This window comes from Thermobia domestica, chromosome 1, assembly GCF_964235325.1.
Source record: "Thermobia domestica chromosome 1, izTheDome1.hap1.1, whole genome shotgun sequence".
Lineage (NCBI taxonomy): Eukaryota > Metazoa > Arthropoda > Insecta > Zygentoma > Lepismatidae > Thermobia > Thermobia domestica.
The window spans coordinates 389,217,311-389,461,103 of record NC_137454.1 but is presented as its reverse complement, the minus strand read 5'-3'; the positions used below and the strand labels follow the sequence as shown (position 1 = coordinate 389,461,103).

At 37.0% G+C, this 243,793-nt stretch overlaps 3 protein-coding genes across 3 annotated transcripts; 1 reads left to right on the top strand and 2 right to left on the bottom strand.

The window, feature by feature from the left end:
- The first annotated feature begins 3,682 nt into the window (after positions 1-3,682).
- Positions 3,683-94,504, top strand: Cdc5 (cell division cycle protein 21). The gene is made up of 16 exons (XM_081732408.1): positions 3,683-3,893; positions 8,411-8,676; positions 11,373-11,503; positions 18,227-18,342; positions 22,707-22,919; positions 26,383-26,517; positions 42,291-42,461; positions 47,394-47,559; positions 51,626-51,786; positions 52,570-52,738; positions 60,392-60,513; positions 66,423-66,623; positions 82,148-82,255; positions 84,482-84,655; positions 89,766-89,894; positions 94,275-94,504. Exons 1-16 carry the CDS (start codon positions 3,849-3,851, stop codon positions 94,383-94,385), a joined length of 2,418 nt encoding a protein of 805 aa, XP_081588534.1. The 5' UTR covers positions 3,683-3,848; the 3' UTR covers positions 94,386-94,504.
- On the bottom strand, positions 68,245-69,371 carry LOC145668377 (uncharacterized). Its single transcript, XM_081736166.1, has one exon. The coding sequence runs from the start codon at positions 69,369-69,371 to the stop codon at positions 68,322-68,324; it is 1,050 nt and encodes a 349-aa protein (XP_081592292.1). The 3' UTR covers positions 68,245-68,321.
- Positions 94,505-96,609: 2,105 nt separating the features above from the next.
- On the bottom strand, positions 96,610-159,174 carry LOC145682881 (ionotropic receptor 84a-like). Its single transcript, XM_081754245.1, has 10 exons — positions 158,949-159,174; positions 152,699-152,815; positions 132,460-132,635; positions 113,944-114,288; positions 111,925-112,040; positions 111,460-111,627; positions 109,032-109,252; positions 103,132-103,340; positions 98,055-98,323; positions 96,610-96,914 (listed from the first exon to the last, which is right to left on the bottom strand). Exons 1-10 carry the CDS (start codon positions 159,172-159,174, stop codon positions 96,692-96,694), a joined length of 2,070 nt encoding a protein of 689 aa, XP_081610371.1. The 3' UTR covers positions 96,610-96,691.
- Positions 159,175-243,793: the final 84,619 nt, after the last annotated feature.

Sequence of the window (243,793 nt, the reverse complement as noted above, 5' to 3'; positions counted from 1 at the left end):
CAGAAAGTTGAATGTTGAGCAGATGAAGATACTTGCGAAGTTGAGTCCTAGAACGTTTAGATGCATTTGATGTTGTGGAGACGTTTGAGCGCTAAGTGGTACGTCATTGACGTTGGTTGTAATCCCTCTGCTTTTCCACCTTCGTGCAAATAGCAGCTGGAGCTAAGAGCACTGGTGGTAAGCCTCCATTTCTAAACTGAAAAAGGTCCAGGTTGCAAATCAGGGTCCGTCATGAAATCCGCTGACAGGGCACAAGGCTTAACAAGCCATTGGTAAAGATGAGATGTTGTTGATGATTTTTAGTGTAGCGTCCCTTTCAGCAGCAAGACTATATGAGACATGGACCTACTGATTAACGTGGAATCCGAACCACATGAGCTCCCACCGGGAATCGAACCCGGGACTTCCACGCCAAGATAAGGTGAACAAATGATGGTAAGGAACCCGTTTGGATAGTCGTCAAGGTGGGGTGATTTCTCCTTTCAATCCCGTAGCTCTGTAAGCCCTTGGCTTGATCAGTCTGATGAATAGTGCCCTGTGGAACGATGCAGAGAACTTGTAATGATTTTACAGTAGTAACACTACATTTGTAAACCTAAAATACAGCTGTATTACTTTGTATAAAATGTTGTCGCCTGGAGAAATATGTTTCTTATGAATATATCTTTTCATACAAAGTACTAAATTTTACCTGTAAATCTTCCAAAATGTGGTGCGCCAAAACTACACCAGCACCATTTTGGGTACGTAAAACAAAAACATTGAAAGAGACATACATGCCACTCCAATAGAGGCACTTTTCAATCTTATAAACATGTACTTTTTAAGCAATTAAAGTCTTGAAGTCATATTATGTGGCGATTTCTATCTAGGGAACGCGAAATTTGCATTTTAGTTTGCGATAATCGTAATAATAGCTATAATTACTCTCTATATTTTTTTCGAATGCCTTTCAGTCTGTAAGTTTTGCAAAAGAAGAAGAAAGATACAGAATGAAATCCTTTCTATAGTTACACCAGTCACCTAAGGCTACTGGAGTAAGGCTAATTTGATAAGCGTTTTAATGAAGTAAGATAATATTTTATGGCTCTTCTAGTTATGTTTAACTTCATTATTATGTGAATGCAGTGCATTAAGTCATGATTCGTAACAATACAACTCTACGAAAGCTGTTCCACATTTAAGGCATAGGAACACCGCATGTTGCTAGCATCTTCATTTACACTCATGCCTACTAGCTCTGACGCGCTTGCTCTCTTGGGAAATTTCCCTAATTTAAGGAAATTTCATAGGTAAATCTAGCAAACGGGAAAAAGGGAATTTTTCGATAAAACCCGAAAAGTCCAGGGAAGTTCTCGCGTTGACTGATTGACCAATGTAAATGCTTAAATTTATGTTTGTTCTTCAGGTAAGAACAATATAGTAGCAAGATATATATATATATATATATATATATATATATATATATATATATATATATATATATATGTGTGTGTGTGTGTGTGTGTGTGTGTTATAAGTAGCATAATTCGGACCATTAGCTTTGAGTTTTTTTTCTTTTTTTGTTAAAACGACGAAGGAAAAAATTAATATACGCACGCCTTGCTCGACGTTTGTCACAACAACATCTACTTTTGCTGCGATTGGTCACCCGCTACGAGGAGCAGTTTGGACATCGACATATCCAGAATGAAATCGACTGAACCAATGTTTTGAGGTTTATATATATATATATATATATATATATATATATATATATATATATATATATATATAACGAATCTTGCCTACAATCAGCATACCAGCTTATGGCGTATGCTGATGATGTACATTTAATAGCGATGATATGAAAACAATAGAAAGAAAGGCAGAAGTGTAGGGAAATGGGTTTAGAAGTAATTGCAGAGAAAACTAAATACATGGAAGTTCGTCGGGATTGTAATACAGCATATTATGGATGCGTTAAAATATCAAATAGTACTTTCGATAAAGTAGATACTTTCAAACATGTAGGGCCTTATGCTGAGTCGTTTTGAAGTGTGACAATGCTAAATAGTTCGACTAACATATGTTTCCTGCAGTAGTCAGGCCTTTAGTATGACACTGATCATATGTCAAAACGACTCTGCATAATGGGGCGTTTACACTTAGTCGATTTGCGTTCGATTCAGTTGAATTGACGTCACTTTCAACTTAATCGACCGTGTAAACGGAAATTCTACTTAATCGCTTGTTGATCGAAAGCGACTAATCGACTGGCAACTGAATTAAAAGACGTTCTATTTTCTGTGGTTGAAATAATTGAACACATCCATCGATCTGATTCGGCCAAGTTGCTTCGATTTAGTGGCAAATGCAGCGAGTCGATTTAGTCGTGCGACTAAATCGACCAAGTGTAAACGCCCCATAAGGCAGATATGATCAATGTTAACAGATCAGAACTATATTCACGAAGAAATTAAATGTCGACTAAAAGCAGGGAATTCGTGTTATTATTCAGTTCAAAATCTCTTGTCGTCGCGAATCTTATCGAGCAATTTGAAGCTTAAAATTTATAAAATGATTATCATGCCTTTTGTTCTGTGTGGTTGCGAAACATGGTTGCTTACTATGAGGGAAGAACGCAGACTGAAAGTATTTGAGAACAAGATCCTGAGACGAATATTCGGACCCAAAAGGGACGGAAATGGGAAATGGCGGAAACTTCATAACGAGGAACTACAAAATTTATATCATTTACCAAACATTGTTGGAGTCATCAAGTCTAGGAGGCTCAGGTGGGCAGGTCATGAGCCAGGATGAAAGGAAGTATGAACGCTTTCAAAGTCTTAACTGGAAGACCAACCAGAAAACGAGCATTGATAAGACCTGGGCGCAGATGGGAGGACAATATTAAGATGGATCTCGCAGAAGTAGGAATACAAAGTAGAAATTGGATCCAGTTGGCTAAGGATAGAAGTCGGTGGAGAGCTTTTATAAACACGGCATTCACTCTCCGGGTACATAGGCCGTAGAATAGTTAGTTCCTTATTTGATTAGTTCCTGGAGAACTTAAAAAACTAGAGACAAAAAGCAAATAAATGAAACAAATGTGGTTGGTACTTCCTGTAAGATAGCTAAATTAATCTTATCACATAAGTTGTCATATAAATTGCTCACTCAACAACCTAGGGAAAATTTGACAAGAGAAGGGAAACTTTTGAGTCAGTAGAGGGAAATTTTCTTCTGAAAACCTACGAACACTGCTATTAACTCGCTGCCGCGCGAGCCCGTCTGGTTCCCTTTGCCTTTGCTTGAGTTAGACAAATTTTTTCCCCTATTAGTGGCCATCTATGACACGTTGGTTTCTGTCTTCAACACTATCATTTTTGTGTTATATGCTCATATACTGTATTTACGCTCATAACGATTCAGCCCTCCTAAAGTGAATCTGCCCACAGGAATGCAACTCCTCCGATAACAAGTAATACTTATAAATTACTAGGAGTACATTCTAAAATGAAAGAACGACATAATTCATGAATCCATATATCATTCCGTAAACTAGAATAGCACAAAAAATTTTCACAATTTTTATTGTTATCATTTTGTTTTTATTCTATAGACCTTTTTTCTTTCATAAATATTAATAATTGAATCTAGAGCTGCTCAATTGTTTCATAAGTTTGGAGCATTATGTGGTGGTGGTTTATAGAAAAAGAAGATGATACAATTGAGAGATAGAGGAAGTGCTAAGTGTTTGAGTTAAATTTTAATATATTAACAATCATAATTAATAGTACGAGCTATTCACAAGTATCTATTTATATTATATTTCAAAGAAATAAAGTAGAAATAAATAATCCAAGATGCCGCGAATAATGATAAAAGGAGGTGTTTGGCGAAACACCGAGGTAAGTGTATTTGGTTTCAAAATATTGTTAACCGTGTTTCTGTAATGAGTGAGCAATTTATTATTGTTTTCATGCATGTCAACTTGAGGCATATCACTCGAAATAACTGTTGAAAACTTATAATTCTTTCACTAATTTCCATTTTATTGTCCTTCAAAAGGTTTCCACTAGGCGGCATGACTATACTCCACTTAGCGTAGATGAAGTTCAGCTTGGCCACCAAAAGTAATTGTTGAAAAATATAATTGTTTTAGGATGTGTGTATAAATACAGCGTCTAGGTCAAATGTCATAAAAAGTACAGTTCAAACAAGCACAAGCCAACCTGTGCTAGGTGACCACTAAAAAGCACAAATGCTATCTGAGTCAGAGCAACGCGAAGCTGTTGGGCTTGTATGATAGTGCGGAGGGTTGGCTATGGACTTTTGATATTTCGGGTAGAAGAACGATGAATTTCAAAGAAAAACTTATTGAAGCTTAACTCAAACCGTATTACTACACTTTTGCGTGTAATTGTAGTCATGAATTACAATTCTTACAGTTAAACCAGCAACGTACGATACGAAAGCAGAAAGTGCCATAATTTTTTAACGAGATAATTGTTTTCCCATATGGCATACGTAACACTATTTTCATCAGGATCAATAATTAAAGACTCCACACTTATTGCTCCAGGATATTGACCACATTCTTGAAGAAGACAGCTGTCATTTTCTACGGATCATACTACTAAAGAAAACAGGTCACTCATGACAGCTTCAATACAGGCTGCACCTTTGATTTGTTGCAACGCAGTAGCAGCTAACTTAAAATTTGCAAAATACACACACTTATTTCCCTCGCAGGTTGCAGACTGACAGCTGATCGAATACTATAAAATTTCGAGTGACCCATTCTTATGCTAGGATCGTTGTTTAAAAAGTCCGTAAATTTCTTTGATGGAACGTGCAAGAAACGTTTCGATTTTTTAATTTTTTGTCCATTTTCGATTACTGTAATGATATCGCACTTAATTGAAACTTTGTCTGGAGCATTCCAAATCATCACTAAGGTAATAGTTCAGGCTTTTTACAGATCATCTGAATTTATTGGATGGCCGTTTCAAGTAAACTTAAAATTTGTGTGTTTCTTAATCGTAATTTCCATCTCAGATTACTTCGGTTGAAGAAAACGGAGGAGTAGGGGAGGCTCATTTTACTATTTCAGAGAGCGTTTTTGATCAAAATAATAAAAAGAAGTCAGAAAAAACTTTTATTCTTTATTTAATGAATGTGAAACAAACTTCATCAAATCGTCGCACTGCTATTGTTTCCAGTGTTGTCAACTGTAACATCAAAGTTAACGAATTTTCGCTAATTTCAAAAAGCTGTAGTTAATTCATGAAGCATTGGTCGAGAATGACATTTAGTATGTCTTTTATTCATGTAAAGTTGAACCATCTGACAAAATTTCAGAATTTTAAAATATGGTGTTTTCGAGAAAATGGCGCCCCAAAATGGCAATTTTTGAAAATTTTACAATTTCTAGAACTTTTTGCGACGAAACGGTTGCACACAGAAGCGTTACAATTTTTTTTCTGACAGCGGGTAACTAGGTCTTACCAAACGTGAAAACAGAATTTTAAAATTCTAACCGGAAGTGCTCGAAAAAGATTCGCAAACTTCGACTTTTCAGATAAACTGACGTTTATTTGTTAAGTTATATACAAAAAGATACGCATGCGCAAACCAAACTATAATAAAATATAGTTTATTTATATCCCTATCTACATACCACAACAAGAATTATAACTCTACCTGTCTCCATAGCTGAATGGTGGGGCTCCGAAGTTGACCATTTTCCATGTCTTCGACAATTCGTAAATTGGCCTCCTCTTTGATGGCCCATTACTTGGCGGGATTTTTTTTTCGACAAAACAAATATATATATATATATATATATATATATATAAATGGGTCTCTTAAAAACATGCCTAGTTGCTATAAAAAAAAAAAAAAAGTTTCAACAATATCTGAGATGGTAATGGTACATGCTCTGCCTGAATTGAAATGGAAGGCACCATGGAAAAACTTTAACACTTAAGGAAATTATAAATGAATAGATATATTACAAGAATTGTTTAATGAGTATAATAATAAATTACATAGAACAATTGGTATAAAGCCTGTAGAAGTTAATAAGAAAAGTTAATTCATTTTAAGTTTGTTCTGGCAATGCCTTAGGAGCATTCTCAAATGGTTTAGTTTTGTAAGTTAAGTTTTTGTTTATCTTTCTCTTATGTGAATTTCTTTCTTAGCTTATGATCATTTTTTAAATACTTTTCTATAGCTCACCGAAACACAATGTGAATTTTACTTACAACAAAAGAATTTGAGGAACAGTTATACGAGTAAATATGAAAAACCTTTTTCCCTGTCGAATTGTATCAGTTGTCCGCGAGTCTGGAACCAGTCTAGTTTGTTTGCGTGCAATAAATTAATGGTACCATTTAGATGCGTGCGCGTTTGTTCAGCAATCATGAGCTCACATTTTGAATAGAAGGGAAGCGAGAGGGGGAAATTGATAATGAAATAGTCAAACGTGAACAAAAAAAAAAAAAAAAAAAAAAAGTTTGTATACCGGATAAGGAACTATTTGTTTTAAATTTGTTTTTCGAATGAAATAGAATCTTCTACTTTCTTTATTTACACTTCTTGTATTTTTTTTATTATACATATACGAAGGTCGTCTGGAAAATCAGCACAAAACTTTATTGCAAAGCCACAGGACCTTACTCTGCTTTTCTATGTAATCACAATAGTTGTCAAGGTATTTTTATAACGTGGGACCAGTTTTTCAATGCCGACGTTATTCTGCCAAAGATTTGAGCGAGCCTGTGACTGCTTGCTTGAATTCCTCATCGTTTGCGAACTGTTTTCCACCCAAAAACTCCTTAGGTCTTTGGGAATAAGTGAAAATCACTTGGTTTTCCTGAATTTTTTCTTCGACTTTTTCCTTCAGTTCTTCTGTAAGAAGTGATGGCCTCCCACCCCAATCTTCATCATACACATTTGTCCTTCCTTGACAGGGTGTCTATCAGTCACGAATGTCACGAAATCAGAAAACGGTCATGAAAGTCACGAAAAAGTCACGAAATTTAGCTTTTGGGTCATGATTTTTTTTTTAAACTGTACAAATGTAAGTACAGATTGGAAATTTTCCTTCTCTAAAACGTATGTCTCTGGTCGGCTTTAGACGCTACCAAATCGCAAACAAAGTACGTTTCTATCGCATGGATGAAAATTCGGCCTAATTCGCACCCAAATTTGCTCTTGAAAATGTTAGGATATTTTATGATTTGGTGAAGAAAAAATCACGAAATTTCATTTTGGAATTTTAGTAGACACCCTGCTTGATTAAACATAATGCACTGTTTCCTCACTGACGACTCGTTCATCGCATTATCGTCATAAACAGTCTTTATTTGCCTATAAATTTCAATAGGCTTAACTTTTTGCACGTTCAAGAAACGAATGACAACCCGTACTTCACATTTGGCGAGATTTTCGGTTGACACCGCCATTTTGAATCGATGCAAAAACAAGTAGCGTAACCGCACAGCATTGAGACTGGGCTCACACTCAGGTTGAAGGAAGGAACTAACTGCCGTGCACGGCGTCGCGCACGATCCGCAATCGTCCTTTACTCTCTGTACGTCCCTTGTATTATGCTAATCAAGCTTCAAAGATATTACTCTGAATAAGTGAAGAAGATATGTGTAAAGCCAAAATCTTAACCTTTAGAATGCTACGCATATTTCGGTGTTCATTCATTAATACATGAATATATGTATGTCTTTCTATTATTCCTAATAAGTTGTTCTATGTATAAATTTGGGTCTGAGGGACCGGCAATCTGCACATGCTCAATAAGTGTGTCCAGATTTAACTGTACTAAAAGGAGAAAACCTTATTCTAAAGTCATGAGTGCTAGAAGCCAGTTGGTAGGCTCTGGCCCCCGCGAGGAGTGTTGCACATTCTTTCTATATCCCTTTTCCATCATCGAGACTGTATAAGATGGGACCTACTGCAATACCCAGACGGCTAATTTGGTTTGTATCCTGGGAATAGGGGGCTGCTGTGGCTCCGCGGTAGAACGTTCACCTCTGGTGCATGGGTCCTTGGTTCGATCCCAGCCCGCGCCAAGTGAACTTTGTGGTGGACAAACACCGTATACGTAGGTTTTCTCGGGGTTCACCCGTTTCCTCCCACTCTTCATTCCACCATTTCATTCATTTCTCATCATCACAGCTCCTTTAGTCTAGCCGGCGTAACTGTAGGACGTAAAACTTAAAGATTTCATTTTTTGTATCCTGGGAAAGCACTTCCACCGGGAATCGAAACCATGCTCATTGACTCGTATAGAATGACTTGTGCAGGATTGAGTCTTCTGTATTCATAAATGTTTTAAATTGCATAACACTAACAAGTGATACTATAATTTCCGAATGTCATCTTTGTTTTCTTTTTGTGTATATAGGATGAAATTCTGAAGGCGGCTGTAATGAAATATGGGAAAAACCAGTGGTCCCGTATTGCATCTTTGTTGCACCGTAAATCAGCCAAACAGTGCAAAGCCAGATGGTATGAATGGCTCGATCCAAGCATTAAGAAGACAGAGTGGAGTCGTGAGGAGGATGAAAAACTGCTTCACCTGGCTAAGTTGATGCCTACCCAATGGAGAACAATAGCACCGATCATTGGTCGTACTGCGGCACAGTGCTTGGAGAGATATGAGTACCTTCTGTAAGTATGACAGCTTTGCCTTGTGGGGCAAACGCAAAACATGCTTTAAAATAATGTGCACATTTTATGAAGTATTTAACGCGCAAAACACAAAATCGAATTGTCTATGTTATTCCGGAAAAGATTGTATTGTTGGTCAAGATTATGATATTACATTGGTGAAGATAATGGGATGTTATTTATTGTTTCAGTACAAACAATTACCTTCTTCAGTTTGAGATAAAATGACAAATTGAACGATGATGTTAAATTGAATATGCCACTTTGAAAACTGCAAAACTGGAAGAAAAAAAAAGTAATACTTTCAACATACTTGAGAAGAAAATTCTGAGTAAAGAAAGACATTTTTCATTTATAGTTTACATTTTTGTGGTAATTAAATTGCACTTTAAATTTTTGTTCCAATTTTTAGTTACCTGAATATTGCTATGAAAATATAATAGTGTATAATTTCTTTTAATTACTTAGTAATTTCTACTAAGATGAAAAATAAAATCCAATTAATTGTAGATTAACATCAATGTTTGTTAAGAGACCCCATCACGGCGAAATTAAACTACCGCTAATTTTACAGTGATTATATGATATCTTCAACTAGATAAAATATAATCGAAATGTGGAACAAGAGCTCAGTAGACAATATTGTTCGATATAAGATATCGTTATTACGACTCACCTATCTGCTTTCGATTTCCAGCCATTTAGAAAATCGGCATTTATTTTCGCGTTTATAAATGGCTGCAAACGGAAAGCTAATAGGTGACTCGTGATAACGGTACCTTATGCAAAATATTATTATCTAGGGCGGTCTTGTTCCACATTTCGATTATCTTTTGTCTAAATTAACGGTAGTTTAATGTCGCAGTGATTAGGTCTCTTAAACAGCTCCACTAACTACAGAAGTTGTTTTAATTATAAACCAAATAACATTGACGTCGCAGTTACTACCGGTTACAAATAATTCGGAGTACTAGTCAGGGTTGCCAACCGTCCCAATTCTGTCGGGACTGTACCGATTTCTGACTTACTTGTCTCACGTCCCGACCGGACACTCGTCGGGACGCATGTTGTCCCGATTTATCGATTTTCAAAGTTAATATTTTACTCGGCCTTTTTTTCAACAAGGAAATAGCTTATTCTTTTACAGGCAGTTTTATGTATAGAATTAATTTAACAAATTTGTGTTTAAATTTGACTCATAAAAAATAGCAGCTCGTCTTTAATTTAGTTATTCCCTAATTGTTTTGAGTTGTAAATCCAGCCGATTATGATGATAGTATATTCCATTCAGTGCTAGAAATATTGTTTTTGCAACCTCTATGTTAAAGCGACTGCTATCGCAAAGGCAGTAATACTAGCGCTTACTTCAGCTGGTGTCCGTCATGCTAACTAACCAGGTGCTGGTCGTCTGCCAGATCTGCCACCGGTGTCGGCGTCTTCTGCTTCACTTTTGGGTTGGCGCGCAATTGCTTTGTTTACACTAACCTGTGCTGTGCAGTATTATTCTGTTCTTCGACGTTAAGTTATAAAGTTATTCTTTTCATACAATGGTGGATCATAATGAAGACAACATCAATAATAAATCATCCACATCTACGTTAAACTCAACGAAATATCGGGGGGGGGGGGGCTCCAACACCAATTGTCCCGTCCCGATTTTTTCTTAAGAAAAGTTGGCAACCGTACTACTAGTATGTTTTTCAATCAGAATCCACCGTGAATAGAGTCCCGAGCGTAAACCTGGCAGTGCTTCTGATACTCAATTCCGTCTCAATAATCAAGAGCATTAGCTGATAACACACGACTCATAAAAGGTAATTAATACTGATCTTGTACTGTTGAATATTTAAACATTACAATAGAAACTAAACAAGAGGAAATAATGGAACGAAATTTCACAAACCAATGGCCAATATTGCGATCATGAGCCATTCCTAACTTAAATGCCACCATTAATGTTTTTTTGCGGCTTGCTGTGCACAATGTCTCAATTTGAAGTAAGGGGAAATCACTAGCACTTGTGTGTTTTCCATGGTGCACTTTCATTTGACAATGCAGTACCTCTTGACTGTTTTGTACAGAGTTTGTGTTGTTCGACGCGTAATCCTTAGTCTATTCGTGTGTTCACGTGCTGAGGCAAGTTTCCGACCAGATTTTAAAAAAATAGGACATTTCATTTGTACCAACCTAGTACTTAACTGATTGTCTAAACGTTTCAAATAATTACGTTATCATTAGAAATATAATAATAATGTAACAAAAGTTACAATTGGAGATGTGAAAAATAAGAATCCGGTAACAGTAATAAAAATGGTGCAGACGACATTCCCAGAGAGGAAGGTAATATTTTAATTAAAGTAATAAACACGGAGGCACAAGGTAAGCTACTTTCCGTATAAATATGTGCCCTATAACTTCTATAAGTAGATAGAGTATCATCAGTGTACTGGGTGATTAGCAATTCAGTGTCATTAATTAACTGTCAGTTTGGAGATTGTCTATTGCGTGTTCGCTATTTGTGATCTTACATAGAAATAAATAGCATTTTTTTTTTTTTTTATTTGGAATAAAATCAGAGAAGAACAAAATATTACTATCAAATTTTAAACTCATTCATGTTTAGTGTATGAAATGGACAAATAAAAACTATTTCACACATGTCTTTTAGTAACTAATTCTGTCAATCTTGTTCTTAGGGATCAGGCACAAAAGAAGGAAGAGGGTGAGGATACGGCAGATGATCCTCGGAAGCTGAAACCAGGTGAAATTGACCCAAATCCTGAAACCAAACCAGCGAGACCTGATCCAAAGGATATGGACGAAGATGGTAAATACACTAGACTTCACTATACACAGTATGTCCAAAAAATAACGAAACTTTTTATATTAAACAAAACGAATTAGGTATTTTATCAACTGTATTTCCTTTTATTCAAAATACATCCCTTCCGCATCAGCACAGTGCTGGGTACGTTCAACCTTTTCTTAATGTATTTTTTTCGGAATCGCCTAAAAAAAAAAAAAAAAAAAAGCCCTCGTCACAGCACACTGAAGGTGTGTAACATTGTCACAAAATGTTCCTTTCATGGCCAATTTTAATTTTGGGAGTAGGAAATAGTCTCACAGCGTTAAATCAGGCGAATACGGAGGATGTGCAAGCACATAGATTTGTTTTTTGGCCAAACAGTCACGAACAGCGACGGTTCTGTGACATGGTGTATTGTCAAGCGATAAAGATCAACTGCCTGGCGCTCGATACTCGGGCCTTACGAGAACGATTCGCTTCCACAAACGCTCCATACCACTAAGATAATATTCACTATTTACAGGTTAATCCTGTGAAACGAATTCCCGAAGTATAATACCTTTGAAATCGTAAAGATAAATTAACATTGTCTTCGTACGTGACTTTTGAATACACATTTTTTCGCTTTCGGAGAATCTGGAGACTTTTACTTAACACTTTGGCGTTTTGTTTGCGGGTTATTCTTGAAGCACTAAGTCTCATCAGCAGTTACAATCGATTCCAGGAATGTCCTGCTCCGTCTGCTGTTTTAATCAGGTCCCTGCAATGTTCAACGCGAGTAAGGTTTTGGTCGTCAGTTAAGATGTACGGAACAAATCGAGCACAGATTTCCGCTTCTTTAAATCCTTTGTCAATATTTCGTGAATCATGTCTTTCGTCGTATTTAATTCCCCCGCCATCTATCTCACAGTCGAATTCGCATAGTGGGCGATCATTTCACGCACTTGCTCCACCAACTCATCTCGATTTTTCTTTTTTGGTCTGTCTTTGGGTCGTCTTCCAAGAACTTTTGACCGTCCCTGAATCGCGTTTACTACTTGAACACACGTGTACGAGATAAGCACTCATCACCATATACTTGTTTCATCATTTCCAATGTTTGTGTAAATGTTTTACCTAGCTTGAAACGAATGGCTCTTTGCTCCATCGTGTTTTTTTGTGAAGAGGTAACACCAGAAACACTCACATTTCTTGCTATAACTTAACACTCCGTTAATCGGTTCTCATGATTGAGGTCTCGTTTTGTTGAGCAGATATCCACCTTTCCGGTGATATGTTGCTTCAATAGATGGAATTAGTGGTTATCTATCTATCTATCTATATATATATATATATATATATATATATATATATATATATATATATATATATATATATAAGTTCCGTTAATTTTCCGACAAACTTTCAATCAGGAAATATCTGTTGTCAAATAAAAGTAACTTCAATAGTCATTCAATAAGAAGGTATATATATATATATATATATATATATACCGGTTTTGCCGGTCAAGAGTTTCCGGACAAGCACTTTGATTTTGATTTTACATTTCGATGAACTAATCAATGAATTTTCGATAGGGAAAACTACCAATTCGAAATATTATTTTTGTATAAGTCTCTATAATGTCTCAGAAGTTTAATAGATGTGTCTCGTTTTGTAACTGATACTTTCAAAACGAAGGAGAGAAAGAATTAGTGTCTTCAATTTTTAAGAATAAAAATAACGCGATCAGGATCATTAGATAACTGCCTGATCGAAGTATGTTAATGTTAGCAATTAATTCGTTTTAGTAGTGGCTTCTAGAAGGTAATTGTGGCAGATGTGCCTTATTAGACAAGATAATATCAGAAGTTTACATTAGTACTGATCAATATTATAAGATATAGTGCGATGAAGTGTTTGTGTAAATTTTTTGAGTTTTCTAAGTGTTTGTTGCTGTGATGGGTTGGAAAACATGGGCGGAGATAAGATCTTAACGTGTAGAGACACCCTCTGGCGTCATTACGCTTCATAACGCAGACTTTTCTATTCACCAAGTAGCTTCCAAACTAAAACAGACTCCATCTAACACTGGTGATTTCATCAAAAGTTTTCAGCGAACAGGAAAGAACATGGACAAAAATAGGACTGGAAGGCCTCGTATTACGTCACGTACGGCAGATCGTACTATTGTAGTGTGTAGCCAAAAAAAAAAAAAAAAAAAAAAAAAAAAAAGTTTACATGGTGGTCCGGAAGTGGGCGTACCCTCCCCAGCCCCTTTAGTTTCAACAGTATAGTGCTAGTTATGGTATGGTAGAATGTCTGTGCACAGTTACCTTGAAGTCTTAAGAGTCATAAACATCGGTATGATCACCGTCCATGTCGTAACACAGCTGAATTCTGCGCCAAGTTCTCGCAGATGTTTTGCGGAGATACTCAGGAGTAGAGATGCAAAAAAACCGGCTTTTTTGAATCGATGGTTTTTTTCACATAAAAAGCCGGCTTTTTTGGGAAAAAAACGAGAATTTTGGAAATTTTGGCTTTTTTCATTTTCATGATTTTTCTATCTAAATAGCTTTCTTATAGTATATTCTATACTTAGATAAGAATTCCATGACCTAAATGCCATATTTCGCTCTAAAATTCACCATCAAGATGGATGGAGCACATGTTTTACGAATTAAAGCTAACATGAAGAATGTAGTATTTGAGGGCAATTTTAGAGGCTATTTAACTTTATTTTAACTTTTGAGTTATCGATATTTTTTCTTCTCGATATCATTTCAGTTTGTCGTCTGTTTCATTTCTAAGAGCTTAGTACTCTAGCTTCTAACGCAGAAGTTAAACTTACGTTTTTCTATATATATGTCAAAGCGTACGTTTTTCAATATATTCGTCTAACCGTACTTCCACATTTCTGTTATACTGTAGCTGTGCAACGATTTAGCAATAATTTTCCGGATACAACCTTGAATACTAATTTATACAAATAATCAGTAGCGGATTTAGAAACGTACTTTAGGACGGGTTTCTCTGATTGTTTCATTTTCTAAAATCTCCTAATTTTATTTGGGAGGAGCTTGAAGTTTATGAGTACAGGCATAACTAATATTGTATTTAGTTTCGTTTATATATTTAGCGATAATCTTCCGGATACAACCTTGAAGGTCATTTTATACTGAGAATCAGTGGCGGATTTAGAAAAGTATTTTGGGAGGGTTTTTTTCTTACTAATGTTTAGTTTTTCTAAACATTCGTAATTTTTATTTGACGGCAGCTTAGAGTTAATGAGTAAAGGCTTAACTAATAGATATTTCGTTTGTTTTAGACATTCCGTAATTTTGGGGAACAGGCTTCAGTCCGAAAGACCGCCCCCCTAACCCTCGCAAAACAGTCACTGCTGGTAATTAGTAATAATAACGATTTAAAAACAATAAGAAATGAAGTCAGCCAACTCACAGTACACGCACTATTTCTACTTCATAGATGGAATGAAGAAAAGTTTTGTCAGAATGGTCGAATGCTTAGTTGAATTCCGGACTTCTCGATAGAAGCGCAAAAGCTCCAGTCAATCATGTTTGTTGTGCAGTTGTATTTATCTTAACTTAAATATATTCTGTTGTGTGTGTTGGTGGGGTGGGGAGAGTTCCATAATGATATGAAGGGTGTGAGCCAAGAACATGGTAACTAACAAATTTTCAATTGCTGAGTTACGCAGCATCAGATAGGCAGCAACGCATACCGCTTCGTTTAATCCCTCATGTATAGACTTATGTGAAAAATCAGCTTTCCGACTTTCAAAATGGATTGTGCAGCAGAAAATTTCTAATTTCTTAAAATAGTAAAATTAAAGGTTACCATGTTCTTATCTCACACCCTTCATGTTCAATCCCTCTTGTTAAAAATACAGAAAACTTGAGGACTGAATAAACCGTGATGGTGCTTATATAAAACTGTAGAATTTCAAGAATATACAAAACCAAAAGCTCTAGGTGTGCAGCCTTTAAGTGTATCATATAAATCTAAGTATTTTTCTTATGTTTTATTTTAATTTTATTTTGTTCCAAAAAGAGGGTATGGAATATTTTGAAGTAAAAATACTACATAGAATTTTGCTACTTATTTGAGTATTTTTTTAAAAGAAGTATTTACTTTTAGGGTTGGCTGGTTTACACCAGCTAATTTTTTTCTTTTTTTAAAATAAACAACTGATTTAAACCGAAAAAAAATAAAAGGTACGAAAAATGCGAATCGTGTGAACTTCATGGTGACGTTTCCATACATCAAACCATCTGCATTAGTTTTATTTCCTTTTCACCTTTTAATCAAGGTGTCCCATGTTCAATTCTCGGTCGAACCACAACCCTTTTTTCATGCGTAAACAAAGTAGCGGTTCGAATGTCACTTTAAGCGAAGGTCTTCTCCTTGATAACCTCGGTATTACGTAAGGATGTTAAGCCTGAACACGAAACGAAACTAAATTGTATATTTCTGCATGCCTGAATGCTTGTTGTTTTATAAAGAAGCCAAGGTTGCTTAAATATACTGATATAAATTAACAAAATTTATCGATTGCCTACGTAGCTTCCAACATTAGCTTGGATTGTATTTTTAATGATATGTACGCACTAAATTTGTAATTTAATACCTCAGTTTTAGCGTACTGATTATGATACGTTGACCTTTAAATTTTACATTCAAAGTAATTTACACAGAATTTTTTCCGTTATTGTTTTACATTTAGAGTAATGACGGGATTTTCCCGATGGCTAGGGCGGAAGTTTCTCAATTTAAGAAATTTACTGACCGGACTTCTTTAAGCTTATGTGACCTCTTCCAGCATAACACCGTTGTTGCATAATAACACCAAGGTGAAACAAACTTATTTCTGTCAATATGTAATATAAATACATAAAACAAAATATCTAAACCCAAAAAAAAAAAAAAAAAAAAAAAAAAAAAAAAAAAAAAAAAAAAAAAAAGAGGTTCAAACCAAAAAAGCCTAGTTTAAACTCCCCCCAAAAAACGGGTTTTTGGCATTTACAAAAACAACCATCGCTCTTGCCAACCCTGCTTACTTTTGTATGTAGGAGGTTAAAAAAAATCTTATTATATACATTGGTTAATCCTTTGGAATTCATAATGTAAATATGTTGAGAAGTAAAACTGTTTGAAATATCTTTTCGAAATTCATGGTTTATTTTCGAGGTTTTATATTATTATCGGCATCAACCACTAATTAAATGACTTTTTGTGTTGTAGAGAAGCGAAACAAAATCTGGTTTATCAATTTAAAGCAGAATTTTCAAAAAAGCCCAAAATTTCCCAAGCAAAAAAGCGAAGCAGAAAAAACCGAGTTTTTTTTTTTTCAAAAAAGCCGGTTTTTTTCCGAGCCCTTGCATCTCTACTCAGGAGTCACGAGGGTAAAGGCGTGTTCCACAGCTGCTCGTTTTGTGTGATATTGAGTGCTTCTTACTTGTTGCTTTATGAAACCCCAGAGAGCATTGTCTAGTGTCATCAGATCGGTACTTCTTGGAGGCCAGGCAAAGGGAGCTGGTGAAGATGCACAACCTCTTTCAATCCAGCGGCCAGAAAACGTCTGATCCAGGTAATTGCGCACGTGAATCGCGAAGTGTGCTGGTGCTCCATCGTGCTCTATCACAACAGTGTCTTTGATACCATTTTCTTCCAGTTGAGGCACCAAACAATGCCAAGCAATGTTAGCAAACAAATGTCGGTAAAACCTAAAACCGTCAGAAAACACCAATTAGGGGTACGCTCACTTCCGGACCACCCTGTACTGCACCGAAACTCCAATTGAAATTTAATAGTAATCAGCCTAAAAAGATTTCAGTTAATAGTATGCAACAACGATTAAGAAATAACTGGAATCTAGGACAGACTTGCTGTGCGGAAACCATTGCTACGGTGTGGAAATAAACGAAAGAGACTTCAATAGACTCTTAACTCCTAATATTTTCTTCTATCTTTGAAATCATCGATCAGTTGTATTCTTGTTATTCCTTGCTTTCCTTCTATGGCGATATGAAGAAGACAATTTCTTCACAAGATGTGTTCAATCGTATAGGCCTTCCTACGAAGGATGCTGACTAAAAGCTTCTTCTTTACTCCTATCCGTTTCAGAACATCTTCGTTTGTTACTCTCTCTGTCCATTTTATCTTCTCATCTTCCTCCAACGCCTCATTTCCAAGCTCTCTAAATATTTTTTTTTTCTTATGTCCAAGTCCAAGAACGCCGATCCTGAGGGGGCCGGGGGGAGCTCGGGCCCTCCAAAGCTCATGTGGGCCCCCCTATTGTATTTATGAATATTCAATATTTGGCATAATTTGAATGCAACTTGTCTTAAAATCCTCATATATATATATATATATATATATATATATATATATATATATACCTTCTGCATCTGAATGCCCCGCCCCCAAATTTACATAGAAATCGGCGCCCTTGTCCAAGTCCCCGAATCATACAGTCCAGTATTCCATATAGACAAATAATTATTATTATTTTCGTGTCATAAAGAGAACATTGTTTATTTCTTTATTAAAATTGTCATATTCTAAAAAGCCTCAAATTTCCAGGAGAAAATATTTAGTTTTTCTTTAAAAAAAAAAAAAATCCCCGTCCCGAGCATTTAATATTTATACTATAGTTTTTCAAGCTGCTTATATTGTCAGTGGAATATGAGAGTAGTGCTCTCCATTTGATGTCTTATGTACCAATATAATATTTTTGTTTTATAGAACTTGAGATGTTGTCAGAGGCAAGAGCCCGTTTGGCTAATACTCAGGGCAAGAAAGCCAAACGTAAGGCACGAGAGAAACAGTTGGAAGAAGCTAGACGATTAGCTGCACTTCAGGTTAGTATTATTTTAGGTTTTGTAATATTTTGACATTGCCTCAACAAATTTAATTTATTTACGAATCTATCTTTTGTCAAATATGTTCTTACTGACACTACCAAACCGTTAACCGAAATTTCGTGATAAGTTGAACCGTTTTAATAATGTCTGTATTTTCTCTGTCTACGATTTATCTATATAAATAAAAGTAAGACTGATCATGCTTGTGACTACTTCGCGAGAAAACTGCTGAACCGTTTGAAATTAATTTTGGAATATACGAGGGAGGATCGGAAACTAAGGTTACAAGCCCGATATTTCTGGAGTTTTGTCTGTATTAGAGAAATGAGGAGTGCGCGGTAATTTTAATACATGGAGTTGGCAACTGTGCAGAGATTCAGCCACTCGTCACCTACGGCGCTAGTTGTAGGCAAACACAAATGGCGACTTCTTTGAAAAACTAGTCTCGCGAAGTCCGCTTAGTTATACTCGTAGAGTTTTTGGAATGAGGGCGCACAGTGAGTGTTGACTGATACTGTGACACCTTGACACAACTGCGAAGCGATCAGGAGGAAACGATCAGGATTTCTTACCGAGTACGTAATCTTCCTTCACGACAACGCCCGCCCGCATACAGCGCAGAAGACCGCCACGCTGGGATATCATCGACCACACTCTCTACAACCCAGAACTCGCTGCAAGCGACTTCCACCTGTTCCTGCACTTGAAGAAGCACCTAGGAGGCTGTCGCTTCACTTCAAATGAGGAGGTGAAACACTTCGTAACAACGTGGCTGAAAACGCAAGAAGTTTTTCAGTGGGCGAGAGATTCCTATAATACATTGCGTTCAAAAGTTCGCGCCGTAGTGGATTATGGCAAAGAGATACTTAGAAACATTCCACTGTAATAAATGTTGAAAATGTTTTATCTTAGCTCGAAGGCACAGCTTAATTTTCCTATACATTGTTGCGAACAATGTTCTCTACACATTTTCAATCAAAAAGCTTTCTCGCTCCATTGTTGTTAATATATGTAGTGCCTCGGTCAGTTTTGTTTTATTAATACTCTATTACTCGGTACTCAACAGAAGTCTGACCGACCGTTAGGCACAAGAACTGGTTACAATGAAACGCAAACTGTGTATATTGTGCAGTATACGTGTGTCTGCTGAGTTGAAAGTTGAAAATCTAGCTTCGTCTCTGTCTGTGTCGGACATTTGCATAATTTAACATATAAATACACAACGAGAAACGTAGATGTTTCAGTCCTTTTCTCACAATAACAAGTACCAACATCCATTGCGGAGCGACTCTTTGAACGCTTTGCATTTTAATTTCCCTCTTTATATTTACGAGGTGCCCACCAAAAGTAATAAGCCGTTTCGTTCTTATTTTCAAGAACAAGGAAATTCAGGGAACTAACCTGTGCTAATTTTTCAACAAACTCTTCCTCTTTATTGGTACACAATTGCCATCGCTCCGTCCATTTTGTGTAATTGTTTTATTATTATTATTATTATTATTATTATTATTATTATTATTGATTTGATTTAATTTCAATTTAGCGCCCGTTTCAGCAGTGAAGCTATATGATACCTGAACCTACAACTTAAAGTGGGATCCGAACCACATTGAGTTCCCACCGGGAATGATCTCGGGTCTTCCACGCAAAAGCGCGTACGCTAACCGCCATTTTGTGCAGTATGTGGTATATTCATCTTTGGGGGTATGTTTCAGATACTACTTTCCAGGGATGAGCTACTGGCAAAATGACGTCCACGAAGAGAATCCTTGAGGTTTGGGAACAACCAGAAATCACTCGGGGCAAAATTGCATGACCTTCCGGAACAGGATGGGACAGTATCACTCTCTGGAAATCCCTGGGGGCGCGGTGGCTCAGTGGTAGAGCGTTCACCTCCGGTGCTTGATGCCCCTGGTTTGATCCCAGCTCGCGCCGTGTGGACAAACATCGTGCTCGTGGGTTTTCTCGGAATTCTCCCATTTCCTCCCACTTTCTTCATTCCACCATTTCATTCATTTCTCATCTTCACTGTCTCCTTTGGCCTAACCGGCATAAGCATGGGACGTAAAACTCAAAGATTTCATTTCATTTCATTTTCCAAAGTATAGTTGGCTATTTTGCAATTTGGTCATAAGTTTAGCTCCTAGAATTGTAACCGAATACTTTTTTTTTTTAATCCTCTTTCTCTCAGTTTTCCGTATAAGTAATAAAACTGTCAAAAGAGCATAAAGAGCATTCGAGTGACGTACAAACTGTCAATAAGTCAAATTTTGCCACCATTACAAACGAATAGCCATCTGGCACAAAAAAGATTTCCTTCCTTTTCCCATCAATGATCTCACCTGTAGATCTTGCCTTTTAAGGAAAAATGTTGATTTTGTTTGTGTGCAAACTATAATGGTATTGTTGATTTGGCTAACATTATCATGGGAATATACCAGATAGAATTACATCAGAAAAATCGTTATACCAGCTCAGTTGCACAGAATGTTTTAGCTGCATAAGAACTTTGTAATTTTTCTGCTCTATAAGAATATTTAAATTTAAGATATTTTTTGTCTCGACTCGCCTCGATTTCTGTCCATGCAGCTTTCTTTCTTCTACGTGCCTCTTTGTCAATCCCTCGTTTAAATTACTTTTTACGATGCTTTCCATCTTGGAATGAGACTCCATTACTGGAGAAATATGATCATATTCTTAAAATGGGTCTGGAGTGAATTTTAAACTGCTTCTTAAGCGACGAATCTTGGATTCAAGCATCTTTACCTGTAAGATTAGGGGGTCTTGGTATTCGGCGATCCGTGGATATGGCGATTCCTTCCTTTTTAGCGTCCTACCACGGATCTCTTCGTTTAGTTGAGGCTCTTCTTCCGCAAGGTTACCACCTAGACCCAGATGGCACAGTTCAAGAAGGCTCTACCAAATGGAAAAATTTAACAGATACAGATCTTCCAGAAATTAACAAAATAGGTTCTCAGGCATCTTGATACACACCAATTGCAGCGCATTTTCATGAACTTCTCTTAGAGTCAGTTATTGCTCCAGAGGATAAAGCCAGGATTCGTGCTGCCTCATCCCTATATGCTGGGGATGGTTGAATGCAATACCCTCCCCACCATTAGGTCTTCATATGACTAATGAGGCATTTCGAATCTCTGTCGCCTTAAGATTAGGTGCAGATATTTGTAAGCCACATCGCTGTCCAGCTTGCGGGGATCAAGTTAACCAACGTGGCCTGCATGGCCTTTCATGCATGAAGAGCATGGATAGACACGCTAGACACTCCTGTGTGAATGATATCATTTTACGAGCCCTTACCACAGCTGGAATTCCTTCAATACGTGAACCATCAGGATGTTGTTGTTCAGATGGTAAACTACCTGATGGCATGATATTAGTTCCTTGGTTGAAAGGCAAGTCACTAGTATGGGACTTTACGTGTTCAGATACATTTGTCTATTCAAGTCTCCTTTTAGCTGTTATGAATGCTGAAGCTGTTGCTAGTCGTAGAGAAGTAGAAAAGCAAAGGAAATATAACAACCTCCTTGATAAATTTATTTTTGCTCCAATTGCCATCGAGACTAGTGGTACTTGGGGATCTGCAAGCCTTGATTTTATTAGAGAAGTAGGCAGACGCATTTCTATCGTTACTGGAGATATTCGTTCAACATCTTTCCTAATTCAACGTATATCTATTGCTATCCAACGTGGCAACGTGTCATCGGTTCTTGGCACCTTACCACATGGAAAAGAACTAGATGAGGTATTTCTTCTCTAACACAAAGGACAACACTGAACATTTATACAACTGGACGACATACTATACAAATAAGGTGTAATATCATTGGATGGCGTAGAAAAGCAGACAGTAACACTAGATATGATGCCATTGATAGGTGGTTTTCTACCCCTTCCTTTGGTTCGACTATCGAAATATATTTCCTGCTGACTTAATTATTTTTTCGCAATTGTTTCATAAATTTATTTAATGCAATTGTTACAATTTTATTCAAATTATTATATTTTTCTGTTATTCTGTTAGCAATTATTGTTCCATTCCTCATTTATGCCTGTTGTTATTTTATTTGAATGTCGAACAATTTTGAATTGTAATAAAGTCACAGTGTAAGTTTAAAAAATAAGTGAAGAAATAAAATAAGATACTCATCTCAACGATAAAAAAAAAGTTTATAAAATATTACTTTTAAAACTTATCACTCTATATACTGAGTATGAAAACTAAACTTTATTTCGAAAATACATAAGCTAATTTCCTGAAATGTTCATATTATTATTATTTTATGTACTTTTGAAGTCGTATGTAATAATCAAATTTAATGATAAACGTTTATCTATTTCAGAAACGAAGAGAACTTCGAGCAGCTGGAATAGAACTACCTCCTCATAAGAAGAAGAAACGTGGCGTGGATTACAACGCAGAGATTCCATTTGAGAAACGCCCTGCTCCTGGATTTTATGACACAAGTCAAGAGCAGTATGATCCAATGGCGCCTGATTTTGCTCGTTTGAGACAGCAGCATCTAGATGGCGAATTAAGAACTGAAAAGGAAGAAGTAAGTGTTATTTATCAATGTTGTGTGTATGTAATTTGTTGCTAGATACAAGATCACTTCTGATTGAATACAAGCGCTTGTTTATCAATGTTATTAGACCTCCAAACTATACTATGCATCGTAAGTGCAGATAGATTCACAGAACGTTATGTCCGTCCGTCTGTCTGTCGAGAGATATCAGAGTGAAATTAGTAGGAGATATTGAGAAGCAGTTTTTATGGTCGATTTAGCGTTTCAAGAATAGCTTCCATCTGTACCCATATCACTCTAGTAAGTATCACTGTCAATTAGTTCACAAGATGTCAGTTGTACACAGAGTCATCTGTTCACTACCCCACCAAAAGGGAATCGTATGATTGACACCGTCCACTGCAAGCTATGTCTAGTCGATGGATTGGCCACCCTGCTGTATGGCATAGTTAAATTAGTCTAAATTCTAACTTTTTTTCTTTCTAATAATTGGGAACAAGATGACTGCGTCCATCTATACCAATCAACTCATCTTCAACATCAAATATTTCATATTTTGATAAATGATATCCAAGAATAAATAAAACTGCATTTATTTTTCCTATCCAGACGATTTAAATCACTCGTATATCGAATATATATATATATATATATATATATATATATATATATATATATATATATATATATATATATTTGTTTGAAATATTCAGAACAGTTAGTACAGGAAGTCCTATGATGAATAATCGTACCGACAAAGTCAGGAAAGTAGATACTTACATATAAATACGAGTAAAGGTCTCCTTAATATCTGTAAAATGGTCGTTTTATATTTGTAATGACTTATTATTAAAACATTCTACCACTCACGTGTCGAAGATTGAATAATAAAGTAGTGGCCTAATGCATTCTTGAAATGTTTAAAGAACAATGATTTGATAGATGTGTAGAGTTTTGTGATGAAGTTGATTGTTGATAATTTCAATATAATTAACAGTGGAATCTTTACTTTCAAGTTTGGGTTTTTAAAATCATCTGAATTTGTTTTATGAGGATCACACAGTTGCGACTTGCAAGATTGTAATGTTGGTACGTCCGTTACTCCACAAAATAGTAATATGTCCGTTGCTCCACAAGATGGTAATGTTAGTACGTCCTTTACTCCACAAGATTGTAATGTTAGTATGTCTATTACTCCATATCATAACTATTGAGTGAATGCGAATTTTGAATTCTATTTTCTTGCAAATGATAGGTAGAGCAATTATCTCGGGCTAGTTCATTAATGGAGTTAGTCCGTTAATAACTTACCGGATAATTGTGACCGAAGTTTTTCCGTTATTCCACAGGTAACTTTTAACAGAAGACGAATTTTTGATTTTTGTAATGGACAGCATAGAGCAATCACAAGGTAATTAACAAAATTCTTGCCGATTTCGACGTCCCATTAATCATGCGCTCACACAGAGAAAACGAGATGACGCACGTGCCTGTTAAGCGATCGGGAATTAGTCTGAGCATCGACTTTCACATTGTACACACACAGCACTAATAGCTCGTCCAGTGTCGAAGAGAAATGGAGGTATCGAAGCAGCTTGTTCACATGTGTTTGTTGTATGACTTTAAAGTGGACTTGTTAGCTACTACATCAAGTCACCGCATATGCCAGGCATTTGGGGAGAATGCCGTGAACGAACGCATCACCAGGCATTGGTTCCACAAATTCTGTTCGGGAGATCTGAGCCTTTCTTATGAACCTCGCAGTGGACGACCATGTGTGTTGGATGACGAGGCCCTGAAAGCAGCCATCAAGGAGGACAGTAGTCTTAAAGTGTGATGAACTTGCAGAAACGTTCCATGTTTCCGCTGAAACAGTCAGATTGCATCTGTATGGGACAGAGAAGTCGTGCAAGCTAAGCAAGTGAATACCCCACACATTGCCGGCAGCCAACAAGGAACAACGAGTGACAGACTATTTTTTCTTGCTCATTCGGCACCTGAACACACCCATCTTTGATTGCTTGCTCACTGATGACGAAAACTAGTCCTCTGTGACACTCCGAAGCGTACCAGACCTTCCTGGCAATTCAAAAACCATCTCTGCACCCACGAAAGGTTCTGCTCTTTGTATGGTTGAATTGTCGTTAAGTGGTGCATTACGAGCTCCTTCCATCTGCAGCTCCTTCGTGGCTAAGCGGTTAGCATACGCACCTTTGGCTTGGGAGATCCGGGTTCGATTCCCGGTGGGAGCGTATGTGGTTCGGATTTCACGTTAATCAGTAGGTCTACGTCTCATATAGCCTCGCTGCTGAAAGGAACGTTAAACTAAAAAATCAATCATCCTTCCACCTGGTCAGATTATCACTGCTCACCTCTACTCTCAGCAGTTGCAAAGTGTGCACCGTGCATTGCAGCAGAAGGAGCTGGTATTGGTGATGCACAACAGTGTCAAGCCACATGTGGCAAAGAGGACCCGGAAACTCTTGAGCAACTTGGCTGGAAGACACTGTGCCATACACCATATTCACCGGATCTTGCACGGAGACAACCTGTTTCATTCCCTCGGTAAGCACCTCCATGGGAGATCCTTCTCAAACAAGAAAAACCTGCGGAATGCACTTACAGCCTTTTTTAAGCACAACCGTCGAGTTTCATCAGCAGGGTATTGTGCAGCTACAGGACAGTTGGCAAAAGATGTTGGATGCTGATGGAGATAACTTCGAAACTAGGGGCGCGGTGGCTCAGTGGTAGAGCTTCACCTCTAGTGCTTGGGGTCCCGGTTCGATCCGAGCCCCCGCCAAGTGAACTTTGTGGTGGACAAACACCGTCTGCGTGGGTTTCCTCGGGGTTCTCCCGTTTCCTCCCATTTTCTTCATTCATCTCTCATCATCACCGTCTTCTTAGCCAACCGGCATAACCGTGAGACGTAAAACTCAAAGATTTCATTTTTCATTTTAAACTTCGAAACCTAAAGGTAGGTACCGTCCTCTGTATTGCTCTTTGTTTATCACTGCTAGAGAATGGCAAGAACTTTTTTGGTTACCTTGTATCTCGGTCGAGTTCATTAACGGAGTTAATCCGTTAGTAACTTAACGAGTAACGATAGCTCTAACAATAGCTATCCGTATCCTATTTTACTGCTATTGAAACAAAGGCAATACCGTAGAAGTTTCGCCGTTAGATTGCAGTAAACATTATCCAAAGGTTAGCATGTACCGAACTAAATTGAAACTTAGAGCGTTATCCTTTTTACTGTCTATCAGAATTTAATAAACCCTCGTACATGTTAATAACCCGTGAAACTTCAACGGGTAATACATTAATGAAATATTCTAAGAAGTAAAAATTAATAGTTACAGTATTATGTACTTATATAGTGTTATGTAATCGTTATAGTATTACAGTGTTATATACTTAGTAATGATTGCTAAAAATTATTTCTAAAGTTTGTTTTCCTTTTTTTTTTTTTTTTTTTTTGTTGTTGTTGTTGTAGAAAGACCGAAGAAAAGACAAACAGAAATTGAAACAGCGGAAAGAGAACGATATTCCCGTCGCAATGCTACAGAACCAAGAACCAGCGAGAAAAAGAAGCAAGTTAGTACTGCCAGAGCCACAAATCACGGACCAGGTAAGAATAGAAAACATAAATTTATTGTTTAACGAGGTTGATATATCTCTGTAAGTAGTAAGATTGTGTACTAATTTCTTGTTTACAAGTGATGTTAGACATACGGCAGTGTTGTCAGAGGCGTGAAATTTCTTGAATGTGCACAAATTTTCAATGAAACAAAAAGAATAATCTAATCCAATTTCTGTTAGACACGTCGTATATATAGTTTAAGTTGCTTTGCAGCAAATACGTAAAAGTTTTCAACATGGAATCAAACATTAAACCCTTCCATGGCTTGTAACTCAATTAAAATGCATTTAAACATTAAAGAACATTTGAAAGAATTCAAAAGTCCTTTCATCTTTATGATAGCGAATGGCAGATACTGCCAGACGCGTTGCGTTTGCCTCAGTATCATATCAGACACATCACACGTGAAGCAGACGCTTATCTAGAAGAAGCAGAGAGCAAGGGTCTCAGCGGCCAAAACGCCTCCAAAAATTCATACATTTAGTGAGTAGCCCTTGCTGACGTAGGCTATAGCTAAATTAAAAATAGTATGTAATAAGGGGATAAGTGCGCCAATCCATTGTAACGTAAATCCACCCTGCAAGGACACAACGCCCGGCCAAAAGCCGCAGAAGAAGCTTCCCGCTCCGCAGCACACTCCAGACGCCACTGCTAAAGTATGGCAATAAGTAAGAAAAAAGAATCCACCACCGTAACGTGAAATAGCGCATGTCCAACGGTCAGCAGCAACTGTTCATTGGATCATTTGACAGGAGTTAGGTTTCAAAACGACACACAAATGCCAGGTCTGTACTCATAACACCATCGCACATCGCCATTCAAATGTCAATATGTGTACTACCTAGCAGGTGCTAAATGGCGTTATGTCATCTTCCTAGATGACAACCTAGCCACTCAGTGCCTAATTGGGGATGCAAAGTTGAGTGCGACTAGGCGCCTTCCACTCACCATCTAGAATGAGTGGGACAAACACTGATATTTACTTGCGAGAGGTTTCTCATTTGAGGATAAATTAAATAACAATACGTCCACTTCATTAAAATAAAACACTGTATTTCGTTATGCTTGAGAGTGTACTGTAAGATTTCAGAACGTTAGTAATAACGGATATTAAGGTTCATTTTGCCAGACGAGTACAGAAACGGTCAAGTATTGTGCTTTTGAATACTGACTCGGTGCTACACATACCTGGATGAACTGGTGTATTTCCCTCGTTGTTCCGGCGTTGAACTCGGCTCCTTTAAGCTGAATCTCCTAGCTGATGAAAGATGAAATGAGCATTGGAGTATGACTCCGTTCCAATGCTACCCTCTGCGTGACGTTCTACGTTGTTAAGATGATTTGGAATATGAAGTATTTTCTCCTCCTGTCATCTGGCTGATTCTCGAATAGAACTTGGTTCTCCAAACTCGAACCAAAGAATGATCACTGTAACTTGATCATAGACTCTACTATAGACTTCCTATCGAATCTCGAAGTACTGTCCACTGTCGAATCTCTACGAACTCTCCAAAGACGGTCTACGAACTCTCTAAAGACTGTCTACGAACTCCCTAAAGACTGTCTACGAACGCCCTCCGTCGTCTGCTTGTCGTCTGCTGCAGCACGTGCAACACCGTTTTCACATGGAGAGACAAATTCCTTCCATGTGTCAAAACTCAAAATTGCAATCCTCGACACGTTCTGATTTCCCGATTCTAAGCAATTCTCCGAACATCCGTAATCTCATGAAATTCGTGAAATCTTACAGATTCACTTTATACAATTTCTAGAATCTGGCTAATGTGAGGATAGACACATTGTCAACATTTCCTTCCTACATTGCCAGACTCTCAACGATGACATTCTTGTACACATGTGTTTACAATAAACTGCTGACACAAACATTAGCAACTTTGTGCAGCTTGCATTTACTCACATATACAACATTTAATTCCCATAACCTCAATAAATGATTTTGTGACATAAACATAAAATAAAATCAAAATATACAAATTACTTTCCTCGAAAATCGAGTCCTGCTACATGGCCCCCCTTAAAAACTTGGTTGCTCCGCAAACCAAATTAGACCTCGTAAGAGGGCGATTTTCCATAAACACCCTGTACATGATATATATATTGAATCCATATAAAATAAAATGAAACATGTATTATTATGCAGAATAATTATATAAATAGTAATGAATATTCCTTCACCTAAAATTATTCAAAAATATATTTGAATCTTTAATCTTTTTTTTTTCCTTAATTCCTATAATTATAAAATACAAAAACTTCAAATGTAATGTAGCAAAGTATATCCTCACGACATCTAGTGAGTTTTCGCAGAACTACTTGCTCATCACATTTGGTCAAGAATGATTGTGCATAATTACATATATGTTAGTTTGCAAGTACTCTTGAATTATCTTCTCTTAGCGACAACGCTTTTAGAGTCTCAAGTTACCAAAAACTTCCACTACTCTGTCTGTCCATACGTGCCAACCAATGAATTTATTGGCCGTATCAGTACTGGATCAACTTCATTTATTTCCACCGCTATGTGAATGGAAATCTAAAACAAAGAACTTGTAACATAGTTTTCAGATCATAGTTAGTTAATATATTCACATTTGCACTGTAAAACTTGAAAATATAATTGTTTTATTTTCATCAAAATTTTATTCACTGACATTTTAGCATAAGCGCAAATATAATCTAGCCGCAGGGCGTTGGATATCCTGTATATACTTCCAGCATAGTTACTGCAAGATCAACAGTTTTCAATCAAGTGCATCAAGGTTAACCTAACTTCATTTCCTGCCTTTCTGTTCGCGCGTCACTGTTGACTGGATAACATCGAGTGTTAATATTCCGTAGCGACTATTACGTTATTAGTTTTAAAACACTATAATTTATAATACCACGATATCACAGGGATAAAAACAATCACTTTTTATGTTTTTCGGGCACTCAGTTTTTCCGTGTCTGTCGGAATTTTCGTTGAAAACGTCGGTTTTCGTGAATTTATAGTGTCCCATTGATGTATTAGTGTATTTCTCATCTTCTGTAGTGATGTGGTGCAAGTGTGTGTTTTCCCGTTCAGTTTCAGTGCTCTTACTACAATCCGCTATACTACCATCTGGCAAATTCTTAAAAATAGTGATATCAGTGCTTTGTGGGATAGTTTTTAGTGTAGATTTGCTCTTATTAAAAATAGTGGCATAAATTGGTGATATTTGGGAAACTGCGTAAGTCTCAGACTCATCTCTACCATTTGCTTCTACATCTATGTTTGATCTTACATTAGTTTTACTATTTCTTACACTATTTTCGTATTTTCTCTCTATCCTATTTAATCTTAACAAAATATAACATGTGATAGTTACTATTACAACTAATACACTTCCTAAAACTAACGCTGATATTAATAATAATATTGTATTGATGTCCATTTCCTTCGCTTTTGGATATTATCTGAAATAGACGAGAAATAGATAAAGTCGGGATAGGCCTACTTAAAATTCGTAGAAAATTACATTTATTATAGTTAATTAAATAATTAAAACACCTAACTTGTGTCTGCCTACACTCTTTTGCGTTCTAAAAGTCGCATATTTTGAAGCAGTCTTATTTTGTTCTTTCTGTGTCGAGCACCCTTGTTACTTTCCTAGTAATCTTTGTGCATGACCGTTGAAACTTTAGCTATGTGTGAAGTTCGTCTACCTATAACTTGGAGACTATGTTTCACACTTAAAAAACTCGTGTTTTCACTCTTTTTCTATCATAAATATAGCATTAAATTATACTCACTATATCTCTCTATATTTAAGCTTTTATTACTTATTTCCTACGTATTTATGTAATTTAAACTTTATTTTAATCATTTACGTGGTTAAATATCTTTATTTTTATTAAATACTAATTTTTCTTGAATTTCTAAGAACATATTATATGAATTTACGCTCGAACTAGGATACATCTTCACGCTTTACGGAACTTCAGCGGGGCTGGATAGAGCGACTCCTGTTCGTGTCCGCTCGAGTTCACTCGGAATCCTTCGTAATTACCATGTGCTCGAGACCTGGAGTGGAGACTAGCGTAGCCTCTCGCGGAGATACTCTCTCGCACGGGTCTCACTTCTCATTCTTACCTCTAACTGCTCAGAGTATTCAAAGCTGTTGACGCAAATCCATACAGAATAATATGTGAGCCTTTGCTCATATCGTTTACAAATTACGTTCTACAATAAAATTAATAATTCTAATGATTCTTTTCAATCAATATTGATTGATTATTAATAATTATAATAAAATACATTAATTTCGTTTCTTTTCTTTTCTAAAATTTACAAAAATTTTCGGACTTTAAAAATAATGAATAAATACGTTATTACTACATACACTAAACATTCTTTAACACTATTTGTGAATTATTTCTAGCTTTATCTATGCTTATTTGCATCTTTTAACCTTTTAATTCACCATTTACATACAATATAAAATTCATTATTCACTATTTTATAAAACACTTGTAGTAATTATACATATATACTATCTACTATTACTATAATAGTAACCTATTACTAATTCGTCTATTTTTATCTATTATTAACTATTTTCTATTGTTGTTATTACCAATATTATTACTTTCTACATTTATTTTCCTTATCCCTTCTTGAATGTTTGAATGTTTTTTAGACTTTATCTATTCTTAATTGATGTAACTATCCTAGATTTGTCTAGGTTATCTATTCTCATCTATTTCTATCCTTATTTCACAATTTTCTTCATTTCGTTCACACATTATACGGAAATGGGACATCGTTTGGTATACCGTATTACAATACAACCTATCCGGTTTGGGTAGTATGACTATTATGGACTATCATAGACTATAGACTTTGTTTACTTAACCTTATACCTTCATATGGTGATGGTGTTTACTATTGGTGATGGCTGTTTGGTGAGTATGGAATGCATGATTTGAATACACTTTGACACATTTACATGTTTGTTTACATTCGATTTCCTGTTTTTTTTCAAAATTATTAATACTTAATTTCAATGTTTACGAACTGGTTTACAACCTTTTCTAGACTTTTCTCGCTCTAGTTCACAGAATACAAACGATTTTTATACAATATGATCCTAACTAATGTTATTATTATTATTGTTGTTATTATTATTATTATTATTATGATTATTATGGTTCACTATTTTCTACTTTATATTTTCTTATCGATTTATACAGTCTGCAGTACAACGTTATTAATGCAATGACTGAAATAATTAATACAATTATGATTGCTGCTATTACGTACATTATGTAATTCGTTCTAATTATTAGTAGTGGTACAGTGGTATCCACTTTCAGTTTTAATAAATTTTCAGCTAGATTGTTGAGTTCCTCATGATGTATACTAAAATTTAATTGCTTTAGCGTCCAATTCCCTATCAAACTTAGATGCTTATTATTTACACTTATTACTTTTCTTGTTGGAATCGCCAATTCTCCAAAAATTAGGTTATCAAATGAACTATAATCAATGAAGTACGAACAATTATTCCCAAAATTTACCTTCGTCGATGTAACTTCGTGATGTTTACCTAACTTAGTCACGTATCCTTCTACCAATGATGAGTATAATACTCCAGCATGAGTATACTTGTACACTACCTTGCCTAGGTATTTCTCTGTTTGTTGTTCGCAACCACTTAACGATCCATTGAACACAATGTTGTTCAAGCATTTAGCTGCATCATCTAGTGATATCTGCTCACAAAAATACAAGAAACTCTTGAATTCACATTTCGATCTATCTAGTGTGTGATATATTCCATTAGCTAAGTATACCACTTCCGGTAACTTATAGTACGTTCGAAAATTGTTAGTTAGATAACCCATTGAAATTACATTAAACATTTTTGATACAGTATTTTCATAAACAATAGGCGTTTTTAGTAATAAGTCGATGTTGTTTTCGTTATAGTCATATTTCATTATTCTAATGTTTCCTTTTCAGTCTCGAATAAAATTCTGGAATTAGTAAAACCTAATATTAATTTCCTGTTACTATTCATTTATTTATTTATTTGTGTTTTAGCCTACTGTCAACAATTTATTTAATCCTATGTATTCTATATTTTATTTTATTTTCTAGGTGTCAACTGATTTTAATCAATAATTTTAATTTTACATTCCATACATTTATTATTTATTCACAATTCTAGTAACTATAATTCAAAAAGTGTCTATCGATTCGGGAAATTTCCTGATGGAGATTAGCATTTCCTCCAATCTCGGGATTAGGGTTTGGTTGAGAAAGTGCCCCCTTTCTGACACTTCATCGGTAGACCCAATTTGTACCATAGTTACATTAGACCCTATATTAAAAACTTTTTTTTTTCCAAATCAAAATTTATTCATCACCATCTGATGTTTGATCTGTCTCACCATACTTTTCACCATTTTTACTTTCTACAAATAATTTTAATCGTCTTAAGTCTATAGTGTCACTCTTCTTTTCACCATTTTTAGTTTCATACTGTACTTTGTATGAATTATTGTTTATCTTGTCCACAATTACCCCTTTAGTATTGTAACGGTTACCAAAACATGCGGGCAAACCTGCTCTTGGCATTTCCCTAATTAACACTTTTTGACCAATTTCAAAACTCGGTTGATCAAACTTTTTCTCTATTTGCTTCTTCTGAGATCTAAATCTTCTCTGCAAATTTTTGTACGCTAGCTGTCGTGCCTCTTTTATGCTCTGAAGTCTCACCTCATTGTCGACGTATTCGCAAGGAATGTCTAGGTCCTGCTCAAGAAACGTTCTTGGTTCGACTCCATGCAATAGATAGTATGGCGAAAAACCAGTACCATCATGCACTTGCGTATTAATAGTAAATATCAAACTTGGCAAAATCTCGTCCCAGTTTGAAAAATCCTTGTCAATGTAATGCTTCATTACTTGCTGTAATGAGCCAATGGCCCTCTCTGCACTCCCTATCGAATAATGGGCGCTTGTATTCGCAAAATGCAATTGCATTCCAAATTTCTCTGCCATTTCTTCCACTATTCTGCTGCGATGAGATGATAGCCTGTCCAGATGGAGCTGAGATGGAACTCCATGCTTCGTAATCAGATCTTCGAAAATTACCTGCGCAACGATCTCTGCCGTTACTGCGGGTACCGCTCTAGCGATAACAAATCTAGTTGCATTATCTACAAACACTAGAATGTACTTATTTCTATTGTTACGAGACAATTTAAAAGGACCAACCTCATCCATCACAACTGACTGAAATGGAGCATAAGAAGGGTACGTCTGCGCGTGAAATGGTACTCTTCCTGTCTTTCTTTTCTGTATCTGGCAACTTATGCATTCTCCTATCTTCTCCATGAAGAATTTCTTCATGTTCGGAAAATATATTAATTTTAACGCACGTCTATAGCATTTCGTGTACGAAAAATGTCCGCCACCATATACCGAACAATGTAGGTTCTTAAATACCTGTTCTCTTAATGCATACGGAATACATAATAACAACTTTGTACCACCTGCCATTCTTTGTGTTCTATAAAGCCTATCATCCTTTACCGTATACCATCGGGCTTGTTTCTCGGCCTTTACATCAGCATGCTCTGGGTGTTCAATTGCATGCATAATCGGTCCGAAAAATGAATCTTTTCTCTGTAACTCGCCAACATTAATGTCCTTATCAAAAGTCAAATTAACTTGGAGATCTTCGGAATTCACTTTCAACGTTTCTAACTCAATATCGTCTACTGTTGGTTCAATGTCTGTGTTCCTGGACAAAATATCACTAGGATTCTTTTCTCCAGGACAATGCACCGGTGTGTACTTATACTGAGCTAAGTCTAAACACCATCTTACCAATTTCGGAGCTAATTTAGGTGACGTTTGCAAATACTTTAATGCCTTACAATCGGTGTACAGCTCAAATTCTTTATTGAACAAGTAATAATTAAATGCTCTTAAAGAACTTATCACTGCCAATATTTCTAATTCCACTATGTGTCTGGTCTTCTCTTGTGGACGTAACACACGACTATAATACGCTACTGGTGTCCATTCACCATTAGCCTGTTTTTGCATTAAAACTCCGCCAATCGAACTAGTCGATGCATCTGTGTACACTCTCGTGTCCAAATCTTCCCTAAATGGAGCAAGTAATGGTGCATTCAGTAGTGCTGATTTTAATTGATCGAACGCCTGCTGGTGTGATTCATTCCATTCGAACTTATGACCCTTTTTCAAAATTGGTTGAAACGCTGAAGTGATTTTGGCATAATCCTTACAGAATTTTCTAACGTAATTTGTTAAACCAAGAAAAGATTTTAACTGCTTTACATTATTCGGGGCCTTACATGCTTTTATCGCCTGAATTATCTTCGGACTAACCTCATATCCTGCGTCACTGACAATGTGTCCGAGAGCCAAAATTTTCCTTTCTATGAACTGACATTTTTCTACAGATAGTTTGAGTCCGTAATGTCTCAATCTTTTAAAAACTGATTGTAGTACATCTACCATTTTCTCCTGATTATTCGTATATATAAATACATCATCCATATAATAGGAAACTGACTCTGGATTTACATTTGCCAGGGTCATCGCCATTATTTTTGTATATATGGCGGGCGATTGTAAGTATCCCATTGGAAGAACACGATACTGATAAGCTCCTACGCCTGGTATATTGAATGAGGTATACTCCCGTGACTCCTCAGAAATAGGCACTTGATGGTAAGCTGATTTTACATCCAAAATACTAAAATATTTATGTCCTCCCATACACGTTAAAATTTGATGGATCGGAGGCAGCGCAATGCTATGTAATTTGACGCATTTGTTCAAAAACCGACAGTCCAAAACTGCACGAATACCCCCTGACGGTTTTTGTATAAACAACATCAAAGAGTTGTAAGCACTTGAACTTTCTTCAATTATTCCTTGCCTTAACAAAATATTAATTTGTTCCTTGACTTTATCTCTTAACGCTATGGGAATTGGATATTGGTGTCGTCTAAATGGTACTTTCGTCTCTAACTCGATGTGGTGCTCGAAATGTTTTACTTGGCCTAATTCGTCGTCCTGCCATGCAAAAACATCCGCAAAATCATAGCATAAACTCTCAATTCTATCCCTAATTTCCGGTTTCGTTTCGGTCCCAAATTTCAATCGAGATTTATCAAAATTTCTACGAGATCTTAAAATACTATCTATATCTTCGGTTGATAATCCTTCGTTCTTCAATTGTTCTTCATCCACACATTCTTCAGCTTTTCCTAGCGTTACATTTGGTCTTAATAAAATTGCTCTATTAGATGGATTAATAATTTCAATCTTGTTATTTTCAGCCGATAAAAGTGCACGCGGAATTAACACATTGTATTGGGCTTCTATCTTCCTGTCCGGTTCTAACAAGTATTCCCTGTTATTCCAAGAACTAACCAAATTCACTTCCACAGTAGTCTTAGTCCTAGGTAACAACCGTACCTTATGACCTAATACCCATTTTGGTCTAATACAATGTTTTATTCCTAAAGCTGCATTATCAGACACAGTCACAGATTCCTGTTCTTCCCTTTTCCTTAATCTTGGCTTTCCAAATCTCTGCAATGTCAATTTATTCTGACCGTAATTTATTTGGCAATTCTGACTCTGTAGAAAATCATTCCCGATCAAAACTTGATACGGAAAATCCTTCACTACGCGAAATTCCAAATGAAATGTCTGTCCGGCCATTTTAAATCTAATCACAGCGATCTTATTTACTACTAACACATTCTGTGTTATTCCACGAATACGTGTAGGTCTAGGGATTACCTTCGCACTAGGTGGGACTAGCTTTTCATTTACAATAGATATCTGCGATCCTGTATCAATCAACGCCTTATGACTTCTACCATCTACTTCTATCGGAACATAGAGCATATTATTATCAGTAAACGTAGAGGCTACTATTTCTCTAACTTTTAATTTACCACCTGTAAATGTGCCTCTGTCATTTACAGTTTGACTTAGTTTAAATTATTTGAACTTGTAGCCTGATAATAAGTTGTACCATTTATCTGGTTCGGTACCACTGGAACATACTGTACGGGACTATTTACTTGGCTATGATTTTGGCACCATGATGGACCATTAACACCATTCGCGCAACAACTATTCCCTCTTTGTTGCCAAAAACTTGTCTTCCTTCCGCCTCTGTTATTACGCCAATTATTTCTAAATCCTCTTCCATTATTGTATCCGCTAGAACCTCTATTCCTATTATAACTATTATTATTGCCATTCCGATTCCAATTCCTATTTCCATTATTCTTGTAAAAATTTCGTCCTCCATTCCGAAAATTTCTATTTCCTCTAAAATTATTACTATTATTCTTCTGTTGCTTCGAATCACTACCGCTTTTATCTTCTCTTCTATTTCGGTCTTGAAAATTAGCAGCTAATGTCAACTGTAATTTCTCTATTTTCTTCTCTAGCTCACTCAACTGAGTGATACTCGTTGGTTCTTGCTTAATTTTTACGTCTTCCCTATTTTTAATCTCTTTCTTTAACAACAACTTATCAACTTCCACATCGCTATCTTCCTCTTCTACTTGTTCTCTCATTTTCTTTAACAGGTCTTTGACAGTAACCTTTCCGTTTTCCCGTTTAACGCGTTTCTCTACTTTGCACTTATTCTTCTCTATTTTCTGAAGATCCTCTACAAATTTATCAATTGTGGAATACGAGTTAGTTCCTACTCGTTCCATAAAATATGGCTGAAGACCATCTACAATTATCCCTATTTTCTTTTTGTCATCCATGCTAGCGTCTAATCTTTCGCACAAAACTAGCATATCATACACATAATTTATTATAGGTTCATCCTCGAGATGCAACCTTTCTCTTATACGTTCCTCTATATCTAATGTTACATTTGTACGTGTAAATTCTTCTATTATGCTTTTCTGTAATTGCTTATAACTAGTTTCACTAACATTCCTTCTCTTTAAAAATACCTTCATCCATTGTCTACCATTCCCTTTGAATACACTAGGTAATAGCTCTTTTCTCTTTTCCTCACTCACGCCTGCCATTTGACACGCGTCGTCAAACTCATCAAAGAAACCAATTATATCGCTATCTATCTTCAAGTCAAACTTCGGAAGTTTGTTTACATCGGAATAAAATGTTACGCCTGTCGCCATTTTATCTTCTTTTGTACTACTCGACTGCTTATTACTAATTACGCTACTTTCAAATGGAAAAATTGATGTAAAATCTTCCGTATAAGATTTTGCTATAGGACTGGACGGAAAATTCTCGACGGGTCCTAATTTCAAATTCGGTTTCACACTTTCTTGCTTTTTCTTACTCGAACTTGCAATATTAAACAAGTTTCCAACCTGTACTCCTTTTGCCGCTTTTTGTGCTCTCGTACGAATACTTTCGTTACTCATTTACTTATTAATTACTTAACTTATACGTATATTCGAGCTACTTAATTAACTTGTCGGGAGAATCGGATAACTATTTTCTTATTGCAAAACCTTAAATTCACACTATATCAATTAACACATTCTAACTTAATCCTTTAACCTAATTCGAGAAAATACGATCACAATACTTAAAATTACACTTCATCGTAGAAAGGGTGGGAAGGGTGGGTTTTATCTACGTAATATAATATCATTTAACCTATGGGTGGTTAAAGGAGGGTTTAATTATTTAAATTTACTGTCTGAGATCGCTACTGATCAGCCTATTGCCAAAACCAGCAATTTTCAATATGGGAGGGATGGGAGGGAATTAATCGTGTCTACTGGGAACGATACAATTGCAAAAGCAAACCAGCATGTCCACCATGCTGTCTAATTACTAGGATCGCTACAATAGTCAAAATGACCTCACAGCATCTCCACTATGCTCTAAATTACTACTGGAATCGTACCTTGATCCAAAAGATCTTAAGACCAGCATCTCCACCATGACAACCTAGCCACTCAGTGCCTAATTGGGGATGCAAAGTTGAGTGCGACTAGGCGCCTTCCACTCACCATCTAGAATGAGTGGGACAAACACTGATATTTACTTGCGAGAGGTTTCTCATTTGGGGATAAATTAAATAACAATACGTCCACTTCATTAAAATAAAACACTGTATTTCGTTATGCTTGAGAGTGTACTGTAAGATTTCAGAACGTTAGTAATAACGGATATTAAGGTTCATTTTGCCAGACGAGTACAGAAACGGTCAAGTATTGAGCTTTTGAATACTGACTCGGTGCTACACATACCTGGATGAACTGGTGTATTTCCCTCGTTGTTCCGGCGTTGAACTCGGCTCCTTTAAGCTGAATCTCCTAGCTGATGAAAGATGAAATGAGCATTGGAGTATGACTCCGTTCCAATGCTACCCTCTGCGTGACGTTCTACGTTGTTAAGATGATTTGGAATATGAAGTATTTTCTCCTCCTGTCATCTGGCTGATTCTCGAATAGAACTTGGTTCTCCAAACTCGAACCAAAGAATGATCACTGTAACTTGATCATAGACTCTACTATAGACTTCCTATCGAATCTCGAAGTACTGTCCACTGTCGAATCTCTACGAACTCTCCAAAGACGGTCTACGAACTCTCTAAAGACTGTCTACGAACTCCCTAAAGACTGTCTACGAACTCCCTCCGTCGTCTGCTTGTCGTCTGCTGCAGCACGTGCAACACCGTTTTCACATGGAGAGACAAATTCCTTCCATGTGTCAAAACTCAAAATTGCAATCCTCGACACGTTCTGATTTCCCGATTCTAAGCAATTCTCCGAACATCCGTAATCTCATGAAATTCGTGAAATCTTACAGATTCACTTTATACAATTTCTAGAATCTGGCTAATGTGAGGATAGACACATTGTCAACATTTCCTTCCTACATTGCCAGACTCTCAACGATGACATTCTTGTACACATGTGTTTACAATAAACTGCTGACACAAACATTAGCAACTTTGTGCAGCTTGCATTTACTCACATATACAACATTTAATTCCCATAACCTCAATAAATGATTTTGTGACATAAACATAAAATAAAATCAAAATATACAAATTACTTTCCTCGAAAATCGAGTCCTGCTACATAGATGAGGCGTAGGTCTATTCGACCAGGTCAAAGCGGATATACATGTGATTTACTACCGTCTTGCCGATGGAAAGGAGCGCGCATAATAGATTCGGACGTACGAAGGAAGTTTCCCAAAGAGTTAATGATACTGGCTGGTTTCTTTACCAAGTGGGAGCTTCTTGTATACAGAGTGGCATCTAATGTGAAAGTAAATGTTCTTACAATATACAGCGTGTCTTAAATCACATATACGCCTACGTCTCCCAGGATTGTATTGCAGTGACACCGCCAAAGTCCACGTCCACCAAGTCAAGGCTAGTAGTGACACCGCCAAAACAGCGGTGATCTGCATGGCCCCTATGAAACAGAAAACACGTATCAGGGCTTTTTTTTCATTTCGACATGTCCGTGTTAAATCTCCAGATACATCATCCATGGATTTTTGTGTCTTTGACCTGTTAAAATGGAACATCACAAAACATCGAGACACAGTATTTGAGGGATTCTGTACTAAACTGAATCAAGCTGGGCTGAATAGGAGCTTCCTTCAATGAAAGGTTCGATGTCGTGCAATTGTTCATAGTCAGGCCTATCATATTGAACATGATTGATTGTGAAAAAATGGATTGGCATTAGGAATTAGATTTCTAAGCTTTTGGCATTCATGGCCATGTTAACCTGTCACACATATGAGGATGACGTCCCTTGCGGATCACACCGCCCGAGGATTTGGGAAAGAAAGGAATGGGGAAGGAAGTAACCGGCTTATTACTATTATGTTATGTATCATTCCGGCATTTGTCTGGTCTGAAGAGGAAAACCCAGGAAAAACCTTACTCGGGATGACTGGCCTGAAAAAGCTATTACACCTTTTCAACTGAGAGTTCCCACCGGGAATCGAACTCAGGACCGCTCGCACCAAAGGTGAGAGCGTTTGCAACTACGCTTCGCTGGGCCACTTGTGAAAAAAGGGTTTAACAGACTAGGGCAGCCGAGTGCATTTCACTATCAAAGGATAAAATGACCTGTAGTAACATTAATTGAACTACAGTGTAGTTTTCTTCTTTTCTAGAGATTTTCAATATTTTATAGTTTGTTTTTCCATTATGGGACCGAATATCTTTGTATCGCAATTTTTCTGTTTCAGTTTACCTTTTCGAATCACAGCAACAATCGTATGTAATTACAAAAGAAGTGAAACGGATTATGTACAGTATACTGACTTTTACTGCTCTTATATTGAAGCAACCCCGTAAAGTAATCCAGAAATTCACTCAAGTCTCTCCTCACTTTGTAATTTTACGTATTAGGCCAAATCGTATTGTAGAGCGTATTTTCTACCTACTACCCAGTAGTTCTTCCTCCAATGCAGTGACTGTCGATAATGTACCCACTGCATTGGAAGATTTATTAGTTGGTACACTCGCCAATAGAGGCAGCACTCCTAAGCACAGCAGATCTATCGTAGTCAAAAGCGATAGATCTTACATATTCACTTACCATTCTTTAATACTAACATTATTATATTATCATTACTTATACAGGGTGTTTTAGAACAACACCGACAGCTTTGGGAGATGGTTCCTGACACCGAAGTAAGACAAAAAGTATAGACCAACTTGAGTGCATAAATGCTTCCTTTCGGAGTTACAGGATGCCGAAAACATGGAAAAATGAACTTTAAAAGTCCATAGCTCCAATACTATGAGACCTACCGTAGTCGGATCAAGACTTCACTTAGGAACTAGTATGTGCCCTATCCAAATATCGATGTTTCAGAATCTTGTGGTACTTCCGCAACAATTTACTTCAAATTATATGCCCGTAGCCAAACTCCCTCTATAAAAATTGTTGCGTGAGTACCGCAGGATTCTGAAACTTGTATTTTTGGATAGTGCACACATTAGTTCCTCAGTCATGATCTGACTACGTTAGGTCCCATAGTATTGGAGCTATGGACCTTTAAACTTCATTTTTTCATGTTTTCGGCAGTCTATAAACTCCGAAATGACGGATTTCTGCACACAGGTTGGTCTATACTTTGGTGTCAGGAATCACCTCCCAAACGTTGTCGCTGTTGTTTTAAAACACCCTGTATATCGATTACGCTCTCTATCTGTCTCTATACGCGGTTGCCTGTCAAGTTTGAGACAGAAATAATAATGATTGGTAATTCTTCTTCTTCTTCTTCTTCTTCTTCTTCGTATTATTATTATTATTATTATTATTATTATTATTATTATTATTATTATTATTATTATTATTATTATTGTTATAAGTCGAAAAAAGGAAAGTTTACGACTTATTACTTATTATAATCAATTTTTTCCTCATAATCACAATTTCATCACTGTCTGTGCATGCGTTTTGCTTTGTTTTCTTTTTATAATTTGATTGTAATTTTAGTTGTGTTTCATGCAATATGTTTATTTGCTGCTATTGTATGTGCTCTTGTTTTTCTCTACTTAATATGATTGTATGTTATGATTGTTTTATTGTTTATGTACTGTACTTGGAATTGTAAATGGACTATTAGTCTGTAATTTCCAATTAATAATAAAAAAATATTATTATAATTATTTAGTATATTTGTTAAAGTAGATTCAAAGTGCTGATATAATCCTGTTTTGTTTTTATTAAAGGAATTGGAGCAAGTTGTGAAGTTAGGTCGAGCAAGTGAGGCGGCCCGGGAGGTGGCAATGGAAGGAGGCTCTCAGGCTTCAGATGCTTTGTTGGCAGATTATTCCCTAACTCCTGCTGGGGTGCCACGAACTCCTCGCACTCCAGCACCTACCACGGATAAAATTTTGCAGGTTAGTAGTAAGCTTCTAAAATGTTGACTATTTTAGTAATAGAAAGTGAACTCAAAATTTGATTTATTTCCATTTGTTTAGAGTTGATTATTTCATTATTCATTAAGGTAGACTCTATTGACGTGGAAAACCTGGAATATGATAAAAGGCCTAAATTTTTTGAAGTATTATATAGATATAATTGACAAGAGGATATTCAACTCTGTTTCCTTTCGTGATATCTTTTGACAATGTGGACTTTTTTTAAATTTTTTTTAATGTTTAAAGATAATTTAAGGAAACTAGCTGAACCTGCGCTCTCTACACAGCGCATTATTCACATATAAGCATGAATCCCCTTGTCATTCCTCACATCTGTACATGTCCCTTTACAGACATAAGTGAAGGACGTCTTAATAAAAAAAAAAAAAAAAAAAAAAATTGCAGGGGGTACCTAAAGGGGAGATATTCTTTTAAAAATTTTTTTTTCAATATCTCGCACTGTTTGCAAGATTTGAGCCTACTTCCGGTTGGAGTTTCTAATTCATGTATGACCAGTGTTTTCTTTCTTCTTGCATGCAGTATGTAATAAGCAGATACATTACATATACAATTAATTATAATGTCAGCTATATATGGTGTTCATTGGGCCAAACACTCAAAAAATAAAGATTTATCTTAGACTGGAGAAATGGTTATCCTTCCTTTTTCATTATTTGGCCATGAAACAAACGCCTGAGACACATACAACAATGTGGTGTTGGAATGTATAACGCATAGGGTATGATGCCTTAGATTTTTTTTTTTAATCTCAACGCTTCCAGTGTACCCTAAAAAAATGTAATAAAGAAATAATTGCCATATTTTTTTAAAAAAAAAATATTCAATTGGAACTGGACAATCTACGCAAAATTTGCAATCGATCAGTTAAAACGTTATCTTTCTAGAGCCTGTAGTTTCCGGAATCTCATTGTTGAAAGGATTGACCACAAACATATAAACGTCCTCAACAAATAGTTCAGAAGAACTCGGAAGATGGAAGCACAATTTACATGCATTGATTTTAAAGAAGGCTTATTAAAATACAAAGGCTTTGAACAATAATTTTATATCATAAACTTTATGAAAAAGATCTAGTTAACTAAATTAGACTATTTAAAGTACAAATACTTAAAATGTTTGTGTCTGTTAAACGTGAAATCACACATAACCGTAAATGAAATATTTGAAAGCTAAAGTTATAGGTTAGAGCTCAGGCGCTTTTAATTGCTGTTGTAGCATTTTAATAGATAGTATTTATTTCATATATAAACATATAGACATATCTAAACCTTTCAGTTAATAACATAATAATTGAAAATTCAACGAGTGAAAAAGAGCGACTGAACTAGTAATCGAATCCAGATCTATAGCTTCCCGTGCTGAGGTTCTAAGAACTTGCTACTCTGTCTGTTCATTGAACAAACACACACACCTTCTGTTTCGGAGATGGGTACTAAGACATTCGTACCGTCTTGACTATACCACGTATCTTGTTGTGCTTGGACAAGTAAGCATTTTATCAAATTCCAGGTTTCCCACGACAATAGAGTCTGTGTTAATGAACACTTTTTACTGGTGAGACCGAAAACGGTAAGAGATAGTGGGTAATGGGTTTTTGTTATGGATTCAGCGTCGGAGAATAAGTTTTATATTTGATCTTATCCCTGTATTGCAGTGTTGTTCTGAAATGGGTAAGCAATTCCTATGAAGCTTTTTAATCTATTTTCTGTAAACTGTAAAAACATTTAACATTTGAATGAATAGCACTACTACAAAAACAACCATATATTCATGAATTGTTGTACTATTAAAATGTCGAATACATGTTTTCACTCTCACTGGAAATAATAAGTTGTGAGCACATTCACTTTTTTATTTTCCTATGCTCGAGAAGCTAAATTAGATCACCGAAAATCAGAAATTATGCAACCACACTTACCTCTATAGCTCCTAACTTTGTCTCCATTTCGCAGGCTTCTTCCCTCCACTGCAATAATCATAAACTGCTATTGCATACGTTACATAAGATTCAAGTACGTCACTACACTGTTAAACGATCGAATAACACAGTAAAACAAACACACATTAATAAAATTTATGAATGTTTTTGACTAATTTTAGTATCTAATAACGACAAGAGGATTTGACGCTCTTTCATAGTCTTTCTCTTTTAACTTTCGGCACGAGTATGCAATACGAAGAACTTTCTTCCAGACCCGGAAACAGTACTAAAGAATGACGCTAGAGGGTAGGCATATGCTATTATGCTGCTTACTAGTGACAGTATGAGGAGCTCACAACAACTGTTCAATTCCATTGTCAAGGGAGGGAAGCAAAAGAGCGATTTTGGAAATTGATCGGAATAAAATAAATGAAATAATAGTGTTATCTTTGGCTATGCACTGCTTACCTTACATGCATGAGATAACCGCCACTGCTCTATTGCAACCAGAAGTTATAAAAATACCACTTCCAGTTTCTATATTCAATTCATATAGTTCGGAAGTCTTTTGTGTTGTGCGTCCTTATGCAATATGAAGGTTATGAAGAATGATATCTGCTATTAATATGTAGACTCCGAGCCACGATCAGTGTCTAAATCCGATGCATCTGGTGAGTACACAGGAGATGACATGGAATATCAACTCTCACAGTACAAACCGTTTCTCACCACACTATCTTGCCTTCAAGAGAGTTGGATTACACTACCACTCAACTGTCCTCGGCTGTCAGTACTGTAGTAATTCCATATTAAGAGTGGGTTATGTCTCAAATAGCCTCAGCTCAAAAATTGGCTGTTAAACTTCAAATCATTATTTTTTTCTCTACATTGGAGAGAAATACTATATAAAATGTACCTTTGTTAGATTAAGGGTTTAGCCATCGAATTTCTCCTAATTATATTGCTTGAGAAACCCGTGGGTTAATCGCTGCAGAAACGAAAACTCGTCAATTGATCCTGTTATGGGGCAATGTAATCCATTTTATGAACAGTTCTAAGATCATGTTTTAAGAACTCAGTTGTTTTATTTGAACTGTTACTTTGTATTCTTTCGGCTATAAGTACTAAAGATTTGTATGTATAGTACTTCATCTTAGAAGAAACACAATTCAGGTGCGCGTTTTTATTTAGTGTTATATATACGTAACAAGTTCTTAATTATTTATATAACTGTCATTTTCATTTAATGGTCTTCGTACAAATGTAAGTTTAATCATAATGTCACATAAGAAGGAAACAACCCATTTAAACTTATTTTTATACACCAAATTCTCTGTATTTGCGAATTCAATAACTACAAAGAGTGAAAAAGTGATTTGACTGAACCGGGACTCGAACTCGGGATCTCCGGCATACCGTGCCAATGCGTTAACAATTACGCCACCCAATCCACTTCCCAGAACAGCTAAACACTCTCTCACTCCTGGAGTCGGTGCTCTCCACTCAGACCACATGGCTTGTACCACAGCCTAGCTGCTGTGCTTGGTCAATCCAGTGTCCATATATTGAAAACATCTTTTGATGGTTGTGATTTCATATACTGGGTTCGAGTCTCGGTTCAGTCAAAGCACTTTTTCACTCATTGCAAGTTATTGAATTCGTACCTGCAGAGGATTTGGTACGTAGAATTAAATTTACATCTGTTGTTTCCTCATTTCATTAACATATGAAATCACAACCGTCTAAAGGTGTTCTCAATATATAAACACTGGATTCTCCAAGCACAGCCATGTGGTCTGAATGGAGAGCACCGACTGCAGGAGTGAGAGAGTGTTTGACTTCTAGGAAAGGAACTGGATGGTGTAGTGGTTAACGCATCGGAATGGTATGCCGGAGATTCCGGGTTCGAGTCTTGATCCAATCAAATCACTTTTTCACTCCTTGTAAGTTACAAGGTCACATTGTTTTCTTTAGTTTAAGGAATCCTGAATATTATCATTTCACTTGTATATTCAGCTCAAAGAATGAAACATTCCATCTGTACATGGTTTTCTAAGTTTGTAGTTTTCAGTTAGTGACGAAGACGACGATTGTTCGTTGAAACAGTGTTTCGATCTACCGTATTATAGAATGTGTACTGGTGACTTCTTTAGCAACTGGTATATGCGTCCAGTATTATCTTTGAGCTGTTGACCCTGTTTTGTATTATATTTTATCTTCTTTTGGCTCTACCCAAAATTCTTTTCTCTAGAGTTTTTTCAACCAACATCATGGGTAAAATTTACCATGCGAGTTACTTTACCTGGTTCATCAGACCTCTCGATCTGATTATTCCCACTATGTTCAGCAATGAATAGATATTGTGGAGTTTCACGTTAATAATTGTATCTATTCGCCAGTGTGTTTTGGTCATAACTGCTTTCTTCCCTTCCAGTGAAAGTCACTCTTTCATGAAATGAAAATGAAATGAAATCTTCGAGTTTTGCGTCGCACGGTTCTGTGTGCTAGGCTGAAGGAGACGGTGAGGATGAGAAATTGAATACAGTGGAAGGAAACGGGAGAACCCCGAGAAAACACATGCACACGGTGTTTGTCTACCACAGTTCACTTGGCGCGAGGTGGGATTGAACTAGGGTCCCCAAGCACTAGAAGTGAACGCTCTACCACTGAACCACCATGGCCCCATACTCTTTCACATTTACTGTTTAGTGGTAAACATTTTTGCGAAGTTGAGCTCCTTCGTGGCTAAGCTGTTAGCGTACACGCCTTTGGCGTGGGAGAGGTTCGATTCTCGGTGAGAGCTCACATGGTTCGGATTTCACGTTAATCAGTAGGTCCCGTCTTACATAGCCTCGCTGCTTAAAAGAACGTTAAACTCAAAATCAACTCACGTTTTGTGTAGTTAGAATGAGTAGAGGTTTTGAACTAAATTATTTTTTAAAACATCTTTGCTTTTCTTTCTTTTCTAGGAAGCACAAAACATAATGGCTCTCACCCATGTAGATACTCCATTGAAAGGTGGTCTAAACACACCTCTGCATAATTCAGATTTTACTGGTATTACTCCGCAGAGAGAAGCTATACAAACACCAAATACAGTACTAGCTACACCTTTTAGAACAGCTCGAAGCGACGGTAGGTAAATTCAGTGTGTGCTTTATTGCATATTGTCGTAAATATTTTCTAGAGGATTGTTGTGTAGGAAATTGGAAATTGACTTATATTTAACATACCGCTTCCCGGCTAGTGTCATATAACAAGCCTTTTTAAGATGATGATGCATTAATCTGTTGCTATACTGATAGAATTGGTTCGTTTTCAATAGTCTTACTTGCGTTCCTCTTCAATTCTTATAAATCGTTTAAAAAATAATATTGAGCATCGCATTTATTGATAAGAATGCTCTTTAAGATATGATTTAATTTCGATATTAATTAAAAAGATATCACGCCATTAGTAAAGCTCAGATATAATAAAAGTCGGTTGTCATGGCAACACTTAGTTTTTAAGTGATGGAAGGGAGAATAAGGGGAAATGTATCGTTGAGAGGTGATTTGGAGAGAGCGTGCAATTTAAATTTATATTGCCGCCTCCTGTCTCGTCTCAAGTACGTCATAGTTTTTGCGTGGGGAATGATGGGTAAAGAAAAATGTTCAGAATTGTTGTCTGGCAGAGGCAATGGGGGAACTTCTGTTGTTGAGCCGTTAAAAACTTCAAACTTCAGTTTTCATCCTGTGAACACTGTGACAAACCAAACCTTTCACGTGGAATACACAGTGGGACTGCTAGTTACGAGGGTTGATCAGAAAGTAAGGTTACAAAACCTGCAGTGAGACGTATATATATTATTTCATACAACCAATACAGCCAATACATAATACATTCTTTAGGTCAGTGGTTCTCAATGTGGGGTACGCGGAACGTAGCCAGGGAGTCCACGACGCCTAAAAATTGAACTCATAGCTGTTGTGCTAGAAGTTTTTCTTTTCAGTTAGTAAAAAGAAAGTAATTAAAAATTATACTTAGGTTTGTAAATTTAAATATTTTTGTACTTTACTAAATTTCTGCCCTGTGACTATGAAGAGTTGTCTAAAAAGGCATTGCAACATTTGATGCCTTTCCTTACCACTTATGTGAACAGACCTTTTCTGCTTTTTGCAGTATTAAAACCTGAATAGAAAGCGAAATCGTCTTAATGTGGAATTGGACCTAAAATTAATGGTGACAAAACTTATTCTGGATTTCAGTGCAATTATGGAAAAACAGAAAAAAATTCATTCCTCATATTAGTGACCGCATATTTGAGAACATCGTTTATCAAATGAATTTCCTTTTTCAAAAAGTACATTGATTTTCAGTCTTGAAAGTTACTGCATGTTCAATTGAAATTTCGTTCACTAGGAAACAATCATGTATCTTTAGAATAAATTACTTATTGCAATGTTTTTCTTGGTCTTTTTCTTGTCAGTGGTAATTCTATATAGTATACTTTTTAACACCATGTGGAATTTCAGATAGCATTGCAAGGGGGTCCGCGGATCACTTTCCGAATGAACAGGGGGTCCGCGTTATCGGAAAGTTTGAGAACCACTGCTTTAGGTTATTTTTCGACATAGTCTCCTTATCAGTTGAGGCACTTGTTGCATCGGGGGGGGGGTTAGTTTAAAGATTCCCTCCTGGTAAAAACTTTTACATGTTCAGATGCGTTGTCACGAAGTGTTTCACCTCTTCGTCTGAACCAGAGCAGCGACCTCCTAGGTGCTCCTTTAACAAGTGGAATAGGTTAAAGTCGCTTGGAGTGAGGTCGGGGCTGTAGGGAGGATGGTCGATGATGACCCAGCGAAACTGCCTCAACAACGTGGTGGTCTTCTGGGCTGTATGTGGGCGCGCGTTGTAATGAAGGAAGGTGATGCCCTCAGTGAGAAGTCCTGGCAGTTTCCTCCTGATTGCTTTGTGCAATCATGTCTAAGATCTCACGGTACCGGTCAGCGGTCACTGCGTGCCGCGGTTACGTTTCGCTCACAGAAACCGAATAACTGAGCGGAGTTCTTGTGAGACCAGTTCTCCAAACGAGTCGCCATTTGTGTTTACCTACAACTAGCGCCCGTAGGTGGCGGGTGGCTGAAACTCTGCACAGTTGCCAACTCCATGTATTAAAATTACGCACACTTCTTATTCCTCTATAACAAATGAAACTCCAGAAATATCGGGCATGTAACCCTAGTTTCTGATTTTCCCTCGTAACATCAACATTACGATAAACGGTTCTTCGTAATTACCATATGCCAATATCATTCTCGAATTTTGCTAAATGTAATACAATGACTACTTTTTCACTGGACTTCGCAAGTGATATGCCTTTAACTCTTGATACCTAACATGAAGAATTTAAGCCACGGACACCTCGATGACGTAATGCGATAGTCACATGTCAGACCGTTACAGTCGATAGAGTCTACAAGGAATTACTAATCCGATGAGAGCTAGAATTACTTAGAACCATCGGTTTATCACTTATCGCAGTCAACTGTTCATAAGCTCAGTTTTAACTTCCTTAAATACCTATGGCACTCTTAGCGTACTTTTTTTAAGTATCGTATATTTCTGAATCCAGACGACCACCATATGTTTGACAATTACAAAAAATATATCTACAACACATACTAGGTATATTTTGAGGACTTGCTATGAAACTACTCTAAAACAGTACAAATTACAGATACAAACCTCTGTTAGCCTTCCTCAGTAGAAGGGTTCTCTGAATCTGCAAACGTTCAAGGTTAAAACTGCAGGCGAAGAAGATGACAAAGCTTACTAGAAATCCCTGATTCTGTTGAGTAAAGAAAAAACTTAACATCATATGTCGCGAAAGATAGATAACCCCTATAGTTTTGACCACGAAAATGCGGGAAAAAAAAAAAAAACGTCATGGATTTGGAAATGCACGGTGTATATATTTTGTGCGTATTCTTGTGTACCCATGCGGTTCTGATGAGAGCACAGCTGCTTTTGGTGTTGGCTTATCATTATGAGACAACCGGGAACTTATTTGAGTTAAGAATTCAGGAATTCAGGTTTCGAAAGCCGAAAGTAATTTAGCTGTAACTCGATGCTGACCACACACATCACACAATTGAAAAGTCACATGGTAGATCCAAGCCATGTGACTATCGAATCTTTTAAATGTATATTTTATACATTTATGTTGAGTAATACAGGGTGATTTTTTAAAACTCATGGATGTCATTTGGGTCTAGAATTTCTAACTGAAGCCCGTTTTTCATGCGATTTGTGGCAAATGATCAAGTAAGGATGGGAAATTTATTGGTCTAAGTTTACTGGTTTAAATTCATCCCGGGTAATATAGACCACACCTCAAGAAAAACAGCAAATATTGCCAGTTTGCCTTACAATTGGAGTGAAGTTCTGGACTTTTGAAGCGAAATTGCAGAATACAGATTAAGTATTAGTGAGAATACAAATTAAGTGTTAGTGGTAACACCATAAATCACATATTGAACAGCTATAGCCGGTTTCTTGCGACAAACAGCAGAGAAATTTCTTGGGCGACCTAAGGAGTCTATAACTGACATCTTCCACAACACCCACCTGCTGGATCCAATGTTTCCCTGTCTCACTCAGATGCGATCCTGTTTCTTCCAATTTATTCACTAGCGACCGTATTATGTTCCTATCTGGGGCAGAACATGGAGCAAATTTGTTTCTAAATGCACATTACATAGCCACAACAGGTTCCATTCTTCAAAAACTTTTAACGATAAACTCATGTTGCTCCAAAGAATACACTATTTTCACTGTGTCCTGATCATACTCACACAGTAGCACAGAACTGAGCAGCATAATCCCAATACAACAGCCCAGTTTCCTGTTCTTAATGACCTTGGCGAGGTTGCCATCTAACGAAAAAATCTCCACACCGCACCGCACCTCATTCCAATTGTAAGGTACACTGGCGAATATTTACTGTTTTTCTTCAGGCGTCACCGATATTACACCGGATGAATTTAAACCTGCAAACGTAGTCCCGTATATCTCCCATCCTTCCTTGATCATTTGCCACGAACCGCATGAAAATCGGACTTCAGTTAGAAATTCTAGACCCAAATGAAATTCGTAAGAAAAAAATCACCCAGTATTTTCATAAATAAGGTGTTATATTGAAATTATTTCTAAATTGTAGGTCGCACACCAGGTTCAGCCACAGTTGGTTTCAACACTCCACGAGGGGAAGGTGGCAAAACGGTTACTGCAACACCTATTCGTGATAAATTAAGCATAAATCCAGAAGAGGGCCTCGAAGTGGGGAGCACTCCACAGGCGATGAAGAGCTACCAAAGACAGGTAAACAAAACGTTTTATTCTTTTGTGTATTAGGTGTAACTGTAGGTTTAAGTTGAAGCTTTAAAATTTCCAACATTTTTGTAGCAATCAGCAAAAAGTCTTAAGAGCCTGACATACTAAAAATAATAGAAAATTTACCATTTTTCTTTTGCTAGTTTATTCATAAGTGAAAGGAGATAATGAAATGCAACTTATTAGAATCATAGATAATGTTATTCTACAACAAAATATGAACCTGAAGAATTTTCAGTGTTGCCATCCATAGAATTAGTGTTGCCAGAATAACATTTCTCCCAAAATCTAAGTTAAGGCAGCGATTAGAGGAACGAACTCAACTGCATTTCATTACGTATCGTGTTGTCTTGAAATCCTGTGAACTACTTTTTAAATAATAGTTGTATTTAGTTTGTAATAAACAAGATAGTTTTAACATATAGTTATTAAAATTAAATAAAAATGTATGTGCTTCTGTGTAGCCTAGTTGTTAGCTCGTATTTAAGCGTGGGGCAATTGAAGAGCTACTTGAATTACAATTTAACGAATTCGGGTCTAAAAAATCGAATAATAGTGTTTGAAGCCGATGCTCTGAATTCGCTTTAGTGAAATATAACTATTAAATTCATAGAGTTTATTTATCTATTTATTTATGAAATCGTATATAGATTGCTTAAAATATTTTAAAGTTTTTATTAGCATCTTAAGCACTAAAGATGATTAAGTTGCGTGTAATCTATGCCAACTCTTTTTTTCTTTTTTTTTTCTTTCTTTGTATTTTGTGAATAGTTGAAGGAGCAGTTGCGGGAAGGACTAAGTTCTTTACCAATGCCTCGTAATGACTATGAGATTGTAGTCCCAGAGGAGGAAATGCCTCAGGTAGTTCAAGAAGAGAAGTCCTTGGAGGAGGATCAAGCAGATGTAGATGCCAGATATGCTGCTGATATGCAGGCGAAGAGTAAGTATATAGTCATAGTTAATTTTGCTTGTTAGGGCTTAATTTTTCATAAGTTTATAGAATGATTATGTGGAGAGTTTGATTAACGAAAAAATTCAAGTAAAATAACCATTGAAAACAAACAAATAAATAAATAAAAAAATTAGAGATTCCTTAGGAATGGTCGTGGTCTCAAGCAGGGTATCTATCGGTCACGAAAAGGTCACGAAATTTAGCTTTTGGGTCACGATTTTTTTAAATTGTACAAATGTAAGTACAGATTGGAAAATTTTGTTCTATAAAACGTCAAAATTCACCACCAAAAAGGTCTATAGTCGACTTTAGATGCTACCAAATCGCAAGCAAACTACGTTTCTATCGCATGCATGACAATTCGGCCTAATTCGTACCCAAATTCGCTCTTGAAAATGTTAGGAAATTTTATGATTTGGTAAAGAAAAGGTCACGAAAAAGTTACGAAATTTCATTTTGGAATTTTAATAGACACCCTGTCAAAGTTCAAAATAGATTTTTGTAGCATGTACGACGTATATGGCAATAAAAGTAATGGCTTCCCATACTTCAGGCAAAAACAGTTATTGTGCTAAACCTCTTCTTTATTTCAGCACACTAACAAGGAGAAAGCAGATTTTGGTAAATGAACTTCGGGGCCATTTCTTGCAAGGTGATAGTGCACATGTAAAGTGTTCATATTACAAACTGGGAGAACGCAATGACCTAATATAGCAGAGAAAAAGCGTCTTAAAGTTTTCGATTTGCCGCATATGTCGTACATTGCGCAAATTTATCAAGTGACGGCGTGGCAGAATCAGTAGCATCTGTGGCTCACGTGCGAAGGGTCCCGGGTTAGATTGCCACTGGAATTAATCCTTTTTTTTTTCTTTCTTCAATCAATAAAGTAGCCACTTGTAGCTACAAGTAAAATGTTAATTCACCATGTGTTTATAATAAATTAAAACAATAGAAATATTCAAATCAGTTGTAAAATCTTTTAATGTTCCATGCTAACTAGATTTCGTAAATATATTGATATCACGAGTTATATTATGGTTACCACAGTCGTTGTGTAAAAAAATTCCTTGACGCTTCGTGTCTACATCTGTTATCTGTGTGTGTATTACAAGCACTGGTGCAAATGGCACGGGGGATAAGGGGAATATGTTTCCTACAATCTTGGAACTGAGGGACTGTTCCCCCCAATAATCCGATTTGAAATGTGTCTTTTGGGGAAAAATGTGATGATTTGTGTCCGATTGCCGCAAAGGAAAATGAAATTGATATCCCCCCAAAATAAGTCTCAAATCTGCCCGCCTCCCAATGTTGAAGACAAATCTGCTCCCCTGATCCTCCAAACTATTATTTTTCAACTTCATAAATATTTTGGAACATCGCTTTAAAAAATATGGGAACGGTCTTACCCGTCCTCCTTTTAATGTTGAAGACAGATTTTCGCCGCTTATTACAAGGGGAATAAGGGGGAAATCTTCTTTCGTTATAGTAACATCCAGTATTACCAAAGAGAATTTCCTTCTCATCCCCCTTGTAATCCTCACACTGTCAACAGATGTAGACACGAAGCGTCAAGAAAATTCTTTACACAACGACTGTGGTAACAATAATATAACTCGTGATATCAATATATTTACGAAATCTAGTTAGCATGGAACATTAAAAGATTTTACAACTGATTTGAATATTTCTATTGTTTTAATTCATTATAAACATATGGTGAATTAACATTTTACTTGTAGCTACAAGTGGCTACTTTATTGGTTGAAACAAAAAAAAAGGTTGACTAGCGGGAATCGAACCCGGGACACTTGGCACGTGAGTCACAGATGCTACTGATTCTGCCACACCATCACTTAATAAATTCGCACAACGTACGACATATACGGCGAATCGAAAACTTTAAGACGCTTTTTCTCTGCTATATTAGGCCATTGCGCTTTCCCAGTTTGTAATATGAACACTTTAAATGTGCACTATCACCTTGCAAAAATGGCTCCGAAGTTCATTTACCAAAGTCTGCTTTCTCCTTGTAAGTGCTAAACTTTGTAATACCACCTCTAGATGCAGCTCTTGCTATAAGTGCATTGTTGTGCAGCCACCTATTATCTAACTTCTAAAAATGTTCTTAAAGTGTTCGAGTAAAAATAAAATTTAGTCCTTCAATGTAAGATGATATTGCATCTCTCAAAATTCATATAGGCAAAGCTTATTTGTGTGCGTGAAGAATGTGATAGTGCTTTTTGTTTTTTATTCCGTAGATGAAATGGAACATACGTAATTATTAAAGTATTCTTCATGAGTTACAGTATACACTATATTTCATTGAATTAGTGTTTAATATGTCAGATATAGAAATATTGTATGGAAATAGCGTTCAACGATAAGCAGTAATTGTTCACTATAGTATTGAAAATGAGTAGTAACTAATTGTTATAGTAGTGATAGCCACTGGTAATGTACACCAAGTTAAATCGCATTAACCTCGTTGTTTACACCGTCATCAGAGTTCACACTGGTCTTGAAAGTCAGGGAAGGTCATGGAAAGTCACGGAAATATAGGGTTTCAAAATGAGTCGGGGGTCATCGGGGTTTTAAGTATTTATAGTATTTATTACGTTTAACGTACAATTGAGGACCGTTTTTTCAAAGTTGACGTCTACATTAAATAATATATTTTGTTGAATAAATATAGCATATTCATGGCAGCCGTAGTAAGACTCACAGTATTTTCTTAAGTTCAGCACTGTTTCCGTATTTGAGAGCATAGTTTTATGCCTCCAGATAGAGTGTTTGGTAATTTGGAAAAACATATAAACAAAAAGAAATTCTTTCTCTCTGTGACATGATGAGCAGTCATGCAATTATGAAAATATTAGAACTGGATTAGAATGTGTATGATCTGAAGGAGGAATCGAATTCGATTCTCAAAACAAGACTACCATTCAAACTTTTGAACACTCAAGTTATACATTACAACAAAGCAAACAAGACAGTCACTGTGACACATTCAGTAACATAAACTTTCTCAGAACCGATAACGAAGCTTGAAGTACTGAAGCCAGGGAAAACTGATTAAAAAAAACTGATCCAATAATTTGATGTTCCAGAGAACGCCAGAAAATTCTATGAAAATGTGCTGAGAGGTACCGAGAACAGTGATACCAGCAACGCCTTTGTTACTGTCAAAGACTCTGATAGTGAAATTGAGTGAAGGACATATACAAAAACATAAATACTATTGCTGAAGGGACTATGGTTGCCCTGATTTATTCTCTTTTCTAAGAAAATTATTCACGGTGGTAACAAAAGACCTAAGCATTCATATTGTGTTCATGTCAAGTTTTCGTGTTGATTATAAATGTCAACTTTTATATAAGTAATCCTGAGTGTACTTGTTAAAAAAACAGTTATAATTTGCAAAATATATGCATTACAAATAAAATTAATTCCTTGTTGATAAATCACCATAAATCACAAAATAATCTCAAAAACCAGCAGTAGTACGTCAGAAAATTTAATGTAAAAAGAACGTTTTGTAAAAACAGCAAAGATTTAAACGCTTGTATAAAGTGTAGTACAGCAATAAATTTACTTCACATTGACTCACATGATATGCGGCATCACTTAACAGGAAACCAAGAACGTTATATTTAACCTCGTCTTAATAAACAGTTTTTTGTTCCTACTGAAAAGTTAATTTTTTCACTAATCAAGTATTGGGAAAACGTTCCTTAATTATAAATAATACATAAAATAAAAGAATAACTGAAACAGTTTTTGCTACAAGTGTTTAATGTGAGCATCATTCGTCATGCGGCACACATGGAGTCGATAGGCTATATAAGATATGGCACAAAACACATTCAATTTACGGGAGGGGGACACGATGGCTCAGTGGTGGAGTGTTCACCTCCGGTGCTTGGAGTCCCTGGTTCGATCCCAGCTCGCGCCATGTGGACTTTGTGGTGGACAAACACCGTGCTCGTGGGTTTTCTCGTGGTTTCCCCTTTTCCTCCCACTTTCTCCATTCCACCATTTCACTCATCTCTCATCATCACCGTGTCCTTTAGCCTAACCGGCATAATCGTGGGACGTAAAACTTAAAAATTTCATTTTATTTTCAATTTACGGGAGTCTCGTTGCAACTGGACCGCTTCGTGGGGATTTGCTGACCCCCAGATGCTAACATTATGAGTGTTCACATCGCCGTTAGGTGAATGTCACTGAAGACGACACGATCTAAAAAAATCTTCATCGTCATGTAGCAACATTTCATTTACAAAACTGGCACGTAAACCGTGGTCTGTAGGCTTGAAAATCTGAAATGAAATCTTTAAGTTTAACGTCTCACGGTTATGCCGGTTAGGCTAAAGGAGACGGTGATAATGAGAAATGAGTGAAATGGTGGAATGAAGAAAGTGGGAGGAAACGGGAGAACACCGAGAAAACCCACGAGCACGGTGTTTGTCCACCACAAAGTTCACACAGCGCGAGCTGGGATCGAACCAGGGACCCCAAACACCGGAGGTGAACGCTACCACTGAGCCACCGCCCCCCGTCCTTCCGTCTATAGGCTTGTAGCAACTGCAAACAATAAGGAGGAAGTTGTAAGCGTCTCCTTAAAATTCACCACACAGACGGTTGCATTGTAACTATAGATTTAGTATTTGCAAAATGTAAATTAAAAGAAATGCAAAAAGTTAATTGCAAAAATTGCAAAAAGTTAATTATAATAAATACTACAAAGTCTTAAAATCTCGGTATTGATTTTCAAATATCCTGTACTTCAATATATGCCAAGAGCTGCTGAAACTGCTATACTTCATAGAAGTCAGGAAAAATGAATTCAAACTTCACAAAAGTATTCAAAAAGTTCCTATTACTCAAGCGATGTTAAGCATTACATCTGTTCACAGAAGGTATGGAGAACACCTTCAAGAATCAGTGCAAATTCAAAAAGAAAATGGTAAAAGGACTGTAGGAAGATAGGCTTGAGAAGTGCCAAAAGATGGTAAAACTTCAAGCTTTGAATGAACAAATTAAATAAAAAAAATTAAGTACTGCAAAAGAAAATTCGTTAGGTTTGTTGGTTGTAGATATGACATAGGCCAGATTGTGATATAACTTTATTTACTTGTTTAAGTTTGAATGTATTCAGAATGCCTAAATATTACGTTAATATACAATTATTATTTGCTATTAATGTTCTATTATGTTCTAAATACAGGAATATCAAATAATACCTTCGACAAAATGGATACTTTCAAATATCTTGTTCACCTCAACCATAGGTTGGTGGACAACATGGAAATTTTAAAACTTTTCTCTCTCTTGGGAGAGCTGTTTTATACTTTGATAAGGTCTCTTCGTAACTGCATCTAGATATTCTATCCTTGGTCTATATATATATTCTATCCTATCTTCCTCTTTCTGGTTTTCCTTCTTCCTTTCCCTCTATCAGTACGATGATCCAATCGGAGTGCCGAATAAGATGGCCAAGCATGGTGTTTCTTCTTTTTCCTATTATCTTCATGATATGTCGTCCTTCATTAGTTTCCTTTAGTACGTCTTCATTCATTTTCCTTTCGGTCCATGATATGCGGAGCATTCTGCGCCAACACTACATTTTAAATACTTCCAGCTTGAATATTTGAGCTTTTCTCAATGTCCACATCTCTGATCCGTAAGGCGCCACGCTCATACCAGGGTGTTAATAAATTGTTTACGAACGTCTATTCTTGATGTTAGCAGTTTCAAATATCTACGATCAATAATTAGAGTCCAAAATCGTATTCACGAAGAAATGTCGACTAAAATCAATGAATTCATGTTATTCAGTTCAGATTCTTTTGTCGTCGTGAATTCTGTTGAGGAATTTGAAGCTTAAAATGTATAAAAATGATTATGTCTGTTGTGTTTTATGGTTGCTACTCTGAGGGAAGAACGCAGACTGAAAGTATTTGAGAATATAATCCTAAGACGAGTATTCGGACGCAAGAGAAACGGGAATGGAGAGTGGTGTAAACTTAATAACAAGGGACTGTATGATTTATACCTTTTACCAAATATTGTTAGTCATCATATGTAAGAGGCTCAGATGGGAAGGTCATGTAGCTAGAATGGAAGAAAGTAGGAACGGTTTCCACGTTTTAGCTAGAAATCCAATCGGGAAACGACCATTAGGAAGACCTTGGCGCAGATGGAAGGACAATTTTAAGATGGCTCTGGCAGAAATAGGAGTACAAAGTAGAAACTGGACCCAGTTGACAAAGAACAGAAGTCAGTGGAGAGCTTTTGTGAATCCGGCATTGAATCTCCGGGTTCCATAGGCCTTAGAGTGAGTGAGTGAGTTAAACACAGAAAGTTAATAAATATTTCAACTAAGAAAATTATATTGTATTTCAAACATAAAAAGGAGAGATTTGGACGGATATGAGGTTGCTGGAGGCCTATTAAAAAAAATTATACCCAACCAAAAATAATAATTTTAAATGATTTTTAAATTTTTTTTTTTTTAGTTTAACATCCAACAATTATTCCCTTTAGGCTAAAGGAGACGGTTGATTAATGAAAGTGAATGATGGATGAATTATTTTTTGTGCTTTTTTATCGAGAATCGAACCAGGGACCACGTGCACGAAAGACACACGCGCTGGCCACTAGACCATCAGGGAGGGCTATAAATGATAGGGTTCACGGTATTGAAAGTCAGGGAAAATTAACTTACTTAGTCATGGAAAGTCAGAGAAAATTTACCTAGTCAGTCATAGAAAATCAGGAAAATCACTTCCAAAATTTCATAGTGAGCCATATTCATTGTCTACATATTTCACCACTTAGAAGTCTATAAAATGCTTGACCCAGCATTCATTCTTATATGACAATTACAATGACACTCGTGGCCCAAATGGGTTGAGTTGAGTTGATTTTGAGTTTAACGTCCCGTTTAGCAGCTTGGCTATATCAGACGTAGACCTACTGATTAACGTAGACTCTGAACCACTTGAGCTCTCGGTGGAAATCGAACCCGGGTCTGCCGCGCCAAAGGCGCGTACGCTAACCGCTTAGTCACGAAGGAGCTCTCATGGCACAAATGGCTCAATATTTCCCAACAATACTTTCCTGAAGTGGGAGATCCATCAAGGCACATATACTACATTATTATTATTATTATTATTATTATTATTATTATTATTATTATTATTATTATTATTATTATTATTAATATTAATAATAATAATAATAATAATGCAGTGTAAGCTTTGAACAATTGGTTTTCCTCTTAATACATGCATGAATATGCTTATTGCCTGAAATGAATGTGAAATAGTATATTTTCTTTTGTAGATTGTAATATTGACCGGGGGCGCGGTGGCTCAGTGGTAGAGCGTTCACCTCTGGCGCTTGGGGTCCCGGGTTCGATCCCAGCCCCCGCCAAGTGAACTTTGTGGTGGACAAACACCGTGCTCGTGGGTTTTCTCGGGGTTCTCCCGTTTCCTCCCACTTACTTCATTCCACCATTTCACTCATCTCTCATCATCACCGTCTCCTTTAGCCTAACCGGCATAACCGTGGAACGTAAAACTCAAAGATTTCATTTTCATTTCATGTAATATTGACCTTCCCCTATTTTCTTTGCAGGAGAGAAAGAACTGAAATCGCGATCTCAGGTTGTACAGCGGGATCTTCCGAGACCACTTGAAGTGAACTCAGCAGTGTTGCGTCCCACACACACGGATCCTCCGCTGTCAGAATTGCAAAAGGTATGTACTTAAGTGGACTTCAGTCGTCGCTAAGAGTTTTTACTGTACTATTGCACCGTTGTACTCTTTCTGCGGTCATCAATAGGGTTAAGTCACTGACGTGAAGATCGAATCGCTTTTCATGAAAATCTCATGTATTATTATGGTGTGAAGGTTTTAAAATCGAAACTGGCGGGTTTTTAAAAACTATTTCTCTTTTGTTATTGAAGAATTTCAGCTGTGAGAGTTCCTGATGGAGCAGTAGATATTAAAACTTCTATATTGACAAACTACGTATATGCCTCAAACTGTGTTTTGCGAGTGCTTTTAATTTCTTGACGTTAATTTCATAGTTGAAGTGGAGCATACATGAAAAAACCTAAGGATATTAAGGTGTATATAAACTATTTATATTACACTGCAAATTGCATTACCTGTTGAAATTAATATGTGTATCTGAGTTTCAACTTAGAGAAATGAGTTATATATTTCATATGTTTTTTTTTTATTTTTTTATTTTTTTTAAAAATTGAGTTTGAACCATTAAAAGTTGAAGTCTGTAGTTAATTAGAAAGTTCTAGGTACCCGATGCATGTCCTCTGTACGTCTTAACTGTCTTAGCACACCTCAGTTATAGTACTAAGGGATTGACAGATGTTGTTCTGAACGTAGAAACGCTGAGGTAATGAGCATCAAACTTACCAATCGCCGCTCGAATGTTTATGAATTTATTATTAGGTGGTTCTCGTAATTGTCTTTAGCATATAGGACGAAACCATGGAAATAATACTTTAAAAAGAAAGTGATGAACTAAACCAGGCCATATATATTTATATATACGGGGTGGACCTTGTAAAGTGACTCCTCCTTGTAACTTCTAAACTAATTGGTAGAAAAAGCTGAAATTTTGTACGAAGTAAGTATGCTAACCGAGCATAAAGTTGGATTTTTTTTCAGATGGCAATAGGTCAGATTATTACATATTTCAAATCTACATGTTAATCTTACATGCGAAAACTTACCGTACCGCATTTATTATTCACTGCTGCAAAGTAAGGGTGGTACAGTATCACAAACATTCAAAGTTTGGAGGTCACTGCAACAGAAAAAAAAAAAAAAACTTTAAGATATGGTCTTTCGAGCATATACATAACTAGTAACTGGCATTGAAAATTTGTGTTACCTTTTATTTTTTGCTATGAGCAAACTTCACGCAGTATATTTGGCATTTGTTCCAAGTAACGAACTACGTACTATGTTTTCTGTAATCGGTTTCGAAGATAGTTTTGCAGGCGTATGAATTGTCTAACAACATATACATGAGTAGCAGTTCTGCGATCTGTTACTTTTATATGCTAGGAACTTAGTATAATAATACGTTAGTTGGTGTTATTGCACTAAAAAGTAACGAACAACGTATTGTACCAAGTTCCTCGCACGTGAATCAACAGATGGCAGCACTGCTAATCGTGTAAATGTTGTCAAACAATTCATAGGCTTTCAAAACTATTTTCGTAACCGATTATAGAAAACATCTTACAAGGAACATAGTACGTCATTCATTACTTGATATCTTTACCAAATATACAGCATAATGTTTTGCTCATAGCATACGATAAAAACTAATGCAAATTCTCACAGTTAGTAACTAGTTATTTCTGATATGCTGGGAAGGCGATGTCCTTGTTGTTGAAATAACATACAAGTAACTCGCTAAAGTGGTAGACATTTTGAATCGTTTTAATAACTCATTTTTTGCTGTATTTTAATGCAACTTACTTTGACGGGAGAATGTATATCCAAGGAAATTTAGTGTCGGATACCATGACTATGGTATAATTCATCTCGCTTTCGGAAAAGTGATTAGATAAGTATCATATCTAAAGATATATATGTGATTTCTAGTAGAAGAAAAAAAATTGTAATTCTCCTTCCGAAGATGTGAAAAGCAGGAGTCGAGATTGCTGCACTACTTATAATGGCTTATTTGTGAGAGAGGTTTATTTTTTTTTCTTTCTTTGTTCTGCGTTTGATGTTATAGTAATAGTGTTTGGCAGTTGTAATTACAAGTAATTGGATTACATAAATTTAAGCAGTGTTGCAAATTTTACGAATGTTTTTCTTAAAGGTTAGTCATAGTACCTAGCCCTATTACCAGTGTTTATTATTGCTTTAACTTATTACAATGTTTTTCTGCTGACAGAGAATGAGCATTCGGTAGTCCTCCTTATTGTTGCAATTTAAATATAAATTCACTTGAATGTGTTCTGTGATGATAATTAATTTTTCTGATATTTTAATTTTTCATCTAAATTGTAAGATATTATAGAAAATAAAATGAAATGAAATCTTTGAGTTTTACGTCCCACGGTTATGCCGGTTAGGCTAAAGGAGACGGTGATGATGAGTAATGAATGAAATGGTGGAATGAAGAAAGTGGAAGGAAACAGAAAAACCCCGAGGAAACACACGCACACGATGTTTGTCCACCACAAAGTTCACTTGGCGGGGGCTGAGATCGAACCCGGGGACCCCAAGCAGCAGAGGTGAACGCTCTACTACTGAGCCACCGCGGTTCCTAAGATATTATAGATTTCACTACTAAGAACTTAAAGATGTTTTATTATAAGAAGAATTTTTCGATTTTATTTCAGAGGTTGCACATTGTTAACCTGTAAATAGAAAGTATAGTGAAACGTGTCTATGTTGGCCACCATCAGTTCCATCAAAAAGTGGCCAACTTAGACAGGTGGCCAACTTACAGAAAATAAGTGTGATTTGTGTATTTTTAGAATAGGATTTCTAGTAAAATTTTAATAAACAGTGGCACGACAGCTACTTATAAATAATGTATATAGAGTAATCATAAAAATATACAGTACTAGAAAATATTACTATAGTATGTTTAATATATGTGCATACATTTCTCTTCCTGAAAACTAGTCTGGTACATTGGATTATTTGGATTGAAAACACAATAACACAAACAACCATGAAATAGAAGCGTATGTACGCAGTTTATTGAAATTGATATTATAGCACACTGAGTTATTCAGATTGGAAACAAGAAAAGCTAAGTTATAAATTGAGAGATTTATATGCAATTTATATGACTTCTTTTCAGTTGTTACTGAATAGTGGTTCATTCTAGACGTATTTGTTTTATTCTTTTTGGCAGATATGCAGATTCTAATAGTGTAGTTAACTGCCTCTTGTTAATGAACTAGAAGTGTTTCCCTCGGAGCAAAATATGTTTTGAGAAAATCTTGAGGGAATTGATATCTCAAAAACTCCGCTATCTTTTGACAAGCCGACAGGTGCCAATAGTTGACAATAATTGAAATGGTTAGTTTTAACCTTGAGAATTTTCCGGAATTACTAAAGCTCCCCACTGATGAGGGGTGTTGATATAGCTAATGGTTTTACCAAAACAGACAAGGTAAACAAATACGTACAACCATTTCCTGAATTCCTGTACGTGCTTTTTCTTATTCACACCTTCCTTCACCACCCCTTTATGAGGGTAGTGTTCTGGCCATTGACCTCCAAGAACAAAAATCATGCGAATCTATGCTTCTTTGTGTCCAGTCACAAATACAGAACATCTGCCTCTCATATGGGAATTCGAAAGAGTTAAGAAAAATAACAAAACTGTATTTTGCGTGGCCAAGATACACAGGTAAATTTATCATTATCATCATAGGGTAAACATTGCTTCAGTGTGGCCAACTTCCAAGATAGACAGGTGGCCAACTTATAGAGCAGTAAGTAACGAATGTCTTATGGAAAAATGCAGGTTCAAGACGAACTAGGCCAAGATAAGCAGGTGGTTAACTTAGAGAGGTGGCCAAGTTGACAGGTTTCACTGTATTATTTTATACAGGCTTAAACAATGCACTGTGAAGTCTATTATAAATAGAAAATAGAAGTTTTGTACATATCACCACTCCCATAGAGCGTTCTCATTGTCCTGGAATGCATAGATTTTGAAAAGTTAATTATTGCCACTGAATGCTATATACAGTTTGCAGATGATAAGGCGTTTGTTGCAGAATCTGAAGAGAAAATCATTAAGATATTAGTCCTGTTGGGAAGGGCTGTGACGAATATGAAATGGAAATAAATGTTAGAAAGGCAAAAGCCATTGTGATTGGAACAAAGCGGTCGGTGTCAAATATAGAAGTAGGAAGGGGAAAATAGAACAGGTGACTAGTTTTCGATACCTAGGTAGTATTATTAGTAATGATGTGAAATGTGAAAGTGAAATAAAAGCAAGGATAGGAATTGCGAAAGAAGTCTTTAGGAGGAAGAAAATACTATTTTTTGGGACATTGAACGAAGAGTTGAGAAAAAGACTCACAAAATGCTTCGTGTGGAGTATTCTACTGTATAGGCCAGAAACATGGACATTGTGCAAAAATGGAAAACGACTGGAAGCTTTCAAAATGTGGATATGGAGAAGAATGGAGCAAATTAGCTGGTCCTAGCGGAAAACGAATGAGAGGATGTTAGAAATGGTAGGAGAGAAAATAACAATTTTAGATATTATTAAGAAGAGGAAGAGAAACTGGTTGGGACATTGGCTAAGAAGGAACTGTATTATGAGGGACGGTAGTAAGTATAGTGGCAGGAAAGAGAGGAAGGGGGCGAAGGAGACTATAATTAATGGACAATATCAAAACAGAGAAATCGTACGTGAAAATGAAGAGGTTAGGGGAAGACCGTGGAGCATGGAAGCTTCTCAGTTGTAGCAAGTGATCTGCCAATGAATAACTACGATGATGATGGTGAATGCTATATATTAGTATCTGAATAGCCAGAACTCACACGAAGTGGGCTGTGTAGTTGACAGACACCATGTGCGTTGGTTTTCTTAGGAATCCATCATTTTATTCATTCTCATCATTACCGTCTTGTTTAGCCTACACGGCATAACCTTGGAACACAAAACTTAAAGATCTTCACAATTTAAACTTTGAAATCCGAGCTCCGTCGTGGCTAAGCGGTTAGTGTACGCGCCTTTGGCGTGGGAGACCCGGATTCCATTGCCAGCTGAAGCTCATGTGGTTCGTATTCCACGTTAATCAGTAGGTCCACGTCTCATATAGCCTCGCTGCCGAACGGGACGTTAAACTCAAACTTGGAAATCCATCCTGAAGAAAGACAATCAGGTATCTCGCCAGACATATAGATGAGTTATTAAAGCAAAAGCAAAATTTATCATAATCGCAGAACACACGCAGGTTAATATTTTATTTAATTTTGATATGTGCTCTATACATTCAATTAGTTCTTATAAAGTGGGGCCGCGGTGGCTCAGTGGTAGAGCGTTCACCTCTGGTGCTTGGGGTCCCGGGTTCGATCCCAGCCCCCGCCAAGTGAACTTCGTGGTGGACAAACACCGCGTGCGGGCTTTTCTCGGGGTTCTCCCGTTTTCTCCCACTTTCTTCATTCCACCATTTTATTCATTACTCATCATCATAGTCTGCTTTAGCCTCACGGGCATAACTGTGGGACGTAAAACTCAAATATTTCATTTCATTTTTTAGTTCTTATAAACTTTTTAATTATTATTAATTTTATTATTATTATTATTATTATTATAGGAAGAGAAACTGGTTGGGACATTGCCTAAGAAGAGATTGTATCATGAGGGACGTCCTAGAGGGTATGGTGGCGGGAAAGAGAGGGAGGGGGCGAAAGAGACTACAATTAATGGATGATATTAAAACAGAAAGATCATACGCGAAGACGAAGAGGTTAGCGGAGGATCGTGGAGCATGGAAGCTTCTCAGCTGCGGCAAGTGACCTGCCAATAAAGGCAGAATACCTATGATGATGATTATTATTATTATTATTATTGTGAATCAGGAAGAAGTATGTTGAAACCTTGAAACTTGAACATAAAATTTCTTTAATATTTGTTTCAGGCTGAAGAATTGATCAAAAGCGAAATGATAACTATGCTCCACTATGATTCTGTTTATTCTCCAACTGCCGCCCAAATGGGAATGACGCCAGGGAATCCAGGAAAACGAAAACCCGGGAGCCAGGTTCTCAATCAAGCACAACATTTGGCGTATTTAGAACAGCACCCGTATCAGAATTTTAATGAAGAGGAAATCAACCAGGTAAACTCACAAGCACCTAAATTAGTTTTAAATCTAAAATTAAGATTGCTTATAAAATAATACGAGACGCATTTCCCCCTTTCTAAAAAAAGGTGATTAGATATTTTTAACTTGAACTTCCAACATTGATGAAGCTGTGTGTGTGCAGATGCATGCTCTGGTATTCTGAGCCTGCAACAGTTGCATAATTATCAGTGTGAAGTTGCGTACATACGAATAGCACAGTGGTTCTCAACCGATGTGTCGCGACACATTGATGTGTTACGCATCCCCTAAGGTGTGTCACGAAATTTTAGAATTTAAAACTCATGAAGAATTTTAATAATTAGTTAAAATCTATACCGACTGTACCAGTCAACACCTCCAGCATTAGCAATAATGCTCAGTGCTATATAGAGGTATTATAAAAACTAATTCACTATTATAATAGATGTTATTATTATTATTATTATTATTATAAAAAATAAGCAAATGTGTCACTAGGTCCTGGACGTTCAAAATGTGTGTCGCCCGTCAAAAAAAGGTTGAGAACCACTGGAATAGCAGTAAGTTGAAGTGAATTCGGTCAAAGGGAATCCCGCCAAATGTGAGGTGAGATTTGTGATCGTATTTCTCTACTTAAACACGGCAGTTGTGTATTGCCAAACACTGTCTAATGTGCAACGTGGAATGCAAAACCGGCGAAAAGGAGTATTACCGTCTGGAATTCTGCATTATGACACACATGCCCATACACAGCTGCCCGTGCTGTTGAGATAATTCAGTAATTCCAATGGAAACATTTTAATCATCCCCAATACAGTCCCGACTTTGTCCCTAATGAGTTTGGTCATTCATTTGGACAGGTGGCTTGCTCCCCAATCAATGTTCCAATCACAGGAAAGTCCTCAGGAATCAATACTCAATAGCTGAAGCCTCAGGCGACAGATCTGTATACAGAGGGTCCACGAAAGCTTGTGCCACTCAGCCAACATGCTTAAAGCCTTATGGTGACTATGTGGCAAAATAACCAAGATATGTACACTCATGTCCAAAATTATTGTCGCATATCTATAACTGTCTTCTTATAAGAATATAATTTGATAATGATTTTGCAGGATACTTTTAATACTGATACTATGTGTATAATCGGGAAATGTATATTTGTGGTAAATTTCATAGGAAAATAATTATAAATACAAAAATTAGAATGACTAAAACAAAATGTTGCTAAATGAATGAGAAAGTTTTGTTTTTGTGTTATTCTTCTTATTTACTGCTCTTAGGACATGAAATCTGCCGCATACATGTCTTTGCCGATTATACACATACTAACATTATAAGAAATACCGGGCGAATTCGTTATCAGATTATATTCTTATAGCAACATATTTATAGACAGCGACAATAATTTTGGACATGAGTGTACTTGTATAGAATCAACAATACAATTTTTCTCCCTTTGGTTTCGTGTTTGAAATAACCAATCGGCATTTTTACATGCGTCTCATATCATACTACATTGTAAACGACAAATGCTGAGTGGAAGTAATCTTGATTTGTCACATACAATAATTACCCTCGCGCATATATATACAGGGTGCGGCAGCTATTTGAGAACAAAATAATATTCGCGGAAAAAAGGAGCAGAGACTGAAGACAGAACATTTATGACCATTGAACGGTATGTACACTTGAAGACAGACCCAATACATGATATCATCCAATGAAACTGCCATCTGCCGCAATAACAGCTTCTAAACGGTGTCGAAACCGTTGGCAGACATGAATGAAGTGGGTCCTGAGAATGTTTGTTGGGGCTTCCACAATAAGTGCCCTGAGAGCCGCAACGGTGTTGTGTGGATGCTTATTAGAGGCCCTCTCAACCACGCCCCAGACGTAAAAGTCCAAACATTTGACATCTGGGGAGCTGGTGGGCACATATTTGGGGTGACGTGGTCGTAAAAATTCGTGGCCAACCATTCTTTGGTTGAATGGGCCGTATGGACGGGAGCGGAGTTCTGCTGAAAAACATACGGCCCTGCCATGTGGTATATCAGTAGTCCAGGGCTGCACAGCCTTCTTCAACACATCAGTGTAAGCAATGACGTTGACTCTGGCACCTTGACTAAAGAAATGTGGAGGCATCACGTCGCCTTCAGTGCTCACGACCCCCATAACCATCACAGAAGCGGGGATCTTGGTGTGCATGACAGTCGGAACTTCTTCGGGTGTTTCACAAAGCCACCGATCATTTCTGCGGTTCGCCTTCTTGTCCTGGACGAAGATTTTCTCATCCGAGAAGGACCAGAGTATTTCTGGCTGCTCCGGATGTTTAAGCTTGTTCAAAAGGCGCCTTGCACGAATTACTCTATTCTCCGCTGTTCTCGTGGACATAAACTGGCATCTTTGCATCATGTACGACTTGTAACGGAGGTCTTCATGCACCACACGTTGAATGGTGGCCTCGTCAACCGACTTCTCCCTTGCGAGTGCCCCCATGGACTTCCCCGGGTCCACTTCGACAACAGCTTGGACGGAACCGATGAATTCGGATATCCTGGTTCTGTCCGAGCGCTGACAATGTCGTTTCCTGTGGGAAACGGTTTCCATATCACCACTGGCGGCCTCCAGTTCTCTCCAAACTTTGAAGACGAATGACCGGGCGACGTTCAGGAAGGCGGCGATCTTCGAATCGGCGTGTCCTGCAGCCAAGAAGACGATGACTGCATGCCTCTTCATTTTCTGAGTTAGCTTAGGGTTTGCCATGTTTACCTGCAACATAAAAGGATGTGTTACAATGGCATACAGGATACTGTGTCACTTATAGTATGTGTTCTCAAATACGATGGTTGAGCGCCAAAAGGGCGTAACTGTCGAATTTTAAAATTTGGAGGTAATGCTATGAGGATATGTATAATGGATTCAATTTTCTTGTGCCAAGACGCCTTAATGAAAATCTCTATCCTTGGAACGTTATTCGAAAATGATATAAAGGTATAACTGAGTTATTTTCATTTGGTTCTGTGCCAGAGAGGCACATATCACTTAAGCCTCTAAACTAATAAAATTGCAGTTACGCCTTTTTGGCGCTCAACCATCGAATAGCTACCGCAGCTATAGCCCCCCCCCCCCTGACGCTCAGGTATATACTGGGTAAAATGAGCTTCAACCCTGCTTTACACTGGATAAAGCGGCAACTATGGTTTAGCCCCTCCTTTGATCATATCCTGGATCCGCCACTATATATATATAACACTAGTTAACAAATTTAAACTTTTTGTTTGTTACATGAGAAAAATCACCTGATCTTAAAGGAACTTTTTGCGCTGAATTCGAATATGCACTCGGTTTCTCTCCATCACGTACAGTTTTCCCGTAACAGAGGGATTTTCGGGAAATTCCCTCAAAAATTTCCCTTTTTCAGATATTTATTCCCTTAGCTCCTGTCCCCTTACATATAGTAACATAGAAATTATACCTAAGTATACCTCGATTTATATTTAATAAACCCTAAAAGTTTCGTAAAAATCGCTTTGTTCTTTCTAGAGAAATAAATATATTTGTATGTATACTGTGTGCACTGTTTATTGCACCTGATAGTAATGCTTTCAGATCTCCTGAGTTGGGGTAAAAACGATTTGCTTTATTACTACAAACACAGACATAAAAATGAATATTTACAATAGTCAACAACACACTTGTATTGCTCTCTGTAAATTAGAAACGTGTATAAAAATAGAATGTACTTCCAACGTATATTTTTTTTAAACGTACAGTATATGTATATCTTAATACATATATATACAATTCTCCAAGTTTTTTCGTTTTGTTCATGAAATGGTTATCAATATTTGTTATCAAATGTAACAGAATGCAAAAGAAAGAAAGAATGGAATACAGACTCATTGTTGACAACAATGAACTAATGCAGTCTGAATTTTCCACTACGGTATCGTTTCCCCCCTCCCCCCGCGCATTTCTTTCTTTCTTGTGTTCTTGACACCTGGTGAGGGAGTTTTGTACATTTTTATATTGACGTGTGGTTTAACACTACTTCACTTTCAAAGTTGTCTTTGCTGCTAAGAGTGCTTTCATGTTTGATCTTAACGGCATTATACCCAACTAAGACCAGAAGTTTAGTTTGTGATCAGTACAATGGCGTCAAGAGGACGGCGTTCGTGTATTAACTCACCAAATAGTTTTTGTTATGTGTGTGGCCAGTTTGTAGTTAAAGGACAGTGTAGATCCATTACGCCATCGGTGAAACAAGCATATTATATATATTTCGGATGTCGTGTGGGAGATCAGGACAAAACTTGGGCACCCAACATAATTTGTGCGTCGTGCTACGTCACTTTACTTGCATGGGCCAAAGGGAAACGGAGGTTCATGAAATTTGCTGTACCAATGGTGTGGAGAGAACCCACCAACCATCTGGATGATTGTTATTTTTGTCTCACAGTAGTTAAGGGACATTCTAAAAAAAGCAAATACACAATAAGTTATCCCAACGTTAAATCCGCAATTAGACCTATTCCGCATGGGGATGAACTTCCACTTCCCGAGCCCCCTACCAACTGGGAAGAGATATGGCCAAAAGACTTTGATGATGATCATGACCTTGATGAACCATCGACATCAACATGTACATCCAAGGATCCAACGTTCATCCCTGACTGTGTTCGCGAGCCACATTTCATCCGGCAATGTGAACTTAATGACCTAGTCCGTGATTTGCACCTGACAAAACAAGAGGCGGAACTTCTGGGATCAAGGCTCCAGCAGTGGAACTTATTGGATGCAGAAACGAACATATCAGTGTACAGGAAAAGACATGTTCAATTTTCAAGCTATTTCTCAATGCAAGATAATGTGTGCGTATGTACGGATATAAATGGGTTGATGGCGGAGCTAGGAATTCCTTACGTTCCAGAAGAATGGAGGTTATATCGACGCGTCAAAGGTCAGCCTTAAAGCTGTCCTTTTACATAATGGAAATAAAAAATCTTCTATACCACTTGCGCACTCAGTGAAGATTAAGGAATCCTATGACACCATGTCAACTTTGCTAAATCTTATAAATTACAAGGACCATTGTTGGCAAATATGTTGTGATCTCAAGGTAGTTGGTATTTTATTCGGACTGCAGTGCGGTTACACCAAGTACCAATGTTTTTTATGTTTATGGGATAGCCGACCTGATGACAAACATTATGAAGTGAAGGAATGGGAACCTAGAGTGAATTACGTACCTGGAGAATGCAACGTCAAATACGCTCCTTTGGTAGATCCTAATAAGATATTACTACCGCCACTTCATATCAAGTTAGGACTTATGAAAAACTTTGTCAAAGCCATGGACACATCTGGTGAAGGTTTCAAGTATTTGCGAGATAAGTTCCCTAACCTGAGTGATGCTAAGATTTCAGCGGGAGTGTTTATTGGTCCCCAAATTAGGAAATTAATGCTTGATGATAGCTTTGACAGCAAGTTAAACAGTGCTGAGCTAGCTGCCTGGACAGCATTTAAGTGTGTTGTGCGCAACTTTCTGGGCAATAACAAAGCTGAGAGTTACACAGAAATCGTACAGAACATGATACAGAAATACAAAGAGTTGGGTTGTAGGATGTCTTTAAAAATCCACTTTTTGCACTCCCACCTCAGCTTCTTTCCTGCTAACCTAGGTGCTCTCAGCGACGAACAGGGGGAAAGATTCCACCAAGATATAATGGCAATGGAGAAAAGGTACCAGGAACGATGGGATCCTTCAATGATGGGGGACTATTGTTGGGGTCTTGTTAGAGAATGCAACATTTCTTACAAAAGAAGGAAGTAGTGTACGTTTTTGTAACCCAATGGAAGTTTCATATATTGTGATAGTTTTGATTGTCTTTTCATGACCTTTTGGTACATTTGTATTATTGTTTATTGTAAATTGTCACACTTGTAAATTATATTGTATTATATTTTATATATGTGTTTGTGGTAATAAAGCAAAACGTTTTACCTCAACTTAAGAGATCTGAAAGCATTACTATAAGGTGCAATAAACAGTACACACAGTATACATACAAACATATTTATTTCTCTAGAAAGAATAAAGCGATTATTACGAAACTTGGAGGGTTTGTTAAATATGAATCAAAGTATACTTAGGTATAATTTCTATGTTAGTATATGCAAGGGGACAAGATCTTGGGGTGTAAAATAAACGAAAAGGGAAATTTTTGAGGGATTTTCCGAATCCCTCTGTTACGGGAAAATCGTACGTGATGGAGAAAAACCGAGTGCATATTCGAATTCAGCGCAAAAAGTTCCTTTAAGAATAGGTATTTCCTTTTATGTAACAAAACCTTTGTTAACTAGTGTAATATGTACAGGGTGTTTCAAAACAACACCGACAACGTTTAGGAGGTGATTCTGACACCCAAGATAGGAAAAAAAAAGTATAGACCAAGCTGGGTGCACAAATTGTTCCTTTCGGAGTTATAGGCTGCCGGAAACATACAAAAATGAACTTTATAGGTCCATAGCTTCAAAACTATGGGACCTACTGTAGTCGGGTAAAGACTTCTTAAGAACTAGTATGTGCTCTATCCAAATATCCAAATTTCAGAATCCTGTGGTACTTCCGCAACAACTTTTATAGAGGTAGTTGGTGAGTACTTCAAATTATACCCGTAGCCAAACTCTCTCTATAAAAAAATTGTTGCGTGACTATCGCAGAATTCAGAAACATCTTTTTTGGATAGCTCACATATGAATTCCCGAATGAGGTTTCGGCTCGACTACGCTAAGTTCCATAGTTTTAAGTTCTGGACTTTTAAAGTCCATTTTTTTCATGTTTTCGTAGCCTATAACTTCGAAAGGAAGCATTTGTGAATTCAGATTGGTCTATACTTTTTGTCTTATCTTGGTGTCAAGAAGGGATTAGCATATGCGCCTTTGATGTGGAAGAACCGGGTTCGATTCCCCGATGGGAGCTCATGTGGTTCAAGTGCCACATTAAGCTGTAGATCCACATCTCATATAGCCTCGCTGTTCAAAGGAACGCTGAACTAAAAATGAAATCTAACCTAAAGCAAGAAGCCACCATATAGCAGATTTCGTGCCATATTCTATCGTTCTAAAGAATGTGTAATAATGATAAAGTCTACCTCATTCTCTTCTCAGTGAAATTTCCAAAATTCGCGGTAGTAAAAATGAGATATTTGTGTTGTCTATATCAAAAGGATCTTTACCTAGCGGGTTTAGAAAGAAAGAGAGAGAGAAAAAAAACTATCCTCTGTCATGTTGAATTTGTGGAAGTGAATGACATTTTGCAAACGAAAATTCACATAATTAGTTAAACTTCACACGTATTGCGTCTTGCTATAATTTTCCTATGTGGTTTCGGTATATTTGTCTTTTGCCCTCAAATAGGTTGGAGTCCTTTATTGGAAAATCATCTCACATTTGAAAATGGAATGTCATCTTGAACTTTATTTGCACAAAATTGAAGAAGAGTTAGGGCACAAAATCTTAATAACCAGGTTTCTTGTTCTTCAAACACTCCTAAAGTGAAGCAAGAAAAATATTGTTTGAGATTTATGACATGAAACAGAGAACTCACTTGTTCCCATTAATTTCACTTTAATAGAATTTGTAAACTAATCAATGATAACTAAAAATTACGTTTGCTAATAATAATGTCACCAGTTATGATCATGCTTGTCTTCAAAAGAATTATGATAGAGTTCTGAACATTCTATCTGGTCTATTTTCCACATTTTTTATGTTCTTCGTTGTTTCTGTCATTTACTAGAATTAAAAATAAGTGGGGTTGACTTTAGTACATATAATATTTTATGTTGTGTTATTAAACTTACATCTGGGAAAGGGATACACAATATTAATTATTATTATGGTTTCCTCCACACCATTACAATAAGTCAAGTCGTTCTAATAGCAAATATTACACCTATTAATTGATTATTATTCGGAATTAAATGATGCGAGGATTTTAATACTATTTTTGATTAAAGGATTATTTCAGGACCATAAATACAGCAAAATTTTCTCAATAGAAGATACCACTCCTGAATTATTACTATTATATATATATATATATATATATATATATATATATATATATATATATATATATATAGTTATTCTTCACAGATTGTAGTAATTTTATTCCGTTGTACTTTGATGGGTCACTAAGACGGGTCTAAGACGGAAATCAGAAATCCTTCGTGATACAGTAGACAGAAATTCATGTAAAAGTGCAGCAAGTATGATTAAAAAAAAAAAAAAAAAAAAAAAGTATGTTTCAATTTAGCGGCCCAAAAGATTAATGAAAGAAACTAAATATTATAATAGAAAAATTCTGTACTTACTTTTCCTGTTGGATCACGTAGGACATATATCTTCAACTAATCCTGCTAATGCCGACACAAAATTAATACTCTCGTTAATGTCTTCACTTAAATATTTTCAGCCAGACCCCTTCCATATGGAATAATGAATTATATTGTTTCCACACAAAATTGTAGTACAAATTAACCTCTCATTTTTATTTAGTACTCAGGGTGTCTACTGATTCTGGAAATACTTGAATTATACTGGAAATACTGGAAATATACTGGAATTTTGATCCACATACTGGAAAAATCATAAAACTGGTAATTTGTCAATAATATTTTTTTAATTGTTTTAATAGTCTTAAAAATAATTTTGTATCCATTGAGATTAAATTTTTCAAAGTAAGAGTTGTATCCATTTTGTAATTAGACATTTAAACCAATTGGTGGAGTGAAAGGGCTGTGAGGGGAGTTGGGAGGCCTTTAAAACAGTTAGAAAGTCATTGTATTTAAAAAAAATCAAAGTTAACTAAATTTATTAAAAATAAAATATTCTTTTGATGGTAAAACAATTACAAACCTGAAATTATCAAGAATGTGATTATTCTCAAAGAACTTTTAAAAAATCATTGTATTAGGTACTGCAATTTTGAAAATGAAACTCAGTGGACACCCTGGTACTGCTTACGGTGAAAAATTGCTCCAGTACTACGAATAGATTTCATGGTTTCTCAGCTGGTAATCGATGACGGGGACCAGAAACCTTGAAAATTGCCACTAGAAGTCAATACTGTATTAGATTACCTAGATATATATGTATTACAAGTACACCAAGTAGCAAAAGTTCATAAATCCATCTCCACAGATTTACCAAAAGTATTGAAGAAAAATCAAAATGTAATAAAATGAAATTGCATTATATCTAGGTAAGAATAATAACGTACAGATGAACATCATACGTTACATAAATAATTTTAACATCATCAATTTTTGTTGTTAAACTTTCATATTTACAACATACAAGAGAACTCCGTGGTGATACCGTCTTCACTGAGGGAAACCTGGTTTCAATTAACAATGGCAGTCCTTGTAATTCCAACCTTATGTTAAACTATAAATTCTATTCTTAAATATTAGGGGGCGCGGTGGCTCAGTGGTGGAGCGTTCACCTCCGGTGCTTGGAGTCCCTGGTTCGATCCCAGCTCGCGCCGTGTGGACTTTGTGGTGGACAAACACCGTGCTCGTTGGTTTTCTCGGTGTTCTCCCAATTCCTCCCACTTTCTTCATTCCACCATTTCACTCATCTCCTAACCGGCATAACCGTGGGACGTAAAACTCAAAGATTTCATTTCATTTTTTCAATTCTTACATAGGCACAGTGCTGAAAATGGGTGAAAAAATCACATTTACTACACAACATAGTTTCGTAGGTATCTACTGACTTGGGGTATCTTAAAATCCTGGTATTCGCCTGAAATTGACTTTAGGGCTTAGAACTTAGCTACAACGACTGGAATTCTTTTATTTATTTATTTATTTTAAAAGTTTTCACTTTTTAATATTTCAGTTAAAGAAACTAAAGTATTTATAATGTATTATAAATTTTTCGTTGCGCTAATTGAAATGGCAAAATGAATGAATAAATAAATAAACTGAAATATTAAAGAAAAAAAAACCGGGAATTGAAAACAAACATCTTATTGTGAGAACACCATGCATTTATCTGATGATTATGAAATTCAGGAAGTTTAATGTGTATATGAACTTGAAAAGAAAGCAAAAAAAGAAAACGATGTTAAGCAAATGTTAAAGGCATATCTGTCAAATTATAGCATAAATATCTAGTAATGGATAATGGGAATTTGTAGTAGTTCTTACTTTTTACCATGAGCAAAGCATTGCTCAATATATTTGCTATTTATACCAAGTAACGAACAAACTGCTTATTCCTCGTAATTCTTCACAAAATTACTGTAGGAATTTTCTGACGTTTACATAAATAGTTCTATTTATTTTGTTTGTTTTATTTACGTTGATAAGGTAGTAGGAAGAGCAAGCACGGGATTCTATTTTCTCCCACAATTTTTTTTATTATTAAAATCTTGTTATATACAAATATAACACACAAAGTCACTATAATTGTGGTCCGAAGACCAGTACAAAGTTCTATATGTAGTGTGGATAAATAGGTGTCCCAAGGCCTAGGCAGACAAGGGAAGGATACAATAGAACTCCAGGCAAGCTAAGTGGTTACGGTTTAGTAATTCTCAGCGCTCCAGGCAAGCAATGAAAGGTTGAGGTCCCGCAGAGCTCCAGACAAGGTAAGCGGGCAGGGAAACCACAGAGCTTCAGACAAGCTAGGTGGTTGCGGTTAAGACTCTCAGTGCTCCAAGCAAGCAAAGAGAGGGATTGGGATCCATCCCATAGAGCCTCAGGCAAGTTAAGAGATCACCAGCTGAAACTGGTGCCGATGAAGATCGTGTTTTATACCATCTTCTGGACAGCGGTGACGCTAATATGCAGGGTTTGAAAAAACCCAACCCACCTGGGCCCATGTGGGTTTTTTCGGGTTTTATTGGGTTTTTTCGGGTTTAATTGGGTTTTTTCGAAATATTTCAATCTCTTTGGGGTAAAAATGTTAAAATATGATTTACATTTCATGTGTGTCATTGTCAGAACTTGCAACAACTTTCTATTCACTGCTGTTTTGAAAAAATTGCCGCCATTTTGAAATTTTATATTGGATTTCCGAAAAAAATCTATACAGCAAATTTAGAATGTCTTGTGCTTCTACCCTCAAAATATCAACTTTAAAAGTCCGAAAATTGCACCTTGTAGCATGGATACCCGCTATTTTAAAAAATGGCCGCCATCTTGAAACTTTAGGCCGCCAAAATATGTACAGCTAATTTAGTCTCTCGTGCTTCTACTTTGAAAATTTCAACTTGAAAGACCTAAAGTTGCGCTTTGTAGCGTGGATATCAGCAGCGGCGGAAATTTGTCTTCAACATTAGGGGGACGGGTAAGACGGTATATATACATGGTGGTAGGTAACTCCACCGATAAACTTTGGGAGGTGATTCCTTATATGAAACGAAAGATAAAAGTTCTGATAAACATAGGTCGAGAAACGTCTCCTTTCAAAGTTATGAACCGCCGAAAATTCGAAAAATCATGTTTCGAAAGCTCTGCCTTAGAAACTATAGGACCTATCCCAAGCGGTTTAAGGAATTACACAGGAACTAGTATGCGATCTATCTAAATATCCATGTTTTAACATCCTCCGTTATCGGCGAAACGAACGCGCCATTAGTACTTAAAGGATTATCCCTATACCTCAACTTCCTTTTTACAGTTCGTTTTGCCGATAACGGACCACGGTAGAACATGGATATTTAGATAGAGCGCATACCAGTTCCTTTGTAATTCCTTAAACTGCTTGGAATCGGTCGTGTAGTTTCTAAGACAGAGCGTTTCGAAACGTGAATTTTCGAATTTTCGGCGACTCATAACTCTGAAAGGAGACGTTTTTCATCCCATGTTTATTACAACTTTTTTCTTTCATTTCATATAAGGAATCGCCTCCCAAAGTTTGTCGGTGGAGTTACCTACCACCCTATATATATGCGATGTACAAAATATTTACGAAGGCGAAAAACAATGCTGAGGAGGATTACCCATGTCGGTCCCGGCGTCCTCCACAGGGGACATAAAATACGACGATATTATTATTGCTTTACAACTTTAAAATCAGACTGGCAAAATTGAAAACTGTTTACAAGGGATGATCCAAATATGATCATTCACTGTAAACAGTTTTCAATGTTGCCAGTCTGACTTTAAAGTTGTAAAACAATAATAATATCGTCTATTTTGTCCCCTTTGTGGGACTCCGGGACAACATGGGTAGGGGATCAGAGTTGTCTTCAACACTGGGAGACGGTCAGATTTGAGGCTTATTCTGGGAGGTATCAAGTTCATCTCACTTTCCTTTGTGACAGTTGGACATAAATCATCACATTTCTTCCTAAAAGACACATTTCCAATTGGATTATTGAGGGGGACAGTTCCAAGATTGTAGGGGATATGTTCCCATCACCCCCCGGGATTTTCGCCAGTGGATATCAGCTATTTTTAAAAAAAGCGCGCCATTTTGTAATTTTACGTTAGTATGCTGCCAAAATCTAAACAGAAAATTTAGAGTGTCTCTGGTTTGTATCCTGAAAATTTAAAAGACCGAAAGTTGAACACTGTGTGGTAAAGGCAGACAAACTAACAAATGTAGATCGAGTCATCCTAGGATCTTCAGTGACGTTCGCCAAATATGAATACCAAATAGCTATATTAATTTAAAACAAAGACATAATTCATCAAAATGTCTTAAATATTCTATTTTTCTATGTCTATTTTGTTTATTTTTCAACATATTTGGTCTAGGAATTAATTCGTGCGGTTGGTACGCACACATTGAAGCTGTAGTACAAACACAAAATACATAAATACCTTAAGAAAAATATTGTCCATCGCTAGCCACCACTTTCGCCCATCTGTCAGGCAATGTACGGATTCCGTGGCGAAAGAAGTCCTCATCCTTGGAAGCGATCCAGTCAGAGACCCATGTTTCGATATCTTCTGAAGAAGTAAACCGTTGTCCAATCAAATCGTTGTTCATGCAATCGAACAAGTAGTAGTCCGAAGGAGCAACGTCTGGTGAACACGGCGGGTGGGGTAAAACTTCCCATCCGACATTTTCTAAATAGGTTTTGACCGGTTTTGCGACATGTGGGCGAGCGTTATCATGTTGAACAATAAGTTTATCATGTCTGTTCTCCCATTCTGGTCGTGTTCTGGCCAGAGCTTGCTTCAAACGCATTAATTGTCGTCGATAACGTTCTCCATTCATAGTTTCACCCGGTTGCAGCAGCTCATAGTACACCACACCTTTCATATCCCACCATATGCACAGCATAACCTTTGCACAGTGAATATCTCGTTTTGGTTGTGATGGACCTGGTTTCACCCAGGCCTTTTTTCGTTTAGGGTTCTCGTAATGGATCCACTTCTCATCACCCGTAATAATTCGATGCAGAAACCCCTTTCTGCTCTGTCGTTGAAGCAGCAATTCGCAAATGGTTTTTCGTCTTTCAACGTCTCTGTCTTTCAATTCATGTGGAACCCAATGTGACATCTTTTGAATCATTCCCATGGCTTTCAAGCGTTTGGAGACTGTTGTTTGATCAACGCCTAATGCTGCTGCAAGTTGTTCCTGCGTTTGACACGAATCCTGCTCGAGCAATGCTGTCAATTCTTCGTCTTGAAATTTTTTTGGCTGTCCAGCTCGCTCTTGGTCTGCCAAGCCGAAATCACCACTTCTAAACCGTGCAAACCACTTCTGACACGTTCGCTCAGCTAGAGCATGGTCACCATACACTTCCACCAAAATACGATGACTTTCAGTCGCACTTTTCTGCATGTTAAAGTAATGCAGCAGGACACCCCGCAAAAACACTTTATCAGGCACAAATTGCGCCATGTTCACTTAACTACAAACTGGTGTTGTTGACGCTTTAATCCACTGCCCTATACTACGAACGATACGCGATGACAGGGGTTTGCAACACATGTGTGGATACACGGAACTGTGGGACGCTCCGTTCGTTGCGCCATCTCTTGTCCACCCGCACGAATTAATTCCTAGACCAAATAAAATAAATGGTCTTATTGTTGAAGTTCACTTTCGATCCTTTGCGTTCAATTGAGGGAATTTCCCGAACACTTCTTTCAGGACGGGTTTTCCCTGAAAATGCAGCTTGCTTCACTGTACATCGAAACTTCCATTAATACTGAAGTTTGAATGCAGCACTTGAAATAGTAAGCGTTACGTAGTCTTCGGAGCTCCGAGCATTAAGCTTCTTAATTTTGACAAGAGTTTTTACGTTATTGCTAGTGTTGATTCTACAGAATGCTTATTTGAAGGCTAGCAACAAATGACTGAACTTAACTGTTGTTGGAAAACCAAATTTTACTGAATACTTTTGTTACCATCAAAGGTAAGAAATAATATTAATAGTTTTACTAATGTATTTACATATTTACTGTTAGTACCGGCACCTATGACCTTAAACCCGTCAACGTATGAGGGATAACGTCCCTCGGCGGCGCCGAATCAGGAAACACACTATTCACGGAAAGTATTTTCTAAAATATACAATCGCTTACTTTACTTCAAATAGGCTATAAGCATAATCCGCACATTAATTTGTTCAACAATTATCTCAAGCTAAGGTGAGTTTTTTTATATTTATTTATTCATTCATTCATTCATTCACTGCATTTAGAGCTTTATAAAGGTCTTATGTTGAATATTGTTGTCTATTTTAACATGAAAGCGTATAATTCGCCCAAAGAAAGTTTAAAATCTGATAAAAATAACTTTCAATGTGATCACCTTAGTTATACCAATAATACACTAACAAAAAAGTCAAAAACCCAGGTGGGTTTTAAGATGGGTTTTTTCAGGTGGGTCCAACCCGAAAAAACCCGGTGGGTTTTTTCGGGCTGGGCTCACTTGGGCGAACCCTGCTAATATGCCTCTTCTGTCACATGACCTGATGATGTTGATGCCTGTCGTCTGCTTCTTGTAGCAGTTGTAGAAGAGCACGTTGTTGTTTATGAATAAGAAGCGCATGTTCGTGTTTACATAGACTACGTGTAGGATATTACATTATTTATTAGTTAATTGTGTAGAATATTACATTATTTATTAGTTAATTGTGTAGGATATTACATTATTTATTTGTTAATTGTGTAGGATAGTACATTACTTATTAGTTAATTGTGTACAGTAGGATTATAGTGCACGTAAGAACAAGAGATAGTAAGATTGTCACTCGTATGAATGTTGTCAGAAAATTCATACTCTCGTAACACTATTTTAGTGAAGCATTACAGGAAATATGATACGTTGTTCCGTACTTGGTGTAAATGTCAAATGTACTGCGTAAAGTTTTACTTATGGAAAGAAATAAGACGTAATACAAATTCTTGCTGTTAGATGTTAGATATTTCTGTGTTTAAAAGGGTATTAAAATAACACCCTCAACCGGTAACTTCAGTAAATTGTTTTACCACCGCCATTTTTTAAAGTATGTATTCCTTAAGTTGTTGTTGATTATATTTATATAAATTTCTTTACAGGCGCGGGAATACCTGAAGAGGGAAATGGATGTTGTTAAGCAAGGAATGGGCCATGGAGATCTCTCACTTGAAGCTTATACACAAGTGTGGGAAGAGTGTTTAGCACAGGTATATTTTCTATTTGTGTTAATAGCAAAGTGGTTGTTAAATTTTGTTCTTCTCAGAAGAATCATTAAAGCGGATGGCAGTGCTTGTAGAGTCACTGGCTATTTCTTAAAATTTCTGAAGATGTCCCATAAAGTCTGTATCGAAGAAAACTAGAAAGGCTAATGATCTGAGAAACCACATAGATTTGGTGGTCTGCCATGCTAAGGAAGATGACGTGTGTATATATATATATATATATATATATATATATATATACAGTGAAACCTCTCCAAAGCGGACAGCCGTGGGGAATCAAAAATTGTCCGCTATAGAGAGGTGTCCGCCTTAGAGAGGTTTCAATATTTTCTTACGTAAATTAATAAACAAGGTAATATGCAATTAGAAAAAAATATTTTTGCATGAATCACGTATTTATAAATATTACCAAAATGTTGCTGTACCTGCATTATCTTGCACCATCCAATTCGAGGCACAACATGGGAATAAGATGTTATAGTTCTCTGCACTTTACACTTATCGCTACATACTATGTTTTCGGTGTGTTGCTTTAATTTGTGAGTTAATTGTAGTCTAGCAATGACTTTTTTAAAAGACAATATGCGTACCCGTGGTCAAAAATACCAAACTTGGCTTCTGTTTGGTTAGAGATTCCAGCGGGTACAGTAGAATGATGTGTCATTCCAAACAGTGGGCAACTGTCAATCACTTTTGTTTCTGAAACAGATTGGGTGGGAGTGGAATGCAAGCAAAGGATATAAGGGTATTGTGAAACAGAGACCCTTCCTCTGGGTTGCTGGGTTGCTGAACAGACAGTTGAGGCAAAATATTGTCACACCCACATGTTCTTCCTTAGTGACATACGTATAAATTACTTAAAGTGTATTTTTACTGCACTTTCCAAATTGTTTCTAGAGAAAGTGTCCGTAATACGGAGGTAAATAATACCTATAAAAGACAAGAAATACTGTCCGTGTCCGTACTAGAGAGTGTCCGCTTTAGAGAGGTTTGCCAATATGTTTTTTTCCTATTACAGTGTTTGGGGATTACAAAATATGTCCGTTATGGGAGTTGTCCGCTTTATAGAGGTGTCCGTTAGTAGAGGTTTCACTGTATATATATATCGGGTGTTCTAAAATGGTGCCTGCAGATTGCAGATCAGTATTGTACAAGTGAAAATATTCGGGTCCTCGTCTGAAGACTAGAATTGCACTGTGGCAACGTTGCAGACAGAACCATGGAGTAGATCTACCAATCGATCAAATAGTTGCATCGATTCTTTCCAGATGGCAGTTCTACTTAATAGATGTTGACTCTAGCACTACTTGTTAGCGTAACAATTGATGTAACTGTTTGATGGAGTCGTAGAGTAATGCTGGTGGTTCCAAGTTAATCTACGACATTGCCACATAGTGAAGTTTCTAATTCTTCGTAGCGCTGAAGGAGGCCCCGGAGGGTATACCATCATATAGCATTTTTGCTTTGCTTTATTTTGACCTGTAGAATAGCGCTCTGTAATCCGTGGGCGCCATTTTAAAACACATATATATAATATGACATCAATTTAAATAAAATGACATGCTTAAATCTTAATGCGCAGTTTTCGAAAAAATCGACAGGAAACAACTTTTATGGGGCTAAAATTTAGTTTATCATGCTTTACCATTAATAATTGTAAATTTCTATTCTGTTGGAATATATTTATTTATTTATTTATTTATTTATGTTCTGTATGTGTGAAACATGATCTATGAAGTAGAAAGTATTCGATTACGCTTAGATTCAAAAATCAAGTGTGCTTGTTTTCGAGTCTCTCATGTTCTTTGTTAGTAAATCGTAGTTTCCAATAGCTACATTTGGAAAGACTCATTTATGGTCTTCTTTTACGAGGGAGTCAAAAATTATCTACACTTTTCATTCTACAATTTATTTACATGAAGCTAGGGTTATACTATGCACATCATTTTTCTACGTAATCTCCCTCCTTATCAGTGCACTTGGCCCAACGGTCAACTAGCTTATGTATTCCTTCCAAATAAAAGGTTTTCGGTTGGTCGTGAAGCCACTTTTGCACCGCATTTTGCACGTTTAAATCTGAGGCAAATCGGCGACCACGCAAAGCATCCTTGAGTGGTCCAAACAAGTGAAAGTCAGATGGAGCTAGGAGCTTGTGTTACGTTATATGCTTGTAGTTAACTAATTTTGTTAACTTGTTCATTTGTTCTGCAGGTGCTGTTTCTGCCAGGTCAAAATAGATATACGCGAGCCAATTTAGCAAGTAAAAAAGACAGACTGGAATCATTAGATAAAAGATTAGAGCAGAATCGTGGACACATGACTCGGGAAGCAAAGAGAGCTGCGAAAATGGAGAAAAAGTTGAAGGTTCTCACAGGAGGTTATCAGGTAACGTAGCTCAGTATATTATTTATTTTTGTAATTTTATTTATTTTTTAGCCCAGCCCTATTGTGAACAGGGATCCCGATCTATTAGCGAGAGCGAAACCAGTGAGATTAGTGAACATAAGATCAAGTGAGCACGATCCCATTGAGGATTGAGATCCGGAGTGGGCGCGAGTGCAGGCCTGAGATTAGTGATTACGAGCTCAATCGAAGATAGTGAGCTTGAGCCTATGCGAGCCCGAATGAATCCCACTTAAAAAATGACCATATGTGGTCTGGGTGATCGTCGTATTCATTGAATGATGCAGACTCGCACAAGCTTACGACCATAGAGCAGTTAACTACATTATACAGCCGTGGCATTTTCGAAAACATATCGCCCATAACCTAACGTTGTACACTCGCATATGTGAGCTATTCCAGCAGAAGCGTTGGCTTCTCATTTTCTAGTGCAACAAATGTGTAAATTAGACGATAAAAGACTGAAAGGAGGTGTACTGGTCTCACGAGTTATGATTTTTACACCACTTTGTGGATGGCCGTGTGTCTGTTTAGCGGAAACTCCATTAGGCGCGGGGATTGTTTTGCATTGGTGTCAACAATCCAGTCCAGTGACATTGAATGAATATTGTAAGACATGTTTTAGCATGGTTTGAAGAAACCCCATCCAATAACGAAAATTGCTCTTCAAACCTGGCTTGGTGATATTACTTCTGAACCTCTCAAGTGAGTATCCAAGAAATATAGAGGGAGTAGATATGATATTCATAATCATTTTTATTCAATGGCATATCCTTTATATTCCAAGATCATTGACTACAAGTATGAATAAAGGTTTACGTTGACACTTCATCAGACAGAGAGGAGAGAAAACTAGAAGAAAATATCATAGAAGAGAAGTAACTATGGGGCGTCATGTCCGTAGGATTGATTATAGAACAAAGGAATACTCAAGGGGTCGCGGGGCATAGAAAAATTATTTACCAGATATTAGTAGAAACACAATACCACGGACAGACCTAATAAAAAGTCAAATATAACCGCTTGATCAGATGAAAAGAGGAGATAAGTTCTCTATTTTCATTCTAAATTCAGTTTGAATGAGAGATCGATTGATTGGATTGTTGACGTCTCTTTTTAACTAGACTATATGGGACTTTGAACCTACAGCTTAACATGGGATCCGAATCGCGTATTCGCATTGGATCTTCTGCAAGAAAAGTGACAATAATAACCATTGACTACGAGGAAAGTATACTATGCATTTGATTTTGTTATTATTATCACTACTATGTTTCGGTTTAAACAGGGTTTAACTTGATAAAGTGAGAACCATCTCTAGCAAGTGCAGACTGTTGGCGGAATTCTCGAAAGAGCTGCATCACATATGGTAATTATAATTATTTGTATTACTGTAACTTTCTGGCATTTTCATATATATATTTCCTGTACCAGGTTTTTATATTTGCAACTGTTTGTACTAAATATTGTTTGTAAGTATTTGGCGCTGCTATCAGAGTTAACTTGGTCTATTTTATTAGGGTTACGCAGTGAGACTTATGAGGTAAGTACCTACGTCCGTTACTCCTCACTATAACTCTTGAATGGACTCTGTGCTTTTAATTCTGTATTTTGCAATAGACAGCTAGAGCAGTTACCTCGACCGAGTTCGTTAATGAAGTGAATCCGTTAACAGTTTAACGGCTAACGGTGGCTATCCATATCCCATACATCTATCTTGCGTAATCCTCTTTACTGTCTTCACCGGAGTTTATTGATGATAATGTCAGGTCCGTTTGCAGATTCTTTTACATGCGTTCTGTTTTCTCGATCCCAGTATATCTTAAATTTATCGTTGTCAATTGCTCGATTTGGTTGGTATGGTTTGGTATTGGTGATTATAGAAACTGCGAGGATTCATGAAGCTTGGACTCTACACTAATCATAGAACAGCTTAGTATCACGTGTGATACATCGAAAGAATTTGGTACGATTCGTGAATCTTCCGTCCAAACGCACACTTGAGAAAATGTGAAACGGCAGAAGTAGATCAACAACCATGCCAAATTTAGAAGATATGGCAAACGAACGACAAAAAGAACTATAACACAAACACTAACAGTTATTCGAATTAAACGATAACAATATTGATAGCGAAAATGTAAAACATCGACAACAACAATAACACCGAAATAAATAAATCGAAACTTAGCGGCAATCCGACAACACTGTGCCCTCAGATGTTTTTCGTATAGCGCGAGAAACAATACTAGCAAGATTTCATGCTTGATACCCTCGCATTCTGTTGGGTGCTAAAATTGGTAGATCTAGGTCAAACTTCACGAGTCCGTGCGATCACTATAGTCACATGTTATGTGCCAGAAATCGGTGAATGGCTTTTGCAACATTCTTATGTCTTTCCAGATAGTCCGTGGAAGCCATTATGCAGCACGAACGTGTAATACGTTCAATTGTTTCTAATGTTTCTCAATGTTTTCTGCATTTTTCATCATCTGGTATTCGGTGCTTTAACATGAATTCACCATAGTTCATTCAGGGTTGGTATCATCCTAGTGTGGATGGCCATCGTAAATCCTACTGTTCCAGAAAAGGTTTCAGTTTTCTGAAGCCAAGCATTTGATTGTCGTTTATCCGTATTGCTGTCTTTTAGATGAGTGGTAAAGGCTTCATATCTCTCTTTTTCTGTTTCTTCTTACTATTATTTGTATTTTTCTCCACTTCTTTTCTAGAAGCCGCGGTGATGTAAAGTTCTCATCTTCGGTATGTGCGGTTCCTGGTTCGATCCCGATTCGTGCTATGTGGACCTGTTATGGACAAACACAGTGTGCATAGATTTTTCTTCTAGCGTCTTCCGTTTTGTTTATTTCACCAATTTCTTCATTATCATCATCATCATCTTCTTTAGATAGGATAGCATAGCTGTGAAATGTTTTTCTATTCCTCATCGGAGCAGACTATATAGTGACATGCAGGCCACCCAATATATTACTGTTTCTGTTTTTTTTTTTACCCATATTTTGAAGTTACCAGGAAATTATATATAATTCTGCATATGTCAAGTGTAATTGTGTAATTTTCTTTGATTTTTTCTTTCAATTCCAGTTTTAAGTGCTCTTCTCAATGCCTTGTGGGCTACTTTGCTATTAGTAGTATTTTAAAATATTTTATTTCCCATTATTGTCCTTTACTTTGGGCTGGGTATTTTTCTATTTTTTTTTTTTTTCCTCTCTGTGCTTCTGCAGGTTTGTTGTGTGCGGTATTGTGCTTTTCTTTAAGTGTACCTCTTTGTCTTTGCTACTGTGATGTCTGGACTCTTATAATACCTATTCTTCTTCGTCTTCTCAAAAAAAAAAAAAAAAAAGTTTGTATTTATCTGTTTGTAATATCATTTTCGCTTAGTATTTAATGCGGTACTTCTGGTGTCATTTTCTGTTTCATTCCTATTTCTCGAATTTTGCTACTCATGTCTCGAATTTTTTTTATCATGTCTTTGCTTATGTTCAGTTTTTGTCTTCGTTGCGCATCCATTTGTGATATGTTGTACTGCTTCTGGATGCATTTACTATCATTTGCATTTATCATCATGTCTTGTGATGCTTTTCATTTTTTATTTTTTATTTTACTTTTAATTTTTTGTTATTCATCTTGTATTCTTTTTATGAAGGCTTCTGTCTCTGGATTTGAGTCGCCCACTGTCATACGCTGGAATGTTCTTTCTCTGTCTACGTGATCTTCGCTGACTTGTTCCGGGAATCGTTCATATACGGAAGGTTCATCAGTCTATGTGGGTTTGATTTTAAATCTTCACCCGTGCTCACAGAATTGACCGATTCAAATGAATCAAACAGCAGGGGAAAGACAAAAATATTCTAGTATCGCGTCAAGTTTGCATGTGTAGGGTTCGTCGTAGCTCCAAGATGAACCAGTTGAGAAGGCTACGTCGTAGCACTTTGCCACGCCAAGTTTTCCGTGACATAGCTTAAAAAACAGTGAAGGGAAAATGGAACATTATTAATCGACATAAACATCACGTCTTTCCAGTACTTCTTTCACTTAGTAAGGACAGTAGAAAGCGACCATGTACTGCGGTGACTCCACCTGTAGCTTGGAAGTTGCGCCGAATGGCCCTAGAGGAAAACCTTCCTACACAACAGTTGATGACAAGATGATTGCGCGTGATACAGTCAACTGTGAACCGCAACTTATGTAGCAAATTAAAGCTCTGGACGGTGTTTAAAAGTCATGAACATGTCCTTATTGGAGCCCATCGAAGGGAGAGAAAGAACCACTGCAGGCGCTCTATAAACGCCTTTTATCCGGAGAAAAGTGGAAGTTAGTTTCCATACTCAATGAACCATGGATTTATGTATCAAATTGTGGTAAAAATTCGAGCAGTAACGTACACCTCACGAGACGCAAAACCCCACCCAGACTTCATCCATCAGCGCAAAGCAGGTTTCGCGAAGGTATTTGTAGTCGTCGCGGGATACTGCTATGAAGGCAAGTTAATGATTTGCAGATGCCTAAGAACTGCAAAATCAACTGCGCATTTTATCAGCAACATATTCTCACATCAGTTTATACAGATCTGCATCTGCCCCGTTTGTAAAGAAATGCAATAACTCAAGTCCGTGTATATATGGATAAGGCCTCATCATATACATCCCATTGTGCAATAGATGGCAAAAGAGCACATCCATCTCGTGTCACCACTGTCCGTGACCTCTGGAAAGCCTACCATTAGGAGTAGCTTAAGATTCTCGTTCCTGTGCTTCAACGGAGCCTTCTCAATGGAAGTTGCGGTGCAGGACTATTGCCAAGATACATGGTGCTCACATCGAGGGCTACTGATGATAGTTCCATGTTTTTTTCTAATATAGGTGAGACGTGAAAATTGAACACATATAGACAATCAACCTTATGTAGTGGTTTCCTTTCCACTATTATTATTATTATTATTATTATTATTATTATTATTATTATTATTATTATTATTATTATTATTATTATTATATCAATAAAATTATAACTTTCTGTATGTAATTGATATGTCAATCAACTTAACTTAATGCTTTTTTTTTTTTTTTTTCAGTCTCGAGCCCAAGGGTTGATTAAACAGTTACAAGACCTGTACGAGCAGATAGAACAAGCTCATTTAGAATTATCTACATTCCAGTTCCTTCAGCAGCAAGAAACAATTGCTATTCCTCGACGAATGGAGGTAAGACATACTTGTACTCTTATTTAAAACAGTTGTTCAAATATAATACCTAGTCGTACCATAAATGCTGTTGCAAAGTTGATACATGGTTGACAGCATTGGGTGTTAAGGTAAGCCCACAATGTTTCAGCAAACAACAACCACTATCATTCTGTGCTTGACTGCGATAGCGAAAAAGTCAATTAGTGTGAATCGAATGGAGTAGGTTGTATACGAAAACCATGTGGCAGTAATCGCACTGCACAAAGTTCGCAAACCACCGTTACAAATTTTCAAAACCCTGTAGACACTAAAGATCACCAGGTTGTTCGTTCATCGGACCATTAACCGTTACAGTGGCAGTTGAGGAGTGACCCAGGAAAGATAGATGAGAAGCCAGAAGCTCGTGAAAGCTGTGGTGATGTGGATTAGATAAAATCCTGTGCGGAAACATTCAGTCATAGCTCTCAAGCTAAATGCATCAAAACCGTCGATGTTATGTGTGCTCAGAAGTAACAAGGACTCAGAGATTATCGGCAAACTACTTATCACTTCCTCACTCCACAGCTGAAGGTCCAACTGGAACAGAAAGCAGAACGATTCCTTCAGCGTTGGAGGATCTTTCTTACGGACGAAGAAATATTCACGAATAAAGAGTCGTACAATCGACTGTGTTTATGCCTTAATATCCCAGGAAGCTCGTGAAAACATTCCATGGTTCCTCATAGACCTCCATCCCACCTCAGTGACGATTTGGTGGAGGGTCCTACGATGGCAGAACTGACCTCCACTTCTGGAACATCGTGTGAGAACAGTTCAAAATTGTATCAAGCGACAGTGTTGGACCCTCTGGTGTAACAATTGCCGCGCACCATGTTCAATACCAACCTACAAAGCCAAGATTACGCAGCAGTGGCTTCAGAGTATGTTCCTGATTTCATTACTTCTGATTATACCCTCCAGGAGCCCCGACCTTAGCCCATTGAACTACTGGTTGTGGTCCGTATTGGAGGGCGTGATCTGTAGGAAGGGTCGTCCAAATCGGAGTCTCGAGCGTTCTCCTGTGAGGAGGCAGAAGTTACCCTCCAGACCGTGCGTGCTGCGCCCGATAAGGGCCAGAGGTGGCCATTTTGAATAGTGATTGGTGCTCTGTCTTGATAAGACCTGTACCTTTGTAACATCGAAATATTAAAACATTAGCTTGATAACTGTATTTATAGTTCATTCTTAACTCTAGAATAGAATTCATGATATAACTAGGTGGGTTCAAATATAATAGATTCAAACCAAGGCGTAATTGATTGATATTTAACGTTCGTTTTCAGTACTTATAGCCCTTTCATACACAGCCACTGAAGTGGTGTTACAGATCGGCGTGACCAGTATGAACAGAAATATGAACCAAACAGCTAATAGCACACGCCGACACATTTTTTTTTTCTGTTTATATATTTTAGCTACCACCTACGTTATTGTTCGTGTGATAGTTTCCAGGACAAACAGTAAATACATAGAGACATACCTTTCTTCATGTTTATGTGTGTGTATGTGGCATGCTTTTGGTTCAAGAGTTCAGTATCCATTCGACTAGCGTCTGGTTCATAGTTCGTAGAACTGTTTCCACGTCTCAAATAGTTCTGCTTTGTTGAGAAATGGCTTCTAATAATAAGATACTTTTCGTGATGCCCAAAAGCAAGGATCTCAGAAGCTCGGCCTCCTGCACAGGCAGCTCAGTGTTAACCACTTAACTTTGAGGAAGCCAATCGATATATGTTTAGATCTGTCAACAAAATGTTTCCGCTCTGTATTTCTTTCCTTAGTGCTTGAATAATAATGATAATGATACTTAAATAAAAAGTATGTAATTAGCTTGCTTCCATCATGTTTACTTCATTGTTATTTATAATGTAATTTCTTTTGTGTTGAGAAATATATAGTGAAAAGAAAGTTAAGTAATTAAAATATATAATTAAGCAATATGTTAATATAGTAAATGAATATAAAGAATATTGAGTATGGAAGAGAAGTTACGTTCAGTATATAAGAAGTTCTGGCATGCATTATAGAATGTGAATAAGAAAATAGTACTTGCTGTTCATGTTTTAGTTGTTATGTATGTCCGACTATCAAAACGATTATTAGTCTTGTTTGTACGATCGTCTGCCAGTATTTTTAATGCTTCGCTTCGATTCCATTACCTCAAAAACTTATTATTTGATACCAAACATGACCATTCAGCAACGAGGTTTTTTTTTCTTTTTCTTTTTTTTTATGGCCGTGTTGATTTATATTTAATCCGATAAGATGAATTGTCTTTTAAATTTCTTCGTCTTCTTCTTATTATTATTATTATTAGCATTTCAACTCCAACTATGAAAATAAATTATTATACGAGTCAAATGAATGTAAGCATTACCTTTGTTTAAAAAATATTTTCCCACGTGACCGCCATTTTGATGATATCATTACGGACAAAAGAACACCTTAGTACTTAAGGTCAGGGACGTTTTACATTCAGATAGATGTAGTATCAGGATCCTTAAGTGCATGTTCAGTGCCAGAAGTGATTTTTTTTTTCCGAATCCTATTACATATTGTTTGGGGTTGCAGATCATGAAGAATAATGAGGTAAAATCCACCCCTTGTTGCAAATTTGCACTACATACAATACAAGTTTTCATAGGAAGTGCGTAAAAATTATTCGGTTTTGATAGAAATTAGTGCATATTTTATTTAGGGCATTGTAGTCGTACTTGTTGGTGCGTTAAAATCAAGTCAAGGGGGTAAAGGGGAAAACTTCGAAGTTAATTTTGACCAAAATAATTGGAATTTTTGTGCAATATGGCGTATATTTTCATTGTTGCTTCTTAATTATCTCCACTGCTTGTGGTGAAATCGGTCAAAAATGACAGACTGAATTCCTCACCTATTTTCCCAATATTAGAAAATATTCAATGATACTTGTCGTAAACATTTTTTTTTTATTTTGATTATTTTAAAACAGTAAGATGCGTATTTTCTTCGCACGGTTGATATCGTCCTCCCTCCCCCTCCTTACCAAATTGAAAGCTGTTTTCGTTTAATGTAAAAGTAAATAGAGAAAAGCATGCCATATTCCAAATTCGGTAGAATATGGCGTGCACTTTTTTTTAGAGGCTTCACAGTTACCTCATTGATTGTCTTTTAAAGTTAGTCGCGAATGATTGACTGGCTTTATTTCTCACCTCCCTAAGAGTTAGAAAATTTGTTCGACGATTGCTTTTGTAAAAATTATTCGGTTGTGATGGAATATGAGCTGTATGTAATACAGGGTTTGTCCATGAAGTAATGAGACCGTCCGCCGTGCGGCGCTCCAGTTGCCAGCAACACGCTCCCTAGTGGGAAGGATTTCTGGTGGAAGGTCTAAGCTGAGGAACACACTGGGCGGCAGTTGCGTCCGGGCTTTGATGCAGTGAAGATCACGCGTAGCGAAAAAGCTGTTTTTGAGTTTTTGTCACAGCAGAAAGAATTTGTACCTCCAGAACGAATCGTTAACAACGTTTTTTTTTTTTGTACAAAGAAGTCCTTGGCACCTGCACAGAGCCGTCAAACGGAAACGACCGGAGATTGCCGATCGCTCGAAGCTCCAGCATAACAACAGTCCAGTTCACACCGCCTTTGTTGTGATCGCCTACCTGGACTGTATAGGGATTGCAACTTTGCTGCAGCCACCGTACAGCCCTCATGTAAACCTAGCAGACTTTTTTTCTGGTCCCAAAGCTCAAGAGAAGCCTCAAAGGTCACCGTTTCGACGATGTGTCCACCATCCAACAGGCTGTCACAGTGTTGTCTGAAAGAGGTTGCGGCAGCTAACTTCCAGGAACCCTTTGAAGCATGGGAATCACATTGGCAGCGGTATATCGACGCCCAAGGAGACTATTTTGAAGAATTTTAAAAATATGTAGCGATCGGATCAATAAATTCTTTTTACCAGACCCACTCTCATTACTTCACGAACAAACCCTGTATGAGGCTTTCCCACAACTTGTACTGCTTGGAGTTGAAATCAGTCAATAATAAGGCAGTGAGTGAATTTACCTCCTCCCCCTCCCTCCCTCCTTCCAATTAGTTAAAAAAGAAAGTGTATGTTCCGCGAAAGTTTCGTAAAAATGCATTACTTTTATAAATCTTACAAGATTGGAAAAGGGCAAGGCGGTGAAAATATTCAATAATAATAATAATAATAATTGAATTGCACTTCAGTTAACAGTATCACCAGTTTTAATCTCGTTGTTTGGAATGACCATTGCAGTATGATTAATTTTTAATTTTGAATCGTGAATTGTATTTCAATATGACTTGGCTTTTTCTCTTGTTTTCCATTTGTAAGTTAAATTAATAAGGCATGTTTTCTGTTTGCAGTCCCTAACAGAAGATGTAAATAGACAAACAGAACGAGAGAAGGCGCTACAGAAGAAATATGCTGAGCTGCAATCAACACTTGAAGAGTTGAAGCAGAGGTCATCTTCATAGATTCACGTGTGTGTTCAAAGTCTGTGATTATTTTTCTTGTATATGTATAAAAAAACAAATTCAATACTGTAAATGTTCTTTTGTATTGTGAGCAATATAACACCATCCACTGAGTGAAACATGGCTGTTTTTATTTTACTTTTTGTAAACTGGTGCCATATACGAAGGGTGGTCAGAAAGTAAGGTTACAAAGCCTGCAGTGAAAAGTGTATATACTATTTCGTACAATCAATACAGCCAACAGATAGTACATACATTCGGTTATTTTTCGACATAGTCTCTATATCGGTTGAGGCACTTGTCGCGTTGTGAGATGAGTTTGAAGATTTCCTGGTAAAAATGCTGTCCTTGCGGTTCAGCCACGTTGTCACGAAGTGTTTCACTTCCTCGTCTGAAGCGAAGCGACGGCTTCCTAGGTGCTCTTTCAAGTAGTCCGGGCTATAGGGAAAATGGTCGATGATGTCCCAGCGAAACTGCTTCAACAGCGTGGTGGTCTTCTGGGCCATATGCTTCTCGTTGGTGACGTCTTTTCTCTACCAGCCGCAAACTTTTGACACCATTCTGCGACATCCTGACGAGACATTATAATCTTTTTAAACCTCTACCGGCTGCCAGTGCATTTCATCCGCGGTTACATGTTTCGCCCACAGAAATCGAATAACTGAGCGGAGTTCTTCCGAAGACCAGTTTTCCAAACAAGTCACCATTTGTGTTTACCTACAACTAGCGCCAGGGGTGGCGGGTGGCTGAAAATACTGCACAGTTGCCAACTCCATGTATTAAAATTACCGCACACTCCTCATTTCTCTACAACAGACGAAACTCCAGAAATATCAGTCCTGTAACCTTAGTTTTTGATCCTCTCGTAACTTCACAGTACCTTAACGAACGGTCAAGGTTTCATTAGAAGTTGCGTCATCTAATTAGAGAGGTTATATTTGTTCGTACTGGCGACGAAGCAACGCCCGTTAAATATAGAAGGCGGGTAAGAATAGGCTATGATAGCAGTAAATAAAAACGAAAGAGAAAGATTAGAATTTTGATATGTGGTGTGATCAACTGAAACTTATTTGCAAACATTATCTGCGTATTAATGGTGTATCACTACCCTTTTATACACAATATCTGTGATGAGTGTTACAGCAAAGCGTTCAAACATTTGTGCCATTGTGTGACCAATCTACAAATGCCGTATAACTTGAAAGGTTGGCGTTCGAACCATTGACAATCGACGGCATTCATCTCGTCATATGAGTGAAAATCCTCCCTTTTCCCATAGATATGAAGCTCATAAGACAAAAGGTCAGGACTTCAGGAGGTTGACTCAACACTTCCCAATTGAATCTTCGGAAGAAGTCCTGAACGTCGCGTGCAACATACAGAGAAGTGTTATCGTACAACACAGTTACTCCAGAAATCAATAAAAGTCGTAAAGTATCATTTGACCCATTGCATCCCCTTGGCAACTTGAGTTGCCACGGAAATTTTTCGTCATGGGTTAACATTGCTGGTTTTAACCGTGAATTTGGAGTCTGTTTCCTCATAGCATTGTTCCAGTTTCTTTGTATGATATATTGATGCGGGGTTAACACTGTTTTTGAGTACAATGCGTTTTTAGGAGAAAGATTCAACTGGATTGATTTGAAAGACTCCAGAAGGAAAGATTGAAGGTCTGTAAAGGAAGGATTCATTGATTTGATTTATGTTTTTGCAGTATATTTTCTCTCTTAGAATTGTAACGTTTCAAAATGTGCCCTTTTTTAAATATGTGTGTGCCTATTTTCAACTTAAGTTGCCGGGCTAAAAGCAAGGAAAAATATATTTTTCAAAAATATTCTTATATCTATTTTAGAATACTATTAGGACCAAATAGATGAAAAAAAAACTTCAAAATACCAGTGGGGAATTCTGGGCATTAATGGGTTAATGCTTTGTTCTGGTTCCTTGAGGTTAAGCATACCGAAGGATTTTGAACTCTATTAAAAATGGTGGCCAAACAACAAGTCATCCGTCTCCAACTGATAGCACGTCAAAGGTCCAAGGAACGCTCCAACTTGTTTCCCTCCGTCGACATCCTGGAAATCCACTGCGATAGGAGGGTTCAAAAATATGTGCCAAAATTTCACTTCCATTGAAATGCGTATTCTAATGGCAGAAAGGGGTTCAAATCTTCCCCTATTCTCTGCGTGTAAAGAGTGGGCATTTCAGCTGTAAGACTCAGTTGGTTCAAATGTTTCTTCTGAAATTGAAAATAGAAATGAAACATCCACATTGATTTTTCATGAAGTTACTTTACTTGAAATATTTTACGCTGCCAATTGCTTTGATGTTTTGTGTCTATAATATATGAGTTCAATGCAGAGTATCCAAGTAGATAGAACAATCCCAGCTGCAAGTGTAGCAAATGCTGTGAACAGATCGTCTATTTCAACGCTGTAGTATTTTTGCACTGGTATACATTCAGGCATTCGGAGAAGCCATTTTTCCTTCCAGTGGCTGCGAAGGCCAGTCTCGTACAGTTTCAGGAAACTGAAAACGTAAACAACATCTGTTAATGCAGAGACCAATGTCTGAATTTACGAGGTTATATATATATATTTAAATACAATATGATCAAACTAGAAAACCATTGTATCAGAATTGACCTATTATTTCGCCTATTGTTTTCTTAACGACTCCCAGCACACACACGTGTACAACCCGGGTGCATATTCACTATAAAGAGTCCTCAAATGTGGTGCACATGTAAAGGTGAGGAATAGCATATGATTTGGGGGCTATGATGGTTCAGTGGTCGAGCACCCTGGCACATGTAGTCCCTAGTTCGATCCCAGCTCTCCCCAAGTGGATTGTGGTGGACAAATTTCGTGTTCGTGGATTCTTCTACTTTCATCATTCCACTATTATTATCCATATCATCTACGTAAGCATGTGTAAATTAGTTTATACCGGACATTCCATACGCATAGGTCCCCTTTTTGCCTAAGAAACAGTTGATATTTGTGAAAAATGCTGAAACCCGTACCCTGTTAATTTAAGGGGTTGACACTTCGAACAGAGGTATGTGAACTCAAAATTTTTATATAGGAAAAAAGTTCGAGCAATATAGTGCTTAAAAATTATTTGCAGAGGAATATTTTTGAACTTTCGATATCTCTACGTATTGTCTATTTAAAATGTTGGATATGTAGATGAATTTTGAAATTTTCCGTCATGTTGGATGCAGATCACGTAGAGAAGTCATACCAAAATTTTTGCCTTATAAAGAGTTTTCACACGGTAGATAAAATGGTCAGAGAGAGGAACAAACGAAGATGTTTTGAAACAACTAGGAGAGAAGAGAACACTTCTAGCCACCGTCCTTCGTAGAAAATCCAATTGGATTGGACATATTTTGCAAAGAGTTGGCTTCTTTATGCCGTCATAGAAGGAAAGAGAGGAATAGGAAGAAGAACACTACTGATCGATGATTTTAAGAATAGAAAAAAAATATATTGGAAGTTAAAAGAGGAAGCTGAAGATCGATAAACGTGGAATATTTCTAGGCCCAACCCTTTTTTTTTAAAGAAAAAATTATTAGTTCCAGGATCTGCTAAAAGGCGGAATACTTGACAATAATAATATCATAAAAGAAATTTTTAGTGCATGCTAGTACTAAAATACTCGTACCTGTAGTTAATAACTTCTCGCAAAGGTGAGTTTTTGGGAAGCATGACTCCTTGTCGTTGTAAAGTGAATGGCACAGGCATTTCTGTGATTTCGCAAGCAGTCTCCACGGGCAGCACTTTGAGAGCTTTTCGTGCTGCAAAATTATCTCCAATGTACGCCATGTTGTTTCTTCTCATCTTCCTGAAGGCTTCAGAAGCTGTTTGGAAACTATCTCCCGCCTTCAAATATCGCTGGCTGTATAAAGCTCTTACTACTTCTACAGATGAATGCTGTAAATAAATGATAAACGTTTATTAAAATAACCATTCCAGTTATGTCAATAACAAAGGAAAGCTAAATAGGAAAAATAAAATGAAATCTTTGTTTTACGTCCCACGGTTATGCCGGTTAGGCTAAAGGAGACGATGATGATGAGAGATGAGTGAAAAATGGTGGAATGAAGAAAGTGGGAGAACCCCGAGAAAACCCACCAGTACGGTGTTTGTCCACCATAAAGTCCACACGGCGCGAGCTGGGATCGAACCCCAGGGACCCGAAGCATCGGAGGTGAACGCTCTACCACTGAGCCACCGCGTCCGCATGAAAGGTAAATAGTAAAGTAATGCCATGACACCGATACACAGTAGTCTACAAGACTCGGTAGAAGGTATAAAATTTGAAGTCAGGGTAAAGATACAGGGTAGAACTATACTAGCAGCCAGATATACCCAGAAATTTTTGTTAGGAGGGGCTTACGTCTATGTTGTTAAACAGGTGTAATTTTGCTTCCGAAAGACGGTAAGTAATCTGACCTTGCTCATAAACAAATAATCACCTCGGTCCGCCAAGTTTGTTTACATTGTTCGCGCTGCTTTAAGTGGTTAACGATTAAACTAAGTGAATCAAGCAATATCAAATCTTAATGAATAATTTACATTATGACACTGTTTTGAACATAAAATCAGTAATATTATCATTTTTTGTAGAATAACAAAAGTATGCATATGCAGTTACTTTTCACGCACCCGGTACAAGATGTTACCAGAATTTCAAAGTTGAATAACTTCATGCTCATCTTAAATGCAATTGATTTACGCCTCATGTGCGACAGCATTTGTTTCCACCAAATAATTACAAACTGTTTTCCATGCGAAAGGTGTTAATACAACTGAAATTTAACACAGACTAGTGGTAATAGGAATACTATCACTTTGCGTGTTATTTCAACATCAAGCATCTGGTGTTGCGGTTAGCACAGGCCGGGGTGGGACCGGCTTGACACAATGCCCTTGTTGAACGGTGTGGAAATAACACTGCTGTAGTGTTAAAGTCCTAAAGTGAATGAACGAAGGAGAGCGGAAACAGTAACAGCATTATGGTATTTTTTCAAAAGATATCCTCCCAGCTTGCACAAGTAACATAAACCATTGAAACATTAACGTTAATAACTATAGAGGTAAAAGTGGTATTGTGGAACCCTGCACATCGCAGCTTGCAAGCGCTGCAGCCTACTGGAAAGAGCGAGAAATTATGCATTTAGTTATGCAGTAGCTCAGTGTAGATCTCGAGTTCAGTTCGATGAGACACGTGCGTGTAGAGGAAGTTATTTTGATTTTCTTCTTTAGTGAACTTTTTGCAAGGTAAGATTCGTATTGTAACTTGATGTACTGTTATTGATTGTAGATACCAAATGATTTGCTTATGGTAATCTATCATAGTTATAGGTTTTTTTCTTACTTTAATGACCTAAGTTATCTTTCAAAAGTAAAGTGTAAGGACAAGTAAAAATCCAATACGTCGAAGATAGTAATGTGGAACCTCTTATCAAACTTTACCAACATTTTTCTGCAAATCACTAATTAGTGTCTTACATCATTCCAGATGCCCAGGAAACAACTAGGACCAAAACCGAAGAGTGTTTTGAAGAAATGGGATAGTGAAAAGAAGATTGATGCATTCAAAGATGTTCGAGCGAAGAGAATAGGACTGAAAAAAGGAATAAATAAGTACAATGTTTCACAAACAACGCCAAGGGCGCCGATCCCGGAGGGGCCAAGGGGGCCGGGCCCCCCGAAGCCCATGTGGACCCCCTCATTGTATTTATAAATTTACTATGTTTGGCATAATTTGAATGTTACTTGTCATAAAATCTTCATATATGCTTCCTGCATCTGAATGGGCTCCCCCAAATTTACAGAGAAATCGGCGCCCTTGAACAACGCTACAAAGATTTGTAAAGAAGACATCTCTCTCCTGGAAAATGTGTCCAGTTAAAAACAGGACGTAGAGCTTTAATGCGTGCGAAGATGGAGCAGCAGTTAGTTAATTAGTTAGTTAGTTACTAGAAATGAAAAGTTGGTGCTATAGTTTGACTCGGATGGATGTAAGAAGAATAGCATATCAATTAGCTGCAAGAAATAACATTGACCATGCCTTTGGAAGTAATGAAGTTGCAAGGAGCATGGTTTGGCCATTTCATGCGAAGACATAAAGATATACTAACAATCCACAAGCCCACAGGAACATCTTATGCACTAGCAAGTGGCCTCAATAAAGAGTCAGTTTCTGTATTTTTTGATATGCTTGAAGCAGAATACGAGAAGCACCAGTATGACCCAGGTAGAGTATTTAATGTAGATGAAAGCGGTCTATATGTTGTACAAAGCAAAATATCACACGTGGTAGGAATAAAAGGCAAGCGACTGTAACAGCAGCTAGCAGCTGTAACAAAGAATTAGCGCTACATTCAAAAGATGAACAGGAAGCCAGTTCCACCAGGAGTGTTCTCGTGTCTTCTCAAGAAATCAATCCAACCTAAGTTTACGAGAAAGCGTTCTGATAGTGGACGGAAGGTATCCAGTGCATTAGTTCTTACAGCTTCATCTTACAAGTTAGCATTGGAGAGAGGATATTGCACACAGCTAAGGAAAACAATGCAAAGCCGTTGAAGAATTGTCTCAAATTAAAGAAGAATGCAACAGCTGCAGAACAAGTGACAAAAACTGAATGTAAACGGAAGCTCTTACTTGAAGTTGCATCTGCTTCTGAAGAAGAGTCAATTAATTATGGTATTAAGTATCCCGGTTGAAAAGGTTTGTGCCAACACTAACGATGTAACGTGTATATTTTGCGGACAGTCATTTTCTAAAGACACCAGAGTCGAGTTGTGGATTCAATGTGTATGTTGTGAATTGTGGTGTCATGTTTATTGTTCAGGATGTGAAAAAGACATATACATCTATGACTTTTGTCAGTAAATAGATAGTAGAGAGCTTTTCCTACATAATCGACAATAGCGTGGATTGCCTTTTGTAGATCTATTATAGGGAATGTAAACTTAGGTACCTTAATAAACTAGTACATTCGCTGTAAATACCAGTCTGCATTTCATTTGGTAAAATTTTTAATTCTTATAAGTATATTGATATTGGGATTCCACATTACCATATTACTTTTGAAACGACCAAATTTGGAATGTTCTCGAAAATGTAAATTATTTTTAGGTAATTATGCACATTATCTCAATTTGATGATATGTTGCAAAGGTAAACACATTACAGATTGTGTGTACAAAGTTTGAGTGTATTTTATGCCACACATTGTACATGCCAAAAACAAAATGGGGTTCCACAATACTACATTTACCTCTATTATTCGTCAGTAATCGGCTAATTTCGTTTTAATTTGCTAATGAAAATGACTTAGCACCGGATCATAACCAGTTCAAAATACGAGTCAGAGGGATACTTCTATAGTGTAATTTTCAGCGTACACATTACCTTGACGGATAAATATCTAAATGACCAACATATATGTTTTCTGAACTATGAGCAAAGTTTCACACAGTGTATTTTATAGTTTTTGTCTAATTGTGTGAGGATTTGAATTTTCTGACAAGATTTACATAACCATAAGTGCTTCCATCTATTTTTATGTATTCTTACATTTTTTCTTAGCGAATGAACCCATATTTTAAGACTCTTGTCTTGTCTTGATCCTCCTTCGAGGAATAAAGTTTTAGAGTCGCAGCTTAATCAAGGCAAGGTCGACTATATCACTGATTATTGCTTTAAAATAAAAATGTATCACAAAAGTGTATCAAAAAATGACCCGCCCAATATGGACGATTAGCCGGTCAACAGTTAACTTGTTTTTCAATTTATATAATGTGTAGAAGGAACAAAAGTGGCGCCAAACATAGTAAAAATATTTGTAACACATTAAAGATTGTAATTAAATGGAAAATAAACTTAAGTAAAAATTGTTTAAAGATAAAAAATAATAAAAAAAAAGAAGAGCAACGCTCCCAGCAACTTTGTAGTATGGCGTCCATCTTAACTCTACCATTTTAAGACTCTTCAAACTGGATCAAAGCCAAGAACGTTTAAGACTGCGTTTAATTACTTTGATGACCACTTTCCAATGTTCTTCTTTCATTTAGGAAGCATGGTTGCCAAATCGCGATATTTGAGTCAACTATGTTCATCTCTCTTGCTAAGTATACTTCATTCCTCGTAATGATTTGTAATCTTTTTATGACACATTTTATTATTCCTCATAATAGTTATATGTCTAATTAAGAAGCTAGAAAATGCTTTTGTAAACATGGTTGTTTAACGAATGTATATGCTACAAGACAAATTCACCAAAATGATTCCATAATAGGCCTATCAGTAACCAAGGGTTTCATTCAGTAGTGGTTTGCGACAACGTAGCGCAAAATTTCCTATAATGGGCATAGCACACACATACAATTGAATGTTCCTCAAATTTTGCAAAGCCTAAAATGGAATGACAATCCATGTCAGGTAATTGATTTGACGACTACCATTTTAACCTGTTTCTTGCATTTGTTAGGTTACGTTGTGGTCCGCAAATTTTGCGAAGCCTGAAATGGAATGAGGCCCCATGTCAGGTAATTGATTTAACGATTACCATTTTAACAATGTACTCCAAAATTCGTTGGTCTTGAAGTAGCACCAGATATGTATGGCAAAATTTAACACAACTATTGGAACATAGATCTATTATGTTGAATTGGCGCAGCCATTATTTTTACCGTGTATTATCTTGTACTAATAAGAATCTTTCTTCTTACCTGTAGCGTGTCATGTGTAACAGGGTAGTCTAGGATTCCTATTCGCAGATTACTATGAAATAAACCTCTTAGCGATGTGATAGGTAATACATTTGTGGAAAGGACTGAAACCAGAGCTGCTGAATACGCCGTGTAAACCAAGATTCCTGCGCACAGACCAGACATAAACACAATTCTCAGAGACCAGCATGTAGGAGTACACCACCAACCTGTCAAATACACAACAAAATAAAACTAGTACACAATGTATATAGTTCGTTGGATATGAAGAAAAATTCAGATTTGCCACTCATTGAAGCTGGTTTGTTGAAAGAAGTAATGATCATGCTGTTAGTAAAACGTGCTTACGCTTGAATAAACTTCTATAGAATAAACTGCAATAATTACTATTCAATTATATTTAGTAATTAACGAAATTAACATCGAGAAATTCCCGCTTTTGCCTTCTACTAGCTTTCGTGAACAGCAACTGATGCAAGAATTACAATAAGCGATGATCTAACCCAGCGTTTCCCAACCGGTGTGCCGCGGCACACTGGTGTGCCGCAAATGGGCCGCTGGTGTGCCGCGAGGAAATCGAAACAAATTATTAATTCTGTAGGAACCAAATTGCAAGACATAATGGAAAATGTATATTTGTATTTCACATTACTATGAACCTCTACTATAAATCTACAATTTTAAGTTTCATAATGTTACTTTTCTGTACATTTTTAATGCGGAAAAACGTATTTATCATTGTCATGACCATTATTGCTTCTTTATTGTTGCAGACTATTTCGTAATTTGAAATTTTAATATATCATTTAATAAATTCACAGAGCAAACATGTATACAAATTACCTACATTTGTGTTTTAAAAGTAAAGGAGATTTGTTTATTTGTTCGTTATTTAGTGATCTTCCCTTTTAGTTAAAGGTTAGATACAGTTTTTGAAAGAGAAAGTGGATTTTTAAAAACCCGAATCCTACATTTCATTGCAATTGTTTTCTATTTTAAAATTAGAATGAAAAATAAGCATAATGAATTACCACGGGGGAAAGTCAGTGATCGAGCTTTCTTCTCTGTAAGAAGGAGATCAGTAATAACGTAAAAATACCACGGTATTTTATATTTACAAATAATAATAGTAATTATATATATATATATATATATATATATATATATATATATATATATATATATATATATATATATATATACTATGGGTGTGCCGCGAGAATTCAAGTTACATCTGTAGTGTGCCGCAAGTTGAAAAAGGTTGGGAAACGCTGATCTAACCAATGAAGTTAAACGAATTAAGGCTTCGTTTTCTACCTTTCTCCAAGCTCCTAGCTACACTTCAAACAATTTCGTCTGGCAAAAGTTCAGTTCTAAGAATTTTAACTATATAAATCCTATACGAAGGCTAAATAAAATGTTCTACTTGGTATATAACATTGATACCGTAATAACGATAAATAGTGTCTTAATCTGAATAAATATATTCTCGAGGAGTCCGACAAAGCTATCAGACTTTTGTAAGGAACTGCTGAGGCTGATAACAGACTTTCACTGTCACTGGTTTCCGTCTTAATTTATGCCTTCTTCTCCCCCTTTCTTTTAGAAGAAGCTCACCGTGCAGTGGATATGGACTGTATCGATATACAGTACTTTTACAACTGCTGCAAATGTTGCCATTTTCTTTTCATATGTCCTTAGGGGATGGCATAGATGTCTTCAGAGGAGGTGTTTCGTTCAGCGGGAACATTTAATTTTTCCTCCGGTATTTTCATTGAGGTTAAGTCATTGCTGTTTTTTTTTTTTAAGAAACCAGACAGAAGATTCAAAAAAAAAGTTTCTCCTATCACAGTCAGCTTATCTTGCCATTACGGATGATGGGAGCTCCTCTAGCACTATACGACGGATGTCAGAAAGCCAATGATTCATTTTTGATGAAGCCCCAATGATTCAATTTTGATAAAGCTCCAATGATTCAATTTTGACGAAGCTCCAATGATTCAATTTTGATAAAGCTCCAATGATTCAATTTTGACGAAGCTCCAATTATTCAATTTTGATAAACCTCCAATGATTCAATTTTGACGAAGCTTCATTGATTCAATTTTGATAAAACTCCAATGATTCAATTTTGACGAAGCTTCAATGATTCAATTTTGATAAAGCTCCAGTGATTCAATTTTAATAAAGTTCCAATGATTCAATTTTGATAAAGCTCCAATGATTCAATTTTGACGAAGCTCCAATGATTCAATTTTGATAAAGCTCCAGTGATTCAATTTTGACGAAGCTCCAATTATTCAATTTTGATAAACCTCCAATGATTCCATTTTGACTAAGCTTCAATGATTCAATTTTGATAAAACTCCAATGATTCAATTTTGATAAAGCTCTAATGATTCAATTTTGATAAAGTTCCAATGATTCAATTTTGATAAAACTCCAATGATTCAATTTTGATAAAGCTCCAATGATTCAATTTTGATAAAGCTCACCACTACAACGTTATTTTTCGGTACATACCCAAGTTATCGACGTATGTAATAATCAAGGAATTCAACATTCATTTTAGATACCAGTTTTCATAACAGCGCCTCCAGTCTCTGCATGTCTGATAAAAGTTTGTCAACAGTAGTTCCTCCCTTGCATCTACAACACACTTGAGACTGCTGTGCTTCCTGCAAGACGCTGTCCAGAGATTTTGGAAGTTGTCATTAGAGAGCATTACCTTTCTGACGGGGCCATAGGATTCCGCTTTCGGCGATAGTAAAGTATTGCACACCATGCTCAACATACAAAAGTCTATCTGTCCCAAAGTTACCTCGGTTATCCCAAACTAACCCCACGATAGCTTGAATTCTTTGTGCTGAATATAAAATTAAGTTCAATAATTTGTATATAAGACATGTACTGAATATATGATTATGCAATGGCAAACTCGCTCTTATAGCTACTCGTCTAATTTCAAATACAACTCCTGACATAGTCATCTCCTCATCCAATCTTATATCACATTGCACAGTCGAAATTCTTGATACCTTAGGCAGTGACCAAGCCCACACCAAAGTGATATATCAACCACGGGCTCTCAATCACTCGTGTTCACAAGTACCAGCTTACGATTCGATAAAGCCAAATGGAAATGTACCGCCGTCACATCACCCACTGTACTACTCATCTCACCGAGCCTACCACAGAAGAGGACTTATATACTACTGTTGACAACTTTACATCAGTCATCCAAGGAATGAGCACCTTATATATACCAACTACTACAATCTAAACTACCTCCACTGTATTTCACCTTAATCCATCGCTCACGACAATTGTACACCCTGGAAAACTTCCAAAACATGAACGTTCTCTAAATCTAACAAACCTGCGCAAGATATTGCTTCCTACCGACCAATCCAACTAACTTCTACACTCAGTAAAATTTTAGAACGTATTCTAGTAAAATGTTTGTATCATTATATTACTGACAATCACCTTCTTTCATTAACACAAGCAGGTTTCAGGCCATCATTTTCCATAAACAATCAACTCCTAAGACTGACAACTCTCATCACTGAACATTACAATTCGAACAAACCTTCTTGTTTAGACCTATTTGATTTAGAGAAAGCTTTCGATAAGGTCTGGCATACTGGACTTATCTATAAATTACTCAAACTTCGTTTTCCTATCGTATACATTCGTCTCTTCTGCAATTTCATTACCAACCATCTTGCTTACATCTCCGTTAACGACTCTTTATCTTATCTTATTTTTCTCCTATCCAGCGTACCACAAGGATCTGCATTGTCCCCATTACTATATCTTCTTCATGTCACTGATATGCCTCGATTACCTGATCACACACATATATTTCAATATGCTGATGACACGGCTTTTCTCACTCTCGTAAATACCATTCAACATATTAATACTCTCCTTCAGACTGCAATCGATAGTTTCACTACGTAGTGTACTAGGTGAAGACTTACAATCAATGCCGCCAAGACCCAAGCAATAGTCTTTTTTATCACGTAGACGTTCCTCTCGAGTTCAAAGAAACCAGTAGAAACTCTCTCTTCGCGTAGATAACGTCGCACTATGATCCAGCAATACCGTTACTTACCTAGGCACCACATATGACCGGCATCTAACTTGGAATAAACATCTAAAACATATCACTACTAAAGCCCACAATCGCCATAAGAGCCTGCCTTTACAAAATCTACCATTTTTCTTTTGCTTGTTTATTCATAAGTGAAAGGAGATAATGAAATGCAACTTACCACAATCATAGATAATGTTATTCTACAACAAAAAATATGAACCTGAAAAATTTTCAGTGTTGCCATCCATAGAAATTGCAGTGTTGCCAGAATTACAACGCCCCTAAAATCTAAGTTACGGCAGTGACTAGGGGAACGAACTCAACTGCATTTGCTTACGTATCATGTTGTTTTTTGTTTCCTGTGAACTACTTTTTAAATAATAGTTGTATTTAGTTTGTAATAAACAAAATAGTTTTAACATACACATATTAAAATTAAATAATAATGTTATTTAAAAAGGCTCGCTTATGAATAAATAAGCAAAAGAAAAATGGTAAATTTTGAATTATTTTTAGTATGGCAGACTCTTAATCTGCTTAAGCGATTAACTGGTACAACGTGGGGACAACGGCTGCACACAATTCTCAATACTTACAAAGTATTTTTACGCCCAATATTGACTTATGAATTTACAGCCTGGATAGCCACTCTAGAAAAATTCTGTAATAAACTTCTTACCCTAGAACGCCATGCCGGCATTCGTGTTGCATACCGGATCAGGTTGCCTAGTCCTACTCAAGAGTTATACCGTCTTATTTCTTTTCCCACCTTGCAATACCACATTGAAAAACTCCGCCTTACATATATAACTAAACGCTTCCAAACACAACATCCTTTACTTCAAGACGCCATACGGCATCTTGCACTCCATCCTACCAGGCCCGTATCCACGGGGGACTAGGGTAGGCCGCTCCCCTTAAATTTTCACTGCCTCCCTAAACTTTTCATGATAGGCTTGCAAATGAACTATAATATGGTTGGGTCGCCCCCCTAACTTCTACCCCCTCTACATTTTTGGATTGGCTACCGGCCTGCATCCTACGCCTCACAGACATCTCCATCCTCCATTGTCATTCCTTTTTACGTTGTATCACTACTCTCTACCGCCCGGAGATTCCACATTATTGCTCATCGCTGACTATGCTATTCATAAACATCTTCCATTCATCCACCCATCTTTTCATGCACAGTAATTCCCTTTGACTTTAACATGGGCCTCCCTCGTCTCTCATTATCGTCTAGATTTGCCCCTAGGCAGAAGATAGTTTCATTTGTCCTGCTAACATAACCTCGTGTTGTCCTGTGTACCGCACTTCGCCTCATAACTCATCTTCATCATTCAGATATATTATGTTTACGTCGATCGTATGTGATACTTCTCACCAATATGACTACTTTCATCTATTACAATCGTCAGGTGTATTTTTTGTATATAATTAGCAATGTATAATTTTTCCCTTCCACTTCCTAATGTTAAGGAATAAATTTCCTTAAATCTGATACCTTGAACTGCTGATGGTAATAAAGTTAAGTAGAAACACTTAGCCCAGACATACCTTTCCTCAATACAATAATTCCTTCACACCACGCACCTTACAGAGGGCGTAACCCTCTTCAAGGTAGCTAGCCATATGGCTAGCAAGTAAAAAAAAAATCGTGCTTATATTTTCTGTAATATTTGTGCCTCACATCATAACGAATGCCTTTAAACTGAAGAAAAAAACATGGGTCGCCTCAAGTCAGAAAAGGGGTGGATGGGGTGAATTCAGCTTCACCGTCACTGCCGATGCAACTTACCTTGTTGACATAATGTGCTCAGTGACCATAAAATGGCTTCTGCAAAGGATGACATAAAGTGGTCCTTGGATGCCTTCGCTTGAATACAGGAACCAATGGAAAGAGTTGAAGCTAGGAAGACAACCAATCCTGTAGCAGCTACCCAGAGTGAAATTGCGAACGGAGCTATAAGGACGTTATAGACAGAATTTGCTCGCGGTTGTCGTACATAGGCTGCTAACCTAAAATAAAAATACATAAACAAAGATAATATATTCGTAAAATACAGTTTAAGGTTTAGTAAAACAAAGTATCAAAAGATAATCCACCAATATCGGTAGTAAAGATAATGACATATGAATCTGACAAAGTTAAATACCGGCATCATAGAATATGTTTGTTTGAACTTTAATGTATCTACTCAGTATTTAGACTATATGAAATAAGAATCTGGTCAGTTGTTAGCTCAGCACAGTACATTTTCAAAATGTCTTGTCAAAATCACGTATTATGTCATAAATGACAGTGCAAAGTACTGCAAACAAGTCTTTTGAGTGACCTGAAGAAAATTTGTTTATAACTTTTTGTTTACAAAACTAGATTCAATAAAATACTAGCTGTGAACTAGAAATATACTCAAGTCACTGTTTATCTACTACAAAATTCAGCAAATTGCAGTTTTTTTTTGTGATTATACTAGGAAAAATGTGCATTGGATAGCAAGTCATGAAACCGTTTCAAATTTCTGTGCAAGGGCAATCATGTTGTGGTTTCCAAGGCGGGAGGGAGAGGCAAGTATAAGCGACGTTTCAAAAATAGTTTCAAATTTTGCTGTAACTAATGTAAAAAATACTATTGGATTTTCGATATTCTGAAGTACAATTTCCTCTAGGGGGGCAAGCGCCCCACCTTGCCCTCCCTGATGGGCGCCTTTGTTTCTATATGCTGACAAAATACTATAGCTGAACTTTTGAACGTAGAAATATCAATTCTGATGAGTAAAGATGTATGACTATCTGACGAAAAATAAAAAAAGATGAAGACGTTTACTTCTTCAGAAGAAAGTGGAACTCCTGAAAAGATTTTGACCGGCCTTCTTTGGATGAGCCAGAAGTTGATTCTGCCCGCTCAGCAATGTACTTATATGTGTGAAAGTACAGCGCGTAGAACCAAATGCAAACACATGGCTCCAGGGCGTTTTACATATGACACCAGGGCCAACACGCTTTGCAATTCAATACCTAACTGATCAGTATATAACATATTTAGTGCATTTTTTTATCGATTATTAATGGCGGGTTATTGTCGCTCTTCAACTGCTGTAAATAAAATGAGGTACAGAGACCCCCCCCCAAAAAAAAAAATTGGACAGTGTCATGAGAGCTTGCAACAGGGGACAAAAGAGAGCAATTTTCTTTACCCCTGGATTTTCGAAATGAACTTAGTTCTTCGAAATTTGCAGTCAAGACAAATTAGATTTGCTTACTCCCTACCACAATATTTAGTATATTTAATGTAGCTAATGAAATTATGCAATACGTATCAATAATAACAGTGTGTAGATTCCAAAAGAGAAATAATGATGCTGTAACCCAAAGGAGCCAAAGAGTTGAGTGATTTTGAACGTGGTCGAATAATGGGACAATGTGGCATCGGTGTAAGCTAAAAATTGATTTCTCGGAATCTTCAGGTTCCATTGTCTACCATCAATCGGATTATTACCCAGTTTCAAACATGTCAAATGGCAAATATGAAACAAGTTTCTGGCCAACCAGGTCCAACTCAACGCCAGTTTAGACCAGTATGTGGAACAAAATCTCAAATGCGTAGGTGCAGACCTGGCAGAACATCTGAAAGTGAGCTGAGTTATAGCTGTCAGATATCTGCAACAACTGAACTATCATAGAACAGCTTCAAGGAGTATATCCGTGCTTTCCATAGCCAATATTTTAAAAAAAACAGTGGGCAACAAACATGATGGGGCATGATGTTAACTTTGAACCGTAGATAATTTTCTCTAATAAGTTCATATTTTCTCAATGTTTACCCTTTGGACGCACATGGGTCTGGAGGCAACTCCTTCAAGAATTCCACTTGGGCCACTTACAACCAGTGATCAAACATAGAGTGTTTTCACTGATTGTGAACGGAGCCGTTTGGAGGTATGGACGTTTCAAGTTACTGGAATATGTTGGCACGCTCAACAGCGCTTAATACATTGACATTTTGCGGACGGGCCTGGTACCGATATTTTCCATTGGATTCTTTCCAAAAACAATAATTCTATTTGTGGGAAATGCCCTCACCTTTCCATACTACGAAAAACATCCAACCATGACAGTCACAAAATGGCATCCAAAAACTGGCATAAGTCAATTGAACATGTCCGGGCTATTCTATACCGTGCGAAAACATTCAATTTTTAATTGATTTACGAGCTAATACTTACTGCAATGCATGTGTCGTATGCGGGAAATATACTGCTTGAGTTCTCTCAGATGTCACTGCTGTTGAGCTGATGGCCAAATCAGCCGACCCATTGAGTAAGAGGGCTACCATGCCTTGCCAAACTCCATTTAATTTGTGGCCCCAAAATCCTGCTTCTACAGCCACTACACTGAAGGAAAATTGAAAGATCATTAGGTTATAACCACTGAGATGAGCAACAAAAAAGCCATCACTACATCATGCTGACTGGGACGAAAACATCAATTGTGACCTGAAAAAATCAGGATCTCTACTCTGGTAGGCAGCATGGTACAAAGCTGTCTACTCTGGTTTAGGGCTAATTTGTTTCTTGTCCAAATTTCAGTTAGTAAAAATGTTCGTTTGATAATTGACTTACTAACTATGTGTTTTAACATCGCTCTATGAATTAAATTGAAAGAAAATATAGAAGCTGATGATAACTTACCTGAAATTTAAAAAGTCTTGCAAATTGTTCAAAGCCTCAGTGGCAAATCCACTTTTAAACGACCAGCCTTGCTCTGATAATTCCATCAGGGTATCATAGCTATATTCGGGATCGTGCTTTCAAATAAAAACAAAAATTGTATATAAAAATAATATAAGAAAATAGTTATTTCCATAAATACATAATATTAAATTGAGTGCTTCCTTTTTGCATATGCTTGAAAAGTACTGGAGATGGTTATGTAGGACTTATTTAAAGTTTCAAGTTTTATTCATATTGTAACCAGAAAATTTGCCACCTTAAAGGCTAGTTCACACATAAAGCGCAGTGTCACGATCGTGCCGTGGTTCACAAACTTTCTTTTCAAACTGTGACATTGACAAATTCATTGTATGCTCTTTTCTAATTCTCACGTGACTTACTATGCCCCACCGTTCCCCTGCCAAGACCTGAAACCACCGTGGTCGGTCTCGATGGCCGCGATGCTTCGGCTTTGTTGGGAGTATTCGAAGGGACACGAAGTTCGGACCAGAACCAGTAACAACGCCTCCCCTTTGCTTATTTCAATCTCAAAAAACTGAAATCATGTTTAAGGAAAACTTGAAGAAATTACTGGCAAAAGTACTTTAATAATGTCGTTACACAAGAGTTACAGTTAATAAGAAACAGTTAAGCAATAATTAATTGTAAACTAACAAGCTCTGGCATTTTAGTACAAATCATGGTACTTCTATAACACTAGATCAGTGGCGTATTTTGTTGGCTACCAGGCCTACCGGCGGTAGCCCTAGAATATTACAAAATAAAGTTATTATTGCCTAATATAAACTAAATTATAATAATAATTTTATGCTTTAGTATCTTCTTTCAATGATACAAGTTTCTGAGAACTGTATGGATTTAGAAACATCCACTAATTCTTTGCAGGCAGTCTGTCTCGCTTCATTTGGAGGTCTTCGATATGGGAACGCAGTAGAAACCACTTCCCTAGTTACTCTACTACACGAAGAATCATGTAGTTAACACCACAGGGCATTCCCCTTCGCTCCACCGCCACCCACAGCGTACGAACGGGCTGTCAGGTAACACAAGTTGTCTCTAGAAAAAGCGGTTTCTTGTTCGTGAGTGAAGAGTAAAGGGAAATTATACGAGTAATGACAGTGTATTTTGGGGGTCTCTGGGAATTGTCTCGGACACCTTGAGCCTAGTTCCGTAGCGGTTTGCGTCAACGCAACGAAAATTTTGTGTTTTACAGTATTTTGCGACAGTTGGTATAGCTGTTATGAATACTTGTTTCATTATTTGCGTTTCATTGCGAAGGCTCTTACAGACTGAGGCTCCTTCGTTGCTAGTCGCTCATCTCAGCATTCTTTATCACTCCCACAGCTTTCATTTACTCTAGTGAGTAGGGTTATCACTTATCCAATACAAAATGTAAATATACTTCATTTAAGAGAAGAAGGTAGAAATGTACGATCGTTTCTTCGTAGTACTAATGAGATACGTTTTGCTAGTGAAAAGAAAATGATATTTATCTACTTGATAAAAGGAAAATGTGTTGTAAGGCTTTCTTCTTTTCAAGAGTGTATAATAACGTGGAAACTAAATAATAATAATAGTAATAATAATAATAATAATAATAATAATAATAATAATAATAATAATAATAATAATAATAATAATAATAATAATAATAATAATAATAATAATAATAATGTAGAGGTGTTACAAAGGTTAGTGGTAGCCCAAGCCATCAAACCAGTATATGCCACAGTACTGGATGTATTTTAGCGGTATTTATCATGGTAGTAAGTAAACATATAATACAGTTTATATTTTGTTTCAATTTTATGTAATACTTTTTTTGATAGGGATGATTTTCCAAAATTTCTGTATAACGTAAATGATTTCCAATGATGAAAATTTAAAAAAAAATGTCATTTTACAGAATGACCTGTGAATATATCTAATATTTTATTGAATTGGAATGAATGGATAATAAAAAAAAATGAATCTTACCACTCCTGCAACGCGTAATATTGATCCTAGCATATTTTTGCCTCTGATGATTGCCAAACTCGTGGCAGATCTCTGGATTGCCTCGTCCATAGAAACACGACGCACAACTAAAGGTCCGTTGATGCTTACACCAAGACGATACACTTCGTACAGCTCAGCCATATCTGGTCTCACGAAGACAGTAACTGTCACATCCGACGAGAGGAAGGCGTTCAGATGCTGTAGCTTGTTCTGAACAAAGTTTTCCACAGATGAATTACTAAAAATGTTGAATCTCTCTTCTTTTGTTGGGATTAAGATAAATGTCCAGGCGTAAGAGCTGGTAAACAAGTTTCTCTTCGAAATCTGGAACAAAATCCATAAAGTTAAATTTTGAAATGTTGATAAATTGTAAATAGATTACTATACAAAATATGTCTCAATGAGAGAACAAGGATTCAATTCTGTGTAATTTTCCTCTTGTTGTTTTTATACTAGGAATATGAGCTGAAAACTTTCATCACTGATTGCCCATAGTATTTTGGTAGTTTATTTATATACAGGGTGTTTCAAAAAGAATATCGGTGTTCTAAGGCCTTGTAGCATTCATTACATTTAACATACAATTATAGATAATGCATAAAATGAAAGAGCAACTCAAACAGCTTGTGCTACAAGTGTTCAATGTGAACACCATTAGCCACGCGATACACATCGAGTCGATAGGCGAGTTCTTCCCAAACCTTGAGTAATTTGTTTGTAGTAATTGTTACAACAACTACTCCAATTCTCTTTCTTAGTAGCGGAGGCATATACACATGATCCTTCATGAATCCCCAAAGGTAAAAAATTGCATGGAGTCCAATCTAGTGAACGTGGAGGCCATGCGAAACAAGCTCTGTCATTCGGCCCCTTACGACCAATCCAGTGGTCGGGTACAACGTTCTTTAACCAATCTTTTATAACGGCAGACAGAGGAAACAGTGTATGCGTATGCGTGCGTACAAAACTGAGTTACTCTTTCATTTGGTGTATTGTTTATAATCAGGAGCGTCATTTCACATTTTGCTTGGGGGGGGGGGGGCAAGACTCCTTCATATTAGTAAAAATTTCGCGTTTCTCACTGATTTACTACTATTCTATTGATAAAATCTATATATATATATATATATATATATATATCAAACTCAGGGGGAAAATGCCCCTCCCTGCCCCCCTAAATGACGCCCCTGTTTATAATTGTAATAAATAGTACAAAGCCTTAAAACTCCGATATTCATTTTGAAACACCCTGTATTTGTACATACTTCTTTGCATTACCGGCATCTATGACCTTAAGGTCGTGACGTATGAAGGTTAACGTTCCTTGGAGAGCACATTATTCGGAGAAGGCAGGAAGCGACCTGGGATCTGTGTATTGGGTACCATCCCGGCATTTGCCTGACTTGAATGAGAGAAACCCAGGAAAAGCTTAAATAAGAATGGCTGGCCTGAAAAAAACTGTTACACGTTTTCGACCAAATGTCCCGCACCGGAAATCGAACCCGCGACCGCTTGCACCAAAGCCGAGAGCGTTAGCGACTACACTACGCGGAGCTACTAGCATTTTAGTGGTAAACAAAGTTCTGATACGTTCAGTCATACGTCCGGACTGGTATAGTCAACGGCTCGACGTGAGCAAAGAATTCCCAGCCGGTTGCCTTTGTACTCAAACAAAGACAATGTGAGGATGGCCGAAATTCTCCTAAGAAGTCTTAAACGAATGCGGATGTGTTCTATTCGTTACACGTATTTGCCATCCCCCTGAAGTGATTGGACTTAGCTGCAATATTCCTCACATGTGTCAATGGAACATGGGTCATATCAATGGTATGATGAATCCTTGGATGCCTCTTGGAAATGGTTTATCTGTAGCAATTTTAGCAGATTTGCTGCCAGTGTTTGCAAATTTAGCTGTTTTACAGGTTATTCTAGCCATTTTCACGTCCCGATTAACCAGTAAAACTGTAGTTAAGCTATTGTCTATAATTTTGACCAATCCTGCACTCAATACTGCCATGTTTCTATTTATTTGACTTTGCGAATCTTAAATATTTTTCAATATTTTCTTTTTTTAAAAAAATCAAATGAAAATAACATAAACTTTGACTGCTCTTTTCCAATCCTTTTGCATCTAGTAGTTCTAACTTACACCGCTAAATCCAGCACCATAACTTGGAACTTTTCCTGAAGGGGCAAACATTAATATTTGAGCCCTCTAGAAAAGTATTAAGTTGGACCCGTGGGAAAATTTGAAGTTTCCCGCCCCTCCTAAAAATTTGAAACCTTAATAAACGGTTCTATTGCTTCTAGGAGCCTTAGCATTTTATTAAAATAGAACCCAGATTATGATTACGGGTTTTTCTGTATTTATTGTTCCTCTTAGTGAAACATTTTGTTCAGATGATAAGGTAGTAATAACACCTAAAATTATTTTCAGTTCTTTTCGAAATGGTGAAACCATGTCATGTTTTACAAGTTAAATTTACGGGACAATATTTGACTATACTTGTAGCCTTAAGAAATACGAGGTGAAATCAAAAATAAAGGGACTCGCAACTTCTCGCACTAGGGTTTGGTAACACTGCTAGTATCCAGCGCTGAATTAGTGTCGTCTGCAACGCTTCTAGACAACGTGTCACTCTTACTAACGATATTTTCAGATTGCTCTTGGTTGGAAGATGTTTATAGTGCTTTACATAAATCCTTAGTCAATACTGAATTTATGAGTATTTTAAACACGAATGAGTAATACTTCCGGAAATAACTTTTTTTGCGCCCTGTTTTAAGTTGGTCACAAAATTTATACAATAGGAGTCAAGGTGGAACAAAATGAACCCTGCGACGCTTTTAACCGTTCCTATTACTACTATTATTCCTACTCCTTCTACTACTACTACTACTACTACTACTAACTTTACTTCTTCTTCTTCTTCTTATCTTCACACAAGTAAGTAAATCCTTGTTTGAGTATCATTTTCATCTTATTTTAATGGAGAAAATGTTATGAAAATTAAAAAACAAAACTTCCTTGGGCCGGGCTTGAACCCCCGTCAAAAACGATTTCTATTACTAGCAATTTGCGCTGGTACGCTCGGCCAGGAAGGCCGACAGCAGGAATTCTTTGATTTCTGCTATATGTAAGCTATGTGCCAAGAAACGGATAACGCCAACCAAACAGAACCGTGTATTTAGTTCCTTCCCCGAGTGAGTCCTTTTTGAATTTGTTGTTTTCTGATAACTACCAGTTGTAAGCAAATTACAAGTTTCTTCCCATGACGTAATGCTGTATTTCAAAATGTTTGGTGATAGTTTCTCTGTATATGCAAAACCTGCATTCTTTCGTCATTATACCGATTAGGGAAAATTAAAAACTTTATATCTAAAAATGTATCTTCCTCTCCACCTACGTCATCTCTGGACGGAAGAAAAGAATAGGCTTTGTAAAAGTGTAAAAACTGCCCGGTAGATACTCCTAGTAACAAGAGAACTCTTTTTCAATAACAATTCAGGAATTCTGTAGTAAGTTCCATATTTCTTTGCTTGTTTTGCTGGAAATGTATCTTCTTTATAAGCAAGAGCTAAATATCTAGGAATTTGAACACTTTCCTTACTAGACTACCTACTATTTTCAACTTTTACACGACAACTTAGGCAGACATACTTAATATATACTTTAAAATTTTGATTCAGATAAGGTATTATGGAGATATTTGTTGTTAGTCATGTTTTTGTGCAAAACATTGATAGGTGGCTGAAATTTACAAAATTGATTTCTAGTGTTACACAAGCAGAGCCAGAGCCGTAACTTGTGGGGAGACAGGGGAGCAACTGCTCCCCGCTATTCGTGGGGGGTCCGTTTTAAGACAAAATTTTCTTACTCTATATACGATACGAACATGAAATTATAAATGAAGCATCAAACAGGTTCACTACATTGCATAAACAAAACAGCACACAAAAAGTAAATAAAACAAAAATGAGTCGTGGGCCCATTCCAATAAAAAAAAAGTCTACTATTAGGGGCCCTAGAAATAATATTTATTCGTATGGCTTTGAGATTTGTTAATTTTCTCCCTTAATTAATTTGTCATGTATGGACGGGCCCAGAAGCGTAACTAACGGCCCCGCATAACTTGCCGTGCGGGAGGGCCTACAAGCTCCGAGGGATCCATAAAGAGTAAGAGAAAGATGGAAATAGGGGGCCCAAGAATTAGGAAAACTTCTTTTCTAGGGGGCCCAAATACGCGTATTAATGCTGGCGCCTCCGTCTGATGTTCCGATAGTACCTTATTTACCGTATGTGAATCAAGTAAAAGATCTGTCGGCAATTGAAGACAGTTTTGTAGAAGGCAATACAAGTAAAGAACAAGGACCTATATCAAGTCGAAATGAACCTCGTGGAACAACAAGCAAGCGTTAAGTGTCATATAAGTTATTTGTCTCTTTGATGTGTTTCTCAACAGATTCATGTTCCCTGCTAAATTACGTCGCCATTTTCAATCGTGTTACCGAGGTCATCAAAATAAACCAAATGATTTTCAGCAGAAGTACGACAAATTATTACCGGCCCAAGAATTAATGGGTGATATCAATAAAACGGAGAAGTTACTCATTGTTCCCAATTTTGTAGTAGTTACTCGCATTGGTATCAATAAAAAGAGAACTGAGCACTACTCGTCTCGGCTGACCTCAGAGAAGCCCTTTTGAAGTAACCACACCTCTATTCTCGAGCCGAGTAACTACTCCGCGTTTGATATCAATAAAAATCAAAGACTCCTCTGTGATGCTAGTAACTTCTCCAAATTTATGGAGCAAGCTAAATAGGTGACTCCGTGTTAAATATGGCAGATTGTATGATTGTTTTCCTACGTAGATAAACTTATAAACTGCGTAGAAATGTTGCAAAAACATTACAGGTTCATGAAAGAAAATGTAGAGTGGTTAGCACAAACATTTTTAGGAGAATCAACCTAAATTTGGGGTGGTGCACTACGTACTGAGGAAAAGATGCGAGTTTTCTTGCGTTACGTGAGTGAACCTGGATTCCAGGTCGGAATGTCAGGGGATTCTGGTGTTGCTCAAAGTAATGTATCTATGACTACTACAAATGCAATGGATGTAATTATTGCAATATCTGAAAATTGATTGTTTCCGGAAGTGTGCGTAATATGCAAATAGCAAAGGCAGAGTGGCAAGAACAATATACATTTCCGGGTGCTATCGGAGCACTTGACTATACACACGTGGCAATAAAGAGACCTAGTACTTTGGAAAAGAATACGCTAATAGGAAGAGCTCCTTCGTGGCTAAGCGTTTAGCGTACATGCTTTTGGTATGAGAGACCCACGTTCGATTCCCGGCGGGAGCTCACGTGGTTCGGATTCCATGTTAATCAGTGGGTCCCGTCTCATATAGCCTCCCTACTGAAAAGGACGTTAAACTAAAAAACAATTCAACTCAACGTTGGTAGGAAGGGTGTATACATGAGAATGTATTTTTTATGCCAAGGCGAAAGGGGACACGTATGGTGTGGAAAATGCAATCGGATGGATGTGCTTTATGATGTGACTGGCTGGACTTTTAAAAAAAAGAAAGAAAGAAAGAAAAAACAAAGGGGCTAAGCGTCTGATTTCGTTCTTAAAGCCAAACAATCTACAAAGACCTTGGACAACACGTGATATGCGCTTGTCGTGTTAATCTTGATATTGCTGGATTCGAACTTTCTTGTTTATCGTTTTTTTTTTTTTTTTTGCTTTATTTTTGTTTTATTCTCGCTCGAATATTAAAGATTCTCTTTTGGATTTGTGTCTCAGTCGTAGATGTATTTGATATTTCGTTGCATTTCACTGTAATTGCCTTCAAAGCTTCGCTTACTTTCTGAACTGTGACTTTGAAAGTATCACTGGAAACTCTTTTATAATATCCACAAATGCACTTTACCCACAACGAAATGACCGCCCAACAGATGGGGGAAATGAGTAACCACTTCTTTTATTGATAACGACTCAGTGCTACGTGCAGAGGAAGCGCGAGTAAACGTTCATAAATCTGGAGCAGACTAGATCTGAGTAGTGGCTTGTTTTATTGATACGAAATTGAGGGAGGAGATTACTCCAGGTGTAGTTACTCCGATTCTCGAGCAGGACTACTCAAGAGTAGTTACTTATTTTTATTGATATCACCCAATGTTTCAAGTGTTTCACACTGACAAGGAACGAACATGAACGTGTTATCCGGACATCCGAATCAAAGCTAGTCCATTCGATAAACATAACAAATATATGTTCATGCACAAAAAATTAGGTGCCATGAACAACAGAGTAAGTCCCAGGGGTCCATTAACCCTTTCGGACCCATGTGGCCAAAGTAGCGCACACGGGAGTGTCACTTTTTGAATCCTCTCCTGTGTGGACACTAATTTAAAACATCAGGATATTTTTTTGGCCAAATATGGTCGGACCATATTTTATCATATTAGTGTCTTTTTCTTCTGAGCGTCGAATTTCTTCTCAAATTTCAGCTCAAATAAAAAATTCGAGAATTTTCGAATTTCGAATTTTCTTTTTTTTTTCTTTTTCCCTGTAGCTTCCTTAGTTGTAACAAGATCTCCTTAAGGCTTGTCAGGTACATATCTTGGATGGATACCTAATTGTTGATATCAATTGGACCGGCCCGCGCGCAGTGTTACCAACTAGGGAAATAAAAATGTTCCTAAATTTAGGCAAACAATTCGAAATTTTTGTTTTTATAAATCCATACCTATACATCTGAGCGCAAGTCAATTTACGCCAGTCGAACACTGGTCCTTACTGAACAAAAGCAGTTACAGATCGTTACAATAGGGTTAGGGGGTGCATGAAAAATTCGTATTTACGTTCCAACCCTTGATTTTTCTAGTTTTTCTCTACTTTTCTGTTTACCGTAATATATTTTTTAATTAGAAGTTTTGTTTCTTAAATATCGCCATGATACTTGTAGGATATATTAGTGGTGTGCCAATGTTTATTTTAAGATAGTTTGCGTCTGTTTAGTAGTAGTGTTGCCATCTACAGAAAATTCCCTATTTTAGGGGGAATTTTGGAAAAAATCATTTTTCCCTTCTATTATATCCCCCTTGCTAGCTACATTGGAACAAACGTACCACCATCTGAAAGGCTTCTCTTTGGCCTACAGAACGCACCGTAAAAAGTTTCAATAGAATAATTAGAGAAGCTGTATCCCCGGCATATCTATTGATGTTTCCTTCTGAGGCGTAAAAAGTGTCAAAATTTCATGTGTATAATCACAGAGATTATTTTCTTTCTCTCTTTGTATGGCAGCCAGCGACTTCAGGTTTTTACTGTACCTTGTTAACACACCAAAGAAATTTTCAGGTGATTTAGACTCATATGGCAACATTGGTGCCAGCTACAAAAAAATCTTGAAATTCGTTAGGGATTTTTTGTAAATTTTCACCCCTACATTTCCCTCAAGAATATAGAAACATACTTCTTTGTCAATATCTTCTTTTATTGTATATATAAAAACGAAGCTTGTTATGGATTCCATATATACTGGGTGAACCTGGAAGATGTGCACATACTTCGGGAGGTGATTCGTGACATCAAAAGAATACAAAAAGTCCTCTTGCATGTTATGGAATTCCGCGTCGTATACGAGTGACAGGGGGGGGGGCAACTTGGAATCGAAAATCGAATCCTGACAATTGGAGCGAGACATAAAAGTGTGCACGTACTTTGGGAGGTGATTCGTGACATTCAAAAGGACTTTTTGTCTCTTTTCACGTCTTCTTTTGTCAGGATTCGATTTTCGATTCCAAGTTGGCACCCCTGTCACTCGTACACGACGCAGAATTCCATATGCAACACGACTTTTTGTCTTCTTTTCATGTCACGAATCACCTCCCAATGTATGTGTACATCTGTCTGTTCCATTCCAATTGTCAAGATTCGATTTTCGATTCCAAGTTGGCATCACTATCACTCGCACACCACACGGGATTCGACAAACTACAGGAGAACTTTTTTGTTCTTTTTTTGATAGCATTAATCACCTCGGATGTGCACATCTTTGAAGTTCACCCTGTGTATATATTGTAACGTACCACGTGCTTGTGTTTACAAACACCTAATATACGTATATATGTATGTATTATTTATGTTATATAAATTATATATTTTCCCAGTGAAGGCTTATTTTGAAGAAAATGCATAAAATAGGCAACATTAGGCACTAAAGCAATTATTTAGGCAGTAAAGGTCGAAATAGGCAAAATAGGCAAAATAAAATTGGCTTAAATCGAAGGTATAACCCCCTATATAAACTTTAAAATGTTATTTTTGATCATATCTTTAATGTTACAGAATAGGCATTTTGCCTAACATCCGGTCTCTAGTCATGATTTATAATTGATTCTCTTCAGTACGAACCAAGCTTTCCAGAGGTGCTATGTATTGCGCCCATAACGTACCTGAATAGGGAAAATCGGGATAATGTCAGGAAAATTCCCTCCCATCAACTTTGGCCTCCCTCTGGAGTGGTGCCGGGTAAAAGCACATAATCTAAATGATCTCGAAAGATACTATAGGAGTTAGGAAACGGGTGTACCAGTTTCTTTTTGATAGACAGAATAGATATGTAGGGAAAAGTATACCAATATGCTCTGTACATACAAAACCGAACCTATGACCTGACCAATAAAGAGAACATAATAAAAAATATAAACGCAGTACTATTTACCCTGATATCAAGATTTGTACCACATTCTCTGTAGATTGAAGCAAGCGTTTTAAACAGCAACTATGCTACAGTTGTATTGAGATAAACCCACGTTTCCACCAACACCCTTACCCATGCCCTTTTGTTCTCTATTCCGTTTTTACGGTGTCATACTGTATCTTGTGTGGTGTCATACTGTATCTTGTATGGTGTCATACTGTATCTTGTGTGGTGTCATACTTGTTTTAAGGATATACCTCCTATCCGTATACTTCATAGTATTTTTCAAAGTACATTTCAATTGTGTATTCCTACCAGTGTGCGATTTAACATTGAGGATAAGGGGGAAATCTCCCTCTGAAGAATTGGATGTCTCCCATAAGTTTTGAACTTCCTCATGTTAAATTCCCGAATGTGTACTTTATCCCCCCTATGAAATGTCCTTTAATTCGTACACTGACTCCTACCGGTTCCGGTGTCGCTTTAGAGGACGCACAACTTCACAATAGAGCTATTTTGAATTATATTTTTGCGACGTATCCTCAATTTCTCTCTCTACCTATCACGGAATAATATGCGTGATAACTACTGAAATGCTTCCTTCATTCTACAGAGAATGTGCTACAATTCTTTATATCAGGATAAATAGTACTGGTGTTTATATATTTTTATATATCTCTTTATAGGTCAGGTGATAGATTCGCTTTTGTATGTACAGAACGTATTGGTGTACAACCTTTCCCTTCATACCTATTCCGTCTATCAAAACAAAATTTGATACACTCATTTCTTAATTCATATAGTACTTTTGAGGTACATTTGAATTCTGTGTTTTTACCCAGAGACACTTCAGAGGAGGCCAAAGTTGACATTTACCCACTTTTCTCTGTTCAGGTACGTTATGGACCCCAATACTCAACCAGAACTCAACTTCACTGAGGATTCATTAAGCACGGATCAAAAATATTTGCTGAATATCTGCCAAGCGGTTTCTTCAGGAGAATGCCTCGTTGGGTTAGCTCACATGAAGCTTGGTAAAATTCATCAAGACAGATGGCTAACTACAGCAAATAGAGTCTTACGTTTGTACGTAGGAACAAAAGGACGCACTAATGAACTTAAAACCATCGTCCAGTACATCATGATGGTCTACGCGCCACTCTGGTTTGCTGTGATCCGTAATCCATCGTGTGCAGAAGGAGCTCGTCATTTGTGGCACACTTATCACGACTTCTCGCCACATGGAAGTGAAATACAGGAAAATTCATCCAGAGATCCGTAGAAATGTGTGGTACGGCCATCCTGAGAACCTACTTCTATTAATGTTGACTGACCAAGATGCTAAAGTACGAGAGCTTGGCTGGAGGCGAGTCCTAAAAGCAAGACAAACGACCCAACCTGGTGATCGCGTACCGGTACAAAAATTCGTCGTTCCTGAAATCAACTTAGAAGCGACAAACTATGTTGATATGATTAATTGGTCAACATGCACGCTGACGGAGCCACCACTGACAAAACACTTGAGCCTGCAGAAGCTTAAAGAAAATGTAAAGACGCCTCTAATGGCTGATGAATCTATTACATCCTTACCCTGTCACACTCGCGCTGTAGAAAGAATGGTGAAGTTGGTGACAGAAGCGGCAACAGCGGCATGTGGGCAAGCACGACACATAGATTTGTTCTAGCAACACTACAATCAAGAAAAAACATACCAGAATTTAACACAAGAAAACAATTTGAAGTAAGAGAGTAATGATATGAACTTGCACTACCATATGCAACATTACTGTATACAGGTGGGCGGAACTCGAACTGCAGCCACCTCCTCGTGGTAAGTTCTGGGTTATTTCTATCATTAATGTTTGGAAATAAGCAAAGAGCTGCAGATGTAAAACAAAATCTTTCTTATCTAATTAACGATTCAGATGAATCACAAACAATGCAACTTAATTTTAAGAAATAAAAAAGTAGGGACACATTTGTCCATATTTTAAGCCACTGGTGGCAGCTGAATGACTTGACTCATCAAGTTAAATTTCTTCACGTAAAATATAGATTTTTTTTACAGAAACAAAACTACATAGGATAACCATATTTCATAAAAGTACATATTTTACACTTTCTAAAATAATATTTTTTTAAACAAAATTTAAAAATTTTTTGCCGTTGGTGGCACCTAAAGATATTGACCAATCAACTTGCAATTTTTTACACGTTATATGGATCCCATTTCGCAATATATATATATCACTAATGGTAAGTTGATTTCAAAAAAAGTGGAAATTCGATGCACCCTACTATACAAGGATAAATTATGTTATTCTCAGCTCATGACAAAATATTTTAGCATTCAAGGAAAAAAATCTCAGTTTTGGAACAACTGTGTTCACAGCCATTCAATGAAATGTCTTTCTGTACTTCAAGAATTCTGTGAAGAATTGGATCTGATCAGGGCTCAGATGAGTTGTGTGATGAGATAATCCAACATCTTAATGTTCTGTGTGAATCAGAGTCGCGTGGTACTTTCCAAAGGAACTAGACGCAAATGTGCAAGAGCTTTCCTGAGTGAAGAATCCCTTTGCAATTTCAGAAAAGCTTCGTAACTAGACGATGCAGCAGAATGAGAAACTTATTGATACCACATCTGACTCTACAATACAAAGTACTTTTCAAAAACTTCCATTAGAAGAGTTTTGGTGCAGTATTATGGAAGAGAATCCTGAATTATCTGCGAAGGCTATCCTGGTTCTTCTTTCATTTGTCAGTACTTACATGTGTGAACAGGGATTTTCCTTCTATCCAACGACGAAAACAAGATACCGCAATCGACTAAATGCTGAACCTGACGTGAGATTTCAATTATCTTCGATCAAGCTGAATATAAAAGAATTGTGCAGGGTGAGAAAACAGCATCACACGTCTCATTAAGAGTACAACTTTTAAATTTAATGTTTGAGAAATAGGTATGCTCTTAGAGAACTTGTTCAGATTGCATATAAATTAGTTTACAAGCGCCTTGCCAAAATTAATATTATTATGTTTTATTATAGCACAAAGACAACCTGATGTGGTTTATTAAGCACTATTATCATTGACAGGGACTCCAGATAATAAAAAAAATGCTAAATATTTTTAAAATTATCTCTATACGAAACTTGTAATGTTTAAATGGGCCTATTCCATCAGCGGATTTTCATTCTGCTACGAATGCTTTCAAAAATAATTTGCTTCATAATCCACTGGGGAGTGTAGGGGACTTAAGAAAACAGACACCTGAATAGCACATGGAGTGAAGTTGAGAGCAAGGATAACAGATCTGAAAACACTAGCCTTAAAACACTACAGACAATTGTAGGTTGCATTTACTGCAGATTTTGAAAACTGGCAATTTACTCAAAAACTGGCAATTTACAGAAAAGATGTAGTAGATTTGATTTTCTAATTGAACTTAGCGTTCCTTTTAGCAGGAGTCTCATGAGCTTCTTGCGGAAGTCGAACACGGGCCTCCTGCGCCAAAGGTGTGTACGCTATGCACCTACCCATTAGGAAGCTATATATAGTAATTTAGAAACGAAAGAGAATTTCTTAGGAACTAGCTTGTCTATACACTGAACCATGAAAGCATAGTGTTACAAACTTATAAACAACAACACTAGACGTCTTCAGCGCGGGAGACCTGAGTTAGTTTTCCGGCGAGAACTTATGTAGTTAGGATTTCACGTTAAGCTGTAGCTTCAAGTTCCATATAGCTTTGCTTTCATATAGAATCGACTCCATAGGAGGTGGAAACAGTTCTATCTACTGGCAAGGTCATAGCGTCAGTTTTTTTTTAGAGGCTCGTGGAGTACTTTTCGTTGATTATCTTTATAAAGGAAAAATAATCAACTGCGAGTATTATGCAAACATATTCCAGCGTTTGAGCGATGAGATCAAGAATAAAATGGCCACATGTTGCGAAAAAGAAAGTGTTGATTCATGAAGATAATGCACCAGTTCACACATCCGTTGTTGCTCAAACTATTCCCTCACGCACCCGATTTAGTGCTCTCAGATGATATTTTTCCAAACTTGAAAAAATGGCTCAGTGGTAAATGATTTGTCAACAACGAAGAGCTGGAGTCTGTAGTTAAAGGCTACTTTCAGGAGTTCTACGATTCACACTATAAACAGAGTATCCAAGCTATCGAACATCGCTGAGAAAAGTGTATCGAGCTTTTTTTTTTTTTAAAAAAAAAAGAGAGAGAGAGAGAGAGAGAGAGAGAGAGAGAGAAAGAAAGAGACTATGTTGAAAAATATAGTTTTTTCAATTTTTTGTGTTTTCTTTGCTAGGTCAGGTACTTTTGGGACTACCCTAGTACTGAATTTCATATTAAGTAAGAAACACAGAAAAAAAGAAAATATCTTGGTTATAGAATATGTATGACATGAAGGCAGAATAAAAGCCATAGTTTAATGCATGTAACAGAACAGAAATACTCTGTGTGTGTGTGTGTGTGTGTGTGTGTGTGTGTGTGTGTGTGTGTGTAGGTTTTCCTTACTATATTCTGTTTTATTTACGAAAAGGCTATTCACAAGATATATTGTACTACAGTTATTATATTATAAATGCATCTGTACGTCTGCAGTAGTGATCAGTCATTTGATATTAACAAAGAACATCGATTTGTTTATATGTAAACTCAAAAGAAATTATTGACTCATGGCAGAGATACATAAATGTCAACGCTGAAGGTTCAAGCTATCGACAGCTTTGATCGTGGAGTGAATGAACTGACAAGGCCAAAACATTATCAACTTGATTTTTCATTTAAATGTTGTTACGAGTTCAGGTAACAGAGTACTCACCGAGCCTTTTGTATCTTTAACTGTAAATGTAAACACGAAACAAGTAGTATTAACACGTGTACTCCACGTGAAGGAGTTTGGTTTATATGGCAGGATATTTTCTCAATCAATATTGAAATCGGAAGTGGTAGTTGATTTGTGGCACTTCCGGTTTCAGATGAGAGATTAGAGTAGAGATTAAATGTATACTTGAAGCGCTTAATTGACTACAGAAAACAGCTTCTCGCTATCTATTGCCGTTTTTATTCTATAGCTATCAACGTTGAAACCGGAAGTGGTTGATTTCTACCACTTCCGATTTTAGAAGAGAGATTAGACTGGTGATTGAATAAATACGGAACGCTTAATTGGTTACAAAAACAGCTTCTCGCTATCTATTACAGCTTTTATTTATTCTATGGCGATCAACGTTGAAACCGGAAGTGGTTGATTTCTACCACTTCCGGTTTTAGAAGAGAGATTAAACTGGTGATTAAACAAATACGGGCTGCTTAATTGATTACAGAAAACACCTTCTCCCTATCTATTACCGCTTTTATTCTATGGTGATCAACGTTGAAACCGGAAGTACTTCCACACCATGTGAATAGAGGGTTAAGACAAAAGGTGGTGTTCATTCTTAGAACGCTAAATTGATTTCAGAATACAGTTTCTCGCTATCTCTTTATCATTGTAGATCAATATTTTAACTGAAAGTTGTAGTGAATTTCCAAAATTTGTTTGTAAAGATCGTGCATACTTTAGTTTGAAGATCCCAATGTATTGGACACAGTACAAGGTAGACTCATTGTATAGTGTATAGAGGACACGCTATTATCAGTTTAACCCTTTATTTGGCAGTGTTGAGCTCAAGCAATATCTCATTGTATTGCGTTATCCCCACGAATTATAACTTTAGTGATCACTGATCACTTAATTGGCATTATTGCTTTTATACAATATTCATATACATGATATGCGGGTCGCTTCTTTAGATACTTCTAATCTTCGCCAACAGGGGGCAGTCAAATTTAGTATTGTAGAAGCTTTATCTCCTACGTTCCGCGAAAGTTCTTTTTTAATTATTTTTTTATTTGTGGTTTCTTGGTCTGTAGGAAAATATTTCAACGAAATTGTTGGTAAATAGTGAGATAATTCTTATGATATTTTACCATAATAGGGCAACTCTGTTCAGTAGCTACACATAAGACCTATTTTATGGCAATGCTGCTTTGAAATAAACACCCTGTATTTTGTAACCAAAGTACAAAAATACTTTAAAAATTACAAAAGTATGATCAGGAAGATATGGTTCAACCATAAAAGCAAACTAAACATTTTAATTGTAATGCTATCAATGCTTGCCAATTAAAGGGTTAAAGGCCAATAGAATACAACGAATGTAGTATTGTGTACAAATCTGTTGGCGTGGATCATAGTCCGTGCCTTCGATGCCAGGAACCCGTCGAATATTGGAGCTACCTAAGGCCGGGAAGTGGTTTCGCAGAGTTGCCTCTTGCATCATCTATAGTTCATCCGTAGTGTACATATGATGGAAAGCATATGCTTTCTACAGCAGCAATTCTGTAACGCATCATGCAGTATGTGGGCAGAATGATAGTTTGCACTGGTCTTATTGATAGGACGACGACTGTCAGTGAACTCAGAGCCATCGTGGCCGCATGTATATCCTAAGCGCAAGCAGGTCTGCGTTCCCTGCATGATAACACCTGTTCATCTTCAGTGCTTTTGGAAAAGGCTGCAGTAGCAAGACTAAAGAAGGATGCTAATAGAGAGCGATGAAGGTCGTTTCTGTCTTGAAAACAGTGGCGGCCGTAAGCATGAATACACATCTACGAGTGCGAAAATCCAGAACGCTATGCAGAAACAATTTGGCAGTCTAGTATCGAGGAAATAAGCAACACTTTATGCTTGGTTGTGTTTTTCAGTCAGAAATGTATCAGAAGTAAGTCGTAAATTTGTGGCATCGTCAATTCGGTTTAACATTGAGTGTTATGGAGGGTTCAAGGAAATGTGAAAAACTTCGAGTTAACAAGATTCGAATTATTGACTTCTAAATGTATATGACTATCTTGATAGACTTCAATAATAATAATAATAATAATAATAACACTGGCTTACAGTGGTTTTGGTGCCGGGTGTTTCTTAGCTGATTTGAAGTAGAATTGGGACGCTGAATCCAAATATGGCGTTAGTTTTCCCCTAAAAGCTTTAGTTTTTGAGATATAGGAATTGCAAGACTGACCTGCTACAACGTTGAAAATTGCATAGGTGCTGTTTTACTGTAAGTGAAAAGAAAACTACGACATTTAAATCTGTTATTTGGAACACTTTGAAAATAATGAAAACCATATAAACACAAACATCAAGTACATAATAACTCTGTAACTACATTTTATAATAGTTTTTATGAATAAAAAATCAAATAATTTGTTCAAAACGATCTATTCAACACTTCGGAAGCTACGTTTTCGTGACATCCTTGAATGTTTCTTTGCACAGTCTCTTTTTAGGTTCCAGCAGTAATCTGCCATCATATGGGCATCCCATCTTCCTTGGTAGCGGTCCTCCATTGTTTTAATATCTTGGTGAAATCTTTCACCTTGTTCTTCACTCAGACTGCCTACGTTGTCTGGGAAACGGTCCAAATGGCTGTGCAGGTAATGAATTTTGATACTCATATTACATCCAAGTTTTTGGAATGCATTAAGCATCTGGTTCACTAGCTCAACATAGTTATCAGCTTTATTATTGCCAAGGAAATTCTTGATAACTTCTACAAATGAGGTCCAAGCTCTACGTTCAGTCTCATTCATGGACTCCACGAAAGCCGGATCTTTCATGAGTTGTCTTATTTGGGGACCATCAAATATTCCAGCTTTTAATTTTTCTGTGCTGATCTGAGGTAGCTTGTTTCCCATATAAGCAAAGCACGGCCCGTCCTTATTTAGCGCCTTTACAAACTGCTTCATCAAACCGAGCTTGAGATGTAGAGGTGGCAAAATGATTTTGTCACACTCAACAATAGGCATGTTAATAATATTTTTCTTACCAACAACCATGTCGTCTCTCTGCGGCCACTCTTTTTTTGACCAATGGTTTGCTTTGTCTCTGCTATCCCACAGACATAGAAAACAAGGATATTTTGTGTAGCCACTTTGCTGTCCAAGAAGAAAGTTCACCATCTTTAAATCCACACAAATCACCCACTGATGGTCCTGATATTTAATTTTTTCCATAACCAAAGCAATTGCTTCATATTCTTCTTTCAGTCGTGTTGAATGAGCGATTGGAATTGAGCCATATTTATTGCCATTGTGTAGAAGGACGCATTTTAAACTTCGCTTGGAGCTATCAATAAACAGGCGCCAATCATCTGGATTGTATTCTGGAAGACCCATGTGTTCTAGGAGACCTCTAACATCGTGACAGAATACGAGATTTGTGTCTTCAGTGAAAAATGGTAAAAACTCCTTTTCCCTTGTTCGGTAGAATGTGATTTTAGTTCCTTGTTCTAGTACGTTTTTCTCCTTCAATCTGGAAGCAAGTAATTCAGACGATTCTTTTGAATGATTAAAGTCCCTAACTAGATCATTTAGCTCATCTTGATTAAACTGTTGAGGAATTGTTGACATTCCCTCATAATCACTGTCACTTCCATCATCCATGTCACAAGAATGTTCACTACGTTCGTTTTCAGTCTCACAAAGCTCTGGCAAGTGGTGAAACGTTGGGATTGGTATTTCATCGGAATGAACAACTGGACGTCTTGCTGAAGGCAGATCAGGATATGTCCACTTGTTCCGGTTATTTCTATTCATACTCGTAACATTTACCAGGCAGAAATAACAGTCATCAACATGGTTTGTGGGTTCCCTCCAAACCATTGGAACACCGAACTTAAGACTTTTTCTTTTTCCAGTTGTCCACTGTCGCAAGTGTTCAGTACACATTTTACACACAATATGTGGAGCCCACGTTTTATCTTGGTCCCCTAGGTGTACACCAAAATATGCATGATATGCTTTTTTTACAAAGTCACTGATATGTTTTCTATTGTCTTTAAATGTGTACTCACCACATATGTAGCAAAACACATCAGGATGGTTAACACAACTTCTTCGACTTGAACTCATTTTATGTTCAGGCCACTAACACGGATGTTAAATATAAAGCCTTAGTATACGCCATACAAGTTATGATTTCAGAACAAAACTCACATGTTCCAACATGTCACTCCACCTGCAAGACAACAACTACGATCCACTAGCCAAGTAGAATACCAATGCAATCTAGTGGACGTTCCTGGAACTACTATATGACTAGTTTCCGTTTAGTACCGACAGATAGCAGCACTAATGAGAAAAGAGCGCCGTTCTTCCAAATAGAAATCTCTATAGAGCACAGTAGGATTTATTTGAGTTGCAGAGTTTATAAGATCATATTCAAACTTGTTATTACGAGAATATTTGTATTTCTTTTGCTTATTTTGTATACTATTGCAAGAAGCATGCAGAAATAGTGGTTACATCATTTATAATTTACATATTTATTTTGGATTGTAATATTTCTTCCACATACATTGTAACGTAAATAACACTACTGGTACAGTAGCCTGTATCTACCAAAGTAGAGCTGATAGAAAAAAACTGCTTACATTATTGGATTCAGCGCCCCACACATAGTTAAAATCAGCTCTAAAATTTTAGGCACCAAGAAAAAAATTTTTTTCTGTAGGCCTGTGTAATAATAATAATAATAATAATAATAATAATAATAATAATAATAATAATAATAATAATACCTATTAACCATCACTCAGTACCACTGCCCAGGTGGGAAATTTGAGAAATGCATTACGTACGCTCCTGTTGCAGGTAATCGAGAAAATAGAGAAAAATTCGCGGGTGTTAAAACCAGAAATAAACTTACCTGTTGCAACAAAGGGCTAAGGTCTTTAGTAACATCCCACAGTACTACAACAGTTAATCGATGCATTGTCAGGGTTAACACTGACATCCACTTCTCTTGGAGATTAACTAACGTTACTCTTATCCCTTCATGTTTGGCCAATGACTGAGATACATTTTGAGCCAACAGGACAAGATCTGAAAGTAAAACGTATTAAAAGTGTATAATATTCTCATTTTAAAGAATAGGAAAAAAATAATACACAAATTATTAGGATCGTGCTCCAGGCACACTGCAATATTAGCACGTTCGTATGTATGTCCGTTACTCCAAACGATAAATCTTGAACGAAATGTGTTATTGTGTTTTCAAATTTTTGCAATAAATTCACTAAAGTGATCGCAAAGAGTCGTGAAGCTTGACTTAGCTCTACCTATTTCATCACGGAATACAACGTGAAAACATGTTCCGGTCATCAACCCTTATCTATGAAATTTTTTCAGTGTCGTCTCTCGTGCTTAAAGAGCATTTTCTGATAATACAGTGTTGTCGGATTATCACTATATTTCATTTTGTGAATTTCAATTATTCACCAAATCCTCCAAGTTTGGCAACATTGTTGGCAAACTCTTACTGTTTGACGTTCCCTCTGTTTGACAAAGGCGTTCAGAAGACAGCAACACGAATGGATCAGTAATAGATGTCGGTCTGCCAACTATTTCTGATTCGAATTTCGCTTTCTGAGAAAGAATTAGATATTACATAAAGAAATCTCTGTAGTCGTAAATACGTATACTTATAAAATGTAATGGTTACATATCAAAATTAGGGTTGCTTCTCAGGATGTTTCATTAGTACCGATGTTTCCGGATCTGTGTTAATCAGGATTTGTTTGCTTCCTTTCACGTGTGTGTTCATGTGCCAAGCTTTGGTGGCGAACTTTTGTAACACCGTGTATATTGTTCGAAATAGCCTATCTTCTTAAATTAGAGATTTTATAGAATACAGTAACAACACAGTAACAAAGTATAGTTGAACTCAAATCAACCTTCTCTATATATGTCCTCCCATATACTGGCAACCTTACAAATTTTCCGAGAGACTACGTATGTTTTCTGGCAGTTATCAACCTAATAACATTTAAACATTTAATATGATTATAATATTAATAGTAGGGTCAAGTTTAGAAAATCCATTTATTTATAAATTTAAACTGTTCAGCAGTGTAAAGGTAAGTGGACTTTGTATACCAAATGTTTTTCCTACATATTTACTCGCATAAAACATATTGTAAGTAAACATACATATATGTGTAGTCTCTAAATAGGATAAAATAATAACAAAATAACATAATACGAGAAATAACATATTAACATAACAAAATAACAAACTAACTAGGGATGCGCACGAGACAAGATTTGTGGCTGACTCGTTTCGAAAATGTGCTGTAAAAGTGATGTCTCGACTCCAAAAATGTATATTTCTCTATTGGAAGAGCCGTGTCTCGAATTGAATTTTGTCAGGAAAATCCTGTCTCGACTCGTCTCGTGCGCATCCCTAAAACTAACATATATTCTCGTACCGTTCAGAATATATATTTTTAAAAATTCTGTGGAGACAACAGTAATAAATATGCTGTGATAAAAACTAATTTTAATTTGAAATCATAATATAGTAATAGAATGAAACTTTCTTTGTGTTTGTACATAAATTCCCAGAATATTTCCATTTTATTTATTTATTTATTTATTTATATATTTAACAATCGCCAGATACAGCTCAGAGGCCATTTTACACTGGATATCTAACAACAACAATGGAAAGGATTTGGGAAGGTATCAGTCAGGGCCTGTTTAGTAGGAAATCCCGGCATTTGCCTGGTAGGACTGAGGGAAACCCTGGAAAACCTCAGTCAGGATGGTCGGCAGCGGGATTCGAACCCACGACCTCCCGAATGCGAAGCCAACGCTCTACCACTTGAGCTACTTTTGGGGAACCTTCGGAAGAAGCATCCCCAAAAAATATTTTTCCGGGAATTTACCCATCACTAACCAGGGGTCGAATAAGGAACCCCACGCACAGCAGGTAAGCATTCTGCCACTGAGCTACCGTGGCCCCGTCAAAAGACAGGTAACAAGTTCGTTGATAGAGGTAATATGCAAACCGAACTCTTGGGACGGGTGACTCAGTGGTAGAGCGTTCACCTCTGGTGTGTCGTGTCCCTGGTTCGATCCCAGCTCGCGCTAAGTGGACTTTGGGGTGGACAAACGCCATGGTGCGTGGGTTTTCTCCGGGTTCTCCCACTTTCTTCATTCCACTATTTCATTAATTTCTCATCATCACTGTATCTTTTAGCCCACACGGCATAACCGTGGGACGTAAAATTCAAAGATTTCATTTCATTTTTCAAACCGAATTCTTTAAATAAAGATCTCAGCTTGTTCAAATGTAACAATTACTTTAAAAGTTGTCAATTACAGTAGGGACGCCCTATATTACTGATTCGTTTATTTCAGTTCATCTCAATCGGCGGGAAGAGCGTGGTGGCTCAGTGGTAGAACACTTATCTCTGGTGCATGGGGTCCCTGGTTCGATCCCCGACCAGGCAAGTTTGTGGTGAATAATATCGTTCGGTGGGTTTTCTCGGGAACTGACATTTCCTTCCACATTCACATCCCATCAATTGTTACATCATCATTTATTTGCCTTAATCGTCATCTTCCTTAGCCCGAAAGTCATAATGGTGGAAAGTTAAGCTGAAAGACTTTGATCTCAATTAAATAATAAACTTTGGCCACGGGTAATAAAATAACGCTACGAACTTATGCTTCAACCTAATATATCCACATTTTCATATACAGGTCACAGTTACGTAATATAAAAGCCATCCTACCTGATTGAAAATCTACCAATATAACCACATCGCTTACTGCGGAATTTCTCAAAAGTAGACCCTTCACTAACGAAAGCAAATGGGGTCCATTAACCGCAATTCCTTGACAAGGAATAAACAGTAGAAGACACGCAACGACCAGCATTGTAACTGCGTGTGTGGAAGCCAATAGGCCTTTCTATGTGATGAGGGTTGACAAAGCCCTATTCAACGCTCTTTCAATACTCGTCTGAAGATTGATGTCTATTTTATGTCTGTGTCTTCGTTGAGCAAAGAAAATCTTCGTAAAAAAAACTCTGAGGTCAGACAAGGATTGATATTCTGTGTTTGTCATACGTTTGTTTATAATTCAAATGGAAGCCTCAATGATTTATTGACTCAGAAATAGAAGAAAATATTGGCACCAATGTGATGTACTAAAGTAATTGAAAAATTCTGTATATAAATCAATCATTCATCAACACGTGCTCGTCTATATAAATTTACTTAATAAGAATATGTGAATTACGCGAAGAGACGTTGTACTGGCTCCATTTTCTGAGAGGTTCTGAGTTTGATGGTGCTGATAGGTCTACTACAGTAACACAAATACTTCGGCCACTATTACAGATGCCGAGGGTTAATATTGAATATGGAAAAGAAGTGCCTTTAGACGAGCAAAATATCCTATACTTCATTTATCAACTTTATGAAAACACCTCAATAGACGTATATACAGATACTTATCAACTTAATGGAAACATCTTTAACCCTTTAACTGGTTATGACGTAGTAGTACATCATGGCATATGTCCAGTGGAAACAGCTTGGACTAGAGACCTGCATGGGCCGGGCTCGGCCCGAGGCCCGAAGCCCGGCCCGGCCCGCGGGCCGACTCTGTTATTTCTTTGGGCCGGACCGGGCTTGGGCGGGCCGACACTGATTTCTCTTCAGGTCGGGCCGGGCTGGGGCCGATTAATTGCAATTCTTTAATAATTATTGACATTCGTTAAACGATAATTAGAATAAAGTCAAACGTTGGAGAAGTGTGTCCGTGAAAAGTGTTACAAAATGAAACTTTTAAAATTTATCGGGCCTGGGCCGGGCTTGGGCCAAGAATTTTAAAAAAACTTATCGGGCCGGCCGGGCTCGGGCCAAAAATCTCCAAAACTTTTCGGGCCCGGGTTGGGCCGGGCCTAGATACATTCGGGCTGGATTGGGCTCGGGCCGAAAAATTTGGCCTGTGCAGGTCTCTAGCTTGGACGTAGCACTACATCTTGACTGAAATTCACTAATGTCTAATGGCAATGACGAAGGTCTCTCTTGAAAACTTTTCTTCTTACATCTAAATCGGAAATAAATCAATAGGTGGCTCTGAATGCCCATAATGCCCAAATGACGTTGACTTTTGGAATAACAAAGGGCACATTGATGCTCGTAATAAGAACATTGCTACTGTTAAGAAACAGAAACTGTATTTTAAAACAGTAGCAAACGTCTTGGTGAGGCGGGGACGTCTTTGTAACTGTTTTTGTTTATTGTTGTGTGGTATAGTTGTTTGTGTGAAACATACAACATTGTTTCATAGTTCTACGCTGCTTGTGGCTACGACGTCTTGCACCTTAGAATACATATTTCCAGAAAACTGTGCCAGTTAAGGGGTTAAAAGAGCAACTTAACACATTAATATGTCGCTGGACCAATCTTCAGAACTGTTGTGATACGACGTGGAATGGAATCCTGTAGGTCATGAATGGTTGTAAGTGGAACATTACACTATTCTGTTGCGCACTACATCATTCAGTTCAGTGAGACAGGATGGAAGCGATAATCTACCTCGGGTACGTCTCTCGAAAACGAAACACATATTTTTCAATTATGTTCAGGTCCAGGGATTGCGCTGGCCGGGGTAGGTGTTCAACTTCATCGTAACAGCTACAGTTATATGAATGGGTGCATCATTATCCTGGAAAATGCATCACTGCTCGGAATCAATATCTGAACCATAGGATATCCATGGTTCCTTAAAATGGCGACGTAATCACAGACAGTGACGCAAACGGTAAATCAGTACAGGATCCACTGAAAACCAGGATGTTGCGTCACACAGCCTCGAAGAACGGCAGCTATACTTCACGGAGGCACTGAGGACCATAAGGTTCTTTGGGTGTCCGCCACACGTAAACACAACTTCTGGTTTGAAATCAGATCAATGATCACTCATCTGACCATATGACACGTTTCCAGTCGTCAGCGGTCCATGTTGCATATTCACGGCAACATTGGTGTCGTGCTAAAGCGTTATCATCCCTTATCAGCAGTATAAGCCGTACAACCTGGCTTCGTATCCCTATAACATATAACTTGTGTCGGACTGTGATTATCGACTCATGCTGTGGGAGTAGCTGCTTGAGTTCCTCCATCACTTGCACCGCAGTCCCACAACGGTTTTGACTACCAATCTGCTTTAATACTCGGCGAGATTTGTCACTGAGGGGATTCTTTCAACCACTATTCCTCTCCGCCGGTGTGGCTTTGCTGTGAGTTTCATCAACTTGAACACTTTCCCTCGCGACACATCCAACACACCTGCCACTTTCGGCATGCTTGCACCACATAATCGAGCGCCAATACAGGGTGAGCACAGGGTGAGTACCTGATTTTAAAGTGCCATATAATTAACATTTAATTGAATATTTACATGAAATTTTGTACAGAGCTCAAAGTATTTTCCCATCTATCTTTTCAGAATCCTAGTTCTGACCAGGACAGCTAGAGGGCAGTAACATCGAAAATGGCGTTCACCCCACAGCAACGAAGCTGGTGCGTTTTACAATTTGCAAAAACAAGGAGTTTTGTGAGAGTGTAGCGTGATTTCAAACGACAATTTAATGCTGATCCACTCACACACAAATCCATTGTGAAGTGGCATAGAACGTTTATTGAGACGGGGTGCATTTTTGATCAAAGAAAAGGACTCCGGTCTCGTCCAGTCTCCGAGGAAACTGTGGAGCGCGTAAGAGCAGCCTTCGTACACAGCCCACAGAAGTCTACACGTAAAGATAGCAGAGAGTTGCAGATGCCACAAACAACAGTAAGCAAGATCTTACGCAAGCGTTTGCGGTGTTACCCGTACCGATTGGAGTTGGTTAAGAAGTTATACCCACAAGACAAGGTAAAGAGCCGTGAGTTCTGTGAGACTATGCAAAATTTCATGGAGGACGACGAAAACTTTCTGATCAAGATCATTTTCAGCGATGAGGCGACATTTCACTTAAGTGGAAAGGGGAATAGACACAATGTAAGGATATGGGATACCCAGAATCCTCATGCAACTGTAAATGTGGAACGTGAATCACAGAAAATCGATGTTTTTTGTGCAATATCAGAGCGTCTGGTGCACGGTCCGTTCTTCTTTCAGGAACAAAAGATTACAGGTGAAAATTACTTAGCATTGCTACGTAACTGGTTGATTCCACAACTTAGTAATGCAGAGATAGACGACTTCGTTCTACAACAAGATGGAGCGCCGTCACACTGGCATCGTGTTGTACGCAGGTTTCTAAACGAGAACCTCCCAAACCGATGGACAGGGCGCTCTGGAGTCAATGATGAAGTTCTTTGAAAGTGGCCTCCAAGATCACCTGACCTCACTGTTTGTGACTTCTTTCTGTGGGAATTTGTGAAGGACAAAGTGTATACACCTCCACTACCCGCAACTCTGAACGATCTCCAAGAACGCATCGGTGATGCTGTCAACTCCATCACACCGGATATGCTTCATAACGTGTGGTTGGAGCTAGATTACTGCCTCGATATTTCCCGCGTTACAGGTGGCGTGCACATCGAGTGTTTGTAATTTCAATTATCGCTACAAAAACGTTTTGAGTTTATGTATCACTGTTCAAAATTTCAGCAAAATATTCCTTCGCATATTAAATTTACACTAATTTGAAACCTGGGACTGTTTCTGTATTCTTCTTTTTTGGAAGCCAGAGAAATCGCCGATTGGTCAGTTCACTGCACACGGCCGTTCTACCGTTTCTCACGTAGAACACAGTTTGCCCCAAGTGCGCGGGGCTGCGTTCGCCACCTGACCATTGCCAAACCATGCATATGTATTTCCAACTTCAGATATTTCCATTAAATCGATGACTATCTGTATATCGGAAGCATGGACCTCGATTAGGGGAAGCAAGAGGGGGCAGTTGCCCCCCACTTTTTTGAAGTGACGCCCTAATTTATATAATTTCATTTGGAAATATAAAGAGGGTGTCCATACAACTTGAAGAAAAGATCACTGACTTTTCCCTGACTTTCCATGACGAAAGTTCCTGATTTCCCTGGTCCCTGAATAAATTAAAAATATAAAAAAAAGAAAGAAACCCCAGCCTCCACACTCCCCATAGTTGGACTTGTTCTCTTCCGCTTCTGTTTCTTTCTTTTTTCAATTTTCTTTCCAAAGGAATATAAATTTACAAACAGGTGCATTAGGCCGATATTGATTATGCCTACATATTACAGAAAATGTAAAATTACAAACGAAAGTATGCAGTATACAGAGTACTTAAGATATGAAAAAATACGCATTATAATACCAATTACACAACATTATAATATTGCTTATAGTAATAAACAGTTCATACATGATTTTACTGATTATTAAAAAAAATCACACACACACACACACACACACACATTATGTAACACATACTTTTGCTGGTGTAGTTGTTAAATGCAACAAATTTAGAAATTTGTTTTTATACTTTCTCGCATAGTTTTCTTCTCATTGATCTGAAAATCCTTGTCTTCGCAGGTTAATTTTCTTTTCTTCCTCTAGCTCCTTTAGCTGTTGCTGAATCTTCCGTTTCTCTCTCCTCTTCTCGTCTCCAGCCTTTATTTCTCTTTTCTTTTCCAAATACACCTGATATTGTCTCATTGAACTTCTCACTGAATTTATCATACCTCTTTTAATTATTAATCCTGATGATCACCTATTCTCATCACAGAATCATATATGATCCGTTGAGCCACCAGAGATTCTTCTTGTAAGTTCTCAACAATGAGAATTTTATTTATTGTGAAACCACTTTCAAAAAATGCGTTTCCGTGAAAGAAGATAAAACACATTTCATAACTGACCATAAGTCAACGAAGTTCTCCCCATTTCCTGAGACTAAGTAAAAAACTCATCAAGTCCAATACTATATCATTGGCTATGAATTCATTCGAGTGTTTCTTAAATTCTTCAGTCTGAGCTTTCACTGTGAGCTGGAGATACTATTTCTTCGGGTTCTCAGCCACTTGTCCAGATATCCTCTTGGCACCATGCAATTCTTCTAGAACAAGGTCTACCCTTTTGTGCAAATATGCCAGGATGTAGTTAGATGTGTTTTTCGCAGAAAATTAGTTTCAACGACTATATCAGAGAACACTGACTCCCTTAATATCATCATTGAGAACACCACATTTTGCATCCAGTAACAGTAAAGAAATCAACCCTATTTCATAAATTCAATAATTTAACAGTGGACCTAAATCGATTTTCCGCCCCTGACTTTCCCTGACCAATCTGCCATTTCCCTGACTTCACCTGATACACTTTTACTTCCCTGACCTTTCCCTGACTTTAACTTATTTTCCAAAATGTGGACACCCTGGTAAAGGTTTTGTATGTATTACTGTTTCATAGAAAGAAATGGTGCCATATGATATTTGCCGTTGCGTGAGTATGTATTGGTTATTTGTCTTCGCGTGGAGTTAAGAAAGCTACAGCAATTGCGTTTTAATTGCAATTCAAAGCAATTAATATTGCAATTGCATATTTCTTCAAATGTCATAGCATATGCTTGCAGTACTTAATGTATTTCATTTTCTAAGACTAAAAACATTCATTTAATGGCATGTGTTGAATTAAAAGTATAAATTGTTCATTAATTCCCAGTTTGAATTTAACCTCTGCAAAACAGCCGTCATTATTCATTACTATGATTAATATTATCCCTTCAATTTATTTGTTTTGCAAATTTATTAAATAATCTGATCACAGAATTTTCCAGACAGAATTTTGATGTTCATGAGCAAGAACTCAAATCTCTTCTTACATTTTCGCTGTTTAAGAGTATAAAGGGCTAGTACCTACCTGTATTGCCCTTATGAATTTACCTAATAAAATAGAAATACGATATACGATATTTTAAGTGAAAAAGATAGTATCCTATTAGTTATACAACCTTTCATCAAACAGTGTTAGAAACTATAACGAAATACTTTGGATAGATTAATAATTACCTGTACCTTGGGCAGAAAGTGCTCATACATGTGCACTATACTTAATAGAATGTTAATTTAATATTAACAAAAGAAGAATGTTTTTAATATCTGTAAGAGATATAGAGAGTGTTATGTAGTTAGTTGCTATGTAATTGTTTATGGATACCTAATCATCTTGTATGTGTGCATGACAATTTGAATGAAAATACATAAAAGTGTATCAACTAATAAACCATTTGATACCGTTCATCGACTTTATAACTTTGATCGAAAAGGTGAGAATAATAATATGTATAATTATTAAAGATATTTTTACATGCAAACTATTACTACCACTCGAGATTCCTATCTCATCGATCGAACCAGGTTAACGACTACCCTTGGTGAGTCGTTATAAAAATTTTGGTGCCGAAACCCGGGACTTGCTGTAAATTCATATCCCGAAGCAAAGTAAGGGTGAATTTACTTTTGTAATAAAGTTAATGAATACAAATTTCACCAGACTAAGAAGTGGTAGAATAATTATAAGAAAAATGAACGGTGAGGCAATTGAGAAAGAATCCAATAATAGTGACGACGGTGAACATAGTGTAGCACCAGGAATGACATCAGAAGACCGAATCTTGCTAGCCTTACAGCGACAATTGATTCAGATGTCTACCGAATTAAAGCAGACGATAGAGCAGAAGTCCGAAGAATCCAACAAACAATGCGAAGAATTGAAGCAGACGATAGAGCAGAAGTCCGAAGAATCCAACAAGCAATGCGAAGAATTGAAGCAGACGATAGAACAGAAGATAGAACAGAAGTTCGAAGAATCCAATAAGCAATACGAAGAATTGAAGCAGACGATAGAGCATAAATCCGATGAATCTAACAAGCAATATGAGGAATTAAGTAGACGAATGGAACAGAAGTCAGATGAAACGAAACAGTCAATTGTCCAGGCGATGAATGACATCACCTCGCAGTTCGAGGAAAAGTTAAAAAGAATATCCGAGGATTGTCAGGATAAGCACAACCACCAAATCCAAGAAATCAGTGGTGTAAAAAAAGGATTTAGAAGTAATAGAATCTTCTGTTCAACAGCAAAAGATTCAAGTCATCAATAATTCTAACAACATACGTGCAAATACGCAATTGATAGCTACTCTACAGGAAGAAATTAGAACGCTACAGGTTAAGGACAACACATACCACAATAATATGGGTAGTGATCGCTTGGAGTTTCCCCAATCACCAGAGATGGCTTCGCCTTCACCTGTGTCTGATGAGGATATTATTTTGGAAGAAATTCATCCGAAGAGGACAGATGGGCGGAAAAGGGATGGTGCAACGACACATCACGTCATGGATAGGAATTGTCAGCCAATAAGTACACGGAATGATAAAAGGAAGGTAAAGTTAAGTGTTAAGATGAGTGAAATACGGGCTATGAGTAAATTCAGTGGTAAATGTAATGAGAACGCTACTTCTTTCCTGGAAAAATTTCAGGACGAATGCAATATAATGTGTATAGATAGATCACAATATATGAAATTAATCCCTCATGTATTACTCCCACCATGTTCTTTATGGTTTAAAGCCGTACGTGATCACATCAATACTTATGAGGAATTCAAAGCAGCGCTAATTGCGAATTATGAAAATGACTTTTTGCTTGCAAATCGAGATGCCACCATTAGAAATCAACATTTCAATCCTCGTTTGCACAAATCTGTTGTTGAGTTTGTTGTAAATACATACAACGAATTAAAAGTCGTTAATCCATTGCAATCGGAATCTAGAATAATAGCATCGATTCGAAATTTGCTCCCATTTAAGTTACAACAGATTTTGTTTTCTACACAGTGTATGAGTTTCAATCATTTATTAATGCTTGTCCAATGCTATGAAACTCAATACCATGCTTTGAATCAACAAGTAGGAGTGGGTAAAAATAAGAATAATTCAGATCATTTTGTACCTATTCGGAATCTAAATATCAGAAGTGTGAACGATATGGAACACAACCTAAGCCGAGTAAATTCTAGCAATCCAAACGAGCGAAATATGCAAAGTTATGTAGGGAATCAGCCTAACCTAATTAATCGTGGTAATCCTGATGTCAGATCACCCAACAGAAGTAGACTTAAAAACAATCGGAATATAGGGCGAAATTACAGGAATACAACAAGCTACATGGATAGACGTAATTGGAGGTCAAGAGATGGCACTTCGTATCAAAATCAGAATCATGATGAAATACATGTACAACATATTGTGGAACCTAATCATGATTGTGCAGTACAATGTACTTTATTAGAATCATATGCAAGTACGAATGTAAGCTGATTACCGTTAATGAAATTAGGTTAAACCCATATCAGTTATAGATTCTTGTGAACTTTTATTTTTAAGTTTATGTGTTAATATCGATAATGAAAACAATTCTTATAACGTCGCTATACAGACAATATGAGGAATTATAATTCGATTCATAATTGATTAAAAACAAAGATTATTTCTATTAGATTGACTTGTGTTGAAACTTAACTGCCAAAGATTATGTTAAGTATAAGATTCAGTCTATTAAGTTAATTATTCAACGACTGTCTTGAATGAGATTCTTCTATATTTTGATGCCTTATTGATCCAATGTTTATTTTAAAGTATCACCTAATATAATTATTATATAATGCGCCCTGGATAATGGTAACTCGTGTTTGTTTCTTACGATTTTGACTTCGCACCCTTCAAAGATTAAATAAATGGCCGACGACATTTTAATAATAAAATATAATAATAATGTAATGAATGATAATGAAATAAATATAATTAATGTAATAAAAGTTAAGTATTAATGAAGTGAAAGATTTGTTATAAATGTATCTATATCTATGATATGTAATGAAGATACATACGAGGGGCGATCAAAATGTGATGAACATATGTAATGTAAGACCATTATTGTAAACGGACCAGTGGTTCTTGAAGATAAAAGGCAAGCTTGCTTATGACTTTTATATTCAGTCCAATTGTCGGGCGACATTTTATATAACGAAATACTTTGGATAGATTAATAATTACCTGTACCTTGGGCAGAAAGTGCTCATACATGTGCACTATACTTAATAGAATGTTAATTTAATATTAACAAAAGAAGAATGTTTTTAATATCTGTAAGAGATATAGAGAGTGTTATGTAGTTAGTTGCTATGTAATTGTTTATGGATACCTAATCATCTTGTATGTGTGCATGACAATTTGAATGAAAATACATAAAAGTGTATCAACTAATAAACCATTTGATACCGTTCATCGACTTTATAATTTTGATCGAAAAGGTGAGAATAATAATATGTATAATTATTAAAAATATTTTTACATGCAAACTATTACTACCACTCGAGATTCCTATATCATCGATCGAACCAGGTTAACGACTACCCTTGGTGAGTCGTTATAAAACAACCAGGGAATCTAACATTGATATACAATTGTTCAGATCATGTCTTGCCCTCCCACTTCTAACGTCCAACCGCCGCCACTGATCGGAAGGTATATAAAACGGATATGTTTATCCGTCCGTCCGTCCGTCAATTAGTCTATTGTCAGGTAACCGATCAATAAAACTATTTCTTCATATTGTAATATCCTCATGGTTGTGTTTACAAACACCCAGCATGTTCTTCTATTTACAAACATCAAACATGTGCATCTTACTATGCATTACTATGGCTAGAGAAGACAGGGACAGCAGGGACGCCACTGGTCATGTGACGACGTTGCAACAACAGCGGCATCACCTCACCTGGAGCATTTATATAACCGACAGGATTTCAATGAGAGTCGTCAATCTGCGACTGGCCACCCTCCTTTAGCTTGCCCTGGAGCTCTAGGAGATACCTAATCCAAAGTTGCTTCGGAATTCTAGGCTTTCTCTTTGCCCTCTTAGCTTGCTCGGAGCTCTGTTTGTACTCCTAACCTCAATCATCTAGCTTGCTTTGGATCTCTGTGATTCTTAGCACCCTCAGTACTTGTACGAAATATTGGGGATCCTAAAATCCTAGCTTGCTTCGGAGTTCTGTGGAGATCCTGCTCTAGGCTGCTCAGGTCTTGGGTCACCTCTCTTTAGCCAGTATAGTGGATTTTGTAATAAAAGTCGGTAGTGGAAAAATGATTCCGGACTGTAATTTGTCTACATATGCTCTACCTATTTCTGCACAAGCAGAACGAAGTCAACGCCCTGAGAATAGGTTCCTTCTCCCCTGGTAACCGTAATTTTAAACCGGAAGTGATAGAAATCTAATATTTACGGTTTCAGCAATGATCGCCTTAACCAAAAATGGAAGTCGATGGCGAGAAATGCCTTTGATATTCATCCATGATCCCAAGAATAGGTCCCTCTTCCGGCTTTATCGCTACTAAAACCAGAGGCAGTAGAAACCTACTCCTACTTCCGGTTTCAATATTGATCTTAGCGAACTTTTGAACATCGTTAGCACTTGGGTTGACCTGACATAGGAACATTCCAATTTAGTGAATTCAACTGCTGAAAATGATTGTCAGCATCGGATTCAGCACCAAAAGAAACAGAGAAAAAGAGGGTGTTTAGTGGCAGACAGTATACAGGGTGGGAGATAAGTGAGGATAAAGTGCGAAGATAGAACATAGAAAAAGTCTAGAAATGCTATGTTAATTTTGAAACAAGTAGAGGGATTGAGGTCAAATGTTGGACATGAGGAAAGCATGTAGAGCTCCACTGAATAGAATGTGAGTATCTGAAAGGCCACCATGTTGGAATTAGCGCAAGAAGAATATACGGGAAAGGGCTCATGTGACATATGGCTCTTGACGCACACCATCTATTGAAATTAACAGTGACCAATGCAGTTTGAGACCTGCAACTATTATGGAACTTAAGAATAATTGTATTGTATGGTTGATACAAAAATGGAGACAACAGTGAGCACATTTGAAAAACGGTAAAGATGGACAATCGGGCCCATCACAGTTATCTCCGGTATTGAAATTGAAGCAGTAGTCGATAGATGTCATGAATGCGTCAGGTGCTCTTGGGAAATATCCAGTTTTGTAGAAAGCATATCTAGTTATAGCTTGGAATCTTGGTTATGTAAACTGGAAGTGGGTGAGTGATTGCAAGTTAATGAAGTTGCCCCGTTGTCATATTTTGAAGTCAGATGACAGAAAAACGATGTCTGTTATATATTTTGCGAAATTCTTATAGGGACGGAAGAAGAGCACATCCAACCCAATGGGTGACGGGCAACAATCAGGGATAAGGAATCGGGTAAGTCCTACATTGTCCGGTTTCTGCAACAACTCTTCATCTTTATTGGTTCTTCATGAATCAATGAGGAGCAGCAGTTTTGTCCAGAAAACGCCAGACATGAACTCTTTCAGGTTGTCCTTGGTCATATTTACACTTTTACCAGCATATGAGCAAATATTGTGTGGATCGGAACGCTTGTTGGCTGGAAAGTGGCCTTATTCGCGTTTGTGGTTGTTCCTCATCCATGTCACCTGTACGACAGTATTGCTACATTGCCATAGCGTGGAACGTATCACAGAGGTATCAAACTGTATTGGCCACTATTGATTTCAATAGACGGTGTGCATCAAGAGCCATATGCCATATAACCCCTTTTCCGTGTATTCTTCTTGCGCTAATTCCAACATGGCGGCTTTTCAGATCTCCTGCATGATTCACATTACGATTATTCATTGAAGTTCTACAGCATTCCTCATATCCAACATTTGACATCAATCTCTGTATTTGTTTCAAAATTGACATCAATCTCTTTATTTGTTTCAAAATTAACATGGTATTTCTAGGCATTTTCTATATTTCTATCTTCGCACTTTGTCCTCACTTATCTCCCACTGTATACGGTCTGCCACTAAACACACTCTTTTTTTTCTGTTCCTTTTGGTGCTGAATCCATTGCTAGCAACCACTTTCAGCAATTGAATTCGCCAAATCGGAATATTCCCTTGTGAGTTTTTATTTCACTTCGATTGAAATGCATATCCAAAGAAATGAAGGAGGCTCAAGTAAATATTTGAAATATTTACCATGTGCCTATTCGATTCCATGTCAGATCATCAACTATTTGGTGTCTCTTAACGTAATGTTAAAAAACGAAAGAAAAAAGTAGTTAATTTTTAACTAGAAGATAGAACTAACCAATAAAATAACTACTCATTTAAAAAGAAAATTTAGTCTTACCTGTAAACTTTTGGAACTGCATCTACAGGATTCTCGGACACTTTACACTTCATCCTGTCTATTAAGCATCTTGCTTCAATTTTACTCCTTTCTGTTTCATGAGAGTGTACTCCACTCTTTGATAAAACATCGTCACCCAAAACAACAACTGTCGCTTTGCACCCACGTGTACATTTCCAATATGTCTTTTCTTTACTACGTCTATTAATCCGGTATAAGAACCCTTCGTACGCGAGCACTTTCCCCCCGTATTTCGAACTGACAAATTCTGCCATTCTGTGCTGCTTACTATTCCTATTGATACTTATAAAGTGACAGATTAAAAATTTGAATTGAATTTTATACAGATTACTGTCTCGATCTCAGAACTTTCACTTTTCGAAGCCGTCAGGTGTTCTGAACGCTGATTGGCTACCGGTGAACACAGTAGCCAATCACCTTCAAGAGTACCAAACTGAAACAAAATCTTATAAATCCCTTTCCCTCCCCGATTATCTGACCTTTTGATTTGAGTTGAAACTCTACAAAAACATTCAATTATGATATTTGTATTTTGTATTCCTGCTATTTACATTGACAATATAAATATGAAAATAGAAGTATGTATGATATTATGGCATATAGTATAGAATCACGTATAGAAGACAAATCAGCTGATAAGGTGATGCCGAAAAAGTAATATAGAGGTGATGCCGGAAAAAGATCTGTGATGTAGAAGACAAAGGCTTTTTTTAGAAAAAGAAAAGAGACCGAATTATGCATCTTCTTGCATTGTTTGTTTAATATATGGCCAAATATATTTTGAGGATGTGAACTGTAGCACCTATTACGTACTGCGAGCCTTAGAATGTTGGAGATGAACTACTGGAAAACTGAATAAAATTTTGTTGTGAAATGACTTGATATTAGACCGAAATAAGTTTATTTTCTTGTAACTGAATCAATTAATTTTCCATTTCTCTGTAAGTATTAAAAAACACATCTCTACTAAAGTAGACGTGAATAACGCTGCTAATAACAAAACTGTACCTAGTCATTTTTTCTGAGAAGAGCAAGTAAGATAACATTTAAAATATATGATGAAATTTAAAGGAATAGTTATTCTTCTTACAGAATCTATTAGAATTACTAAAGAAAAAATCCCTAGAAAAGATCCCTCCCTGCACAGAATTCCCCGTCTCGAAAGAGTAGGCAGAACGGGAAGTAGGCACAACGGGAATTACCGTTCTGCCTACAGATAAGATCATTAAAAATATTTTCTACAAAGTGCTGGAGGGCCTGTAGGCATAACGGGAAGTAGGCACAACGGGAAGACACCTTCACATATGAGCATGAATCTCCTTGTCATTCCTCATAACATGTGTACATGTCCTTTACAGACACAAGTGAAATACATCTTGATTAAAAAAAAAAGAAAAGAAAAAATAGGCAAGTAGTACCATAAAGGGGAGATTTCTTCAATTATTTTTTTCAATATCTCGCACCATTTGCAAGATTGAGTCTACTTCGGGTTGGAGTTTCTAATTCATGTATGATCAGTGTTTCCTTTCTTTCTGCATGCAGTATGTAATAAGCAAACAAACAATTAGGTATAATGTCAGTGATATATGGTGTTCATTGGGCAAAAAACTCCAAACAATAAACATTCAACTTACGTTAGATGGGACTCCAGTCACTGGAGAATATCCTTCGTTTTTCATTATCATTTGGTCATGAAACAAACTTCGGAGAGATATACAACACTTGCATACAAATATGTGGTATTTGAATGTATAACTCGTAGGATATGATGCTTCCCTTTTTTTAAAAAAAATTTCAACACTTCCAGTATGCCATAAAAAATATAATACGGAAATAATGGCCATTTTTAAAAAAATATTCAATTAGAACTGAAAAATCTTCACAGTATTTGCAATCGATCAGTGAAAACGGCATCTTTCGAGAGCGTATGGTTTCCGAGGCATTGTCAAAACAATTTGTCACAAACATATACACGTCCACAAATATATAATACTAGCATTTTAATATATAGACAATTTCCCTAGAATATTGGTTCAAGTTCCTGAAAATAACTAATAACTTTCTCGGGTGTAAAATAAATCCAATACTACTTATAATTTATATACTGTGTTATACATTTGGATCCCTTGGCCTGATAGCCTCTGTTTTCTATGATTATAGGAGGGTTACGTACTTGTAACGTGTTCTGTTTATTTGTAGAAACTCAACACTTTCCCCGGAATCATTGCTATTACATCACACTAATTTATAGAGCACTGTGTTGTTTGTAGGGTGCTTTGAGTTGAAGATATGCAATATCCTAGACCATTACGTGTAATTTCATGCATCCCGTAATCTCGCATAATGCCTCTGTGTACAGTTGTTTATGTTTTGCTTTAATTCTAAACTTTTTATCCTCCCGTGTTTGTATTTGCACCTCATTGTCCATTTCCCGCTCGTTTGTATCTCTATGTTATCTTTTTCTTCTTTTTTTTTATTTTCAGTTTCTCTGTAGTCTGTGTGATCCAACAGTATTAACTTTGCCTTCTCATCCCGCTGTCGCTCAACAGATGTCGCCACCTCCAATGGGAAAGGGGTGGCGGTGGGAGATGTTCGTTTGTTTGCATGTGAAAGCTATATAGTTGTTTTTTCTGTGTGATTCGCAGCTTATTTGCACTTGGATGTTTGTTTCCAATTTTGCGCTTTGCGTTCCAGACTTCAAAACAACACGCACACAAACATAGAATCAGTTATTGACTTTGCGAGTTGAATCTCATTGCCTATGTTTTCATTCCGGTGAGCAATTCAATTTCCGATCTTCCTCTTTCCCTCCAGAGTTGCGTTTAAATGAAATGAGCCAGAATAGGACGAAAAGATATACAGTGGACACGAAAATGTGCATATATATATATATATATATATATATATATATATATATATATATATAGGTTCAGCACTTTCACATTCACAAAGGTGGCGTTAACGCAACGTGTATAATCATTATTTTGATTTCTTCTCTTCATGTTCATTCGTTGTTTCAATCACTATTATTTATGAAGTACTTCATACAAGAAACGAGTGAGTTTCGTTTCACAGTGTGAAACTATGGTATACTTCAAAACGAGGAACGGGCACGGGTGGAACTAAAACTCGAGTCGAGTCAAAGGTAATTTTCTCGAGTTGAGTTCCGAACCGAGTCACTGTTTTTGAGGTCGAATTTCGAATCGAGTCTAGTTTGATAAATGGCTCGCTCGTTCAGCTCATTTAAACTCGTTTCGAAATGATGCCTTGATTAGACTGGAAAGCGTAAGCCTTGACAAATGTAAGTAGTAATGTGGAATATTTAGTGTTGCTCACGACAGCGTTGCATCTCGTCTCGTATTTTTAGTGGATCTCGTCTCGTCTCGATAAAGAGACAGCCTCAAATGTCGTGAATACCAATATAATTATATACAGTAATTCTTATCATCAAGGCTAAAACCTGCACAGTCAAATTTTTGAGCCAAAGCAGAAGCCCAGTCCGGGTAGTGATGTCAACCGGCTCGGCTCGGTTCAACTGAGCGAACAGCTTAAACCGGATCGGTTGGGATGAGTCATCGGTTCGGTCAATTGAGAAGATGGCTTGAGCCGGCTTGATTGATACAAGCCATTGACTCGGTTCAATTGAGCCGATAGCTCGAGCAGGCTCGGTTGGGATGAGCCCCCAACGATTCGCCTCATGTGAGCTATCGGCTCGAACCAGCTCCGTTGAAACGAGTCCATCGGCTCTGTTCGATTCAACTCAACTGGGACGACGCGGCGGCTTGAATCGGCTCGTTTGGGGTGAGCAATCAGCTCAGTTCGGTTCGGATCGGGTGAGCTATCGGCTCGAGCCGGCTCGGTTGGGTGAGCTGTTGAGTCGGGTCACTTCTCGGTTCGGCTCGATAGTGAATGAATTGTATGCCGAGCCGCTCGAGTTCTTGACAACCCTAAACCCGGGCCGAGCAGTTTTGAACGTGTTTGGACGGCGGTCTATAACTTTCAACAATTTTTGGCTCGAGCTATACTTGCTCCTCTGGAACTCAAACCCAGAACCTCGTGACCGATGTCCTTGCCTCCTGAAGATTTCTCGACAACCAAGATCGACAGTCAACTAGTTTTTACTATTCAGATACAAACAGTCTATCTTTCATAGTTATACACGGTGTTGTTATAATAATAATAATAATAATAATAATAATAATAATAATAATAATAATAATAATAATAATAATAATAATAATAATAATAATAATAATAATAATAATAATATTGTAGCATCATTGATAATTAAATTGTCTATGTAGGATACTTGAAGAGAGTACTTGGAACTATACAAAGGATTTAGCTCGAATTGGTTTGTTTTGGCTCGACTCAACTCGAAACTTGACCCGAATTCAAGTCGAATTGGAGGAATTTTTTCGTGTTGAGTTCTCGAGTCGAGCTCAAAGATGTCTGTTTCGAGTCGAGTCGAGATTCAAAGAAAACTTGCTCGAACTTGCTCGTGCCCATCCCTATTCAAAACTATCGATATTCTATACTGAAACATGAACCTGCAGACCTAGAGCTTCTGGTTGCAATGGAGGAATAAGGTCATATATTATATGGATGCTCAATCCACATAATAAACAGTTCCTTGTTATCTCTTACAATCAAGTGCGCATCCAGAAATTTTTATTGGGAGGGGTCCAATCTTTAAGGAGGACCAATACTAGAAGCCACCACAACCAGAAATTGCGTTGGTCAATGAAAACTTCACCCATGACTCACTAACCCATCATCCATCGTGACTCTCTCTGACCAATGACCCACCATGACTCACAACCCACTGTGACCCACTATGACCCACTCGACCCATTACTCACCATGACCCACTCTGACTAACAACTCACCAAAATCCATCACCATCAACTCTTGACTCATGATCCACACTCTTCTCTCCAACTGGTTAAGCAATTGTGGACTTACTGCTTCTGTGGCTGCTGAAAAATTCATATCAACTTGAATTGAATTCGGAATTTGAGGAAGCTACCGAATCAGGTAAACTGATAGAAGATGAAGATATTGGGATGTCTGGTCCATGAGGAACGGGTTTCATCGGTGATTTTAAACTCGGGTACACAATACTGTCCTTGTTTTTCCTCATTAAATCCAGTCACTTTACCCAGACAAAACTAAAAGTCACCGCTATGATCGTGGAGCTTCAGCTAAACCATCTCTGTCTCGAATGGAAGGGCCTTATGTAGGTTTTTAAGGCACATTTTGCAAATTACAGGGTAGCCGGCGCCTTGTATAAGTCTCCTATTTTACTTTAAAATACCAACTCAGTCGTTGGCCTACTCTGCTCCTTCATTATATAACACCCACACACGTAATAGAATAAGTCTGGCTTATTCACACATCTTCTGCTAATCTCAGATACAGTCACAATTTTCATAACGCAACACAATATAAACAACAGGTCAAACTGTCACCACACTCACCACGAACCTGACTGCCACCGAATTAGGCTTATGGCGCGAAAGAGATGGGGCGTATAGTGGGGAAGAGCTGACCTCACCCGCCTCAACCAAAATATTTTACTACACATGAGTTTCAAATTAAAAACTGATTGTTTTAATTAATGCTTTCCTCCAATTAAAGCCGTAAAACAGCTAATTTTAACCTAGGCCGGATAAGTAAAACTTTACCGCTACCAGAAACTACAAATACGCTCGATTTAGCGGGAAAATAACTAAATTGACATCTCTGCATTTCAGGCGGTAACAGTTCTAAAAAAAAAATAGTCTGATGTCGGAAAAGTTTAATGAAGGAAATAAATTCGGTGGAGGGAAGTTGGATTGACAGTGACACGCAAAAATAAGAACATAATCCGTGGCCACACAAACAATAGCTGTTCCGCTCTTACTACAAAGCAGTACCGAGCCGCAACGTCATACTTTCAAACAATAAATGACCAATAAAACGAACAATGAACGTGATGCAGAAAAACCAATGACATTTTTGTAATCAGATGATCTTATTCAGTTAAAATCACTTATCAGATGCTTTGCCACAAAAATCATGGTCGGTAGTGTAACACTTATAAGATAGGAGAAAACAGACAGCAAATACTTAATTTTGGAGAGAAAAATACTCTGAGAGTTTTAAGAATTTGTTCCAAAGTAACATCTAATAATCGACGGATTCTTTAAGAGTTCGTTTGACACTTCATCAAAGGAAATGCGGGGTGAAATAGAAGGGGAAAAAGTAAAAAAAAAAAATCTTCCCTTTCTTCGTAGATGCTGACTCGAGGCTATAATATCGCTCAACGGTTTCAATGGATGATTGAGCTTTACAGATGGGAGATGGCGGGGAAAAACTTTTCTTTTATACATATATACAGAAAAAAATCTTATTAGGAAAAGAATTTTGTGAGGCGTGTCGCCTTCTTCAGATTTACTGTTAAATTTCTAAAGAAATTTTTCATTGCTAAAATTTTACATCCTTTAGAAATGTTTATTTTGTCACCATTCGGTTAGGGTAGCTCACACAAGCAGTACATTATCGATCGATATTCAATTAGCGAACATATCAAGGAATAAATAAAACTAGGAATGCAATGGATGTACCCGATTGCAATGAAATGAGCTGAGCGAGCTTAAACTACGTAATCATTCCTGGCCATTATGCAATAATAAATGCCATTTTTAATTGTTGACAAAAAAATCGCGTGAAAACTTTTTCCCCATTTTAAGTCTATGCAAGCGTTTTTCGGTGATTATTCCTCGATGGTACATCGGATTTTTTATTTCGACCTATGTTGTCACTCAGCACGACATACTCTATCAGCGTGCTAAGTTTGGTTGAGATCGGCCAAACGGTCTAGGAGGAAGCGTTTTTCGGTGATTATTCATCGATGGTACATCGGATTTTTTATTTCGGCCTATGTTGTCACTCAGCACGACATACTCTATCAGCGTGCTAAGTTTGGTTGAGATCGGCCAAACGGTCAAGGAGGAGTTCGCGGACAACCAAACGGCTAACCCGAGTATAAGAGCTTCGCTTCGCTCAGCTCAATAATTATTTAAAAAAGTAGGTTGTTGAGTTCCCTCGTGGATAAGCGGTTTGACATGGAAGTTCCGGGTTCGATTCCCGGTGGGGGCTCATGTGGTTCCGATCCCCTGTTAAGTTCACTGATTGAGTCGATTTTGAGTTTAACGTCTCATTCAGCAGCGAGACTATATAAAAAGTGGACCTACTGATTAATGTGGAATACGAAAGACATGAGCTCCCGACGGGATTCGAACCTGGATCTCCCACGCCAAAGGCGCCTACCCTAACCGAACCTCGCTGATGAAAGGAACACTAAACTCAAATCAAAATCAAAAAAAGTAATTTGAAAAGCAATGGAGAAATTGTGTGTTAATAGCATTTAACGGAAAAAGATTGTACAAAGATGAGAAGTAATAATAAGTGAATTCATAGAAAGGATATGAATCTGATGCATAGTTTTCGGAAAAACTGACAAATCATTTTTTTTTTTTGTAAACTTAAAACTTGATGCTCTACTACAGGGTGCGGCACGTAAAACCGGCCCGTTGTAATATTCTGGTATATTGTGTTTTTGGCAACACTTAAATAATCTACCTTCCTACCAAGAGATGGCGTGTCGAGGTCGGGTCGACTTACGTGACCTGCAGCAGTCACGTGCAGCCGCAGCCAGTGAAACTTGTCGAAACCAGTTGAGAAAAAGGCTTCGTTGTGTTAAGCCGGGTGAGTGTCAGTGTGTGATAATGCCGTATTCGATACCCGAGCGTGTTGCCATTGTTGAAGAGTTCATTCTCACTGGATCTTTTGTGAAAACAAAGAATTTGTTTCGGGAGAAATTTCCAGGACGTTCTGTGCCAGCAAAAAGCACCATTCAGGAATTGATTGAAAAATGGCGGCGTACAGGATCGGTTCAAAATGCTTCCAGGAACAGACGACCATCTGTCTGCACACCTGAATTAAAGATGCAGGTGGAGGAGATAATAACAAGAAGTCCTCGAAAGTCAACCAGGAGATTGAGTCAACAGGTTCATGCGAGTGAGAGAAGTTGCAGACGTGTTTTAAGGGGACTGAAGTTAAAACCGTACCGGATAAGTGTTGTGCAAGAACTGAAGAGCCTGACCTGCAGAAGAGGGTGCATTTCTGTTCATGGCTGTTGAGCAATGTTGCCAGTGGTTTCTTGGATCCACTAATGCTCATCATGAGTGACGAGGCGTGGTTCCATCTGTCTGGGTACGTAAATTCCCAAAACAACCGGTATTGGTCGACAGAAAATCCACACGTAATCCACCAGGTACCCTTGCATGATGAGAAGATTGGTGTTTGGTGTGCCATTTCCGCCACACGCGTTATTGGGCCCTTGTTCTTTGAGACGACAGTGAACAGTGACGTGTATATGGGAATCCTGGAGGAGTTTTATACACACTTGACCGAAGAGGAACGTCAGTTATGTTACTTTCAGCAGGACGGTGCAACATGCCACACATCAGCTGCATCATTGTCCCTTGTGCATGAGATGTTTACACCAGAGAGGACAATCAGCAAAGGCCTCGGTCACCAGACTTGTCCACGTGTGACTTTTACTTATGGGGACTGTTAAAGGGAAGAGTATACGAAACAAATCCACACACAATTGAAGAACTCAAGACCAGGATCCAGGATGTCACCAATAGCATTACAACACAAGAACTGACAAGGGTATATATGAATCTCCTCAATCGTGCTCACATGTGTGTTGAAGTGGGCGGAGGACACTTTCAGCACCTGCTGTGAAGGTGAGTAGTCATATTCAATACATTACATTTCATTTATGTATTGTAGTTAATCATATTCAATACATTACATTTAATTTTATGTGTTCACTTTAAGGGCCGGTTTTACGTGCCGCACCCAACCACATTACCTAGTGACCCTTTCAAGCTTGATTTTCTTTTAATTGTTAAAAGATATTTCAATAATTGAAAGAGTTAAAAAAGGGATCTATAGAACACAAATTCCAACTAATTTCTATCTAGGGTACCAGATACTTTCAACTGAAATATTTCGCCACAAAAGTGTTATGATTGATAAAGTATATGTACATTTGAATTTGATTTGATTGTTAGTTTAGCATCCCTTTCAGCAGGAAGGCTATATCAGACGTAGACCTACCTACAGCTTAACGTGGAATCCTTACCATATGTCCTTCCGTCAGAAATCGAACCCGGGTCTCCTACGCAAACCGCTTAGCCACGAGTGAGCTCTTACATGTGCACTGGGCATAGAGACGAAAAGCGTTAAGGTGAAAGTGATCCTGAAGCATGGTCATCAAGCTCTTATGACATCAGCAATACGTCACTATATAGTAGGAGCATGCATTAATACATTCATGACAATGCAGTAGTCAATGCATTAATAAGACATAGCTCAAAATTATCACAACTCTTAAGTTTTATTTTTTATTTGACTAAAATATTGTCGACAGATGAGATATACCACAATTAATAGATCACATCAAGCTAAGCAAATTCTTATGTGTAGTTTTGGAAAAAGCAAAGCAAAAAAAAAAAAAAAAAAAAAAAAAAAAACTTTGAACTTTTATTTATTTTGCAGCTTTCCTGAACGGAAGTAGGTAGGAGTGCATTATAGCTTTTGACCTCTTGATTACGAATCGGTAGTCAGATATGCTATGTCGCATGTGGTTTTTCAGATATGTTGAAACGAAATTTTGAAGAAATATATCTCTTTTTAATAAAATTGTTATTTTTATGTAGGATGCTAACTAGATATAAAAAAAGTATGTATATTGCACATTTAGATATCAGAAGGATAAACTAATATTTATAACTTAATTTTGCGTGCAATTTTGCACGGACAAAAGACTGGGTAAAGAAATGAAAGCCACTAAAAACCAACATGTCTGAAACAACCTGTTTGCGTATAAAGATGCAGCTGAAATCAGTGCATTTATATATTGCCAAACAAACAAAAATAGTAGCCAAGTGACAAAAACATAGACAGACAGATTGATGCATGTTAATAGAAACAAAATTAAGGAAACACCTTTGAAGCTTTCCGCTTGTTTGATGTGGGAAGTGTGTCATGTGTCAAGTTCCAACCGTAATCTACAAACATTGGCACACCAAATTTTCCTTCCTATCGCTGCTCCAGGATCTGAATTGATTGGTGAAACCTCTCATCTAAGTTTTCGGGAAATAAATACAGGTAGCTATGTACGAAATGCACTTTGGGTGAAATATTGCATCGTATAATTTGCAGGTTTATCAACATCTCAAGTAGTTGCACATAGTTCGCACTTTTCTTATTTCTCAGAAAGTTTTTGACACACCCTGTACAAAAATCAGGTTTTTCCCTCCACTTCTGTCAGCTTTTTATGGAATACGTAATCTTTCATTAATTAGTTTGCTCGAAAGTCAATGAATACATCTTGTTTTAGTTTAGCATCTGAGATTTTTGAGAACTTTTCCTGCATTTACTTAAATCCTTATCCTTTTTTTCCATCCCTTTTACAAATACCTTCATGAAGCCCAATTTAATGTGTAGAGGAGGTAGAAAAATTTTGTTGGGATTAACAACAGATTCCTCTTTCACGTTCTTAATTCTGGAGTAAGATATGCAGGAGTAGGCCATTCCTATTGTGTGCATGCGAGCCGACTACGTGGATGTTCCAGGACTCGGGCACCCACAAGATTTTTAGCTTGGACCCAGGTTTGAACCCGTTTCTCTTGCGTTTAAGTCAGCCGAGTGACCGACTGAGCTAGGACAGCCATAACTTATCCCTATAGTACCGATATATTTTACTTTATCACAGCACAGCCATTTATGACAGTGTTCAGAAAAGATTTTAACTAAAAATAAACCAATCAAATATAGAAATTTCCCTGAAAACATGTAGGTTAACATGTCCCGCTATTGATATTTACCCACATAAATTTTGGAAAACTGGCGCCGTTGATTTGTGTAGTGCATTTCTCTTGTTCTACTGTCCCACTCATAAAGAAAATAGCATTATTTTGTATAGCCTAACAGCAAACCAATCACTTTGAAGTCACCATATATGTTCCACCTTTGCTCATTATAGCTCACTTTCAGCAGCAGGAGTTTCAGTTTTTGATAACTTTCCTTCACGTTTACTAAATATTGGACTGGAATAGAAGAGTTTGAAGAAAGATATAGTTCGTCTTTGCTTTGGACGAGTCCAAGAATAACCACCACTCATTGCTGTATTTATAATGCCTGCATCAGTTCTACAATATCTGTGCAATACTGTACCTGCAATCGTCACTCCTGCTGTAAAATTTAATTGAGTCATGTTGTCTAACGTGGTAGAATGTTACTTCGGTTTCTTTTTGAAATTAGTGGCTGAGCCCAGCGGAGTAGGTAGGTTTATCGCCGCCCGGGACAGCTTGCATTTTTGTCACTTCCCAAAGCCATGAGTTATCCTCTCCACACTCATAATCTTAATGTCACATTACATATTAATTATCAGTTAATGGAAAAGTACAGCTAATTAAGTGCAATTGTTTAATTTTAGACATACTAAAGCACCTTTACACTGTTCTGACAAATGTAAGACTTACATAATTGCAAATGAATTTTATGCGCTTTCGGAGCAGCAAATTCTCAAATCACAATATCAAAATTAATTCCATCTGTCGATTCATTTCAATCGACAAAGTAACCAAGATAATCAACATAGCCTTTGACAGCATATCTTAAGTAATTTGTAATTATCTATAAGTTTGAGAAGCTGAGTACAGAATTAGCAATGCTAATATCAATCGTAAAAATCTTAACATTATGGGCATATTTGGAACACAAATGCCGAGGTTAAATGTGGGTAAATTGTAAGAGTTCAAGGGGATCTTTGTCCACAATATCTCATTGTTATTCTGATCCGGCAATGAAGTTTTGCAAATGTTTTTTTCTCTTAAATTTAAAAGTCGTCCTTTTTAACATCATTAGTCACATTATGCAGCTTGCACTCATATTCAGGATCCAAAAGTTTTGATGGTGCCAAAAAGCAAAATTGATTATTGAGTTCATGAAGTTGCAGGTATCATGTAGAAATCTCTTGAGTGATCTTATCCAGAGATGTAATCATCTGTTTTCTCAGTTCCTGTTCCTATAAGAATCCAGTGTTGGCAAATCTATGAACGTGAATTATCTTCTATTTATTGTTCGGCCTGGCGTGAACTCGTTGTTCAGCTCCTCGCAAAGATTCCTCATATACTTGAATCCGTCATCTACCAATTATGTTTGTTGTTCAGTGAATACAATTCAAGTGTATGGATTTTTGTCGTACATTTCTGAATGCTTAATCTTCTTGTTTAGAAGTACAGCTGTGTATCATTAATTTCTCCCAGGCACCCCACTCCAGAGCCCCAGAGAATATAGAATTCCGAACGACTGTAGTGAGTGAGCTATAAGGCGGCACCAAATTGTATTGTGAAGTTTTATGTTGCATTTGTTGAAATTTGTCCTAACACATCTAAAATTTGATGGAATTGATTTTTCATCTACTTAAATGCATCGTGTCATGCACTGGGAGCAGAGATGGAGTGGGTCAGTGGGTCAAGTGGGTCAACATTTGTGATTGGATCAGTGGTTCGTGGGTCAACAGGACGTGACCCACTGCGACCTACCGTGACCTACTCAGAACTACTGACTCACTACGATCCACCGATCCACTGTGCTCCGTGCTTCGTAGAAAGTATTTTCTCAACACTCGTGACTGTCTATATGTTTATTGTCAATTACTTTTTACTTTTTACTTTACTTTTATTTTACTTTTTATTTTGCATTTTTCTTAATGTTTCATTTGTTTCTATTTACTTATCTGAGATGAGTATATCTAAGTGAAAAAAACTTCAGGCATTTTTGGATATGGATAAAGGTAATTGTAATAATAGCAATAGGACTTGCAACTTGGCTTTCGAGATACAGCCTATGAGTTTCCAGAGGAGCTAACTACTAGGGAATATATATAATTTTATCACCTGTAATATATGAATTATTATATAAAAGCTTAATGTAACTGATCATTACATCCAAATTGCAAAGTCAAATGAAACGACTTTTCGTATATAGTTAGCAGTGTTTGAAGTGGAAAAAAAGCGGAGGCGGTATATTTTATTACGATTTTAACTCGACATACCGGCATTCAAAATGTTAACATACAGTGAGGGTATGTTGCCTAAAAGTTGAATTTCTATTTACATAATGACTGAAAACCACTGGAACAGCTTGTCTTTGCTTACGGGAAGGGGACATGTAGTGACTTTGATTCTTCGCCAACAACTTTCTGGAAAAAAAATAATAAAAAAATATCCCCTTATATTTTATTAGAAAAAACTATATACGAAAATGCTCATAAACCAAGTTATTGTATTAGCAATTTCATGCAGAAACATTTCCGGACTGTAAGGTATTCTAAATCCCCGGAAAATCCGCCCCCCAGCAGACATCTCGTAAATCCGCCCATGCTCAAAGCACGACAATTATATGCATTAATACAAGAAGACACACACATACATACGAAAGAAACAATTCAATATGGCACATCAAAATATAAAGCTAACCGAGAAAGTTCTGTCGCTTTTTGTTGGGGTCTGTGTTCTATTGGACTTCACAGCGTGAGTTGAATGCGAATGTAGATAAGGCGAAGGTCAGTTGTTGGTGTGGGTATACCCAACATACTACGTGGTTGTGGTAGTTCAGTTACACCGTGAACTTGCGTAAGGACAGAGTCAACATGGGACCTCTACAGAGCGTCATAAGGGCGTGTGTGCTGTATAAGTTCAAACTGGGGTCAAACGTCACTGTAGCGGGGCCAAAGATATGCCAGGATTTTGGTGATGATGTTGTGAGTACGCAGACAGTGCAGCGGTGGTTTAACAAGTTTAAGGACGGTGACGAAACACTCGAAGACGCACCAGGTGCCGGAAGACGAACACATGTACAAAATGAAGATCTTTAGGAAGCAATTGAGGCAAACAGTGGCCATACATGTGTGGAACTGGATCTACAATTCAGTATGAGTGGAGAAACCATTCGGCAGCACCTCCATCAACTTGGGAAGTACTACAAGTTGGGTCGATGGGTCCCACATCATTTGACTCCGGGCCAGAAGGCAACGTGAGCAGACACCTGTGTTTCTGATGCTGTCTCATCTGTGGAAGGAGCCATTTTTGGACAGGATGTCGACATGTGATGAGAAGTAGCTCCTGTGCGAAGTTCCAGGGCGCCATCGTCATTGGTTAGCATCCCATGAACCGGTTCCAAAACAGCCGAAACCAGCACTGCACCAGAAGAAGGTCCTCCTCTGTGTTTGGGTTAGTGCTCGCGGAACCGTGCATTGGGAACTGCTACCAGCTGGTCAGAGCATCAATGCAGCTGTATACTGTCAGCAGTTGAGTCATGTTCAAGAGAAACTTAAAACTCTGGAGTCAGCACTTTTGAATCGCAAAGGAGTCCTCCTGTTGTTACAGGACAACACTAAGACCCACGTGGGTAGAATGATTCGGGATACCATTCTACACCTTAGATGGAAAATACTATTGCAACTGCCCTACTCCCCGGACATTACACCGTCCGATTACCACCTGTTCCATTCCTTGGGAAATTATTGCAGTTCAAATCCCTAGTAGAGGTGTAAAATGTACTTGATACATTTTTCGCTTTATGGCCCACTAACTTCTACCGCGAGGGAATCCGTAGCCTTCCAGATCGTTGGTTGAAGGTCGTCGATGCTGAAAGGGACTATTCTTGATGTTCCAGATACGTCTTAGGTGACATGTTGATGTTCGATGGTGGTAGGGGAAAAAGCAACAGAACTTTCTTGGTTACCTCTATATAAACGAAATGGACTTCATTGAAGACACCTGATTTTAAAAGGTAGGAGAAAAATAACAAAAATGTCGGTGTTATTAACTTAGAAATTATTTCTACATAAGAAATAAAATATTTTTACCTACGAAGCTGTTCCTCAATTACTGAGTTCAAAAATTAATTTACTAAAGGCATTTACCATTTACTTTCCCGTGACAGTAAGTCTTGATCACCAATAACCAGTGGCGGAATGCCTTCATCATTGAAAAACCAGAGGCGCTATGGCATACCACCGCACACCGTCTCACTTCGACCGCTGATAGTTAGGCCCCAACCCTAACTGATATGTTACCATATCGTTTTCATTATAATGCAAATCCCAAGTGGAGGTCCCAATTTTTGGGTAAAATTTAGTATCTCACATGCTGTTCAACTTAGGGAGCTGAAATTCAGTATATTAGCTCTATTTAAATTAAATAGAACGTGTCCTAGCGTTTTCTACAATTTTCTTTCATGAGGGAAGGGCACTTTCTATATATGAGAAATAATTAGTGGATTGATTTGAAAAAAGTAATCGAAAATGATTGATATTAGTTGAAAAACAAATTGAGAAACAATAACTACAGTGCTTCGCATTTTACACACACACTGTTCTCTAGTATAATAATTGCTGAAGCTTGTGTCTATTATTTGAAGCGTTCAGAGCACAAGGCAATCAAGTCATAATGAGAAAAATAGACAAAAAATTTGTACTGTAAGCTTAATTTATTGGGAAATTTAATTTTATACGGTATGCTTAATTATATGGAAAATTTTACACATTTTTTCCCCTTTACATTGTCTACTTTACCTTGATTTGAGACTTTCAAATTTCATGCTATTTTCCACTGTAAAGTATCTGTAATTCAAGAGGGGGAATAATTATATACGATAATTAAATTGAAATCCATCGTAATTTGGTCCATGGCAAACACTTTACTATTTCATATCGTAAAGGTCAGATCCACTGCTATTGCAACAGAGTTGTACTTGAGCGACTGACCGTAGAAATTCAAGCTCTGATTAGTGATAATCTCATAGCCTTGTTTAATTACAAGTGTAATACCCTTCAGTCAGTGGAGACGAGGGCATGGATGTAAATATCATAGGTGGCTCAGTGGTAGAGCGTTAACCTCTTGTGCTTGGGGTTCGATCCCAGCCCCCGCCAAGTGAGCTTTGTGGTGGACAAACACCGTGCTCGTGGGTTTTCTCGAGGTTCTCCCATTTCCTCCCACTTTCTTTATTCCACCATTTCATTCATTACTCATCATAACCGTCTCCTTTAGCCTAACCGGCATAATCGTGGGACGTAAAACTCATTTCATTTCATTTTATTTTTTTGTAAATATCAGAGTCAAAGTCATAGGTCAGGATCAAGGGTCAGAGTGGATGACTATGGGTTTTGATGGGTCAGAGTAGTTCATGGTGCGTGGTGGATCATAGTGGATCGTAGGTCAGAATGGGTCACGTTTTCATAGACCGACACCATCTCTGACTGGGAGAAGGGCGATTAGGGCAAGTGAAGGATGATGAGCTAATTGGCGGAATGAGAATGTGGGAGGAAACGGAAGTACTCTGAAAAAAACAACTGATACAATGTTGTCCACCACAAACTCACTTGGCAGGGGATCGAACCAGGGATCCAACGTACCAGAGGTAAGCGCTCTACCACTGAGCCACCTTGTTCAACTAAGAAATTAATCAAAACGAACTGTCAAGAATTGAATGATATATTAAATCAAATAACTTGCTGAATCAAAATTTAAATCAAATAACTCTCCCATTATTGTCAGTTCACTTGCTGCAACTGAGAAGCTTCCATGCTCCACTGTCTTCCGCTAATCTCTTCGTCTTCACTTACGGTTTTTTCTGTTTTGATATCTTCCATCAATAGTAGTATCCTTCTCCCCCTCCCTCTCTTTCCTGCCACCATACTCTTTAGAACGTCCCTCATGATACAGTTCCATCTTAGCCAATGTCCCAATCAATTTATCTTCTTCTTCTTAATAATAATATCTAAAATTGTTCTTTTCTCTCCCACCATTTCTAACACCCTCTCACTCGCTTACCACTCGACCCAACTAATTCTCTCCATTCTTCTCCACACCCACATTTCGATAGCTTCCAATCGATTTTCATCATTTTTTGCGTAATGCCCGTTAATATTCAAATAACTAATTAAACAAAAATCAACGAAAGAATTAAATTGAAAATTAATAAAAGAATGAAGTGTTAATCAAGGGATTTAGGGATCTACCAGTTAGATTTCTTGGCTTTCGGCATCTAAGGTCATGTAGCCCACCACGATTTGAAGGATGACGTCCCTCGGGGAGCACACAATCCGGAGAAAGGGAAGGAAGAAAAGATTCGGGAAACAAGGAAGCGGCCTGGGACCCAGGGACGTAGTGTCCATTAAGGCTATAAGGCTTAGCCTATCCATTTATTTTGTGTACATCAGCCTCAAATGTTGCTTTTGATATTGATACAATTAATTTTATTAAAATGGATTTTTTTTTATGATACACTTTTTATAATACATCAAGTAAGTTGAAACGAAGCTTTTGCAAGAATGCATTGAAGGCTATCGGCGTCTAGCCTTCCGCTTCTTTCGGGCGTTTGACGAAACAAAGGCGACAGGATGCGGTCTTGTAAGAAAGTATAGAACAGAGACTATGAAAAATTTAGAAGCTCACATTCAGTAACGAGTTTTGACCAAGAAAAAGAAAAAAACTAGAGACAGAGAGAATAAAAATGTTATGTTATTATGAATAGTATTAATACATCAGGGACCTTATTGCGTACTGGTTTGCGTTATCACAGCGTAAAATTTACATTTTAGTTTTTGATAATTGACATAGCAGTTATAATTGCTTGTTGTATTTTTTTGCGTTGCGTTGTTATTCACAAGTTTTTCGAAGATCGATACTGAAGAAGACCTCAGATGATTTATAGTTTCTTTTTTTTTTTTTCATACTTTCAATCTAAAAATAGCTTTCTCTGTAAAAATCATCAATTGACTGTGAGCTACTGCTCCACTGTTTTCCATTAGTATGCTGATATGTGTTGTTGTGGGTGAAGTGCTTAAGTTTGTGTATGATTTGGGGAAGTTACACTTATGATCGTCCTATAGCTATCCGTTTTTATTTGTTTCTTCGAAACAGTAATACAGTGTGTGTGTGTGATATGCGAGTATTGCATAAGTAAGGAAACCGTATGTGTAAGGAAAATATGAAGCAGAACCACTCTTATATTTTTTTTTTTTTGCACTGTATGAAAAATATATTGCATGAATTAGCATTTTTCTATCAATTATTACAGCGTAGTCAGAACACTAAGACGTGATCGTTCAAATAAGGGCGGGTTAGTTTTTTTGGGGGGGTAACTTAAATTCACTTTACACTCATATATATATATACATACAACAAAAGTTGCAAGTTTCAGGGGATTGGGCCCCTCCTAGCCACCCTCTAGCTACGAATCTAATGTCAGCCTACCCATTTCAAAACTTCACGCTACGTTACTGCTGGGACCTATAAGTTAGGTACCATCCCGGCATTTGCCTGGTGTAAATAACGAAAACTCAGGAAAACCTCATTCAGGGTGGCTGGCCTGAAAGAGCGTCTTACACTTTTTCGACCGAGTGACCCCACCGGGAATCGAATCCGGGACCGCTCGCAGAATTGTTAATAAAGTATTTGTTCATAATAATAAAATACCAACAAGAGAACAACGAATCATGAAAGAAAATCATGTTTCATTACACAACGAAAACGTAATTACTCGTTTTCGCTTTCCTACATTTTGAAAATAAAAAATTTAATTGTTTTTAAGTATTTTCTGACTTGTGAGTTATAACACTATGGTTCTCGCAACATCTTTGACAAAGTTTAAAAACTCTCGAAAAGTTATTACATTGTTTGGGCAGTTTGAAAATATGTTGAACAACCAGCGCAGAGTCATAATCAATTCAACCCTAACAATAAAATGAGTAGGATATTATATTCAGACAGACGAATAGTAGAACGAAATTTATAGAGTGCAATTATTTCTGCTTCAGAGATTTTTGTATACTTTAAAAGATGCCTTCTCACTACTTTATTTGGAGATGCAGTCCACATTCGGTAAGTTATGACAAGAGATAAAAAAAATGTGAATATTCTGTGTGTATTTAAGGGCACTCGTATGGACGATTGTGGTTCTTGGTTGATTGCCCACCGAGGGCATAAAGTACGCGGATATTCGCTCGCTGCCAGAAGCTGAGGAATTAGGGTCACATTATCAGCTCAGATGACCACGTTCGTGGCAGGCAGCTTTATTACGTCTTTTTTTTTTTTTTTTTTTTTTTTTTTTTTTTTTACGATTGCTATATTTCGCCCCTCCCTGCTAGATTTCTTCTAACTTTGTGAAAGTATTGACCGCGAACAGTTGGGCGGGGCCACTGAAGCGAAAGCGACCAGAGATGGATGTGACAGTTATAGAGGATTTTATATGGCCAGATGCTTGTGATAGAGTGTCAGACGGTCAGCCAGGCGGAAGCGGAGATGGCCTGGCGGTGATCCTAGGCGACGGCCTGGGAACCACAACACTCACGAGATGACCAGCGGCATTCTCTCGTTCTCTTCACCCTCGGGTTTCATTTTTGCAACTTTTCCTCATTCTTTGGTGGAAAAAAATAATTGTTACGTCAACAACAAATAGCTGTCATCTTCGCTTCTAGCTCTTCGATTCTTTGGCTCCGAGACTCAAAGATGAAACCGAAAGTTTTAGAACTAATCGCCACTGAAGACAAAAAGCTTTATTGTATACACGACTCCAAAAGTGCATTACCACCTGCAATTCTCCCTTTCCTGCAATAGCAGGCAACCCAAAAAGCTCAGCGCTTGGGTTGGTTGCACATTCGAAAGGCGTTGGACCAAACCTCAATTTTGTTACAAATATATCAGTGTGGCAAACTGCAAATAAGAGAATAAAATAAATTGTTGAGACTTACCATTTTATTATCGTGATGGCAATGGATGACATAAAAGTTACAAAATCATCTTACCTAAGCAGTTCAAACAAGGTGAATGGTAAGAAACACACATAACAGGGAAGCAGTTTCTTTCCTTTTCCAAAAGAAAATCTCGTAAAAAAGAAAAAGATTATATAATATAAAGGTTTGATATAAAAGCCTAACACCCCAAAACAAACATCCACACGACACAGAAAGAGAGAGAAACACAGAATAAGGAACACCAATGGCTTAGCTGACTAGCGGGCCTCTCATACAAGATAAAGAGATGGGACCTTAGTTGTAAACCTAATTGTTATAATAATAATAATAATAATAATAATAATAATAATAATAATAATAATAATAATAATAATAATAATAATAATAATGATAATAATAATAATAATAATAATAATTATTATTATTATTATTATTATTATTATTATTATTATTATTATTATTATTATTATTATTAAAAATCGTCTGCTTTCCCAATCTCTGACCTACCTAAGAGCATGTCTGTATATAGCGGTCATGTGAGTACCTTTTGTCAATGAGTGGCCCTAAAGGTAAAAGGGATGCAAATCTCTGAGAGAGGAACAAAAAACTTTCTTATGATAAATTCTAGGGGAAAGTTCGAGGAATTGCTTTTGACGGGTGCTTTCTTGTTTTTCGGGGACAGAAAATTGTATCGGCTAAGAAATTACAGTATACAATATTGCAAATTTGCAAGTGCATTTATTTACAATGCAATTTGAGGTAATAAAGAAATTGAGGACTTCGGGACAAACGACTTGTCAAGTCCAAAAAGTGAAACTATAAAGGAGATAGCTTCACAAGGATTTCTATTCATCTGATTTTCTTCAAACTTGGCACATATATACTAGACCGAAAATAAATGCACACATGTTTTTTTGTTTCTTTCGGAAAACAGGTTAAAGGAGGCAAAGGATCCCTTTCAAAAAAGGGTACCTTTGATTTAAAAGAACCAAATTAGAGAAACGATACTCTGCCGATGCAAAGATGACTTCAAAGTACAAAATACGGGTTTTGAAGTTTTTCACAGAGAAGTTTTGCAGAGGCAATGCTCCTTCGAAATGAGAAAGTACCCCGAACAATCTTTATGGAAATTGGATTTCGGTGGAATTGCTTGGAACCGTGTTATGTTGTAGATATTATGTTCCTGAGAAAAAGTCTCAATGGACACAACCAAAAATCGTTGGCCGTTTGGCCACCATGAGACCACTTTCTTAAAAAAGCCGAAGAAAACAACATTCGAGATTTTGGACAAAAATACTAAAACCGTGATGTTGTAGATATTGTGATTCCGAAAAGGTCCTAATGGCCATAACCACCAAACACTGATATTTGGCCACTACAGGGCTACTTTTTTGAAAACAACCAAACATAGTGATATTCTGGATTTCAATGAAAATCAGTAAAACTGTGTTGTATTGTAGATGTTGTGATCCTGAGAAAAAGTCTCAATAAGCACAACCACCAATCACTGACCGTTTGGCCACTACGAGGCCACTGTTTTGAAAGTAACCGAAGATGGCGATGTTCTTGATTTCGGTAAAAATGACTAAAACTGTGATATGTTGTAGATATTGAGATTCTGAGAAAAGGTCTTAATGGGCACAAACACTAATCAATGACCGTTTGGCCACAACGAGGCCACTTTCTTGAAAGTAACCGAAGATGGCCATGTTCTGGATTTCGGTAAAATCACTGAAACTGTGATATTTTGTAGATATTGTGATTCTGAGAAAAGGGCTTAATGAGCACAACCACTAATCACTGATCGCTTGGTCACCACGAGGCCACTATTTTGAAAGTAACCGAAGATGGCGATGTTCTTGATTTCGGTAAAATGACTGAAACTGTGATATGTTGTAGATGTGGTGATTCTAAGAAAAAGTCTTAATAGGCACAACCATTAGTCACTGACCTTTGGCCACAACCAGGCCACTTTCTTGAAAGTAACCGAAAATATTGATGGCCTGGATTTCGGTAAAATTGACTGAAATTGCGATATGTTGTAACCATTGTGATTGTGAGAAAAAGTCTTAATGGGCACAGCCAATAATCACTGGCCGTTTGGACATTACGAGGGCATTTTTTTTTAAGTAACGGAACATGGTGATGTTCTGGATTTCGGTAAAAATGACTGAAACTGTGATATGTTGTAGATGTGGTGATTCTGAGAAAATGTCCTAATGGGTACAACCAATAATTACTGAGCGTTTGGCCACTACAGGGCCAGGGTGATGTTCTCGATTTCGGTAAAATTGACTGAAACTGTGATATGTTGTAGATCTTCTGATTCCGAGAAAAGGTCTCAATGGGCACACCCACTAATCACTGACCGTTTGGCAACAACCAGGCCACTTTCTTGAAAGTAACCGAAGATGGTGATGTTCTGGATTTCGGTAAAAATTACTGAAATTGTGATATGTTGTAGATCTTGTGATTCTAAGAAAATGTCCTAATGGGCACAACCAATAAATACTGAGCGTTTGGCCATTACCGGGCCACTTTCTTGAAAGTAACGGAACATGGTGATGTTCTTGATTTCGATAGAAATGACTGAAACTGTGATATATTGTAGATATTGTGATTCTGAGAAAATGTCCTAATGGGCACAACCAATAAATACTGAGCGTTTGGCCATTACAGGGCCATTTTTTTTAAAGTAACGGAACATGGTGATGTTCTGGATTTAGGTAAAAATGACTGAAACTATGATATGTTATAGATCTTGTGATTCCACGAAAAGGTCTCCATGGGTACACAAACTAATCACTGACCTTTGGCTACAACCAGGCCACTTTCTTGAAAGTAACCGAAGATGATGATGTTCTGGATTTCGGTAAAAATGACTGAAACTGTGATATGTTGTAGATCTTGTGATTCTGAGAAAAGGACACAACCACTAATCACTGATCGTTTGGCCACTACAGGGCCACTTTTTGGAAAGTAATCCAAAATATTGATTTTCTGGATTTCATTAAAAATGACTGAAACTGTGATATGTTGTATATATTGTGATTCTGAGAAAATGTCCTAATGGGCACAACCAATAATTACTGACCATTTGGCCACTACCGGGCCACTTTCTTGAAATAACGGAACATAGTGATGTTCTGGATATCGATAGAAATGACTGAAACTGTGATATGTTGTAGATCTTGTGATTCCGAGAGAAGGTCTCAATGGTCACACATACTACTCAGTTTCCGTTTGGCCATTACAGGCCACTATATTGAAAGTAATCGAAAATGTTGATGTCCTGGATTTCGGTAAAAATGACTGAAACTTTGATATGTTGTAGATTGCTGATTCTGAGGGAAGGTCCTAATAGGCACAACCACTAATCGCTGACCATTGGCCAGAAGCAGGCCGGTTTCTTGAAAGAACCGAAAATATTGATGGCATGGATTTCGGTAAAAATGACTGAAACTGTGGTACGTTGTAGATATTGTGATTCTGAGAAAAAGTCTTAATGGGTACAGCCAATAATCACTGGCCGTTTGGACACTACGAGACCACATTTTTGAAAGTAAGCTAAAATGGTGATGTTCTGGAATTAGGTAAAATGACTAAAACTGTGAGATGTTGTAGATATTGTGATTATGAAAAAATGTCCTAATGGGAACAACCAAAAAATTACTGACCGTTTAGCCACAACCAGGCCAATTGAAAGTAACCAAGATGGTGAATTCTAGATTTCGGTAAAAATGACTGTAACTGTGATATGTTGTAGATATTGTGATTCTGAGAAAAGGATTTAATAGGCACAACCACTACTCACTGACCGTTTCGCCACTACAGGGCCACTTTTTGGAAAGTAATCGAAAATGTTGATTTTCTGGATTTCGGTAAATGACTGAAACTGTGATATGTTGTAGATATTGTGATCCTGAGAAAAGGATTTAATAGGCACAACCACTAATCACTGATCGATTCGATACCACAGGGCCACTTTTTTTTGAAAGAAACGGAACATGGTGATGTTCTGGATTTCTTAAAAAAATAACTGAAACTGTGATGTGTTGTAGATCTTGAGATTCCGAGAAAAGGTCTCAATGGGCACACCCACTAATCACTGACCGTTTGGCCACAACCAGGCCACTTTCTTGAAAGTAAGCGAAGATGGTGATGTTCTGGATTTCGGTAAAAATTACTGAAACTGTGATATGTTGTAGATCTTGTAATTCTGAGAAAATGGTACAACACCTAATCAGTAACCGTTTGGCCACTACAGGGCCACTTTTTGGATAGTAATCGAAAATGTTGATGTTCTGGATTTCGGTAAAAATGACTGGAACTGTGATATGTTGTAGATCTTGTGATTCCGAGGAAAGGTCTGAATGAGCATACCCACTAATCACTGACAGTTTGGCCATTACAGGGCCACTTCCTTGAAAGTAATCGAAGATGATGTTCTGGATTTCGAAAAAATAAAACTGTGATATGTTGTAGATCTTGTGATTTTGAGAAAAGGGCACAACCACTAATCACTCAACATTTGGCCACTACAGGGCCACTTTTTGGAAAGTAATCGAATATGTTGATTTTCTGGATTTCGCTAAAAATGACTGAAACTGTGATATGTTGTAGATATTGTGATTCTGAGAAAATGTCCTAATGGGCACAACTAATAATTACTGACCGTTTGGCCACTACCGGGCCACTTTTTTGAAAGTAACGGAACATGGTGATGTTCTGGATTTCGACAGAAGTGACTGAAACTGTGATATCTTGTAAATCTTGTGATTCTGAGAAAAGGTCTGAATGGGCACACACACTAATCAATTTCCGTTTGGCCATTACAGGCCACTTTCTTGAAAGTAACCGAAAATGTTGATGTCCTGGATTTCAGTAAAAATGACTGAAACTGTGATATGTTGTAGATATTGTGATTCTGAGAGAAAGTCTTAATGGGCACAGCCAATAATCACTGGCCGTTTGGACACTACGAGATGACTTTTTTGAAAGTAAGCTAAAATGGTGATGTTCTGCATTTAGGTAAAAATGACTGAAACTGTGATATGTTGTAGATATTGTGATTCTGAGAAAATGTCCTAATGGGCACAACTAATAATTACTGACCGTTTGGCCACTACCGGGCCACTTTCTTGAAAGTAACGGAACATGGTGATGTTCTGGATTTCGACAGAAGTGACTGAAACTGTGATATGTTGTAAATCTTGTGATTCCGAGAAAAGGTCTTAATGGGCACACACACTAATCAATTTCCGTTTGGCCATTACAGGCCACTTTCTTGAAAGTAACCAAAAATGTTGATGTCCTGGATTTCGGTAAAAATGACTGAAATAATGGAGTGTCAGTGGGTCAATTGGATTAAGATTTTTAAGTGGGTTGTGGGTCAACAGGATATGAGACTCACTGCGACACACAACCAACAGTGACCCACTTTGACCAAACAATCCGTTCTGACCCACGCTGACCCACCGAACTACTGTGACTGAGCAACCCATTCTGCTCAGTGCATTGTAGACAGCTTCTTCTGAGCACTGGTGAATTTGTCTACATTTTACTTTCAAGGCCTTCTTTTTTCTTCTTTTTCATTTGTTTCTATTGAAGAAAGAACTTCAGGCACTCTTGCAGAACTTTAGGAAATTGATCATATTTGCAATTGTAATAATAGCAATAGGACTTACTTCTTGACTTTTCAGACACAGCCTAAGAGTTTTTAGAGGAGCTAACTACTTGTTTTATTTTGAATCACCTATAATGTATGAATTATTATATAAAAATTTAATATAACTATGTATGTGTGATCATCAACATCAAAGTCAACTGAAATGACATTTGGCATATACATAGTTAGGCCCTAATCTCAATATCATTTTTTAAAACTCCCTTTTGTTGGGGGGGAGGCATTTTCTATATATAGGATTGATTTCTAAAAATAATCGAAAACGATCGATATTAGTTGACTGCCTAATATTGATATTAGGCAGTCCTTGATATGAACCACCGTGACTGCCATGATATAAATTTAACTTCAACTGCTTCTTCAATGTTCTTCTTCTTTTTAGTTTTTACTTTCTATGGTTAGAGTTGAGGGTGAAAAAAAATATGCCGTTCAGAAAATGCTGTTTACAATGCAGTGAGCAGAGTGGGTCATGGTGGGTGATGGGTCGCAGTGGGTCACGGTGGGTGGTGGGTCACATGCTGTTGACCCACGTCCCACTCAGAAAACTCGACCCACTGACCCACTCACCCACTCCAACTCTGGTTAACGTTTCGGCGTCTGGAGTAAACAAGTTCTGCCAGGGGAACTTTTTTTCTTTCAAAATATATTTTTATATGTTCATATTTATTATTATTATTAATTACTTTCTTGTATTTTTTCCTACATTATCTTAGATTAGTGACCGCGGTTTAGGATATATTATGTAAAGTCAAATACGGTTATGTATGTTTACATTTTCGTTTCTTTCTTTCAAAATGCACTCCTATCTGTTCACGTAGTCCAAACGTAGGCATACACCTCTGTATTGATCAACTATAACATTCTAGTATATGAGTTTATTTGCTTCGGCTCTTCTGAGCTTAAGATGTAAGTAAAAACATATTAAGAACAAATAATAAAGAAACTAAGTCTACCTGATGGATAAAAATAAGAAATTATATAAAATGCAATGAGCTCATCAGTACGGCACTGTATACGTACTTTTGGGCCACCCTGTATATTATTAATAATTTATTTCTTGCATTTAATAATAACTAGCTGAAAATAACCACTTTTCGCATGGGTCAGATAAAATATCTATGTAAACAAACTGAACAACGAAACGAAAATATATCGGTAATTTTCTACTACTTTTACATATCGCGGGAAACGCCCCTTGAGACCCCCTGGTTCAAAATTTAAAAAGAACGCCTACGGCTCCCAAGCGATGGGAGCTGTATTTAGAATTCAACGCCTCTGGAAGAATCACCATTCATCTCAGCGACCGTGAAAACTAAGGATTTGATACTAATATAGGTCATTTTGGATTATTTTTACGTATTTCTGTACATCTCCCCCCTCCCGGTGACCCCGGCCCGCACGCAATGGTAGCTGATTTTGAAAGTCATCGCTAATTGAAGTGTCATCATTGATCTCAGTGACCGTGAAAACAATGAATTCGACACAAATATAGGCAATTTTCTAATATTATTACATGTCTCGGTAAACGTCCCCCTCCCCTGAGACCCCTGGTTCGATTTTTTAAAAATAAAAACCACTTGGTCCTGGTCTGGGGCCTGGACAAAAGTATCCGTTATTAAAATTTAGTAATTTTTTGTCAACTCGTCTGATCCCCAAGCCGCACACAGACAGACACACAAGCAAACTCGAACAGATAGAACAAACAGCGTTCTTTCGCATAGAATGTTGTTGCTTCCACCCAGCCTACGTGCCGGAGGGCTTCTTTTATACGTAAACACGTCTATTGAATCTGCCTCTTCTATCAAAGTAATGGGTCGCGTGTAGTGCTGGTATTAGCTATTTTGTTGATATTGACCTTGAAGAACTAACAAATGGTTTCACATCAAGTCACAAGTCGCTTTGGTCCGTGAAGTTGATATACAATAGAAATGACCTATGCATTACTCACCCGTTGTGAAATAGAAATATTATGTTGGTTTTATCTGAACACCCACAAATCTGTTATAGCAAGAGGCCTTTCCACAACTACTTCCAATCTAGATTAAATTTCACGGCTAACTTTTTGAATCATACACAAGAGTATCATTGATATGTTAGTGTTAATAATATTTATGGAACGAAAGACAGGTTTTAAACTACCAAACTGTGCTGTGCATAAACTCGGAAATCATATAGAGTGGTTTCATCCGTGTGTCTGTTGACAGATACCAAAGCGAAGACAGAAAGTGATATAGAGACAGGGGCGGATCCAGGGGGGGGGGGATCGGGGCGATCGCCCCCCCAGAAGAGGAAACTTTCTTATTTTTTATATATAAATAAAATCCATCCCAGAGTTTGGAACCCTTAAAAGTAGCATTATGACAATCCACCGCCCCCCCAGAAGTCGGTCCTGGATCCGCCCCTGTATAGAGAAATGGTTTTCTGCTATTGATTCTTCATCCAATGAATAGAATAGGTTCCATCTCATCCGCTAACTTTATATTGAATCCAGAAGTGGTTCAAATTAGCAATTTCCGGTTCTAACATTTAACCCATAGATGAAAACGGTAACATACATGAAAGGGAACCGGTCAAAACCCCCACAGCCAAAACACCCACACTCAAGAAATGTCAAAACGCCCACACGATCGGTCATAACCCCCACACAAATGGACAAATCCCCCAAACGCACGAACGGTCAAAACCCACACAGCCAAAACCCCCACACTCAAGAAATGTCAAAACGCCCACACGATCGGTCATAACCCCCACACAAATGGACAAATCCCCCAAACGCACGAACGGTCAAAACCCCCACAGCCAAAACCCCCACACTCAAGAAATGTCAAAACGCCCACACGATCGGTCAAAACCCCCACACAAATGGACAAAACAGCCACACATAGCAACGGTCACAATCCCCACATAAATGGACAAAACCCCCACACAAATGGACAAAACTCCCACACAATCGGTCAAATCTCCCACACTCTGAAATGATCCTGGTTGTATGTCTTGCCCTTGTACTTTTTAATATTTTTTATTCCACTTAAACCGATGTTGCAACTATTCTTCTTGCACTGTTTTGTAATGACAGAAACACTAAGGTGGGCGTCGTAAAGATCCGCAACAAAGACGTGCAATCACGGTATTTTCAGAGTGTGGGGGATTTGTCCGATTGTTTGGGGGTTTTGTCCATTTGTGTGGGGGTTTTGTCCATTTATGTGGAGATTGTGACCGTTGCTATGTGTGGGAGTTTTGTCCATTTGTGTGGGGGTTTTGACCGATCGTGTGGGCGTTTTGACATTTCTTGAGTGTGGGGGTTTTGGCTGTGGGGGTTTTGACCGTTCGTGCGTTTGGGGGATTTGTCCATTTGTGTGGGGGTTATGACCGATCGTGTGGGCGTTTTGACATTTCTTGAGTGTGGGGGTTTTGGCTGTGGGGGTTTTGACCGTTCGTGCGTTTGGGGGATTTGTCCATTTGTGTGGGGGTTATGACCGATCGTGTGGGCGTTTTGACATTTCTTGAGTGTGGGGGTTTTGGCTGTGGGGGTTTTGACCTAGACCCACATGAAAACGTTTTTTTTTTTTTTTTTTTTTTTTTGTAAACGATTGCGCGTGTATAGGCAACATATCATGGTCATTCACAATCTCTACTAAAATTGAAAATGGTTTAAATTTATTATTACTTCCGGTTTCAACAACAGTTTCAACTTTCATCGTCATAGCATAAAACGGTAACATAGCGAGAACTGATTTTTGAAAACGAGTTACCATCTAGAGTCAACATCATGGGTACACAAAATATTCTACCGAAATTATAAATGGTTGAAATTTACTATTACTTCTGGTTTCAATTTCCAATTTCCGCCTAATAGAAATAGTAAATGCTTCAAGATGTGGTCTTTTGCAATTAATTCAGTATGCAAAGAATATATTTTATTTCCTCCGTTAACCTTCTACTCAAACCGGAATTGCTTCAAATTAGCCATTTCCGATTTCAACGTTTGTCGATATATAAAGAAAATGATAACGGATAGTGAGAAGTGGAAACGATTTAGAGTGAGAACGATTTAGAGTCTAAAGACAGATATCTACAATACTAAATTCGGCTGTAGTTAGAATTTATTATAAGTTCTGGTTTCAATAACGGTTTCAACGTTTATCGCTATAGAATGAAAACGGCAGCAGATAGCTAGAAACAGTTTTAAGCAAACGATTCAGGCTCTCAACAAACATATCGTTACTATCCATATAACTCTACTAAAACTGGAAATTGTTCAAATTTACTAGTACTTCCTATTCCAATACTGATTTCCGTAGAGCAAAAATGGTAAAAGATATTAAAAAGTGGCTTTTTACAATCGATTCATCGTCTCAAGAATAGCCTCCTCTATTTCCGTGGCAGCTTTGATCAAAGCAGAATTTGTTAAAATTAGCCATATTATGTTTGAACGTTCCTCGTCATAGAGCAAAAACAGTAACAGATAGAACATTTTTGTCCAAACAATTTACCGTATCTAGGCAACATACCATAATTACTGTCAACACCCTACCGGAACAGGAAGTGGTTCAAATTAACTATTACTTCCTATCTCAATTCTTTTTTCCATAGATCAAACCAATAGGAGATATCAGGATACGGCTTTTTTTTACGATCAACAGGAAGTGGTTCCAATTAACTATCATTTCCTATTTCAATTCTTGTTTCCAGGAATCAAAACAATAGGAGATATCAAGATACGGCTTTTTTTAAATATATCAGAGTCGTAAGGAAATGTTCCTCCAAGAATTCAGCATCCCAAGAATACTTTCCACCAATTCCTATTCAAAAAAGAAGTAGCTGAAGTTAGCCAAGCTCGGTTTCAACGTGTATTGCTACATTTTTAATCTATGACTAAGAGTTTCAACTTGTTGCACATATTAGAGGAGTTACCAGTACCAATACCAAACTAAAAGAAGTGAGTATCGTTTCACAGTATGAAACGAAGATTTCCAAACAATATGAATTCAATAGTGAAACTTGAAGTAGTGTTATCATTTGCCACAAAAGAAAATGTACGTTTTTCGCGGGATAGTATGTTTCTATCACCTCTCGATTTAATGAAATGTTTTAAGGGACCAATCCCTAACCATAAATCGATAAATGTATTACCTCTCGTTTTGCAGCTCAGACAAGATACGATAGAAATATCGTAAACTTTAATAGAAAGACAAAACAGCTACGTTCTTTTACAAGCTTGAAACTTGTAGGGAGTAGAGTAGGGAGTTTCTGCTACGTTATTCCGTAGTCATTGGATCCGTACAGAACTACCACCCAGATGCTATGTGAGCTTTGTGGTGGACAAATACCGTGTGCGTGGGAGTTTCCGGGGTGGTCCCGCTTCCTCCCACTGTTTTCATTCCACCAATTCATCCCATCATCATCCATACAGCCTGAGCCGTAGTTACCTAAAGAACGTATGACAAAGTCAAGTACTTGACCTACTAAGTAGAATTTGGTACGCTACCTTTAGACCACGGAGGCCAAAACCGTGAACTGGCGTGCTCATAAGATCAGTGCAATTTGTAGTTATGTTCAATTAGCAAGCCAAATACCAAATGATGTTACATGTTCCTGTATTCTTTATATCATAGTATGATACTACAAATATAACAAAATATTATTATAAAATAAATCACCAAGACGCCAGGGCGGATTAGGTGTTCCTGGAACGGTGGCTCAGTGATTGAACGTTCACCACTGGTGGATGAGGTCCCTGGTTCTATCCCAGGTCTCGCCAAATGAAATTTGTGGTGGACAAACACCGTGTGTAGGGGTTCTCGACGTTCTCCCGTTTCCTCCCACTTTATTAATTCCACCATTTCATTTCATTTATTCCAGCATCATCACCGTCTCCTTTAGCCTAGCCGGCATAACTGTGGGACGTAAAACTCAAAGATTTCATTTGCATTGTTTTGTTTTCGTATTACTAGTAATAGCAGTAGTGGTATTCGCTGTCGTATTAGTATAGTAATAAGTAGTAGCAGTAGTTGTAATAGTAACAGTAGTAGCAGTGGCGACAATAGTGGAATTAGCACTAGCATTCGTAATCGCAATAGTAATAATAGTATTAGCAGTAGTAGTTGTAGTATTAGTATCACATAGGGTGTAGAAGTTTTACATATCTCCTCTGTTACTTGTAATGCATTAATGAGTGTAGTATAAGACTTTTACATCCATGAGCTGTATTATTGTATAATAAACATGGCCGGACAGAGCAAGCACAAATAACAAATAGACAGACAGTATAGGGATATAGAAAACAAACCTTGGATAACTTTTCACACGATTTTCCTATTTGAGAAGGACAAATAGACAGTGCAGTATTATGACGACATATTTCTCATTTTCCATTACATATTGAAGGATTAACTTGATTTATCAACTTGGTTGTTCTCAGGCCGGTTACGCCCGGCCCGTTTAGAGCCCGGCTCCTTTGTGCCCGGCCAGTTTAGAGTCCGGCCCATTCTCTGCCCGGCTCGAGATTCGGGCCGGATCGGGTCGAGACGGACACAGAATACAGATCCATCCGGGTCGTCTTCGGGCCTGGCTTTGCAGGGCTCTGGTCTACAGACACACGGATAAAACCGTTTTATAAGACTTCCAACATTTATGCACAGCACAGGTTTGAAGGTCATTTCTATATTAACTTCATGAATTAAAGGGAACTTGTATTCGTCGAAAGGCATTTGTTGGTCCTTCAAGGTCAATCGAACAATGAAAAAAACTAATACTAGGAGTATTTTAACACGCCACTCACTACAACGATATAACAGAATGCTGCCTCCGGCTGTTAATAAAAGGCTTAACTAGCTGGAACTCGCTAGTACAGGAGCAACGTTATATGCCAAACAACGTTGTACTGTGTAAGAAATGCTAGGGGTTGTTCTGTCTATGTGCGCCGCCTCCTTGGTGTTCCCTGGTTAAAGCACTCACACAAATAATCTTGTCAGGGCGCTGCAGGCAAGATTTTTAGTTTCGAAACATAATAAACATAATAAAATAAATATTTCTCGCTTGACACTATTAAAAAATAAACAATTAAAACATAGAGATGGGAGTTAAAATTTCTAACCTCTAAAACATAATTGATTGTTTCAAATGTGTTTTTGCAAAGGCAACCAAGGAACACACTAAATTAGTCACTTTATACTTTATGTCCACAACAAAATCCTTGCAGGGGGCGCGGTGGCTCAGTGGTAAAATATTCACCTCTGGTGCTTGGGGTCCCGGGTTCGATCACAGTCCCCGTCAAGGGAACCTTGTGGTGGACAAACACCGTGCTCGTGGGTTTTCTCGGGGCACTCCCGTTTCCTACCACTTTCTTCATTCCACCATTTCATTCATCTCTCATCATCACCGTCTCCTTTAGCCTAACCGGCATAACCGTGGGACGCTAGACTCAAAGATTTCATTTTCAAAATCCTTGCAAGTTCTTTTTGCAATACCATTAACCCATTACCAGCCAAACACTTGTATCGTTGTTAATGTCATAAAATGTGTTTATTCATAACTGTTTGAGATATAAAGTCGACTAAAAGCAGGGAATTTAATAGGTGAATTCTGTATCATGCCGAAGAGACTGAACAAATGAGAGGAAATGAAATATTGGAAGAATATCTTTCCAAACACTTTCAAAAGATAGTAAAATAAACCGTCCCAAAAAAAGGACAATGGCTGATAATGGGTTAAAATTATTTTGTTTTATGATGATATTTTCATTTTAATTTGTATGAATGTAGTATTTTATTTTAGTAACGTTTGATAATATCACTGCCTCTTGCACTCATTGTGCATCATGTAAGTTGTTGAAAATATACACTAAATACCACGATTATATATGTTGGGAATATGCATTACAGGAATTAAACTTGAACCCGGGTTTCAACCTGTTTCTTTACGTTTAAGTCACCGTGTTACCGACTGAGCTAGGACAGTCCCAACTTATCCTTATATTACCGGTATATTTTACTTTATCACAGCACAGCCTTTTATGACAGTGTTCATAAAAGATTTTAACTAAAAAGAAATCAATCAAGAAAAATCGAGACTCCCCTGAAAACATATAACTCGTCCCGCCATTTATATGCACCCACATACATTTTGGAAAGTCTGCGCCGTTGGTTCTATTTGTTGTGTTTGAAATCAGTGTTTCTTTCAGAAACTATGTTCCGGGGGGGGGGCACACTTCGTATTCCGGGGGCACTATCGATAACTTTCTATTTTTTATTATATTATAGATGTATTATTTTGGTCTCTTCCGGGGTGCACTCTCAGAGCTCCGGGCGGACAGTACCCCTAAAACACTTCTGGAAGAAGCACTGTTTGAAATACACCTAATCTAATATAAATAAAATAAAAAGTTTGTTTGTGTGTCTGTTTGTCTGTATGTATGTATCTGTGTGCTGCCTGGAGACCAGACAAGAGGACCGAGAGTTACCAAATTTTGATCTTGGGTACCTTGGCCCAGGTTCCAGATCAAGACGAAGCGTTTTTTTTTAATCGAACCAGGAAGTCTCAGGAGACGTTTACAGGAACATGTAAAAGTAGTAGAAGATAACCGATATTAGTGTCGAATTCAAAGTTTTGGCGGTCGCTGAGATCAATGGTGAAACTCCGATTGCATTAACTTCCAAATTAACCCCACTTAGTTGAGGGTCGGGGTACCGGAGATGATAACTGACATGTAAAAATAATCCAAAATGGCCGATATTAATGTCAAATCCAAAGTTTTCGCACTCGCTGAAATCAACGGTGATACTATAGAGGCGTTGACTTCCAAATACAGCCACCATGCGAATAATGTTTTTTTCTGATAGTTATTAATAAATGCAAGAAATAAATTATTAATAATAAATGGGAACAGATAGGAATGCATTTTGAAAGAAAGAAACGAAAGTGTAAACATACATAACCATGTCTGACTTTACATAATCTATCCTAAACCACGATCACTAATCTAACAAGAAGAAAGTAGACTTTGGTAAATTAACTTCGGGGTCATTTTTCGCGAGGTAGTATTGCACATTTAAAATATGAATATTTAGGGATGCGCACGAGTCGAGACATGTCTCGAATCTGGACTGGAATTCGAGTTGACACAGTTTGTAAAATTCGAGACGAGTCAAGACAAATTTATTTCTCGACTCTAATTTTCGAGCCGAGACACGAGTCGAGTCAAGACTTTTCGTAAAAATCTCGACTCGACTCGAATGTGTCGAAAATCTTTCTATAATTTTTAATATTATTTTGAAGAAAGTATTCAGTCAGAAACAGCCTTGAAACCAATTCCAGTATTTATTACTTTAGAAAGGTACCGAACGCATAAACTTAATGGTTAATCTTTCGAAATCAAGATTTAATTTTCAGCTCATTTCCGTTAATTAAAACTAATAATTAATGTCGTGATATTTGATTGTACTTCAAATATAATAATAATAATAATAATAATAATAATAATAATAATAATAATAATAATAATAATAATAATAATAATAATAATAATAATAATAATGCTCTGGGGGACATACACGTGAGCATGTATCTAGTATAGCTCGAGCAAGGCACAATGACGGCGGACGCGTATCGCACACTGCTTGCAGACTACGTACACCCCGTGATGACGACCATGTTTCCCAACGGTAGTGGCATTTTTCGACAAAATAATGCACCATGTCACAAGACCAGGAGTGTGATGAAGTGGTATAAGAAATGTTCAACAATGTTCTATATCTGTTGACGATGTGCGAATTACAAGGGGGATGAGGGAAATCCCCATTGGTAATACTATATGCCCTATAGCCAAAGGAGATTTCCCTCCATGTCAAAGAACTATGTGCTGTGTAATTAAAATGTATGAGTTGTTTTATCTGTTGTGTGTATGAAATAAGTTATTAAAAAATGCAACATATAAATTATTAACAATACATGTGATCAGATAGGAATGTATTTTGAAAAAAAGAAAAGAAACGGTAAACATACGTAACCGTATTTAACTATACATAATGTGACTAAACTAACCGATGGTAACTAATCTAGAATAATGTAGGAAAGATGCAAGAAAGCAATTAATAATAATAAATATCAATATATAGAAATATATTTTGAAAGAACAATGTTTCCCAGAAGTAACTTTGTAAATTTAAGATTTAGGATTTAGATTTCTGGGCTTTCGGCATCTGAGACCATTTAACCCGTCACGTTCGAGGGATGACATCTCTAGTCGAACACACTTTCCGGGGAAAGGGTAGGAAGAAAGGATTGGGGAAGAAAGGAAGTGATCTGAAACCTAAGGTATCACCCTGGCATCTTCCTGGTGTGAATGTGGAAAACCAAGGAAAATCTCATTCAAGGTGACTGGCCTGAAAAACTTTTAAATTTTTCGACCGAGTGCCCCACCAGGAATCGAACATGGGACCGCCTTCATGTAACCATATAAACGTATGTTTGTCTATTCCATTACATTGCGAATAGGCGAAATTGGAACAATGTTGCATCGGAGTCAGTCAATTAGTTCGAATAAAATCTGTTATTCATAGCACAATCCCTTCGAGGACATTTCCAAGGTCGAGGCAGTAACCCACATGGTCGAAAGTAGTGTTTCCACGAGATGAGACGAGAGAAGGATTCATGCTGTCTAGTCTCGTGAGACGAGACACGAGAAATGTCTCGTCTCGTGGCAACACTAGAGCGGATGAGGCCCACAAAAAGGAGCTGTTATACAAAGTGGTTAAAATTACAGCTTTTAACCACTTTTGTTTGGTTATCAGCACAACACACAACACGACTACAATCTTCCAATCAGTGTTTCTTTCAGAAAAAATGTTCCTGGGAGGGTATATTTAGGATTCCGGGGGTACTGCTGGTATTATACTATTACAGATGTATTATTTTGGTCTCCCCATGGGAGGTACTCTTAGAGTTCCAGGGGACAGCACCCCAAAAACATGTCTGGAAGAAACACTGCTTAAAACAACGACTACTTAGTTTCGACCACGGGCGCCCGAAGGGAGGGGGAAGGGGCCCGGCCGCCCTTGCTCACGAAAATATATGTGTAATATAGCGAACTACGTATATTAAATATCAGGCGTAATATAGCAATCAAGGAGATGACCCCCTTAAAAAGTATTCGGGCGCCAATGGTTTCCAGTAATGAATTATTACGACAGGAATATTTGTCAATATCGTCGGTACAGTCGAAAGGCAAGCCTTCCCCACTTATTCTGAAATCCTTTTTTTAAAACCTCTCGCGCCACTTCAAAATATAGGAAGGCCCATGTGACTTTCTGATTTCAAAAATGACTTTGGTTCGAATAACATCATAAAACAATGAAACGAAACTAAATTTTATTGTCAAACCAGCATTCTTTCAAACTCAGTACAGGAAAAGGCCTACACGTTTCTGTCTTTGTTCGGAACGAGAAAACTCATGAACAATGTTTAGTTGCTGATGAAACTGGCATTAAGAGAACTTGTATTTCTATAAAGGATTTTTATACATAGATATAACCACCAGCCCACGGAATGAAATATTCTGAAACACTGATCTCAAAGAATGGTTTAACATTTTACTTGAATCTGGAACAGTATCACTAAATATTTAAACTTGAATCGGTTGGAAAAGAGAAATGAAAGCTGTTTGTAAGAATCATTTAAAAAATAATTTTAGGTATTCCTTGTTCTTTTAGGATAGTCCTCATTTGAAATAATAAACGCTGGTATACTTTCGAAGGCAATAATTTATTGCGAGTTAATAAATTTTTTAAACAATTTCAAAAACTGTCTTTTCATTTTTGAGACATGAGTCGATACGAGGCATTTCAAGAGACGTCTCGTCTCGTCTCGGAAACGAGACGGGACAAGTAGTCTGTCTCGTCTCGTGTCTCGTATCAAAGGTTTCTGTCTGGTCTCGTGGCAACACTAGTTGAAAGAAACTAATGAAATCTTTGGGTTTTAAATCCCACGATTATGCCGGTTAGGCTAAAGGAGACGGTGATTATGAGTAATGAATGAAATGGTGGAATGAACAAAGCGGGAGAACCCCGAGAAAACCCACGCACACGGTGTTTGTCCACCACAAAGTTCACTTGTCGGGGACTGGGATCGAACCCGGACCCCAAGCACCAAAGTTGAACGCTCTACCACTGAGCCGCCGCGGCCCCAAGAAAGAAACAAATATGTAAAGATACATATATGAGTACACACACACGGATAAAGTAGTCATACATGTATTTTAATCTTCTGACTACTTAACCCCGACTAATTTAAGATTGCAAGAAAGTAATTATTAAGAAGAAATATAAACATATAGAAACGTATTTTGAAAGGGAAAAAAAGCAAACCGTACCAGCCGTGATATGAATCTGGGTTGCCCACTCAACAAGCAGACACCTTACCGAATTATCTGCGGCAGAACTTGCAATTTGTGGTTTTGAAGCTTTATTTATACTGTGTGTGTTACGTAACGACGCTACGGGATGTCATTACTAGTGCGACCACCTCATTCAAGACCCTTTTTGTAAATTGTTTGAGGATAAAAGAGTGATTTCGTAAATCAACAAAACGCATCTTGTATATAGAGGGTGTAACTAAAAGGTACGACAAAACTTCATGGGTGGATTCCTTATTGGTAGACAAGCAAAAACGTTCCGATGACCATATGTCGGGAAATGCATCGTTCCAGAATTACGGCCTTTGAGCCGACTACTGGTGTGAAATAGTCACATTCTGGTCGCTCCTTAATGTGTCTCAATTTAAACCTCAATATATCAAACTCTGATTAAGATAGGAAGGTAATTTTAGTAGCAACGTGTTCTGCAAAAATTAAGCTTTCCGCTGATATGCATTTTATGAGTGTATCCCCAAGGAATGTCATCTCCAAAATGCTGATGCAAAAATCAAACAAAAAACAAGTAATTACCCTTCCATGTCCACCGTGGTACTCCCACACATACATAAAATATACAGGGTGACTCAAAAGTCCTCGGACACCTGCATAAGTGAAAATCGACGGGAAAAGTAAAAAGTAATGATGGGAACAGAAATTTGATGAGGGGCCGCAACTTTTGAAATGTATGTCATCTTGAAATCCGCCATTTTGGATTCACGTCATTTTTTTAAAATGGGAAGGGGTGTATGACCCATCAAATAACACTAGCTTGAGCTCAGGAATTTAGTGGCGTAATTTGTTTTTCCTATCTAGTACAGTTTAGAAGTTATTAATGTTCAAAGGTGGGAAATTACCTTGATACTGAATGCTACAACACATGTTCTACGTGTTGTCCATTTCGTGCAATGCACAACTGTAGTCCCTGCAACCACTCTGACTGGAGTCTCACACGGAGGAGATGTCTCCTGAAGTTTGGTCACAGGCTTGTTGGATGCGTTCCTCCAGGTGTCTCAAATCACGAATTGTCTCAGCATACACTATCTGCTTAAGATGTCCCCATAGATAAAAATCAAATTGCGTTAAGTCAGGGGATCTGGGCAGCCACTCCACGGGAGCACGGCGACCAATTCACTTCCGTGGCAGTTGTTCATCCAACCATTGATGGACACCAAGTCTATAGTGTGGAGGGGTCCATCGTGCTGAAAATAAGATGGGAAAATGCCGTCAGCGTTCAGTGTGGCAGGGACCACAAAGTCCTGCAACAGCATCAGATACTGTGGTGCAGTGTTGTAACTGAAAAATGGCCCAATGATGCGGGTGTCCCATATGCCACACCAAACCATCACCTTCGCTGGACTATGTTCTCGACTCGGGTCAACCCAGATCGGATTTGCGTCACACCAGTGTCGACAATTATGTCGATTAACCTCCCCGTTCAAAGTGAGAAACGCCTCGTCACTGAACAGTATGCCCTTGACAAACGCAGGATCCAGTTCGTGTTGTTCAGTAGCCCACATGCAGAACTCCAACCGGCGATCAGGGTCATCCTCGTTCAGTTTATGTTGCATGTGCAGCTTGTAAGGATGCCACTGATTGGTGTGCAATATCCGGATAACGGGGGATTGGCTTATTGGACACGCTAGGGACACACGACGGGTACTTCGTGTAGGACTTTTCACAAACGACGCAACAACCGCCGTTGCAGTTTCGTCATTGGTGGCAGTCTTTGGTCGCCCACTACGTGCCCTATCTTGAACAGAGCTCGTCTCTCGGAATTTGGTGATCACGTGAGCCACCGTGCTGTGCGATACCGGTTCTCTGTCTGAGTGCCGTCGGTGGTAGTCAGCTGCTATTGTTTGGTAGCTGCGTTCCACTGATATAAGGATGATTTCGATCTTCTGTTCACGTGTCAGACCTATTTTAGATCACCTGGAACAGAGAGAACTGGGTCAGTATCAAGGTAATTTCCCACTTTTGAAAATTAATAACTTCTAAACTCTACAAGATAGAAAAAAAAACAAATTACACCACTAAATTTCTGAGCACAAGCTAGTGTTATTTGATGTGACATACACTTTCCCATTTAAAAAAAAGACTTGAATCCAAAATGGCGGATTTCGAGATGGCGGCCATGAATGACATACACTCCGAAAGTTGCAGCCCCTCATCAAACCTCTTTTCCCATCATCACTTTTTACTTTTCCCGTCGATTTTAAAACTTATGCAGGTATCCAAGACTTTTGACTCACCCTATATATATAGGCGGAAAGCATTGTCCTTTAGAAATACATAGATATAAAAAATATCTTCCTAGGTTAATTAGGGTCTGAGTTATTGAGGTTTAAATTGATTGATTGATTGATTGATTTTAGTTTAGCGTCCCGTTCAGCAGCGAGGCTATATGAGACGTGGACCTACTGATTTACGTGGAATCCGAACCACATGAGCTCCAGCCGGGAATCGAACCCGGGTCTCCCACGCCAAAGGCGCGTACGCTAACCGCTTAGCCACGAAGGAGCTCGAGGTTTAAATTGAGTCACATTAAGGAGCGACCAGAATATGACTATTTCCACCATTAGGCGGCTCAATGGCCGTAACTCTGTAATGATATATTTCCCGACATATGGTCATATGAACGATTTTGCTTGTCTACCCATAAGGAATCCACCTCTGAAATTTTGCCGTACCTTTTTGTTACACCCTGTATATATGTGTGTTGGTGCAACAATAAGTTCCCAAGAATATAGATTAATTCATTTTTTATTTTAATCTACTCAACAAATGCTTTTCATGAAAGCAAGGAGCCTGCAAGTTAAAGATGGTTAAAGACCGTAAATAAAATTGAAGATCTGAATTGCAGAACATCCGAAGACCACCGGAGTACCTTTTTGTTTTTAAAAGAAAGACAAGAAGATTATACTTGGAATGCTATTCTGTTTAGCTGAAATTATTTTGATTTTTTTTTTAAAAAAAGTTTTGACTTGGACTTACGTATTATGCAAGTGAATAGCCCTGAAACATAGATGCTAACATAAAAAACAGAAAACGAAAAATACGAAGAAAAAGAGTGGACTTGGGATGTTTTGTAATTCAGGTTTTCAATTCAAACTTCAAATGGAACTGGGGTAACTCGCAAACAATGGCTGACTTAACACTTTGATAATAGCGGGTGTAATGGCTGGTTTGAGAACACAATTGATAAGGCCTCTGTAGCTAAGTAGACTCCCACCCTTCCCCCTCAACATTGGATACGGAAATGAAAAACTTATTTAGAATTTGATTGTTGATTCCGGTATATTTTAAGCATCACTTCTCGGAATCTGGGCCTGTGATATGTCGATATATCGCTATCATCGATATCTATATTATTATATATCAACATTCGATATTGCAAATATATGGACATGAATATAATCATTCTAAATTTTCGATATCGATATTCGGGGAGTGGGAATGCGAGGTATAAAGGTCCCCTAAGACTTGCGATGGATGAAGAAATTAAACTTACTTTTTGCAAGATTGTTTTCTAATCATAATATCCTTATTACCAAACATTGCAATGTAAATACATCCACTTGCAAATTTGCAATATTATATGATGTAATTTCTTAGGCTCTAGAACTTTTTTGTTCTCTGAAGAAAGAGACAAAAAATCACATGGAAAAGCAAGTACTTCGAACTTTGAACTAGAATTTACCGTAAGAAAGTTTTTTGTTTCTCTTCCTTGGAAATTTCCATCCTTTTTGGCCTTTGGGACCGCTAATTGACAAAAGGTGCACACATGATCGCTATATGCATTTATGCTCTGAGGGAGAGTCAGAGATTTAGAAAAGGAAACGACTTTTTAATAATAATAATAATAATAATAATAATAATAATAATAATAATAATAATAATAATTATTATTATTATTATTATTATTATTATTATTATAACAATAAGGTTTACAACTAGGGTCTTGTCTCTTTATCTTGCATGGGAAGGCCGCAAGTCTGCTACGCCACTGGTGTCCCCTATTCTGTGTTTGTCTTTTTCGTTTCGTGTAGATATTTGTTTTTGTGCTGTTAGGCTTTTATATGAAACTTTTATATTATGTAACTTTTTCTTTTTATGAGTTTCTTTTTTTTTTGGGTGGGGTGGGGGGAAAGAGAGAAATGCTTTCTTCTGATATCTGTTTCTTACCATTCATCTTGTTTGAACTGCTTAAGTAAGTCATTTTGTAACTTTTGATGTCATCCAACTCCATCACAATAATAAAATTGTCATTCTTAACAATTTGTTTTATTCCCTTATTTGCAGTTTGCCACACTGATATATTTGTGACAAAATTGAGGTTTTGTCCAACGCCTTTCGAATTCGCAACCAACCCAACCGCCGAGCTTTTTGGGTTGCCTGCTATTGCAGGAAAAGGAGAATTGCAGGTGGTAATGCACTTTTGGAGTCGTGTATACATCTGTATAGAAAAATGAAAAAGACAGTGATCGTCTTTTGATGGTAAAATTAAATATATTCGCTTTGTAAATACCTTTTTTGAGGAAACTAAATAAAAATAAATACGTGTACGCAGTATGTGTATTAAGTTCTTAGACTGGCTTAAGAGTCTTCATCCCGGCGAAGTTAAAATACCGCTAATTTTACAGTGATTATGTGATATCTTCAAATAGATAAAAGATAATCGAAATATGGAACAAGAGCGCCCTAGACAATATTATTTTGCATGAGAAACCGTTATCACGACTCGCTTATCTGTTTTCGATTTCGAGCCATTTTGAAAATCGGCATTTATTTTCGCGTTTCTAAACAGCTGAAAACGGAAAGCCACTAGGTGACTTGTGATAACGGTACCTCACGCAAAATAATATTGTCTAGGGCGCTCTTGTTCCATATTTCAATTATCTTTTACCTATTTGAAGATATCACATAATTACTGTAAAATTAGCGATATTTTAATTTCGCCGGGATGAAGACTCTTAATGAAAAATGTGAAGAACTATCGTTTATGCCGATGGTAACAGTGACCATGCTTGGATAAATTTTTAATTGTGTTTTTATATTAATTTTAGAACAAGAATTTAATGCAACTATTTTCAAAAATGTGTGTGATGGGGTTCAGAGATATAAAACTGTAAGTATGATGTAAATCTTTGCTTATATCTCAGATACTGTTAATCATAGAAAAAGAATTTCTTAAATGTATATCATACTACAAACATTACTTAATCATATGCAAACAGTTTTACTAGTAAAATCCTGGTTTCTTACCAAGATAATTATTTTTTAAATGTATATATATAAAAATGAAAGTGAGTATGTTTGTGATTTCATACCTCATGAACCACCCGACTGATCTCGATCAAAGTTTCAACGTAGATGAGTTTCGAATTTTGAATGGTTTTTATTTTTCCTTTTCGATCTCTCTGATCATATATCATTGCGTGCCAAATAGTTTTTTTCCGGATGACCTCAAAATATACGTTAGGATAAAGACTATCTATGACTGTTTCAATTTACAACACGACATAGAAAATATTGCTAACTGGTGTTCTCTTAACAAATTTAGTGTAAACAGCCTTTTATGCCCAATATGAAAGTACTCTCTCCATGTTAAGAACGAACATTCTGTTAGTACACAATATACGCATATGAACAAATGTTTGTAATTACCTGTCTGTAAGATAATTGTGCTGGCTCAACTTTTTTCAGGTTACTGCGTGTTCATTATGTTTGATATTTATATCTTATTTTCATATCCGCATTTTTAAAAGAACAAAACTATCAAGAAATTATATCTAGTTGTTACATATTTTTTTTTTAAAAAAGGATTTGATGCTAAATTGAAGCAAGACGCGGACCTACAGCTTAACGTGGAATCTGGGAGAAGTAATCTGTTATCATGAGATATAAGAGAATTTATATCACAACTTTACTTTTCTCGTGACAACAAGCGCTGATATTTTGAACAGCAGTTCCGCTGGATTCTGTGTTCTCAAATTAATGTAAAAAGCACAAATAAAAATTTATCCAAAAGGTGGTACTTTTTGAGAGATTTGTGATAAGACCAGGCCCGTATCCAAGGGGTTCTAGGGGGCCGGCCCCCTCTAACTTCAGCCAGGCCCCTTACATTTTTGGGCTGGCTACCGGCCTGCATAAGACTTAGTTTTCGACCTATACCCATTTTAAGTCTTCGAAATTAGTGGTATGGCTGTACAATTGCTAAATACCATTTTAGAAATCATTTGGCATTGTAATAAATTATTTTGTCATAACTTCTGGAGTTTGGAAAATTAAATCCGCCGATGTCAAATCTGCACACAGAACTACAAGTGCATCATAGGAAATTTGAAACATTTACGTGCATCAAATGGCGCGTTAATATGTATAAATTTCGTTTTTGTCACTGATGCGCAGCATTTTCAACCCTAGAGAATGATCGAAAATAAAAAATGGGTCATTTGAGACATATAAATGCATTGTGGTTTAAGATTACTCAATTGATGCAGATATTTGCATCGGTACTTATGCATTTCTTCTTGATGTGAGCGTCACCTGTCGTGTTTTGTTTGAAGCTAGTCTCCAGCACTTACTGCGCATGCTCGACTGGTTTTCGTGTTGTTGTGGAGCGAATTCTGACTTGTTATTGTGTGTGTTCTTTTGTCTAGTGCTGGAGTCTGCTTAGAAAAACGGAGGTAAGTGTATATTAAAATACGATATTATTGTGTTAGGTAGTGCAAGTATGTAGTTATTAAGAAAAGTACCGTTAGCAAAACAACAAAGCCATAAGGGATTCTCAGAAGGAACTCGTTTCCTACAAAAATCCACAAAGGAGTGAAGAAATATTTAGGTTAACTACAGTGCATACTGTATGTTGAAGTGACTCATGCTAGTGGCTGCTTGATTCTCATTAAATATATCCGATGCATGCGTGAACTCCGAACCGCTGTTATTATTATTATTATTATTATTATTATTATTATTATTATTATTATTATTATTATTATTATTATTATTATTATTATTATTATTATTATTATTATTAATACTTAATATTCTTATTAGGTGAAGGTTGATTATTTAGAAAAACTTCATTTAACTCGTATAAGTTGTTACTCCTGCACCAAGGCCGCCGATCCTGGGGGGGGGGTTAGTGGTCTGGGACCCCAAAGTTGAAATGGTCCTCTAACGAGGGGGGCCAAATTGCTAAGTTGAAGCAGGTTCTCCTATTTCTACAGTACATGGTCGTTCATTTTTCCTTTCTACTAATGCATATCTTTCATAGGGCCCTCCAAAGTTACACAGAAAACGGCGCCCTTGTCCTGCACATAGGGTGGTTGTGCCAGTCTTCGACCACCCCCTAGTTGCCGACCACGTTTCAGTTTAAATCATATATTAGGCTTATTTTTCGATAAAAAAGCATGCTTTTCCGTTATAATTGAATTGCAGCTTATTCTGAACCAATCACAAAGATACTGTCAAAATATATTGCACATATATTCGGTAATAGCCAATCAAATGTATGCCTACGGAAGACGCACTGAGTTTTCGACAACTTTAATCTGTTGCAAATGGGAACGACAGCGCCCTGTTTTTCGTGCTTTTCCATAGTTTTATCTCACCAGGTAAGAAATGTACATATTATTCTGTTATATGGAACTGTAGAGCACATTTTAGTAATTAAATTTTAGTGATAACTGTAAACTATGAAGAATAAATCAATAAAATGTAGTGGTCGGACACTGACTTATGAAATATTCTTTGTTAACTAGTGTTCGACCACAGGGTGGTCAAGCACTGAAAAATTGTAGAAATATCAATAACGACTAACTTTCGATTCATCTGCATGAAATGAGTACCTAGTTACCAATTCTGAAATTATAATGGAATACGAAAACATTTACTAGTGTTCGACCACTACTTTTCGTAACACATTTGTACTGGTCGAAGATTAGCTGTTTCTTTCTCAGTGTCCGACCATGCTTTGCGTTTGTACTTTCTCGCAGAATTTCTTGATTCAAACACTAATTCAATGATCAATTTACATTTGTATAATAATCTGCTAATACATGAATATTCGCCGAATGGCCATGACTCAGTGGTAATGGTGAAGAGGCAATCCACTGAGGATACGAATCCCTCTCAAGAGCAAGGGTATTTTTAATTGTCCTCGATATTTCTGTGTTCTTGTCCCTGTTAGGATTGGATTACCTCAAATTGGCTCGAGGAGCATTATTCAGGCTTAATGTTTCGGCTGAGACTAACTTTGAAAACAATAGTAAAGCGTTGGCTTAGCATTCGGAAGGTCCTCGGTTCGATCCCAGCGGTCGATCATCTTGACTGAGTTCTTTCGGGTTTTTCCTCAGTAACCCCAGACAAATGCTGGGATGGTATTTTCAAAATAGGCCCTGGCCGTCTAACTTCCAACATCCTCTCCCCACCCTATCCCGGTCGGAACCATAGATGCCTAAAGGCTATAAAATAAATTCAAATTCAAGTAACTGAATATTCATGTAGTGTCCCAACATTTTCATGGAAAATTAACGGCACTGTTAGGGTATGACATTTAATTTGAATAATAAATTTATTATATTTGGTCTAATTCGTTTAATACTGAACTACACTATTCTCGCTTCGTCGTGGGACGCATTCAAATATTGTTAGCGGAATAGCTACTATCAGCTTACGTCTGGAATACATCTGTTTCCTTGCATGTTCTTAAGAATTTTTGTTTCTTTCAGAGATAATGAGTGAGTAGGCCTAAGCTTAAACTGCCAGCTTATTCAGAGGATCTACAAAAAGCTCTGGAGGCTTGTCGAAAAAAAAAACGTTCCATACGAAAGGCATCAGTAATCTATGGAATTCCTCGGGTAACGCTGATGGATAAATTTCATGGTCACAGTCCCAAAAAGCGAAAAATAGATCCAGAACCATACGTAACAGAAAGAAGAAGAGGGATTAGCAAACTGGCTCCTTAATGTGAGCAAAAGGGTATACGATCTTCTGAACAGTGTTAAAAAATTGTCGATTCAAAAAAACGCAAAACGCCGTTCAAAGACAATCGAGCTGGTGAAACCTGGTACTATACTTACTTCAGGAGACACCCACAAATCGTGTCCCTAAACTTTAAACAAGGCGCTATACGCTGTAACCGAGGGAAACATTCGCTTGTGCTTTTAGGACCTTGAGAAATACTTGAAACGAACGGGGCAATCTGATATTCTAAATGATTCTGAGCGAATATTTAATGCTGATGAATCCAGCTTTCAACTGTGTCACAAAGCAGGAAAGGCGTTGGGGTCCAAAGCGTGGAAAAATATGTACGAGGTGAAGGGCAACGAGAAAGAAACATTAACACTGCTTTGCACTTTTTCCGCAGCAGGAGAAATTGTATCCCCGATGGTCATATACCTGTATGTAAGAGATCTTCCAAAGGACGTCATCAGTGCAGTTTCTTCAGAGATTTCTATTGGCAGGTCAGATAGTGGCTGAATGCGAAGTGAAACGTTCTACGAATGGATAGCAAACGGCTTCCTAAAATGGGTGAATGATCCCTCTATTATGAAACCAGTCCTTCTGCTAATCGACGGCCACAAGACTCACTTGGCAATGGAAGTCACCGAATTTTGTTCCAGCCATGCTATAGTACTCTACTGCCTTCCACCAAACAGCACACATATTCTTCAACCCTGCGACGTATCAGTGTTCAAATCGTTTTCGAGAGTTCTACGTCGAAACTGAGTAAAATGTTACAGTGTTATTTCTGCACCCTAATTAAAAGAAAAATGAAATGAAATCTTTGAGTTTTACGTCCCACGGTTATGCCGGTTAGGCTAAAGGAGACTGTGATGATGAATAATGATGAAATGGTGGAATGAAGAAAGTGGGAGGAAACGGGAGAACCCCGAGAAAACCCACGCACACGGTGTTTGTCCACCACAAAGTTCACTTGGCAGGGGCTGGGATCAAACCCGGTACCCCAAGCACCAGAGGTGAACGATCTACTACTGAGCCACCGCGGCCCCCCACTAATTAAAAGAGTGATATACAACTTACCAACACAATTTGTAATTAAAAAGAATTTAGAAGATGGGATTTATACCCCTTCAACCGAGATAAGACGAAGCATGTTTGGTTCTGCAATCCACTGAACCTTAAATGAATTTGGTGGTCCCTTTCTTGACAAAACTATCACAAAATTACTTAATCTCAGCGACTATTGTGCGAAACTGCGAAGCGATGCCTGAAAAACTAATGATGTAACATCTACAGATGCTATTAGTTTGGTAAAGTTATGCTTTAGCCTACATACTGTAATTAAAAGCACACTAACCGAGTAGTGGTCGATGACTAAACAGTAGGTGGTCGAACATTAACGAAAAATGGTCGAACACTAAAAGAAATCAGTTCTGGTGTTTCTCCGACTAATATTACATAAATGGTATAAGTTATCTCAGTTTTAGATAAAGTATAGATAAAATATAGTTTTAGAAACATAGGTGAGCTACTTGCATCCTCCTAAGTTGTTCCATTGAGTGAAAAACGATTAACGACCATAAGAAAATGAGTTAGGTGGTCGAGGACTGGCACATTTACCCTACCAATAGTTGAGTATCTACTAAAAGTCACACATGGTCACGTAATTGTGATGTTTTGGTTAGAGTATCGGGCCAAAAGCCCCGATTTCGTGATATTGAAGTAAATATTGACAAAACACGGGTATGCCTACTATTGAGCAGGAAATACATTGAAGGTTAAAAACAGTAGCACGGCATTAACCCTTACATATATCGTATATGTTTATACGTTAGGGTTGTATTTTCATTATTCGATTTAAAAAGTACTAATAAAGCTTTCTTTCTAGAGTGGAAGCGTTCTAGAACACGTTACGTATGGTTTTACGCCTTTCCGGGTCGAAACATAGGGTGTGATACGTCATAACTTAAAACTAAAGAATTTTTTGTTAGGCCTATTTTTACTATTTTTTGAGTTACTTACTTTTGCACCTATAACAAAAATTCCCTTTTTCTCGATTTTCCCGCTCAGATACTCGACGGAGACATGCGAATGGAAAACGTTTCAAAGGCTGTTCTATTCTGAAGAGAATGAGGTACGAACCATAATGCTAATGTAAATAAGGATGTCTCAGGAAATTTTTACCTGAGATCTTGTTTTAAACGGGAATTTATGGTACTGTGGGCATATTATTTTTTGGCGGGCTTACTTTTGCACCTAGAAGATCGATATTTTGCACATACATTCAGTGTACTCCTTAGTATTCTACAGATATATTTCAGATCTCTGCGGTGCCCCAAGTTGTGTTCAAGCGGGTAAAAAGGTTTTAAAAAGAGATATTTTAATAAATCTCTTTATCGAGATTTTCCCGCCTCAGATACATGATGAAGACATGTGATTGGTAACGTTAGAAAGTACTTTCCATTCTGAAGAAAATGAGGTACGAACCATGATCCTAGGGTAAATAGGGATGTCTTAGAAAATTTCCCGTTTTTGCGGGAATTTGGGGTATTGTGGGGATATTCTTAGCACATGTGTTAATATATACATATTTACCTTACTGTTCTAAATAGAAGCTTGAAATTTTGTAGACATATTCACTATGCCCTTAACATTTTTCAGTTGATTTTGAGATCTGTGTGTTAACACAGGGGGGGAGGGGTCCAGAAATGCTAAAAAAAGGGATATTTTAACAAAAATCACATTTTTTGCAATTTTTCCCGCCTCAGATACATGACGGAAACATATGAATGGTACCGTTTGAAAGACTGTTCTATTCTGATGAGAATGAAGTGTAAAACATGACCCTAGGATGTCTCAGAAAATGTTTATATTACATCCGAATCTTTTTGAGTCATCTGGGCCACTGTGGGGATGTTCTTAGCTGATTGGTAATTTGTTTCTCCCATCCTTACTATTCAAGATAGAAGCTTGAAATTTTGTACACACGTTTCGTACACCATTTAGTATTTTTCAGTTTATTTTGAGATCTGTGTGTTAACACAGGGTGTTCCGGAGGGACCCAAAATAGAAAAAAAAGAATTTTTTCTACCAAAAGCCTTATTTTTTCCCTCAAACTTTCCGTTTCAGGGACATGATAGGGAAATGTGAATGGTGCCGTTTTAACACAGCGTATAATAAGGAAAGGAAATTTCAAATGTAATTTCTGGTATCATTATCAGGTTAACTTTTCAGAGGTTAACAGGATTTTCCACTAGTGTTATGTTCTTCCAATGAATTCAATTTGATTATGAGATTTAAACTGACTGTTACTTCATTTTTAATTAAAATTCGTAGTTTCATGAATGGGAAATGAAAGAAACATAACTCAGCATGTCAGAAGGCTACTGATGATGTGTCAGTAGAGACAAGAGACACACGTACTAGAAAACATGCTACAGGGTAAACCAGTAACGTCTTAGTTACTGTTCCATTTTCAGTTTTGTTTTTTTTTTTTTTTTTTTTAAGAACATGCGTCGTGTACTTACGTAACATCCTATATTACTGAGAAAGTAAACCTGATAGCGAAATTCTGATTTCAGATTTGAATTTAACATGGTAAATTACTATAGACCTACAGACTTTTATCCCAGAAATATAACTTTTTTAGAATATTATAATTATACATCACAAGAACAGTTTTCATATTTTTGTACCTAATTCGAAACGTCCACGTATTTGTCCGTTTGCGAAATATATCTTTAATAATTAAAAACAGGGAAATGTAAGTGAAAAATTCTTTCAGATGATTGTAAAATGAAACTTTGGATGTCTTCCCGTTTGGCCTTTTCCCGTTTCGCCTTGTGCCTGTTTTCATTACTTCAGGCTATGATGCTAAGATAGTATATGCTAATTTGATTGTAAGGCGAAACAGGAATTCCCCTTTCCCCCTTTCCATTTCGCCTTACACCAGCGAAGGGGATTTTCAAGTTATGATAGGGAAATTTAGTAGTATTTACGTTTGAACGAACAGAATAGCGTATAATCAAAGCAAGTATTCAGAATTTTGTGTTATCTGCGTCACTGTTTAAAAAATTGCTCATGTAGCCTTGTATTTGTACCTCACATATGAAGAAGAAAGCGGCGGAAGAACGAACATCAACAATTACTAAGACATATAGGTAAGTATAGTTAAGTATATATAATAGTTGTAATAAGGTATAAGTAATTTTGACACTGAAGCTTTTCTGCATGTTTCTAATATTTACTCGTGCAACTTTTCCAAAAGTTATTTTAGAACTTTAGATGTGGAACTTTTCTTAAATGGCATCCTAGCTAGCACACAAATTCATAGTCCATTTTTTTCTTTTTTTAAATTTATAGTGTAACACAATTAACCGGTCGTAGTTAAGCAATATTCCGTCTGTCTTTACTTTCTAGAGGGAAAGTACGACTTTTTTTTTTTTTTTTTTTTTTGCTGTTGATGTTTAAAATGAATTTTTTTCTTCTCTCCAGGAAGAAGATTGCTAAGGGAAATTACTGTGGTGAAACTGCATCTGTTGTCCCTATTTTTGGTGCCGTTAAACACTCTCTATATAACGTACGAGCATGAACCGGGCACCACTATCGCAAAGATTGAATAAATTGAATGTGGAAGGATCGTGGAGCGAAACGCAGGACGGCAAAAACTTTTATTGGGGGACGAAGGCGATGACACCAGTAGAATTCTTGTAAGTTATATTTTAGTAATCAAGAAAATAGTTTATCATTTCTTACGTTCTTCTTGTTTCTTTTTTCTTTTTTTTTCTTTTTTTTTTTTTTTTTTTTTGAAATCGTGAAAATCTGTTATGACAATAGTAATAGGAGTAAGAATATTAATATTAAAGCATTTTCTTTAGAATGTCTGTGTTGTTTATTCTAGTCTTTCTATCTTCAACAGGTTTTCGGCACTATTGGAACTTTGAAAATTATGTGTCAGTGCGACAGGATTGTAATGGAGGGACACTTAAGACTGTACCTCTCCTTTTCTCCCAAATGTACATCCTGCACGGAAAATATTTCTGCCAGGTATTTGTTCTCCTCTTCTGTATATTGCCCAGTAAAAAGCAAGAGACACATGTAAGATTACTGGAGATAATCATGGAAGAAGCTGAGAAATTTGGACTGCGTTTCAAATTGAAAGAAGTTTCTATTGATCTTAAGAAAGTAGCAATCAATGCTATAAATAAAGTATTTCCTGGTTAAAATCACAGGATGTTCCTTCCACTTCTCTCAGTCTGTTTGGAGGAAGGTTCAGCAGTTAGAACTTTCTCAATTGTACAAAGAGAACACTGAAGTAAAAAGATGGATTCGACATGCAGCAGCACAGCCTCTGGTACCAACTTCCCATTTAGATGTAGTGTTTGTACGTTTGCAAGAAGATGCGCCTGACGTTCTATGAAGGAGGAGTTCCATGATTATCTTATAGACACTTGGCTGGATGATGGTGACACGTTATTTTCTCTGTAAGTATGTTTTCTTTCCTACATAAATAGATGGCGTTTAGTGCAAAAAATTAATGATTGTTTTTTTATTATTAAATCATTAATTAAGCTATCCCGAGCACTCTACAGTATAGCATTTTTTCCATTAACACCTAATGTAAAGTGTAATATAGATTTTCTTGCGACGTGCATGTATTGAAGATTCTACATTCACTGATTTGTAAATTATCAAAAGAACACATTCTTTTGCTTTGCAAAAGAAATAAATTAGGTTCACCCAAAATTTTGCCATCGACTTTCCAACGTAGATTCTCCTGCAATCCTTTGAATTTTTAATGTGCTAATGATGTATTTTTATCTATTTGCAGTGACTTGTGGAATCACTTTGAAAACGATCAAGAACAAATGACTAACAATGCAAGACAGTAGCACGTCAAATTACGAAGAAAGGCATCAAGGGATCACTTAGACATACATTCTTTCATTGAATTAATGAAAGACAGGCAACGTGAAAATGAAAGATTGCGAGTACTTCTTCAAGTAGTTATCAGAAAACACACTTAGAAAGCTAAGGCAGAGACGGTTTGACGACAGGATTCACCGCCTAAAAGATAGACTTAAGAACAGTGAAATTGATGTAATTTCATATACTGATGCTGTTTCATATTATATCCACATAGAAACTTGATATGCTATTTCGGGTGTGATAATAAAATTTATGTTCTAAGATATTTGAGTTTAATTTGTCTGAAATAGAAGAGACGTTGCAGTTGAGAATAAGATAAATCCCTCTTTGTTACAGAAACAGAGTGAAAATTCCCTTGTATGTTATAAGGTCAAGCAGGAAAAGGCCAAACGGGAATTCCCCTTCCGCCTTAAGATAACATCCTTATCGGTTGTATGGCAAAATGTTTTGAGGGCATAAGGCGAAACGGAAAAAGGCCAAACGGGCATAAATTAGTATACTAAAATATATTATAAAAAAGCGATAGAAAGATTCAGAGAACATAGACATACAAAGTTTGATTTATAATCTGAGTTGGTAGTTTCCACTTTTTTTTTTCTCTCTGTAAAGTTTTGTGTTTCCCATCGCTAGATTTGCTATCGGTACAATTTTTCTAACATTGACCCATGTTCTTTTATTTCACCAAAGATAATTTGGGATTTTAGCTTTAGTGAAAATGGCAAAACTGCTCTTGTAGAGCAACCTGTAAAAAAACGCTATGTACCTAGGTACAATAAATTGAGTTCTTTTCCTTTTTTGACTTGTAAGATATACTATTTGAAGGCCTTATTTTTGTAACTATTTTCTCATAATGGTTGTGACATAGTTTAGATGGATCTCATAAATTGAGTGGCCTAAATTGTATATTGCACATCTGATATACAGGGTTGTCAAGGGTGTGAAAACGATGGAATAAATTTACAACAATACCAAAACTATGAATTCGAGGTTTATTAGTGTGATGCATGACAGAGTGAAAATATTCCACTTTACATGAGAGCCTCTGCGACCATTTTGGAAGGTATCATACTGGATTTTAATTAATTCAGTGAAATGGGAACTTTACGATCCGATACTATTGTTGAAATAAGGTGTGATTTCGTAACGATATTATGGTAGTTTCCTCTCTGCTTGTTTGCATCCTGAACAAAATTATGATCATAAATTTACAATGACAAGTTTTTATATCTAGACCTATGTGATCAAAATTTCGTTAACAAAGAATATAGAAAACAATCTTGTTAATGTCTTTAAAAATCACACTTTATTTCAAAAATAGTAGTGTATCGTAAAGTCTATATTTCACTTAATTAACTCAAATCCAGTATGACTACTTCCAAAATGGCCGTAGAGGCTCTCATGTAATATGGAATATCTGTACTCTGTCCTGCATTACCCAAAAAGCCTCGATTACATATTTTTAGTAGTGTTCTAAATTTATTTAATCGTTTTCACACCCTTGGAAATCCTGTATATTTAGGGAATATGCAACCAGCGATACCAACCATTGTTTCAATTAATGCATGTAAATGCTTCAGTAGGAGACAAAAAAATGCATAACATTTTGTGATTTCAGCAAAACGTTTATCTGCATAACAAATTTTATGCACACAAGTGCATCAATTAACACAGTTTTCATTATGCATTTAGTTGCATCCTTAAAAATTATGCACCTAAACGTTTTGCTGGAGTCACAAAAGTTATGCATTTTTTTGTGTCAACTAACGCGTCTGTGGTTCTGTGTGTGGCGAACAAGGTAGCTTGTTTAACACAATCACTGCCTTGTGATTTGGCGAATTGTTGTGCTGCATGAATCTGTTTCTTCCTTTTTTGGCACGAAATCATATGTCAAGTTACCCAAAAACCTTCTGTTTCTTCAGATTCTGAAGCTGAATTTTACGCAGTGTGTCTGTTCATACCAATCTTCATACCAAACCATCCTCAGTGGCTTTACATGGTTATTCGAAGGATTCTAATATTACCGTCAGTTCGACTCGTTCTTGGACGATCCTTCCTGGGATCATCCTCTACATCTTGTTGTGATCATGGAATCAATGATACCAAATGTAAATATTAGAACGACGAAACGCTCAGTGGTTAAGCACTTTTTGCAGTAATTCAACAGTTTCTGAAAGAGTTTTTAGCGAATTAAAAACAAAATTTAATCATAACTTTCTGTTCTGTTTTCAAACCCATGTGGAGGGTACAAACCAATCCGCAACTACTCAATATTGCACCAAAACAGACATAAATTTTACTGAACACTTACCAAGTGCGACACTGCATAATACATATAACAGATTTCTGATCGCAACATTTACCTACTTACAAGGATGTCAGTCTAAAAACTTGGTAAGGGGCACGGTGGCTCAGTAGTAAAACGCTTACCTCTCAAACATGGAGTTCTTGGTTCGATCCCTGGCCGTGTATATATATATATATATATATATATATATATATATATATATATATATATATATATATATATATATATATATATATATATATAAACTTGGCAGGTACGCTGCATAATGTTAGAAAGCTGAGGAAAAGGTGTGAAGAATATAAATGATAAGGATCAGAAAATAATGGTAATTGGAAGGAAGAAAAACATGTGAACTATAAAAAATAGAGAGAAGAAAGAAGAAGAGGCAGACCCGTATCCACGGGGGGCTTGCGGGGCAGAGCCCCCCTAAATTTTTGCTGGCCCCCCTAAAATTTTCACGGTAGCCTTGCAAATGAACTATAATATGGTAATGAACTATAATATGATTGAATCGGGATCGGCTCCCCTAACTTCAGCCGCCCCCCCCCCCTATATTTTTGGGCTGGCTACCGGCCTGAGAAGAGGCACCCAACTTTCGATATTTGGCATTATCAAGGAAGGTCTAAAAGAAAATGAAGAATAAGAATCTGAAGAAAGGCCTACAGGAAGAAAATTAGTATTTTAGGGGTTGCTGTATAAAATACACAATAGATTCATTAAATGTTTTATTTCAAGTATTATAGCACGCACGCCAGATACATGAAAATACAACAAAAATGAATATATGATTTTGACATGGAAATGACAACTTTTTAAAAAATATGAACCAACTTGAAACGCGCATAAAAACGAAGCAAATAACAAAAGCGCTAAAAAGAATACAATAATAATAATAATAATAATAATAATAATAATAATAATAATAATAATAATAATAATAATAATGGAGCGCTTACATGAAGGTCAAGGTTATCCTTGTAATTTCAATTTGTAAGTTCTGAGTTACGTGCGTACATCACTTGATGATTGGGGAGCGATAACTCCTGCCTCTGACATGTTGTGCCGATATGGCTGAAATGTAAAAGACATCAGTGTATCCAGGCTCAACTGTCGCAGTTCTCATTGAGTTAAAAGCAGAAAACAACATATTATTGTTTCTATAATATTTTTTTTGAAGTTGTGCCAAATCGAACGAACTAATATCCAATATAAAATTATTTCGATGATATTTATATGTTTGGCATCGCACAGCTTCAAAGAAATTCTTATAGATAATAATAATAAATTGTTTTGTGCTTTTAAATGTTTTATTATTATTATTGTCTACTTTTTACCGCTTTTATTATTTTCTATCTTTTAGTGCCAGTTTTTAAGCAGATTCATAAATCTGTAAAAAGTTTTGTTTTTAAGGCGTTTTTAAAGTCGGTTATTTTTCTTTTAGAAAGCTTTTTAATTTTTTACATTATAGTTAGTGTTTGAAGTCAATTATTTTCTTATTTTTCATTTCTCTATTTTTGTTAAATGTATGACACTCAGTCCCTGTAAAATGAGCCTCCTTACGAAACATACGTGAATAAATGCATAATAGTTAGTTATCAAAGTTATTGAAATATTTTTTCTTTATTATAGACAACCTTCCTTGGGAATAGCTCATTACAAAAGTGAAAACAGCATCAAAATTTTACGTAATCTAAAAAGTAGTAATCCTTTTGCGCGCGAGATGGCACTAGTGTCACAAATCGTAGGGTATATCATTCGCAACAGATCCAGCCCAACGTCATTTGATAACTGACAGTTGAGGCTAGTAGGGAATTCTTAGAATCAGACGTAAGGTATTGCGCCGTGAATATGAGTAAACATTCCAGAAAACTGCGCTACATTTTATAATTTTATTTCGATAAAGGCAGAAGTATTATGCAAGTCCGTGAAGAAAGTTGTGCTGTTTATGGGCAAGATATGTTATCAAAAGCAACAGCCAATAGATAGTTCAGTCGCTTTTGTTGTGGAAATTTCGTATCCAAGATGCTCCTCGCTGTGGGCGACCAATCAAAGAAAAAGTGCATAATATTCTTGGCCAAAAGTTGAACAAACCGCCATGTAAGCAGTTATGACATCGAAAATGACTTGAAACATCCATCACCAGTGTTCAAACATTCGGAGAAAGCTGGTTAAAAATGATTTATTTGTTGCTTGTATGCAACCTACATTGCACCGATGCGTTTCTGGTTGCAGTGGATTTTAGGATAGGTTTGTCTCGCGTTGCAGGAATTGAATTGAAATGAAATCTTTGAGTTTTAGGTCCCACGGGTATGCCGGTTAGGCTAAAGGAGACGGTGATGATGAGTAATGATTGAAATGGTGGAATGAAGAAAGTGGGAGGAAACGGGAGAACCCCGCTAAAACCCACGTACACGGTGTTTGTCCACCACAAAGTGGGATCGAACTCGGGACTCCAAGCACCAGAGGTGAACGCTCTACCACTGAGCTACCGCGGCCCCGTTGCAGGAATTGATTTTTTTATTAACAATTTATTTATTAAGTTTTTTTCAAGTATTCTATACGTAAGAGCATTCCTTGGGAATAGCGTATTTGGTTACTAACGAAATATGACCAATAGTTCTCGAGATAATCGCGTACTACCTTATTTACACACAAACATACGAACACCTGAGATTCTTGTTTTTTAAGTCCGTTGATAATGGAGAAAATTAACTAACAGGACGATAAAGTAATGCGGAAGTATTAGCAACAGTAGGGAAGGGAAACATAATTTAGTAAACACTAGAAAGAATGAAAAGAAGCAAATAAATACTCTATTTCAGAAACAGCTACAATGGCAAAGAAGTGGAAAGAAACGATTGATTGGTATTTACTCCCTTTGTCAGCACCAACGTTGCATAGAACGAGGCCTGCAGTTTAAAAAGACACCTGGACCACCGTAGTGAGTTCCATGCTGCCACTTGGAATCGAACCTGCTACTCGGCACGGTGGCTCAGTAAGCGGACACGTTAGCTTAGTGATGGCTCAGTTCCTGTTCTTTCTCAGTGAGTTTGTGGTGTACAGCGAACCACAAAATTAGCCCCCCTTCCCCTAAGTGCTCTAATTCCATTACTTGGGGTCCAGATCATTTGCAGTTGTGAGAATGCCTAGACAGATGCAACCCACATGTAACTTTTCTCGGTACTGACAGCAGTTGGTAGTACTGAGTCAGGTCTTTATGCAGGTAAAATTGTAAAATATGTGACTAACGAAACAGTTCTCCAGTCTAAGATGAACCTCTATGGTGCGGATCGTGTTTTCCAAAGAACACCATATATTAATCTCAATATTGCTGTCTATGTAATGTATTATTTCATTAAATACTGCATGTTTAGACAAATGAAAATACTGACACTCATGAATCAGGAAATGCTTGGAAGTAGACGAAAATATGAAATCTAGAAAAACTGCTGGAAATAAGTTCGTTAATGATTGCCTCCATTGAGAGACATTTTCCAATTCTCCTCATTCCAACATCTTTTTTCTTTCTGGAGGAGAGATCTTGCTTGTCACACTGAGTATGTATTGAAATTGAAATTGATACATTTGAAAAAGGTTTTAACCTGGCCAGAATTTGAACCTGGGTCCGCCGAATAGAAGTTCAATAAGCTAACCACTTATCTTCTGCGTCACTTCATCTTTCATCTGAACTATTTTATTAGCTAGTTAAAATCGTAACATGTGATACTATACAAAATACTAATGCTCATATAAGGAGACGTTCCTTATGAGTGTCACAATGACTTGCTCGAGATTTCCTTCTTTAACTCAAAAACAAGTTATATAGATCTTCGTCAATGAGGAAAGTATCACGAAACGTTTTTCAAGTTGAGGCTACGTCATCGTTTTTAACTGCTCCCGATTTACATTACTACTATTTTTCCTCATCATAACTTGTAATTTCCAAAGAAGAAAAGCTGGCAGCATTTACGCCTATCCCAAGAGTTTCAGTATTCGCGCGCTACCACCACCGCGGCGTTCTTACAACTACAAATTTCCTGGACCCCAAGTAATGGAATTAGGATGAAGGGCGACTCTGTTTTAGAAGAAAATATAGAATGTCGAACGTGATAGAAAGTGTAGATTGTTTCTTAATCTTTTTAATTTTACAAATGTAGCGTCCGTTTTCAGTACCGACGCTGTATAGTGAACCTAGAGTTTGAGGTAGATGTTAATCTTTCGCACTGAGAATCATGTTAATGCTTTCAGATTCTTTCGCACTGAGAATCGAACCCGGGATACCGCACTAGCCACTAGCCAAGCGGGAAGGGATCGATAGGAAGTATAGAGTAGAAGGAAAATGGAGAAGGGGAAAGAAAATTACCATTTATGGATGCAATTTTATGTCAAGCTCACAAAAGAAAAATCATGATCAAATCATTAGTCATTTACATTTGCTTTCTTCTCCTAGTACTTTTCTTTAAATTTTGATAAAAGTTTTCTTGCGAAATGATAGTAATTATCTGGACTCTTCTTACTAGCAGCAGCTTGCAATTGAAAGCCAGTGGAAAAAGTTGATAGCCCAGAAGCAGTAAATTGTTGGATAAACGCAATTGAAGTTATAAATTAGTATACAAATCACTTCGTCCAGCCACCTAGTCGTGTTTCACATTCCAATGTAACTTCATTCAATAACTTTCTATGCTTAAATCAGTAATAATTATGAGAATGATTAAATTATTATGATGAAAATGCATTGACTGTATACAAGAGTTTTAATGACAGTTATCAAGTGTTTCTACCACACCTCTCAATATTAAGATGTCTTGCAGTAAGCAGTTTTATTGCTCGAACCCGTGTCCTCTATTATTTTCGTTACCTGGGTGGTATTATTACTGATGATATGACGTGCGAACGTGAAATAAGAACAAGGATAGGAATTGCGAAAGAAATCTTTAGGAGAAAGAAAGGTCTATTTTGTGGAACCCTGAATAAAGAGTTGAGAAAAAGACTCATAAAATGCTTCATTGAATGGGACAGAAACACGGATATTATGCAAAAATGATAAAAAGAAACGAGTGGAAGCTTTCGAAATGTGGGTGTGGAGAAGAAGGGCAGAGAATTAATTTTGTTGAGCGGAAAACGAATGAGAGGGTGTTAGAAATGGTAAGGAGAGAAGAGAATAATTTTAATATTAAGAAGAGGAAGAGAAGCTGGTTGGGGCATTGCCTACGAAGGAACTGTATCATGATTGAGGTGCTAGAGGATATCATGGCAGGAAATAGAGGAACGGAACGAAGGAGACTACAATTAATGGAAGATATCAAAACAGAAGAATCGTACGTGAAGACGAAGAGGTTAGTGAAATACCATGGGGCATGGAAGTTTCTCAGCTGGGGGAAGTGACTTGCTAATAATGACAGAATACCTATAATGATGATGATGATGATTATGATTAGATTATATATTCTATTAATTTGTAAAAAAAAAGTCTTGGGAAGATTTTCGGGTGCTGAAATCGGAAATAAGTTAGATTTGTTTATATGATAGAAATTACAATTATGTTCTATTAAGATGGAAGAATAAAACATAAATATTTTTTCTTCAATTGAATTTCTGATAACGTCATCTGTCTGCCATCTTAAAACACTTAGTTTCTTTTTTCTTTTTCTTTTTCTATTTTTTATATTACAACTTGAAACTACTGAACACAATTGAACTATTCAATCTTTAATTTTCAAATCATTATTGCCATTTCTCACTTGTGAAATTTGTTACTAAACAACATTAAGGTTAGAAATTGCTTGTTTGTTGAACGACTCAATAGCATTACTTTTTATAGAGTGCGTGCTGAAATCCTTGTTAATCGAACGGGAAAATAGTTTTGTGCAAAGTATATGAACCCCCTTCCACCTTCCCCTTAGAATACTCGTTCCAATGAAAAAGTAATTATAAAAAAAATGCATAGTGTCATTCCTTTCCACATCTAATTCTCACCACCTCTCACTGTAATTGTTTAATCTACTATACAATAATTTTCAAATTATTATTGTCATTTATTACAACCATTAGCAACAATATTACAAGAGCTATGACATTCCTACTGGGAGTTCTAATAGCTTGAATATGCATAAAGTTCAGTTCTCCTTTGACAAATTTGAGTGACAGTTTCAAGATAAAATCTTTGTAAGTTTCTTCTTATTATTATTTTAGTAGCATACTTAATTCACATTATTATGAAACGAAGTAAATTCATTTTTAGGTATGGAAAATTACATTTAACCAAGCCCCAATCTTCGGAATACTCACCATATTTAGGAGTAATTAAGAGGTAAAGAAGTTTTGTAGTAATTGTAACGAGTAAACTAAACGAACTCTGGTTAATTTAACGAGGGTTTGAAGTGAGAAGCCAAAGTGTTTCTTAAAGCTAGGTATATTTCAAGTCATTTTAATCTTTGTTGCCTGCCGTACGCAGAATGTGTGCTTTTGAAACAATTTCTTACTGGATGTTATGCAACCCTTTTAACCGCATTGAAATGATGGTTGCATAATAATCGGCTTTGATTGATGTAACTAGAGACGAAACTTTTTCGCAACAATTTTTATATTTTGTAACATTAATTATCACAAGTTTCGCATTTATGTCGCATTTATTTTTTTTTAATGTAGCACAAGTTTTTTTTATATAAAACATGCTACTTGTAAACAGTATATTTTTGTTAGTAAGTTGTATCTGATACAAAAATGAGGATATACCTTGATTAAGTGCACATTCTAGCTAATGTATTCACTGAAATATAGAAATTAATGCAAAAATTTAAGGACTTTCTTTAACCTCATCCTTAGTTAAAGAATAACATCCAGCAAGACAATACCACCCAATACGGCATGGATACCATGCAACATTAAGTTTGTTCTCCTGCCAGTAATAATCATATTATACTTGGAAAAGAATCTCTCGCCATGAACACTCGAGACTGGCAACCAGTGCCGGATTTACATATAAGCTAAACAAGCTATAGCTTAGGGCCCCACTCTCTTGGGGGCCCCTACAAATTTTAAAGACAAAGACTATCTATAATACAATTTCCAAAAAATAAGAGAAAGCAAATAAGATAAAAGGCATATACAACAACTGTATTTTGTATTGTTATGCACTAGGCTCTTATGAATTAAGTAATAAGGGCCTCGCTTGTAATGGGGCCTTGTTTTTCAACCCGGCTTGTAATAGGGCCCCTGTTACCCAGCCTCACTTATAATGGGACTCCCGTTTCCCAGCCTTCCTTGAAATGGGGTCTTTGTTTCCTAGCCTCGCTTATAGTGGGGGCCCTGTTTTCCACCTCTACTTATAATGGGGCCTCGTTTCCCAGTCCCGTTCATAATGGGGCCCCGTTTCCAGCCCCACATCTAATTGGTAACCTATTTCCCATCCCCCTTTTAATGGGGCCCTTGTTTCAGAGTCCTGCATGTAAAGGGGACCTTGTTTCCCAGCCATTGCCTTTAGTTACTTTAATTAGACTTCACAGTATGTGTTAGGATACCTTATACTTGTATGCTGATAGAAGTCTAGTGCTGCCCTTTCTCATACTCTTTGGAATACGACAAGAAATCGGAACTGGCAACAGTGGATTCATTAAGAAGACGACATGAAACGACAAGCTGGCGAAATAATAGTAAAATATCTAGAAATTATAGCCCTAAGCGGCGATACTTTTTATATCGCGAAATTATAGACATTTTGCTGTACGTATTAGAAGTAGTGTCAAGAAGTATTTTCATAATATTCAGAGTTACTATTCTTGCCACTCATTTTCGTAGTGATCTATAGTGTGTTAATAATATTTCACTAAAGGAAAGAAGAGGGCATGAGTCATTCGTTTTAAGCATCTAACCCATTCGTTTTTATATATTAACAACACACTGTATTGCGTTATGTATTATTGTGTTCAGAACTACACAAGTGAATTTATCTTGTGTAAGGTAATATGCAGCAGTCTGATTTTGTTAGACATATCGGCACTATCGACTACATAGCAAGGTAAAGTATCAAAATCTTTTACGTCACAGTAAAAAGAAGCTACATATAATGTTTATAAATTTTATAATTATTTTAGTGAAACAGTGACGTTTTTCAACGATATTTTGATGTTTTTTTCAGCGAATTTGCGTCCTACTACACCTCGTGTAATCTCCGGGGGTTGCACTCCATTTTGGCCTGAGTTACTCTAGTAACTTGGCCTGAGAAAAACTCAACGATTCCTTGAAAGTGGACTTCAGACAGTACTTACTAGCCGTGGATGATATTCAGACTGTATTTATCTACATTGGATCTCTGGAAACATTTGAAACTTTACCAAAAGAAAACCTGAATAGAAACAACTTGAAATTAGAAATGATGCGACCTTTAATATAGAAGCATGAAGTGAGGCTTTGAGCATAGTTAGCGCAGAAGGAAGCAGAGAAGATCTGCAAGAGGCTTGATTGTGACGAAATTAAACTACAGCTAATTTTACAGTTTTTCTGTAATATCTTCAAAATAGACACAAGTAATCGAAAAGTGGAAACGCAGTGGGCTAGACAATATTATTTTGCATGAGATATCGTTACTATGACTCGCCTATCTGCTTTCGCTTTGCAACTATTTATAGATTCGGTATTTGTTTGCGGTTCCAGAAACGTCTGCTGTCCCAATGAACAGTGTGGACTACAATGATGATATTGATATTATGTAGATACATTCTATTCACTACAGTCGTATTGAGTGTAGGTTATAACATAATGTCATATTAATAAGACTATACGTATACAAGGAAAGTCAAAATGATGTACCCGATTTCCGATTGTGTCTAATCTAATATGAAACATGTGCTAATAAAAGGTAAACTATCAAAGTTTTCTTGGAACATATTCAAAAATGCTCTACGTGAGCACCTCACGTTACGCGGCACACATAAAGCCGATAGTCTATCTCCTAGCAAACAATTTTCTGCATGTTGGGGTGAATATCATAAATGGCTGCAGTAATGCGGGCACGCAAGTCATTCAATGTTGTTGGAAGTGGTGGTACGTAAAAATGATCCCTTACTAAACTCTACATGAAGAAATCACATGGAGTCAAGTCATGTGCACACTGATCATAGATTTATTTACATGATAATAAAGCACACACAAAGGTATCTGCATACAATTCAACGCCATTTTCCTTAACTGCTCGCTGCTGGCTTCTAGCGGTAGAAAGTGGATACATTGGGTGGAAACTATACTTTGCAATTTAGCCTTCCGAAGCGTATGTCTCACAATAGCATATGCTTATTAGATTTCACAGAATAACTTTCTGTAATCGGGTCCATCATTTTGAATTGCCCTGTATAATTATTAGCAGTTTGCGTAATATATTGATACTTATTATTTCATGTTATAGCAAGCTTCCAGAGACTAAATTATGAGTCTGCATTGTGCCGGTGCTGTGCCATCAGTTGTAGCTCAGAATAATCTCTAAAAATACTCATAGAATAAAGTAACTATTGGGGATGGAACTGATGCACAGCACGGTACTTAACAACTAAATTATGATTGAATTTAAATAAAATTCAAATGTTTCTAATTTTGAAAAATGACTAGTAGGGAAAAGGTGAGAGAGAGAAATAGGTTATGATTGAAAGATAAAGGATGAGCACTAGCCTGATAGATCCATCGAGACTGGCGTCATCCTAGTCATCTGAAATGATGAATGTTTTCCCTTGGAGCAGCCTGGATAGCTGGAGACAGTCAACACCTGGATCTCTATCCTGTTGATCTGCAAGGGGCGCCGAGTTCTCTCGTCTTCATGCGTTTCCAATTATGTTTTCCCACATCTTCATTCCACTACTCTGCTAACAAACTTAAAGGTGTCTGCGGCGATGTACCGACAGAATGGTACTCTTGACTTATGGAGTTGGTCGTCCTCCAATGGTGGGATCTGTTTGTCTCCGATGATCCTGCACCTATCTTGATCGTGTATCGAATACCCCTTGTTGTGTCCCTCGTGGTTTTGTTTGGCTGTAGAAATGATGAGTTAAGCGTCCAAAGAATCGGGAAGTATCAGGCTATGCTTGAAGGTATGCGGAAGGGTAAGAAGGAAGCTAATCGAGTTTATTAACAAAAATGTGTTTACAACAGGTGTCTGAGAATGTACAACCCTGATCAAAGTTTTCTTCCAATAAGTTTTCAAGAGTTCATGATTCTTTCGTTAATAAAGTAATTTAATAAAATAATTGAATTTAGTGAATTAAATTAGAGTTTATACAATTATCTCATCGTCACTTCATATCCAATACACAGTTACTTCACAGTATTTTGTTTCTAGAGAATTTTGCAATATGTTGCAAATGTTGTAAGTTGGTAAATTGTAACTTAATAAAATACATATTTGATTTGTAAACGTATTTAGATATCCATTAGGACCATAAATTACCATATAGCATACATTCAAACCCCCTAAATAGCGACATTTTGTCGCTGAAAAGGAGTTATATATATATATATATATATATATATATATATATATATATATATATATATATATATATATATATAAAGGGCTCCATTACTTTCAATAGCTTAGGACTCCATCAAACCTAAATTCGGCAATGCTGGCAACCATATCGAACGTAACGAGCTGACATCAAAAGATTTGTGGTTAGCTTTTAAACTGTCAATGATACAATGTCAACTTCCATAAACAACGTCAACTCCCAGAAGGGTGACATCACGCCATGAAAGCTTACGGATTTTACGGAAAACTTAATTTGGCGTTGTGCACGTTTTCGGTAAAATGCAACGATTTTTAAGTTAAATAATATTGGGAATGTTATTCCATTGTTAGTTGTTATTAGCAATAATAATTAGCAAGAATTCCAATTTTTCGTTTCCATTCGCATTTATCGCAAGTAATGCCGAATTTCGCAAAAATGTGCGGTAATATAAGCATGATTTCTGGCTCTGAAACGAAAAGTTTGAGGTCTAATGAAACATATATGCATTTTTTTTTTTAAAAAAATAACGTTTCTCACATATCTCATTAGCGAAAAAGTTTCGTCTCTGGCTATAACAAATTGCAAAATAATGAAATTTTTCAGAATCTCACGATTATATCTTTTATGTTAAGGGAGACGATGATTAAAGCACGTGAATGATGATGAAAAAATGGTGGAATGAGAATGGGGAGGAAACGGGAGTACCCCGAGAACAACCAGGAACATGATGTTGTCCGCCACAAACTTACTTGGTCCTAGGTGAAACCACATGTACTGTATGTGCTCTACCACTGAGTCGCCATCTCCCAACTATGTAACGAATTGGAATAACGGAAGTGGGCCTTAGACAACTGTAACATTACAAGTCCATTCTCCATCCGTAACTTTACACGGTAAATATTGAACCAAAGCGAAAATGTTATATTTGTTGTCTGCAATAAATGGCTAAAGCGATTATCGAGGGCGACTTCGCTAATGAAGTTAATCAGTGAGCGTCTTCATGGCTAACGGTAGTTATGCATTTCCAATTTTCAACTATCAAAACAAAAATGTATAATTGTAGAATGTTAGAAGTTATACATCGTGTTGTTAGATGGCATGAAATATTTACGACAAACTAAGTTCTGAAAGCAGATTAACTACCCTTACAGTCGGTTGTCTTTTATACTCAATCTTTAGCTGATTATCCTGTTTTTCTGTCACGTAGATAGCTATCTTTAGGATTTTAGCTGTGTGCAATATTCTGTTTCTTGTTTTCAAAATAACTTCGAATTCATACTTATAGTGAAAGGTATATTTTCTTTTCAACATGTGAAACCAATATAGAAAATTACTTCTAACTATACACACACTTTTAAGAAGCAAATAAGATAACATCTCAATATAACCATAAACTTCCAAGTTTCTTATAGGTTGAGGTAATTACGATTTTGTGATTAATATAAATAAATATTTTAATACTTGGAGATCGGCAGCCTACACAAGTTCTTCGTCTTCTTTTCGAGAACAGAAAGTTGTTTTATTTTAAAATTTAAATAACGCAGAGATGGTGATGATGAGATGAAATGAAATGAAATCTTCGAGTTTTACGTCCAACGGTTATGCCGGGTAGGCTAAAGGAGACGGTGATGATGAGTAATGAATGCAATGGTGGAATGAAGAGAGTGGGATGAAACGAGAGAACCGCGAGAAAACCCACGCACACGGTGTTTGTCCACCACAAAGTTCACTTGGCAGGGGCTGGGATCGAACCCGGGACCCCAAGCACCAGAGGTGAACGCTCTACCACTGAGCCACCGCGGCCCCAGGTGATGATGAGATAGATGATAATGGTGCAATCACAAAAAATGGGAGGGAAAGAAGAAACGGGAGGACCTCGAGAAACCTATCATTCGTCGTTTGAGATTCAACACCGCTTAAGTAAAATTTCATCAATTTTACAGGAGAGACAAAGAACTATTTAAAAAATAACTTCAGCCTCAATATACGCGGCATTACTTTAAGGGAATAACAGAGCCATCTGTCGCGATATAATCAGATTGTGCGCCATCCTGTACTGATTTTAATACCAGAAACTCAAATTCGGCAAAATTAGATATAAGTACGCGGTATTGAATGTCAGACGATGATATACGGTGTTTGTCTGCCAGAAAGCCGGGCTGGGATGAGAAAAGAAACATAAAAAGAAAATGAATATACTTAACCAAATAGTTTTGACAGGTAAATTAAAGGATTTAGGAATTAGATTTCTGAGCTGTCACCATCTATGTCTATGTTAGGCTGTCACGTGTAAGGGATGAGGTCCCTCGGCGATCACACTATCCGAGGAAAGGGAAGGAAGTGACCTATATGTTAGGTATCATCCCAGCATTTGCCTCGTGGGAATGAGTAAAAACCCAATAAAACCTAATTCAGGATGGTTGGTTTGAAAAAGCTTTTGCACTTTTTCGTCCGAAAATCCTCACCGGGAATCGAACCCACGACAGCTCAGGTAAATTAAGTTAAACAAATTGATTTGTCGCTGCTGAACAAATATTCAATTAGCACTGATTTGACTACAGAATTTGGTAATAATCATAAAAAATATTTTTGTTTTGTCTAAGACTGTTTTCTTGTATGTTAAACAAAATAAAAAAGAAAAGTTTGGATCAAAGTTTATAGTAAACGTATAAAGATTTAACCATTGAAGTGAAAAAAATATTGCTATTTTTTTTATATTTCATTGCTCGCCGTTTCTTTTTGAATTTTTCTTCTATCATGTTTTCGTATCTTGAGGATTTACGGAGCAAAGAAGAAACTAAAGGAGATAAAAAAAATAAAACTTCTTTGCCTTGTTGGATGCATACATCACACGAAAGAATAAATCTAGCAAAAAAAAAGTACTATCTACGTAAGGACCAATATAACAAAAAAAAAAAAAAAAAAAAAAAAAGATGTCTTACATATGAGCTTGGATCTTAGCAGGAGAGTATAGTTTAAGGAGATCAGAAGAAAGAGCAGGAACTTTGACGGAGAAAGTTCTGGTAAGACTTTGTGTTGAGCTGTTAGAAGATCTTGTATAAAAAAATCACAAAATACATATACTTGGGGTAGGAGTTCTCCCATAACATCCAAAGATGTAGGAGCATCACGTGTACACAAGGTGAATGAGTTTCCATTACAGGGCATCATATTTCCTCAAATAATATTGAAACCGGAAGTTGTACTAATTTTCTACCATTTCCGGTTTTAGAATACACAAAATCGCTTCTCATTATCTATTAGGTTTTGACTCTATAATGAGTAACGTTAAAATATTGCGAGATTTATTTGTACCACTTCCGGTTTAAATAGAGGGTTACAAGACAAAATGGTTCTTATTGTTAGAACGCTAAATCTATTTTTTTAAAAATGGCCTCTCGCTATCAATTATCATTTTGGCTCTGTGCGGATGAATATTGTAAGGTTCCCTACACTGACGTGCATGCAATCTCTATAAACACATTGGGGGCGCGGTGGCTCAGTGGTAGAGCGTTCACCTCTGGTGCTTGGGGTTCCGGGTTCGATCCCAGCCCCCGCCAAGTGAACTTTGTGGTGGACAAACACCGTGCTCGTGGGTTTTCTCGGGGTTCTCCCGTTTCCTCCCACTTTCTTCATTCCACCATTTCACTCATCTCTCATCATCACCGTCTCCTTTAGCCTAACCGGCATAACCGTGGGACGTAAAACTTAAAGATTTCATTTCATTTCATTTCTATAAACACATCCTTCATTCACAACCACGTGCTATTGTGTACAAACACTGTCACCAGCAGACGATGTAAGAAGAACACTAGGAAATCACGAAGTTGGTTTCGAAGGAAACCGAAGATTCACGAACTTCTCCTTACGTACCTCCCCTTCGGAGGACATCCATAAAAGAGGACCACAACTGGACAGAAGTATCAGTGAATCCTATCTCTGCGGACGGATTGGACGAAGGATATTGCTTGTAATCGCCTACCCCTGAAGTTGCAACGAATGAAGGGGTTTCCACTATAACCTAACACTATTATACCTACATCTCCGAAGCTACTACTGTCTGCTAAGAATTCATACACTGAGAAACATTTTACTGTATTACAAAGAAACTTCGTAAATTATTATAGAGAGATATTTTTATAAATAAATACGTGACGAATTTAAATCCGGGAAAGTTTTATTGAACTCTACCGAAAACATTGTACTATTGAAACCAGTAGTTATAGTGGAATTCTGTCACTACCAGATAATGTAATAGAAATTTAAGGATATAGTTCGAATCTATTCTTGGGACGGTTAATCGATTGCAAAAATCCGCTTCTCGATATCTTTTGCCATTTTTGCTCTATGGAAATCAGTATTGAAACTGGAAGTAGTAGTAAATTTCAACATTTCCGGTTTTGATAGAGTGTTTCGGGTTGTGACAATATGTTTTCTTGACACCCTGATTTGATTCCAAGAAAACCATTTCCGTTATCTATTACTGCTTTTGCTCCACAGAGATCAAGGTTAGAAACTTTTATAGATAATATCTACCACTTTCAGTAGAGAGATCACTTACACTAACAAACGATCTTAACTTTTTTTATCTTCTACACTCTGGCCAAAATTGATGGTGATCCATGAAATAGTTATTGAAATTTTTGTCTCCCGGACGGCCACACGGACAGACAGGGTAAATATATATTAAAAAGAGTTTTGGTAAACCAATATCTTTAAAACAGTGCAGTTAGAAATATAGATTTCTGTCAAAATAATGGAAACACCCAAGGAAATGCAACTTACCTTATTAATACAGATGGGACCATTGTTAATTTGCAAACAAACTCTGACTACTTACTATGGAATGGAGGCATAAAATCATAAGTATTTGACAAAGGAATGTTGTGTTATTCATTATGCACTTCCACTCGTTTAATTCCGTCAGTAAGGTTGGAACTTGGGATGGGCAAAACCGGTTTTCATAAAACCGAAATCCGGTTTCTAGAAAAACAAACCCGAAAAACCGACATTTCGGTTTTCTCCCGAACAGGTTCGTTTCTACCATCGGGACCGGTTTTCTCCAAAAACCGGTTCGGTTTTCATAGAAACCGGTTTCGGTTTTCTTCAAAAGCGGTTCGGTTTTCACCGGAAACTGGTTTCGGTGAAAACTTTTGGAAAACACAAAACTATTTCTGTGGAAACAGATTCGGTTTCCGGAGAACAAAGAAACATTTTTCTAGTCAGAAATAGAACACATTTTGGGAAAAACCGGAACGGGTTTTGAAGAAAACCGAAACTGAATCCGGTGAAAAATCGAACCGGTTTCGGAGAAAACCGATATCTGAACCGGTTTTAAAGAAAACCGAAAAACTGTGCCCACCACTAGCTGGAACTGAATATCTGCTCCGGAGTCTGAACCATAAAGCTGACCACATGTATTAACTAATGTTGAGATCTGGGTATTAGACTGACTAGGGAAGGTGTTCCATTTCATCTCAATGTTCATGACTCTCGTCTCAACAGCCTCAACAGTTAGAATTCGCGTGATGTCATTTTGTCATCTTCGAAAATTGCATTATTTGAAGGAAATCAATTTTGGACTATTAGTAAAACTAAAAAAAATCTAAAAAATATTCCATAATCACTGCTAGTAATGTGTTCTGTAAGCGTAATCACAAGACTGATGGGATACCAACAAATAGCGCTCCACAGTGAGATAAAGCGAAGTAAAATTCAACAAGCTTATGTATTCATGACCATGTGCCAATTCTCACTGTTGGAACTATGGAGGCGTAGGTTTCATGGATAACAGAATGAACATTCATTGGCCCGCCAAATCCCCAGATCTCAACACTGTGGAATACGTGTTTTCAGCTCTGAAACTTAAACTCGAGGGCATATATCCTCCACTATAATCGCCGATGGACCGAGTCCTACACTACATTAGAAAAGCACTTATGATCTCATATGTAATGTTGGCCAAGAGAGGAGAATTGAAATTAAACGAGGTGAGAAACCTGACAAGTCCAGTCTCGGTGTTGAGGCGAGAATCTAGATAAATAAACAATTTTCTTGTCTAGATAAATAAACAATTTTCATTCAAATCTTAGACCCCTAACACTGCTGTAGTGTTACATGATTTATGGTGTAAAACTATTATTTATTTGTTTATTGTCAACAAAATAGGTTATAGCTCAATTTCAATGTTGAGAATTAGATAATTACATGTTCATAACGTCATTTCCAAATTTCTTAGGCGAAATGTCACATACATATCAAATTCACTGTTATTTACACACATTCTATTATACCAAGGTGTTGTTCTCCAAATTGGTGATTTCATCAATATATTAGTTTTTTTTTATTTTTTACAGTATAGAAATCAGTGTTTTTACTTGTTTTTAACAAAGTAACATGAAAATTCAATGAGGAAACTAAGTCAGAACAATCCAAAATACTTTTGGCTTACTTTCTGAATCAATAATAAATCAATCATATGACGTCAGTGTTCGAAGATGAAAGTTCTCAAGGCTGGTTTTATAAGCTGTCGTAAGAAGGATAAATGTGCGTTTCTTTGAGGTTAGAAATTTCAAAAATTTTGCCTCTATTCTTTCTTAATTGCTTACGATATTTTAATTGAGACGGATTCCAAATAGTAGAAGGATACTCTAACTTTGAACGAACATACGCATTGTACAACTTTTCTAATGTTGAACACTTCTTAAATTTTTTTCCTGTTCTAATTACGAACCCTAATAGTTTGAATGCTTCACGTGTTGTATTTACAATGTGACTATCAAACGTTAATTTAGCATCAAACGTAACACCAAGATCCTTAGTTGAATCCTCTCTATTTACTACATGTTTATTAATTACATATCAAAGTAGCGAGGTGATTTGCTTTTAGTGAATGCTAACACTTTGTATTTGTTTGCAGTGACTCCAAGTAGATTAGAAGAACACCATTTACTGATATGATTTAAACTTTGCTTCAGTTTTATATTATCGTTCAGAGAATTGATTTTAGCATATATTTTCAGGTCATCCGCATATAGTACTTTTTCATAATCAGGAATGCAGTCAGGAAAGTCATTAATAAACAAGAAAAATAACAATGGTCCCTGGTCCAAGTTTGAACCCTGAGGAGCTTCTAATGAAGCAACATTTTCTTTAGATTTGTGTGCATTAAAAAGAACGGATTGTCTACGATTAGATAGCAATGACCAGAGAAATTTAATCAAGGGCTGGGAAAAGTGGAAAAGTTTTAATTTTTCTAGTAATATGTTTAATTATCTTTATCAAAGGCCTTTTCAAAGTCAACGTAAATCACATCGACTTGGCTACCTACATCTAATGTATTTGCTATAAAATATGTAATAAGTGCTAGGTTCGTTACTGTGGATCTTTGTGGAATAAAGTCATACTGTTTAACTGAGATAACCGGTTTGACATGATTAAAGATTCGCTGATACAAGATATGCTCAAATACTTTAACAAAAGCAGACAAGATAGCTATTGGTCGAAAGTTGGTAATATCTTGACTATTGTTGGACTTTGGAATTGGACAAATTAAAGCTGTTTTCTATTTGTCTGGGAAAATGTTTGTTTTTAGTGGTAAATTGAATGCATTTAATAAGGAATATTTGAGGCGTCTAGTATCAAATGTCGCCAAATCCATTTTTAACGAGATTGAGTTATATATCACTTCTATCTATCTATCTATCTATCTATCTATCTATCTATCTATCTATCTATCTATCTATATATATATATATATATATATATATATATATATATATATATATATATATATATATATATTTGATCTCAAGGAATGCCATGCAAATAGAATTTTGTTTAAAAGCTTAATATTTCATACTAAAATACTAGTTCAAATATGGTACTTTGTACGCGTATATATGGAGCTTTACTGCAGGTTTTCCGAGATTATTCGAAACTAAGCGAAATGGATGTGGCAAATTTTGATACTAGGCACCTCATTTAAACATATCAACACAATTCTTCACAATGTAGGAGGAGAGTCTGTCAGAACCAACTGGCGTTTTGGACTTAAGGATCTTAATAGTCATTTCTATTTTCTCCAAATCTATCTAGCAAATATTTAGTGATGCTATGCTACCATATCTGTTATCTCTCAGATTTATGTTGCGGTCAATTATCGTTTCTGAAAAGGGAACATACCAGTGGCGGATCCAGGGGGCGATTGCGCCCTCAGAAGAGGAAAGTTTTTATTTTATATGTAAATTAAACCCATCCCAGAGTTTGGAGCTCTTAAAAGTAGCTCTAAGTAGCAGTATTACAACCCACCGACCCCCCCCCCCCAGAAGTCCGTCCTGGATCCGCCTCTGGAACTTACTCATCTAAAATACTTCCCAAAAATAGTAGGTATTAGTTCATTACTAGTGAGCTTATAATCCTGAAACTTTAATGATTTCGACGCTAGATGTCTTTTCCTGTTTTTCATAAAATTCTCCAATTCACTTGAATTCTTGGTGATAGCATTTTCAGAATGACGTAAGAAAGATTCATAAGCTAATTTGATGTAATTAATTGATAAAGTGATCATAGGAACCCAATGAAGAACATTAATCAACTTTTAAAGATATGTCAGTTATAATTCAACATATTCTAATAATAAACATGGTTTCAATGTCAATGTTGCTATATCACTTCCTTCGTCGATTTCTCGTAAGAGGAAAGAATTCTGACAACTTTTAGGTGAAATCAAGAAGAGAATCAGAGCATAAAATTTGTACACTCATGTCCAAAATGATTGTCGCATATTTATAATTGTCTTCTTGTAAGAATATAATTTGATAAAGATTTTGCAGAGCACTTTTAATACTGACATTATGTGTATGATCGGGAAATGTATATTTGTGGTAAATTTCATAGGAAGAGAATTATACATACAAAAATAAGAAGGAGTAAAACAAAATGTTGCTAAATGAACAAGAAAGTTTTATTTTCGTTTTATTGTTCTTATTTACTGCTCTTTTGACATGAAATTTGCCACATATATGTCTTTGCCGATTGCACACGTAGTAACATTGAAAGAAATACCGGGCGAATTTTTTATCAAATTATATTCCTTCAACAACATATTTATAGACATGTGACAATAATTTTTTACACGAGTGTACATAAATTTATAAAATAAGACGAGAAAAGCTTTTCGTAGTCGATATAAGACGAGAAAGAATCCTTCGAGACGAGACTTTTACAAAGTGAAGGTGACGAGACGTTTGTCTCGTATGCATTTCTACTCATATGTATGCATTCCACGACGAATCAAAGCTATTTTTCTGACTAATTGTAGACCCACGCCTTACTTATTTAGATAAGTTGTATTTGTTTAGGTGTTTCCATTATTTTGATGTAGATGGAGCTGGAGATCTTGCCGTGCATAACAAATGGCATACGTGTTCAGATTTTCTAGTTAACGAGAAAGGATTAGTCTTTTGTCCTACTTACGTTGACAACCAGAATTATCTAACCCAGTGGTTCTCAATCTAATTCTTATCATGACCCCCATTTTATCACATCCTCTTGCCAGCGATCCCCTTATAGTTTCTAGTGTGTAATAAGCTTATGTGGGATTTTTAATATACCTATTGCGAAGATCTCACGATATGCATCTATTTTTATAAGAGTAGAATCCATTTCTTGCATATAGTAGATGCAGTAACTTTCCTAAAAGCAAATTAATTAAAAAAAACAAATTGGTCAATTCACTCGTTACAAATATCGAATTCGATCCGTCATACTGTTTCAAAATGGAGTCCGTTTGAAAATTTTAGAACTTCAGAATTTCCTTAATTTTGGGTGATACGATAAAAAAAAAATAAAGTGTTTTCTAATTTTGATTTAAAAACTTGGACAGTTGTTGAAAAAATTATTGAGTATTTTAAATGATTTCATAATGTGAATCACGAAGATTGAACGGGACATTGCCGCACTAGTGAAGTCATACCATGCTCAGGTATGTAATTAGGTTTCAATTTTAACTGTATTTCAATACAGTAAAAGCTCTTTATTCGTGGGGTATATGTTCCATAAATATGCCGCGAATACAGAAACCGTGAATATGGAATGGTAATTTATATGGGATTATAGGGGATACGTTCCTAGGTGACAAAATAAAAAAATAAATACATATATAAAAAAATCAATTTACTGTAATTGAAGTTTTTGACCATATTGATTAATTATCTTCAGGCTTAGGCAATGGTTTGAAGAATTTTGTAATTTTTTCTTGCTTGGCAGTTTATAAAAGCTCCTTCAATTCAGACTGATATTCAGCAGTGGAATTAGCAATTTGCCTCTTAAAAATAAGACTTCGTTCCATAGACGGATCAATTTTCATAAAGAAATCACAAAGCTCATTTGCCATTCTTAAACCTTCACTAAGATTTTTCAAATTAAATGTCACGTTTCCAGTGCTTGTTGAAGCCTCTTCTTCAATGGGCTGTGAATTTAACATTTCCTCCAAGTCGGTTTCAGTCAAATCTTCATCTTGCGATTCAAGCAATTCCTGAATATCACTTGATTCTATCTGTTCGAACCCATCTCGTCCTATTCCATTCGCAATTTCGGCTATGTTTGCAGTTAAAGTTTGAATTTGCACACATTCTTCGTCATTTTCCGCAGTCAGAGCAGGCCACAGTTTTTTCCAGCATGACTTCAATGTGTGTGGCTTCAGTTCTTCCAATGATTCTTTTATGTTTACGATGCATTTTGCTATGTCAAATTTCTTCCAGTATTCCATAACATTCATATCAAAATTACATTCCATATTATCCAATACGATTTTGAAGGTTTGTCTAATGTAATAGAGCTTAAAGGCCTGGATTATTCCTTGGTCCATAGGTTGAAGCAAAGCCGTCGTGTTGGGAGGTAAAAATGTCACTTTTATATTTGGAAGCGTAGTTTCAAGTTCGCGAGGATGACCTGGTGCATTGTCCAAAACTAGAACTGCTTTAAAGTCTAAATTCTGATTTTTTAAATAAGATTCAACTTCAGAAACAAAACAATTCCGGAACCAGTCACAAAAAAATAGAGCTTGTAACCCACGCTTTCTTATTAGCACGCCAAAACACTGGCAGGTGGTCCTTGTTTTGATTTTTTAAAGCCCGAGGATTTAACGATCTGTAAAGCATCATTGATTTAATGACACAATCTCCAGATGCATTAGAACATAGCAGCAGTGTAACTCTATTCTTTGCTGCCTTAAATCCGGGAGCAGACTTTTCGCTTTTAGAAATGAATGTTTTGTTTGGCATTCTCTTCCAAAACAGTGCAGTTTTGTCTGCATTAAATACTTGCTCAGGTTTGTATCCTCCATCAGCTACTAAGTTTGGAAATTCTTCTGGATATCGTTCTGCTGCAGCAGTGTCTGCAGATGCAGCTTCTCCAACGATTTTTATGTTATGCAGTGATTGTCTCACCTTAAATTTATTGAACCAATCTTCCGATGCTTGAAATCCTCCATCTGTACATTCGCCACTACAACTACCATCAGGTTCTTTAAAATGAGCGTAAAGACGCTTTGCCTTCTCCCGGACCTTTGGACCACTCAGGGGTACCCTTTTTTGGTTGCGGTCTTCGATCCATAATGACAACGCCACTTCCAGTTTTTCTATTGCTGGATCACGAACAATTTTCGCTGGCAGTTAAGTTGAAGCTACAGACGGCCTTATTTTATCTGCGGATTTTTTTATCGATCGTACAGTTGATTCGTTGACATTGAACGAGCGTGATATGGATGCAAACGACTCTCCAAGACGTAAACAATCAAGCATTTCTATTCTCACTTTAAGCGGTAACACAGATTTTTTTCGTGTCGAAACTCGTTTCTCATTCTTTTAGTTGACATTACTGTATAAATTAGGAAGACAGCGGTAGAGACGTGTTACTCGATCACAATTTTTGTAACGAATGAAAAGACGAAACAATAAAACACCCAAAGCGGCTCTTACCAAAGGACGGAACGTCTAATAATGTGGCGGCATTTAAAAATATACTTTATTCATTGAGTAATAAGGTTGCTTTCATTCTGTTTGTTTACATTCTCAAAAACACCGATCGCGGCGAAGGCGGCTTGTGTCAAAGTCCGAACCAATACAGCGGCGATATCATTTAACAACATACTTTACGCAAAGTTGTAATAAGATCTATTTTACATTTTATTAGTCCATTTGACGGCGTTTACAAAGGATATTGGGTTGGATACCTATTGGAATCCTTTTTATTATTATGTATGTACGTACTGATTAGATCCGCGAATAAAGAAATCTTTAGCCGCGAATATAGGAATTGGGTCGCATTTTTTAATCCGCGAATAGTGAAAACGCGAATGAAGGAAGCGCGAATAAGGAGCTTTTACTGTATGCAGATTTTATTGCATTTGTATTTTTCTGGTATTTCAATATACAGTTCTCATTAGCTTCATATCGTACCTCTTTCATTTAAATTGATTTTTAAACAACTCTGCACCTGTTGAAAATGTTTAGTATATCTATTTTTTGTTGTTCTTAACAGTATGTATAAATATTAAAATATGCCTACCAGAAAAAAAATCAAAATAATATTTAAAAATTTTTCCGGTATTAGATTGTAATTATATGTATCTCTTCCGCTTATCTTCGCGAAGCCCAGATTGAGAAACCCTGGTCTAATCAGTGTGCTCTGTTTTAGTGAGACACAATCACATTGTGTTGAAAAAACTTAAAAATTAAGATTCAGTAATGAGTTAGGAAATAGAAATATTAATTTGAAATACGAAATTATTATGTTTCTTTTACTTGTAATTTTAAGCAATTATTTCATGTAAAGCTTCGTATATTATTGTTTCTTCTTCTATAAATACTAAATAAATAATAATACGTGGCTCAGAGCAAACCTCATTACCAAAGAATATTAAATAGTGAATAAATAACCCTCAAGGCATCATGGAGCAATTAAGTTTATTTGAAGCAGATGCTGTATTTAATTAGATAAATAATTAAACTCAATTTGTTGTTTTTCTGATTCAGTGCAGAGGAAGAAACAGTTTACATTATCGAAATGCATATGCTTTATCTTCCTGAAGGTATTGGATGATCTAAATTACAAGCGAAATGCCTAATGATGACGTATTCCCTTTATTTATTCATATGTGTTAACCTGACAACAAATATAGAGAGTTGAGAGCCAAAAAGAAATCGTCCTCACTTTGATGGAAACAAGGAAATGGTTTTGATGAGTGGGACGCTCCGTTACTGATGACACTCAGAGGGACAGACGAGCACATTTCTGCCATCTAACCATGTCGGTCCTGGTGTCCCCTCATAGGGGACATAAAATATGACGACATTACTATTTCTTTACAACTTTAAAATCAGACTGGTAACATTGAAAACTATTTACAGGGGATGGTCATAGATGGCGACCAGTGTTCAGTAGGAATGGTTTCTGCTTGAAATCACAGGTGAGCACAGTTTCTGTTTCGCACGAAAATAATAGTCACTGAATGAAAGCAAACACGGAATGGGAAGTCTTTTTTGCCAAACCAAAAAGGAGGGGGAACTCCCATAATTTGTACTTGAGAGATACTGGCGACCATAATTTTTGGATTTGCGAGTGCGTCTGACTGAAATTTTGCGCCCTGTTCTGATATATATATATATATATTAAATTTATTGTTCACGAAAACAGTTACATCAAACCAGCCGTGCATTATATAATATACTGCGAGCCTGTTGCATTCAGCAATTTTAAAACAAAAGCAAGCTGAAAAATATCGTCACAAAATATGACTCCTCTCAAAAACGAATCAGATAACTTTATATATCATTAATATTTGTATAACCTTGCATGAATCACTTACATCAAAATATTCGTAAGAGTTAGTTTACTTTTGGAGGTGAGTTTTCGTTTTTTTGTTTTGTTTTGTTTTAAGTTTTGTGAAATTCAACTCATGCTGTTTTGTTGCTATTTTTAAGTCATTTCTTATTGACCTCAACTCTAATTTTCTGTCCTCTGGTCAATAGATGGCTTCCTTGAAAGTCAAGAAGCAACACACAATAGTTCAACTGTTGTTAATTTCTACTCATAGAGAGATTGTATAAAGAATCCCGGGTTCACAATCTGATAGCAAAACTTCAAAATATGCTCTCACAGCTGACACACAATCAGTCACCGGGATCATTTTCAGCTACAAAGTTGAGTGAACTAACGACGTGACAAACATCTTGGCATTTGAAGGCGAAGCTCCAAGTTCCCTTTAAATGCTGCTAGCAAATGAGAGGCCAGCGGTATTTCCACGTTTATTTTGTACACATCCACGTCTATCCTCTGCCATCTGATCGCGCTGTAGTTTGTCTGCTTAGCCATAGCCACACCCCTTAGCACTCGGCAACATCGCGTCAGAGCTTGCATTTTATTCGTTTAGCTTAAATGCCAAGATGTTTGTCACAGGCTTTAGGTTTTTCTTTTTCTTTTTTTTTCTTTTTTTTTTTTTTTGACGTGGACGAAATTAAACGCAAAGAGTCAGTACTATCGAAACAACTGTCATCGTATAACGATAATATTTATAAATATGCATAAATGTTGATATGGACAATAGTCTGTAGTGTATGATAGCAACTCCTCTATGGCCAGACCTGAACACTTAACTTATTAAGTTTTGTGGCCAGACATATATAAACATGTTTCTCTACACAGCTAATACGCAGAGAAGCCATCAATAGTGGACGTATTTTCAATTATAACGAAGTAATTTTGTGAAAAATAAAAAGGGGATTACAGAAAATGTTTGGAAAATAAATGAATTTAAATATCTTTTATCTTGAGTGTTACCATTGAACGTTTAGTGAGTAAACTACGTTTTAATTAGTTTCAGAAATTATAATATATCGAACGTAGGGTTAATACATAGATGTTATAATTGATTGTTCCACGAACCAGCTGATATGTGCAGTTAAGCAGGCGTAAGTATCACATTGAAGGTATGTTTACAATAGTCTTCAGGCCCGTATTTAGGTAAGTGTTATTCTGTGCTCGAGCACAGGGCGGCAAAATTTTGGAATTTTTCCGAAGATTCATAATAAAGTGATATTTAAAACTAGCAACCCGCAGAGTCACGTGCAAGATCGAGAAAATATGTTAATGTGTTTAATTAACTCTAATTACAGTAGTTACTAATTAGTTAACTTATCTGATTATTTTTAAAAAGTCATCCTCTCCCACCCTCACCGCAAGGGGTGAGGATGAACTTGAACATCATGAGAACCGATACCGTTAAACTCAGCAACCTCGAAAACTATGAATTCAATACTAATATCTGTCGTTTTCAATTACTTTTAAAATCTCATCTCCTCCCTGGGAAGTGGAGTAATGACCTTGAAGTTGAATTGGAATAAAACTGTCAGAATTCATCTCAGCAACCCCAAAACTATAATTCAACTCTAACATTGGTCGTTTTCGATTCTTTTTTTAAATGTTCCCATGCTATTCTTATTAGGACTTTCCACCCCATATCTCAGCTCAAGTGTGACGTACGGACTTGGAACAGGCCATTTAGATCATTTCTCTGAGAGTTTTAAAACATATTAAAATTTCATGTTTCTATCTAATATGGTTCGTCTCTACAACTGCATGTGGAAAAAAATGACATCTTTGAGTTTTACGTCCCGCGGTTATGCCGGTTAGGCTAAAGGAGACGGTGATTATGAGAAATGAATGAAATGGTGGAATGAAGAAAGTAGGAGGAAACGGGAGAACCCCGAGAAAGCGCACGAGCACGGTGTTTGTCCACCAATAAGTCCACACGACGAGAGCTGGGATCGAACCCCAAGCACCGAAGGTCAACGCTCTACCACTGAGCCACCGCGCCCCCGACAGTAAATTAAAACCTACATGAAAATTGCATGCCAGTATTGAGAGAATGTGTCCCCAATGGATGAGTGGTTAAGCTCGTTGCCTTGTAATCAAGGAGTCCTGGGTTCGATTCCCGGTGGGAGGACAAGTGGTTCGGAACTCAAGTTAAGCTGTAGGTTCCGTCCTTAGTACGTCATCATCGCATGGAAGGCTATGGCAAACTACCATAGGTTCACCTTGTCTAGGGACCTTCAAATCAGACACCCACCTTCAGGGCAGAACACCACATCATAATCATCACTGAGAGAATTAGGCCATTTAAAATTACTTTGTAACTTTTGTAACTTGTAATACCTAAACTACTACTCAATAAGAGCTGGCATGTTTGCAAAATTACGATTTGTTTCCTTGTTTGAGACATATGGGGGCGGCAAATTATTTAGAAGACAGGGGCGCACAATATACATATATAAATACGGGTCTGATAGTCCTAATAATAAAATTCAATCTGAGCGTCACGTTAATTTGTAATAACAAAAAGACACATTGATTGATGTTGTTACCTGCAACAACACTTGCCTCCTTGACGCTAATACAGTCACTACCTGCGCTGCGAATGCATAGAAGTCCTGGAGTAAGTATATAAATATGGCATGAAGTTTGCCGTGGTAGGTGGGCTAACTAAAAAAATAATAAATAAATAAATAAATTTGTAAAATGCAAAGAGCTTTCAATTACACATGATTTTAACGTGTAGCGTACAGCAGGCCGGAGTCTTATGCCCAGTAACTAATTTAAGACGAGGAGTGTTTTCCTAGTAAACACCATTTTGAAATAATAAAAAATACAAGTATAATTTTCAGAACAATTTTAATGTTACATGAAATCCCGTAGGTTAATGTACTTTTCTACATTGTTTCCACTAATATTAAGGCACTTATAGTATCGTACAAGAAGCATTTAAATACCATCCTTGTAGAAGCCTCCAGTCTAATTTCACAACCATTGCAACACGGCCGTTTAACCTCATCAACGTCGTCGTGGTCCTGACCACCTAAATGTTTCTTCAAATCGTTAATAATGTTTCCTGCATACAGTTGACTAATGTGACCATGAATTTCAGCTACCTTCATACTTTTAGCACTAAGAAAATGAATCACAACGCGTACTTCACACTCGAAGGGATTCTCAATCGCTGGAGGCAACTACAGTACTCACAAACACACGTAAACACTGAATATTTTTTCCGTAATGGCGTCTGAGGCTCGCCAACAGATGTAGGTGGCTGACAGCCCAGTTATTTTACACAAAATTTGAGTCAAATTGTGCGAAAAATAGCCTAAAGCTGAAAATTGGCAGATTTTTTCTTCTATTGGATGTCCTGAACAACATATTAAAAGTCCTCTAATCTCCCATGGTCGCTTCCCGAAATTCCAGGCAGTTAAAGTCTAGAGTGTTGGAAGGGCATAAGTTTTCACTGGAATGGCTGTTATATACAAACGGCTAAATCCGTAAATCTAAAATAGGTCTTAAATGAAAGATAAATAATAGGACTTGAACTCAAGGTGTATATTGTTTTAATTACACACCACCCAGGACCGGACGAAACGATCAAAAGTCGAAATGAAACGAACTCGCATTTTCTTTCCTTGGTTATTGACGCTTTACTACCTCAGATATCGTAAACTACCTGAACCAAAAAAAAAAAAAAAAAAAAAAAAAAAGTATCAGCAAACTTACATTTTTCCATCGGTATCTTTGTGGTGCATGCACAACTAATAGTTACGGATCTACGTGTGTTTAAGTGACGCGCAATGCACTGGATTGCCCGTCATTCACACTAGCCTTATGTGAGCACCTGTAGACCAGATACTTTACGTAATATTACAAATAATTGAGTGAAGCTGAAAATTGGTACATATGCTCAATTTGATGTCCTGAACAACATATCTAAAGTCCCCTAATCTTTTGTAGTCGCTTCATGGAATTTCAGGCGGCTGTACTGCTGGAACGCTAGAGAAACGCAAGGAATCGCTGGAATCACTTTTAAATCCAAACGAATAGGCCTACGGAGTTCAAATTGGGTAGAATGAAAGACAAAAGAATGAGCTTTATTATAAGGTATTCATTTCGCATCACGTACTGTCGCACAAAGAAATAAAACTTACAAAACCAACTAAAATAACCTCTTTGCTTTTTTCTATTTTTGCTCTGCTAACCTGCTACTTTTACCTTGTTAACTTTAATGGGTATATCATAAATTACTCGCTAGCTTTGGCTCCAAGGAAGGTAACTGGACAAAAGTATGTTTTGGAACATTCGGGTTCGCAGTAAAACCATTTTCAAATCTCATGAAGCAGATGATTAATCATTGTTGCCTGTGGTTAATATATTTTCCCTACTTCCATCACTTATGTAATCGTTCTAGATTACAAGTAAAAATAATTTATCATGTTGGGGAGTTGACATTTTCCGTAATTTTCTGTGTTGTAACCATTTTGTTTGTACTGCAATATTATAATTCAATTTCCACCCCTCTGGCAAAAATGGAGGGGGAAAGAGCCAAATCTAAAGGAAATTCGTAAGGATCTATCATTTTTCGGACTTAGTTTCTGGAAGGCAGTTCCATTTTTTTTTACCAGAACTGTACAAAGTAATTTTGGAGTAATAAAAAACATGAAATTCGTCATATTATAAATGGTTATTTCTCTCACTTTTCCTGTTACGTATTTACAACGAAGTGTGTATTAAGCAGAAAACTCAGAGTAATAAAACAATAGAAAATCCCTGCAGAAGAAAATGAGAAGTCCGCCATTCACCATATGAAGAAGTCACAAATTCTGGAGTGGAGTATGGAGTGATATGATTGTGGAACAATAATTAATGCATGCAATTAAAACTTCTGGAGGAGTTACAAGAGGCCGAGGTATAACGGACAATACCCTGGTTCAGTGGGTGCTTTCCCTACCTAGAACTTTCACGATGTGTGAAGCCTTCGAAAAATTCAGCGACATCTCCTCATCGTTGTCTGAACAACATGTCGATCTCCGAGAATCCCGACAATAACACGACTACAAGGATCTTGAGATGTTTATTGTATGGTTCAATGGCCATAGTCTATTTGACGTGGATACTAACAATTTAATCTCTATTGCTACTGCAGTTGTTTCTGATGCTTCATTTAACTGCGATTCCGCGGAAATTTTGGGGGAAATCCTGTGTAGAGAGAATGGGTGGGGAGCATATTGGAAATTTAAAATTGAAGAGATCTGACCGAGTAAAACATATCTCGTACACAGGTATTAAGGTGCATGAAAATGTGGTCCCGGTAGATACAAATCAATTATTTATGCGGATAGCATGTGTGATGAAAACAGAGGAAGATCTAAACAAGTGTCTAAAGTACTAGTTAGCCCCCTTATCCACCGGCGCTATTCCGAAACACGGAATTAAGGAAAATAAACAAATCTTCAATCTGTGATCTCTTCCAGTCGAGCATTTCTAGTGATGATGATATCAAAGAAATGTCGTCCCAAGATTATGAAATTATAGTGGATAGAGGTAAAAAAAAAAAAATGAAATCTTTGAGTTTTACGTCCCACAGTTATGCGGTGAGGCTAAAGGAGACGGTGATGATGAGTAATGAATGAAATGGTGGAATGAAGAAAGTGGGAGAACCCCGAGGAAACCCACGCACACGGTGTTTCTCCACCACAAAATTCACTTGGCGGGGGCTGGGATCGAACCCGGGACCCCAAGCACCAGAGGTGAACGCTCTACCACTGAGCCACCGCGGCCCCAGGATAGAGGTATGCTGCTTCGAAAAGTTATTTAGCCAAGTTCAGCTACATACGAACAAATTTGTGAATCTTATGTAAGCTATGTGAAAACTCGCTACACCAAATTATCAACTGTAGTTTCCGATGGTTTTGGTGATGTTACCACAAAAATGCAAGAACAAACCCGAAGGGCAAGAAAACGTAGTTGTTCAAATATTTTAATTGAAGGTGAAAAAAATGGTTACATGTGGTCAAGGGGATTTTGTGGGAAATAGCTCAAACAAAATACAACTAATAAAACAAGTAACAAGTCGTGTTGAGAAGGAAGGAATCCACGTGAAGGAAGGTAAGGGAGATGCTGATGCCTTCGGAAAAAATCGAATGTAATCGTAAAGTGACTGTGGTGGCTTCAGATAGTGACATTCTGGTAATGCTTGTGGCTACGATCCTTAATGGAGCAACCATCAATCTCCTCATGCCCTGCGTTGGGTCACATGCTGCCCGATTATACAATATTTCAGATATGCAAAACAAGATTGCTGATATGGAAAAAAGTACTTTCCGTGCACGCCATGAGTGGAAGTGATACTACTCAGGCCCAAAACCAGCCACAGAGATTTGGGGGCCATAAACATATTAGGGGGGCAAGTCATTAGAAATTATCTTACAAATATTTAAATTATGTTTTTTGTATTAATAGTAGCATTTTGTATGGTCTGGAGGGGCCACGAAAAGTTTAGAGGAGCCAGGCCCCGTAGCCCCCTCTAGTTGCAGGCCTGATACTACTTCTGGTATTTACATGAAACGGAAAAAAAAATACTCAGAAACAACCTACAACTCCGGGAAACGGTGGCTATATTTTATACGACTCACGTGGATTGTAACAGGGGTATCAGAAGCGGGAGACAAGTTCCTTACTGAACTTTATAGCAGCCATGATTTTAAATCATTAGGTTAACTGAGGGTTTGCAAGTACAACAGATTTGTGGCCAAGACCTCAATAACAACCTCAATTATTTTAGCAACTTAGCCTCCAACGTCAGCTGCAGTACGTCAACATTCCCTCCGGATGTACCGCCAAAACAACAGTGGCTAGGAAATGATCTGGACGCTTCACAATGGGAATGGAGACTTTTAAATGGCAACAACTTACCATCCTGTACCCGAGGAGCTATTACACATCATATCCTACAACTGCAAGGGAGGCTGCACCAAAACAAAGGAACTGCAAATGCAGAACGGCTTGACTCCCATGCTCCAAAAAGGGTGGACGATGTTATGAGTTGTGTCCAAATAACGTTGTTGACTACAAAGATGAAGCAGACGAGGTCGAACTCTAGTGAAACAAGGTAAGAAAATATTTATCTTTAAAAAGTTCATTTTCACTTGGTATATCACTGCAACCGTGCTTCCTAAGCACCTGTTGTATTACGTTAAAGTAACATAATACTTAATAATGAATATAACTATTTAGTGATGATTGTAAATATACCCTTTAGCTATAAAATGCAGAAACCAAAAAGTGGCGTGCAACATGACTCAATCTACAGTCAGATAAAATCGGAAGCTCAGTGGTCACACGAATTAAGAGAAACAGCGACATGTTACGCTTAAATGTATATATTCACTCAACTACGGATCCTACATTATCAAATATATGTCATTGTATTGATATCAAGGTTTTGCAAAATATCTGCGACACTAAGGCTTCGAGGGGGAAAAAACGGAAAGGGGGACTTCTCATATTCTTCTGCAGGGATTTTTCTATTGTTTTAGTGCTCTGACTTTTCTGCTTAATACACACTTCGTTGTAAATACGTAACATGAAGTGAGAGAAATAATCATTTATAATATGACGAATTTCATGTTTTATATTACTCCAAAATTACCTTGTACAGTTCTGGTCGAAAGAAATGGAACTGCCTGCCAGAAACGAAGTCCGAAAAATGATAGATCCTTACGAATTTCCTTTAGATTTGGCTCTTTCCCCCTCCATTTTTGCCAGAGGGGTGGAAATTGAATTATAATATTGCAGTACAAACAAAATGGCTACAACACAGAAAATTACGGAAAATTTCAACTCCCGAACATGATAAATTATTTTTACTTGTAATCTAGAACGATTACATAAGTGATGGAAGTAGGGAAAATATATTAATTACAGACAACAATGATTAATCATCTGCTTCATACGATTTGAAAATGGTTTCACTGCGAACCTGAGTGTTCCAAAACATACCTTTGTTTAGTTACCTTCCCTGGAGCCAAAGCTAGAGAGTAATTTATGAAATACCCATTAAAGTTAGCAAGGTAAAAGTAGCAGGTTAGCAGACCAAAAATAGGAAAAAGCAAAGGGGTTATTTTAGTTGCTTTTATAAGTTTTATTTCTTTGTGCGACAGTACGTGACACGAAATGAATATCTTATAATAAAGCTCATTCTTTTATCTTTCAGTCGTGCCCAATTTGAACACCGTAGGGCTATTAGTTTGGATTTAAAAGTGATTCCAGATATCCCTTGCGTTTATCTATCCTTCCAGCAGTTCAACTGCCTGGAATTTCATGAAGCGACCACAAAAGATTAAGGAACTTTAAATATGTTGTTCAGGACATCAAATTGAGCAAATGTACCAATTCTCAGCTTCACTCGATTATTTATAATATTATTACGTAAAGTATCTGACCTACAGGTGCTCACATAATGATCGCGTGAATGACGGGCAATCCAGTGTATCGTGTGTCACTTAAACACACGTAGCTCCGTAACTATTAGTTGTGCATGCATCACAAAGATACCGATGGAAAGATGTAAGTTTGCTGATACTTTTTTTTTAATTCGAGTAGTTTTACAATATCTGCGATAGTAAAGCGTCCATAAGCAAGGAAAGAAAACGCGAGTTCGTTTCATTTCGACTTTTGATCTTTTCGTTCGGTCCTGGATGGTGTGCGTCCTTGAGCTGAAGTCCTATTGTTTATCTTTCATTTGAGGCCTAATTTAGTTTATGAGTTTAGTCGTTTGTATGTAACAGCCATTCCAGTGATAACTTCTGCCTTTCCAACACTCTAGACTTTAACCGCCTGGAATTCCAGGAAGCGACCATGGGAGATTATTGATTTTTAATATGTTGTTCAGGGTATCCAATAGAACAAGTCTACCAATTTTCAGCTTTAGACTATTTTTCGCAAGCTTGAAGCCTAAAATGACTGGGCTATGAGGTTAGATCATCGAAGTTACACCACCCGAGCGTGATGTAATGTCACCTGGAATTATCATGGAGGCAAAGGTGAAACAAAACGAATCTTATGGGTTTGTAACCCCCTTCGCTCGCTGACGCTCGCTCAGTTATGTTTCTTAGCGTGCGTAAATAACATTTTTTTTTAAAAAAAAGATAGATAAAGTTCTATGTGCAAAGTGGGCTAATTACCATTTGACATTACGTCATGACTGGATGGTACAACTTTGATGAAAATTTAACTACACCCGATATTTAGGGAAACAGCGCGAATGCGCGGAATGCCGACTGCAGCGCTGCAGTGGCCGAATTTCAAAATGGTATTTTCCTTTAGAAAAAAAGAAAAGAAAAGAAACACTCTTCGTAATAATAGATATGAGAGACATGGTAGCTCAGTGATACAGCAGTTGCCTCTGGTATGTGGGGTCCCTAGTTTGATTCCCAGCGAAGTAAGTTTGTAGTACACAACATCGTGTCTGAGTTGTCATTGTGTACTTCCATTTCCTCCCACATTTTCAATCTACCAATTCTTGCATCATCATTCAGTTGCCTAAATCATCCGTCTCTCTCAGCCTAAGAGGCATAATCCTGGGATCATTATACGGCAAATACGCTTCAATAATAAATATGGTTTAAATTGTGTTATATCACATCTCATTACGAGGAGGGATTCTGATAACTTGTACATGAAATTATAAGAAAAATGTCAGGATATAAATTTTGTGCATTAATTTACAAAAGAGGACGAGAAGAGAAAGCTTTTTTGAGAATCGAGACAAAACGAGGAAAATCTAGACAAGGCGAGCCTTCTACACAATTTACAAGACAATACGAGACCACATTTGTTTCGGACAACACCATTCCAAATTGAAAAGACGGTTTGCTTCGTCATTAGGATATATATCTACGTTCATAATTTTAGAAAATCCGGTGAAGTAAGAGATCACTAGAATCAACTTAAGATTTTTCGTTTTCCTTTGATAACGTTAATCATTCTGTGGAAAGGGAAAATGTTTTCTGGGTTAGCAGTGGAAAAGAAACTCATCAAGCAGGGAAGTTTCGGTGTGTTTAGGTAGGAATGGGGAAGAAGTAAAAGCAGGCATTATTTGTTTCTATTTGGGTGGTTGCTCCAGGTTGTTTTGTAAGAGGTAAAGATGACTCCGCCTCCTCGTTGAGAGGGAAGAAGGGGGAGGAGGTAATGAGGTTGCTATAGAGATCGCCAGGGTTAATCCCCCAGAAATGGTGTTCATCAGAGTAAGCCAGTTAATCCGAGTGACTCAGTGGGAGCAGAGCAGCTGCGACGCCCCTGCCTGAAAGCATGACTTACTGCAACAATTTGGTGTGGTGTTCGATGCTACAGCCACCTGGTGGCGGGAGCATAAACTACAACTCGCCAAAGCACAGTCAATGTTGCCATCACATACGGTATTTTGCGGCTGCAAAAATGTATCATGTTCTTTTTTAGCAAAATCTTTACGAATGAGGGAATCTAGATGCTTTGCTACTTGTAAAGTACAGAAACAATTGCGATTTCTGATTGGCTGTGACCTATGTCACTGAAAGAAGACGATAAAATTTATGACATTGACAAGAATGACCACAAATCTTTAAATACTCACGCAGGAGATAATTTCCATGCTTGTTTTTCTTCGTAATTTTTGAACCATACGAAGTTTCAATTGTTTATGAAATAAAATAATTTCTGTTTTCAGGTTTTACGTTGGTGGAATGAAAATGAGAAAGAAGATCCTAGTATCCCCCCCAAAAAACCTTCGGACATGATGTTATCTAATGTAAACTCACATCGCTGGGATCGAAGCAGAGACCTCTCGCACAAGAAGTGAGTGCTGTACCACTAAGCCACCGTGCACTCTGTTGTACGTGAAGATACAAAATAAGTGTTGCCCATGAGCAAGAAATTTCTGATTGCGTGTCGAGAAGTACATTTTGAAATTCGAGACGAGACAAGATCTCATTTCTTTTTCGAGACGAGACGTGAAACCTCATGAGTCTCGTTGGCAACAGTAGTTCAGTGATAAAATGATTATACGAACAAAATGAAAAGTTTTCATCAATATTTAGAGATAAGCAAGTCATTACACGAAATACTCCAATAATAAATATGCATTAAATGTTATATTAAGAATAAATTAGGACATAAATTTTATACAAACATTTAAAAACTTAGATGACAAAAGTTTTTTCGAGAATGTAGAAAAGATGAGAGAAAAATTCTTTCAGTATTGACAAGAGATGAGACAAGAGACAAAATTATTTATTTCTTGTCTCGTCTCTTCTCCTGGGTAATGCTGTTCCGACATGTACGGAATCACAGCCGTCATACATAAATTGTAGAACGTCCTACATTCAGAATCGCTTATCGCAAATCTCTACCCATCCTGACTGCCGACTTCTATTGTTGCATTATTTTCAAAGTGGAAATGAAATGAAATGACATCTATCATTTTTACGTCCCACGGCTATGCCGGATAGGCTAAAGGAGACGGTGATGATGAGAAATGAATGAAATGACGGAATGAAGAAAGTGTGAGGAAAGGGGAAAACCCCGAGAAAACCCACGCACATGGTGCTTGTACACCACAAAGCTAACTTGACGCAAGCTGAGAGCGAACCAAGAATTCCATGCACCAGAGGTGAACACTCTAGCACTGAGCCACCGTGACCCTGTCGCATTATTTTTTCGACACCCCTTTGACATATATATCTTCGTCTGAAACATAATGATAATGAGCCACCAACTACTCATGAACACAGTATATATTACAACCGACTTCGTTACCCTCCGACTATTACAACCCACCCCTCTCTCTTTCTGTCCTTTACTTTATGTGTTGAGACGTAATACTCCCAATCATCCCGACATTTCTCCTCTCGATGCATTCTACCTCAATATCCATTCATATTTCGTCTTTCCATCATATTATCCACAATAATTCTAATGTACTAACGGCACCTATTTGATTCTTTTAATGACGGTCATTCTGTAGACTTCATTTATACAGATTTTTCAAAAGCCTTCGATGAAATACATCATGCATTCTTACTTCAGAAGTTGTCGAATATTGGTTTTTCTTATCGCTTATTAAGGCTACTATGTTCTTACCTAAATGGGCATAAACAGTTTGTTACATATAGACAGGCAAAATCATTTACTTTTGAAGTGAACTCTGGCATACTGCAAGGATCAACTTTGGGACCATTATTTTTTTCTGTTATTTATAAACGATCTTCCAGGTGTCATAAAATTTTCAAAATGTCTTCCATTTGCTGGTGATCTTAAAGTATACAAGAAAATAACTGATTCAATAGATTGGTTAGAGTTACAGAGCGATTTAAGTAAATATTATTAATGGTCGCTGAATAACAAACTTCACTTTATTGTAAGCAAGTATTTTGCAGTTAGATACTCTAGGCAGTATACTTCTCTTAACTTTGAATATAAAATGAATGAGGTGATAATTAAGAGAACAACTAATATAAAAGATTAAGGTATAATTTTAGACAGTAGACTTACCTATCATCAATACATGGAAAAATGTGTTAATGAAGCATACAAAGCTCTTGGGTTTCTATTGTGGAATTCTAAAGAACTTATGAATAACTCAACTTTAATAACATTATTTAATAGTTTTATTAGAAGCAAGCTAGAATATGACTTGATAGTGTGGAATCCATATTACAAATGTTACATTAAGAAAATTGAGAGAATACAGAATAAGTTTTGCCATATTTATACTATACGAAATACAAGAAATCCTCATATAAAGAAAATATATCATACAAAAGATTATTACAAGAATTTAAGTGTAGTACTTTACGTGCCAGAAGACAAATTGCAGATCACTTGTTTCTATATAAATTAGTTAATGGCATATTTGAAAATGAACAGCTTTTGCAGCAATTATACTTTAATACTAAATACTAAATAATAATAATAATAATAATAATAATAATAATAATAATAATAATAATAATAATAGTAATTTGTAAAAAAATCTAATTCTATATTGCATCTAAACTCATCACTTGTGAGAAAATACAAGGCAATACAATATCTTAAATAGAGATAATACAAGTATTGATTTTTCTATATCATGTAGTAAATTTATCTCAAATAAAAAAAATGTATTTAAAAATAAGTATCAGTACAAAATTGAACTTTTCAGAATTTTGTGTCTTGTTTTCTTGTCTACTGATATAAAAATATGTGCCAATTATGTACAGCGGGGAACACTTCTAAATGGTACACCTTAGCCGTAAATCTCCATATGGCTGTACCATTTAGAAGTGTCCCCCGCTGTACGTATATATACTGTCTATTGCTATGTTTCTCGTTTTTATTGTATTTTCTTTTTCAATTTTTTCTTTATTTTTCATTTTAATTTCCCAGAGTTCCTTACTATAAATTTTAGTTTATTATTATTATTATTATTATTATTATTATTATTATTATTATTATTATTATTATTATTATTATTATTATTATTATTATTATTATTATGTGTCTCTTGTATGCATTATATAGTGTTAATTTCATGTTTAGGTATTGTAATTGCCTATTGTAAAAGGAGCAACAGCGCCATTATAGGTACCAGATAAATAAATGATTAAATAAACAGGACTCCAAGTGACCGCGTCGCTCTGGGGAGAGAAGATAACCTCACTTGTCATTCTAACATTACCTACGTGTTGTGATGTATATTGCACAAACTCATTACTTACATACCTCATACATTGCACCTCTGCCTTATCGTTTGTAATCTCAAGATCATAAAATCCAGAAGTATTAACAGAAAGTCTGAAACTTAATAAATTACGCTTATACTAACAAAAGTATCCTACAATCTATTTCCCTTACTATCTCTTCCCGAATTGAGGTCGTAATCTTTAGGTGAGGCTATATTTGGTTAGTAAGAAAAAAATGAATAACAGTCAAGTGATAACCTTAGGTTGTTGTTTTAACATCGCAATTTTCTATAAGATTTGCTGTTCAAATCACTTTGTTCCTTGTAACGTACTGGGTAGGTGCCAACTAACGGAAATTATTGTTCCTAGATACAGTAATAGATTTTATGGTAATCTATTGTTTCCAACGACTAATTCAGTTGTTACAATATCTATAAACGCTAAAAAGTCCTACGCACACGTCGATTGATTTTTTTGAGTTTAACGTCCCTTTCAGCAGCGAGACTATATGAGACGGGACCTACTGATTAATATAAAATCCAACAACATGAATCAAACCCGGGTACGCAGATATCATAAACTACTTGCTCTTTCTCATTAGAACACAATTTTTGTTTCATATACTTTTTATTTTTAAAAAAAGACTGTACACGTACAGTATTGTATAGAACGTATGGAACTAGGCATCTTGGTTTCAGAAATTTACATATTCATAAGATCATTACAACAAACAGTGATTATTACATACAAAGTTGTAGCTATTGGTATATCAAGAAACGTGTCCCGTAGTACCCTATTCACAAAATAGTCAATTTAAGAAAAGAAAAAAGGTAATAAAGTTACCTAAAGGTACAAACAATAGATAGGCATCTTAAATATACTTCAGCATTTACTTGTTACTGCTTGTAGCAGCAAAAAAAAAAAAAAAAAAAAAATCTAGTTCCGAATGTGAAAGCTAAAAACTTTTAGATACGAAATTTAGAAACCGCTTCTCGCTTCTTGTTTACTAATTATCTTTTTTATGCAATCATTTTGGGAAATATTTTGACAAAAGACATGTACACTCATGTAGAAAAATTATTGTTGCATGTCTATAAATATGTTGTTGTAGGAATATAATTTGAAAACGAATTCACCCGGTATTTCTTATAATGTTAGTAATGGGTATAATCGGCAAAGACATGTTTGTGGTAAATTTCATATCAAAAGAGCAGTAAATAAGAACAGTAAAACGAAAATAATATATTTTTTTCCATTTAGCAACATTTTCCTTTACTCATTCTAATTTTCGTATTTATAATTCTTTTCCTATAAAATTTACCACAAATATACATTTCCCGATTACACACATAGTATCAGTCTTAAAAGTACCCTGCAAAGTCATTATCAAATTATATTCTTACAAGAAGACAGGTATAGATAAGCGACAATCATTTTGGACATGAGTGTACCTCACCAAAGAGAATTGCCACAGCCAAAGAAGCATGCAACAACAACCACAAAAAAGTCACTCTTAACTAGCAGGTTTAATATTGAACTAAGGAAGAAATTGGTAAGGTGCTACATATCGACTCTTGAGAGTACAAATGTTATATGTCCATTTTTATCAATATTGACTCTGTCACCTTTTCCGATAGTTTAATATCTGCTATGTCACGTGCACAAATATCATATATCCATTGTAAATTGTTCCTTGGTAATACACAGTGAACAGTTGTTGCAAAGCTCGAATTCTCTGCTTTGCTAGGGCACACTTATAACTTCGAAACAGTCTTCTGAAAAATTTAGAGAACTGGACATATGACATTTGTGCTCTCAAGACTCTATATGTAGCATTGGACTGTATGGTTCGGAGACTTGGACATTACGGAAGATAGAGAAGAAATATTTAGAGAGCTTCGAAATGTGGTGCTGGAGAAAGATGGAGAAGATAAAATGGACAGAAGAGGAACAAATGAAGACGTTTTAAAACGGATAGGAGAGAAGAGGACGCTTCTAGTCACCATCCTTCGAAGAAAAGCCACTTGGATTGGACACATCTTGTGAAGAAATTGTCTTCTTCATACCGTCAAAGAAGAAAAGATGGAAGGGAAGTGAGGAGTAGAAGGAAGAACATATCTGATTGTTGATTTGAAAAAATGGAAGAAAATATTGGTAGTTAAAAGAGGAAGCTGAAAGTCGAGAAACATGGAAGAAATATTTCCAGGTAAAAACTGAAAATTAAAAAGAAGAAAAGAAACACCTTCATTAGTCGCAGGACCTACCAAAGGCACAATAGTTAATAATAATAATAATAATAATAATAATAATAATAATAATAATAATAATAATAATAATAATAATAATAATAATAATAATAATAATAATAATAAATAATGCAATTATTTAATGATGGGTAAATAACTCTTAAAAAAATGACTTCATTGCAAGGAGGAAGAAATGTCTAGGAAATTCAGGAAAACTATAGATAACATAACTGTTAATGCCTACTTTTTCCTGGTTGAACAACTTCTACATACAACTATAATCTGTATATTACCAGCAATAACCTAGGCGTACAAAAGTATTACTAAATTAATGAACATGGCTCAAATATTTTATAGAACTTGGGTATAGATGGCGTTGGTGTTAAATAATTACATGTTAATAAACAAACACATTCAGGCTATTTTAAGGACAATTTGTAAAAATCTTCGTTTCTTT

Bases quoted from the DNA above. Each gene is read 5' to 3' on its own strand.
- LOC145682881 (XM_081754245.1), bottom strand. From the start codon at position 159,174: ATGACTCAATTAAATTTTACAGCAGGAGTGACGATTGCAGGTACAGTA. The intron at 111,628-111,924 runs GTAAGTTATCAT...ATTTTCCTTCAG, and splicing joins CAAGACTTTTTAAATTTCAG to TGTAGTGGCTGTAGAAGCAG. The intron at 103,341-109,031 runs GTAAGTTGCATC...TGTATTTGACAG, and splicing joins GAGCACATTATGTCAACAAG to GTTGGTGGTGTACTCCTACA.
- LOC145668377 (XM_081736166.1), bottom strand. From the start codon at position 69,371: ATGGCAAACCCTAAGCTAACTCAGAAAATGAAGAGGCATGCAGTCATC.
- Cdc5 (XM_081732408.1), top strand. From the start codon at position 3,849: ATGCCGCGAATAATGATAAAAGGAGGTGTTTGGCGAAACACCGAG. The intron at 18,343-22,706 runs GTTAGTATTATT...TATCTATTTCAG, and splicing joins GACGATTAGCTGCACTTCAG to AAACGAAGAGAACTTCGAGC. The intron at 42,462-47,393 runs GTTAGTAGTAAG...TTTCTTTTCTAG, and splicing joins CCACGGATAAAATTTTGCAG to GAAGCACAAAACATAATGGC.